Genomic DNA, 288,358 nt, shown 5'->3' on the forward strand with positions numbered 1-288,358 from the left:
CTCTCTGTCTCTTTATCTCCAGGTCCCCTTCTCTCTCCATCCCCAGGGCCCCCTGCGTCTCTCCATCCTCAGGCCCACCTGTGGCTCTCAGCCTTATTCCAACAGCCCCAGTGTGCTCCTCTCAGCCCCAGTGTGCATCTCTAAGCCCCATTTCCCCTGCCCCAGTGTGCGTCTCTCTGCCCCAGTGTGTCTCTAAGCCCCATTTCCTGACCCCAGTGTGCGTCTCTCTTCCCCAGTGTGCATCACTCTGCCCCAGTGTGCATCTCTCAGCCCCATTCTCCCAGCCCCAGTGTGCATCTCTCAGCCCCATTTCCCCTGCCCCAGTGTGCATCTCTCTGCCCCAGTGTGTCTCTAAGCCCCATTCCCCCAGCCCCAGTGTGTCTCTCAGCCCCATTCCCCCAGCCACAGTGTGCATCAGCGTCATTCCCCAGCCCATGTCACCACAGCCCTTTGTTAACTTCAACCCCCCCAGCCCTTTGCAGTCAGCTCCAACCTTCCCCCCCAGCCCCCTGTGCAGTAAGCTCCAATCCCCCCTCAACCCTCAGTCCTGTGCAGTCAGCTCCAATCCCCCCCATCCCTGTGCAGTTAGCTCCAACCTTCCTCCCCAGTCCCCTGTGCAGTCAGCTCAAATCCCCCCCTCAGCACTGTGCACAGCTCCAATCATCCCTACCCCCCCTCAGCACTGTGTGCAGCTCCAATCCCCCCACCCCCCTCAGCACTGTGCACAGCTCCACTCCCCCCACAGCACTGTGCATTGCTCCACTCCCCCTCCCCCCTCAGCACTGTGCATAGCTCCAAACCCCCCTGCCACCCTCAGCACTGTGCACAGCTCCAATCCCCCCTCCCACCCTCAACACTGTGCACAGCTCCAATCCCCCTCCCACCCTCAGCACTGTGCACAGCTCTACCACCAACCACCCCCCTCCCTGCAGTCACTGCCAGCACTTACCTGCTGCTCCTTTGCTTTGCTGCTTGTGGGAAGAGCTGCTGCTGGGCATGCGCAGCAGCTCAACTGGTGGCCATTATTTTTTTTTAAGCAAACTGCGCTAATGGGTGGTCCTGTGCACCCCCGGACCACCCCCCAGTTTTGCCTATGCTGCCTATTAGAGTAGAGCAGAGTCCAGTAACCGGGGGAGACCTCCAGGTGGCGTTATTATTACAGGGCTTCCCCCAGTCTTTTTTGACATTTTATTTCTATTAAATCTCAGGCAGATCGCATTTCCAATTACAATTATGCGAAATGCGATCTGTTTACTAAAAATATGTGATAATTAAGGCTTGGAGAAGAATTTTATGAATTCTACTCCAATTGCCCTTTAGTAAATTTGGGTGAAAATAAAATAATGTGAAAACACCCTTTTTCACTTTATTTTAGTAAAAATAATGTTTATAAACAGAGCCCTTGGGGTAAATTTACTAAGGTTAGAGTTTGTAGAAGTGGAGATGTTGCCCATAGCAACCAATCAGATTCTACTTAACATTTAACTAGCACCTTCCAGAAGATAATAGCTAGAATCTGATTGGTTGGTATGGGCAACATCTCCACTTCTAAAAACTCTCACCTTAGTAAATTTACCCCTTAACATCCACAAATTACACCAGTTTTGTAAGTGATTGATTTAGAGTTATACGCAATGCCAGTGGTTCCCAAACGTTTTTGAGTCACGGCGCCCTAGAGTATCAGGATTGTTTTCACAGCAGCCCTAAGTTTAAGTTTGTTATTGACAAATTCAGACAAAAAATAAGTAAAGTAGTAAAGTGAAGTAAATTTTGCTTACCTGTCATCCTTGGGTTCAGTTATGTGGGGGTGGCGGAAAGGTTTGTGCTTCTGTTTTCACACATATGTACATTACATTGACCATAAATAATTTGATTTGGTGCTGGACCACCATCCCGAGGCACCTCTGCAAGTGTCCCGAGGCACCCCAGGGTGCCATGGCGTACAATTTGTGAACCACTGCGATGTTTTCACAAATGGAACGTTTTGTTTTTTTTCGACACTGCACATGTGCCTGAGTCATGTGAAGGTACATTACCGTAGTCACACACTGCAAGTCTTTAATTGCAGTGTGATTGGCAGGGATGGCAATGTCAGCTAAAAATACAGGCGTGTCTTGACCATTTCGGGGCAGCTGCAGGAGTATTAGCATACAACTCTGAATCAGACCTTCAGTTTGGGAATGGACAAAGTAGTTGGAACCCTGGAAAGTTGAATATTCCCACCCGCACCTACCAGATCTAAAGTTGATAATGAAAATGTATGTTGAAACTGCGTATGACACATCTGTTCATGTACTTGAAGCTACTAAGGGATCTGTTTACGTAGTGGTCATAAGCCTAAACTCTGGCGAAAACTGGAGAAAGGCTTTGTCTTCGCTATCCTACCATTATCAAAAGGTGAACTGTTCACCAGCATCTATGGGAACAACATACTTACCTACCCTCCCGATTTGGTCGGGAGCCTCCCAAAAATCGGGTGCCGCTCCCGGCCTCCTGGGAAGGCAGGCAAGCCTCCTGCAAGCTGCTGACCCCTCCTGTCCCACCCCTGCGATGAGTGAGATCCCGGCAGCGGGGGGGCCTGTGGCGCAATTCTTGCCGAATCGTGTCATTTGAATGATGTGAGCGCGCGGCCACGCCCCCTGCTCCACCCACAGCAGCCGGACACGCCCCCAATTTTGATGATCTGGCTGCTCCCTCTCGGAAGGGGCAGCCAAAATATCGGCATGTCTGGGGGACAGTGAACTAAGGGCCTGATCCAGATTTGGGAATAGCGTAAGAAAGATGCAGTAACTGTACTGTACATCTTGGTAAAACCATGCTGCACTGCAGGTGGGGCAGATGTAAATTGTGCAGAGAGATTTAGATGTGGGAGGGCTGTGTCTTAACTGAAATCTAAATTGCAATATAAAAATCAAGCTGTCCAGCATTTGTGGACTACATAGAAAAGTAGCCAGTATTTACCGCTCATGCAAAAAATATATATTTGCACCCCTTGCATTGCAACATGGTGTGTCTAGCTACAGAGTTACTTGCTTTATCTTACTCTATTCCCAAATCTGATTCAGGCGATGAGTCAATGTATTAAACATTGAAAAGCTTAGTTAAAACAAAACGCCCTCTCACGACATTTTAGCTGTACCTGCCAATGGCGATGCAAGGTAACCATAGTCTTTAGTGGGTCAAATCACTGCCTGAAACAGGGAGAAAATTCTTGCAGTACAGCAAAGTTTCCGGCATATTAGAGGCTATACATCTTGATAAGTATGTAGATACCTAAATATGTGCTCTGTACTATATATAGGAGTGGAATTATGTGGTAATGTATTTTTCTTATTGATTGTTCCCAAAAAATGGGCAAAAGTAATACAATAAGCACAGTGATTGGTTCCATTGGGGCAGCATTTCAACATATAGAGCTGACAACTGTCAATAATTTCCAAGTAAAGATTTGTAATTAGAATAATTGTCTCAGACTTTCAATATTGACATCTGTACAGTACAATTCCTGTTATTTTGCATACTGGATGTCATTTTCACTATCCATTGTTATTCTTTGGGCCCCATTTAATAAAGAATTGTATTACTAGTGGCATTGCAGAGATCCTAACAAATATGCAGTTGGTATTTAATATTACTTACCCCGCCAGCGAGGTTCAGTGATGTTCTTCTCCTCCGCTCTATTGCTGGCAGCCTATCTCTGTGTCACACGCTGTACTGTGTAATACGCATGTGCGACGGTCAGTGTGCGCATGTGCATGACACTTTCCCCGGTGGCTGGAAAGCTTTGCTGAATTCAGAAAGGCTGCTGCCGAGTCCCCATTGCCGGAAATGGGGACCATATCGCTCTCGCCATCTATAGATGGCATAAGCGGTACAGTGATAAACAGCGGTGATCTTAGTTTACCGCTGTTTGTTAAATACTGAAAGGGGGGCATAACCCCGTTAGTGAGTGCTAAAGGGGTTATGTATCATTGTTAATTGGGGCCTTTGGCCGTTAAAACGAATGTTTACTGAACAGGAGCACAATAAATAGAAATAAATGTCAAGTTAAAAAAGCACATAATACTAGGGATTGCAGTCCTCAGATGCCTACCTAGCCTGCCATACGGGAGGTGCTGAGATACAGCAGTTGTTCAACCCCAAAGTGTCCCTGTAAACAATTAAAAAATGTTGGCAAATATGGACGTGCATTGATCAAGAAGTACATTCTAATAAGTGGGCTCTAGTCTACAGTGAACACAGATATTCTGTCACAAGAGAAACAGGCATTTTACTGAACATATTAGTTATTGTTTTAAATCTTGTTCTACATTCCTCCATAGACACAAACAAGAGCAGGTACACAGGATTGATTTGCACCAGGAATCTGTCTATGGGGGTAATTAGTAGTTTTGATAGTGCCCACAGGACACCACAGAATGCCAGAAAACATACGGATTCACTTAAGACTTGATATGCAGTGCAGAATACTGTGGGAGGGTTAAGTTTAAGGTGCGGGTGGGGGGGGGGGGAGGGTTATATTTAGGCACCCCTGGGCAGGACTTAGGGTTAAGCACCACCACTGGAGTTTTAGAGTTAGGTACCGCTAAGGGAGAGTTAGGGTTAGGGGGGGCGAAGAAGGGTAGGGTTAGGGTACCGTACTTACGTGCTCCGTCGGGATTCTCCTCTGTCGGGCTTCTGGCGTCTGCATTTCATCCCGGTGTCTATTAAGCCGCCGGGGTTTCATACCCAACCTGCGTCTAGAATGATTGTCCATCCAGTGCATATCAAGGTGCATGCCTAATCTCTGCTCCCAGGAGACACCTCCGCAGACTAGAAGGGTGTCTAGGTTTCTTTTTAGAGAGATGGAACATTGTGCAAAAGTGTAAACATTACATTAAGTCCAACCTCACCTTTCATGAAATACATGCTTTATTATTCTCTCCCAATAAACTGCTCAGTTTGGGAGAAACCTAGGTGCACCTATGCAAAATGATGCACACAGCTCCAGCAAAGGGGATTTTGCACTGTCTCAGCCATTTTGCTCTTCATAAATGGGCCCAGTGTAGGAACAATTGTGTGTCTAACCAAATACAGTCTTTCATTGTCAGATGTTTTTTTCCACTGTTATTGGAACACAGTGACTGTCAATGTCAAGCACAGTGCTTCTTCTCATGAGATGTACAGTATTTTCAGTTAGTATGAGGGATGAGTCTGGGCTCGAACTGCCAGAGGCGACAGATTTAGAGGAATGAGGGAGGGGCAGCAATGACGCGTGTCAAGAGAGTCAGACTGTACAGGGTGATCCTGCATAGCGCTACCTCGGGGCTCTCCTGAAATCAGGGCTGGATTTGTTTTATGTATTTGCCAAATATATCATGTCAGTAATATTATTCTTCCAATTGGTAAACTTTGTATCTCTACAGTTTTATAAAGAAATGGGGGAACTTATTGTTCATCCAGAAATCAGTACATAAATCCATTTCTCTATAAATGCTGGTTTACTATGTTTCTAATATTCCTAACTTTTTCCTTTTTTTAATTATTTATGAATAGCAACAGTCTTGTACTTCTGCCAAAGGAGGATGTGGAAGGGCTGCAGAATTAATTCATTAAATAATTATGGAGAAGGGTGCAGCACCAGACATCCTTTCTCAGAGCTAGACTGATAGAGGGCAGGACAACTTTTTTTAATTAAACCCAAATATTTTGGTATTGCTTTGGAAGAGTTTGTTTGTGCAAAATTGATTAGTTTAAATTAATATTTCTCTAGGGGTCTGTTTTAATAATCACGGCAGTGCGGTCTGTATTAGTCTTGACGATATTGGATCAGAACCTCTATACACACCCTCCTATACCTTCTAATATCCTGCCTATACCTTCTAATATCCTGCCTATACTTTCTAAGGATGACGCTAATTTGCATACGCAGTCATACAGTAAATAAAGACTTAGACCTGGAATCTGTGGTTCCAAAGCACAAGTATTATTCAAGTAAAAGTACAGTCAGTTACACGCAATTGATCCAGACACAATTTAGGCGCAAAGGAATTATACAGACCCAAGTACAGTATACATACGCAGCGCTTCCGGTACCAGATGTTAGGCATCAGCAAGAAACCCCTCAGTCAGCATTCAGCACGAAGACTAAAGACCCAGTGTTGGAGCACACATATTTATACCCCCCCAGGAATAGGCAAAACAATAGAGACGTTTGTTGCTGATGCTATTGGCTCCCAAGGGGAATCCATATGTTACGGAGCATTTAACAGGCTGGTTCAAATAGACTCACCCAGCCTCTAACAAATGGGGGTCTCTCCCTTCAAGTCTATGCGGTCCATAACTCGGGAATGCATGATGCAATCTCCCCACCGATTACACCGGAATACTGTGGAAAGAGTACGCATCAGTACAAAACCAAACACGGCTTGTTTAGCAGGTATAATACCGTAGTTACCAAATATCTTTATTTCACAGCGTTTATATTAACTGAACAAACTTAAATCTTATACCTTAACGCTAATGGAACCTTGTAAGTGAATATGTAATGTGTGAGAGTACGGGGTTTGATATGAAGACGGTAGTTAACTGGGGACAGATGCATGCGCATTTAGCTACTAAACGGTGTTTTCATTCAGGGTCTTAAGCATAATGTGTGTATGTGAAATGGTGAAAGATGCAATCGCATGATGCTAATAATTGTGCATTCGCTACTGGGCATCATGTTAGCAGCTCAATTGTGCGTAATGTGCGGTGTTTATGCATGAGATTCCATCCATGATGGACTTAACATATATATATATATATATACATATACATACATATACACACACACATATCATTCCTCACTCACAGTTTCAGACTGCAATGCAAATGTGTTACCGCCAGCTGTGAAGCTGGGGCCATTCTGTCTGGGTGTGGGGCTAAAACCTGTTTAGGATTCAGACACATTCAATTGTGTAGATCAATGCCTGGGTTATATTACAATTGCCACAACTATACTTATCTGCATACAGGGATTCCCAATTTGTATGTAAAACACTCACAGTTTCTGGTGCATTGTCTATTCTATTTACTTTTTCTCAAGAGGCTGTTCTTCTAGTTGCCCTTGGTAGATTATCAAAAACATTGCCATCTGTTCTTAGCTCGTGAGTTGTAACTTAAAGTGACGCTGGTCGCAAAATGGCGTCTTGCAGATTCTTGTTTCTAAAATGGAGTCTAGCTGCCATTCGCAAGATGGCGTCGTGCACGCTTCAATTTTAAACTGACCTTGTCTCAGCCAATTATCCAGCTTTGACAGTCTGTATCGCAACAGACTTTTTTATTTTTAACTATCTGGGATACCCGGCATTGCCCGGGTTGAAGAATGGACCTTTAAGTCCATCTGCAGCCTTAATTATTTACATTACAGAGCAATATTGAAGACCAGGGCATATGAAAGTGTGCTTGGAGGAAATTAGTTAACTGTCAGCGCAGGTGCAGTGTGACAGTTGATCCTCCGACTCACTGCTCTTCCACTGGTATATGCCTGTGCCTTCAGATCAGTGCAGTTTTATGCACTGGAAGACATCCTGAGTGAACTTACTTAAACCAAAATTGACCTCCATGGCCCTGACAAACTTCAATCCTGGCCAACAACCTCATCCTTGTAAAACTACACCACCATGTCAAATTTGGTGGAACTAGGTACAAAACTCTGACCGGCTCCCCTTGCACCCAGTCACACACACAAGGTGGGCCGGTCCAGTCAGGGCCACCGAGGGGGGTCCTACTGTTGTGTGAAATAATGCATTATATGGAGCACTACTGTGTGGTATGATGTGTAAGGGTCATTATTGTGTAGTGTAATGGGCATGACTGTGTTACATAATGTATAAGGGGCACTACTACTGCATGTATAAGGGGGGCTCTGTGTGGGGGCAAATGTATGTGTTTTTTTAACTCTTGGGAGAGGGGGGGGGGCCCTTGCAAGATCTTGCTATGTGGCCCACAAAGTTTGAGTTACACCCTTGCATGTAAGGGCTGACTAATATATATATTCACTTTAAAGGGGACTTAAGCTGGCTACACACTGATAGATATATCTGGTGCCCATCGGCCAGTGTGTACCAGTGATATGTCTGTGAACGACGTCGTTCACAGATATATCGCATCGGCTGTGCTGAACAGCCGATAGACAGATATATCCATGAGGCGGCAGCTGTGGGACCCGCTGCTCTCTGGAAGATGATGGTCGTTCAGTGTATATGAACGACCATCATCTACAGATACTGTATATCTGCAGATATATCGCTGCAGTGTGCACCCACCTTAACTCTGGATTTAATATGAATTTGCTTGCTCATAAAGTTTGCTCAGACTATGGTTAAAAGGTTACTTTTGTAGCTTTCACACAGGTTTTTGACAGACTGACAATTTCCAACAGGGCCGGATTAAAGTCTGTGGGGGTCCCTGGGCAACAAACATGTGGGGGCCCCTATCAATAAAAGTTGAAAATTATAATATATATATATATATATATATATATATATAGTGACACAGTTAGGTTAGGGGGTCTCTCTCCTGGGTAGAGGACTCCTTCCTTTCACACACACACAGCAGCAGGGAAGCAGCACACCAGTCTGGATGCAAGTACAAGCTGGTCGGCGCCAGTCTTTATTGTACAATGACAGAAATATAAAGAAAACATAAATGTAAATCCTAGCCCTGTCGGGGCACTAACTTCACAGGTAGTTCCCTCACTACCAGAACCTGGCAGGGCCTAATGCCCTCGCCAGCAACAAAGCACAGCACAGTACTCACAGATAGGTTTTCCAAGTGTCTCTGAGCAAACTCCCTGTCTGCTCTCCCAGGTGAGACAATCAGCCCTCAACACACTAGGCTTATATTGGCCACTCTCAGGTGAAAACCTTAACAAGCCTGTTACCAGGCTAAGAGAACCAAAACCTGGAGTGGCCGTGGGTGGAGCCCTCCCTCTCCTCTCACCCACAACCCCCAGGTCCCAAACCGGCTTTTCAAAAAGCCGAAACTCAAGCCTGCTACACTGCAGACTTTCTCCTGGGGGTTTAAAACACAAAAGACAGGAATCTGGGACAAATGTACCTGCCACAGACCACTTTACCAGTGATCCTATCACATATCCCCCCCCTTTGTTTCGACCTGTGGGGCGGAACAACTGAAGCCCCCAAACAATGAACGCGTGACAACGCGTCAGCATTGGCCAGCTGGCTTCCTGGCCTGTGTTCCACTGAAAATGTAAAAGTTTGTAACGCCAAGAACCATCTTGTAATTCTCGCATTACTGTCCTTATTTTCAGACATCCACTTCAGAGGGGCATGGTCAGTGATCGATTTGAACTTTCTTCCGACCAAGTAGTACCTGAGAGCCTCTAATGCCCACTTTATGGCCATCGCCTCCTTCTCCACTGTGGCATAGTTTCTCTCATGTACATTCAACTTTCTGCTAAGATAGAAAATAGGGTGTTCCTCACCCTCCTTGTTCTGGGACAGGACCGCTCCTATACCTACTTCTGATGCATCGGTTTGTACTATGAATTCCCTTTCAAAATTAGGAGTCATCAGGACTGGTTGGGAACACAACGCTACTTTCAACTCCTGAAAAGCTTTCTCTGCCTCAGGACTCCATTCTACCATGACTTTTTGTTAGCCTTTGGTTAGGTCAGTCAGTGGGACTGCCATGGTGGCAAAGTTGGGTATAAACCTCCTGTAGTACCCCGTAATTCCCAAGAAGGCTCTCAACTGCTTCTTATTCAGAGGCCGTGGCCAGTTTTGTATGGCATCAACTTTATTGAGCTGAGGCTTTATCAGGCCTCTGCCAATGGTGTATCCCAGATATTTTACTTCCTCCATGCCTAGACAACACTTTTTTGGGTTGGCTGTCAAACCTGCCTTATAGATGGAGTCCAAAACTGCTTGTACCCTGGGTAAGTGAGTTTGCCAATCAGGACTATGAACGACCACGTCATCCAGATAAGCAGCCGCATACCGTCTATGGGGCCTTAGAATCCTGTCCATCATTCTTTGGAAGGTAGCAGGTGCCCCATGTAGCCCGAAGGGCAACATTTTGTACTGAAACAAGCCCTCTGGTGCTGAAAAAGCTGTCTTTTGTTTGGCGCTCTCGGTTAACGGTACTTGCCAATACCCTTTGGTTAGGTCAAGAGTGGTTAAATACCTTGCCGTCCCTAGTCTCTCAATCAGTTCATCCACTCTTGGCATCGGGTAGGCATCGAATTTTGAAACACTGTTCAACTTTCGGAAGTCATTGCAGAAACGCACACTCCCGTTGGGCTTTGGAATCAACACAATGGGACTTGACCATTCACTATGTGATTCTTCAATAACCCCTAACTCTAGCATATTTTTAATTTCTTTCGACACCGATTCTCTTTGTGCTTCTGGTAACCTGTAGGGCTTTAGATTTACTTTAACCCCTTGGTCAGTGATGATGTCATGTTTAATGACCGAGGTTTTCCCAGGTATGTCAGAGAACAGCACCCTATTTCTAATCAGAAACTCCTTGACCTCTTGTTGTTGAATTGCCGACAGGGTTTTTGCCACTGTCACTTCGGGAACTAAGGGCCCTGGACTTACTGGAGGGTCTCGGACGGCCGACAGTACCGTTCTATCTTTCCAGGGCTTTAACAGATTTATATGGTATATCTGTTCCGGCTTTCTTTTCCCCGGCTGGTAAACTTTGTAATTGACCTGCCCCACTCTTTCTAAGATTTCAAAGGGCCCTTGCCATTTAGCCAAAAGTTTATTTTCCACAGTGGGAACCAATACTAACACTCTGTCTCCAGGAGCAAAGCTGCGTAACCGAGCATTGCGGTTGTATACTCTCTGCTGTGCCTGTTGAGCCTGTTCCAGGTGCTCTCTCACTATCGGCACTACCGCAGCAATTCTCTCCTGCATTTGAGAAACATACTCAATCACCGTTTTGTAAGGACTAGACTGCCCCTCCCATGTCTCTTTGGCAATGTCTAGTAACCCCCTTGGGTGTCTCCCATACAACAAGTCGAAGGGTGAAAACCCGGTGGAGGACTGGGGAACTTCTCTTATGGCCAACAATAAATACGGCAATAAGTAGCCCCAATCCCTACCATCCTTGTCGACCACTTTCCTAAGCATGTGTTTTAACGTCTTGTTAAACCTCTCGACCAGCCCATCGGTTTGGGGGTGATAAACCGAAGTTCTTAACTGTTCGATTTTGAACAGGCGGCATAACTCTTTCATGACTTTGGACATAAACGGTATGCCCTGGTCAGTTAGTATCTCCTTAGGTATACCCAGCCTGCTAAAGACATGAACTAGCTCTCTGGCAATGGTCTTGGTTGACGTATTGCGCAACGGGATCGCTTCCGGGTACCTGGTAGCTTAATCCAATATGACCAGAATATACTGGTGTCCCCTGGCAGACTTCATTAAGGGTCCAACCAAATCCATCGCTATTCTTTCAAACGGCACCTCTATGATAGGCAATGGAACTAGTGGACCCTTAAAATGTGGCCTGGGAGCATGATACTGACACTCAGGGCAGAATGCGCAAAAGTCAGATACCTCTTTATGAAACCCTCTGCATTATTCGCTCAGTGGTTTTCTCTACCCCTAGATGGCCTGCCGTTATATGACCATGGGCCAGATCCAACACTGTTCTTCTGTAGGCTTTGGGAACTATTAGTTGTTCCACAACATCTTCCCCCTTCTTAGTCACCTGATATAACAAATCCTGCCACATTGCCATGTGGGGATAGGACAAAGGACTATCAGGGTCTACGGGTTTACCATCAACTACTTTTACATTCTCCCTCGCTTTTACCAAGGTCAGGTCATTCAACTGCTCCACGGCAAAGACCTCTCTTCTGACCTCTAAATCAGGCAGACGATCACCTGGCCCAACAACACTTCCCACCTCAATGGGAGGCACATCAGTTGGCGGGCCACCGTCACGTTCCGCATTCTCTAGTTCGCCAACCATAGTAGAAAAAGGGAATAACTCTGACTCAGAAGAAACTCCCTCCTCCACTACATCGACAACCTTCTCAAATGGATCGGGGTTGTTCACCTCTGGAACAAAACGGCTTTCCCACAACTTCCAGAAGTGAGCAAAGTCTCTCCCCAATATTGCATCGTACACCAGACCATGCACCAAACCCACAGAAACTATAGCAGAGCCACATGGTGTCTCGATGTTCACCTCGGCCGTAACATAATATCGAGTATCCCCATGTATGCAGGTCACACCAACAGTTTTCCCTGTATGCCTCAAGGGGTTCACCAGCTCAGCTTTTATAAGTGTCACCAAGCTACCAGAGTCTAACAGTGCCTCTACTCGGTTGCCATCTACAATGAGTACACACATGTGCTTATCAGTCTCAGCCTGCCGGTCAGCCGTACAGGCTATCTGTGCAAAGAAAGACCCCCTGCAGTAGACATGAGCAGTATCACCTTGCATAGGTTCAGTTGTAAGTGCACAATTAGCGGCAATATGGCCGAAGCCACCACATCGGAAACACTGAGTCATATTAATGTCTAGTCGTTTATGGGGCAAGAACCTTCCCAGCCTGGCAGGCCTGTCTCCAGGTTCTACACCCTCAGTCTTAGGTACATTCCACCGCCCAGCACCCTTCTCCCCTGGAACAGTCTTACCAGTGTCTCTGGGAGTTCGCCGGTGCGCCATAGGGGCTCAGTGGGGCATACTCATCAGCTCCTCAGCCGCCACGTACCTCTCCACCAGCTCGACCAACTGGTCCGCGGACTTAGGGTCTGCATGGCTCACCCACTTGCGCAGAGTCACAGGTAATGATCGCAGGTACCGGTCCATCATGACCCTTTCCACGATCTGTGGTCCCGTCAGCGTCTCGGGCTGTAGCCATTTTGAGGACAGATGGACGAGGTCATGCATCTGTCAACGTGGAGGCTTGTCCTTATGGAACTCCCAGCGGTGGACCCGTTGGGCACGAACAAAGGTGGTGACTCCCAAGCGAGTTAGGATCTCCTGTTTTAGTTTTTTATAGTCCTTGGCATCAGCCAGGCATAAGTCGAAATATGCTTTTTGTGGCTCCCCAGACAAAAAAGGTGCCACCAGACTTGCCCACTGCTCCTGGGGCCAACTCTCCCTTTCGGCCGTTCTTTCAAATGCGGCGAGATAGGCCTCCACATCATCGCCCGAAGTCATCTTTTGGAGGAAGTGACTGGCTAGTACGGAGTGAGTGGTGGTGGTGGGAGGACCAGTATTAACATCTCTGGGCCGGGCGACCAGGTGCTGTACCACCTCTCTTATGGCCTGGCTGTTTTCCACTAAGGCCTGGCGGGTTTCCTCGATGGCGACCTGTTGTTGCCTCTGGGCTGTCTCCAAGGCCAACAGTTGCACCCTGGTGGATTCCTGCTGAGCTGCTGTAGCTTCCTGCTGAAGTTTGTTTGTCTCCTGCTGAGCTGCTGTAGCTTGGAGCAAGGCCTTAATAAGTTCCTCCATTTTGTTCTGGGGTGTAGGTTGGAAGCTGAACCTTGCCTCTCTGAGCATTGGCTGACGCCTCCTCTATGGGACTTCAAGGACACAGTGTTATTTCCACACTCACAAATTGGGTGTCTGTCCCTTTAATTTTTAAACGGAAAGTTTTCCTTTCGCTACAACTTCAGTGTGTGTGGTTGCCCGCATTCTCCACCATATTGTGACACAGTTAGGTTAGGGGGTCCCTCTCCTGGGTAGAGGACTCCTTCCTTTTTCACACACACAGCAGCAGGGAAGCAGCACACCAGTCTGGATGCAAGTACAAGCTGGTCGGCGCCAGTCTTTATTGTACAATGACAGAAATATAAAGAAAACATAAATGTAAATCCTAGCCCTGTCGGGGCACTAACTTCACAGGTAGTTCCCTCACTACCAGAACCTGGCAGGGCCTAATGCCCTCGCCAGCAACAAAGCACAGCACAGTACTCACAGATAGGTTTTCCAAGTGTCTCTGAGCAAACTCCCTGTCTGCTCTCCCAGGTGAGACAATCAGCCCTCAACACACTAGGCTTATATTGGCCACTCTCAGGTGGAAACCTTAACAAGCCTGTTACCAGGCTAAGAGAACCAAAACCTGGAGTGGCCGTGGGTGGAGCCCTCCCTCTCCTCTCACCCACAACCCCCAGGTCCCAAACCGGCTTTTCAAAAAGCCGAAACTCAAGCCTGCAACACTGCAGACTTTCTCCTGGGGGTTTAAAACACAAAAGACAGGAATCTGGGACAAATGTACCTGCCACAGACCACTTTACCAGTGATCCTATCACAATATATATAAAACAAGTCCCATTAGGTTGGCACTCCCTTAGATAGTTAGTTAAAAAGACCGTGGTGCTAGCAACTCAAATTCGAATCAACACATATCCACTTGCATATATATATATATATATATATATATATATATATATGAATATAATGCACACACACGCATATATATATATATATAAATTCAGTAAATTCAGTGCGCAAATCAATCAATCAATCAATGCATAAACACATATAATACTGTGAAAAGTTTTTTAGAATCCAATAAATAAATGGATTTTTGGAACAAAGTAAATCTGTGTTACAGACGCCAGATATAGCACAGGCCACAGGTACCACACAGGCCGGCGTCTTCCCCACGTTAAAACCCGGATCCAAGCGGGTATTGGTTTATCTGGAATTGAGAGCAAGAAAGAAGGGGCGCCACATAGTGCATGAAACTGTAAAACAGATTTTATTGCAGACAGCGGACATAAAACTCGTTCAATGAATATGTGTACCACAATCAGCGGTCAGATACCATCGCAAGTCGTCATCTTGACGAAGTCAATGACGAAACGCGTTGGGGCGTGGTTTGGCGTTGCTTTCCATTACTGGTCGAATAGCCGACGGAGTCCCCGGAGACGTTTGGGTGATATTCAGGCTTCTTCATTTTTATTACTTGCGATGGTATCTGACCGCTGATTGTGGTACGCATATTCATTGAACGAGTTTTATGTCCGCTGTCTGCAATAAAATCTGTTTTACAGTTTCATGCACTATGTGGCGCCCCTTCTTTCTTGCTCTCAATTCCAGATATATATATATATATATATATATATATATTAACACACACACATATATATATATATATGTGTATATATATATTTTTTTTTTTAACACACATACTGTGTATACCCAAATACTACCCTCATTCACCAATTACTTCCCTCCTCCAGAACCCAATCACCCTCTTACATTCACAGCTCTCAGATATTCCCCCATACACTACCAACACCCAGACACTCTTCTCATACACTACCATCACCCAGGCACTCCCTCCTATACTACCAGCACCTAGGCACCCCTCCTACACTACCAACACTCAGGCGCCCCCCTCTTACACTACCATCACCCAGGCACCCCCCTCCTACACTACCATCAACCAGGCACCCCTCTACTACACTACCAACACCCAGACACCCCTCTCCTACACTAGAAACACACAGACACCCCCCTACTATACTACCAACACCCAGACACCCCCGTACTACACTACCAACACCCAGACACCCCCCTTCTACACTAAAAACAACCAGACACCCCCCCTACCACACTACCAGCACCCAGACACCCCCCTACTACACTACCAACACCCAGACACCCCCCTTCTACACTGAAAACAAACAGACACCCCCCTACCACACTACCTGCACCCAGACACCCCCCTACTACACTACCAACACCCAGACACCCCCCTTCTACACTGAAAACAAACAGACACCCCCCTACTACACTACCAACACCCAGACACCCCCCTTCTACACTAAAAACAAACAGACACCCCCCTACTACACTACCAGCACCCAGACACCCCCCTTCTACACTAAAAACAAACAGACACCCCCCTACTACACTACCAACACCCAGACACCCCCTCCTACACTAAAAACAAACAGACACCCCCCTACTACACTACCAGCACCCAGACACCCACCTTCTACACTAAAAACAAACAGACACCCCCCTACTACACTACCAGCACCCAGACACCCCCTCCTACACTACCAACACCCAGACACCCCCCTTCTACACTAAAAACAAACAGACACCCCCCTACTACACTACCAGCACCCAGACACCCCCCTTCTATACTAAAAACAAACAGACACCCCCCTACTACACTACCAGCACCCAGACACCCACCTTCTACACTAAAAACAAACAGACACCCCCCTACTACACTACCAGCACCCAGACACCCCCTCCTACACTACCAACACCCAGACACCCCCCTTCTACACTAAAAACAAACAGACACCCCCCTACTACACTACCAGCACCCAGACACCCCCCTTCTATACTAAAAACAAACAGACACCCCCCTACTACACTACCAGCACCCAGACACCCCCTCCTACACTAAAAACACACAGACACCCCCTACTACACTAACAGCACACAGACATCCCTTACTACACTACCAGCACCCAGACACCCCCCTCCTACACTAAAAACACAGACACCCCCTACTACACTAACAGCACACAGACACTCCCTCCTACACTAAAAACACACAGACACCCCCCCTACTACACTAAAAACACACAGACACCCCTCCTACACCAAAAACACACAGGCACCCCCCTACTACACTAAAAACACAGACACCGCCCCCAACTACACTAAAAACACACAGACACCCCTCCTACACTGCCAGCACACAGGCACCCCCCTACCTTCCAGCTGCAGTGTACTGCTTGTGCTCCCTCCATGGTGCTCACTGTGTCCACTGACAGAGCAGAGGAAGCAGATCCCGGGCCCTGGCTGCCTTGTGTGTGGGCGGAGAAGAAAGGACAGGAGCGGAGGAGCCGATAAAGGAGGTAGCCCGGTCAGTTTGAAAAGGGGGCGGAGCCAAATCACGGGAGGGGCAGGGCCTAATTGCGGGCCTCGGCACCATTAAAAGATTTTAAAAAATTGTTTATTATGGGGATGTGGCCAGGGGCAGTGTGTGGGGGCCCCGGGACGACCGCCCCTGTCGCCCTGCCCTTAATCCGACCATGATTTCCACTGGAGCCAGCAGCACACACTGCTGTGTGCTGGGCTGCAGTGGGAGACTGCTCGCTGCTGCTGAGTAGTGTCCTCTTCTTTGCCTGTGGCCACACATCCCATGATTAGTTCACGCCCAAGGTCATCTCTCTACACCCCTGTGTGTGGCCCTGACAAGCTCAAACCTAGGCAAAAACCTAATCCTGGTCAAACTACACTACCATGCCAAATCTGGTGGAGCAAGGTCCAAAACTCTGGCCCTGCATAAAGGACAAACAGACAGACACACTTTCTCACTTATTATGTAGATTAAAGCAATAACCACTACCCCTGAGAATTACATCCCGGCCACATGGGGGGGAATGGAGGGGGGCACATTTTCAAAAGACTACTGAGAATCTGACACTGCGCATGTGCACAGTGCTGGTTGTGGAGCTGGAGGGAGGCTGCGGTAGAGGAATTGTAAGATTCCTCATCCTGCGAGAATGCCTCCATAATCAAAGCTTGTTTATGACATCTGAGTATGGTACATAGGGGTTAGACCATAAAGGACAAATCTGCAAAAAAAAAAAAAATTGCCTCAGAACACCCCAAAAAAGTAGTTTTGTTTTTGGGGTGAAAAAGTAAAAAGTGGGGGGACAAGCATAAAAACTAGCGAAATAGACTTCTTGGGGTGCTGTAAGGAGGGGCCAAGTGATTTTGAGATTGCAGGTGCATGTTTGACAGTGGTTTTTCTATTTTTTTAAATATTTCAATTTGCAGACAAAAAAATATGCTAGCACCCATTTTCAAGTACCCCAAATTTGACTGGACTACTTATTTTAACCAAAAAATGCTGCTTTATGCCATTCTTCACTACTTTCTCAAAGACACTAATAAGAAGCAATTTAAACAACTTAAGTACCCCAAACACTTATATTAGGGCTATTAGTACATATCTACATTGATTCCCTATGTTAGTGCATCTTTTTTTTGCGTACAGACTGATTTCCCCACTTTTGACAGTACTTTCCGCCGTTTCCACGTGGTTTGGAATTGAATAGGTTGAAAAGCGGGGACGTGCCTGATAAGTTTTTGCATCTGAAACTGGCAATGTAGGCGGAAAGTCGGACAGGTGAAACCTTTCCGACTTTTGGCGTCTAATTGAATATGGCCCCTAGTGGTAAAATTGAGGGTTGTGCTTGAGAACCACTGCTCTACACAAACCTTGCATTAGGAAGTACTGTAGGTATAATGTGAACTAGGGCATTCCTACTGGGCATAAAATTAACTATGGACAGCACGTATGGTGTAATGCAGTGGTTCTCAAAATTGGGACCTGATTCAGACCCACTCGCGAGCGGCTGTCCGCTCGCAAGTGGGTCGATGGTCTGCACTGCGCATGCGCGAGACGCGACGAGCGAAGGACTTTCCTTCGCTCGTAGTGTCTGATCAAAGGGGGCGTGCTGTCGATGTTGATGTCAACATCGACAGCACGCCCCCTTTGGTGGGCGTGCCTCCCAGACAGAGGCGTTCCCAAGGGAACGCCTACCGTCAGAAGCCGGCCCCACTGACATCACTAGTGATGTAAGTGAGAGTGATTTTGGCTCTGATGGAGCCAAAATCACTCCTGGCCCTGCGGTTGAAAAACTCATCCGCAGGCTTCTGCTCGCAGTGGTGATGGTCGCGATGGTCAAGACCATCGCGACCATCATCCTGCACGCTCGTATATGCTGTGGGTGGTGACCCACAGCTATACGAGCGTCCAGGAGGACGCTCCATCTTAATGGAGGTGGGCCCTGATTCAGAGCGAGCGCTTAGGACCCCAAACAGTTCCCATTTTCCAGGTCGCCTAGCAGGTGCACAGGTATAGTCATTACTCACTGACACATGTTAAAAAATCCACAGGTGGCGATAATTATAACATTTGTGATTCTGTGAGGGCACCTGGAAAACATTAACTGTTTGGGGTCCTGAGGACCGAGTTTGAGAACCTGTGGTGTAATGGTTAGCATTACTGCCTCACTGCACCAAGGTCTTTGATTCCCACTACGTCCCTAACTTTGTGGGGTTCCTGCCACAATCCCCAAAAATATGGTAGGTTAATTGGCTCCGGACAAACATTAACTCTAGTGTGTATAATTAGCTGATATAATTGGGAGTCCCCTGCTGATGTTTGCATGGAGAGTTTGGCATTTTACCAGAAAGCAAAGGAATTTAAATTGTCACCTTTCTTTCTCCCATTACATTTAAATTCTGAATTTCAAAATGGGGAGGCCTGTGTGCCTGTCTCATCATGGCCTGACAGGGGGATTCCTTATATCCGGGCATTGGTTGACACTGAAAACTGTCCGCCCTATTTAGTGGCGGAGTTAGTGGATACATATGGATTACCTCAATCCCACTCTCTGGTGCTATATCAGACGTAACACAAAGGGCCATATTAAATTTGAAGCGAAAAGTCAGTTGCCGGACTTTTCGCCGTCATTGGAGGTTTCTAGGTTAAAAAACGTATAGCGCTCGTTCCCGCGTATACCCGTATTAATTTCCAAAAAACGGGACCCGGCGAAAACGAAATGAGCAAAAAGTGCTGTCATTTTTGGGTAAATCAGCCTGATACCCTCCAAAAGATGCTCTGACATGGGGGTTCACTATGGGTATCCCCGAATAGCCCTGCTGAAGGTATTTGGGGTCTTTAAATGGTCTCAATAGCTGCTTTTTGAGAAAGTGGTGAAGAACTGTATTTACCAGTTTTTTGGGAAAAATAAGAAGTCCCATCAAATTTGGAGTACATGAAAATGGTTGCAAACATATTTAAGCATCGCTAAAGTCAAGCAAAGCGCAAAAAAATGCACCTTCAGCAAACACCTGCAATCGAAAATACACCTCCCTCATACTTGCAGACAGCCCCAAAGGCTATTTCACTAGTTTTTGAATTTGTAGGCCCACTTTGAAATTTTTCTCCCACATTTTTAAAGTGCTTTTTTGGGGTGTCCTTTGTGTGTTTTTAAGAGTTTTTTGACGCAGTTAGCATCAAGGGGGGTGTACAAAGGGTGCAGAGTGGTTTCCGCACCTCCGCACCCAAAAACCGCAATTCTGCTCTTTTTTCCGCCGGGTAATCATAGGCAAAACTTTTTTGCCTATTACATTGCATTGCGTTTTCGCGCCGACGAAAAGACGCTACTATTGAATATGGGGATAAGTAAGAAATGCGAAAATGACGTCATTGGTGAAAAAGTTTAGCTGAGAACGGCTTTTCGCAGTCTAATTGAATATGGCCCAATGTGAGTTCCATGATACAGACTCTTTCCTCAGAAGATTGGTCCAACTCTTTGGATCTATTATTAACAAGACCTATGGGAGGATGGGGGTGGGGCAATTTCTCTCCATTATAAAATTCTTCAAACTCCCATAGACCATTCTAAAATATCTACAGGGTTCTCTACCTAGTGTACTGTATTTCCCCATATTACCATGAAAAGCCTGTTACGCTCATTCCTGTATTCTCAATCAGTGCTCTCATCCAGTATGTATAGAGAAATGTTCTATAATATTTATCACAATGGGTATCTTCCCCCCCACTGCAGGTTCCTGATGGGTTTGTGCTAAGTTTGGGGCTTCTGATGCAACCTTTATACATTGCATGTGGGATTGCCCCCTTATCCGTTGGTCAATAGATTTTCATCTAGGTATGTAGGTAATTATCTTCCGCTATCGGCGGAGTGAGCAATTTTGGGTATTCTTCCACCACCTGTATTGGGTAGGGGAGATAGTAAAAATGTATTAGTTATATCAGCGGAGACCCGTAAATGTATACTACAGATGTGAACCCATGCAGATCCCCATCTGTTTCTTTATTCTGGGCTAAACTATTTTTTGCTTTCCAAATGGATTGACTAGAGATCACTTTGCATAAGGAGACTAAAGCTGGGCATACACTATACAATTTTCTGTCATATATCTGTCCAATCTGGCTGGTTGGAATGAAAACCTGGTAATGTATGGGAGTGAATGACTGTGGATCATATGGTTTTAAACACTGAAAAAAGGACAAAAAAATTGTTCAACTTGGTTAAATTTGTGTGTTTTAACCAATTGGTCTGAACAACCATTTTTGGCTATTTTCCAGTGTTTGTGAGCAAATGGATGATTGTCATTTGCTCCCATACATTACCAGGTTTTCATTCCAGCCAGCCAGATTGGACAGATATCTGACAGAAAATTGTATAGTGGATGCCCAGCTTAAGGAAAAGTTTAGCCTGTCCAGCTTTGTGCCTCCTTCGCCTGTTTCAGTGGCGAAAACTTTACTAGCGTCTTTGCAAAACAGTATTTTTTGGTGAAAATAAGTAGTCCAGTCAAATTTTCATGTCTCTAAAGTGAACTTTTAAAATCGTGAAAAACCACCCTCACACATGCACCTGCAATCCCAAAAACACATTGCCCCTCCTTACAGCACCCCAAGAACCCTATTTCACTAGTTTTTATAGTTGTCCCCAAACTTTTAAAATTTTCACCCCAAAAATTACATGTCTTTTTTGGGGTGTTCTGAGGTAATTTTTTTTTGTTGATTTGTCCTTTGGGGGACTGTCCCAAGGGTTCTGAGTAATTTCCTTATGTTTGCACCCCAAAATAATGATTTTGCACTTTTTTTCACCTGCTATTCATAGGAGACACTTGTCCGCCTATTACAATGCATTGAGTTTCCGCGTAGGTAAAATTGTCCTGGAATTGAATATGGAGGTACTTTGAAAACAGGCGGTAAGTCCGAATCCACGGAAACTTATCTCCAAACGGCACTTTTTGCCTTTAATTGAATCCGGCCCAGTGACGGCTTAATTTTTTCCGGCTGTGGGAGGGTTTTATAGACTCCATTACGTTGGCCCTAAAACGCCAAATACATTTGTGCTTCCGTAGTACTTCTTGGTATGAAACCAGGATTTTACCGGATGACCTGCCCATTTCATGAGATGTTTCTTTCTGGGTCTCTGCTTTTCTTAGACTGCTTTGGATGTTATGTTCTTTTTTTTTATGGAAATAATTTTGTTACTACATTGTATTATTTATACCCTTAATAGGTTGTTGTTCTATTTGTTATTTATTTTGTTTTATGATATATGATGTTGCTGTGATGAATAAAATAAATTTATTAAAAAAAAACCCTAGTGTGTATGTGCAGGCCCGATACTTTTGTGGTGTATGGCCAAATTGTGGGAGGCATGGCCACACCCCCTAAAAAAGGAGAATTTTTTTTTGGGGGGGGCACTGTGTGCTGAAAGGGAAGGGGGAACAGGGGACCACTGTGAGCCCCTGAGCCAGGGGCAAATCCAGGGGGGACGCGATCAGCGTGATCGCTCCCACGCAGACAGAGGAGACTGCTGCATGTGCTGGGCTGGAAAGACACAGGCTGCTAACAGGTAAAAGGGAGGGAGGTAGGGGGGAAAGTGAACCCGGGCCCCTCCATCAAGTCCAGGTAATTAGTACCGGCTCTCGGCGCCGTGTATGTGTGTGTACATGTGGTAGGGAATAAAGATTGCAAGCTCCACTGGGGCTTATGTGAATGACCAAATATTCTCTGTACAGCTGTGTACGCTATATAAATAACTTAAAAAAATACACAAGGGTACTACTGTGGGCCATTACATTAAATAGGGCACTACTATTGGGTATAACATTAACTGGGGCACTACTATGGGGTATAAGTGAACAACCAATGCAGAGAGAGGTGTCCCTCTAGAAGCATTGGGCACTTAAAGTTCTGGCTACGCCCCTGAATGTTCTCATACAATAATTACAACAAGAGAAGTGATAACAACTATTATTCTGTATATTTAAGGACAACTGCAAAGTATATTTCCTTTGCTGTATACTGTGAAAATCAGTGGCAGAGCCTTGCATAGCTCTTTACTTTCCATGTTTATTTTCTTTTATCTGCCTTAATTAATTTTCCCTTACTGATCCACAATTCATTATTGTATTTTCTAACACCCGGTTCCCTCATCCCCATCTATAAGTCTGTGCACTCTTCTTTTATTCTCACCATTTGCGAGATACGATGATGGGTGAACTGCCCATGTGCAGAACGAGTTCTGCGATCAAGCTCACAGTGCCTGAAATACATGGCCGATTGGGGTGGGGAGGGGGTGGCACAGGCCAGCGCGTTGCCCCCTTTTTTGGAAATGCTGAGGCCAGTCTCTGTGTCTGATTTCCTGACCTGCAGGTAAGACGCCCATTCTGTGTAGCCTTTGGCTTTCTCAGATGGCCTGAAGCTGCTACCATCGTTGCTACCACCGCAGATGCTGTCAGGAGTCGTCTATTTACACCTCAGGATCCAGGAGGTCAGAATCCCGAGAGGGTTAGGATACCGACACTTGCCGGAAAGTACCCTAACCCTACCTCTAAACCTAGTCTCAACCCCCCCTCGCAGCCTCCCCACAGCCTAACCCTAACACTCCCTCTAACCCCAATACTTACCATCGATGCCGGTGGTTGGGATGCTGGTGCCGGGATTCTGACTGGTGTTGGGAATCTGGCACCGGCATCCCAACCACCGGGATCTCAATTACATTCCCTCTTGCAACATTTGAATATTTACACATCTCTGTGTCCAAAGGTCAGTGGTAAGCTGCTGACTAGGGTTAGGAGTTTAACTCCCACCCAGTGCCCTATGTGTGTGGAGTTTGTATGGTCTCCTTGTATTTGCATGGGTTTCCTCAAGGTGCTTCAGTTTCCTTCCACAATTCAAAGGTTGGTAGAGTAATTGACTGCTGACTCAATGTACTCATGTGTCTGTGTGCGCGTTAGGGCAATTAGACTGTAAGATCCAGTAAAGCATAATTGCTTACTCTCCCAAAAGGTGTGTGAGATTTAAGATTTTTCAGGTAGTTGTCTGCACCCCGGAAGAGTGGGTGGATCTCCCGCCTCCTGCCCATTTCCCAGTGAAGTAAGCAGGATGAGATGACACCAGGAATCGTGGGTCTGTATGGAGGGGACAGGGCTAAAATGAGATTTGCGTCATGTTATCCCTGCCCTTCCCCACAGACTCACGATTCACTGCATTTTGTCACGATGAGGATGGGGCCTAATGATTCAAAGAGCCCATGCCCGAAATAGTCAGCTGCATCTCATCTTTGGGCTTCTCCCGAAGAGGAGCAGGGACTAATTTGAATGACAAATATTCTCTGCTATGTAATTGGTGGTGCGATATAACAATGAAGGGCCTGATTTAGTACGGATCGCAATAGCAATTACGCACACAGTCTCACTGCAATGATACGGTAATCCTCTGCAATCGCTATGTCGTCGCTGCACAACATTAGGACACCCACGTTATCTTACACACATCCGCAAGACTGCGACACAATCGGTAACATCGAGTACCATCGCAGTCTCACACACACTTGCACAAGCTCTGACCTTGCTCAGGAATTGTTAACCTCATTGCACGCTGAGTACACAAGCTGCGTATGGCATCGCAGTGGATAATTCATTCACGCCCCTGCAATGGCGTTCAAACGCACTAGCATGCCTGTGTTTCGCGACCATCACCCCAAACGGTACTTCCCATCAATCTCGATCGCAGTGGAGTGTTCGCGTACTGCGATGCATGTGCAGAACGCAATTGGCCGATTGCGTGCATAATCACAGTTGCGATCCTTACTGAATGAGGCCTACAGTTCCTTATTTGAAATAGATTCACATCCTTGGAAATCCAGCGACCACTATAATCAATGGGGTCTATTTAATGAGCTGCAATTTGTCAAAATGTGGCATGATGTAGAACAACATTTCTTTTTAAAGGCAAACATGTTGGGTCTTGCCCTTAAAAAATAAATAAAAGAAACAGAAAAATCCAACACTTTAAAGCCCATTTGTCCATTTTGAATAATCAGAATTAATAAAAATAATTAAATGAATCCTTTGCTTATTTCCAGCATATTGGAAAAACGCATACTTTGTTCATACTTACCTACTTTTATTATGTGCTCTCGGGAGATGCCCGGAGAGCAGACATGTGGCCGCTTCATGGGGCGGGGCCGTATTTCTAAGTCATTAGGTCCCGCCCCTGTCACGACAAACTGCCGCGAATCGTGGGAGCGTGAGGAGGGGCAATTATGCCGTGATTCCCAGCACTTATCTCCTTATCCTGCCCACTCCACTAGGAAGTGGCCGGGATGTGGGAGATCTGGATACTCCTCCGGGGGTGCGGGGGGCTCCCTGAAAATTCGTGAGCCTCCCAACACTTCCGGGAGAGTAGGTAAGTATGTGAATAAAAGAAAAATTTGTCATTGAATTTATGATTCGAGCTATATATCATATAACACACAGTGTATTTTTTTTTATTGCTACAGTTTTTCTTCTTCATGGCAACCCCATAGGAAGGCGTTTGGATAGGATTCTAATTTGTGGATAGAATTATTATTTGATCTACTTCAGATTTCTCAAATCAGACATGGGAATTACTTAACGAATTTGTACAGCTAACAAATGTAAAACTAAAGCTGGCCATGCACCGCGCGACGCAATGGGGGATCTGACATATCGGGCGGTCTCCACACACAGTGCGATCAGTTGGCCGACCGCCAGATATGCCGGCTCCCCCTCACCCATAGCGCTGCATGGGATCGCACATCGCATCCCCTGATCGACCAAACCTGCAGTAAGATCTGGGGGTGCGATATACAACCCCACGTGTGCGCGCTCTGTCCGATATCATGCCCATACACTGTACGAGAGCAGCCAAATCGCACCAATCCGTCGGATCGGCTGCTTTATCGCACCTTTAAGGGTAAGTTTACTAAAGTTCTTGCTTGTTCGAGATTGCAATCTCGGGTGAATTTAGGCATTTTTTTTTTAAACTCGCAAATTTACTAAAGACAAACTCGGGAGAGATTTCTCCATGTACACTGAGAAAATCAGGCGAGAATGCAAACTCGATTGAATACACTATCGACCAAACTCGAAAGTACTTTCAGTGAAAATGATACAACTCAGCAATTTACCAAGAATCGTGATTACAATCACAGGTGTAATTGTAGCAAACTCGGACCTAAATAGAAGTTTCAAATAGACCACCTCCTGAGCTGAGAGTTTGGTAGAAACATACACATAGTGTGATTTCTGTATGTTTCTGCCTCTAAACACTACCTAAAGCAGTGGTTCCCAAACTTTTTTGAATCACAGTGCCCTAGAGTATCAGCATTGTTTTCACGGCACCCCTCAGATTAAGTTAGTTATTGAGCAATTCAGAAAAAAATTAAGTGAAGTAAATTGTGCTTAACGGTAATCCTTATGTTCAGTTATGTAGTAGGTGACAGGTTTGCACTTCTGTTTGGCCAAATATTTACATTACATTGACCATAAATGATTTGGTGCTGGACCAGCAACCTGAGGCACCCCTGCAAGTGTCCTTAGGCACCCCAGGGTGCTACGGCACACAGTTAGGGAACCACTGACCTAAAGGGTACATATATATAATAATAAAAAAAAAAGGACGTAGGGTCCTGGTTCCTAAAAATACGGGGGGAAAAAACGAGTAGGCTTCCCCCTTATTTTAGGAACCAGCACTGGGCTTCTGAGCCTGTCCTGGTTTTAAAAAATAGGATGAAAAAATTGCATAGGGGTCCTCCTATTTTTAAAACCAGCACTGGGCTCAAATCTGTCCAGGGTGTAATGCCACACAGCCAGGGGACCCTTTCACCGGGTCTTCCCAGCCAAAGCATTATCACCCCAAACCAGTCAGCCCAAGCCGGGGATCTCAGGTGAGGTGGGGACCCCCAATAAAGGGGTCCCCCCTCTCCCGAGCACCCCAGACTTGAGCTGAAGCCCGGGGCTCTTCCCCACACCCCTGGAGCTGTGGGTGCAGGGGTAATAGTGGTGAAAATAGAGCAAAACTATTGTTTTTTTATAGTGCAACTACAGGTGCCAGCGTGCCTGCCCTTTGGCACTTGTGGAACTACAAGTGACAGCAGGTGGCCTGCACCCGTACTCCTACTGTACAAAAAAAAAAAATAGTTCAAAATCCACAAGACACATACACCGTAGATTGTAAAATTTGAATACACACCTACCTACCGCACTCACACATACTTACCTGCTGCCAGCTGTTCTGTCCCCTTGTCCATGTAGAATTCCAATGGGTTACCTGTAAAAAAAAGCAAAAAACCTATACTCCCCTACCTCCTGCCGTAAATTCGGTCCTTTTCTTCCTTTTAGCATCCAATGGGTCTTGGCAAAAAAAATAAATAAAAAAGACTGTCTCGTTCCACCACAGACAAGTATAGGTATATGCGTTATCACATATACCCATACTATGCGGAATGACAGAAGACGCTACTTTTCCAAAATTCTCACGGCCCGCCAGCTAATCTGAAGCTGCTCTACATGTAGCGGCCGCTGATTGCCTGTCACTCTACAGCATGTGGGGCACAGCCACGTGGGTCACAGCCTATCAGCGGCCGCTACATGCAGACCGGACTGATTGGCTGGTGGGCCGTGAGAATTTCAGAAGTTCCACAAGTGCCAAACGGCAGGCAAGCTGGCACCTGTAGTTCCACTGTTAGGGGACTATAATTTTTTTTTTTTTTTTTTTTTTTAAATCAACCCTTTTTTCACAGGTAGAACACAAGCAGCTTTCACATATCTCACCTATATATGCAGGCTGCTTGTTCAGGAGAGTTTGGCTGCGGTCAGACACTGCCACCTTGGTTGAGTAATCTCAATCTGATACACCATGGGAAAACATGATCTCAGCTAACCATGCTTCTTAGTAAATTTGAGTGTTTCAGAAGCCTAAAATCACCCAAGTTTCAGCAATGCAAATAGAGTTTCTAAATTCGGCAAATCTTGATCAGACACGATTCTTTGGAAATTTACCCCTAATGGAGCGTACACACAGTCAGATTTGTCAGACTTGTCAGATGAACGATTGAACGATTAAACGATCTGAACGATTTTACCAAAGTTTTGAACGATTTGAACGATTTTTGACTGCATTAAAATGAATGGAATCGTCCAAGTCTGACTGCAAACCCATCAGATGTCAGAAATCGTTATCTGACCATCGGGAACGCGCATCGTTCATCGTCCATCGTTCAGGCATGTCAGATATGAACGATTTTCCTTCAGATATGAACGACTGAACGATTTTTAAATCGTTATCGTTCATATCTGAAGGAAAAATCTGATCGTGTGTATGCACCATTAGAATTTACGATTTAAGGCTCTTGAAAATGGACAGGTAACATCTCCCAATATTTTGAACATATCCCTGACCTTCACAAAGTTATAGTTATGTCAAAGTGTCACAAGATTTGTAGTATTAACAATGCTTTTGTGCCTGGAATATTCCAGCTGATTGCCAATCTGCTATTTTACATTGGTGCACCATTCTCTACAACTGTTCTATATGGATTGATTGGGACAACATCTCTACCTGCTATGCCAAAGGATAGAAAATCTGCACTTACCAAAAGTCTAAAATAAAGGTTGGCTGGCAAGCAAGCAAGACAGAAGCCCCTCATATTATCTGAAGGTATTTGAAAATGGTAATCAGATCTAGTAGACCCCCTGCGGACCAGTAAAATCCTACTGCTTAACCCTATGCCAGCCAGAGGGAGTGAGACAGTGTCCCTGATCATAAGGAGGAAATCAGTGTGGTAGGGACACACCTCTAGAAAATATAATATTTATACGCACTCAGTCAAAAGGCACAAATGTGTGACAATTTTTTAAAAATGACCATTTCTAGAAACCAATGTAATTTGTGTGAGATATGTGGATCAAGTGGGTGATTAAAAAAAAATAATTAAAAAAAAAAAATATATATATATATATATATTACTTGTGTCAATTCAACTATTTGTATAAACCATTTATTATTTCTGATTATTGTGACATATGTTTGATAAAAGTGTGTTGTTCTGGTGTGATTAGAGCAACATTGATCTCTCAGACTATTATGCTACATGTACATTTCTCCATTATCAAACAGCATTCCCTCACAAAAGAGGGATTTAGGGGGAGATTTATCTAAAGAGGCCAAGGGGAGGTGTTACCCATAGCAATCAGATTCTAGCTATCATAATATAGAATGTACTAGATATGCCCTCGTGGATAGCTAGAAGCGGTTTAGTTGCTATGGCAATACCACCATTTTCCCCTTTAGGTATGATATACTTTCTGTCAAAGCTGGATAATTGGCTGAGACAAGATCAGTTTAAAATTGAAGCGTGCGCAACGCCATCTTGCGAATGGCAGCTAGACTCCATTTTAGAGACAAGAATCTGCAAGACGCCATTTTGCGACCAGCGTCACTTTAAGTTACAACTCACGAGCTAAGAACAGTTGGCAATGTTTTTGATAATCTAAATAGAATAGACAATGCACCAGAAACTGTGAGTGTTCTACATACAAATTGGGAATCCCTGTTGGCAATTGTAATATAATCCAGGTATTGATCTACACAATTGGATTTGTCTGAATCCAAACAGGTTTTAGTTTTAGTCTCACAGCTGGAAGTCACATTTGCATTGCAGTCTGAAACTGTGAGTGAGGAATGATGTGTGTGTGTATATATATATATATATATATATATATTATATATATATAAATATGTTAAGTCCATCATAGATGGAACCTCATGCATAAACACCGCACATTACGCACAATTGCGCGGTTAACTAGTCGCATATTAGCGAATGCATAGGACTTTGTATGAAACCGCTGTTTTATTAGCTTTATGCGCACGCATCTGCCCCAAGTTAATTAGCGTCCTTATATCAAACCCTGAATACCCACACATTACATTTTCACACATAAGATTCAATAAGCTTTAAAGTGTATGATTTAAGTTGGTTCAGTTAGTTTAAATGCTGAGAAATGAAGATATTTGATAACTAAGGTATTATACATGCTAAACAAGTCGTGTTTGGTTCTGTACTAATGCGTATTCTTTTTACAGTATTCCGGTGTTATCGGTGGGGAGGTCGCATCATGCAAACTCGAGTTATGGATCGCAGAGACTACAAGCAACAAAATGTATATTTTAGGAACAACTGTTGTAGCATGGGGGCGGGGAGGGGAAAGACCCTCAGCTGTTAGAGGCAGGGAGAGTCTATTTGAACCAGCCTGTTAAATGCACTGTAACATATGCTTCTCCCCTGGGAACCAATGACATCAGCAACAAACTTCTCTATTGTCCGGTCTATTCTGGGGGGGTATAAATGTGTGTGCTCAAATGCTGGGATTTTAGTCTTCTTGCTGAATGCTGATAGACGGAGGTTTTCTTTCTGAATGCCGGGATCTGGTCCAGAGCGCATGCATACTGTACTTGGGGTCTGTATAATTCCTTTGCGCTAAATTGTACACAGATCATAGCGTGTAACTGACTGTACTTTTACTTGAATAATACTTTGTGCTTCAGAGCCACATGTTCTGAGTCTGGAGTCTCTATTTATTGTATGACTGCGTACGCAAATTAGCGTCATCCTTAGAGGTTTATAGGAAGGATTTTAGAAGGTACAGGCAGGGGTATATAGAGGTTCATTTTAATATTAACATTTCCCATTAACCCCCACAGAACGGTGGGTGGAGGCAGGACATTGTGAGAGAGTGGTTTAATAGCAGAGACCAAACACTAAAGTTTTATGAACGATTCCATACTTTTTCATTGAAAATGCTTGGTAATGCAGATAAAATGTAGCATTGTGCTAAACAGGGCACCTTCAGAAAGTGCTTTGCAGTAAACAAAACTTATTGCGAGACCATAAATATGAACTATGAAATGTCAGGCTTGTATTCCCTGCGTTGTGTAGCCATATCATTTTACCAATGTCACATATTATAACTCCCAACTACTGGAATAGGCATAAACTGATCAGGAAGCAATAATGGAATTTACAAAAGACGATGTGGTTTAAATAGAAAATAAGAGCATTTAATAAAGAATTAAAATAAAAAGGTAGAATTTATACATCAGAGAAATACCAGATTATACACACACAACAGTTTTCCAATCAATACATTATTCCTTAGCTAAAGGTAACCAGGTCCTCCGGAGATAAAAAGGCGTGGAATTTATTGTCCTGTTACCATGTACCAAGAAATCACTTCAGTTGCTGTCACAGTGATTCACATCCAGTAAACCTTGCAATGTGCACTATATTATGCACTTGTGAGTCATGAGAGTTTATCAGCAGGGTCCATTCTGTTATGTCTCCCGTCCTATCATTGCTTGGCCTTCTTCACAATGGTGCCCACAGCAGAGATGACAGTCGTTTTTGATCCACTTGCACTAGTTGTTACCGTGACAACAGACGGCAATGTTGCAGTGGTTGTGAGGATGGTTGGCTGGGCAATTGGAATAGCGGAGTCCCACTTGCTCTTTCTTTTTTGTGCATCTGAAGTAAAAATGACATGTCATAAATTACTATAACAGCGAGATTACCAGGGATTATTTGTTAACTAAATCTAGACATACATTGTACAGTTTCATAGCAGATTTCCATCTTTTATTAAACAATGCAAACATCTGTGTGTACATACCTGCAGTGGCTGTAGTCGTTGTGCTTGTTGTCCCAGTTGGTGCACTGGTAGTTGTACCCTTCTTAGTGCCAGTTACAAACTCAATCTGAAAAAGTCACAAAAGAAAAAAAAAATAAAAAAAAATAACCGTATTGGATTTAAAACGCCAAAAATATTATGTTTACTCACTCTTTACAGAAACAAATTAGAATTCTACCCACAACTCCTAGCTGCTGGTTAAATTCCATAGGCTTTGACTGTGGTTATAATTTTGATCTCTCAGCAAACATTGACATTAATTCTTACTCAAATGTATCTTATTCACAAAGCGATGTGAAAAGGACGCACACGCAGGTTCTGCTAATTAAAATGATATGCAGCATGCCTATATTCTGTGTGCCGCGGACTTCAGAATATAGGCATGCATATACACCTGCATAACACTTGGCAAGCAGACACACCCGCAGGCGCACACAGATATAAGCATGAAACATATCATTTTAATCAGCAGAAGCTGCTTGTGCTTCCTCTTCACATTTAAAGGTAATAATTAGCACACCCACAAAAAAAAAAAAAAAAAAAAAAGATTGGCGCTACAGAGTTACACGGCACTCACGTGTCAGGTTTAATGTGACTTGTAGAGCACGGAGGTAAGATGTATGGACACATTTGTACTATGTTACCTACAAGATGCCCCACTAAGCTCACCTTTGTCCGTTCCTTTTTTGCCTTTTCAAGCTTGTCCATTTCAATCTTCTGGGCTTTTGCTACACAGGAAGAAAAGAAAGAGCATAAAATATTACTATTAGACACTTCATCTTAATTAAGATGCAATGTTAGCCCTGGATAACATCTCAGATAATGTATTAAGATAAAAATGTACAGATGTGTCCTTGCTGATCTAGCCTCAATACGACATGCAGCACCATATGCCTGGCGTGAGTGAGCGTCAGGCATCTCCTTTTGCTGAAAATGCATCCTAGGCCATGAGACTTGGACGCACCAGGATTGTACGGATTTATTTGATATGTGACACTTCTATATCTGTGTGCCATTGAGTCTGTAAATGGAACTTGGCGTGGAAGAAAGTTGCAGCCGCTGCATCGTAGCTCTTCGCATGCTGATTGAGAGACTCAGTTGCACACAGATATACAAGTGTCACATATCAAATTACTCAGCAGTGTCTCCTGGTGCGTTCTAGTCACATTGCATTGCTACTTAGATGCATTTTCGGCAAATAAAGAAGCAAAAAGACGCCCGGCGCTAGCAGAGTGTCTCAGGGCCAGACACTTCTTTTACTCGATCCCTCTTGGAAAGAGAACTTTAAATCTAAACAATCCATTATATTTAGAAAAGCAAAAACCCTCAAAAAGTTTTTGGCCCCTAGCATGTGCGTTGAAACCAAAAGAAAATCTACATGGTTGCAGTCTAAACCAGGAGGTAATAACCGCTGCAGCCATGAGATGTTTGACATGCTCTTTTATACAAAATAAAAATACATTTTGTACCTTCACAGTTACTAAGGAGACACATCCCCTAAAAACTTTTGTAAATTGTAGCATTACTTATGTGGTATATGCAGTCTACGCACTACTCCTTTAAAAACAACGCTTTTCAGAACATTGCATAAAAACATAAATCACATTGTTTCTTATCATTAGATAGACATAATGGAGATCCTGCAGGGTTAAAAATATGGGGGATAGAACACATTGCCAATATGTTTAGAGGAGGAAATAGGTTTAGGAGATTGTGTAGAGAGGCACACTGGATTCACATTATGGGTTCCCTAGGAGATTGTGTAGAGAGGCACACTGGATTCACATTATGGGTTCCCTATACCCTGATGGTTTAAATGAAGCAGTGGATTTAGAGTCTCTTTAAATTCCTTCTTAGTATACCCCTATTATTGATCAATAATGTTATTGTACGTATGTGCATTTTTCTATTTATAAATATATTGTTTTATTCTTTTATTGTTTTATTTAGGTCTATTTATTTCTATTGTATATTTATATTTAGTTTACGAGCATGCGAGATCTATATAGGAATCTCAACACAGCAACTTTTTATTAGTATTTTTTTAATTTCTATTTGATTAAAATCTGTATTAAGTCAGACCAAAGAATTCCAAGAAATTGCTGTGTATTTATATTTTATATATCAACTCATTTATTTATTAAGCAATGTTACAAAACAAGAGATATGGTAAGAACTTACCTTTGTTATCTCTGTTTCTACGAAGTCCATAGGGTCCACAGGGTTGACCTTGGGGGTATAGGTTGGGAACCAAATCCGGGCACCACGCAGTTAAAGCTTTTAGCTCCCAGGATGCACTTGGGTCCACTCTCCCTATAACCCCACCCCCAAGCCAGAGGCACCTCAGTTTGTAAGTAGCCAAAGGCGGAGAGGAAAAGAGAGAGAAAACTGGAACACTCAATAACCATACTCACAGAAATGGGAGACGGAAAACCGGTGACCAGCCACACAGCCCATATGAAGCCAGGTGCGTCAGGGCGGGCGCCCTGTGGACCCTATGGACTTCGTAGAAACAGAGATAACAAAGGTAAGTTCTTACCATATCTCTTGTTTTCTACTTCAGGGTCCATAGGGGGTCCACAGGGTTGACCTTGGGGATGTCCCAAAGCAGTTCAACCAAGGGTGGGGACGCTCCTGTGCTGAGAGGAGAATCCGTCGCCAAAAAGGAAGCATCCTGAGAGGCAAATGGGTAGGCCCCTGAAGACATACAAGGCCATCCAGCCAACATCTGGCTATAGGCCGGCCATCCTTTCCTGTTAAAACCAGAAATCTCAGACCACCAATAAGGAGTCCGATTTCCGTAAGGAACCTGAACGGATCACATAAATCCACAGAGGCTGGACCACAGTCAATGAGGCCACACCAGCCGAAAGGACTGGGGACTGAATGGCCGTACCATAAGTTCCAGAATAATATGGAACCTAAAAATCACTAAGAAGAAACACAGAGTGAGAGCAACTCACACCCTGACATGATGCCCTCCAGAAGAGGGAGCCACATGAGAATGCTCCCAATTCAGACACTCACCTGGTTGATATAAACACCCTGAGAGAAAGAGAGAGAGCCAAAGCAATAGACCATGTAATGGCTATCACAACCAGCGGTTCCATGGACTGTCCCCGGAGGGAACGAAGAACCACTACTAACTCCCAAGGAGTCCCTAGGGAGGACAAATGGAGGCATAATCCAGAAAACACTCCAAAGGATGAACTGGAAACCAGAGCGGAGCAATGCCATATCTTAATCATACTGACAGTGTAGAGATCCGCACTGTCAGGAAGGCCAGGCCGAGGGTGCAACCCAAGCCAGCTGGAAGGAATGCCAGAATATCAGGAAATCCTGGACACCGGAGGATTGTATCGACAGGTACAATACCATAAAAATTATGGCTGCCACAGTTTGTAGTAGGTTCCAGCAAAAGCTGATCCATGTGCTCTAATCATTCCAACGATGACAAAGCCAGGAAAGCCGTAAGACCACTGTAGGGACGCAGTCAAAGACAAACGACCCAGGTCCAAGGCAAAACCAAGGACCCTGAGATAACAGGTCCGGGCAGTGAAGCATCAGGAATGGAGAGTCGATGGAGAGACTCCGAAAATCCAAGTACCCCTGATATCTGGGGCAATCAGGAGCCACCAGCAGGAAAGCATCTCCGTCTCGATTGAAACACTTCCCTCGAGGAAGAAGGGAGACCGGAGAACACAGGTACTCAAATTGGAAGGACCACTTCACCGACAAAGATTCACTGAAGGTTGCTTCAGAACCCCCAGAGTTGGACTGTAACACCATAGTGTGATAAAGTAAGAAGGCCAGGAGGGTCACCTCAGGGCCCCCCCCCTGCTCACCAGGAGATGAAACCTCTCTTGGGGAAGAGACTAGTCCCCGGGATGCACGTCGTGACGGCTGAGGACTTGAAATGAACACCGCCTAGATGGTCGGGAGGAGACCCTCGGACTATGTCCGAATGTGTGACATACCTGTCATTGCCACACAACGAACAGTGTTGCTAAAAAGGAAGCCACTGCCCTGACCCTGTTGGACTGAACTTCAGGTTCACCGGGAAACAAGAGTTATGCCAGAGTGAAGGCCCAAGACAGGCTAAAGTTCCAACAAGTTAATTGACAGGGTGGAATCGACAGACGTCCAACTACACTGAAATGGATGCGAACCAGACACTGTCCTTAGCAAAGAATACCCTGGACGAGATGACCATAGCCACACGGAAAGGGACCGACTTGCCTCCGGAGAGAGCACCATCGTTTGAACAGTGATCCGACAGAAAAAACTTGTTCCATCTGGAGATAAGCCAATTATGGAAAGGCCTGGAATGGAACTGAGCCCATTCCACCCTTCCAAAGGCAGACACTGAATAGTGGACCATGCATCCCAGAGTGTAAAGACATATGTCGACTGCGTAGACATCCATGTACTCCCAATGGAAGAGTGGAGATGCCGTCTTACGCCAGAAGAATTCTCAGAGTCTGAGAATCCAGCAAGGCTCCTAGGTGAAGAATACCCAGAGAGGGATGCAGGGAGGAATTTTTCCCCGTTGATTAAACGTCTGCACCCTGAAGAAGCCACGATCATCCTGACCTGGCTGTAAAGTACCCCGGCCATCCTGCTAAGAGCAGGAGGCTGTCCAGGTACAGGAGCATTGGGATATACTGAACAGGAGAACTGTCAGAAAATCCAAAACGCTGGTAAACCCCTGTGGGGCTGAGAACAGTCCCAACAGGCAGAACCTGAAAAATTGTAAGTGCTGTGATACAGCAAACCTCAGTCCATGCTGAGGCAAGGTCTCTGCAAGTACCCGTAGGCACGCGTCCTGTATATCCAGTGATACCATAAAGTCCCCAGGTTCCAAACATAGTATGATGGAGCCTAGGGATTGCCTCCTGAGCCCAGGTAGCTTTAGGAACTGGTTCAGGGAATTGAGACAGAGAATAGGCCAAAGAAGACCATTCAGCCCCCGCACCAGAAAGAAAGCAGAACAACCAGTCCCTCGCTGAGAAAGTGGAGATGGCCTATTGAGCTCCGCTTACCGCAACAACTGTATAGCTTTCTGGATTAGTAAGGCCCTGTTTGGGCCTGAATAAGGGCCTGCGTACCCTCACCTGGAAAGAGGCCGCCTGAGCAAGAGAGGGCGTACCCTCCTACCCACGTAGCCGCGGCAACTTGACACTAGTACCGGGCGAACAGAGAAAATTGCCATCTCACAGTGGTAGGCCTGTCTAGTCAGGCTGAAAATATATCCGTAGGTTCAGAAGCAGGATCGGCTGGCAGTCCAGGCCTCCTCGGTACTGGATATGTCAGCCCTCGTAGAGACCGACAGTCTATGAAGAAACAGACCTTTAGGCTGACCCAGAGGACAAAAAGACTTAACAGACTGAGTCTGAGGCCTTGTAGTGGGTATAGCTGAAGGCGGTAAACTTGTACTGCCAATGTTACTACAATCCTGTCAAGGTCAGGACCAAACAAGATCTACCCTATAGATGGTATCTGCACCTCTGCATTCCCAGAGCGCAGCCATAGGGTATTACGGAGGATACAGTCGCAGCCGGAACTCTGAAAGTTAGAAGACTGGTATCCAATATAGGCATTTCCCCCTATGACAACTGCATATATTACGTGAGCGACCAAATACATTTGAACCCCAGACGTGTTGAAGGGGAAAAAACATTACAAATGCATCAGCTCAGTATGCAATAGTATTAACCAACCATGCTATAACCATGGTAGGGTGGGTAACAAGCCCTGAAAGCGAATATACTGATTTCAGGCAGAGTTACCCCCTACGGATCCGAAGAATCCGACCACGAGGGAATGGGAAACGTCAACGTCTGTAATCAGACGAGTAACACGCCCATCCACCCCAGGAGGGACTCGCGATGACCCTCAGGGAATTTGGGACAGGAGGCCAAACACTGTTGCAATACCTCGTATCTGGCAATAGCCAGAGTCCCGCCATGCGATCCACCCGCTAGTCAGCAACAGGGAACCCTAAGGCACGTAAGACTGAGGGTGTATGATACAGGTGCAGGTCAACATTCACTCTAACCAGAATGGACCTGCTACCAGCCCCAAAGCAGGGATAATAATACCGGAAATAGGCTTCCCCCCGTGTAAGAGGGAAAGAGCCCAAAACAGTATCCAGTTCACGGCAGAGCCAACTGGGAAGTAACCACAGGGCGTCAACCACGCCACTTTGCGTTTCGTAGCAAACGACATCCACCCATGGTGGCTGTAGTAATCCCTGCAAGGTGGAATGACAGACTATGGTGGCACCAGGGGGAATTCACTAGCGGGAGCGGTAGTCTGTGTCACAGGGGAAGAGTGCAAGAAACTGCGCGATACCCTGAGATGAAAAAGGGCAGTATGGTGAAGTAACCCCAAGCGAGGTACCACAATGGGACTCGCCCGGCAATCCATAATTGAGAGGATCCCGAGAAAACAAACCGCCCAAGGGGGTCGTGAAAGGGGCTGGCACCAGATGACGCCACATACAGAACCCTTTGAGTCAAATCCTCCGCACTAACACCTGCAGCACATGGCTTGCAAGATAGTAAAAATGGGTGCAGTATAACGCTCCATCTCCTGGTCAGACATATCTGACCAATCTTGGCGGAAATATCAAGCAGCGCTATACTGATGCCAAAAATTAACTGCAGGGACCCATTTTCAGCGTATGCAACACACAGTTCCATCTAAAATATGGCAACGTGCAGCACGCAACGGTATGTGACAAACCTCACAAATATTAACGAGTATATACATGTGAGGTCTCAGAATCACCCCAAGTACAGCTGTATTAGGGCAGATAAAGAAAAGGGATATATATACACTGACAGGTGAGAGAATAAAGTACAGACAGTCAGCATTAGCATAAGTCACATACAATGCAGATATATACATATATACATAAACATGTCATATAATATACTGCAAATGTCACTGCATTCAACTTACCCAGATTCAGTGTCTGGGAAGGCTACAGCTCTGTGTACACTGACCTAATGGTGAGGTACGCAGGGGGACTGGACCAACTGCCATTTCCAGAGATTTCTGCTGCACCACAAGAAAATGGCCGCAGGAGACCTCGGAAGAAGCGTGGCCCGCGGAGGAAACAGCTCAGCGACGCCAGACTATACATACTGAAAGGCGTGCTGAGCTGAGGGGAGGAGCCGCTGTAGCGCCCAGTCCCTGGTGGTCTAGTGGACACACGGGGTATGGGGTGTGGGGCCCGACGCCACTGCCGGCGCCTCCGGTCTGTCCCCAAAGACCGGAGGCACAGGACTGCATATTAAATGCGCGGATCACCGCAAGCGGTGATCCGCGACCTTACCTGCTCCCCGTGGATCTAGCAGCAGTCCTGGGCGCCCGCAGAGTCCGGCTAGTACAGACTCTGGGGTCCCGCTGAGATCCCCAGATCTGTACTGGCGTCTCAGCGCAGACGGGGTGACGGTGCGACAGCTTGGACGTCCTATGAACAGTCCGACGCTGCCGCTCTAAAAGTCCAAAGTAAAAAATAAAAAACTCTGTTCTTGGAAAAAATATAAAGCTTAGGGGCTGTTAATCAGCTCCCCACTGCACTAAACGGTGACCCGACTCCGGCCGGGCACCAACTTAAACTGAGGTGCCTCTGGCTTGGGGGTGGGGTTATAGGGAGAGTGGACCCAAGTGCATCCTGGGAGCTAAAAGCTTTAACTGCGTGGTGCCCGGATTTGGTTCCCAACCTATACCCCCAAGGTCAACCCTGTGGACCCCCTATGGACCCTGAAGTAGAAAACAAGAGATATGGTAAGAACTTACCTTTGTTATCTCTGTTTCTACGAAGTCCATAGGGTCCACAGGGTTGACCTTGGGGTATAGCTGGATCTGGATCCATGGGCACCACGCAGTTAAAGCTTTGCTGCTCCCAGGATGCACTTGGGTCCGTCCTCCTCTATACCCCGCCCCCGGCCACAGGCACCTCAGTTGGTAAGCAGCTAAGGCCGGAGGAGGAGACTAAACAGAGAGAAGGAAGACTGGAACACACAAGAAACCATACTCACAGAAATGGGAGACGGAAAACCGGTGACCAGCCACACAGCCCATTTGAAGCCAGGTGAGTCAGGGCGGGCGCCCTGTGGACCCTATGGACTTCGTAGAAACAGAGATAACAAAGGTAAGTTCTTACCATATCTCTTGTTTTCTACTTCAGGGTCCATAGGGGGTCCACAGGGTTGACCTTGGGGATGTCCCAAAGCAGTTCAACTAAGGGCGGGGACGCTCCTGTGCTGAAAGGAGTACCCGGCGCCCAAAGGATGCATCCTGAGAGGCGAAGGTGTCAAACGCATAGAACCTCAAAAACGTTTGAATTGAAGACCAAGTGGCCGCCTTACACAGCTGAACAGCGGAGGCGCCACGTCTAGCAGCCCAAGAGGGACCCACAGAACGAGTGGAATCAGCCTTAACAGAGGCTGGCACAGGTAAACCCTCCTGTGCATAAGCCTCACAAATAACGGAACGAAGCCAACGGGCTAACGTTTGCTTGTTGGCAGGCCAACCCCTCTTGTGAAAACCGAAGAGGACAAACAAAGAATCCGACTTCCTAACCGAAGCAGTCCGATCCACATAGATTCTAAGTGCCCGGACTACATCTAAGGAAGCCTCACCAGCTGAAAGATCAGGTGACTGAAAAGCTGGCACAACAAGTTCCTGATTAATGTGGAACTTCGAGACCACTTTGGGCAAAAACTCAGGACGAGTGCGGAGCACCGCTCTGTCCTGATGAAAAATCAGAAAAGGGGGGCGACAGGAAAGTGCCCCCAACTCTGACACCCTCCTGGCAGAAGCAATTGCTAGGAGAAAAACGGTCTTGAACGTCAGCCACTTGAGCTCCACCACCTCAAGAGGCTCAAAAGGATGACCCTGCAAGACCCGTAGCACCACCGCCAAGTCCCAAGGAGCCACAGGAGGCACGAAGGGAGGCTGTATCCTGAGAACACCCTGGAAAAAGGTGTGAACATCCGGTAGTGTAGCAATCCGTCGCTGAAACCACACAGACAAAGCAGACACATGAACCTTCAGAGAGGCCAGGCGTAAGCCGAGGTCCAAACCTGATTGAAGGTACTCCAAGATTCTGGAAACCCGGAACACCTGAGGATCATAGTTTCTGGATTCACACCACTGAAAGTAAGTGCGCCACACCCTGTGGTAAATCCGTGCGGAGGCAGGCTTGCTTGCCCTAAGCATGGTACCAATGACTGAACTGGAGAAACCCCTAGACCTCAAGACGGCTATCTCAAGAGCCACGCTGTCAAAGACAGCCGATCCAGATCCGGGTAAAGGCAGGGCCCTTGAGACAACAGGTCCCGACGCTGAGGAAGAAGGTACGGAGCGTCGATGGAGAGACACCTCAGATCGGAGTACCAAGGACGTCTGGGCCACGCCGGAGCAACCAGCACGAGCGTGCCGCCGTCCTGCTTGAATTTCCGCAGAACCCGAGGAAGTAAGGATATCGGAGGAAACAGATACGCCAGGTGAAACGCCCATTTCACCGACAGCGCGTCTACCAGACTGGCGCCTGCGTCTCCTGTCCTTGACCCGTAAACGGGCAACTTGTGATTGTGACGGGAGGCCATCAAGTCCAGCTCCGGCAGCCCCCACCTGTCCACGAGTAGCTGAAACACCTCTGGGTGAAGCGACCATTCCCCGGGATGCACGTCGTGACGGCTGAGGAAGTCCGCCTCCCAATTGAGGACTCCGGGAATGAAGACTGCCGAGATCGCTGGAATGTGACACTCCGCCCAAGCAAGGATGCGAGACACCTCCGACATTGCTGCCCGACTTCGAGTTCCTCCTTGGTGGTTGATATACGCCACCGTGGTGGCGTTGTCGGACTGCACCTGAACCGCCCGTCCGTAAAGAGCGGGACCGGACGACTGCGGGGCCCGATAAACTGCCCGCAGTTCCAGAATGTTGATGGGAAGAAGAGCTTCTTCCGCAGACCAACGACCCTGAAGTGACAACGAGCCGGTCACTGCCCCCCAACCCCGAAGACTGGCATCCGTCGTGAGCAGGACCCAGTCCGGGATCCAAAAGGGGCGCCCCTCGACCAGATGAGCTGTCTGAAGCCACCAAGCCAAAGACTGCCGAACCTCCGGGGACAACACCAGCAACTGAGAGCGGATCCGGTGAGGTAACCCGTTCCATTCCGATAGAATCAGCCCCTGCAGAGGCCGGGAATGGAACTGGGCAAATTCCACCATGTCGAATGTTGACACCATGGAGCCCAAAACCCTCATAGCCGAATGGACCGACAGGCGGCAACTGCTCAGGCAACTGTGTATCCTCAGCTGCAGGGAGGAGACCTTCTCCGGGGTCAGGAAGATCCTTTGCTGACGAGAATCCAGCAGGGCTCCCAAATGAACCATCCGCTGAGATGGAATCAGGGAGGACTTTTTCCAATTTATCAACCACCCGTGTGCTTGCAGGCAAGCGATCGTCAGGTGGAGATGTTGAAGCAGTACCTCCGGGGAGCTCGCCAGCAACAGGAGGTCGTCCAGATACGGCAGCAGCCGTACATTCTGGTTCCGAAGATGTGCGGCCATGACCGCCATAATCTTCGTGAACACCCTTGGTGCCGTGGAGAGACCAAAGGGTAGCGCCCGGAACTGATAGTGGTGTTGAAGGATAGCGAACCTCAGATACCGCTGGTGTGAAAATGCTATCGGAACATGGAGGTAGGCGTCCTGGATATCCAGGGACACCGTGTAATCCCCCAGTTCCATCGCCAGAATGATGGAACGTAACGTTTCCATCCTGAACTTGGGAACTCTGAGGAATTTGTTCAGAGACTTCAAGTTGAGGATACGGCGATGAGAACCATTGGGTTTCCGCACCAGAAACAGAGAAGAATAGAACCCCGTCCCTCGTAATTGAGGAACGGGAACAATGACCCCTGCTGTCAGCAAGGACTCTATAGCTTCCTGAATCTGTAAAGACTTCGTCGTATCCTGAGAAGGACTCATGCAGAAAAACTGGTGGGGCGGTCTGTGCCGAAAAGACAGGGCGTACCCCTGGGAGACCACTTCTCGAACCCAGGCATCCGTGGTGGTATTGTGCCAGCACTGGGCAAATAGAAGAAGTCGGCCTCCCACTCTGGGGTCCCCCAGAGGGAGGCCCGTCCCATCAGGCAGAAGGTTTATCTTCCTGCTTGGAAGAAGGGCGCCTGGCACTCCAGGGCTGCTTCTTGGGCTTAGAAGCGGCCTTGGTCGTCGACTGCCTCGGGAAGGACTGACCTTTTGCCTTGCCCTGAACCCGAAAGGACCGAAAAGCAGAGCTCCGTACCTTGGTAGGAGCAGAAGCCGAAGGGAGGAAGGCTGATTTAGACTTAGCCAGAGTGTCCACAATTTTGTCCAAGTCTGGACCAAAAAGCAACTCCCCATTAAAAGGTAAGGCCTCCAGTCCCTTTTTAGAGTCAGCGTCAGCTCTCCAAGACCTCAGCCACAAGGATCGACGCGCCGACACAGCTGCAGCCGACACCCGAGAGGTTAGCAGGCTTGCGTCTAACGATGCTTCCCCAATGTAGGAAGCCGCATCCCTCATTTGACCTATCAACGCTCTCTGGATCTCCGGAGCATCTTCCGGAAAGGTATCTTCCAAAGCATTGGCCCAGCTCTCGATGGCCTTAGCTACCCAAGAGATGGCCATGGACGGACGGGCCACCGTCCACGAGAGAGTAGATAGACTTCAAATAAGTCTCCACCTTCCTGTCCGTGGGATCCTTCAGGGAGGAGATCGACGGCAAAGGCAGCGTAGCGCTTTTAATTAAGCGGGTAACGTGGGAATCCACTGCTGGAGGAGTTTCTCACTTCCTGCAATAAGCCTCCGGAAACTGATAGTTCGAAGCCAACCGCTTCTGCGGTTGGAACCTCTTGCTGGGCAACTGCCAGGCCCCTGCCATATGATCCGTCAATTGATCGGACAGGGGAAAAACTGTCGAAGCTACCGTGGCCTTTTTAAAATTTGGGTATTTTGACCTGGGGGCGGGCACATCCTCCTCAATGTGAAGGATGGCCCGCACCGCCCTAACCAATGCCGGCACATTAATGGAAGACTTAGCCTCCATCTCCTGGGCCCCGGCATCCGAGTCAGAGTCTTCATGGATCTCCCCGTCATCCGAAGACACGTCCGTGTCCGTGAACTGAGCTGCCAGTGAAGCCGTAACGGAACGCTTGGACGCCCGTGGGGGCAAATCACTGTGCAACATATGTTGAAAAGCCGATGACGAAGCCGCCAGACTCTGAACAGAGCTGGAGAGGACGTCCACCCAAGGCGGGGGTACTGCCTGAGGATACCCTTAAAAGGTACCATCGACTGCTGCGGCACCGTGGGGGATTGCACGTATACCGGCAAACCCGCATAAGGACCCACAGTCTGAGACCCGGGAGGAGACTGCACCAGAAGAGTCACACCCGGGGAACGGGGCATGGTAGGCTGGGGCAACGCCCTAGAAGGGGCCGCAGTCGGGATCGCAAGTCGGTCCGCGATCGACGCCAGCACTTGCGTAAACATTGCCCACGGAGGATCCTGCGCCACAGACCGTCCTGAGACAAATCTGCCCCGTCAACCCCTGCCGAACAGCGTCGGCAGGAAAACAACACAGGAGCCTCGGAGCGCTCATTCCCCTCATCAGACATGACACAAACTTTTTAGCAAAAAAAGTGTCTCACCGAAACGAGGTAAGGCGTATAACACCCACGCACTCCCAAGTATGCAACCCAAACAGCCCACAATATGGTACTGAGGAGCACACCGCAGTATGTGACGGACCTCACAAATACGTAGATTTATATAAGTGAGGTACACAGAAAGAACACCCCTCCCCCATGCACCTGCGGGCCGTAGGAGAAGGAAAGGGATAGGTAAAAAACTGACAGTAAGTAGAAAATAAGCACAGACAGCAGCACTAGCAAAAAGTCACATACCATGCAGAGAAGTTATACTCACTGCACCTTCCGCTACAATCAACCTCCCAGATTCAGTGTCTGGGAGGGCTATAGCGCTGCGAACACTGTCCTTTGCAGGGGGAGAGGTACGCAGGGGGACTGGTCCACTGGAAGCCTGCCTGGGAGCTCTGCGATGCTGCCTAAGGAAGATGGCCGCCGGAGAGCTCTGAGGAGGAGTGGCCGAGTGAGAACAGCCCAGCGACGCCAGCACACATGAGAGAAGGCGCGCTGGGCTGAGGGGAGGAGCGCTGAAGCAGGGAAGGCTGCCTCCCCTGCTAGTACTAAACCCCCGGGGAAGCCGGTTACCCGCCGGTACTTACACCCCGGGGGCCGCTACTAGCGCTGCCGGTCTGTCCCCAGAGACCGGCGGCATGAAGACTGCATTTTCCCTGCGTGCAGCGCTGACAGTGCTGCACGCGGCTTACCTGGCCCCTTCAGTCCGGCAGCAGTCCTTGGGTGGTCCCGGAGCCACGCTAGTACTGACTCCGGGGTCCGGCTGCGATCCCCGGATCAGTACCGGCGTCGCAGCGCCAGCGGGGCTGTTGGAGCGGCAGCGTAGACGTCCAGATGGACAGTCTGATGCTGCCGCTCTGAAGACAATAAAATAAAAAAATAAAGAGTAAAGCTTAGGGGCTGCTTATGCAGCCCCACTGCGCAGGGTGACCCGACTCCGGCCGGGCACCAACTAAAACTGAGGTGCCTGTGGCCGGGGGCGGGGTATAGAGGAGGACGGACCCAAGTGCATCCTGGGAGCAGCAAAGCTTTAACTGCGTGGTGCCCATGGATCCAGATCCAGCTATACCCCAAGGTCAACCCTGTGGACCCCCTATGGACCCTGAAGTAGAAACAGTAGTTAATATCATATAGTTTAACGTTCTTTTTTTAACAGTTTAAATGAATACAGAGAGGTTTTGATGTTTGAAAATACCTGCACAGAAGACTGACAACTACAGGTGTGTGGAATATGGACCAATTGTGCACCAAACTGGATTGGACAGTCACCTGATAAAAGTAAGACAGTGGGAGACACACTTTATCCTTCTGAGGAAACGTTCACAGAAAGAGAAATGCGTCAAGGACTATTAGGGTGGACACGTATGCATTGCCCTTGCCTGCCCAGTGTGCCAGTGTGAAGACTATTACAGACACCAGCAGAGCACTAATTATTTCTCCTGAACGGCGTTGCCATCACCGCGGGGCTACAAGTGGAGACGTGGTGAGCCATGCTTTCTGCACCTAGCTGCTGGTGAGGTGTCTAACTGGAGGAGTGAACATTGTACGCAGAGACCACCACATAGCTGCTGGTGCAGCGCAAGGTTGGGAGAGTAAAGGAGCGGCCAGGTAAAGGTAATCACATTAACGACACACTTATCAGCTATATCCTACTAAATATTATGATCCTCAGCAAATAGTTTATATTCTACTCCTTTTTACAAAGTCGGCTATTTATCGTATGGACATCTCATTCACGTGGCCACATTAGTATGAACTAGGGCATGAATTATCTACTAACTGTGACCACGCTCTGAAAACCGTATTTAAAGTATAGTTTACATCAAAAGCGAGAAGATAGTGAATTGCAATTACATAAGACTGTTTCCCTTTTTTAGAGTGTGATACAGTGCATGAAACAATTAATGTGCAACATTGTTCTGAATTATTCTGGTTCGCAGACATTTTAAATGAATAGAGGGAATTTGTGTCTTCTTTTACATTGTAATTGATTTAAATTGAATAAACATTTGAAATTGTGAGGTGATCTTATAAGTTGTGCTTGTATATTGGAGTATAGACACTCTATATTTACACTTGTTTCTATATCAATTTTTTAAATTGCATAAAGAGGAATGGTAATCACCCTTGTGAGCAGCCACTTTATTATTCTTTGAATGAGGTGGCGCACTATATAATACTTTCTCCAGGCGCTGAGTGGGGCTGTCTGACGTGACTGGAGCAATGCATACTCCGATGTAAAGTCCTCAGGATGTTGACAATATGTTAATTTATCCTTCCGAATCAAATAGATGACACTTTTGCACTATGACATGATTAAAGGCAGTGTGTGATACATAATGCAGTGTTTAAAATTCAGAAATGAAAAGATGTAGTTTCCTGCATATTCACTAACCACATATAATATTGTACCAATGCATATTAAACTTTCTATTTTTTTTTTAAAGATTCAACTGAGTACCAAATCCTTTTACAGGAGATTAGGGCACACTGTAGCCAAGGCCCAATATGCATAGTAATATTAAGCAGGAAGGCCTAAATGATATGATTTTATTATATGGAAACTCCTGAAAGCAATACACACTGACCAAAACATGCCTCTATTTGTCTTTGTACGCTGCTTTGTCCACAGGAAGAGCTCATTGTACATTTATTAACAGTCATCAACATCATGTATCCGGTTGTGTAGATTGTTCTTGTGCAGTTTGTACAGAAATCCTCCACGGTTTCATCTATACCAGAGTTGTGTTACAGGGAAGACCTAAATATTCTATATTACTACGATTAGTTTATGGAGCCCTGAAACCGTGGGGAGACCAAGTTATGGATTCCATTAGCCAAATCCTAAATCTAGCCAATTACAAAATTACTAATAAACAGAGGATTGAGCCAAACTCCAAACTGAATCCTGAATTTAGTGCTCAATAAATAAAATACCTACCAAGTGCCTCATAGTAAGAATCTTCTGACCACCCATGAGGATCAAACATATCCTGTAACAGAAAACACAGCACTATCAGAGGAAGTGGTGGAGAAAACAATGCAGTTACCTGGCTACTTCTCGTGAATAATGGGCTGCTTTGAACACGGACACCAGGGGAAAAGATGGTATGGCCAATAAGAGTGGTGTTTTTCTAATGGAGTTTATAAAAGGAAAGCAAACATCTGATTATTTGGTATGGACAACAACAGCTTTTTATTTGCACTAGTTTTCATGAATATTCCATCTGTTCACAAGCTGTGAAATTAATACCTAGAATACATATGGCTGATCGGGATAGGCTAAGGCAGGGTTGTAGCCAACCCGGTCCTTGAGAGCTACTAACAGTTCATGTTTTCCAGACAACCTAACTGGTGCACAGGTGTAGTTATTACTACTAACGGTCACATTTTCAAACATGTTGTACATTAATTCCTAACCGACACATTGTACAGATCCACAGGTGGGCTGGAAAACATGAACAGTTGGTAGCTTCCGAGGACAAGGGTTTGCCAACCCTGGGCTAAGGGAACCATGATGTTCTCACTCAGCTACAGGAACACAGAAACGGATCAAGTCCCCATGTTTCATTACATGTGATAAAGCCCTATGCAATGTTCTGCTGGGGAACCTTGGGTACATGCCATTCATGTGGATGTTACTTTGACATGTACCATCTACTTAAACATTGTTGCAGACCAAGTACATCCCTTCATGGCAATGATATCTCTTGATTGCAGTGGCCTTTTTTATGCAAAGACTTAAAAGTCGGTATTCAATTGTTATAGTGTGCCCGATCTCCAGTCTGAAGTAACTGAGATCGCGGGGCGATATTCAACTGATGCAGATTTTCGTGCTGATGGCTCCCACAGCAGTCAGGTTTAGCTGCGTAAAACGGCTAACCCTGACCAAAGTGCTGGGCGAGATTGAGCAAAGTGCAGTTAGTGTGCTCAATAGGTCACTTTTTGTCCATTTAAGTTCGCCCCCCCTGGGGCAGCGAGCTGAAATGGTGCGCCGGCAGCTGATCGCACCCGACAGGAGCAACAATTGAATAGCTCCTGTTGGGCAAGTAGAAGGGCAAAATAATTGAATTCCACCCAAAGGGTCTGATACTATTGTCTTGGTGCCAGAAAACACAAGACACCGTCAGATGTCTTGCAGAGTCTATGCCTTAACTGGTCAGAGATATTTTGGCGCCACGAGAGGGACCTACACAATTTTAGTTTTAATGTTATTGCTGATGTGTGTGTGTGTGTGTGTGTGTGTGTGTGTGTGTGTGTGTATATATATATATGAGTAAATGAGCGTTCATTACAGTAACAAAGAGCCAAATAGTTCTTGCTCACTCACCTTTGGATAATTAGTGCCAAGTTCATCAATGGAACAAAACTGGATGAGTTTTTCATAAATACTGGAGGAGAAAAATAAGTAAAAAAAGGCATATAATACAATCGATACTAAGACCACAACAAACTGCAGAATACAGTAAACATAATGCACATTGCCGCTGTATATATTCTATACCTGGCCAAGGGGAGCCCCACTATGGGATTGATATAAGCCTTACCTAGGGTTCCGGAATTCTTTTTTCTTCTGGATAACATGATTCATGTCTGTCCCTTCTTTCAGCTTTTTCTCATATAGTCTGTGAATCTTCTCCTATGAAGAAATGATCACATATACATAAGTGTATTGCATTACTATGGATGCATACATAGAAGGGCCATTTTTTGACACCTCTTTCATCTTAGAGATCACAATGAAACATCTAACTGTTCAGAGATGCACCTGTGAAAGTTTACTCCACATGGAGGAGACAGTAAGATATGAACCACTGGGGAGAGGTGGGGCTGGGAAGTAATGCACAACACTAAGCCCACAGACTCTCACTGCAATCTTCTATTGCTGACTGAAGGAAGCTTGGCTAAACCCAGTCCTGCCATTGATCATCTCTAAATTGACAAAACAGATCTGTAACTGTGTACCAGGTTTTGTAATGTGAGAGGAGACATCAAAGAGTCACAAAGAATCGCCAACCTAACATTTCTAGCCTCAAAGGCCTGGTATGAGAGATATGTGGGAGACAGAGGTCGCTGCGCAGAAAAACTGTGGCAAAAGGATTCATACATGAGAACTGTATGGCTCAGACTGCCTTTAAGTAAATAATCACATCTTCAGCTATCAATCTTCTTGAGTTGTAGTCAGCCAAGCACAAAATGCTGCAAGTTATATTTGTTATCTAGCCAGAATACATGCCTATAATAGGCTTATTGTAAAATATTTCAGAAAGAAATAGTTTAAATCAATAACATTTTGTTCTTCAATTTTAGCCATAAAGCTAACGAGCATTTCCTAAATATGGTATTAAAGTCTTAGGTTTACTTAAACACTGCATACTCTGCAACTATGCTATATAAGGTGAACAATGGCATGAGATCATTTTATCCTGAAATCAAATATATGGGTCAATTTCCTCTTCTGGGCATGCTCTCAATGGATGGGATGTATTTGTGGGTTATAATAAGGAAACAATATTGTAACGTACAAAGAAGAGAAAGTGGGAATGTGAGGGACACAGATGCCAGACTGTGACATAAGACTAACATGCACAAATATCAATGCCGAATTGCCATAGACATAAATATCACTACTTTATATGTATGCTACATAGGTGCGATGGTTTCAGGGAAGGCAGAATAGACAAATCTGGGAATTGGACATTAGCAGAAGTACTGCTTTGTAGTCTCAAGTGATATAACTGGGGTACAGCACACTAAGAGTATGGATAGAAAGTACACAGTGTAAGTGATTTTGAGGGCATGCTTCAGCATGTACAGCTCTGAGGGGTAAGACAGATGAGCTGCCTCTGTCCTCGGTGGCCTCTCACACCTACATACTGCATTCTTCACAGACATACGTGGCTATTTCTGAGCTCCTCCCTCCCCTGAAATGTGGTATCCACAACACATAGGCTAACGGGAATATTATCACTTTTTAATGCATGAGTGAAGAGCCAAGTCTTCCAGAATCCTTTCTACAGAACTGTTGACAAACTATACTGCGGTTGAGACTGAAGAGATAAGAGCTGTGATCATGTCCTTGAGTTTTACCTGAAGGTGATTAGAACAGCGGCCCGGTGGTTCGGGGGGAATTTTGATATCATCTGGCGACATGTTTCGGACCCTCTCTGAAAAGGATGCTAAACATATAGAAAAATATACATGTAAGGCCGGGGTGAGAGCAATGCGCGATAGTTCTGCAACACAAACAGCAATCAAATATGGTCCGGTTGCAAAAGGGTTAACAGGTGCTGGGGTGATTAACATGACATTTCAGTGCTGCCAAATCACAGGATTAATTCTGCTGTTGTGATGTGGAAGGGAGGAGAGGGGAGGGGGAGGCAGACACACCACTGCTTATTCTTGCAGCCTCTGGCCCCTCTGATGGCTTTTGCACCCTCCACCCCTTTTCCCAATGGATGGGAACAAATCGCCCTCTGTGTGGCCCATAATGCCACAGAAAGTTAGGTATCAGGTGTTCGGTTACCACTGCACAACAAATTCTAGATTGCAGGAAGATGTATTAATGTCTCAAAACATCAAGTTAGGATGAGCCATGACACATTAATATAATTAACCCATTCTCTATCAACATGTCTGCATTTCAAAGCTGTACAGTCCAAACTGCAAGCAGCAAAGGAGGGCTAATTTTGCCAAGTATTACAGTTGATTAGACAGGTTCAGTCAAGAACACCAAGGAGGGGTCCTTTCCCGACTATACACAAAAGAACAGTGTTTGTGTGCGTGATAAGGAGTGGGCATGAAAACATCAGCACTACAGCAGAAAAGTGCTTTGAATTGTTGGGCAATAGAAAAGGGCATAGGGCATGAAGCAGCACTGGCTTGCCTAGAGAAACTGCCAATGACAGGACAAAGGCTCACACTTTTCCTCTAAAAGACAGGCAGTGAGCATCGGACAAACCACAAAAGTGACAGGGCAACTCCAATCTGATCGTCATCAGCAAAACACAGAGGCAACGGCTGCAACATCGTATGTGCAAATATAAGAGCAGGGCACAGGTCATGGACTCTCATTGGCTGACATTTAGCAAAGATTAACAGACATAGAAGCAATTTGTATGAACACATAACCAATTCTGCAATGACTGCTGTAAGTCGTCTAACTATGAATAGGTTTAATCCCACTTACTCCAAAACTGGAGGAATAGCAATGTCTACACATGTCAAACACTCCTCTCCCATGGAAGCACACAGGATGTATTACACTTGTTCCAATGCTCATACACACAGAGTCAGTAAGTGTGCCCTACGGCTTGAAGCTGTAGAGAAGGCTGCAGGGTGTGTCAGTCCCTTTACACACCCTGGTACAGTCATATCCGCAAGGGGAGCCTCGGTGTGCTGCACTTATGCGTCATCCTATGATGGTTCAACCAAGAATGATTGGTCAACACATGGTAATTACCAGATTCCAACACTGGTCTATAAACTTAGCTGAATAAATAAATCTGCAGATGCCATTAATATGTATGTATAGTATTGTCTCTGCTGGAATTAAATGGAATGTCTTGCTGCAGCTGTGACACAGACAATGTGTGACAATGTAAGCAAAATGTAAAATGCACTGCATATTATACAGACAGAGCACGTTTCATCTATAAGAGGGACACTTACCCACCAACTCCTGGGGGTCTTTTTTCTCCAGCTCTGACTGTTCCTGGAAGAGCAAAAAAAAAAAAAAAAGGCTAAATTAATGATGACCTTTGTGGCACATGTAGAGCTAAACTCATTTTGCACCGAAAAAAAGTGTTTCTTGCTCAGCTTAGCATTCAGCTCTGTATGGGTATCATATGCTCACATGTAACAATACCAAAATTTGTACATCATTTTGTCTATATCTAGACAGTGTTATTATTAAAAGCGCACTTATCATATAAAAAACAAATCAATTCAGATGCAAATACAAAATTAAAGTACTAATACCCCCCTCAGACATACCGAGAATCCAGGGAATTTGGCCTGCCTCAGCCAAATTCCTGGGTTGCCGCGTATGTCTGAAAGGTACCTACCCGGGAACACATTCCCAGGTAGCCGACCCTTCAATCGACCAGGGAATTTCCCGGGACATTAACCTGCTTACTTCTGAATGGTGCTACCTGGGAATTTACTATTCCCGGGCTGCACCAAGCAGCTTTTACATTGAGAGTTGGCAGCGGACGCCGGGAACACCCGCCAGCGATGGAGACCGCCACCAGGTCTTTGGCACAGCGGCCGTCCGCACTCCCGCTGGGGGTGGGGTGAGGGCAAATAGGGGGTAAAAAAAAAAATCATAAAAAAAAAAAAAAGACTGGATTGGGATTGGTCGGCTGCCTGCTGCATTTTGATGACCTCCTCAGCGGCAGCCATAGAGGGGATAGGCTAGGAGGGGCAGGCGGCAGAGAAGAGGCAGGTAATCTAAAAAAAACCCTGCTCTTGTCTGAAAGGGGTCTACCTGGGAATTTCCCGGGTAGACGCTGTAGTGTGAAAGGGGGGTCTCGGCCAAATACCCGGGATTTTGCACACGATAAATTCCCGGGTCTGAGCAAGAAATCTCCCGGGTCGTATGTCTGAAAGGGGTATAAGTTAAATGCAAACAACAGCTATCTTCCCCTTTAAAAGATCAAATGAGAACCTGCTCTTGTCCTGTAGACAGATTACAAATATCATTTAAATAATGTGAATAGCAGCAGCAGCTACCTAACTGTGTGTGTGTGTGTGTGTGTAAAATGCACTCAAACATAGATATGCCACAATGCGAGTATTTTGCAAGGGGATACGTTTAACATGCCGACAGCGGGGATACCGGCTGTCACAATGCGGGCATCCCAACACTTATTGGAATATCGGCGCCGGCATCCTGCCCGCCAGAATCCCGCAGGTAAGTAGCGGGAGTGGTGGGAGGGTTAGGCACTAAGGGGGAGGGGGGGGGGGTTGGCGGGGGTTTAGTTCCCTTGAGCTGTCAGGATAATAACCTAATCGGGATCCAGTACCCGACCCCTCTGGAAGCACTGGTGGTCAAAAATAGAGACATAAGGGCAAAAAAAGATGAATGTGAGCACAGGATGAAAGAGCTGAAGAGGAGAAATGGTATTAAGTGTAATAATTAGGTTAGGAGAGCAGAATCAGGATGGCAGAGGCCACAAATTCAGTAATTAGGTGGTAGCGGGTGCCGTGGAAAACTGAGCAAAGAGAAGCATTGCAGAGAAAGGGGACAGACAGGAAACAGCAATCAACATTTAGCATGTATGAGACATTTTAGCAGGTATGGAGAATCCCCAAAGCAGCACATTACCATCATCTTTATTTACAAACTTAGAACATGACCTTTTATTCGCCAACCTAATCAAATGAATGTCACACCTGTACTTTACCATTGAGATGAAAAGTACAGAAAAGTACAGTACCCTGGCAAATGTGGTGAAACAAATAGAAAATAAAAAAGATTAGATGTTTTGGAGACACTTCTTGTTCCTCTTAGGCAGTACTTCTATGACAGGTGAAGTGTATGTTAGTGCAGTCTGAAGACTAAATACCATTTCTACATGATAAGGAAGCACATTACAGCAGATTCAGTGATGGAAGCTTTCCATCCTTAAGGGTACAAAGTGATAACTGAATATAAATACACAATGGCACTGCTGCCTAAACTTATTTTGTACAGATATATTCTTTGCCCTGTTCTACAATAATCAGTGACCTGCGGTGAGGTCAGTGGCTGGGGAGGCACACATGGAGATGGGTTTAAGTGCTGGGAGCCTGTCTCACCCCCTACTCACTGTAACTCTCCCCTCACTACACTAAACTTGTGTTCTTTGATTCTCCTACCTGCATCACTGTGTTTTCTCTTGCTTCTGCTGACCGAGCACTGATCTCTAAACACTGCAGTACACTTCCTGGTCACATGACACATCCAAAGTATCCATCAGTGCTCAATGTATGCCCCCCCATACTCAGAGGCATGCCTCTATTATCTATTTAGGCTCATACACACTTATGATATCGTTCAAATCGTCCAGAGTATATGAACGATGCACGCTCCCGCGGGTCGTTAACAATATCCCCAGTCAACTGTACATGCAGCTCAACCTGGGGATATCGTTAACCATGCCATGCTGCTGGATGCAGCATGACGCCCCCCACCCTTCCTTCGTTGCCGGCATCACCAAGTGTGTTATGCACTTACTGATGCCGGCACACCCGCCGGGCCAGTTGCTGACGATATCGCTCATACAGCATATCGTCCAGTGTGTATGAGCCTTTTCTGTGCAGCTTACTGCCCGTGGAGTGTCCCCCCGCCTACAGCTCTGCAAGCAGTGTCTGACTATACAGAAGCGAGGCTGAGCTGTTGCTGCCTCATCTCTCATCTCCCTGCAGTCTCAGGGAGCTCCACAAAGCTGGTGAGTGTTAATTATAAAAATGATTACAATAAACAAAGATATTTATAAGTTATAAATATCTTCTTTGTATTGTTCTAATAATTTTTATAATCAAATCTCAGGAGTATGGCAGGGGAGGCTCTGCCACCCCTGCCTACACATCCCTGACAATAATTCTCAGATAAATAGAGATTTACAAGGATATGCGAGTAAATCAACTGCTCAGGTTCTGCCATTCTTGTAGTACCCTTCAGAAAAAACATGCATGTATGACTATTTGCATAGGGCTGCAGCACTGTTTTGCAGTTATCTTGTGCACACAAAAAATGGGAGCAACAGAAAAGTATTAGATTCACCTTTCAACAAGATTGCTGCCAATGTTTGATCCACATAATAGCTGTATAGAATCTAAATGAACCAACATGCATTTTCTAGTAAAGGTCTGGCCAACCTGTGGCTGTCCAGCTGTTGTGAAACTACAAGTCCCAGCATACCTTGCCACAGTTTTAGCATTTCCTAAAAGCAAAACTGTGGCAAGGCATGCTGGGACTTGTAGTTCTACAACAGCTGGAAAGCCACAGGTTGGCCAGGCCTGTCCTAGTAGCAGTGTAACTTACTGACACAGGACACAAACCAGTAGAATGCAATCAGATTACAAGTACAGTTGTGATTCCCCAGCTGCAAGCACCAGTAATGTGTGTGTGTGCACTGCTCTGCCAGGTGTCAAACACAACAATTACATAGGTAAGCAAATGTTCACGCTATGCAAATAGAGTCAATATGAATTTATTCAAAAGAGTGAGAAACCGCTTTCCAGGATATGTTACTACGAGAGTCCTAAAGAGGTGGCCATATATGAAAGATCAGTATGAAGATCCTTTTCTCAATGATACATATTCACAGATGTTTTCACCCTTATTACTTTAATGAAATTTTTTTTCTAACTAAGACGTCCTAGACATCACTAACCCGACCCGTAGATATCTACGAAACAATCATCATTTTATAAATATGTACAGGCATATAAATAGCATCTGCCTTCAACACACTCATGCATTTTCTTTTAAATATTCAGATGTGTTCTTAAAACAGAAATGAACTACATTTCCCCTTTACATGAAAACGGTAAGGAACAGCACAATTGTATGTGACTACACCAGAAATGTTCCAACACAAGTGAAGACCTTCTCATACCTTTCATCATTACACCAACACAGGTATAACTCTCCCAGCATTCACAGGAAACTTTACACTATACCTATGTTCCATCCATTTGTGTTTGACATTATTTCTTTGTCTAAAAGAGAAGGCGGCAGCCAGAGTAAGAACTCAAAACGGTTTGACCTATTCCACCCTGGTATTTTTAGATGATTTAAGATGCTACCTATAATTAGAGCAGGTAAAAATAAGAAAACCATCTCTTATAATGCACCCAGTGTTCTAAACAACTCAATCTTCTTCAGCATAGGGTTTATATCCACTACTTTATTGTACGGAGGAGTAAGAAGTTGGGGAGAGGGGGGGGGGGATTGTTAGAAGATGTGAGATTCCTCCCCAGACACTGCGGCTATTCAGGGCACACAATGTGTTTCAGTGTTGCCTGGTAACCTGGATGTAGGGAGGAGGATCATGGTGCTATAGAGTGAACAAGCATGTTCGCATCTCTCCAGAGGAGTGACCCAATTGCCCTCTTCTGTTCTCTGGTATTCCAACGTCATACTCTGCGTTTTGGGGACTCATCTAGTGACACAGTCGTTCCCCCTATTACATGGGTTCTTTGACATTAATAAGAAAATTGCGCCTATACAAAATAACCACAAACACAGTCTGACTTTTCCTTTAAAATATACATTTATCTCTTCCCCGAACCTTTCATTGTTTCAAGCTACATGACCATGTCCGTGAACACGATACCTGTGTGAATATCACTGTTCTTTTATTACAAAAACTGCAGTCAGCTAAAACAAAATGTATATAATTTCTGAGCGATTTAAAAGTTTTTACATGGTGAAATCAAGGAACTAAGACAAATTATTTTCTTTAAATCATTAGCTGCTAGCAATAGGACCATTCTTTATCATAATTATAAACGTAAACACAAGGCATTAAAAGGTTCTCAGTGCAGGGTGACTTAAGCACACGTCTTACATTACTACATTACACAAGGACTAAAAAAACAACCGGTTTTGTGTCTGTCTGTGGTAGAAAAACAACACTGGACAAAAACAAAACATCTATATATTTTACATTTATGGCTGTGAAAGGAGAAAGAACCACTTTCCATTGTAATAGACCAGACAGACAGGACCTGAGCTGTATCCCTGCTATTTGAGCCAAGTGCCTGGGATAGTTCATATTCACACAGTCACTGCCCTTGGGATGGAGTGATCTACAACCTGCAGGCTTCCTGTCTGTATCCGGTCTGTAAGGGCCAGCAGCCAGGAGCATAGGGGCAGGGTCTGGTGGGTACAGGGAGATGACTGAAGCAAAGGTGCACTGTGCCAGAGGAATGGGAGGGACAACAGAGCAAAATAAACTGGGAATGTGAGCAGGAAGGGAATCGGTGGAAGAGCAAGGTACGCTGAGAGGTTAGAAATAACAACTGTAACCCATCCAGGTACTGAACTGGAGTCTGTGTACCAGGGAAACAGCTTACAGTAAAGTATAGGTATAGACAACTAAAGTCAATACCAGTAATGGCCAACAACAGTTCATTGTGGTGTTAAGCAAACAGTATACCAGCGGTAAGCAACCTGTGGCACTCCAGCTGTTCAGGGACTACACATCCCAGCCAAATCCTGCCACAGTTTTAGCATGCTCTAACAACAAAACTGTAACAGGACATCCTGGGAAATGTAGTTCCACTGCAGCTGGAGTGCCATATGGTGTATACCTCTGCATTATACTATGACAAATACCAGGTTGCTTAAAAATAACAAATGAAGTTAAAGTCTCATAAAATGATGCACAGCTGATTACTTGCTGTTTATTCTCAATTCATTGGAAAAGCAATGACAGGGTGGGTCTCCCATATGCAAATATTCTGAAATATGGAATGTTTTTAGCATGACTGAGAAAGTGAAACCTTTGCTTTCTGATGGTTCAATGTACACAAACTTTGTTTAAGGCACAAAATTATTAAAAATAGTAAAAATATAGTATAAAATACCCTTCAGGCTGTGTGTATATGAAACAAAAGAATTTCATGTAGGTACACAAACTTCTATTGATACACAAAATTCTGAAAAATATTGTATAAAATTACCTTCAGGCTGTATGTATAAGGTGTATATAAACCATGCATGCATTCTGTATTTAGCTTTGGGTCCCTTTCCCAAGATATCTCATTTTGGTATGCACATATTCTAAAATACGGAATATTCCGATATTCAAAATACCCCTGGTCCCAAGCATTTTGAACAAGGGAGACTCAACCTGTACCAAAATAATATAACTGATCTATCGAAATGATTGATAGGATTTTCTTTATAGGACCACTAAAATACATTATTATTACCAGTTGTTTATATAGTGCACACATATTCCGCAGCACTTTACAGAGAATACTCTGTCCCTACCCCAGTGGAGCTTACAATCTATATTCCCTACCACATGCTCACAGACAAACACTATGGTAAATTTTGCGGGGAGTCAATTAACCTACCAGTATATTTTTGGAGTGTGGGAGGAAACCGGAGTACCCGGAGGAAACCCACGCAAGCACAAGGAGAATATACAAACTCCACACAGTTATTAGGGCCATAGTGGGAATCGAACCCATGACCTCAGTGCTGTGAGGCAGTAACGCTAACCATTACAGCGCCTGTGCTGCCCATAAATTGATGAATGGTTCCTTACATCCCCAGTAGCTGTCTCCCCACCTCTCCCATAATTATGACAGTTAACTGATGGGAACCAATACAGGATAAAAGCTACATTTCAAGTTAAGTTGTTACAGCATCACACACACTGTTTGAATCCATGCAGTGGAAGACCCTTATGAATATGTGGGAAGGGAGGGGAGGCCTAGGACTGCACACCCCAATTCTAAACATGAGGTGCTACTTGCTGAGACTAGTAGTTCCACACAGAAAAAAAGGCAAATGCAGGTGCACATTAAGAACACTGACAATCAGAACCATTATAATAATGTCTTCAATTTAACATGTAGCACATAACATGCTTAGCAAAAAAATGCAGATACAGCTGGTTTTGCACTTTATAAAAGGATATTCACAGCATTTATATAAAAAATAAATTTAATCAGACTGAGCGTCACACACTGCACTACCACACTAACCTGACCACCCTACTGTAGTGGGGAAAAAGAGCTGGAAGCACATTTCATACATACAAAACACTGATTTGGCAGAAGAACAGGCCTTAAGATATTTACTTGCTATTTAGTAGTAAGTGTCACCATGTCACATGTAAGGGACTAAAAGTCATATGATAAATATGGGTGGTCACAAAGTACTGCATTTAGTACTGCATACTGTACATGCAGAAGGTATTATGCCCAAGGTGATGAAGTTTGATGGAGAACAGAAAGATTGTTAGGACTGGCTTCCTGTTCTCCTCCCTGTTTATATGCAGTGGCCAGGACACGCCTGCATGAGCAATAGCAGGTATTCAGCGCTGCAGGGAAAAGTGGTATGCAGGAGCATGCACACACCTGCCGGGCAACTGTTTGCTGCCAGGTATGGCTCACCAATCCACTCTTTAACTGCCAGCAGTAGGTACAGTAGTACATTTCCATTTGTCCATGGAAAACAAACAATTGCAGTGGATCTCACTAAAGTAGTCTACTCTCAGATTAAATTGGTACTCTCACCTGATATATATATATATATATATATACACACACACACACACACACACACATCTATCTATTTCAGCGGGTAAAATAAGTATTGAACACATCAACATTTTCTCAGTAAATATATATTTAATGGGGCTATTATAATGAAATGTTCACCAAATGTCAGCAACAACCCATACAATCCACACATGCAAAGAAATCAAAACCACTAATTATTGGTCTAATTATTATGGTATATGGTACATTTAGAAGCATATATAATAAATTATTTATTAAGGCGATCCCTTTAAAGATAGCTATCTATTGGCCCGTACACACGGATATCGTGGTCTGATCGTCCTGCATGTTCAATATCGGACATCCAGCAACATGCACCAACCCTCAAAAGACATAACGACCTGCGATCAACGATCCCTATAGTAAACAAACTAACCTGGTCAATATTGACCAGGTTGGCCTGCATGCACTGGCAATGGTCGATATCGATATCGGCCATCCGTGCCCGCGCATCGACCATCGTTTGGTCATTGGAGGGGTTATAAAAAAAAAAAAGGGATGATATAAACGATCAAACGATATCGTTATCATTTATATCATCCTTTTTATTTGATCATGTGTATAAAACAGTTTATGACTGTGTGATAAACAAACATTGGATCAGTCTGTGGGCCTGGAATAGGTTTTTCTATAAGTGCAGGTTCGTGAGTGCCGCATGTTTCTGGATATATTTCTATATGTGCTTATGTTGGAGAGCATTGCGGCAGAATGTGTTAAGTTGGTGAGTATATATCTATCTATACACACACTTGTTTGTGTATTCTCAGATTGATGCAAACTGCCACTTTCCAGCTTCAAAGTCTCTGGTGACATTTGTTTTGAGTGTCCTCCAAGTTTTATAAGCCAAATACTAAACTTTAAGACCATGCATCAAATACCTTTATGTAACAGGTGCTGAGGGAGTGCAGGGTGTGGTGTCTGGGACATTTCATGTGATCAGACCTCTAATCATACCCTGCAGGTTAATGATTCCTAAAGTGAGTAATCTAGTTGCAGAGTATAGAGGAAGGGTTAGGTTCTGTGAAAGGAACACAGCACAGCTGAAAACTTTACAACTAGGTGAGATTTTCCATGCACTTTTACTCAGAGTGCAGGTTGACCAATTATGAAAACAGTGCTTTACACAGCTCATAGCCACTATGTAATACATTAAGCACTAATACAAAAATCTATCCATCATAATTCGTTTTCCTACATACAGATCAAATGGGGCCTATCCAGTACGCGACCTGAAAAATTGGACGTCTAAGGTTCAGTTCTTCAGGTCGCCAGGTGCGGGGCCCGCAGTGAACGGCGTTCACTGAAGGTCATTCAGTGCAGGAGACAGACCTCCATGTCTGCCAACATGTGGAACCTGAGGAGCGTCGTGAGATTGACCAGCATGTTCGGCAGATAGTCGGGGTCGGCAAGACCCAGCGTGCACGTGCATCGCTGGTCCTTGCCGGCTATCCATTACACGACTGTGAACAATGCGACCAAAACCTTCTGGTTTTGGTTGGATTGTTCAAACAGTCGTGTAATCGATAGACCCCTTTAACCAATTCTTGTATGCTAAGAGTACCATAAACATACCATAGTTATATAGAGGGTTTGTTTATACATATATTTGGCATTAAAATCAGATCTACATACACGGTACATTAAAGGGTCTATTGGACCAACAGATGACCAATTTATTTTTATGTTGGTGGGGTAGTGTGTTATTCTCAGTTTCATTAATACCAGGCATTTAAATTAGTAGAACTAGCATTAACTTCACTGGAAATTGCACGAATTTAGGTAAAATATCAATGTAGGTAAAAGAAAAAGGTTTTTCAAGAGTATTTTGGTTTTAATGCAGAAATATTACTGAGATCAAAGGGCGTTTACTGCGTCTGTAAGAAGCTCTGCCCAGTACGACCTCCTGGGAGGAAGAACCCATGGCACCCGCTAGCAACCTCTGCCCGGTTAATTAAAAGGAAATCAAAGTTTTGATAACTCCCTTGGCAGGACAACTTCAAGAGTATCTCGCATATGGGGAGGAATACTTGCAGCCAAGAAAATTAGGAACAATTTCCCCTTCCTGCCGACAAAACGGCTATATGTTCTGTGGAGTTTCTGGAATGGATATTCTCAAACTATCTGTAGTTTGTTAGTTATCCACCGATCTCCAGGGTAATCCTCAACACAGATACTTTGCCTCCATGCCATATGACATGCAATAACTTTAATTTAGGCCCATCCCTCACTCAGCTATTTTGTAGGAAACATTCTAAATGCTGTAAATGACAAACATGGGGCACTTCTACCAGTTACCCCACAACTCCCGACAGCCCAGACCGTTCCTCATGTAATATACTGCAAAGTGAATAACATAAGCTTGATGCGATGTAGTAGAAGGAAGGCGTACTGTAATAAGTGTCACATGGGCATTAACACTTTATTTTAGCATAGAGTCATATGGATGCTAGTCTGACACATTCATGGCTGTGTGTGAATATGAACCAAAGAGCAGGAATGGTGAAGGCTGGGCAAGATTAATCAGCATTTCCTCCAGCAGGTTTCCTATGGTTTCATTCTAAACAAACACCACTGCACAGAAATGATATGGGCAAATGGCCAGGTGATTATATCAAAGAATAGTTCTGTCTCCAATATGAGGTTTATGAACAATAGCAATCTGACATTTTCATATGTAGAAGCCTTGTGAAAGCACACGGCTTTGGTTAAAAACGTACGCTTAATTTTCCCCATCTGTATGTAGATTGCATGTCTGAACTCCATTTTATTCTTAACAGATTTTAGTACTGCTGCATAACATACCTAAAACACATGTAACCCTATTTAATGGAATCATATCACCACTTAGTGGACAAATGTTGAAAGTATATCAAAGAAGAGGATTTGAATGTACAATAGGTGTTTGAACATTAGCATAGTAAACATGAAAAACAATATGGGACAGTAGAATCAACCCATCAACCATTAAAACTAAACACTTTTAATAAACACACCAATAATAGGTTTAAAATCCTTAAGTAAAGGTGGATACACACAGATACAATCATACCTTGAATGAGATTGCTCGTCCAACCGAACTCTCGTTTTGAAGTGTTGATCAGTGCTGATACGCACATACGTACATACGTATACAATCATACTTGCGATCATTCGATCCTTGGCAGCCGAAATATCGAAACAAAACAATTGTACAAACACACGCACACGGTACAGATTCAGTGCAGCAGTCACAGCGCGGGATCTTCCATTTCCATAATGGGCAAAGAACGGGTCATGATTATAACAAGCATCTCGGACTCGCATCGTCATTTGAAGAACAAGTGCTGAGGATTGAATACGTTCGTTCGTTTCATTCCTCATCATGAGTTTGAGCTTGAGAAGGAGACAGGCAAAAGTTTGCATTCTTATTGCTGTAGCGAGAAGGATGCATGCGATCAGGAAGAGAAAGAAGTTGATAGGCCAGGGATTGGCTGGCGAGACGAGACACCTTCTCCCATATGCCTCTGGTTTGAGAAATACGTAACAAAGATCCTGATGATTTCAGGAATTTTTTTGCATATGGACGACCCATCGTTCCAGGAGCTTCTTCATCTAGTGACCCCACTCACAGAGAGGGAGGACACAAACATGAGGAGGCCCATTTCTGCAGAACACAGGCTGATGGCTACACTGCGGTATCTGGCTACGGGGAGGACCCTGGCTGACCTGAGGTACAGCACTGCCATATCGTCTCAGGCCCTTGGTGAGATCATCCCTGACACATGTGATGCAATCATACATGTCCAATGTGATCAATACATGAAGGTAAATACTGGCAAACTCATTATTGGCATTAAAGTGCAAAAATGTAAACAATGCAATAATAAATAACAGATTACAACACAACAATAAATAATTCAATATAAACGGTCCATACAGTGTCTATGTGGACGTGGATGCAGGGGCATATGAGACCCCAGGCCTGGCAAATTGAAGACAGACCTGGGACTCTATTAATATATAATCAACTGCTGCCCCCTCTGTCCCTGGTGATGAGCAATCCACTGTACTACCTAGTAGTTTCATAAAATAGCTAGTCTGATAATTACTGTTTTACCTAAACTAAACTAATAGTATTATAACTGCCCCCAACTAAAAGTTAATATGTAGAGGTACTCGTTTGATGGCAAAAAAAAAAAAAGTCGAGAACTCAGTTTTGCTTAAAACAACCATGTAATATACACTGAAGTGCCAAAGTCATGGGATAGCAGTATGTAAATGTAATGGTTGGTAGCATCACTGTACTGTGACATCTTGGAAATGCCCAGACTTGCATCAGCTGTAACCTGACATCTTGTGAGTCAGTTTGAACACCGGATAGGCTGCTCATGGGAAGGCACATGAATTCAAGTTGTCCAGAATTGGTTTGAGGAGCATTCTGGAGAGCTCTGACAAATGGTGTGGCTACTACGTTCGCCATGAACCTAATTGAGCATTTATGGGACGTGGTGGAGAGGCCCATTTGCACCTACAAGTATCTGGGAGTTGTGGGAAGCTATGCTGACGGCATGGGTCAACTTCTCTCAAAAATTCTACTGTCCACTTGTGGAATCAATGTCACGCCTAGGTGCTGCACTTGCTGGGCTAGAGGGGGTCCTACATGATACTAGGCATCTATCCCATTAATTTTGGCACTTCACTGTATAAGAAGCATTGGGAAATCCTGAAGATGTCTTAGCAGACATCATCCCCAATAAACCCGACATCTCTAAGAAATCAAAGAATTTAAAACATATATTGGCTCTTAACTACCTTAAAAAAAAAAATGAAAAAAAAAAATAAAAAATTAAGGAACAATAGCAATACTATGTCCACTAATTGTGTTGGAACTTTCAAATGTGGACATTGTAATATCTGCAATATGAACAGTCGAATAAGAAGTTATTTTTTAACTTTGGCAACTGTAAACAGTTTAATAAGAAAATGTTTTTCAATTGCAAAACAACTGCTGCTATTTAATTATTAGAATGTGGCTGCAACCTGAATATGTGGGCAAGACTAAATGCCCCATAAAACATTCCAGCTCTGAACATCTAACCTTTAATAGAACATGTCCAGCATGGCCCACAGGAGACGATCTACTAAAGAAACTCACAATGTGAGAAGTTAAAGAACTTAATGGGGGTTATTAAAGACCCACTTTTATAATGAGTTTGCATCCTGGTTGTCTGTACATGCTTACTAAAACTGTATGATCTATAGGATTAGTATTTTTTTTTAAGATAAGTCTTGAATAATATTGCTGCCATGAGTTAACATGCGGTTTTAAGGTCTATAGTTCTATTTACTATTTATCTTTTTACTATTGGAGGGCTAACCAACATACGAATATGTTTTTTTTTAGCTATGTAATATTGCCAAGTATCTAGAGATGATAGCTTTCAATGTTTATATTATAAAGTTTTATTGACATAGCATATAACCAAAAGATGGCTGTTTGCAGTCATACCTACCATTTCTACTACTCACATATAGGGGTCAATCCAATTAGCCGTGAGGGTTGCAAATAGGATGCGAGTTACCGTTGCAACGGCGTTCAAACACCGGCAACAGCACCGCATCTCGCATCCCTCTCTCAGCCCGAAGTTGCAAAAATTTGCTCGCAGTTCCGAGGGAATTCAGGCTGCCACCGGGCTTGCTGTAAAGTGCGGCTAATTGGATTGACCCCATATTGTTTAAACTTTATCAAAAAGATGGTCACTTCCAGTTCAATGCCAGTCTCAGTCCACGTCATTTCCGCAATTTCTACTATATACACAGGTACTGCTGAAACCTTCTAACCAATAAAATAGTTCATGGATACTTTATGTATTCTAACAATGTGGCATTCCCATACGCTCCCAGACGTATGCAAACTCATTATGGAGTTTGCGCATGCGCACTCTATACATTGAATAGTCCAGCATCCATACATGAGAAATGAGATACCTGGAAGTGCCGTACTGCATTAATGTGCTTATTAGGGAGGGTATTATGGACACTATAATGATTTTTTTTTGTTCACTCAGAGAAGTGGATTACATCTATCTGGTGAATATTAAAGAACTCTGGATTCTGGTTTGAAACTCCAGAAAAGGACTTGCCCAAACGAAAAGCACTTTAGTTACACTGTTCGGTACACACAGTGCAATATATAACCTTGGCTTATAAATATCATATGCTCTTTTTTTCACTACCATACATGGACAAATATCTATGTACACCGATTAGCCATAACATTAAATCCACTGACAGATGAAGTGAATAACATTGATAATCTCATTATAATGGCACCTGTCAAGGGGAGGGATATATTAGGCAGCAAGTGAACAGTAAGTTCTTGAAGTTGATGTGTTGGAAGCAGGAAAAATGGGCAACAGTAAAGAGCTGAGCGACTTTGATAAGGGCCAAATTGTGATGGCTAGACGACTGGATGAGAGCATCTCCAAAACAGCAGTTCTTGTGGGGTGTTCCCAATATGCAGTGGTTAGTACCTCCTAAAAGTTATATTGAATCGGCAATAGGGTCATGGGCGCCCAAGGCTCACTGATGCGTGTGAGAAGCAAAGGCTAGCATATCTGGTCCTATACCACAGAATAGCCACTGTAGCACAAATTGCTGAAAGTGTTATTGCAGACTATGATAGATATGTGTCAGAACGCACAGTGCACTGCAGCTTGCTGCATATGGAGCTGCGTAGCCAGGGACTGGTCAGAGTGCCCATGCTGACCCCTGTCCACTGCTGAAAGCATTTACAAAGGGCACATGAGCTTCAGAACTAGACCATAGAGCAATGAAAGACAGTGACCTGGTCTGATGAAGCACATTTTCTGTTACATCATGTAGACGGCCAGGGGCGTGTGCGTCGTTTACCTGGGGAAGAGATGGCACCAGGATGCACTATGGGAAGAAGGCAAGCCGGCAGAGGCAGGTGTTGTTCTGGGCAATATTCTGCTGGTAAAGTTGACTCCTGGCATTCATGTGGATGCTACTTTGGCACCTATTCATTACCGTATGGCCCCCCGATGATAAAGTATTCACCTACTTACTTACTACTCACTTACCACAGCAATTCATTACTGTTGCGGTGCGGGGACAGTTGCTCTGAAAAGCAGCTGTCCCTGCGATTAGTAGCTGCATTACTTACTTGTCCCCACGGCCAGTTCTGCACATGCGTAACCCGAGGACATGCATGCGCAAAGCCGCCGGGGAGTCAGCAAGGAAGTGGCAGAGGGATCCGCTCAGATCCCTCTTCGCATCCCCGATACTCCTTCCCAGAGGAAGAAGAGGGGCTACAAGAACAAGCGCCATCTTTTGGTTTTCGGAGTTTTCTGAATATCAGGTGGTCCAATTCGGACCCCTGATGATGAATGGCCCGATAACCTAAATATTAGATTTGCAGTCTTAAGGCCCCATACATCAGCGATGGATTGCCGCGATGTAGCGATCCTGCAACCTGGAATTGCAGGATTGCTGAAATCCAACATGTTGGATTTCACAGATATGCCGATCACGATCAGAAAATGATCGTGATTGGCAAATCGGTGAAATTTAACATGTGGAATTTCACCGATCCTGCAACGGATCGCGGAACATCGATGGCCGCCATTTCCGATCCCATCGCTACATTGCAAGGATCCGTTGCAGATGTATGGGGGCCTTTAGAGTGCAAGGACTCCTTGCTAATTAAAAACACCCAGGAGTAGGTGGGAGGGGTGCTAATCAGGGTAGAAGTCTCGTCCTTCCAGTGTACATACACAACACAAAATGCATAGGGGAGAGGCTCTATACTGCACACCCTAAGAATGTGAGGTGCTACTTGCTAAGACTTGTAGTGCTGCAAGCAAAAAAAAGGGGAAAAAAAATGAAAGTGCACACTCTAACATTGCTAGCATTGTTAGAGTGTGCACTTGCATTTTTCCCCTTTTTTTGCTTGCAGCACTACAAGTCTCAGCAGGTAGCACCTCAAATTGTACTTAAGGTGTGTAATCTAGGGCCTCTCCCCCAAGTACACTTCTTCATGGCAAAGGTATTCCCTGATGGCAGTGGCCTCTTTCAGGAGGATTAATGTGCCCTGCCACAATGCAAAAAATGTTCAGGAATGGTTTGAGGAACATGACAAAGAGCTCAAGGTGTTGGCCTCCAAATTCCCCAGATCTCAATCCGATCGAGCATCTGTGGGATGTGCTGTAAAACAAAGTCAGAGCCATGGAGGCCCCACCTGGCAAATTACAGGATTTAGAATCTGCTGCTAACGTCTTGGTGCCAGATACCACAGGGCACAAATAGCTTAAAAAAACCCCCAAAAAACAAAACTATAAATGTTTATGAATGTTAGTTCAATAAAAAAACAATTGCCAGAAATTAATGGGGACCTGTGAGGATGTACAAACTTCAAATAGGAGTTAGTCTATTCATATTGAATAAGTTACCAGAACTGATGTGATATATGGGATCCTTCCTGGACGACCATTAGAAGCACAATGAGAAATCTGGATGTGTGTCCTCCTCTTGACTGCAGCCTGTGCAGACCTGCGTGTGGGAGGTGGGCGTCACGATGGAAAACCGGAGAGTCTTTAGTGCAAGGTGCCAATAATAATTACAGATTAGAATCCTGTAAGGAGAAGTCGACCAGGAGTAGGAATCGGCAAGGATCCTGAACCCTTTAGGTGGCAAGTGGTTTTAATGTTAGGTCTGATCGGTATATATATGGATGCCCCTGAGGATGTCTGACTGTGGCCACCTCTTTAAACCAGGACGAAACACGTTTGGTATAAGGCGGCTTTGACTGATTTATTCTGACCCATATACAGATAAGGATACCTTAATATAGAAATTGTAATGCAATTCCTTTTTTTTTTGGTAATTACTTTTACCTAAACAAAATTACACTGTTTTCATGTTTGTATTTTCATGAGCCTTATTAAAGAGGAATTGCTTTTTGGAGGATCTAAGGAGCCATTCTGTGATTTCAAATAAGCTTTATCACTCTTTTATATTGGTACAGGGAAACTATTTGAAGTTCTTGCACTTGGTGATTTTCCTACATTATTGCACTAGGAGGCGCCCTTGTGTTCTTTAAGATTATGGATTTGGTTTGTGGTTCATACAAGATTGGCTGTCATCCTGGAAAAACAAATTTACTTGGCAATCACTTATTGTTATGTTATATTTTATTTTTTTCCGCTTAGAGATTTGATTTTCATTTAGCGACAATTTTTTATTTTATTTAAAAAATATGAGATATGGTAAGAACTTACCCTTGTTATCTCTATTTCTACGAAGTCCATAGGGTTCCACAGGATACCTTGGGGTATAGGTGTGACGTCAGTCGCTGGGCACCATAGAGTTAAGCTTTTCAGCCTCCCAGGATGCACTAGGGTCCCCCTCCTATACCCCGCCCCCGAGCCAAGGCACCTCAGTTAGTTATCAAGCCATAGGCCGGAGGAGGAGAAGGAAGAGAGAGAAAAAAGATCTGGACACATACAAGAATCACATTCTCACCAGAGGGAGACGGAAAACCGGTGACCAGAGCAAAGCCCATCTGCAGCACAGGTGCGACAGGGCGGGAGTCCTGTGGAACCCTATGGACTTCGTAGAAATAGATATAACAAGGGTAAGTTCTTACCATATCTCATATTTTCTACTTCAGGGTCCATAGGGTATCCACAGGATACCTTGGGGATGTCCCAAAGCAGTATCCTTTAAGGGTGGGGACGCTCCTGTGCAGAAAGGAGAATCCGCCGCCCGAAGGAAGCATCCTGAGAGGCGAAGGTGTCAAACCTGTAATACCTCATGAAGGTATGGACAGAGGACCACGTAGCAGCCTTGCAGATCTGAACTGCCGAGGCACCACGTCGAGCTGCCCACGAAGGACCCACAGACCTAGTGGAATGAGCCTTCAGAGAAGGAGGGACCGGTAGGCCTTCATGAAGATGAGCTTCAGAAATAGCCATACGGATCCAGGCTGCCAAAGTTTGCTTTGAAGCAGGCCAACCCTTTTTACGGAAGCCATAGAGGACAAACAAAGCGTCCGACTTCCTAAACGAAGAAGTGCGGTCAACATAAGTCCTTAAGGCCCGCACAACATCCAAAGAGGCCTCACCCACGGAAAGACCCGGTGAGTTAAAGGCCGGAACAACGATTTCCTCGTTAGCATGAAACTGGGAAACAACTTTGGGAAGAAACTCGGGCCGAGTGCGGAGCACTGCCCTGTTCCCATGAAAAACCAAGAAAGGGGGTCTACAAGAAAGAGCCCCTAACTCAGAAACACGTCTGGCCAAGGCAATGGCCAGAAGGAAAACAGTCTTAGCTGTTAGCCATTTAAGATCCACTGAGCCCAGTGGTTCAAACGGCGGTCCTTGGAGAGCCCTCAGGACCACAGCCAAATCCCAAGGCGCCACAGGTGGAACAAAGGGCGGCTGAATGCGGAGAACACCTTGCATAAAGGTGCGCACATCCGGGATTGTAGCAATCCTACGGTGAAACCAGACAGATAGGGCCGAAACCTGTACCTTCAAAGAAGCAAGGCGAAGCCCATGATCTAGTCCCGCTTGCAGGAAGGCGAGAATCTGAGACAGACGAAACTCCCGCGGTGCATAACCTCTCGGTCGACACCACTGGAAGAACGTATGCCACACGCGATGGTATATCCTCGCGGAAGACGGTTTCCGAGCTCGTAACATGGTACGCACCACAGAGCTGGAAAACCCCCGGGACCTCAGCATGGCCGTCTCACCAGCCAAGCCGTCAAAGACAGCCGAGTCAGGTCCGGGTGAAGGCAAGGACCCTGAGACAGAAGGTCCGGTCGTAGCGGCAACCGCAGAGGACTGTCCCCGGACAGACCCTGAAGGTCTGAGAACCAGTGCCGTCTGGGCCACGCGGGAGCTATCAACAGGAGCGTCCCTCCTTCCTGTTTGAATTTCCGGATTACCTGTGGAAGAAGGGAGACCGGAGGGAACAGGTATGCGAACCGGAACGTCCACCGGACGGACAGAGCATCCACTAGAGACGCCCCTTCGTCTCTTGTGCGAGACCCGTACACCGGCAACTTGTTGTTGTGCCGGGACGCCATGAGGTCGATCTCTGGAAGACCCCACCTGTCCACCAGCAGTTGAAAAACGTCCGGGTGCAGGGACCATTCCCCCGGATGAACGTCCTGGCGACTTAGAAAGTCCGCCTCCCAATTTAGCACTCCCGGGATGAAGACCGCTGATATGGCCGGAAGATTGCGCTCCGCCCAAACCAGGATCCGAGAAACCTCTACGAGAGCCGTCCGATTGAGAGTTCCTCCTTGCCTGTTTATGTAGGCTACGGTGGTAGCGTTGTCCGACTGGACCTGCACCGGGTAACCCTGGAGAAACCGATGTGCCTGCTGGAGAGCATTGAAGACCGCACGGAGTTCCAAGATATTTATTGGAAGCTCCGCTTCTGTCGGCGTCCACCTGCCCTAGAACAAGTGTGGACCCGAAACTGCTCCCCAGCCCCGAAGACTGGCGTCGGTTGTCAACAGGACCAAATTTGGAACCCAGAACGGACGTCCCTTGTTGAGGTGGGTCGTCTGTAACCACCAAGCAAGGGACAGGCGAACCTCCGGGGTGATCACAATCGTCTGGGACTTCAGAGACTGAGGCAGCCCGTTCCACTTGGACAGGATCAGGTGCTGCAGTGAAACTGGGCGTATTCCACCATGTCGAACACCGACACCATGGAGCCCAGTAACCTCATCGCCGAGTGTAGGGACACCCGGCGGCTGTGCAGACAACTGCGCACCCTTGACTGTAAAGCAGAGATCTTGTCCTCCGTCACGAAGATCCTTTGCTGTCCCGAGTCCAATAAGGCTCCAAGATGCAGAATCCTCCGAGACGGGATTAGAGTGGACTTCTGCCAGTTGATTAGCCAGCTGTGCCGTTGCAGCAGTGCAATGGTCAGGTCCAAGTGGCGTAACAGGAGCTCTGGAGATCCTGCCACCAATAACAGGTCGTCCAAGTACGGCAACATGCGGACTCCCTGCAGCCGCAGAGAAGCCGCCATGACCGCCATCACCTTGGTGAAAACACGTGGTGCTGTCGCCAGGCCAAAAGGTAACGCCCGAAACTGGAAGTGGTCGCTGCGGATTGCAAACCTGAGGAACTGTTGATGGCGCAAAAGAATAGGGACATGCAGGTAAGCGTCCTATATGTCCAATGACACCATGTAGTCCCCAGGTTCTAGCGCCAGAATGATGGACCGTAGGGTCTCCATCCGAAACTTCGGGACCCGCAAAGACTTGTTGAGTGCTTTGAGGTTGAGAATCGGACGATACGACCCATTGGGTTTCTGTACCAAAAATAGATTTGAATAGAAACCCTGGCATAACTCCAGCCTGGAGCACAGTGTGCAATACCTTCCGCAGCTCCGTAGCCTTGTTCCGGTCTGATGGTAGACCCGTGGTGAAGAATCGAGCCGGGGGTCTGTGCCGGAAGGAGAGGGCGTATCCGTGGGAAACCACCTCCAGAACCCAAGTGTCTGTCGTAGTGGCCGACCAACACTGGGCGAACTGCAGCAGGCGGCCTCCCACCCTGGGATCCCCCAAAGGGAGGCCCGGACCGTCAGGCCGCAGGCTTGTCATCCGACTTGGGGGCCGGACATCTGGTACTCTATGCCTGCTTCCTGGGCTTGGCCGATTTCTTAGGACCAGCCTGTCGAGGAAACGACTGTGGTTTGGGCCTGCCCTGGGCCCTAGATGACCGAAAGGTCCAGAACCAGAAGGAGCAGCGGCCGACGGGAGACAAGCCGATTTGGCTGCCGCCAGCGTGGCCACAATCTTATCCAGATCCGGACCGAAGAGAACTTCTCCGGTAAACGGCAACGCCTCCAGACCCTTTTTGGAATCTGCGTCCGCCTTCCAGGATCACAGCCACAAGGTGCGACGAGCAGCCACCGCTGCTGAAGAAATTCTAGACACCAGAGTACTAATGTCTAGGGCCGCCTCGTTGATATAAGTGGCCGAATCACGGAGATTACCAATCAACTCCGCCTGTTCGGCCGGACAGTCGGAATCAAAAGAAGCCTCTAATGAATCCGCCCAGCGCTCCATCGCTCTGGCAACCCAGCAAATGGCCATAGCCGGTCGTGCTGCCCCCCCGCAAGGGAATAAGCGGACTTCAGGCAGATCTCCACCTTACGGTCCGTAGCATCCTTAAGGGAGGACAGAGATGGCATCGGCAATGTGGCACTACGGACATAGGGTAGGTTTGCTTTGGGTGTATTTTGTATTTGTTTAGTTATTTTTGCGGGTGTGGTCAGTCTTATAGTGGGATATTTTTTATGCACCTCTTATGCTTATTGTTCTCGGTCTCTAGCTCCTACTTCGGGAACACAAATGGCGCCTATGGGTACTCGTATATATGTATATCCTAAATAATATGACTATACCTTATATTTTGCTTTGTTTGTATTTATATGCCACAAAATGTACTTTTCATACTTGCCGCACTTGCTTTTAGTATTATTTTTAATGGGTGTATTTTCAAAGCTTTAAATAAAAAATACTTGATTTCAAAGGAAGAGATGTACAAGAACACGAGGACATGCACGGAAACTGGAGGGAGGTAGGCTCAGAGGAAATTTGAAGAAAAACTACTTCACAGAAAGGGTAGTTGATAAGTGGAATAGCCTCCCATCAGAGGTGGTTGAAGCTAAAGACGGTTGAACAATTTAAATACACTTGGAATAAGCATATGAATATTCTTAATAGAGAAATAAGGCGAAAATAGGGTTGAAGTTGCCAAAAGGATAAATGAAAGGGGGCAGACAAGATGGGTCAAGTGGTTCTTATCTGCCGTCAAATTCTATGTTTCTAACAGGCAATGAATCCTGAGACTGCCTGTTACAGAATGGGGTCCTACAATGCTGTACGTGTCTGATCTGAGGAGCAATGCTGCACAACTAAAAGGTAAGTAAGGGGGGTTGGGGGGGGCATGAGAATGGAGAGACGGATGGGGAAATGGGATGAATATAGCACAATTTTTCTCTTTTTTTTCCCCCCTCTTTCTATTTGAAATACTTATTACATTATTTTGGCCCAACTACTTAAACAGGACTACTCTGTAATTATTTTGGCTTAGGGGTGCCTGAAATAATTATGAAGACCCTAAAGGTGCCTTGAACTGAGTGAGTTTGGGAACCACTGCAGTAATGCATTTGCACAACTCCTATCGACAAGAAAATGTTCTCAAAACTTGATGCTACTAGAAAGATACTCAGAAAATAAACAGAAACGCTGCATCCAGAAAAATGTATATAAAAATAATCTTTAGATCACAGGTTCTCAAACTCGGGACTTAGAACCCCAAACGGTGCATGTTTTCCAGGTCTCCTCACAGGATCACAAATGAAATAATTAGCTTCACCTGTTGATCTTTTAAAAGGTGTCGGTGAGTAATGAGTACACCTACAAGGTGCACCAGGAAAATGTGAACTGTCTGGGGTCCTGAGGACAGAGTTTGAGAACCACTGCAAATCTCTATTAAGACTGTCTGAAGGATACCGGAGACAGTGCATTATGAAAAAAAGCATCCAATTGGGTGGTCGCAGTAATTAGTCTAGTTATGTTGTTTTCCAAAATATATAATTTGGTTTACAATCATTAACGTGAGAAAGAGATGTCCTGTCATTTTCCAGACATGTTTCTGTTGCCATACTGTGTCTAATTGTGCAAATACACCGAAGCATAGCTGATCTGCTGCATTCATACAATGGACCAAACGGATTAAAATAAATAATACCTCTTAAAAGGCAAACTCTGGTAAATTGGACTAAAACACTAAACAGACAAACATGTACAAAACTGCTTGGCAGTCAGTGTCAAAGTAAAATACTGAATCTGAATAGGGTGTATAATAAACTATGCTAGATATAAAAGGTGAAAATATAAAGTAAAAGGAAAACATCAGGCTAAATAATCTTATTCAAAACTATACATATATCCACCATGGTAACCATCAAATGAAAAAACAAAAACATCCAGTAGGTAATAGTCAATTCTTATTACATTTTTAGCATGTAAATACAGATCACACAAGTGACACGGGCACAGAAAGCATCTGCATATTAGGAATAATAAAACAGAAAGCAGAGACTACATTAGATAGACATAGCAAAGACAGGTAGGAGATGCTGTGTATTCCACTACACTGAAGAGGTACACTGTACAGCCAAATGTTGTACATAAGTTTCAGGAGCAGTTTGCTCCTTAGAAAACAAGGAAGGGTGTTAGCAGGACAGAGGACACACAGGAGCCATGCGGTTAAATGTCTCTGCTACCCTCTCCCAAAAATACCTTTGTTTCACCACTCTCCTGATTGTCATTCTCTGAATCTTCCTCTTCCTACAAAAACAAAAATGTACATGGTTTAGGCAATGGGCTGTCTGAGCCAGCATATGAAGCCAGAGATTTGCTGCATCAGAGAGAGGCTGAGGTGACAGCACACTAAACCACAGCCATAGGAGGAAGCGAGATTTATATTTAATGCAGACCGAATTGTAAATAGAGGTACATGAAAAAGGGAAGCCATGCTCAGAGCTCTAAATGTAGGTTCATATAGGTCTACATTAGATTTCAACTATAAAAGCAGCTCAACAGACCATCAATAGGGCCTTTAAAAAGGTATTCAAGGTTGATTCCAGTAATGCTGTACTTTACATTTTTTGTGCTACTTTAAATTTAAAACAGGATTTATGATTCTCCTAAATGAGTCTAAGATTTACAGCAAGTAAGTGAGGAGTATTTGTCTGATCTAATAACATATTGTAATGCACACAACCACAGGCTTGCTTTCTTACTGCACTAGAAGAATGAAGGTGAATCCCCATATGTTATATTTGGAGTATTAGAAAAAAAAAAAGTCATGCCTCTACTTCTAAAGTGGACCTCTGATCATAATCTAAAGATTAGCCAGTAACTAATTTTATAGGAAAAACAAAAACTACACAGGCCCAAATACATGATTTTAGAAGCATCTTCTACAGATGGTGGGAACAATTGTAGATGCATTTCATTAATCAATGCATATTTATCCTAGTTGCCAATTGATATTGTTATTCGTTGGAGAATGTAAGTGGCATCTCTTTGTAGCATTTTTACACTAGCGATGATGATGATGATATTATCTCATGTGTTTTGACTTCTCTCCTTTTCTGCTCTGACAAAACTTCATTGTGTCAGAATTGGGCTGCATAACCACAGCATCAATTGTAGGCTAAAATTGCAGTGTTCAGCAAAGGGATGAATGTAGCAGAGATCCTGGGCTAAATGTAATAGCCTGCGGATTGCGGTATGTACAGAGATTTCGGCGAATTAGCTGCAAGATTGCAAAAAAAAACAAAAACAAAAATAAAAATTTTGCTTTTTCAAAGACAAAACAAAACTGTATATTTACCCCCACATCTAATGGATTGTATTGTTACATATTGGGAAGTCCACACAACACACTCCAAGGGCCAAATGCATTAAGCTTATGATTTTGGGAGAAGGCGAGATTCCAGCGTGAAGGTCTTCAGATCTAAAGCAGCAGTTAGTTTAAATGAAAAAACTAATCTTGTGTTGCCTTTAAACTAAAGGCAATCCTTAAATCGAAAGACTATCTTGTCGTATTCACTCCAGCTCTCGCAAACTGCGGAATATTACATTTGGCCCTAAGGGACTCTTGGTCTGATTCAGTGGTGCATGCTAGCGCATTGCTGAACGCAGATTCCCGACCCATTCTGTGCATGTGCAAAACGGCAGAGTCGCCACCGTTTTGGGGTGGAGGGAGGAAGCCAGGATCTCCGTCAGCTCACAGATTTCCTGGCCTCATCTGCGGTGGCCGGCTTAGCTGGCCGATGTTCCTGCAGATTATCCGATGCTGCGTTGTAGAACGCATCTCGGATAAGTAATGCAAGCAGGAGGCCTCCTGCTGCATTACCATAATTGCAAGGACGGAATTGCAAAGCTGCTTGCGTGCAGCTTTGCAATTCTGTCCTAAGCTGAACCAGGCCCTCTAACTACTAGAAAATGCTTTGAAGACTATTTTATTGGCCAACACCAATTGTGAACTTCCTAATAGCAAACAATTCACAATACGACATCAAGAATTAGCTGTGTTCAGTATGTGGTTTAACAAAAGAACTAGTGCATCAATAACATTATGGGTAGAAAGCCTTAAAACTATTGCTTCTACATAGACAAAGCCGATATCGCAGTATTCAAAATGACTGTTCCTAGACCCCTGCAGCCATCCTGGTAGCACAAAGTAGAAATAACAAGCAGCCAAAATTTCCAGCAAATCAAACAACCTGTCTTATCTCATTTTGGTAAGGCTGGGGTTTAAGGAGCGAAGTCTACTAAATGATCTGTAGACAAAGTGTAAACACACATTTAATAAGCAATAGAGCACAAACCACAACAGCAACAAATTCTTACCATTTAGGGCTGTATTCAATTGCCGACGAAAAGCCGCGATCAGCAGAAAAGTTTCACCGATGACGTCATTTCGTCAGGCGGTAACTTTCGACCCGATTCAATTGCAAAGACTGCGAAAAGTCTGCGCCTTGTAACCAGCGGAAAAAATTCGCCAAAGAAAGCAGGCGAGAAAAAGTGCAGAATTGGGGTTTTGGGGTGCAAAGTTGCGGGAACACCCCTGCAGCCTTGGGACAGTCCACCAAAGGTAAACTGCGTCAAAATGTAAAAAAAAAAAAAAACACTTTAGAACCCCCCAAAAAAGTACTTTCGTTTTTGGGGTGAAAAATACCAAAGTTGGGGGATAAACTTAAAAAGTAGCGAAATAGACTCCAGGGGGTCCCCCACGTATTTTTTTTGATTGCAGGTCATTGCTGAAGGTGCGTTTTTTTTTTTTTTTTTTTAAACCTCACTTTATCGATTTTTTACCCTGCTTTCGCTTCCTTTGCAATTGAATAGGGCAAATAGCGGGGACGCACGCAATACTTTTCCAGAACCCAAACCAGCGATGTAGTCGGAAAGTACACCAGGCGAAAAGTCCGGGACTTTTTGCCGGCAATTGAATACGGCCCTTAGTTGTGATCATGGTCTGTAAGAATGGCTCTTCAACAAACTAATACATTTCTGACTCCCCAATGCTTACATGTACTGATAAGACAGTGTGTGTACATCTCAAATTAAGCCAACTGCTGCCCAAACTCATGACCAGACACAATTACTTACAGAGCGCAGACTAGCATCATCTTCATCCTTGTTGGATCCCTCCTCTTCCATGCGAGACATGTCACCCAGTCCATATGATCTGGATACCAGACCTGCTTTGTCATCTGAATAAGGCAATAACAATTTATTGGACTAAAAGACATAAGTGACCGGCAACCGTTAGCTGAAAATAAGAGGGAACATGTAATTGCAGAACAGTCATCTACAGTGTAAGCACTGCAAAGCTCACAAAGGAGCATGAGCTGCAGATACATCTTTAGACTGTAAACTATTATATAGTATTGCATTGACCACATGACAAGTACACTTTACAATTTTTTTTTATATATTTGCCTCATCATCCCTTTAATTAGGAACACAAATTTTGTGGGTGGCTGACTTGGGTGTGGATTAACAAATACAGTAAAAAGGTCGACGGTGTCTAGATAGACACCAGATGTTAGACAGTCAAAAGGTCGGCTGGGACAAAAGTCAACATGAAAATTGTTGGCACCAAAATGGTTGACACATGATTTTTTTATTTTTTAGCTCTGATCTTCTCAATAACCCTCCCCTTGGTGACTAACCCTAACCGTCGGGGTAGGTGCCTGACCCTCCCTCCTGGTCCTTAACAGTCAGGGTAGGGGCCAAACAAAAAAATCATCATGTGTCGACCATTTTTGTATCGAGCTTTTGACATTGTCGACCTTTAGTGTGTCTAACATCTGGTGTCTATTTACTGTCCATAGTCTATACATCTATAGTCCAGAATCCCGCTGACTTCAAGTCTGCATTTCACCTGGTTTCAATCAGAAACCGAACCTGTGTAATTTAGATGTCCCAAATTAAAAGGATGAGATGGTAAGCTTATATCATACACATGAAATATATATCTATATAGCAAGTACTTTGTTTACCTCATACTAACATTTTAAAGCAGTCCCTGTATCAATACTTTTAGAGTGACACCTCTCCACAGCAGTTAATTGTATGCTCCATAATAGTGCCCAATAGTTCATATTCTGAAAATAGCAGTGCACTAATGTTAGTCCCCATAGTTAGTTAATTGTATGCCCCAAAGTAGTGCCCTAATTTATTTTATGAACCATAGTAGTGCCCTCGTTCACATTAAGCAACATTGTAGGGGTGCCATGTTACATTGATCTCCAATTCAGATTATGCCACATTGCAGTGCCCCCTTATCATTATAACATCTACTACACATACCTCGCATTGAAAATAGAATGCCACCCCATTTAGGCTGGTCAGACCCAATTGCTTAAAAGGCAAATAAATGAAAATGGCATGCAACTATATAACCCGGGCCCAGGGCCCCCTGAGCCTCTGGGCTCCCTGCACCCACTATAACTACGCCATATATATATATATATATATATATACATATATATATATATATATATATATAATATATACATATATATGACGCAGCCACTAATACACCGGTCACACCCCAGGCTACCGCCAGCTTCTCACCATCAGCCTCCACATCACTGTCTGGCTCCGGCTCCGAGTCCCCGGTATAGACTGCCAAAGAGGACAACACATTCTTCTTGTTCGCCGCCATCGTTCTAGTCGCCCCTTTGACGTATTTCCGGTGACCTGAAGGAAGTGAAGCTGTCGCCATAGTAACCGGCCTTGGAACATCATCAATGTGCGGCGAGACCGGCGGAAGTTCGGAGGAAGTTTGCGAGGAGAATCCCACGTCTGTATAGTTTGTGTAATTGAGGGCAGTGTGGGAAGTATGTGCGTAAAGGAGGGAGCCGGCCATTGTAATATAGAACATACTTAAACATAAGTGGAGTCACACATGTAATATACGTTATTAACATGTGGTCAGATCCTGACAGATGACATAGATGCTATGCGTAACATGTATGTTGTCAATTACAGGGAGACTGTGTAACATGTATGTGGTCAGTGCCTGACAACTTACAGAGTGTGTAACATGTATGTGGTCAGTGCCTGGCAGCTTACGTAGAGACTGTGTAATATGTATGTGGTCATTGCCTGACGGCTTACAGAGAGATTGTGTGTAACACGTATTTGTGGCCAGTGCCTGACAGCTTACATAGAGACTGTAACATGTATGTGTCAGGGCCAGACAGCTGAAAGAAACACTTTGTAACTTATGTGGTCAGTACCTTACCCTTAATTTAGAGACCATGTGTAACATGTATGTGGTCAGTGCCTGAGTGCTTACAGAGTGACTGTGTAACATGTATGTGGTCAGTGCCTGACAGCTTACAGAGTGACTGTAACATGTATGTGGTCAGTGTCTGACAGCTTACAGAGAGACGGTGTGTAACATGGTTGTAAGTATACAATAGTCACAGTCTGTTATTTTCCTCTAAAAGAAAACTGAATCTAGATCTATAAGAACATATGGATATGTTTGTGGTAACCATTACATTTACAGATGTAAATTATTCCAATACAGTGGCTTATGTATCAGACTGATGTTTATTACACTCCTTGTCCATGGTGGTGGAATAGTTTAATACACCGAACTCAAGATTATCATAGATATTTTTGTGTGTATAATTATTTTTAAAGCATTAAATTTGAACTTTAGTTGATAGCTGTTACGCAGAATTATATTATCACATTCCTCGTACTGTACACTTTCTGTCATAGTAGTTTGTAATAAGGTAACTTTGTACAAGACCTATTTAAATTTTAAAAATCCACCTTTATTTAAAGGAAAAAGTCTAATACGCGACTTTCTTTAGAAGATTCCTATTTAACAAAAAAAAAAACAACAAACAGGTGATTAGGTCTAATTATTTGTATTCATTCAGGAGTATATGTTGTAATAATGGAAACTTGTGGACATAACAATACATGTATTATAATTTGTAATACAATAAAATATGAGATAATATATGTGGGATTAATTATATATAGATATTACTTGTCTATTTTTTTATTAAGAACATTTAATAGAAATTAGGTTATTATATTTTGTAAAAGCGCGTCCAATAGTTCCAATTCAACAGTCAAGTTTGTGTAACAAAAAATACTGTACGACGTAGAAAATGATGTTTTCTTTTCCATTTTAGTGGCACGTTTGGTTTCACATCCAGGGGTTAATTTGGTAATCGTTATGAAATCCATTGCCTTTGGGATACAATAGCCAATTGGTAATGTTTCATTTTATTCTTACTTCATTATATTTATGTACTCCGCTGCATTTTAAGAAGTGTTGTGGTAGAGTTTTGCTGTGTATATTTTACCTATTTGGGGCAAAATTAATCTCAAAGTTGTCATCAGCCAATTATTTTTCTTATAATGCGGAAACTATAGTTTGTCTAGTTTCTCTGATTATTCCATGTCTGTTACTCCCAGAATACAAAACTAGTGAATATTCACACTTGTCAACTTCTTGTTCCTGATAGTGATGATTTGGAAACACAGTGACAGTTACAAAAATCATTGGGAAAGAAAAACCTGTTTAGAGTCACTTTTTGAATTTTACTAGAAATATGAGAACATATGGTTCCTAATACCTATGGATAATATCACCTCTTCACAAATGCTCTCTATCAATACTTATTCCTACATGACACTGTTATATCTATGATGTATAGAATTTTTATGTGCACTGCCTTGCATAAATTAATACATCACAACATCAATATGTATTGCTATATATATATATATATATATATATATATATATATATGTATATATATATATATATATATATATATATGGTGTCTGAGTATGTAGATATATATATAATTTTTTTTCTTCTTCTCTTCACTCTAGGTGCAGGGTGCTGATTAGTGAGGAGGGCATACTTATATTTTGATAGGCATTTTAGATGTGATGTATTACTACAGCTGTATGTAAACATCATGTATAAAATTTAGACCTTCAGAATTTAAATCTGCCCTCCTCACTGATCAGCACCCTGCACCTAGGGTGAACACTAATATAATTTCAAAAAGTAGGAGGCACTTGGGGGGGCTTATAAGATGAAAAAAATGCGTTCAACGCATAGAAACTGTCCAAATATATATATTTGCAATAGTGCGGCACTCATGGCTTGCAATAATGGTCAGAAATACAAGGTAAATGCAATGTTGCAGTGCCTTTAATGAAGTCCTGTCATCAGGAATACCTCCCTGATGATAGTGCTTCATTAGTGAGTGCTGCACCATTGCAATTGTATTGTTCTTGTCTGTGAGAACACCAGGCTAAGTATTGTTCTTGTCTGTGAGAACACCAGGCTAAGTATTGTTCTTGTCTGTGAGAACACCAGGCTAAATATTGGATTGGAATCTGTGAATGCCAGACACACAGTTGTGATATATAAAAAAAGGAATGTTAGCAGTAGATCTTTGGAGTACGTTTTATGGGGCACATCCACTAGGCGATATTAATGAGCGATTGCACGTTTACGACATCGTAATCGTGCAATTGCTCATTAATCGCGCTCTCCCGCTGGTCGTTTCCGACATCAGTCATGGCCCGAACATGCCGGTCAGTCTGCCGATAACGTCAGATTGGCCATGTTCGGGGATGATGGAGGGTGCCTACACTGAATGACTAATCGTTCAGTGTAGGCACTGCAGGGGATGGGTAACGATGGTATGATTACGATGTCGTAATCGTACTGTCTTTACCTAGTAGGCATATGGACGTGCGCCTTAAAGTGCGTGTCCACTAGACGAGAAAAATAAACGATTGAACGATTACGACATCGTAATCGTTCAATCGCTCTTTAATTGTTCATTAATCGTGCAGTAATTATGCCGGCAACGACCAGGAATGCGCGTTCCCGCTGGTTGTTGTCGGCGTTTGTCATCGCCTGAACGTGAAGGCCAACCTGACGAGATCAGGTTGTGCATGTTCGGGGATGAGGTAGGGTGCCTGCATTGAATTACATATCGTTCAGTGCGGGCACATTATCCCACTGCACAGGATGATGAACGATTACAATGTTGTAATCGTACAGTCGTTCCACTCACGTGCAGTGGATACGCACCTTAAGTCTTGCTTGCTGTGAGGTGTCGCAGTTAGCTTTAAAAATATGATGTTTCTGCAGTATTATCTATAGAGCCTATGGTAGAACAAAAAAAAAGTCTTCATTACTACTGTACAGCACAATTGGATTCTTTCAATTGAAAATTGTTTTGTTATATTCATTAGTCCTCTATATGGACATTATTCTAAAAGTTTTGATAATAGTATGCTTTGTTTGCCACTTTTTATGTAAATAAAAAATTCTACATTGTCCGAAATATGCTTAGCTTTAAAGTTGTCTGTTTATTTTGAGCTAGTGCTTGTATTATTGTTCTTGCTAATGTTTTTAGTGGTCTATAGCTTTGTGCTATAAGACTTACATAATTGCATATAGTGTTCATTCTTGCACACTGCACCTGTCACAACCCGTGCAGTTCCTCTTTCCTGCCTAGGGTGTTGCTCTCTGCTCTGGTGCTTCTAGTACACTCAGCTGATGCAAAAAAACTGCTGAGATACAGACCAGAGTGTGCTAGAAGCACCAGAGCAGAGAGCGACACCCCAGGCAGGAAAGAGGAACTGCACAGGTTGTGACTGGTGCAGGGTGCTAGAATGAACACTATAAATTCATATACTATATAAATGCAGATACACTATAAATGCATGTATGGCACTGCGTACAGTGGCAATGGTGTACGCAGTGTCATACAGGGGGTAAACAAATAAACATCAATACAAAGCAGTAAACCATCACATGAGTACAAAAAAAAAATACAAATGCTGCCATCAAACCATGAAAGGGATAGTCGAATTGTAGGGCAGTTTGCTTCAGCGCAGTGTTTCCTAAAACTGGTCCTCAAAGCTCCCTAACAGTTCTGGTTTTAAGGATAGCCATGCTTGAGCACAGGTGACTAAGTTAGTACCTCAGTCAATTTGATTTACCCATCTAGACTCAAACATTAATATCCTTAAAACCTGGACTGTTATGGTGGAGTTTGGGAAACTCTGCCCTAAAGGGTTGAATGACCAACTGGGTCTACATTGCTTCCTTTTAAATACCTTTTTGTGGATTTGCTGAAGTGGATGAGGAGACAAAAGCCAAGGAGCACTGGTGGTAAGAATAGTGCAAGAGGAAGAACAAGAGGGAAGTGAGACCTTATCCAGAGCAGCCATTGTTAAGAGAAATTATAAATAGTTGTAGGTTGGACTGAGAAGGAGAAAGGTGAGGGGGGAGTTAAGAAGTAGGCTTTACTAAAAAAGGTGTCTTTCAGAGAACTTTTACAGCTAGGTAGGTTGGTGGCAAGATGGTTTTGGCGAAGGAGTTCCAGAGGAGGAGGTCAATGCGGAAGACATTTTTTAGGTTGGCATGTGAAGAAGTGACCAGAGTAGAGTTAAAGGACAGATATGAGGCTGGAGGTGTAGGTGGGGGAGGAGTGACTAAGGGCTTTATATGTGAGTGGTGATTAGTTTGAACTGTATTCTGAGGGAGATAAGGAGCCAGTGAAGGGGGTTTGCAGAGGGGGAGGCAGAGATGCCATATGGCGCAAGAGGACAATGAGACCAGAAGCTTTTAGGATAAATTTAAATGAGGAGGACAACATTGATGGAGGCCAGAAAGGAGAAGATTACAATAACCAAGATGTGAGGTGAATTACAGTGAAGTAAATACTCTCCTTACTTTTTCAAATACAAAGATAAATCCTTTTAAAGGGCTAAGACAGGCACAATATCATCTAAACAATATAGAAATAAAAACCTATTAGGTCCTTTAACCCCCGAGGACAAAAACACAGCCCCCAGCTCAGAGTATACTGGTACCTCAAGACGTTAAACAAGGGATCACATATATTGTCTACAGTGTTACAGACCACAGAAGAAAACATTTAAAGTAGTCAGTGCTATATATATATATATATATATATATATATATATATATATATATCTGCCACTGTGTCCATCTATCAGTTGCACAGTGGAAACTGGAAGGAGGTTCCGCCCCACTCCCCCATAGCACTTACTGACTGCCTGACACCAGGACACAGCCACTCTCTTTATCCAGCACTGTATGTATGTAAGGTCTTTTTCCTCCTGTCAGCGCCAGGAGAGAGAGAGAGAGAGAGAGAGAGAAAGAGGGGAGGGGGACAGAGATGTGAGAGAGACAGACTGATGAGAGGAGAGAAACTGAGGTGACAGATGAAACCGATAAAGGGAGGGATGCAGAGAAGAGAGAGAAACCGATAAAGGGAGGGGGGCAGAGAAGAGAGAGAGAGCGAAACCGATAAAGGGAGGGGGACAGAGAAGAGAGAGAGAAACCGATAAAGGGAGTGGGACAGAGAAGAGAGAGCGAGAGAGAAACCGATAAAGGGAGGGGGGCAGAGAAGAGAGAGAGAAACCGATAAAGGGAGGGGGGCAGAGAAGAGAGCGAGAGAGAGAAACCGATAAAGGGAGGGGGCAGTGAAGAGAGAGAGAAACCGATAAAGGGAGGGGGGCAGAGAAGAGAGAGAGAGAAACCGATAAAGGGAGGGGGCAGAGAAGAGAGAGAGAAACCGATAAAGGGAGGGGGCAGAGGAGAGAGAGAAACCGATAAAGGGAGGGGGCAGAGAAGAGAGAGAGAGAGAGAAACCGATAAAGGGAGGGGACCAGAGAAGAGAGAGAGAGAAACCGATAAAGGGAGGGGGCAGAGAAGAGAGAGAGAGAGAAAGTGATAAAGGGAGGGGGGCAGAGAAGAGAGAGAGAAACCGATAAAGGGAGGGGGGCAGAGAAGAGAGAAAGAGAGTTACAAACAAGGGGAGGAGGACATAGATGCGACATAAAGATGGGGGAGGGGGGCATATATGACGAAAGAGAGAGATGGGGAGGAGACAGATGAGAGAGATAGGGAAGGGGCAGAAGAGAAAGAGATGGAGGAGAGAAGAAAGAGAAAAGGGGTACAGAGATATGAGAGATAAATTGGCAGGATGGAGTTGGGGGACAGATTAGCCAGAGATGGGAGAGTGGGGACAGAGATGGCAAAGTGATAGAGTGGGCATAGATGAAAGAGAGAGATACAGACAGATGGGGACAGATATGAGACAGATAGGGTGAGGGGTGGAAGGAGGGTCATAGATGGGGGGAAAAACTGCAACGCTGAGCACGCTTCCTAGTGACCTGGTGATTGATGGGTCTAAAAGATTGATATATTATATGACTGATTTCTGAAAATATAAAGGAAATGTATTCCGACATTACGTCAAGCAGCAAGGCAACATAACATTCATCTGTACATTGATGCCTTGATGAAAACCTAAAGTCCATTTCTGTCCTCCATCTGCTCCTTATCAAGACTGCCAAACATTTTTAGACGCAGCCGTGTAGTTAAACTCACTGACGTCATGCCTATGATTATGCTTCATTTGCTAAGAAAAAATTATTGCAACCACGTAATTAGAAAGTTCCTGTGTGATGGATCAATGAAGAGGGTGAAAAAATGGCACAACATGGGTTATTAAACAACTGGTACCTAAGCAACAGGAATATATTATGTAGACACTTTTAAGTGCACAAACAATGTGGAAAGAATTAATACCGAAAAGCCCAATACTACATTTACTGTAAGAGCCAAGGGAAAATCATGAATATAAACCTATAATACAGCTGATATATGCAGAATTAATAAAATGCAGTATGTAGGACCTTAATCAGCATTGTACGCTAATGCCGCTGCTGTGAATGTGTACACATATGCTATACAAAAATATGCAAATGTTATAGATGCCTGGTGATGATGTCCTGAGTGAGACTGTGGTCTTGCAAATGGCTGTGGAAATTGAGATGCAGGAGCCATACTCCTTGCGTACAGGATTGCAGTCGCAGGGTGAGACACGCCCCTGAAACTGTTGCGACAAGCCTGCATGACTTTCCGCCATTGCCCATTATCTCCCCCAAACCCTCCTTGACTGTCAATAACACTGTGCATAAATATATGCTGCGAGTGACTACTGTAATGTACCTTGACGGATGAGCAGTACGACTCAGATGCATGCGCAGACGGGCGATAATCGCTCAACTGCAAAATATCAGCATAGCGTACAACTGAATAAGGCCCAAAGCCTATAATAAAGTCAACAATCACTAAAATCTTGTATATAGCAATCACTGAAAGAGGTAAATATAATCAGTATAAATAAATGCATTGAAGCACAACACTATCTAAAATATGTGATGACAGACCACATAAAACTTAAACATGAACAGCAATAGGTTTATCATAGCAAACAAAATTAACCTGGCCTGCATACATACAAAGGATCAATAATAAATTATTCATGAAAATCTCTCCCTTGTCCGCCGCTTGTGTAGAAAGACACCATCGGACTTCTGACATGTCTGCGTTTTAGTCGCCACTTCCCCGTTACCTCCCCCATAAGGTCACTGTCTGTCAATCACTCTGTATCCGAATACACACCATGACTGCTGTCACAAGACCATCGCAGCACATGCGCAGTGCCACTCTTGACACATGCACAGACTGAAAGCATCAGCCGCTTGCAAGTGAAATCGACATGGTGTGCACCTCTGATTCAGGCCCTTAGTCTTCACACCCGCCATTCCTACCACCTTTCCCCAAAGCAATTCCTATATTTTTCCCAGTCTGCCCAAGATGTTACTATGGGCACATGCTTCCTGATTTACAGTATGCATTACATATTCATTACATGGTGGATTTACTTCTACTAGATGTGAAGAACTTTGTTTGAGACAGTGCAGTGCCCAGGATAAGGTGTCTCATCAAAGTCCTCTTGAGCAGATACTTCACTTAACTATTTCAGATAAACCCTGGACCTGGCTTTCAGTGAAGATCCCCTGCAATACTCTATGGCTTCTTTAGTTATCAAAGAGTTCTTCTGGTTACATGAGATGAAGTTATCTCTGATTGAGGAGTCCAGTTTGTAACCAAATTCTAGTAAGCTTTCTGCAAGAGAATGGGTTTTCCTTAGAAACATGGTTCCGGAGGAGAGAGTTTTTTATGCCAGTGAAAGCAGTTATCATCAACTCACATTTGCACCAGCCCTATCCTTGGTGCAAGACATCAGGCTGAAAACTGTTGGATGTCTACCTATGATCACCTCTGAATAGCCCGCAATTCCGTCAACAGGTCCAATAGCCCCATTGCTGTCTAGCAGCAGCCACTCAGTTGCAAGTGGAGAACCATGTGACTCGCCCGTAATTTCTCTAAGTTACGTATGCCGTCCGCTATAAATCGCTACATCCATACGTAGACGGAATTGTGTGCAACTCTGAATCAAGTGGTAATACATTATTTAACGAAAGCTTTCATAGGAGTGCTACACTACCAGCAAAGGCTGCTTTATACTTAGTTAAGGATTCCTCTTTTTATTGACTATCACATAAATGGCCTACGTTAATAAATTGAAAACCCTGTTTTTTAATGCTAACTTCTTAGTGTGCTAAAATATTAATATGCCTTCAGCGGCCCTTGTGACAGGTCCTATGTAACTGATCTAAAGCATGAAGGTAAAATTGTTTTCCAGTTTTAGCTTGACCCTCTAGCAAAAATAAATAATATAAATCATGTTACCTCTTTATTGTTAACCCTTTATTCTGAACAGCTGCTACTGTCATATTTAGAACAATGCTGTATTAGGATCTGACATGTTTCTAAAAGCAATTCAACTATTGTAACATTACTGTTACTGTATAAATCCACCAATATTGCATTCCTATAGAACAAGCCAGCATACCAGGAATTCATTGGCTCCGATCAAGATATATATTTTAAGAATCGCAATGGGATCTAAGAAATGGGGTTGCCAATAGTCTCATTATTTATTCTTTTTCTGTATGTATGGACAACAGTTAGTATCACTTTTCTAGTAATTTTGCACAATTTGGGAATGACATTATGTTCTCAAAAAGAGCCCAGCGTAAAAAGTGTATTTACTCCCCTATGCCGAGGTGTGTGCATTGCAAGATGTGTGCAGGTCAACGCCAGTAGCATATGTAGTGTTCATTCTAGCACCCCGCACCTGTCACAACCCTTGCAGTTCCTTTTTCCTGCCTAGGGTGTCGCTCTCTGGTGCTTCTAGCACACTTAGCTGTTTCAACAAACTGCTGAGATACAGACCAGAGAGTGCTTTCCTTTCATCACAAACACCCCCCCAACAGTTTTTCTGCACGAGTCTTTCTCAGGACAAGATCAAGACCTTGGAGATTCCGGGTGCCATATAATCCTTGCTGAAAGCAGGGGTCATTGCTCCCGTTCCGCTTTCTCAACGCGGGACAGGTTACTACTCTTCTCTGTTTCTGGTTCCGAAACCCAATGGGTTTCATTGGCCTATCCTCAACCTGAAGTTGCTGAACAAGTTACTCAGAGTGCCCAAATTCAGGATGGAAACTTTGTGTTCCATCATTCTGGCTATGGAACCGGGGGATTATATGGTCTCCCTGGACATCCAGGATGCCTACCTCCATGTTCCTATAGCACCTTCACACCAGCGGTATCTGAGGTTTGCTATATGCCAGCTTCCCTTCCAATTTCAGGCTTTTGCCTTTCCACGGCTCCAAGGGTGTTCACCAAAATTATGGCTGTCATGGCTGCCCATCTGCGCAGCCAGGGTATACGGCTTCTGCCGTATGTGGACGACCTCTTATTGCTGGCTGCTCTCCAGAGGTACTTCTACAACATCTGCACCTGACGATCGCTTGTCTGCAAGCGCACAGGTGGCTGATAAACTGGAAGAAGTCCTCCCTGATTCCGTCACAGAGGATGGTTCATTTGGGAGCCCTTCTGGACTCTTGTCAGCAAAGGATCTTTCTGACTCCAGAAAAGATTTCCTCCCTACAACTACGAGTGAACAGTTGTCTGAAGATTTCCCAGGTGTCGGTTCACTCGGCAGGGAGAGTTCTGGGATCCATGGTGTCGACATTCGACATGGTGGAGTATGCCCAGTTTCATTCCAGGCCCCTGTAGGGGCTAATTCTATCCAAATGGAATGGGTTACCACACCGGATCAGGGCTCAGATGCTGGTGTTGTCTCCGGAGGTGCGTCTTTCGTTTGCTTGGTGGCTTCAGACATCACATCTTACCAAGGGTCGCCTCTTTTGGATCCCAGACTGGGTTCTGCTCACGACAGATGCCAGTCTCCTGGGTTGGGGAGCAGTGATGGGTCCACTTTCATTTCAGGCCCCTTGGACGGCGGAAGAAGCGGTTCTTCCCATCAACATTCGGGAACTTCGGGCTGTGTACAGGGCCTTCCAGTTGTCCGGTCACGCTCTTCAAGGAAGGGCTGTGCAAGTTCAGTCTGACAACGCCACCACGGTGGCGTACATCAACCATCAAAGGGGGACTCGCAGTCGAGCAGCAATGTCGGAGGTGTCACGCATCCTATCTTGGGTGGAGTGCCACCTTCCGCTCATCTCGGCAGTCTTCATTCCAGGAGTCCTCAATTGGGAAGCGGACTTACTCAGCTGTCGCGACGTGCATCCCGGGGAATGGTCGCTTCACCCAGAGGTATTTCAACTACTCGTGGACAGGTGGGGACTGCCGGAAGTGGACCTCATGGCCTCTCGTCACAATCACAAGATGCCCGTGTACGGGTCCAGGACAAGAGACGCCGGCGCAAGCCCTGGTCGGCGCGCTGTCAGTGAAATGGACGTTTCAGCTGGCGTATCTATTCCCTCCGATATCACTGCTGCCTTGGGTCCTCCGGAAATTCAAACAGGACGGTGGCATGCTTCTGCTGGTGGCTCCGGCTTGGCCCAGATGTCCTTGGTACTCTGATCTTCGGAGCCTCTCCATCGACGCTCCGTTTCTTCTGCCTCAACATCGGGACCTGTTGTCTCAGGGGCCCTGCCTTTACCCGGATCTGGGTCGTCTGTCTTTGACGGCGTGGCTCTTGAGACATGCGTCTTTAGGTCCCGGGGTTTTCCAGCTCCGTCATCAGCACAATGCTACAGGCACGCGAGCCTGCTTCCGCCAGGATTTACCACAGAGTGTGGCATACTTATTTTCAATAGTGTGTGTCCAGAAACTACGATCCTCAGGCGTTTCGTGTTTACTAGGGTTTTTGGCATTCCTTCAGTCTAGTTTGGACCTAGGCTTACACCTAGCTTCTTTGAAAGTTGATGTGTCTGCACTATCTGTGTGGTTCCAACGTAGGATAGCTACTCTGCCAGATGTCCGCACCTTTTTCCAGGGTGTTCTCAGGATTCAGCCTCCCTTTGTTCCCCCAGTGGCTCCTTGGGATTTGGCGGTGGTGCTTCGGGCCTTACAGGGTCCTCCAGTGAAATGGACGTTTCAGCTGGCGTATCTATTCCCTCCGATATCACTGCTGCCTCGGGTCCTCCGGAAATTCAAACAGGACGGTGGCATGCTTCTGCTGGTGGCTCCGGCTTGGCCCAGATGTCCTTGGTACTCTGATCTTCGGAGCCTCTCCATCGACGCTCCGTTTCTTCTGCCTCAACATCGGGACCTGTTGTCTCAGGGGCCCTGCCTTTACCCGGATCTGGGTCGTCTGTCTTTGACGGCGTGGCTCTTGAGACATGCGTCTTTAGGTCCCGGGGTTTTCCAGCTCCGTCATCAGCACAATGCTACAGGCACGCGAGCCTGCTTCCGCCAGGATTTACCACAGAGTGTGGCATACTTATTTTCAATAGTGTGTGTCCAGAAACTACGATCCTCAGGCGTTTCGTGTTTACTAGGGTTTTTGGCATTCCTTCAGTCTAGTTTGGACCTAGGCTTACACCTAGCTTCTTTGAAAGTTCATGTGTCTGCACTATCTGTGTGGTTCCAACGTAGGATAGCTACTCTGCCAGATGTCCGCACCTTTTTCCAGGGTGTTCTCAGGATTCAGCCTCCCTTTGTTCCCCCAGTGGCTCCTTGGGATTTGGCGGTGGTGCTTCGGGCCTTACAGGGCCCTCCAGTGAAATGGACGTTTCAGCTGGCGTATCTATTCCCTCCGATATCACTGCTGCCTCGGGTCCTCCGGAAATTCAAACAGGACGGTGGCATGCTTCTGCTGGTGGCTCCGGCTTGGCCCAGATGTCCTTGGTACTCTGATCTTCGGAGCCTCTCCATCGACGCTCCGTTTCTTCTGCCTCAACATCGGGACCTGTTGTCTCAGGGGCCCTGCCTTTACCCGGATCTGGGTCGTCTGTCTTTGACGGCGTGGCTCTTGAGACATGCGTCTTTAGGTCCCGGGGTTTTCCAGCTCCGTCATCAGCACAATGCTACAGGCACGCGAGCCTGCTTCCGCCAGGATTTACCACAGAGTGTGGCATACTTATTTTCAATAGTGTGTGTCCAGAAACTACGATCCTCAGGCGTTTCGTGTTTACTAGGGTTTTTGGCATTCCTTCAGTCTAGTTTGGACCTAGGCTTACACCTAGCTTCTTTGAAAGTTGATGTGTCTGCACTATCTGTGTGGTTCCAACGTAGGATAGCTACTCTGCCAGATGTCCGCACCTTTTTCCAGGGTGTTCTCAGGATTCAGCCTCCCTTTGTTCCCCCAGTGGCTCCTTGGGGTTTGGCGGTGGTGCTTCGGGCCTTACAGGGTCCTCCATTTGAACCTCTTCAGTCGGTGGACCTCAAGTGGTTGACGGTTAAGACTATTTGTTTTTCTTCTGGCGATTGCTTCAGCCAGAAGGGTGTCAGAATTGGGGGCGCTTTCCTGTTGTCCTCCTTTTCTGATTTTTCACCAGGACAGACTGGTGCTTCGCACTCGCCCGGGTTTTCTACCTAAAGTGGTTTCTAAGTTCCACATTAATCAGGAAATTGTTGTGGCGGCATTTCAGACACCTGATCTCCCGGCTGGTGAGGCTTCCTTAGATGTGGCCCGTGCTCTCATTGTTTATGTGGACCGGACTAGTTCCATTAGGAAATCGGATTCCTTGTTCGTCCTCTTTGGTTTTCACAAGATGGATTGGCCTGCCGGCAAATAAACTTTGGCCCGTTGGCTTCGTTTGGTTATTTGTGAGGCTTATGCACAGGAGGGGTTACCTGTTCTGGCCTCCGTTAAGGCTCATTCTATTCGGTCTGTGGGTCCCTCGTGGGCTGCTAGTTGTGGCGCCTCGGCTGTTCAGCTGTGTAAGGCGGCCACGTGGTCTTCCATCCAGGCCTTTCTAAGGTTTTATGCCTTTGACACCTTTGCCTCTTAGGATGATTCCTTTGGACTTCATAGAAACAGAGAAAACAAAGGTAAGTTGTTACCATATCTCTTCTTGTTCTGTCCTCTGAAAATACACTATATATCCCATTCTCCAGATGCTCTTATTTTATTTCTGGTGTGCAGATATGTAACAACATCAGATCATATATTGTGCAGATTTTTTCTTGTTTTGTTGTGTTTTTATTAATGTGTAAATTTCTGTATTTTGTGCTAAAATAAGTACTTTTCTCCTTCATCAAGGCTGGGGGACAGTGGACCTTGGGATTGTAGGTTGGGGTTGGAGCTGGCACTTAATAAAACTGTAGCTTTAAATCCTATGCTCCTCCTCCCTGCAATCCCACAATTCCAGTCATCTTTAAGTGCCTGAGGAGTAGGGTTCATTTGGATGGGCTGCCACGCAGCCCTTGTAGGTAGATTTATCTTTACTTTTATTTGTAATACTTTTTTTTACTTTTCAGGTTTTTTTTTCCTCCGGTGATGCCCACTTTGGCCGTACAGTTCTCCTGTCAGGCAGCCTGAGCGTTCCCTCCCCTGGGGACGGCTTTTGAACGTCATATGGTCCAGTGTCCCCCAGCCTTGATGAAGGAGAAAAGGGAATTTTTGGTTGCTTACCGTTGAATCCTTTTCTCTGAATCAGGCTGGGGAACACTCAGTCCCCCAGCCTTGATGAAGGAGAAAAGGGAATTTTTGGTTGCTTACCGTTGAATCCTTTTCTCTGAATCAGGCTGGGGAACACTCAGTCCCCCCTCACGCTCAGTCGTGCAAGGTTTTGGTTCTTGACCGGTCTTTTCCCTACTGGTTGGTTTGGTTGTTCTAAACAGTTTCATGGGGTTCCTGCTACTTCTCTCCGGACTCTTTTAAAGAAGTACTGGAATTGTGGGATTGCAGGGGGGAGGAGCAAATGACTTAAAGCTACAGTTTTATTAAGTTCCAGTCCCAGCCCCAACCTACAATCCCATGTCCAGTGTCCCCCAACCTGATTCAGAGAAAAGGATTCAAGGGTAAGTAACCAAAAATCCGCTTATTTTCATACTGCTTTTTTGATATTAGTTTCTGATGACTTGCTTTTATGTCTGTTACAGGAATAGTAGGTGCCTTCAGCACTACAGAAATATGAGTGCCCAGTCTTCCTCTTCATCAACTGCACGGCCCAAATGCAGAGTATTCTCTGTCCTCAAGAAGGTCTTTGGATTTGACTCTTTCCGATCAGATTTGCAGGAGAATGCAACACGCACTGTAGTTAAAGGTGATATTTACTACTTTCCTTTATAAATCTTCCTATTTATAATAACTACTTTGTCATATTGCACCATTTGCATAGGCTGTATGGTTCATATTTCAAATGTAGGGTTGAAATTGGATCTGCATTAATTTAGCATAAGCTCTTTTTTCCATGATTTATATTCCAGAACATGCAAATGTTTGGAATTTATTGATGGCGGCATTGAACACTGAGATAATCCTGTGCTCTTCTGGGAGATGTTCAAGGGAGGTCACAAATTTGGTCATGTTATAGAGGAAAAGAGAGGCTAAGACCTACTACCAGAGATTGCAATGCTCTAAGGCAGCAGCATTAAGGTCTACATAAACTCCTGGGTGAGGATCAGGCACGATCCTGGAGCGTTTCTCCATAACAAAAGCAAAACAAAATATTGATTTTTCTAAACAGAAATACTATTAATGGGGATATAAACTCAGAAGATTGTTGACTGCTATGTGTAAACCACACATGAAAAAAACCTTTAAAGATTAAAAAAAAAAAAAAAAATTGTCTGCCCCCACAAAATATGTTGCAACGCTTAGAAACAAAAAAGGTACTTTGCTTTCCCTAGCCTTATCTACTATATATATATATATATATATATATATATATATATATAGCCCCAATACCTTTCTTAATAAATGGTCTTACATGGGATCATTTGGGTATAAGTAGAGGCACATAACCTGGTTTCCCCTTATTTCTGCTCTTATTTAAATTCACAATCAACCTACAGTAATTTTCTGTATTCTTCAAAATTGTTTTTATAGGAATAAAAGTGGGTAACAGAGACCTTCCAGAATCATTTGTATGGCTGGTACCCTCACAGTTGTTTGTTGCTCCATATTTGATGTATCTTGAGCAATTAAAAGCTGAATTTGCAGTTCCCACTTTTATAGACCTCTTCTGCTGCGCCACACTCTTGAGGATCAGTTTGATAGTAATCCTGTGTGCCTTACTGACTCTCCTGTAAAGACTGTCATGTGTAAATTGGGCCCCTGTAAAGCAATTTCTGTGCTTTTATGCTATGGTCCAGCTATAGGTTTAGTAGGAGGGTTTAGCCTCTCTCAGAGCAAAATGAGTTTCTGATTTGAGTGTGATCTCTAATAAGGACAAGAGCTCAAAAGAGTGTGAAGAATGGCAGTATATGTGTTAGATACCAGCAAGTCCACTTTTATATATTACACGGAGACTTTACCTCACAAAAATTAGACTAGCTGGAATGGATAGTTGCTGTTTACTTATATGTTACAAATGTCAGCTTGTTGGGTTGACTAGTGGAACATCTGTTCTGGGTAGCAGTATTGTATTCTGTGTGCTCCACCTTGGGTGCTACCTCTCCCTTGTGTTCTAGAATTTGTCTTTTTGGCCCTACCATGAATGAAACAACTGTAAAGATTCATTTTTAACTTCATCTTCTTGGCAAGAGTAGTGATCGCTAGATGTTGGATGCCTCCTGATTCCTGTGTGTTCATAGTTGGATGGGTCTTGTTACTTTTACCATGAAAAAATAATATAGAAAAGTAGAGATGCTAAATATAATTCAATATACCCCTTGTGATCCCATCCAAATATACAGAAATCTCATGTCAATGTAATGACCAGTAACTTGTTCACATGCACTGTCAACTCACTTTACAAGTGGTATGTTATATATGTACAATCATTTTATTAGGTTGAGTAATGATACATAGAGCTTTTATAAAAAATTGTAAATAATAAAAAAAATAAAATAAAAATAAATATATATATAAAAATTCAGCTCCAGAAGACAATATATGTATAACCCTGTGCCACCTCTCTGATTTGTTTTTCCTGCTGTGTAGAATATAATCTTCATACTGATACACATGGAGGGGTTCTGGGTAAAATTTACTACATTGTGAAACTGAGTGGATCTCATCCCTATGTTGATACAACTAAATTTGGTTTAAAGCTTTTGTTATAAACTTGGTTTTGCCTATTTCCATTTATTTTGGTATATGCAGAAATAGTCTATATACGGCCTGATTCATCCTGGAACGCTATTGCGATCTCATCTGCGTAATCGCACGCAGTTCTGCTGCAAAAATATGCTAATGTTTGCAACCGCAAAAGCCAGCATAGAGAAGCCCACTACCGCTTTCTCACAGCCGTAAGACCTCTCAGTCCTGCGTATACATCGGTAACATTGGACCCTCACGCAGAATGCAGCAACTCTAATCTGTCTCAGAAATTGCAACTCTCATCACACGCAGTGAGTACTCAAGCTGTGAATGCTGTCGCAGTGGCTAATTAATGCACGCCCATGCAACGGCGTTCCAATGGATAGGCGTTTCTCCGACCACTCCCTCGTCACCACCCCCAAACGCTGACGCTCCTTCACTCACTCTACAATGGCTTTCTATCTGCGTGCTTGATCGCAATGCTAACCTGCGTACGTGCACTGCGTTGCATTGCGCAGTACGCACCATCAGCCAACCTGCATACGCGGTTGTGATCCACAATGAATCAGGCCCATAGTTCTCACAGTGCTAAATGATTGCAGCCTGAAACATACAGTGACATCAATAATTCACTTCATGGTATATATTCATGAAGCACTCATTACTACGGAATTGATAAGTGGCACCCTCATAATATTGGTTCATCCCACAAAATATATATATAGTAGGTGCTTCTTAAGGAATAACTATAGCTATCAAAATAAACAGACAAAAGAGACACTAACAGCAGAATTCCACCAAAAACTACATTTTCAGTAATGGATGGAAAAATCACTAATGTTATCCCATCCCAAACTTCACTCACTTTACGTTCAGTGTACACTGATTTTTCCCGTATTCTTCCATTTTAATGGGTAGCTGGTAATATTTTTCCTGATTGCAGCTGGTTTTACATGGCAGATCCAGCCACAACAATCAAACAGATTGGACCACCAGTTCTGTCTGTGTGTACTCTGCTTTAATTATGCTTTTGCCAGTTTAATCTATTACTGATCAGCTGTGTTATTTTCTCCCTAGGTGACAGAGATGTGTTTGTGTGCATGCCGACAGGAGCCGGCAAGTCCCTCTGTTATCAGCTGCCAGCTGTACTTGCAGTAGGAATCACCATTGTCATCTCACCATTGATAGCTCTGATTCAGGTAACACATCTATTTCGTGTATGATGAGAAGAACTGACTGAAAGCCCTCCACATCACATAATACTACAAGAACTTTAAGTCAAGACCTGATACTGTATAACACCAACATATCCTCACATAATAGTAGATAAACATTTAACAATCTGCACCTAGGAATTATAGGTAGAGACATTAAAATAGATGTCATTCTGCATACTGACATTCAAAATGTTGACATGCAGGAGATTGTCGGCAGCTGTATGCAGTGTCAGTATATTTACAAAGTTAAAATACAGCTTAAAGCATTATAACGGCTTTGGCAGTATTAAGATGCATACACATGTAACTATTTTGTAACCAACGATTTTCTGTCAGATTTTCTGTCCGATTTTCCCTTGAAAAAGTGAACGATTTTTGAAGTATAAAGAACGATTTTTTACAACGATGAACAAAAAATGTTCCTTCCCTTAATGAAAATCGTTATGTTGGACACTCTGAAATGGACGATGAACGATAACTACAAACGGGAGCATGCTTGAACGATTATCGTTCAACGTTATAACTCAGAAACTGAACGATATTTTGAACAATAACGACGTCGTTAACGACAAATCGTTCAAAAAATCGTTACGTGTGTATGCACCTGAAGTGTTAACATGCTGCTTTACCAGCATGTTGACGGTTGTACGTACTGCTGACACAGTTAAAATGCTTTAAGCTGCATTTTACCTGTATCAGTATACTGGCACTGCTTGTCGACAAAATGAATGTCGAACATGAGAATGTATCCCTTCTATAAACGTGTTGCTAGCAACATTCACAAATACTTTTTATTAAAAAGTTTGTTGAATGTACAAAAACTGAAGATAACTGAGTTTCAGCTGGGATTGGAATTCTGGAGTTTAAACCACTAGAGAGAATCTGTTCATATTTGTGACGATGGCAGAGGACAATGGCTTACATTCAGCTGCATAGCATTTATCATTAGTATCAAATATGGCAAGATATGAAAACTGTAAGTTTGCATGTGTTAAAATCTGGCACAGCCTTATCTCTGGATGACCAGATCTGCATCTAGTTTGGTAACTTTGGTGGCCAAATTGGACAGATCCCAGTCAGACGTATGAGCTTGGATACCTTGTAGCTCCATCAGTGCAGTTAGCTATGACTTTTACAAAGAATGATAGTACTCACCGGATAACTGTATTTCTGCTTGCAATGATTTAAATCCAGACCGATTTCACGCATTCTCAGTCATATTTGGTTGTTGCTTGAAAACCACACATGCAACGGTTTGGCCAACAAAATGATAAAATTGGCGATACAAATGCAGGTGTAAGTGACTAATATGGTGGTCTTCAGCAGAGCGTTATGTAGCCAGCAATAGCACTATTAGAAATATATGAACATATATTATTGTGCAGGTAAGAAACACAAGTTGGTTGATTATTGACCCTGGTGTGAGGCTGCTGACCAACCCTCTTTACTCTGTGATCATATCAATAAATCTGAAACTGGATGTCCTTTAAGTTGCCAACTTATCTGTTCATAAATATTGAACACATTGAATGACCAAATTGCACAGTGTATGCAGCTTATATACAGTCTATCCATGTATACTTATACACTTAACGCCTACGTCATACGCCGTGAGATGCCTTGCGTATCTGAGACGCTCTAAGAGGAGTAGGGTAACATATTTTTCTTGAAATGCTGCGACTTATTCAAAATACAGATGCAGCGAAACACCACTCACATTGTACTAGAGACGCTGGACTGCCACCTCAATCGCACAGGAATTCATTTTAAACACGTACAAAGTCGCAGACGGAACTTGGCATGAGGAAAAGCTACAGCCGCTGCATCAGAGCTTTTCTTACACATATTCAGACTCAGTCGCACACAGATATACACGTCGCACATCAAATTGATCAGTGCATGCAATGTTGTTTTTTCACTCCCACTTGTCTTGGTTATGCGAATAAGAAGCACATTTTGAGCCGAAGCACCAGAGACCTGGCTTGCCGAGAGGGGCTATTTGGCGCGATTGGAGCAACAGTGTAATAGAACACATCTGTAGATAAGATGTTTCTACAGAGAAACTAATTACCGAGCAATGTTTTTAAAACAGACCCTTGGCAACAGCAGGTGGTGATACACATCCAAACCAGTTATGTTTCAGAAACCAAAGAAAAAAATGGGAGCACTAATCAACGGCTGCTTATTTGAAAAATATTTAGAATTTATTGCACATAATCACTTTAAAACGTAGATCAATCAATCAATGATACACAGATGGGTAGTAATTACTATGAATGTTATTGTCATCAAATTGTGAAAGCACAGATCCGGCTCTGTAAAAATAATTAAAAATACTAAATCGTGAAATACTCCTTCCTGGTTATTCTGAGTCAGAGCACATTGGATATCAAATCACCAGTAGTTCAAATGTCAAATTTTATGAAGCACAGTATTAGATGTTTGAAATTTTAGTCACAGTCAGTAAGCAGATGGCGTTAGTAGGCAGTCTCAGCCAGTTAGTGATGGATGGGTTAGTATTTAGTAGACAGTCAGCAAGACTTTAAAATGATTTAATAAACAGTACATTACTTAACCAACGTAATGATTGATATCCAGTGTGGTAAATCTTGTCCTCACCTCTACCCCTGATACATGGGGGGAGGGTATTAGAAGCTGCTGCCGACGTGTATGCAATGTCTCCTGGACACTTGTAACGTGTCTGCTGTGCACACCTAGCGATCCAGGGTGCTGAGGTATCAGGCAGAGGGGCCGCTGGCAGCGCTGTTTGTGATAGGATTCACTGGTACCTCGCACTTCACTACTTCCGGTTTCGGGCTTCCGGTTTTGCGGTCCACCTGCGTTCCAAATTTCATGTGACGCGTTTCTCCGCCCTATGACACGGCGGTTTCAGCAGAAACTCTCAGTCGCTTGCAGTGACTTGTATTTTGTTTTTTGACCAGATACATTTACAGTGTAATTTGTTTCCAATTAATATGTTTGTATTTATATTATGTGTATACTTTGCATGTAGAAGAAGTAATACTTAGCAATTTTTAGGGATGGAGGAATGCACCCCATGAAGTTCCTGTACTTGTCTGTGCTAATAATAATGAAAAACTTAACACTGTAGGCTGACACCTCACTCTGTTTCCACATAAACAGGATCAAGTAGATCACCTTGTAGCTCTGAAGATTAAAGCCAGCTCTCTGAACTCCAAGTTGCCATTAGCCGAACAAAAGAAAATCCGTCAGGACCTGGAGAGCGAGAGCCCTAAGATCAAGCTTCTATACATAACCCCTGAAATGGCTGCTGCCTCATCCTTCCAGCCCATCCTGAATATGCTGCTTTCCCGCGGTCTCCTATCCTACCTCATCATAGATGAAGCCCACTGTGTGTCCGAATGGGGGCATGATTTCCGCCCTGATTACCAGCGTTTGGGCGTGCTCCGGTCCCGCTTGGCACAGACACCGTGTATTGCCCTCACTGCCACTGCCACCAAACAAGTGCAGGATGACATCATAGCTTCATTGAAACTACAGCAGCCTATTGCAATGTTCAAAACGCCCTGTTTCCGCGTTAACCTGTTCTACGACATACAGATAAAAGAGTTACTGCCAGATCCTTATAAGAATCTGAAGGACTTCTGCCTGCAAGCCTTAGGAGAGAAGAAACCCTCCGGGGTAGGTAGACAGGAAGTTACAACTTAACAGTAAAGGGGGATTGACTTGCAGTTTAAAGAATTCTACATTAGGTCTTTGACAAACGTCTCTAATGACAGAATATTTCACATTATGTAAGAAAAGGGGGTATGCTACAGTGCCTGGTTACACAAAGGAACAAGGACACACATAAAACACTGAGGGGTTTATGTATCAAGCAGTGAAAAGCGTGGAGAAGTTGCCCTTAGCAACCAATCAGCTCCTACCTATTATTTTATAGACTCTACTTGATAAATGCTACTTCAAAGTTGATTGGTTGTTGCTGATTGGAAGTTAACCTGTGTTAATTCTCCATAGGGTTTAACTTTACTTTTTTTCGCGACCCCCTGGGCAGGTGGAAAGTTGGGGAAAATCCCTATTTTAAAGTACAAATGTGGGGACTTGGGGGGTCATTCAGACCCGCTCGCGAGCGGCAGTACGTTCGCAAGCGGGTCGATGTTCCCCACTGCGCATGTGCACGACGGAGGGAGCTCCGTCGTGCGCATGCGCGAGCCCCGGGGAGCGACGGGCTTTCCATCGCTCCGGGTCTCGCACCAAAGGGGGCGTGCTGTCGATGTTGATTGACAGCATGCCCCCTTTGGTGGGCATCCCGGGGGCGTGCCTGCCAGACGGAGGTGTTCCCATGGGAACGCCTACCGTCTGAAGCCGGCCCCACTGACATCACTAGTGATGTCAGTGGGAGTGATTTTGGCTCTGATAGAGCCAAAATCACTCCAGGGCTTGTGGCAGGGAGACCCTACCACAGGGTCTCCGTCGCAAGTCCGATGGTCGCGATGGTCAAGACCATCGCGACCATCATCATGGACGCTCACAGCTATACGAGCGTCCAGGAGGCCGCTCCATTTTCATGGAGGAGGGCCCTGATTCAGAGCGAGCTGGGGCAACCTCCCTAATGATTAATTAGGCACTTAGATATTTTTAATTAGCTTAATTTGGCCAAAAATTACATGTCATTTGTTGGGGGGAAATTCTGCAAAGTGCAGAGTAATGGGTTACAATATGTAGGATAGGTTTATGGGGGTGCTGTATGAATGGGACAGGTGTTTTTAAGCTAGCAGGTGGGAGTTACAGGTGTTTCTACTTCAGGGTCCATAGGGGGTCCACAGGGTTGACCTTGGGGTTATAGCTGGAACAGGATCCATGGGCACCACACAGTTAAGCTTTTAGCTCCCAGGATGCACTTGGGTCCTCCTCTATACCCCGCCCCCGAGCCACAGGCACCTCAGTGTAAGCTGGTGCCCGGCCGGAGTCGGTCACCGCGCAGGGGGGCTGCAGGAGCAGCCCCCAGAAGCTTTTTATTTTAAGTTAGATTTTATTTATTTTAATCTTTTTACTACAGACGGCAGCGAAGGGCTGTCTGTACAGACGCCCACGCTGCCGCTCTGATCCCCGACTGGCGCCGCGACGCCAGTACTGATCTGGGGATCGCGGCGGGAGGGCAGAGTCCGTACTAGCCGGACTCTGTCTACCTCCCAGGACTGCTGCCGGAGTCGCCGGGGATTCAGGTAAGCCGCGCGTCGCTGGCTAGCGGCGGCGCGCGGAATGCCTTAAATGCAGTCCTTTAGCCTCCGGTCCTGGGGACAGACCGGAGGCTGCTGGCAGTGGCGGCGGGCCCCCCCCATAACCCGTGGGACCACTAGACCACCAGGGATAAAGGGGCAAGCGGGAAGCCAGCATCCCTGGGGTTATGGCCAGCCAGGGGAGGAAGCCTTCCCTGTCAGCGGCTCCTCCCCTCAGCTCAGCGCGCCTTTCAGCACGCAGTCTGGCGTCGCTGAGCTGCAGTTACACGGCCACTCCTCCTCTGAGGTCTCCAGCGGCCATTTTCCCAGTGGCAGCGCAGATCTCAGGGAGCACGCGGACCGGTCCCCCTGTGTACCTCTCCCCTGATTAAGGACAGCATACACAGCACTATAGCCCTCCCAGACACTGAATCTGGGCAGGTTGATTGTAGTGTAAAGGTGCAGTGAGTATATCTTCCTGCATGGTATGTGACTATTGCTAGTGCTGCCGTCTGTGCTTATTTTCTACTTACTGTCAGCTTATACCTATCCCTTTACTTCTCCTACAAGCCCTACAGGTGTGTGGGGGAGGGGCGTTTCTACTGACCTCACTTATATAGATCACGTATTTGTGAGGTCCGTCACATACAGTTGTGTGCTACTCAGTGCCATATTGTGGGCTGTTGTTCAGCACACCGGTGAGTGCGTTTTACTTCTACCCTGGTGCCAGATATATAATATATTCTGTCATGTCAGACGAGGAGGTTGAGCGCTCAGTGGCTCCGGTGTTGGCCTCCTGCGGACGCTGTTCTGCAGGAGTAGATAGGGAGCATTTGTCACAGGATGGCCTGTGTAGTCGATGCCAGGTGGCTCCTGGCCCATCCAGACCTTCTCTGGCGCAGGAACCACCGTGGGCGATGTTTTCTCAAGCGCTGGTGTCTATTGCGGACCGTCTGTCGGTCCCGACTGCTCTCCCTACTAGGGCGGTGCCCCAGCCGACCATCCCCCATTCCCCGGGTGTCCCGCAGTTATTGCGGAGTCCTCCTGGGTCTCAATCAGTAGGTCCCTATGCGGGATTGCCTATGTATAATACAGGCTTCCCCTGTGCCGCAGCAGCCTGTGGTACCTTTTCAGGCCCCTATGGCGACTCCTCCACCATGGGTGGATGTGCTCTCCAACTCCGTGCAAAATTTGGTGGCCGCTTCCTCGGCTTTTCAGTCAATGTTGCAGACTGACATGCCTTCTAGGATTTCAAAACGCCCACTCATGTCACGGGCTGCTCAGGTATCGGACTCAGAGGGTTCGTCAGATGATGGGGAGGTCCCTGATGACACTGACTCGGACGCCTCGGTCCAGGAAATGGATACCAAGTCGTCCATTAATGTGCGAGCACTAGTTAGGGCGGTGCGAGCTATTCTTCTTATAAAGGATGAGGCACCGGTTCCTAAGTCGAAGTTTCCTAGTTTCAAAAAAACTAAGGTGGCTTCTGCGGTGTTCCCCCTGTCGGATCAGTTGACGGATCATATGGCGGTAGCTTGGCAGGCGCCCAGTAAGAGATTCCTTCCTCAGAAGCGGTTGGCTTCTAATTACCCCTTCCCTGAGGCACATTGTAAAAAATGGGAAACTCCACCGGCGGTGGATTCCCATGTCACCCGTTTAACTTGGGGCGCCACCTTACCATTACCGTCGATATCCTCGCTGAAGGATCCCACGGACAGGAAAGTTGAGACTTGCTTAAAGTCTATTTACTCCCTCTCCGGGCGGTGGCCCGACCGTCCATGGCCATCTCCTGGGTGGCCAAGGCCATTGAGGGGTGGGCCAATGCATTGGAAGATACCTTCCCAGACGACGCTCCGGATGTCCAGCGGGCGGTGTTGGGACAAATGAGGGACGCTGCTTCTTACATTGGTGAAGCTTCTTTAGATGCTAGTCTGCTGACCTCGCGGGTATCGGCTGCAGCGGTGTCTGGCCGCCGATCCTTGTGGTTGCGGTCCTGGAGAGCGAACTCTGATTCAAAGAAGGGTCTGGAGGCCTTACCTTTCAATGGGGAATTACTATTTGGTCCGGACTTGGACAAAATAGTGGACACCCTGGCTAAATCCAAGTCGGCCTTCCTCCCTTCGGCGGCACTGCCGGCTAAGGTTGGGAGTTCGGCTTTTCGTTCCTTTCGGGTTCAGGGTAAGGCGAAAGGTCAGTCCTTCCCGAGACAGTCTGCGAGTAAGACTGCCTCTAAACCCAAGAAGCAAGCCTGGAGTGCTCGGCGCCCTTCTTCCAAGCAGGAAGATAAACCTGCGGCCTGATGGGGGACCTCAGAGTGGGAGGCCGACTTCTTCTATTTGCCCAGTGCTGGCACAATACCACCACGGATGCCTGGGTTCGAGAAGTGGTCTCCCAGGGGTACGCCCTGTCTTTTCGGCACAGACCACCCCACCAGTTTTTCTGCACAAGTCCTTCTCAGGACAAGACCAAGGCGTTACAGGTTCAGGAGGCTATAGAGCCCTTGCTGAAAGCAGGGGTCATTGTTCCCGTTCCTCTATCACAACGAGGGACGGGGTATTATTCGTCTCTGTTTCTGGTGCAGAAACCCAATGGTTCTCATCGCCCTATCCTCAACTTGAAGTCTCTGAACAAATTCCTCAGAGTTCCCAAGTTCAGGATGGAAACGTTACGTTCCATCATTCTGGCGATGGAACCGGGGGATTACATGGTGTCCCTGGACATCCAGGACGCCTACCTCCATGTTCCGATAGCATTTTCACACCAGCGGTATCTGAGGTTCGCTATCCTTCAACACCACTATCAGTTCCGGGCGCTACCCTTTGGTCTCTCCACGGCACCAAGGGTGTTCACGAAGATTATGGCGGTCATGGCCGCACATCTTCGGAACCAGAATGTACGGCTGCTGCCGTATCTGGACGACCTCCTGTTGCTGGCGAGCTCCCCGGAGGTACTGCTTCAACATCTCCACCTGACGATCGCTTGCCTGCAAGCACACGGGTGGTTGATAAATTGGAAAAAGTCCTCCCTGATTCCATCACAGCAGATGGTTCATTTGGGAGCCCTGCTGGATTCGCGTCAGCAAAGGATCTTCCTGACTCCGGAGAAGGTCGCCTCCCTACAGCTGCGGATACACAGTTGCCTGAGCCGTTGCCGTCTGTCGGTCCATTCGGCTATGAGAGTTCTGGGGTCCATGGTGTCGACATTCGACATGGTGGAATTTGCCCAGTTCCATTCCCGGCCCCTGCAGGGGCTGATTCTATCAGAATGGAACGGGTTACCTCACCAGATCCGCTCTCAGGTGCTGGTGTTGTCTCCGGACGTTCGGCAATCTTTGGCTTGGTGGCTTCAGACAGCTCATCTGGTCGAGGGGCGCCCATTTTGGATCCCGGACTGGGTCCTGCTCACGACGGATGCCAGTCTCCGGGGTTGGGGGGCAGTGACCGGCTCTTTGTCGCTTCAGGGTCGTTGGTCAGCGGAAGAAGCACTTCTCCCCATCAACATCCTGGAACTGCGGGCAGTATACAGGGCCCTGCAGTCGTCCGGTCCCGCTCTTCACGGAAGGGCGGTACAGGTGCAGTCCGACAACGCCACCACGGTGGCGTATATCAACCACCAAGGCGGAACTCGCAGTCAGGCAGCGATGTCGGAGGTGTCTCGTATCCTGACTTGGGCGAAGGGTCACATTCCGGCGATCTCGGCGGTCTTCATCCCCGGAGTCCTCAATTGGGAGGCGGACTTCCTCAGCCGTCACGACGTGCATCCCGGGGAATGGTCGCTTCACCCAGAGGTGTTTCAGCTACTCGTGGACAGGTGGGAACTGCCGGAGCTGGACTTGATGGCCTCCCGTCACAATCACAAGTTGCCCGTTTACGGGTCAAGGACAAGAGACGCAGGCGCAAGTCTGGTGGACGCGCTGTCGGTGAAATGGACGTTTCACCTGGCGTATCTGTTTCCTCCGCTATCCCTGCTTCCTCGGGTTCTGCGGAAATTCAAGCAGGACGGCGGGATGCTCGTGCTGGTAGCTCCGGCGTGGCCCAGACGTCCTTGGTACTCCGATCTCAGGAGCCTCTCCATCGACGCTCCGTACCTTCTTCCTCAGCGTCGGGACCTGTTGTCTCAGGGGCCCTGCCTTTACCCGGATCTGGGTCGGCTGTCTTTGACGGCGTGGCTCTTGAGACAGCCGTCTTGAGGTCTCGGGGCTTCTCCAGTTCGGTTATTGGTACCATGCTCAGGGCACGCAAGCCTGCTTCAGCACGGATTTATCACAGAGTGTGGCACACTTACTTTCAGTGGTGTGAGTCCAGACATTATGATCCTCAGGTGTTCAGAGTTTCCAGGATCTTGGAATTTCTTCAGTCAGGATTGGATCTCGGCTTACGCCTTGCATCTCTGAAGGTTCATGTGTCCGCCTTGTCCGTGTGGTTTCAACGGCGGATTGCAATACTACCAGACGTTCACACCTTTTTCCAGGGTGTTCTCAGGATCCAGCCTCCCTTTGTGCCTCCTGTGGCTCCTTGGGACTTGGCGGTGGTGCTACGGGTCCTGCAGGGTCCTCCGTTTGAGCCTCTTGAGGCGGTGGAGCTCAAGTGGCTGACATTTAAGACGGTTTTTCTCCTGGCAATTGCTTCGGCCAGGAGGGTGTCTGAATTGAGGGCGCTTTCCTGTCGCCCTCCTTTCCTGATTTTTCACCAGGACAGAGCGGTGCTCCGCACTCGTCCTGAGTTTTTGCCCAAAGTGGTCTCGAAGTTCCACATTAATCAGGAACTTGTTGTGCCAGCTTTTCAGTCCCCTGATCTTTCAGCTGGTGAGACTTCCTTAGATGTGGTCCGGGCGCTTAGAATTTATGTAGACCGGACGGCTTCGGTTAGGAAGTCTGATTCCTTGTTTATCCTCTTTGGTTTTCACAAGAGGGGTTGGCCTGCCAACAAACAAACGTTAGCCCGTTGGCTTCGTTCCGTTATTTGTGAGGCTTATGCACAAGAGGGTTTACCTGTGCCAGCCTCTGTTAAGGCTCATTCCACTCGTTCTGTGGGTCCCTCTTGGGCTGCTAGAAGTGGCGCTTCTGCTGTTCAGCTGTGTAAGGCGGCCACTTGGTCTTCTATTCAAACGTTTTTGAGGTTCTATGCGTTTGACACCTTCGCCTCTCAGGATGCTTCCTTTGGGCGCCGGGTGCTCCTTTCAGCACAGGAGCGTCCCCGCCCTTAGTTGAACTGCTTTGGGACATCCCCAAGGTCAACCCTGTGGACCCCCTATGGACCCTGAAGTAGAAAACAAGAGATATGGTAAGAACTTATCTTTGTTATCTCTGTTTCTACGAAGTCCATAGGGTCCACAGGGCGCCCGCCCTGACGCACCTGGCTTCAAATGGGCTGTGTGGCTGGTCACCGGTTTTCCGTCTCCTATTGCTGTGAGTATGGTTTCTTGTGTGTTCCAGTCTTCCTTCTCTCTGTTCCATATTCTCCTCCGGCCTAGGCTGCTTACCAACTGAGGTGCCTGTGGCTCGGGGGCGGGGTATAGAGGAGGACCCAAGTGCATCCTGGGAGCTAAAAGCTTAACTGTGTGGTGCCCATGGATCCTGTTCCAGCTATAACCCCAAGGTCAACCCTGTGGACCCTATGGACTTCGTAGAAACAGAGATAACAAAGGTAAGTTCTTACCATATCTCCTGTTTTTTTAAAAACATTTTTGAAAGGAGCATTAAATTACACAAATATCTATTTACAGGCATACTTATGCATCCCATATATATCTAGAGCAATGGTCTCCAACCTGTAGCTCGCGAGCTGTCGGTAGCTCACCTAGCTGCAGTACTGCTGAGTCAACTAGGAGGAAGTGACCTCTGACGTGTGCTCCCCAGTGGCATTGATGCCTTGGGTGCAGCCACAGGGAAGCACGTCAGGTGATTTCCGCAGCCTCTACAGCAATCACCTGACATGCTTCCCCGTGGTTCCACCCACGGTGTCTACACTACGGAGGAGCGAGCGACTCCCACCCAGCCCTGTCGGAAAATCACACAGCAGCCCTGCCTGTATCTTTTGCTCCTCTACTGCACGTACCTCCTTGGAGCCGGCAATTAACAGTGAAATGTACCTGTGCTTAAAGTTTATTTACAAACTACAACAATATCACTGTAATAATTAAATGCATTGTTATTTTCTATGAAACATTTTTTTTTTATTGCTCTTCATTAAATTACATTCAATTGTTTGGTTATTAGCCAGATTTTTTTTTTCTACAATTTTAGTAGCTCTCCAGGAGGTTTCATTTTTCTAAAGTAGCTCACACCCCAATTAAGGTTGGAGCCCACTGATCTAGAGCATTTACTTTGCAGAAAAACACTTGCTTTCTATAATGTTTTCACTGTTTTTGTAAAATGCATATAACAACCATTTGTCATATTTTTAGAACCCCAAATACTTTGCCTTTGGCCACTAACAGACTTCTATAATGTTATCCAATGTTACTTTGCATTTTGTTGGGGTACAGGTTGATTTCCCCATTTTCACCCACACTTAACGTGGGTATTACCGGCAAGAATTACCACGCGAAAGGCGTAATAAGCCTTCCAATTGAGTTGCGCATTAAGTGGGAGCGCACATACATGCTTTAAGTGAAATTACTGGGTGATATGCTCGTTAATTTAACACACCGTAGCCACATTTTTTATCAGGGCTAATTGAAGTCGGCCCTAAGTCCATAATATGACATTTTATAGGAGTACAGATGGCTTACAAGGTTGGTATGTAGTGTTAAATCTGAAATTAATGGGGACTTTTACATATATCATTTTGAGCAAATTGTTGTCTATGTCTATGCCATTGTGAGCACAGTTTACCTGGGTCACTATACTGACATCTTTTACATTGCATTGCCTGGCACTCATGAGTAGAGGGACTAATGTATTTTAAACTTATTTATTCTTTGTAATCTATAGGAATATTTAAAGTAAGTGCATACAGATACCATCTGTTATATAGCCACTTAATATTGTACCAGTCTGTTAATACTTAGTGGAAAATTCTTACGTATGCGATCTGACGTCATTGCGCTTTCCTGTCACGCAGGGTTTCTCAGGCTGTGGCATAGTTTACTGCCGAACCAGGGATGCTTGTGAAGAAGTAGCGATTCAGTTGTCTCAGAGAGGTGTCCCTTCCAAAGCCTATCACGCTGGTGAGTGGCTGTGAGTTACATACTATTCTGTTTAATTGATTAGCGTGCAACACAAAATGTTAAATACATGTTTGTCAATCAGGTTTAAAAGCATCGGACCGAGTGTCCATTCAAAATGATTGGATGGAGGAGTCTGTTCCAGTTATTGTGGCTACCATCAGTTTTGGAATGGGAGTGGATAAAGCCAACGTAAGGTGTGTTACTTGCGCTATATTCTACTTATCTCTTTCTTCTTTTTTATACTTGCTTGTGGAGAGGAGGCATATAGGTAGTATAAAATACTATATACATATGGAAAAAGTTACATAAATATAAACAATTCAATAACAAAATAAAAATAATCTATCAGTAATGTACATTATATTTTATACTATAGTGTTTAATATCTCTATTTACCCTGAAATACAAGACTTCCTCTACATCAATAAACAGTACACAGGGGACATGTATATAGAAATAGCAACAAAAAAATATTGCTAATTTTTCTTAGTGAAGTTGAAGGCTAGGGAAATTACACAAGCAAATGGATCCCATTGTAGTAGCTATTTCATTACATAAAACTTACAGCTATGTTTTATTTGTCTGTTATATAATATGGAGTAACTGATTGTCCATCATTGCTCTGATTGTTATCTCCTGCTTCCATAGAAGCACTCCTATTGGTTGCACTGATTATGAAGGGCCAGTTGTGGAGTGCTTAACACCTTGTTGTCCGGACTGTTTAGATACATCTCTATAAGAGATTATAATTGACATTGCATATAGAATTTAGCAGCACTGCCGAATTGCATCTTCAGGGTTTATTTGCGAAGCATCGGGTTGTAAAACCTGACACTTCTGATCGTGTTTATGCCCCATATTTTAAAGAGCAATACTTTTACTAGCAAGGCATGGCTAGTAAAAACACTGCCCTTTTAAATATCGGGCATGAACACTATCAGAAGTGCCAGTTTTTACAACCCGATGCTTCGCAAATAAACCTCTTCATCGCTTTACTCCCCAAATCTACTTGAAAGAGGAGGATGTTGTTGTCTGGTAAGATACATACCTATGTTATTTCACATGCCATGTTTTCTCTTCCATTCATATGGGACAACGCTCCATATGCTAGGGTATAGAGGCTGCAGTTGGACATTTCAAATTTGGCTTAAAAAATTCATGCTACTCCTCTCCCCCCCCCCCCCCCCCCCCCCTCTATACCCCCAAGGAGGCACCATTGCAGATTGTGACTGGAGTAGCTCCCCTCTCCTTCACCTTTTCAGTGGCAGTCAGCCCCCTGCATATGGGTCAGGTGGGTTTTGGTAAGATATGGCAAATCCAGACTTGGCATGTGGTGGTCGAGGGCCCTGTACTCCAGGACTTTAGGTAATCCTTTGTTGCTGGGACTTGCGGAACGCACCTCTCCCTTGACATCCCTCCCTCACAGGGGCAAACCTGCTAAAAATAGCTGTAGCTCCTTCCATTCTCTCCTCAAACTACTTAGGAGCAGAGTGAGAGAGAGAGTTTGTCCCTCTTCATGGCCTCTGTTTGTCTTTTGCCATCCTCCATCATCTTTCTGTCAGGCCTGGTAAGAGGAGTATGCTCGGAGGGATAGTGGCAACCATTTTAGTCTGCTCCAAATGCCATACCAAATTGCCTTGTGCCGTGTCTGGGGCAGATGCCCTATGCGCAGCATGTGATTGTCCTTGCTTGTTGAGGCTCCCGATACACTTCACAGGGAGCAAAGCAGGAAACCCACTCTTCCACTGCCCCTCTCCATGGGAGCAACACTTCCTTCCCTAAGGTGCATTTCCCTTTGTCTTTGGGTCTTTTATCAGCAACATCCGATTTGCTATCTGTCCAGGGTATGGTTCATCATTTTAGGAAAAGATCATGGAATCAATAATCACTTCTAGATGGCGGAAGTGTCAGATTATGGCAGCTGTTTAGTCCTGGGAGGGATCAGACTGAATTTTCTTTCCAGATGGAAGTTGAAGTAGCTAGAACTCTGTCTCCAAGGTTTCCTCGTGCCCTGCAAGAGTTCCAACATGCAGCAGGGATTAGAGGATTTCATGCTAACCGACTAGCAGGAGCTAAATTTTTTCTGGGGTTCCCAACAGTTTGGTTTCTCTTTCATCCTATCTGAGGTGAAAACACTAAAGAGGGGAGGCTGAGGAGAAGATACTAAATAGTTAAAACTATTGCTGCTGACCCCCCCCCTCTAAACCCTCATACCTGCTATAGCAACTTAGTTTTTATTTATAGAAGACATTGATTGTTTCCTCCTGCTCTGTTGGAAGACCTTGTATGAAGCATGGTCTAAACCTGACCGTAGGTTTGAGGTCTCACCTTGGTTGCAGTCCCTTTATCCTACCTTTATCTGTCTAAGATAGATGCTCCCATAGCATTCCTGTCTAAGACCATCACCATTTTTTAATTTATAGCTTAGATAGGAAGATTCCGGAAACACTTAAGTACATTTACTTAACGGCAGGGGTTTCCCTTAGAACCATCTTGACATCAGCTTGTGTGACTTGAGTTGGTTAGGCCGAGATCAGATTTGCTGGTGTAGCATATCTGTGTTACGTCTGCATACTTGGGAGATGGGGCTATTGATGATTTGTTTATTGGGACTAGAATTAAGACCTGGAAGTTGGATGTAGAGTCCAAAATTATTAAGATTTTATTGTTGCTGCCTTGCCCAAAGAGAGTTGTTTTCAACATGTTAATGTCCTCAGAGAAAACAGTCTCTTTCTCTTTCATCCACTAGGGGACACTGGAGGTGCTTACGCTGGGGTACAGAGGCGTGGATAACTGGAGCCTGCACTTTAAATAATTTAGAAATGTAAAGCTCCTCCCCCTCTATGCCCCATCAGCCCTCAGTTTAGAAAATGTGCCTCTAGGAGCTGGTCACATTATGCTGTGCTCCAGCAAATACATTTATTTAATTTAATTTTATTTAATTTTATACATCTTTTACACTCCTATAGGTACCCTTCGCCACCTATCTAAAAGGTGGGGTCTGGGTACCTGACGCCCTGGTGTTTTAGCAAACACCAGGAAGGAGTGCACAGGGCTCATTACAAGAGCTCCTGACAGCTCCTTATCGCCACAGCAGGTCTCCACACAAGAAGCTGCTGCCCTGCCGAGAGAGAGAGACTACAGGGGACACGCAGTGAGTAACAAGCTGCGCATCCCCCGGCTCCTGCCCCCGTTGCCCGGCGCTGACACAGCATACTGCGCTGTGTTACTGTGTGAATAGCGCTGTTAGACAGCGCTGCAGGGTCCCGCTGTCAGCGCTGCCCTGTGCTGTGTTAGAGAATACACAGCGCTACACGCGGCTCCCTGCTTCTTCCTTCTTCCCGTTGAACACGCGGGTAGCGCGGAGGGGAGGGGGGGAGATGATCATAGCAGCCATATTGGAGCCCTTAGGGCATGAAGAAGGGGGCGGAGCCTAATCAGCGCGGGCTCTCTCTATATGCAGCAAGCGGCTGTAGTAACAGCGTGGCTGCCGTTTATTAACTCTTAAATGCCTGCATCTGTCCCTTATACAGGAAGAGTGCAGCAGATCTGAAGGCTGGATTCTTTGGCTCCCCATTCCTGGCTACAGCAGCTACAAGTTAAGCAGAGGCTGTGCATAATACACTGAGGCTGCAGGGAATCTGATCTGTGGGAAGGGAGTGGGGTGTGCTCCTCCTCTGTGTCCCAAGCCAGCCTTCTGTTCTTTTTTCTTTACTTCTGTATATACTCTGTCCCTCTGTGTGTGGTGACTGTGTGTATCCATGTCAAACAGAACAAAAGCGTCTCAAAAGATGTTTGTTTGTTCTAGGTGTAACAACAAACTATCCAAGCCGCATGCTGCTGGGTCCACGTTATGTGATGCTTGTATAGCAATTGATCCACCTGTGGCTAATACTGCCTCACCTGCGCCTGCATGGGCCGCTGACATGGTAGGAGTAATGACGGATTTAATGTCTGAGTTAGCTGAGGCACGTAAGTCTCAGCCTCCCTGGGTTGCTGGGCTAACCAAGTCTCTAGACACCTTGGTACAGGTAATGGGTACGGCTGTGTCCGCACCCTCCACTTCCTTACAGGGACCGACACAAAAGCGTCCTTTATCGACTATTCTCCAGTCAGAAGAGTCTGACGAGGAATTCCTCGCTACTGAGGAAGGGGAATTGGAGAAAGCATTACAGGACGATACCCCTCTAGAGTTAGAGTCCACCTCTCCTGGGGTGGAATCTTTCATTTTGGCGGTCAGAAAAATCCTTAACTTACCTGAGGATATTATTCCTGCATCCCAGGAGTGTGAATTATTTCATGAACAACCAAAGAGTTTGGCGGTTTTTCCGTTCTCACTGCATCTTCAACAGCAGCTCTCAGTGGCCTGGAAGCAACTGGATAAACGGTTCCAAATTCCGCGCCGGTTTCCTTCTAGCTACCCTTTTCCATCATCCATGATGGAGAAGTGGGAAACACCCCCTCCAGTAGATGCGTCCGTCTCCCGTCTTTCTAAAAAAACAGCACTCCCAGTACCGGGAGCTACAGTAGTAAAAGATCCTTCGGATCGTAAATTGGAGACAACGCTAAGATCTATTTATACCGCAGCGGGTGCTCAACTTAGGCCCACCCTTGTTACTGCTTGGGTTAACAAAGCGGTGGTTTGCTGGGCTGACCAGTTGATTACAGGTTTGGACTCTGGTACTTCTAGAGCAGAGTTACGCTTACTAGCTGAACACATCCGCGAGTCTGCAGTTTTCCTGGGAGAAGCGTCAAAAGATATCAGTCAGATTAGTGCTCGCATATCTGCTTCTGCTATTTCGGGACGCAGAGCCCTCTGGTTGCGCGCCTGGCATGCGGACGCAGAATCCAAGCGTGCGGTGGAGGGTTTACCATTCAATGGCGACATGCTGTTTGGCCCGAAATTAGACAAATGGATATCCCAGGCCACGGGGGGTAAGTCTTCCTTCCTCTCGTCAACTGCACCGGCTCCCAGACGATCTTACACTGGACCTTCCTTTCATTCCTTTCGTGCGCCTCATTCCTTTCGTGGTAGAGCCAGAGGTGCTCCCTCCCAAGCAAGAGGCGGCAGAGGTAGAGGTTGCCCACACTCGGTTGCACGTAGACAGGAGCCTAAGCCAGCTGAAAAACAGGTGGCATGACGGTCTTCCGTCCCACCTGGGACCACCTACAGTGGGAGGCCGCCTGCAAAGATTTCAACAAGTTTGGAACCAGACATCTCCAGAGCCGTGGATCCGCAGACTAATTTCCCTGGGGTACCGAATAGATTTCGAGGTCCCCCCTCCACCTCGGTTCTTCACTACAAGTCTGCCAATACCTGCAGACAAGGCCAGGGTTCTACAGGAGGCTATGCAGTCTCTTGTAGTATCTGTGCTAGTCCCAGTTCCAGAACTTCAACGAGGTATGGGGTTTTACTCAAACCTGTTTGTAGTACCCAAACCGGATGGATCGGTCAGGCCCATCTTGAACCTCAAGTCATTGAACCTGTATCTGAAGATGTATCGGTTCAGAATGGAGTCTCTGCAGTCCGTTATTGCGAGCTTGGAACCAGGAGAGTTCCTATTATCCATGGATATCAAGGATGCTTATCTCCACGTTCCCATTTGGGAACCACACCAAGCCTTTCTGCGTTTCGCCATATTGAAGGATCATTATCAGTTTCGGGCATTGCCGTTCGGGTTATCCTCGGCTCCCCGCATCTTCACCAAACTCATGTCAGTTATGATTGCTCTCCTTCGGTCATCGGGAGTGAACATAGGGCCTGATTCAGAGCCGCTCGTAAGCGGCCGCTCGTTCGCTCCGAGCGATGTTCGCACAACTGCACATGCATATGGGTTGTAATATGCATGCGCGAACCAGTCATTGCGGTCGGAAATTGTGTGCTCGCAAAATAGCGAATGCCTGCTAATTTGAGTGACAGAATGAGGCGTTTGTGGGTGGTAACAGGGGAAGGTGCTTGAAAACGGGGAGTGGAGATCCGAACGCAGGCGTGCCAAACTGTCAAAACTGGCGTTTTAAGGGTGTGCATAATTAACAAAGCAGCATCATCGACCACGTCACTTGGTTGTTTCTTAGCCTGAACTGTTCGCATGATTGCGGTAGGAAAATCCTACCACAAGCACTGCGAGCAGTTCAGATGCCTATCGATGTACTCGATTAATCTAATAAATAGCGGAGATGACGTATGATGCGAGCGGCCAGGGGGCGTCTTTACAAAATAGCGAGCGCATGTTTCGTTCGCTCGCTCAGACATAGAGGCGTCAACAGACCGCAAAGAGCGAGCGCTCAATTTAAATAGCCGGCCCCTTTTTTTTCTAAACGAGCGAGCGCAAATAGCGTCTGGCTCTGAATCAGGCCCATAATCCCTTATTTGGACGACCTGTTACTCAAGGCGCAGTCGGTATCTCTTCTTACAAGTCATGCCTTACTGACATATCAGACTCTAATCCAACACGGTTGGATAATAAACTTCAAGAAATCAAATCTCAATCTGTCCCAGAAGCTCCTGTTTCTGGGCATGATCTTAGATACGGCATCACAGAGGATCTTCCTTCCAGTAGACAAGGCCCAGGATATGCGGTTGTTAGTTCAGCTGGTCCTCAGACCAAAGAGGGTGTCCCTCCTTCTTTGTCTATGTCTCCTGGGGAAGATGGTAGCGGCCTTCGAGGCAATACAGTTCGGGCGGTTCCACTCCAGGGTGTTTCAGCTGGACCTACTAACACAGGGGTTAGGGTCTCATCTGCTTCTACATCGCCAGATCCGTCTGAGCCCAGCTACCAGAGTGGCCCTTCTCTGGTGGACACAATCCAACAATCTTCTTGCGGGCCGGAGATTCGGAGTGTGGGACTGGATCATCGTAACAACGGATGCCAGCCTTCGAGGATGGGGAGCTGTAGTCCTCGATTATCATTTGCAGGGTCGATGGTCCCCTCTAGAACAAAAGTGGCCCATAAATGTGTTGGAACTCAGAGCGATCTACAATGCTCTTATAGAAGCAACAGAGTTTCTAAGAACTCGTCCGGTAAGAGTTCAGTCCGACAACGCGACGGCCGTCGCGTACATCAACCGCCAAGGAGGGACTCGGAGTCGCATGGCCATGCGAGAAGTAACTCAGATTCTCAGGTGGGCCGAGAGCCAGTCAGTAATCCTGTTGGCGGTATTCATCCCGGGTGTGGACAACTGGGAAGCAGATTACCTAAGCCGACAGGATATCCACCCCGGGGAATGGAAGCTTCATCCAGATGTGTTCAACGTGCTGATACGTCGATGGGAATGTCCTCAGGTGGACCTCATGGCGTCACGATTGAATCGTCAGCTCCCGGTATACGTGTCAAGAACTCGAGATCCGCAGGCAGTGGCAGTAGACGCTCTGACAGGTCCATGGAACTACGACTTGGTTTACATCTTTCCTCCGATTCCAATTCTTCCTCGACTGCTAAAAAGGATAAAACACGAGTCAGCCTCTGTCATTCTCGTGGCTCCGAACTGGCCTCGGAGGAGTTGGTTCGCGGACCTTCGGTCCCTATTGTCAGACGAGCCATGGCCCCTTCCTGCGCCCGGATCTGCTACAGCAAGGTCCTTTAGTACACCCCAACCTAGCGCAACTGCGTTTAGCGGGGTGGCTCTTGAAACCGATATCCTAAGACGCAGAGGAATCCCAGACTCTGTCATTCTCACCATGCTACGCGCCAGGAAACCAGTTTCTGCTGCGCATTATCACCGCATCTGGCGTTCTTATATCTCGTGGTGTTCCAGTCGGGATCTTCCATCTAGGACTTTTCGGTTGTCCCGGTTTCTGCTTTTTCTTCAGACGGGTCTGGATTCTGGCCTTCGTCTTGGAACTTTAAAGGTGTAGGTTTCTGCCCTTTCCATTTTCTTTGGCCCTCATTCCTGAGGTGCAGATGTTTCTTCAGGGGGTCTTGCGGGTGCAGCCTCCTTTTGTACCTCCGATTGCTCCCTGGGACTTGAACTTAGTGCTGTTGATTCTTCAGTCGTCCAGGTTTGAACCTTTGGAAGAGGTTCATATTAAGTACTTGTCTTGGAAGACGGTCCTTCTCTTGGCTCTAGCTTCGGCTCGTAGAGTTTCGGAATTGGGTGCTCTGTCCAATAAGCCACCTTACCTTGTGTTTCATGCTGATAGGGCGGAACTCCGGACGGTAGCCGCCTTCCTTCCCAAGGTAGTGTCGGCTTTTCATATTAATCAGCCTATTGTGGTACCGTCTTTGGTGGAGGACTCTGGTAGTTCTTCTACCTTGGATGTGGTTAGAGCTCTCCGCATCTATGTTGACAGGACTGCTTCCCTCCGTAAGTCTGAGTCACTTTTTGTCCTCTATGATGCGGTTCGGAGGGGTTGACCAGCGTCTAAGCAGACTTTGGCACGTTGGATCCGACTGACTATTCATCAGGCTTATGTTGGTGCCGAACGCCGGCCTCCTTCGTCCATTTCGGCTCATTCCACACGTTCTGTGGGTGCGTCCTGGGCGGCCGGTAGGGGAGCCTCCACGTCACAGTTGTGCTGTGCGGCCACTTGGTCTTCTGTGCACACGTTTGTCAAGTTTTACAAATTTGATACGTTCGCGGTTTCGGCATCCCGTTTTGGCCGTCTTGTTCTGCAGGCCCCGCAGAGCGCTCCCGCCCGTGGGGAAAACTTTCGGACGTCCCCAGTGTAAGCACCTCCAGTATCCCCTAGTGGATGAAAGAGAAAATGGGATTTTGGTACCTACCGGTAAATCCTTTTCTCTGATTCCACAGGGGACACTGGACGCCCCCTCTGCGCTCTTAGCCTGCCTGTTTGGTTTGTTCCATATGTTGTATGTTTTGATTATTGTGTGTTCTCTCCCTTTTTACTCCGCTTGTTCTCCACCTCCTCTCGATCTTCATTTTCTAAACTGAGGGCTGATGGGGCATAGAGGGGGAGGAGCTTCACACTTCTAAATTATTTAAAGTGCCGGCTCCAGTTATCCACGCCTCTATACCCCAGCGTAAGCACCTCCAGTGTCCCCTGTGGAATCAGAGAAAAGGATTTACCGGTACGTACCAAAATCCCATTTTTACCAAGTGCAGACGTTCTTATAGGGAGTGAAGCAACCATACATCCTCCCCAATTGCTCCTTGGGATCTGAACCTGATACTGACAGTCTTACAGCAAGAAATCTTCAGGCAGATGGCCTGTTTCTAAAAAGTAACAGCACATTCTACTAGATCGTCTGGTGCTTTTTACCTTGGCTGAGCAACTGTGTCGGGAGGCCATCTACAATTTGGTGAACACAGTCACCGTTTTATAGATACATTTTTGTGTTCAAAGATGCCAGTTTTGGATTGAAAGTGCTACACACTTTCTGAGGATTCCCACTTGTATGGTTATGTTTGGCAATGTTTTGGTGTTGTTGTCCCCCAGGGATGAAAGAGAAAATTAGGGTTTTAAACTAGTGGTAAATCCTTTAGGAGTCCATTGGGAGATATTGGATGTCCATCAGGTTGATGTTCACTGTTGTTGTTCGAGAACATTTATCTATATTCTGTCTGTAGTTAACCTACCTATTGAAGCAGCCTACTAAATCAGGGTCCAAAATGTGTCACCCAACATAAATAATAACAATAAGCCTATGAATATGGTTCCATATATTCGGGCGTTCCAATCACATTCAACAATATATAAATACACAACATTAGTTAGAAATGCTCCATGAAGATCTAGACGTATTGAAAATAAAAAAATAAAAAATGGTAAGTACACAATAAAAATGTCTATATTATGTCTCCCTGTGCATACACTGTAAAAAAAACACATGCAGATAACGCATAGTGATGAAAGGAACATAGAGGCAAAACTACTTACACTTTCATAACTTTCATTATTAGACTTGCACTCTTACTTTTTCCTTTCTCCCTGGTGTGTCCTTGGGGCTTTAAAAAGAGAAAAAAAAAGTCACTGAAGGTCTCGGCATGCTATGGCGTATAGTGGGGGAGGAACTTTGAACCCTTGTAACCAAATTTAAACTGCCCAAGCTCCAATGCAGCCTCTATTTCTCACTGTTCTACAGTGCCCTAATGAACTCAAGTAAAAATATTTAACATATAGGGGGAGATTCAATTAGCCGCGATAAATTATTAGGGCGTAAAAAAAGGGAGGTAGCCTTGGGATTTTATCACCCGAGGCTATTCAATTAGGCTCTCTTTTTCCCCTCGATACCTTTGTTAACGCATGTGAAATGAACAAGTTAATGAGCATTAACACTGCTTATAGGGCGTTAACACACTTCGTGCTTTAACTGGCGGTTATCACCTGATAACAACACAGATATCGGGGATTTTTGACCCCTTGTAGCCCATTAGAAAACAACCATTATGTTCATTCAGACAGACCGCTAAGGGTGAAAGGGCATGGGTGTCGGAGCTACTTCTGGTAGTGCCAAAATAGTTTAAATCCAACAGAGCATTAATGTTGTTGATTTAATTAATCAGTTTTGATTGTAATCTGCTACTTACTTCTCTTAAACTGTCATGTTTTTTATTTTGTGTGACTTACAGCGATTTGACAGCCTTCACATTTAATTCTCACAGCTGTCTCTTTATGTGTATTATTTATTGCATTCTGCCTTTTGTGTTTGTCAGACTTCCCATTCGTTATTTGTTATTATATGTATTTATATTTTGCGCACAAATTGCAGCATTGTCTCATGTAAAATTTTTATTCCTGGCAGGTTTGTAGCTCACTGGAACATCGCCAAGTCAATGGCTGGGTATTACCAGGAGTCAGGGAGAGCTGGCCGCGATGGCAAGCAGTCCTTTTGTCGCTTATACTATTCTAGGACTGATGTGGGCCAAGTCAGCTTTCTAATAAAGAAAGACATCACAAAAGCACAGGTGAGTTTTCAGAGCAGAACTTGCTGTCATATGCTTGTGTAGTTATGACTGCTGCAACAGATCCCAATGGGTGAGGTGAAAGGTTTGTTATAGTTGTTGTTAATACTTTAGGTCATTTTATAATTGTAAAGTGCAATTGAATATGCTGTTACTATATAAAGCAGGATTTTGTTACCGTTAAATCCATTTCTCCGATTCCACAGTGGACACTGGAGCTTCTGACAGTGGGGTATAGACGGCGGGTTGAGTAGAGCCTGGCACTTTAAAAATCAGGTGACTTAATTAGTACCTTGGTTACTTTGATTTACCCATCTGTGCTCATGCATGGGTATCTCTAAAACCAGGACTGTTACTGTGCCTTGAGGACCGAGGTTGGGAATCGCTGGTCTACATACACGCTCATGATCGCTGATTTTTTTAATCATTCAAGGAAAATGATATAGATAAAATTAAATATTTGCACCTGCAGATTATAGCATGGAGGATATTGCTTTTTTGTCTATGGGCTCTTTATTATGACATTTTGGAAAAACTGAAAGGCTAGTTTTTGTAAATGCCAATTAGTGACTGTATTGTGTTACCTGGTGAGACATAACTTAGCACAGTATCTATGTTCCTCTAGCCATCCTCATTACATCCAGTGCAATGCGCTGCGCTTATTGTTACCTATGCAGCATGAATATTACCTGTGGTAATCCCTCATTCTGTGTACCCTGTTTCAGGCAAAGAGAGGAGACACCAAAGCATCAGACAGAGCTGCTATGGCTGGATTTGAGGCAATGGTGAACTTTTGTGAAGAGATGGGGTAAGTGCTTTTTTTATCGACAGTTTTTTTGCACACTTTTACCAACACTTTTACCAACACTTTTGCTGATTTTGAAATACTTGCAAGTGGATCAGCAGAATACAATGTTTATAATGCCCTTAGATAGTTGGAAAAGGAAAATATGTATCTAAAAAGTGTTGGAATTTAACGGATTTGTTGCTGTAAACAAAATAGCTAAAACATTCACAAATATATATTCAACAATCTATAAGGACTTCAGATGTAGCACTTTGCATATACATTATCTAAACAGCAGAGTAAATGCTTGTGTACCCTGCTATCTGCTATTACTGCAAAGGGTGGCTATTTGAGGTGCTAGCTTCTGTGCCTGTCAGTTATTGCTGGCAAGAACTCTACTATCTGTAGGAAAATATCTGCCCACGATCACAAACCTATTGCAAATGTTTTGGCTTCCTAGAAGCCCCTGACTTTTACATGCTATATAGATTTGCTCATGTTATTAGCAGCTCGCTTATATAAAACCGCCTGTATATTCTGTTTAGTGGTCCTTTTACAATGCAGATAACAGGTGCAAGTACATTATTCATTGTTTAGGAACAGCTAGTGATATAGGTGGCAGCATCTCAGTGTGTAGTTGATATATGAGTGCTTTTGGATGTAGGAACCAGTGAGACAGAACAGCTTAAGATGTAGGAGTGGATGCTCAGTAAGGTCAGGAAAAGGATGTGTCATTTGGAGGGATGCAGACTGTGTTGAATGGTGGTACAGCCGCATGCAGTGCTTTAATTGCATACAGTGGAGGTTGCCATTGTGTGGGCTGAAGCATTATCTGAGCATCCAGTGAGACACCAGTGACTCTTGGATTGTAGGAGATTTGGGCATGCAATTCATAAGAGGATGAGGACATGTATGAGATTTTAGTGTTGTGTTGACTTAAAAGGAAATTCATCATGGAATACTGCCTGAAGAAGAGAAAATTGTGCCCAATAAATGATTGTTGTTGTTTATCAGGAATTGATATATAATGCCGGCTGTCTGGATGCCTCCTATGAAATTTCCGACATCGGCATCCCGATGGTTGGTATCCCGACAGGGGTTGGGTAAGTATACTTATCCTCCCCCATTCTGCCTCTAACCCTCCCTTCCTGTAGCCTAACCCTCCCTGTTAGTGCCTAAACCTAACCCTCCCCCCATCGTGCCTAAACCTAACCCTCCCCCTTAGCGCCTAACTCTAAGCCCCCCAGTGGTGCCTAACCCTAATGCCCCCCCTCACCCTAGAGGAGCATAACCCTAACCTCCCCTCCCCCCAAAACCGAACGCAAACCCCGCTATGCTACCTAAACCTAACCCCTCCCCTTCCTTTCCACGGCTAACAGCTAAGACGCCCTGGACTTACCTGGTTCGGACTGGCATCTGACTGTGTTCTGGCATTGGGATTAAAATAACCGTCTGTATTTCGACGCCTATCTTAAGTCCCGTGTCGGACTTCTAGCGTCAGGATTCAGTCCGGCGGCATCCCGTTCGCCGGTCTGCTAACTACATCCCATTTATCGTACAGTCTGCATTGGAATAAACACTTTAGATAAGGTAACACTAAATAAAGTTTAAAGTGCAAGGGGACAGGCCAGACGTTTCCAAGAATATATTATAGTGCCTGCTAATCAGAGCAACCAATTTATTTAATAGTCCGCAGACACTAGAAGTTATATTGGAAAACATATATGGTTGTGCCTGATAGATAGTGTAAATCACTTACTTCAAATGGGACATGGCCTTTAAATATTCTGGTGAAGGAGACATTATGCAGTTTGTTACAGTGCAGATGGAAGTGAAATGCAAAAGTCAAAGGCAGATTCCTAGCAATGTACTGTCCATTCAAGACATTTTTGTCCTGACAATAAAGTTTTGGACCAGATTTAGGTGAAATAAAATATCAGACTTCGAGATAGTGAAGGACCATCCATGATGGGATTTTCCGCAAGACAGAGACGTCTGACTGATCTTTTGCAGTAATATTTGTAATTAAAAGAGAATGTTACAGTGTCAATAATCTCACACTATAGTGTCATTTTACATAGTTGAAATATTTGTATGTTTGGTATAAAGTGTGACCTCATAAGCTATAACCTATTCTACACTGCAAAAAATGTTAAGAACAAATTAAATATTTTCTGCAACTGACTATATTTGCATTTAATTGTTATTTGCAGTCCATTGGGAGGAGGTGAAACATTTTTGATAAATTCACAAGACAAACAGCGCCGGGATTTGTCTGTGCTGTATAAACTTTGTCTGGTGTTGTGCAGATAGATTTGCTCAAATGGGGCATTTGTAAGAGGCTGTGATCAATGGCGTTGCTTCAATTCATCAATAAAACTAAGAGATGGGAGAATATGCTTTGTAGAAACATGACTCTGTGTGCGGTAAACCAGAGCTGATTGCATATAATTTCTGTCATTATCTGCCCAGCACTGCTGAGGAAAGAACTACAACCTTCCTACATAGTTATGTGCTATCCACTCATGGCAAAATAGAGAATAAAACCAGACTTCTAGGTGGTTACTCCCACAAGTGCACCACTGCTTGTTGGTAGGATACAAAGTTGGATACATTATAAAGTTTTCTGATTGTGGCTACATTTTTGGTACCTTATATTATTGTAGACCTCACAAAATCAATAAAATAAGTCCTAGTCCATGTCTAACTAAGGTTCTTTACGTGGTCCGGGTTCTGGAGTTTCCAATGGAGGTACAAGATAGGTGTATAATGTCCATAGAGCTGATGTTGGCAGAGCTGATGTTGGCAATCACAGAATCACCAGTGAAATAATTAGCTCCATCTGTGGATCTTTTCAAATGTGTGAAGGCCCCCATACATGAGAGGGCGGAATTCAATTGATTACGCGGTCCGGATCTCCCGTCTAAAGTGACGGGAGATCGCGGGCCGCTATTCAATTGATGCAGTTTTTCGCGCTGATCGCGCCCATAGAGGTCAGGTTTAGCCGCGTAAAGCAGCTACACCCGACCAAAGTGCTGGGCGCGACCGCGAAAAGTGCTGTATGGGCGCCCAAACAGGTCACTTTTCGCACATTTCAGCTCTCATCCCCCTGGGGCTGTGAGCTGAAATGTAGCGCTAGCAGCTGATCATGCCCGACAGGAGCAAGAATTGAATAGCTCCGTCGGGCGCGATAGGGGCTGGAATCAGAGATTGAATGCAGCAATCGTGCAATTTGCAATAAATTGTGTATAAAAATCTTTCCCTTTTTCAATCGATTGCAGAATTGCCACAATCGATTGAAAAAGGGAAAGATTTTATACACAATCGATTGCAAATTGCACGATTGCTGCAATCAATCTCTGATGTATGGGGGCCTTTAGTGAGTAATGAATACACCTGTGCACCAGCTAGGTGGTCTGGAAAACGTGACCTGTTATAGCTTTCGAGGACTGAGGTTGGCTACCCCTGGTATAGACTATCTATCTGCATTTAACCCCACTGATGGTGCTTCTACTTGTACCCAAAGATTTCTGTCTGGTTCCTTTGTAGTTTGTATAGTAACTGTACCTATAGTAACGTAAGCCTTGTCACAGCTCATGTGTGAGAAATATGTGTTACTGATTGCACAATTATTAGTGGACATTTTTAACAGATAACAAAGAGAAAAAGACAAAGGGCCTGATTCAGAGCCGGACGCAAGTGGCTGCTCGTTCACTCCGAGCGATGTTTGCCCAACTGCGCATGCGTACGGATCGTAATACGCATGCGCGAACCACTCAGTGCGGCCGAAAATCGTGTGCTCGCAAAATAGCGAATGCCTGCTATTTTGAGTGACAGAATGAGGCGTATGTGGGTGGTAACAGGGGAAGGTGTTTGAAAACGGGGAGTGGAGATCCGAACGCAGGCGTGCTTAAAGGTCAAAACGGGCGTTTTATGGGTGTGCATAATTAATACAGCAGCGTCATTGACAACGTCACGGGGTTTTTTTTAGCCAGAACTGCTCGCAAAATTGTGGTAGCAAAAAGCAACCACAGGAATAGCGAGCAACTCATACCCTGTTCGATGTACTCGATTAATCTAATAAATAGTGGACATGACGTAGGATGCGAGCGGCCAGGGGGCGTAGTTTCCCAAAAAACTACCGCAAGTTTTGTACGCTTGTTCAGACCTAGAGGCGTGAACAGACCGCAAACAGCGAACGGTTCATTTGAATAGCCACCCCTATTTTCTTGACGAGCGAGCGCAAATAGCGTCCGGCTCTGAATCAGGCCCAAAGTAATATGACTTCCGGGATGGATGATTCACTCCATTTAGCTTGGCATTTTGTCAGTTGTTAAATCAAGTAAAAGAAGTGCTGTGGGAACTAACAATACATATGTAATACGGTGGAATACTATACCAGCTGAGGTGAGACAAACAAACAACACTCAACATACAATGTCACAATAGATGTATATAGCGCTTTCTGTGAAGAGTTAATAGTCCTGGACCTGGCTAACCCCGCACGGAGGAGCATAGGGAAAGGTAGGGTCAGCACTTACACCCTTACCATACCGCCGCACAGTCACGGGTACAACTGATATCCAGGACTATTAACTCTTCACAGAAAGCGCTATATACATCTATTGTGACATTGTATGTTGAGTGTTGTTTGTTTGTCTCACCTCAGCTGGTATAGTATTCCACCGTATTACATATGTATTGTTAGTTCCCACAGCGCTTCTTTTACTTGATTTATTGCTAATTGGCCAGGTGTCTGACCATTTATAAGAAAGCTGCTATTTAACCACAACATATCCAGGAGCGCATGATCATCTTTTTTACTTTTATTTTGTCAGTTGTATTGTCTCTCAATGTTTTAATATATGATACAGCCCAGCACATATAGCAATTCCTGTAGATACAATTACTCAATTGTTATTGCACAGGGAAAACCTTTAACAAGTACAAACCTGCCTGACAAAAGCATCTGTTGTCTGTTTCTGTTCAGCTTTAATGTCCCTTTCACTATTTATACCCACAAAGAGATCATACGCAATGAAATGAGAGAGGAGACTCCCTTTTAGCCCTCATGCAAAGCAGAGCAGCTGGTTTGGTTGCATTATATGTCAAGTTTATTGACACTATGGAAACTATCTCTATGAAGGTTTTGACCTATTTTGTAAACTACACCCATGACTATCTGTTTCATATCTTACAAAAAAGAGGGTATACTGTCAGCCACCGGGCACTTTGATATAACATTAATCTGCTAATACCAGTGCATATACTGCATGCCAGCATGCTTAATTGGAAGTTCTTTTTAGTTATAACGTAACATTTCATCACTAAATAGATATAATTTGTTTACCTTATTTTGCCGAATATGGGAAAAAATTATTAATGTATTTTTTTTATTTGTAGTACACCTTGATTTTATTATGTAAATGCTTTGCTTTATTTAGGAACTGACTTTTCTAGTGTATAGTGCCATTGAACAGGTATTGATATGTATGCTACTGTGCTGATTCTGTTACATAGCGTCTGGCCTGTGCCCAAGTACTGTAGGGGCATTGTGTCACTATGGCAGCCACAATTTCCTGAATGTGTACACAATGGGGAGTCTTCCTGTGTAAGGCTAGGCCAGAAAATGACGTTTTTCCTCATAGGGGTATATTTACTAAAGTGAGAGTTTTTAGAATTGGAGTTGTTGCCCATAGCAACTAATCAGATTCTAGCTATTTTCTACTTCAGGGTCCATAGGGTATCCACAGGATACCTTGGGGTATAGGTGTGACGTCAGTCGCAGGGCACCAAAGAGTTAAGCTTTCAGCCTCCCAGGATGCACTAGGTCCCCCTCCTATACCCCGCCCCCGAGCCAAGGCATCTCAGTTTAGTTTGGTGCGCGGCCGGAGTCGGGGGCACCTGTTGGAGTGGGGGCTAGAAGAGCCCCTGAAGCTTTTTCTTCATGCAGCTGTGGCTGCACATCTGGATGAACAGCATGGACAGTCAGCCCTGACGTCCATGCTGTCTTCCCTACACCCCGCCGGTACCAGAACGCCGGTACTGATCCGGGGATGCTGGTGGGCATCTGGGGTCACAGCTAGCGGTGACCCCAGATGTTCCGGACCATGGCCGGATTCAAGGGGGACAGAGGTAAGCAGCGGGGTCCCGCGGTGGGTCCCCGCTGATCACATGGTCCTAAGTCCCCAGGCAGGGGGCTCCCTGGGGACTGGCTGCAGCGTGGAGCCAGGCGACCAACCTGCGCTTCCACTACTCCCTGGGACAGCGGACCGCAGCAGAGCGGTAGCGCTGCGGCGTCCCTGGGGTTAAATGCATGCCAGGGGAGCGCACCTTCTCTGTCTCACAGCCGGCGCCTCCCTCGCTGCACACAGCCCTCTCTGCACTGTGCTGACTGGCCCTGTGTCAGCGCTCCTCCCCCAGGCCAGCCTTCTCTCTGCTCCTCGGCGGCCATCTTTTCAGAAGCATGGTGAACGCTGCTGGAAGCCTGCATTGGAAGCATCGTGGTCTGGGTCCCCCCGCATACCTCTCCTCCGCTGTGGTCAGGTCTGTGTATGCAGCGCTGTGTCCTACCAGGCCCTGTGTCTGTGTAGTTGAGTGATCAGCGCTGTTAGTGCAGGAATTGATTTTCTTTGCATTGTATGTGACTGTGCTAGCGCTGCTGCCTGTAACTTTTCTTCTCAAGACTGTCAGCTTTATTACTGTCCCTGTTCTTTCTGCTAAGCACTTGCGGTGCGGTGCTGCAGGGTGGTCTCTCGCCTATTTAATATATAATTGGTGAGAGGGGTCACATACGTGGTGCCATCATGTCTGAAAGTGATTTTCCCCTCCGGCTACAGTGTACCACGTGTAAAGTACCGTTAGCGGAGGGGGAGGGTAGCGCGGAGGGCCTTTGCCGGCAGTGTTTGTCCATGGCGTGGCCTCTTACGGTTACAGCACCGGTACAGGAGCCGCCCTGGGCTTGTTTCGCTCAGGCGCTAACAGCTTTAGTGGGCCAGTTAGCTCCGCAGCCCGCATTTACTCCGATGGGTTTGTCCCAGCAGTCTGTGGTGTCGTCACCCATGCAGGGTTTCCCACGACAATTGGTGGTACCCCACAGTCTCCCTATTTCCCCGCTCCCGGTTTCTCAGGAGCCAGCGTGGGTTAACTCCCTGATGAGTTCTGTACAGCACTTGTCGGATGTGTTGCAAGGGGAATCTGTGATGCGGCCTCATAAACGGCCGGTGGCGTCTCTGTCTGCTCCTTATGAGGATGACGAAGGGACGTCTGATGATGGGGAGATTCTGGATCCTTGCGATCAGGAACCTCTCCATACTAAGGACGCTGATGCTAAGTCCAAAGTATATATTCCTGGACTTATTCGGGCGGTCCGCACAGCCTTGGTGATTGAGGACGAAGTTCCCCCAGCGGCTAAGTCTAAGTATGCCTTTTTCAAAGACGTGAAGGGCGATGCCACAGTCTTTCCTCTTTCGGGTCAGTTGGTGGACCATTTAGAGGAGGCGTGGAAACAGCCTGGCAAAAGATACCAGCCGCAGAGACGCCTGGTGGTGGCTTATCCGTTCGCGGATAATTATTTTGCTAAGTGGGAATCCCCTCCACAGGTGGATTCTCACGTGACCCGTCTTGTCCATAGTGCCACATTGCCGATGCCATCTCTGTCCTCCCTTAAGGATGCTACGGACCGCAAGGTGGAAATCTGCCTGAAGTCCGCTTATTCCCTTGCGGGGGGGGCAGCACGGCCGGCTATGGCCATTTGCTGGGTTGCCAGAGCGATGGAGCGCTGGGCGGATTCATTAGAGGCTTCTTTTGATTCCGACTGTCCGGCCGAACAGGCGGAGTTGATTGGCAATCTCCGTGATTCGGCCACCTACATCAACGAGGCGGCTCTAGACATTAGTACTCTGGTGTCTAGAATTTCTTCAGCAGCGGTAGCTGCTCGTCGCACCTTGTGGCTGCGATCCTGGAAGGCGGACGCAGATTCCAAGAAGGGTCTGGAAGCGTTGCCGTTTACCGGAGAAGTTCTCTTCGGTCCGGATCTGGATAAGATTGTGGCCACGCTGTCGGCAGCCAAATCGGCTTGTCTCCCGTCGGCTGCTGCTCCTTTTGGTTCTGGACCATCGTCCTTTCGGTCATCTAGGGCCCAGGGCAGGCCCAAACCACAGTCGTTTCCTCGTCAGGCTGGCCCTAGGAAATCGGTCAAGCCCCGGAAGCAGGCATGGAGTACCAGACGTCCGGCCCCCAAGCCAGATGACAAGCCTGCGGCCTGACGGTCCGGGCCTCCCTTTGGGGGATCCCAGGGTGGGAGGCCGCCTGCTGCAGTTCGCCCAGTGTTGGTCGGTCACTACGACAGACACTTGGGTTCTGGAGGTGGTCTCCCACGGGTATGCCCTCTCCTTCCGGCACAGACCCCCGGCTCGATTCTTCACCACGGGTCTACCATCAGACCGGAACAAGGCTACGGAGCTGCGGAAGGTATTGCACACTATGCTCCAGGCTGGAGTTATAGTGCCTGTTCCATTCTCCCAGAGGGGCCAGGGTTTCTATTCAAATCTTTTTTTTTGGTACAGAAACCCAATGGGTCGTATCGTCCGATTCTCAACCTCAAAGCACTCAACAAGTCTTTGCGGGTACCGAAGTTTCGGATGGGGACCCTACGGTCCATCATTCTGGCGCTGGAACCTGGGGACTACATGGTGTCATTGGACATACAGGACGCTTACCTGCATGCTTCCTTCGGGCGGCGGATTCTCCTTTCTGCACAGGAGCGTCCCCACCCTTAAAGGATACTGCTTTGGGACATCCCCAAGGTATCCTGTGGATACCCTATGGACCCTGAAGTAGAAAATATGAGATATGGTAAGAACTTACCCTTGTTATCTCTATTTCTACGAAGTCCATAGGGTTCCACAGGACTCCCGCCCTGTCGCACCTGTGCTGCAGATGGGCTTTGCTCTGGTCACCGGTTTTCCGTCTCCCTCTGGTGAGAATGTGATTCTTGTATGTGTCCAGATCTTTGTTCTCTCTCTTCCTTCTCCTCCTCCGGCCTATGGCTTGGTAACTAACTGAGATGCCTTGGCTCGGGGGCGGGGTATAGGAGGGGGACCTAGTGCATCCTGGGAGGCTGAAAGCTTACCTCTTTGGTGCCCTGCGACTGACGTCACACCTATACCCCAAGGTATCCTGTGGAACCCTATGGACTTCGTAGAAATAGAGATAACAAGGGTAAGTTCTTACCATATCTCATATTATCTTCTAGAAGGTGCTAGTTAAATGTTAAATAGAATCTGGTTGCTATGGGCAACATCTCCACTTCTAAAAACTCCCAAATATACCCCTTAGTGTTCATTCTAGCACCCTACACCTGTCACAACCCTCACAGTTCCTCTTTCCTGCCTGGGGTGTCGCTCTCTGCTCTGGTGCTTCTAGCATACTCAACTGATGCAACAAACTGCTCAGATACAGACCAGAGTGTGCTAAAAGTTCCAGAGCAGAGCGCGGCACCCCAGGCAGCAATGGGTCTGCGTAGTCACTGCGATCGCAGTCCCGATCACAATGGCTGGTTCGTGCACGCACACTGCGATGCATACACATGCTCAGAACGCAACAATCGGCCGATTGCATGCGTAATCGCAGTTGCGATTGGTAGTGAATCAGGCCCATTGTTCCTTCTGCCCAGAGCTACACCCTGATGCCAGCCATTAGTATGTTTTGATAGCATTCATGTTTGGGAGAGGAGATATCTGTCCTCTTGACTAACCAGTGTCCATTTTTAGTGTAGGCTCCCCGTCTCCCAGGTTGTCCGCCTTACTGACATCAATATCTTGGTTCAGTATTTCCAGTGCATATTTAAATTTAAAAAAACAATTGACTCTGCGCTTATTTGCTCTATAGTTAGTATGAAATGGCAGAATAAAATCAGTCAGAACTCGATCTTATATGTAAAGATTTCACACATTTAATTGCAATTAGTAATGAACATTTTCATCCAGATAAATTTCGAAATAAAAATATCGACATCTTTCTTTCTGCTGTGCGGGTAGCAACAGATTGTCCACAGGACGTCTGCGCTCCCGCTCCTTCACCCTCTGGGCACCGCAACGCCAGCTGCGGCTGAGGATTTCGGCCAGCATCTCGGGGACCTTGCTAGCCGGCTCCGCGGACGGACCCAAACTGCATCCCGGACACAAGGCAAGGGGACAGGTAAGGTGGGTCAGCGCGAGCGGTGACCCGCGGATTTGCATTGAATTAACCCTGCCGATTTGCATTCTTACCTCTGGTCTCGGGTCAGACCGGAGGTGCTGAGACTGGACACAGGCTTTATCCACTGTGATCCACTAGACCACCAGAGTACATATGGGGCGGGAATCCAGCATCCCGGTGGTTAATAATTAGCATGGGGAGGTCAGCTTTCTCCATTAAAGTGGCCCCCCAGCTCAGGACACCATTCCTCTGAGGTCTCGCTTCCCTGAGCTGCTCTCCTAATCCGACCACACCCCCTCAGAGGTCTCCAGTGGCTATGTTCTCTGGCTCAGCCACAGCTCTCTCAGGGAAACACTGGGTCCGGTCCCCCTACATACCTCATCCTGGAGTCAGGTTATGTAGCACTATAACTGATGTTGAGTGTCTGACCACAGAATCTGTGTAGTTGATTGTAGTGCCATTCTGCAGTTCTATTGTATTTCTGCATTGTATGTGACTTATGCTAGCGCTGCCTGTCTGTATATTTCTCTATACTGTCAGCATATATCTTTCCCTTTTTTTTCCCCCTTACTTTGCCCTAACATACAGTTGTGTTTTCCTGTGCCTCACATCTCTTGTATTTGTGTGGGTTGTCACATACAGTTGGTTACTACACTGCGCCATATTTGTGCTGTGTGCTCCTGCAGCTTGTCCAAGCATAAGACAGGATCAGTATATTGTATTCCTACTTGTATTCTACATACCTAGTGGTTGCATTATACCCAGTGCCATATTGTGTGCTGTACTACTCTGCAGCTATGTGTAGCAAGGGCAAGAGTAGCAAGCAAACATCTGCACCCATACTACTATCATGCAAATTATGTGCTGCAGGCTTAAGTGAGGAGGATTTGATACAAGATGGGTTATGTGCTAAGTGTTATACCCCACCAGGCCCATCAAATGCCCCAGCTCCTGCACAAGAGCCCCCCTGGGCTTCCTTTTCTCAGGTGCTGGCTACTATTGCGGACCGCCTAGCGGTCCCGGCTGTAATCCCCCTATGGGGTTGCCACAACAGGTTCAGAGTATACAGGTACCTCCTGTTCCCCCTCCATGAGTAGATGTATTTTACAGCCTTTCAAACTATGTTGCAAGGTGAGAAGCCCCTACCTAGTAAATGCATCCTGTGTTATCCTCACAGCCCAGGCAGCTCTCAGTTCTGAGGTGTCGTCTGAGCAGGCTGAAGATGCTGCTTTGGTGCGAGCTGGTAGATCCATCTTACTAATAGAAGACGACGAACCAGCCCCTAAATCAAATCACCCACTGCTTAAATGACAGAAAGTGGCTTCAGCAGAATTACCTCTATCTGATTAACTAGCTGAACACGTAGCAGCCTGGCAGATGCCTGGTAAGAGGTTTCAGCCCCAAAAACATCTGACTTCCTGTTGTTCATTTCCTGCGGCTAATTGTTCAAAATGGGAGACTCCCCCTGTGGTATATTCCCATGTTACGTGATTAATTAAGAGCACTACATTGCCTATCCCTACAATATCCTCTCTGAAGGACCCTACGGATAGAAAGGTTGAATCTTGCCTTAAATCTATGTACTCTCTTTCATGGGCTGTTGCTAGTCCGACCATGGCTATTGCATGGGTGGCTAAAGCAATAGAGCTGGGCTGATGCACTTGAAGACTCTTTTCCCTCAGACACATCTAGGGATCAGATGTCTTTCATAGCTCACATATGAGATGCAGCTTCCTATATTGGCGAAGCGACATTGGATTCCAGTCTCCTAACTTCTAGAGTCTCAGCCATGGCGGTGTCTGTGCCGTACCCTGTGACTATGTTCATGGAAGGCCAATGCGAATTCTAAGAAGGGCTTAGAAGTATTGCCCTACAACGGGGAAATCTTGTTTGGCACAGACAAGATTGTAACCACATTGGTGGCATCAAAAACTGCATTTCTGCCTTCAGCGTCTCCAACTACAAAGCTGCGGTCTACATCTTTTAGGTCCTTTAGTCCTCAAGGAAAGTCTTTCCTAGGCAGTCGGCTTCCACTAGGGACGCCAAGCCCAGGACCAAGCAGGCCTGAACCACCAGACGCCCTGCTTCAAAATCCAAGGACAAGCCCTCAGCCTGACAAGACGGGCCTCTCCCTGGGGGACCTCAGAGTAGGAGGCTGACTTCTTCAGTTTGCCAAGTGCTGGTGTCAAACCACCACGGATGCTTGGGTAAGAGAAGTGGTCTCTCACGGGTACACCCTCTCAAGACGGCCACCTCACCAATACAGGCCCTCTTTCAGACCCAAACAAGGCCCTGCAAATCCAGAAAGCCATACAGTCCTTGCTGCAAGCAGGGGTAAATGTGCCAGTCTTGCTATCTCAGCGAGGGACCTGTTATTATTCTACTCTCTTTCTGGTTCAGAAGCCGAATGGGTCTAATCGACCTATCCTCAACCTCAAATCCCTGAACAAATTCCTCAGGGTACCCAGGTTCAGGATGGAAACCCTACGCTCTATCATCCTAGCAATGGAGCCTGGGGACTTTATGGTATCTCTGGATATTCAGGACGCTTACCTACATGTACCTATAGCGCCCTCTCAGCGATATCTCCGGTTTGCTATACTACAGCAACACTTTCAATGTCTGGCTCTGTCCTTTGGACTATCCACAGCTCCACGGGTATTTACCAAAATGATGGCTATCATGGCGGTTCACCTGCATTGTCAGGGTGTCCGACTGCTACCATATCTGGTTGACCTGCTCTTAGCAGGTTCCCCAGACGTGCTTCAACACCATCTGCAGCTAACCATCGCTTTCCTTCAAAAGCACGGATGGTTAATCAACTGGAAAAAGTCCTCCCTGAATCCCTCACAAAGAATGGTTCATCTGGGAGCCCTGCCAGATTCTCAGGATCAGAAAATACTTTTGGCATCAGACAAGATCTCCACACTTCAAATACGAGTTCGCAGATTCCTCCACAGTCGCCGAGTGTCACTCCACTCAGCAATGCACGTTCTGGTATCCATGGTATCCACCTTCGATATGGTGGAGTATGCTCAGTTCCACTACAGGCCTTGCAAAGGCTAATCCTCTCCAGGTGGAACTGGTTGCCCCATCGGATCAGGATTCCAGAGGTTTGTCTGTTCCTATCTTGGTGGCTAAAGACATCTCATCTAACCAAGGGTCGCCCCTTTTGTGTCCCGGACTGGGTACTCCTAACAACAGATGCCAGTCTCCGGGGCGCAGTGACCGGTCAACACTCCTTTCAGGGCTGTTGGACATCGGTTGAATTAACCCTGCCGATCAACATATTGGAACTTTGAGCTGTCTACAGGGCCCTCATACTGGCCCAGGACAAACTTCAAAGAAAATCTGTACAGGTACTGTCCGACAATGCCACAACAGTGGCTTACATCAACCATCAAGGAGGCAATCAAAGTAGTGCAGCTATGACAGTGGTGTCACGAATCCTGACATGGGACGAGGGTCACCTCCCGGCCATCTCTGCGGTGTTCATTCCGGGAGTTCTCAATTGGGAAGTAGACTTTCTCAGCTGTCACGACGTGCATACCGGGGATTGGCTCTTCACCCGAGGATTTCAACTCCTAGTGAACAGATGGGGCCTACCAGAGGTGGACCTCATGGCCTCCCGACACAATCACAAACTGCTGGTGTACGGGTCCAGAACAAGGGATGCCGAGGCAACCTTCGTAGACGCATTGTCAGTGAAGTGGACCTTCCAGTTTGCATACCTATTTCCTCCAGTCTCCCTTCTTCCTCGAGTTCTTTGGAAGTTCAATCAAGACAGAGGCACTGTCCTGCTGGTGGCTCCAGCTTGGCCCAGACGTCATTGGTACTCAGATCTTCAGAGTCTCTCCATCGACACTCCTTTCCTGATTCCTCAACGTCCAGATCTGTTGTCCAAGGGTCCTTGCCTTTATGTGGACCTGGGTCATCTGTCTTTGACGGCGTGGCTCTTGAGACATCCCTCCTGGGGTCCAAAGGATTCTCTAGCTCTGCTGTCCAGACTATGCTCGGAGAGCTTAAGCCAGCCGCCTCTGCTTGGATCTACTACAGAGTGTGGCATACATACTGTATTTCCAATGGTGGCTTACCAGAAGCTACGACCCACAAGAGTTTAGGATTTCCAGAGTCCTGGCCTTCCTTCAAGCTGGATTGGACCTTGGACTCCACCTTGCCTCGCTGAAAGTGCATGTCTCTGCTCTATCCATTTAATTCCAGCGTAGACTTGCTCCTCTACCGGATGTCCACACCTTCTTCCAGGGTGTCCTCCGTATACAACCTCCCTTTGTCCCTCCAGTGGTTCCATGGGATTTGTCAGTAGTTCTCCGTGCCCTGCAGGGTCCTCCGTTTGAACCCCTGGAATCTGTGGAACTCAAGTGGTCAGCAAAGACTCTTTTTCTTCTGACTATGGCTTTCGCCAGAAGGGTGTCAGATTTAGGGGCGCTTTCCTGTCGCTCCCCATTTCTGATATTCCAGTAGGACAGGGCTGTGCTTCGGACTCGCCCTGGTTTCTTTCCAAAAGTTGTTACTTGTTTCCACATTATTGAGGAAATTGTAGCCCCGGCCTTCAATCACCAGACCTATCGGCAGGTGAGACCTTCTTGGATGTGGTCAGTGTCCTCAGGATCTAAATGGACCGTACCAGTTCTCTTCGGAAATCAGACTCCTTATTTGTGCTCTTTGGATTTCACAAGAAGGGATGGCCAGCCAACAAACAGACACTGGCTAGATGGCTATGCATGACTATCTCACAGCCTTACACGCAGGCAGGCCTTCCTGTACCGGCTACTGTTACTGATCATTCTACTTGCTCTGTGGGTCCCTTGTGGGCAGCTCGTCATGGCGCCTTGGCTGAACAGCTTTGTAAGGCGTTCACGTGGTCCTCTGTCCATACCTTTCTGAGATTCTATGCCTTCAATACATTTGCCTCTCAGGATGCTTCATTTGGACACCGGATTCTCCTCTCAGCGTAGGAACGTCCCCACCCATGAATAACTGCTTTGGGACAACCCCAAGGTCTCACTGTGGAGCCCTATGGATCCTGAAGAAGAAAATGAGAGTTATGGTAAAACTTACATTTGTCAACTCTTTCTTCGAAGTCCATAGTGTCCACAGGGCACCTGCCTTCACATGGGCTATGTTTTCGGTCACCGGTTTCCAGTCTCCTTCTCCGTGAGAGTGTGATTCTTTTGTGTACCAGTCTGCCTTCTCTCTTCTCCTCCTCCGGCCTTTGACTTGTCAGGAACTGAGGTGCCCCAGGCTCGGGGGGGGGGGGGGTTTAGGGGGATGGACCGATGCATCCTGGGAGCTGAACGCTTTAACTGCGTGGTGCCCGGTCCTCAACCACCACCTACACCCTAAGGTCTCCCTGTAGACCCTATGGACTTTGAAGAAAGAGAGTTAACAGAGGTAAGTTTTACCATAACTCTCATTATGTCCTGCCAGCCTTTTATATAAGAATTGCTGATTAACAAATAAAAGTCACCGGTTATATTGAATATCAGGAATATATTTATATTATTAATGGAAATCAATCCAAGTTGTTATCCAGTGCAGGTGAACAGAGTCCCTCTCTCGAGGTGGATTATGCCGCAGCTCAGCTCTAGGCTGTCATGCATAATCGCTGCACTTTTATCAAATCATTATATAAAGTCCCTCTCCTGAGGAAAATTAGCACAGCTCCACTCAAGAGTGCCTTATGATACCGCTGTACTTCCTACCTGAATCTGCAGTATGCAGCCGGTTTCCAGCAGTCACCAGGGGTACATAAAAAACAGCTTACACATAGACCCTCTCCCGAAGTGAGGTATCACTGAACAGCTCAGGGCTGACTTCCGTAGCTGTCACACTTCCCTCCTAGGTATGGAGTGTGTAGCAGACTTCTCTTGTCAGCGGGAATGTATGTGTAGCGGCATGCAGGGGACCCTAAATTAATTCTTAAGCCTAACTTTGGTTTGCTCGGGTCCCTGGGTTCCTACCCCCACATGCTCCCCCCCCCCCCCCACATACACACTCCTACATATATGATGACCTCTTATTGCTTGTAGGCATGCCACCACTATATTTATTAAGCCTCTAAATATTTTTCAAATATTCTTGTGTTTTTACTATATTTTATAGTTTCAGCTGTATTTTCTCCTTCTGCATATTTAAGACAGTGGACTGGAGTCACTAAATCCAATGTGACATCACCAGTTATAGCATTGTGTACCGATTGACTAATCCAAGCCTTACATCACAGAGCAATACAGAATATGACAGTGATTTCAGTGTGAAAGGTTTATTTGGTTCGATAACTGACACTTATTAACCATAACTGACATTGTAGCTTGCAGCCGTGACTAGTTTTCTCTACCTACTTGTCCTCAAATTACCTCTGCTCCTATAGATTGTGCTTTCACTGGCTGCATTCAGTTGTTCACTTTTATTTGTTTTCATTTCTAAACCAACAATTTGGGCAAAATGTAAATGGGTCCGAGTTTTGAAAATGTTCGAGTATATAGCTATGCTTGTACTTTTTTAGAACTCTCCCTATGTAATAGGGTGGGAGAACATGCAAACTCGCATGTTTCTCACATCCCCACAGCTCGCAATGGCAAATACACGCATCTAGATGCTTTGCCATTGTGAGGATACAACTCGGGCAATGTGATAGAGTGCAAGTTTACCTAGCACACTATTACTGTCTGAAAAAAAAAAAAAACAGACCTGCTTTAGGGTAGCGAGTCTAGCCTGAGCAGGTCCGAGTTACACAGAAACATGCACAGATCCGTGAGATCTATGCATGCTTCTGTGTGTAAGAAGATAGTAAACTGTAAAAAAAAATTACGTGCACCCCCCTCCTCCCCTTCCACAAGCATAACCAGCCCCGGGCTCTGTTGAGCCTGTCTTAAGATACAGGGGATAAATTCTTAGGATTCCCCTGTATCTTAAGAACCAGCACCATGCTCTGTTGAGCCAGTCCTGGTTGGGAAGGAATATATGGGGGGAAAATTACGTAGGTGTCCCCCATATTTTCATCAACCAGCCAGTCCTGGTTGTGGAAATACGGGGGACAAAATGAGTAGGGGTCCCCCATATTCTCCGCAACCAACACCCCGTACTCTTTCTAGTGGGGGTGTAATGCCACAGCCAGGGTACCCCGGCCAAAGCATTGACACCTGACCGCTAGTCAGCCCAGGCCGGGGATCTCTGGAGAGGTGGTGACTCCCCCAATAAAGAGGTTCCTCTTCTCCAGGGCACCCCAGACCTGGGCTGATAGCCCAGGGCTATCCCCGGCACCCCTGGGCGTTGGGTGCCGGGTTCATTGTGTAAAAAAAAATAGATGAATAATATTGTCTTTTACTGGAGAAGTCCCAGCAAGCCTCTCCCGCATGCTAGTACTTGCAGAACCACAAGTTCCAGCATGCGGGGCATTAATGGCCCGCTGGTACCTCTAATTTACCTGCAAAAGAAATATTAAAATAACCATAAGACATACACCGTGACAGTACAATGTTATTAAAACATACATGCACACTCACATTCCCACATACTCCCCTATAATCCCTGTAGCCATTCATGTCCGCTGTATAACTCAGACCTTTTAATGCTAGTCGCATTAAAAGGTCCCAGTTTGCATGAAACTCACCCAGACTCGCATAATGTAATTGCCTCGAGCTCACAAGTTCGCAGGCTATTACATTAGGCGTGTTGTGGGACAATCTCGGACCTTTAAATGTGCAAGAAGGTCCAAGTTTGTCTCACACAACAAACTTGGACCCTTGGACTTGGAATTAAAGGGACATGCACACGGGGGATGTAGTCCTCATCCTGCCGTGCGGAATGTCGACGGTCTAAATACCGGCGCGGAAATCCCGACCGTCGGCATCCGAAGGTAAGTATGAGGGTGTTAGGGGTAGGTTAGAATTAGGCATCGGGGAGGTGGTGTCAGGTTTAGGGGGAGGTGAGGTTTAGGCACAGAGGGGGGGGTGAGGTTAGGGGTTATGGTTAGGCAACGGTGAGGGAGGGTTAGGGTAGGATTTAGGGTAAGGGTTAGTAGGTAATCACTCACCATGCGTTCCTATGGGTCTCGGGATTCTGGATGTCGGGATGCCGCTGTCAGTAATCTGACCAACGGCATACCGACAGCTGGGATTTCATACCCGACCTGCACACATGGACACATATACACCAATTTTCTTCTCACACTGACTGCTTTGCCTATTGGTACTATTGTGGCAAACAAAAACCTTTATTGGATCGCTAATCGTAATCAAGCTACTTCTTTCTTTTACATGATTATTTTATCAGTGTAATCACACTCAGGGCCTGATTCAGCAAGGAACGCAGTTGCTAATACGCACGCAATTGGCCGATTGTTGCGTACTGAGAGTGCATTGCGATCACAATGGGTTGGCATACCTTCGCTGTGAGACTGCGTGCGTAATCGCTATTGTATTTGCATTTGCGTTCCTTGCTGAATCAGGCCCTCTATACACCGTCAATGAAAAGATTGAAACGACTGGCATGGTTGCATGAGATGCTATAGGGGGTCTGCTCACTGGGTGGAGGTAAACACTCCCTAGACATGGTTACAGTGTAGATACGCAGTCGCACACAGAATACAGGCATGCTGCATATTATTTTAATCAGCAGAAGCTGCTTGTGCGACCTGTTCACATCACTTTGAGAATAAGATGCATTTGAAAGTAAAAAGTTGTACGAAAAGACGCTACAGCATGGCACGACTAGAAGGGCTGTTTAACGCGCAAAGAAGTATGTGGACACATCTGTAATTTCTACATTTTCCTGACATGTTATGTGTACTTTTTCTCTCCCCACCAGTAAGGCAGCAACTGTTTTTTTCTTCCTCCCCACTCAGGACTTGTGCACCTGTGTTTCGTGTCTTAGTATATGCGTATATGCATATTTCGGGTTTCTGTTTGTTCCTGTCTGAATTAGGGCCCTGTGGACTTGCATATGGTTGGCACTTCAGTGTTGCTGTGTGAAAAGATCAGATGCAGTGGTTGTAAATAAAGCTAATCACTTTTTTGAGGAGTGGGCGCTTCTCCAATCAGCATTCAGCTTTCACTTACAGCCACTGCGTCTAATCTCCCCAGCTACGGATACACACGAGCAGCACTTAAAGTAAGCGACAGTGGTCCCAGCTGCATGTGAGCTCTGAGACCTTATTACAGTATATGCAACAAATAGAGGGTCCAATATATGTAACCAAAGTACTTTTTGAGGAAAGGGTGGGGAATTAAAGGTATATTTTAAGGAGTAAACTTAAAGTGCATCTATCAGATCTGTTTATTTGCACAAGCACATAGACAACAATGCCTGCATGTGTGTTTCTTCATCATAAGTGTCCTTCTCTTCCATTATGCATGAAAAAAATATAATTTTTCACATGGAGAAGATCATAGCTCATGTTCTCAGCACCTCTTCTCTTGTTTCTCAGTTCTTCATCACTGTTCTTATTTTTATGTCTTTGCATAGTACTTGGTATTTCCTTTTTCATCTTGGGCACTTTTGTACGCTTACACAGCATTCTTCATTTCCCGCCCTCCATTTCCATGTTTCTCTCTCTGTTGTTCTCTACATAACCATTTTGTGATGATGTAAAAGGTGAAATCCTGGAGACTGGAAACCTGCCTGTCTTAACTTACCGATAAGCTGATTTGTGTTTCTGACAGGAACAGCAGCTGAACACAAAGGCAAATAAAAGCAAAGTCAGGAACAGCAAACAAAATGATCCGATCACCACGAGACCTCCCAAAGCCCAGTCATCCCCCAGTATTCTGTTTTTTATGTTTTCTAGAATGGGAGATGCTGGATCTAATATCTGGGTTGTGTCCTGTCCCATCCTGTAAAGAGAAATAAAATGGATGTTGATGGAGGGAAGCAGTTTTGTGGTCAACACTGTGAGATATATTTCTGAAAAATTGGTACTCAGGAGCCTGACCTTCTCAGTACAGACATGCTATTGGCACATTACTGCCCATCACTTGAATAATCATCAGTATTGTTGCTTATATAATAGACGTCTTTCAGAAACCGTTTGTTTGGTTTCCAGACCATTTTAGAGTGGACCTTTAAAATCTGTATTGATTTTGCACATTTATTTTGGTTTCATTTGATTGGAATAGACTGTATGGATTGGAGTTAAGGGGCTTATCCATTAGGCGACCTGAAAAACTGAATGACTAGCGTTCAGTCCTTCAGGTTGCCGGGTGCGGTGCCCACACTGAACGGCGTTTACTGAACGTCATTCAGTGCAGGAGCCCGACTTCCTATCTGCGAACATGTGGAACCTGACGATCGTCGTCACGTTGACCAGCATAGCATGTTCCACAGATAGTCCGCAAGGACCCAGCGTGCATGCGCGTCGCTGGTCCTTGTCGGCTATCCATTGGACGACTTTCTAAACAATCATTCAAAAGTCATCTAATGGATAGGCCCCTTTAGACATGAAGGGCTGACGTTCGTGACTAAGGACTGTTTTTGAGAGGTTTAGTCTAAAACCATCTTACTGCTCTATACTCTTCTATCCCCCTCAGGGTATTGGTGTACTACATGTGCCTGTGGCTACAGCGAGTATAATGTGGAATTTAGGTAAACATACTTTTATAATTTTTTCTCAATAACCTCGCAAAATTCGTCCACATTGTCCAGTGTGTACGTACTATTGATTCACTATCCCGTACATTGTTTATCGCATTTTCAGATCTGCCTGCACTGTCTGAAGATATCGTATGCGGTGCAGTGCATATTAATGAAGGACAGAACAACATATTGTTAACGTCGTTCATTAAATCTTCTAGTGTATACCTGCAATCTTGCATGGTCCGGGGCGAAGGTAAATCGCCCCGACCATCGGCAAGATTAGCCGGTTGTCTAGTGTGTACCCAGCTTTAGTTGTTCGCAAATTTCACAAAACTAAGCAAACATAATATTATAGTATGATGCTAACTTGCTTTATTATATATATATATATTTATTCTATTTATTCCAGAATTGCTTTAAATGCTCCTAACTCACAGTAATTTGGTGTGTGAATCTGTGTGTTTTAATTACCACTGGAAAGCATTGATGATGTAATTATATTATTTAAATATTTTAACAAAGATTTATTTCAGCAATTATTTATTTGATGTTTTCAAGGCAACAGTATACATATATTTAGGTCTATGTTATATATCTTTCAAGCAGAGAAATAACGGTTTGTCTAAATGTTGCATTAGAATAGCTGTAGATTAGAGCAACGGTTTACAATGTGTCTGCACAATGAGACAATTTAGCATACAATAATGTATTACCTTGTTTCCAGGCCAAGTGCAGAGCTTGCTAGTAATGGGGTTTCCTTTCTCTTCCGCCGTGCATGTAATGTGCCCTTTACGGCATTGCTTTTTCTCTGCTGGAGAGGTTCCTCCTCCTCCCCTGCCTCCACCAGCCCCTGTTAATGTTTTACTGCTGTGTCAGTGTTAAATAGTCTTTGGATAAAACTGCATAATTGACCTGTTTATCTGCATGCATTGTCCAATAGTGCTTAAATATAAAATCAGCCTCCTTCCTTCCCATGGGTTTATTGGATGATAGCTTATAACATGTAGTTCATATTCATATGCATCCTGTAAGGTGCTTTTACTGCTTGATATATCACAGGACATCAGTATTAGGGAAGGATGTAAAGACACTCTAGACATTTAGAAGTTCTATTTTTCTTCAAACTATTATGTTTTTGTGTTTACAATAAATTTTTCTTTTGTGATTTTCTTTTATTTCAATATTTTTCTTTTCTAAATTTGTATTTGGGTCAAAATGGGTTACAGGGAATCGGAATGTAATGCCGGCTGTGGGGATTGCTCCTGTCAAAATACCGACAGCGGCATCCCAATGGTTGGTAACCCTGCTATGCTGCCTAAGCATAAAACTCCCCCCCCCCCCCCCCCCCCTCCCCATTGCAGTTAACAGCTAAGGGTGCCTCGGACTACCTCGTTCAGGCTGGTGTCCTGCTGGATTCCGGGGTTGGGATTAAGATAGGCATCTGTATCGGCGCCTATATTAAGTCTAAAGGACTTTGAGCGACGGGATAACTACATCCTGCGTAATAGCCGGCACCAGTGTACGCAGATGCTTAAAAGACCACTAAAGGTCAGGTTTTATGGAGTGTTCTCCATGAGGGGACCTGATTCACTTTAATTCAGATCAGCCCTACATGTAATAATGACTCAATTATATGGTAATATATATTATGATGATGTGGAACATCTGCCACTGGGTCTGTAGATAATAATAATACTTGGTAAGTGGAGTATTTAGTAGCAGCAAAGGGCAGTACCTGTTTAAAGGTTTCTCAGTCAATACAGCTGGTCCAAACACCCACTAGACACTGCTTAAAATTAATTGAAATGTAATAATCAAAATGCAAAAAAAGTACACAGCATAAACAAGATGCATAAAACTGACGTAATGGAGATTTAGAGCTCTAAAATCCACTGACAAAGTGAAGTTTGTTGCCCTATGTGGAGTGAAAACTGACTGAGCACCTCAGCTCTAAATTACCAATATGGATATGGAGGGCTGCTTTTGACGGAACATCAACAAGCTGCAAAATGTATTTGAGAACCGCAGAATTCAAGTGAGTGGTCAGTTGCATTTACTGGCTCCCTAAACTAGGATCTACACTTTTCCCCACACCAAACCAAGCTATGCTACTTCTGATAGAGTGGAACATTTCTACATAATTTGATAGGCAAAGCAACTTTCCAAGATAAGTGTATGATGTTGGCATGTCAAGGAATTGTAGACACAACGGTTGAGCGTACGCAGAGATGGGTTGTATGTCTTGCACCAAGTGGCTGGCTGGTACATTTCAGTACTGATAGTGATAACCGACACTTAAACAGTCGGATGCAGAGCGCTGGTGCAACTTTGAATGCAAGCAAACATCCGCATGTATTTCGGAGCACGCGATGCAGCTGCATTAACTGACTTGTGCACAAGTCTGAATCGGGCCCTTACAGTCTAAGGGCCTGATTCAGACCTGGTCACAAGGCTGCGTTCGCACGCAGCTGTCCGCATCCACAGTATGCAAATCCTGCGATCGCTAGCAAGACATTAGAACTCCCACTATGTTTTGCCGTGAGATCACGGTATATAATTAGAAGCCCATCAGACTGACACAAGACACCCACTTTCCCTTAGTAACATACGTTATCTCCAGGAAGTGTATGAAACAATCGGTAACATCGGCTGACGTCGGACCCATACGCAGCACTTGTGGTTGACCATATCCTACCGCAAGCACTGCGAGTGCTGCTGTGTGTAATTCAGACATGTGACGTGTATGCTGCTGATGCGTCTAAATTATGCACAGCCCCTGAAAAGGCGTTTAGACACACAGACACGCCTGCGTTTACACCACCACACCCCCGTTACCATCGACCACCCCGTCACCGCCCACAAACAGCACGTGCTGTCACTCATGCTTGCGGAGTGTCTGTGTACAGGGTGCGAACGCTTCCCGATCGCATGGACTAGTTTGCGCACGTTCACTGCGTCTTGTTCGCATGCGCAGATTGCAAACATCGGCATACTGCGTGCGAACACAGCCTTGTGACCGGGTTTGAATCAGGCCCTAAATTCCAAGAGTATGCACCCTCATATAATGAGTTGAATGCACTCTATGAGCAGAAGGAGAAGATGCTGTGCAAAACAAAACGGGCACTCCGAGACCTCTTTTTGTTAGGAATCATTTTTTAAGCTAAAGTCCTCCAATGTTTCATGACGTAATGACATGGCATTACTTTTATTGAACACCCCACAAGTGTGTTGGGGTAGCTATTCAATGTTGTAAGGTTAGTTGTTAACTGAGAAAATAGCCCAGGGGATCAATATCTCAGTCTAATAGTTACAGGGTAAATTGTTTACTTTAGTATTCATATAAGACAGGTGGAATATATTTTATGAGGACAGTCTTTACTCCGGTAGCTATGTATAAGTAAAGGCTCACAGTCAAGCTTTGGATATTTTAACTTCTCACCCAAATCCACTAATGGACAGATCTCTTGTCACAAGACTGGTGATCCTATCTGCCTCCTGCCTCAGAAATAACTTGGGTAAAATTGCTTTAGTCACAAAGCATATTTCATGTATAGATCAGCCCAGCAATGCATTTCCCACAAGAAAGCTCACTAAGGAACTCCTATCACGTAGAGAACAATTAAGTGCTCTCATTATGAATCATATAGAGCAGTGGTTCTCAAACTCGGTCCTCAGGACCCCACACAGTTCACTTTGTGCAGGTCACCCAGCAGGAGCACATGTGTATTCATTACTCACTGACACATTTTAAAAGATCTACAGGTGCAGCTAATTATTTCACTAGTAATTATGTGAGGAGACCTGCAAAACATGCACTGTTTGGGGTCCTGAGGACCGAGTTTGAGAACCTGTGATATAGAGTGAATCACTCTAAACATGAAACATAGATGCTGCTTCACAGGGAATAGATAGAAATCTGTTTTCTCAACTTAAACCCCATGTTCATGTTTTGTACAAATCCTAAATTGGCCAGCAACCTAGTCCTAAAAGATTGTAGCTATCTCTGTGGAGTATTATGCTAATGGACTGTTTATCACCAACAAACAACCGTAGATACTACAAAGGCCTGAACCTTAATAAAACTACCAAAAGTACCTTCTCTGCTGACAGAACCTATCACTACTCCCTGAATTTTGGTTGTAATAATCCCTGCATTGCTTATGCCCTTACATCGAGTTCTCAATGTGCAAGTTTATCACTTACCAATATTAATAGTTATTATATATGTTATATGGCTTTTATTTTGGTCTATGTAACAGGAATATAGTATATCAAGTACACTTATATAATATCTGTACCCCTCCACCCTTCCTCTACTTTATTTGCTTTAACCTATCCCTAAAGGTTAATAAAACTGATTAAAAAAAGAGAAGTATGTGTTGGAGAATAATATTTTAAAGCAATCTATATTATCCTGCAGAAATAGAGGCATTTATTTTTTTTACAACATATGTGCTTGCATGGATAGACCGTGAATGATACTAGATATGAAGTATATATTATATATATATATATATATATATATATATATATATATATATAAAACGTACATCAAGGTATGCAGCATAAGTTTGATTTTTATATTGGATCCATAGCATTCAGTTTGGTAATCATTGTCTTTTCCCCAAGTATCATAAAGTTTTAAAATGAATATGGTTCATGTAAATATAGCATCTTTGGTGACAGTATGTGAGTTTTGTTGTCTGTCAGTCTGTCTGTCTCCTTCCATAAAGGGATACAGTCTTGTCCTTTCATATCTTTAGGTGCAATCCGTTACAGTCTGCTTTTTCGTGTCAGTCTCATTTTTTTGCCCTCCTGGTAAATTGCCTCAAATGGAAAAGGTACACAGACATGGACTGTTTGTTCACTGTTATAACCCAGTTTTGGGCTGCACCCTGGTGACACGATGCTTGGCGCAGCAGCAGAAAGAACATCCCAGGATTGCCATTAGCAGCACCACGGCTGGAGGAGAAGAGAGAAACATCATACGTTCATAACGTTGAATCGAAATCATGAAAATCACAGAAGACAACAATATTAGCATACTCAAATCATGTCTCTACTCACCAATAAAGACGACAACGATGGTAAATGAAATAATCTCCAAAGTGTCCGCCTGCGGTAATTGCTGTAATTTCACCAGGAGTTTTTGTCCCATGTTCTGCATCTCGGCTTTCACATCCTGGGAGGACATTGTGGCACACTGGACTAACTGCAGTATCTGCTTGAAGTAAAGACATGAAACAAGGGTCACTAGGAATTTATATTTATTTACGGTTTAAAACAACAATAGAAAATAAATGCTAAACCAGCCGGATTTTGCCTTTTATATCTATTGCTGTTTTAAAATCGGAGACCCCAATGATCGACGGCTTTGACAACCTGCTCCCTTGTAGATGTAGCCCTAAGACTTTTTCTTACAAATAACCAGTAATATTGGATTGCATGAGAAATAATTGCTTTTCTATGCCAAGTGTATTATTTATTTTTTTATTATTAACATTTACTTTGATAGCTCCAGTGTGTATATATATATATATATCCTGAGCAGGATCAAAATTATTATCTTACAATGCCTGGAGGTGCTAAGATCATAGAGACTCTCAGTTCTTACTGCAGCTAAATCCCCTGCTACCAAATATTAAATTAACGGGGCAAATATCTGAACAATCCCAATGTTGTCAGGGCAGCTGTGCTACCTCCTCCTCTGACACTGACACAGTCAGGGATTCCCGTTCTTCCTCTGTAAGGGGTAAGGGAACCTGCCATCCCCAAAGCCAAGTTATCCCAGATAAAAGGGTCTTTGTAATAATCTAAAGAAAAGTTTGCTATATCTAAGGTGCTGTGTAGAGGGCACAGGGAGGAAGCAATCTTTATATTAGAGGAGCCACTCTGACTTCCTACCACATTGGCTAAGAGTTTGCCAGCCTTAGTGCCCCATCAAAAGTATCAATGTTTGTGATAATCTAAATTGAATTGGGCACGTTCCGTACACAGAGTCGTTTTCTATTATCTTTTTTTACACAATACAGTGTTGTACTTGTATTCATCAGAGGTAAGAAATCCATACTATACCCATTTTCATTCCATAATGTTAGAGGATAAAATGTGAGACGTTTCCAAAGGGGGTGCATCTTTTTTTTTTTTTAACGCAGTATATTTTTATTAGTTTATGAACAGACAGATTCAGCAATACATTAAAACTGATGTATAACAGAAATGCAGAGTAGGTAACCACGAAAACGCATTCAGTATTAAATTCTGAAATCAAAACCACATTGCTTTAACACAGAAAACAGGGCAGGGCGCAGGACAGAAAGGAAGAATTTAAGGGAAGAACCCTCACCTACAGTTCCCTAACTATCAAGTAACCAAGTAAAATTGTCAGAATCCTGTATTGCATGGAAACGAGGATTGCGGGCTGCCGCAATAGTACCCAAGACTCCAGGCCTACTGTAACGCCTCTTTGAAGTTTCTCTGGAGAGAGTGTGCGCCGGGGCCAAGGGAGCCAGACACATTTCCTCTAAGGGGGTCAAGCATCTACCATAGGCCTGATGTATACCCTTTCTCTGAAGGAAGTGTTTAAGTTACAAGTATCGGGCAAAGACTATTTGATCTGGAGGTCATCAAAAGAAGAGGGGTGCATCATTTTTATCTTTACCATAAATAAAAGTATTTCTGTTTGTAGAGAGCATTTTCATTTAGAATATAAAAATATTAATTTGCAATTTTAAGTATATTTATGTGAACCAGCTCATATTATAACTTTGAGTTGTATGACAGCTTCCCTGAGTTGGTGTTTGTAGGTGTGTAGAGATAATTATATAGAATTGTAGAAAAAGGGTGTAGAAGGCTATACTGCCATGTGTCATCTCCTGTTGTCTTTAATATTCTCACTGACTACATAGTGTACAAGTAATATGAGTCCTAACTCAGCGCTGGCATACAGATGTGGAAAAACAGTTAGAAAGTAAGGCATTCATAAGGTATATTATTATTGCTAACTTTACCAAAATGAAACTTGACGTGACTGTGGAATTACACCGAGCAATAATACAACAACTAGTTAGAACAAAGGGCGAGGGTAGGGTAACTTACTGTTTCTAGATTGTCTAACGGAAGTGATTTACCGGGGAGGGGAAGGCAGATCAGCACTCGATGAGTATTGTACATCAACTCCCTAGAATATCTATTGAATTTTCATTTATATCAAGTCCCTTTTGGCTGTTTTTGAAAATCTAATGGTGGATTAGATACTTCTTATCTGTTCTGCTGGCCATACACCTTGAGTTCAAACTCACCATCAGACAGTCAGACCAATTATCTGACATTACCACACACACTCAGATAATTGGTTAGCCGGCTGATGGTGAGCATATCCACTGTCAGATCCTCACAGCAATTGTCACATCTTTCGGACATTCTGAAAGATTTCTCATGTTGAACAGAGTGATAATTGCTACTTGGTTGCGGCTATACACTGCAATTATCGTCCCGATCAGTTGGCTCATCGGACAGATAATGGCGCAGTGTATGGGAGCCTTAACCAAATAAATCTTTTCTTGCATCCAGTATGTTGTCTGCTTTTTCTTGAATCTCTAAAACCTGTCACTGATCAGTGATGACCTAACAGTCTCTATGACACTTAATTTTATAGTCTTCAATCCCTTTGTCCCCATTCACAGCAGCAGTGGTGGGTAAGAGGAGAGACACCTCCCTCCCCCTATCATGAAAATCATCTGCCCTCTTTAGGACTCTACATAGTGATCCTGATGTGATAGTGATTGTGTAAGAAATCCGTCCATGTTTAAATGTTGATGTTATCTCACCAACTTGACTGACCATCAATAGGTTAATGTTTCATTTTGCAAGACGCATAGATATTGTGTGACCCTTGTGTAGCATCAGAGACCTCTACCAATGACGTGTTTGTCGAAACGGGATGCACTCAGGAAGCCGAAGGTTGAAATGCCGACCGCCGGCTTCCCAATTGTCAAATCCCGGCAGGGTACTAATGACAGGCGTCGAAATCCCGACACCTGTCATTAGACCTACGCCGGGAGCCCGACGCCCGGCATTCCGAATGAAGGTAGGCCGGGTGCGGATAGCCATGGGGTGGGAGGGTTAGGTTTCAGGGCTCCCGTGTGGACTTAGGGTTAGGCACCCCCCCTCTCCGGGAGGGTTAGGGTTAGGCTAGGGAAAGGGGGGGTTAGGCACCCCCCCGGGAGACTTAGGTTTATGCCGCGGGGACGGGGGGTGTTAGGTTTAGGCACTTAAGGGGGGGGTTAGTATTACTTACCCAAATTCGCTGTCGGGATCTTAACCCCTGCCGGGCTTCCAGCGTCGGTATTTGAACCGCCGGCCATACAGCTGGTAGTGATACATACTGATTTTGTGGAGACGTAGTGAAAATGAGCATTATTTATAAACATGCTTTTTGTGTAAACATAGCTAAAACCGTTTCCTTCATATTAACCACCAGTTGCACTGATTCCTGATCCCAGAGTATCTCTATATTGATTCATCCAGAAGTCATTTTGTGTGACTTGTGGTCCCGGAGTCTTGTGTTTATCTGCTCTTAAAAGCAGCATCTTACTTATGGGGTGTTGGGTTTGGGTTACCGTCACTCAGAATCCTGACTAGGTGAGAATGCAGACACCTGGAGGTAAGTATCCTAATCCAACCCCTAAACCTAACCCCCCCCCTCCCGCAGCCTAGACCTAACCCTCCCCCTAGTGTCTAACCTTAAACCTATCTCTTCCTCTAACCCTAGTACTTACCTCCAGGATGTAGGTGCTGGGATTCTGACTGGTGTGGAATGGTAGGAATTCTCCTTAACTAATTACTTTTATTGTTTTATTTATTAACATTTACTTATAAAGCTCCAGCATATTCTATTGTGCTTTATAATTGGGATCAAAATAGTAATAAAACAAGAAAACAATACTGGGTAATAACAGTCAGAGGGGTAAAATGTAAGAAATCCACTAATTTATGAAACCGAAGTTTCTCAGGTCAGGATTTTAAGATGTGTGTGTGTGTATATATATATATATATATATATATATATATATATATATATAATATTGTGTTCAGATTAGGCTTTGATTGGATATACAACATGACTAGTTTTAAACGAATCAATATTTTAAGGTCACAGGCTAATTTTAAAATAGATTCTCCCCCGACATCCCAAAAAAACATAACATTTTAGAATTGTGCATAACAAATGTCAAGTTGTGATCTCCATGGGATCTTACATTTTTAGAATTGTTAATTTATAGATACAGATGTGTCCTCTTACAACTAGTCTCAATACGCCACGCAGTAAACTTGCCTGGCGTGAGTGAGCCGCCAGGTCCTGTGCTACTCTGCTAGCACAGGGCATCTTTTTGCCAAACGTGTCTTTAAGTGGCAAGGCGAGGACGCACTAGCAGACTGTGCTGATTAATGTGATATGCGACACTGGTATATCTGTGTGCATCGGAGTCTGTATATGAAGCATAACGGGACTTGGAGTGAAAAAACCTGTGGCTGCTGCATCATAGCACTTTGTATACAGATTCAGAGACTTCATCACACACAGATATACAAGTGTTGAATATATGAAATGAATCAGCACAGACTGCCGGTGTACCCTAGTCACATTGAGACTTTGATGCATTTTCGGCAGAAAAGATGTCTGGAGCTAGCAGAGTCTCATGGGAACTGGCACGCCGAGAGGGGCTTTCTAGCGCAACTGCAGCAAAGATATGCAAGGACAGCTCTTTATGTGAACATTTCTGATTTTACACTATAATAATAATAATAATAATAATAATAATAATAATAATAATAAATATGGAGCTTGTCACTTTCTTAATCTTGGCATTGTTTTTTTTTTTATTGGTTTCATTAACTGTTATACCTTGGAGACAGCAACATTTAATGGTGCAAATTATTATAAGCTGCAAATGTTTTTCTCTGAAATTGGAAAACATAAAAACCTAATTATTATTGGTGTAATATTAGAAATCATCAGAGTGGATTGTTTTAGCAAATGTAAAAAGCAGGAAGATCCAGGGCTCTGGTGTTAGTAGGACTTGCTTTGCGTGCACTGACAAGCCAGTGATTTCCATAACAACCTATCAGATTCTAGCTATCTTTTATTTAGTATAGCAGCGGTTCCCAAACTTTCTTGAATCACGGTGCCCTAGAATATGAGAATTATTTCCGCAGGCACTCCTAGGCCAGAAGTTTCTAATATGAAGAAATTATTAACTCAAGTAAACTGTTTGCCTGTAATCCTCTGGTTTAGGTAAGTGGTGGTGGACAGGGTTTCACTTCTGTTTATTTATTCACATATTTTATGATTGGCGACCACCACCGCTAGTTTTTGCTATCAAATTGACCATAAATTGATTGGGTTCTAGACCTGCAACCCATATCTTCCCTGCAAGTGCCCTGCGGCGCCCAGTTTGGGAACCACTGTAGTATACTATAGTCTTGTAACAGAAAGTATATTTTAGACACTAATGTTGCACTCTTCTCCCTCTGTACAGGTGAACTTATTCCATGCAGTACAAGGCAGTTACTGCAAAGTTACTACAGTAGAATGTACAAGCTATACAATGTTATATATTATATTTCTGTGCAGGCTTAGGGCCCACACCATGTTACACATATTCCATGCCATTAGACCATGGCCTAAAACATACCACCCAACCATCTCTGTTTTGGCAGACAGTCAGGATTTGATGGGCCTTTACTGCTGTCCTTTGGTTGGCATGGACGTCTTGGCTTACAGGAAGTTGTGAGGCATGTCCGCTGTGATCTTATTCTGCAAGCAGTGGAGGCATGTGCCTTTGGTGTATGCGGCAAGTTGAGGGTCTTTTAGGAGGAGGGGAGAGACTGTTGGTTGCCTAGCACTATAACAGTGATAAGAATGGGGGTGTGGCAATGCCCTTTTGTCTCAATTAAAAGGTTTATCTGAACAAATCATACTTTGTTTGGTAACATATTGAGATAGGTGTGTGTTTATTACATATAACTCTGATCACTCCCAGACAGGCTGAACACTCCTTCCCTCGCTCTTCTCAGTAATGTTTCTATGCGTGCGTGGTCAGAAAAAAACTATCACTACACTGTAAACTCTGCAGGGGCAGCATTTTATCAAATGCAGAAACCGTTGTCAAACTGATCCGAAATATCTTATTTTATCGCAGAGATAGGAGATGATATTTAACAAGGCAAAATGCAATTAATGGCAAATGCTATTTCATCTTACAGGTTTTTGTTTTCTATTCCAACCACAGTTCATTATAGTTGATTAGTGTTGTACAAATTGTCACATACTTATACAGTATGTGAGCTGGAGGAATTTCTTTCCTGCTCAGGAGGAGTCACACTAGCCAGGCAGAACGCAGCATGTAGCTAATTCCACTACAACTGCTGTCCTCCTGTCTATTCAGCTGTGATTGGAGAACATCTCACCACTTATACTGTATGAACAACAAGCATGCTGGATTCAGCCATTTAACAAAATTGTATCTTAGCTAGTCTGTGCACAAGCATGATAAACGGAATGCAGTCAGGATGCCGACGGTCGAAATGCGACCGCCGTCATCCCGACTGTTTAATCCCGGCAGGGGTCTAATGACGGGCGTCGAAATCCCGGTGGTCATTCATGCCGATCCCTGATAAACAGGTAACATGCTTTAGTGTGAGCAATCTGTAGAAACACTGAATGCCAAAAAACTGTTTTGTGTTTTCCAGTTATTCTGGTCTCAGTGGGGGGGTTACTGCTAAACTGTTAAATATAAAACAACAATGAATCCAAGCTCTGTCTCTATATGCTGTACATTGTCTCATTATAATAGAAGGCATTTATGCCGTTTGCTTCAGTTGTCAGGCGCTATGATGGCAACATTCTGTAACTATGGCTTGTGATGTTACCAGCATGCTATGAAGTAAGAAGACCTTTTTTTTGTCTTTATGAGTTACATGCTATGCATGTTTAATAGCTTGAAGCTTTAGTAAATTTACCCCTTAGAGTGAAATAAAATAAAGTGAGAGTTTTTAGAAGAGAGTTTTAAATGTGATGTTGCCCATAGCAACCAATCAGATTCTACTTAACATTTAACTAGCACCTTCCAGAAGATAATAACTAGAATGTGATTGGTTGCTATGGGCAACATCACTTTTAAAACTCTCTTCTAAAAACTCTCACTTTAGTAAATTTACCCCTAAATGTCCAGCATGTTTTCTGCATAACTAAAATTGTTAATATGTCTTGGAGCTTCTATAGTGCTCATTCTACATCTACAGAGGTAAAATGAAATGAAATCAGTGAAACTCAATAGAAAAGTGCCACTGTGACCAAATTAACATGACAGTATCTGGTGAGGCGGTCATGCTATCATAATATCCGGCGAGATGACCAAAGTATCTTGATAATAATTGGAGGTTTGCATGGTCTGTATAAGTTGTACTTCTTAAGCAAACTTACTCCTCCATAAAAGTCATTATTGTTTTATTTTTTTTCTAATTTGAAGATTTGTTCAGTGTAACGTGTAGAAGAAAGTGCTAATCCGAATAACAAGTTAATTTGAACAATAAAATGTAATATAGCAATCTGTGTAGGTATATGATGGTAAGTACTGGCTATACATTCAGTGCTACACCCTATCTTGCTATAGGAAAGTTACACGGCAGGGTTATGAATTTTGTTTGTGTGTATATATATATATATATATATAGAGAGAGAGAGAGATTGAGAGAGAGAGAGATTGAGAGAGAGAGAGATTGAGAGAGAGAGATTTTCCAAAGGTCCGGCACTCTCATAGAAATGCATATCTGGTCTGGTGCCTCGACAAAAACTCCATGTATAGTTCTCCATAGGTACGGCACTCGGATACAATCAGATGCAAGGCAGATATCATATACTATCTATCGACAGCTACAGCTGTCTTTGTTAAAAAACGGGGATAAGTTTTCACCTGTAATACATGGCGAAAAAAAGTGCAGATTTGGGGTTTAGGGGTGCAGGCTTAAACAGAATAGCCTGCATTCCTGGGAGTGTCCCCTAAAAGTAATCTGTGTAAAAAAAACAAAATCCTTAGGACACCCCTAAAAATTGACTTTCATTTTGGGGGCAAAAAAAAAAATATTGGGGAACAAAATTTTAAACTAGCTAAATTGATTCAGGGGGGGTTCCCAAGTATGCGGCAGGTGTTTCTAGAATGCGGGTGGTAGCGGCAATTGCATTTTTGAAGAATTTAAAAAAAATATTTTAGGGACTTAAAAATATGCTTGCACCCATTTTCATGTACCCCAAATTTGATACTCATAGGTATTTAAAAAAAATAAAAAAATAAATGCTATTCTTCACCCCTTCTTCACAGGCGCATTTATACACCTGCCGCGGCTATTTAAAAACCCGACTTACCTTCCGCAGGCCAAAATGGGGGTACCCATAGTGATCCACCATCTTAGGGAGGTGCCAAGATGATTTTCCGAAAATTGACAGGACTTTTCCAAGACTTACCTTTCCGTGGGGGCCCATTTTCGCCGTATCCAAATTGAATACGGGGATAAGCGGGTACGCGCCCAATACTTTATCCCAGGAAAAACCTCTGATGATGGCGAAAAGTCCGACCTCGGACTTTTTGACTCAAATTGAATATGGGCCTAAATTCCTAAAAACACAAGCGCACATTAGACAGCAGCCCTGTCCCTAGCAATGTGAGACAGCAATGCTAGCCTCTGTACCACCATGTTGCAATATATCTTTTCTGAGCAGCCAGTTAGTGTAATGGTTAGCGTCAGTGCCTATGTTCTAAACTATGCCCCATTGCTTTCAGCACTTTTAATGTTCCCTATTTCTATTTATTATAGCTTTATTTTCTGTATTTTTCTGAGACCTTGCAAAACGTCAGTATATTACTGTTCTTTCGATACATTCTCCCCCACTACTCAGGTATGTCTTGGTTTTTTGATGACTCCCCTTCCGTTTTCTTTCCCATCACTCCTTTCTCTCTCTCCACCTTTTCTGCAGCCTCTCTCTCTGTGCTTGTTCTCTCCCTCCCTCTCCTTCCCTCGCTCACTGTACAGTAGTTAGATGCTACAATGTCTCACAGGCAGGGCAGGGAACATGCAACTCCCAAGCTTTTATATTAAGGAAAAAATAATCCTAAACCATCAGATATCTTAAGTCACTTGTGGATGGCATAATTTACTTATGGGAATACATTTCACACTACATAGATTGATATTGTCTGTGGACTCGCATAGGTTGCAGAATGTAACAATCATTAACAAGTCAGTTAAGTCAGTACTGGTTAGCGATGAATAGCAGCACTTTTCCTGACACCTGTTGTTGCTTAATGACCCTCTGCAGAGCTCTAGTGAAAAAACAGTTGGACTACAGCTGTTCTCTGCAAAACCCTGCATTGGGCTGCCAGTGATCTATGGCGTTATTCAGAGATTGGCACAATTCCGATATTATTGCAGTTGGCCAATGTTTTGTCTACTGCGCAAGTGTCTGAGTCGCACTGTGCTTGTGCCGTGATGGTCTTACGACGGCGGTTGTAGTGCGCATGAAGACGCAGAGTGATTGACAGACGGTGGCCTTTTGTGGGCGATAGCGAGGTTGAGGGGGTGGCTATAAAAACACAGGTGTGTAGCGACCATTTCGGGGGCGTGTTGCAAGCATCAACTACATATAGAGAAAGAAATATACATTGTGCATGCTACAGATTAATCCAAAATTGTCTGTAATTAATCCATGTCTGATAGAGACTATATGTCTGATAAGACAGCCTGCTCTTCTGGTGTAAGACATGAGTTATGTAGGTAACACACAAACTCATCAGGAAACTGTATACCAACTATATACCCAGCTAGCTCTTTTACCAACTGCTTACTTAGCCAGCGCTTATACCAACGGTATACCCAGCCAGCTCTTATACCAACGGTATACCCATTCAGTTCTTCTATCAACTGTATACCCAGCCAGATCCTATGCCACGTATATACCCAGACAGCACTTATACCATCTGTATATCCAGCCAGCCCTTATACATGTAGTGCACCCAACTTCACACACATCATTGTTCAGTTTTGTAAGTTTAGAGATTTCCCTTTTCTGTATCAGTGGAACTTTGCATAAACACATCATTACATGGAAACATAGGGGTATATTTACTGAAGTGTGGGTTTGTAGAAGTGGAGATGTTGCCCTTAGCAACCAATCAGATTTCACTTAACATTTATATAGGACCTTATAGAAGATAATAGCTAGAATCTGATGTTGCTATGGGCAACATCTCCACTTTTAAAAACCTATACTCTAGTAAATATACCCCATAGAATTTGATGACAGATAAGAACCACTTGGCCCATCTAGTCTGCCCTTTTATTAACCTTTTGGTAACCTCAACCCTATTTTATCCTTAGTTCTTTGTAAGGATAAGTTCTCATGTTTAAATTCCTCCACTGTCTTAGCCTCTGTCTACCACCTCTGATGGGAGGCTATTCCACTTATCCACTACCCTTTCCATGAAGTAATTTTTCCTCAATTCCCTGTCATCCTACCTCCCTCCAGTTTCATTGCATGTCCTCGTTTTGTTGAATGTTTCCCTCCTATACCCTATGTTGAACCCTTGATATATTTCAATGTTTCTATCATATCCCCTCTTTCCTTTCTCTGTTCCAAACTACATTAGACATGACATGCAGAAAATGAGATGCCAAATATCTGTGTTTGCCTAGGTTCCTGCAGTGTTATATACAGGTCACAACAGTAATGGTTTGGAAGTCCTATATTTATTTATTTTTATATAGCGCAGCATATTCCGTTGCGCTTTACAATTGAAAACAACATTAATAGAACAAAACTGGGTAGTAACAGACATAAAGGTAATATATAAATTGTTTAAAATGCTGACGATTGCATGTGACATGCTGCAAAGTATCACCTAATGAAACCAGTGTATGTGTGTCAGTGAGTAATAGCTGGGTGTAAGGATGACCTAGTAAGACTTACCACTGCACTGCTGTGTCCTCTCTCACCCCATGCAGCCCAGGTCTGATGGTGCTCTCTGACAGCTGCCTCTGCCCTTAGCACTGCCTTGCTCTCTGTGTTGCCCTGGAGAAGGGAGGTTTAAATTACAGTCCATGTGAAAAGGCAGGAAAGGAGGTTTGTCCCAGGGTGTGTATATACAAGAAAGGGAGGTAGAGAAAAAAACAGCTGGGGTTGGCTTGGGGGATTTAATCACTATGTCACATTTCATGATTTCAATCTAAGTGACTTCACATGCTACATTCCAGAACTTGGTTACTAAAACTCCTCAATGGTTATTGAACCATGTCCTACAAGTGTCATTTAACCACTTAATTTAGAGAGTGTTGGTGAATAGACTCCAGAAGTGATTTAACTGCCTGTATGGATATAGTCATTCAGCATGTGATGCCCTGAACACAACAGAGGTGACAGTAACAAGCTGTGCTTGAGGTTTATATCTCATACGTTACGCACTAAGTAGGCAGACTGGGTGGGACAAGCTTTTCCTTTATCTGAGCTCACACTGTATATCTAATGGAACAGATAGGCACATGCCCTTTAGCTCTGTATGTGCAGCAGGTTGATATTGTGGCTATGCCCATGCTTGCAGTTAGAGGACAGAAGCTTTTTGTCTGGGAGATGACCACTGTCTCTGAAAGGCGCTTTTCTTCAGTCTGCAAGCTGACTCCTTTCAGTTCAGGCAGTGAAAGAAATCTTTGTGGTGTTGTAGATGGCAGCCCCTTCCTAAGGGCTGGCTGGGCGTCATCTACCACTTTAATGGAAAGTGTACCCTATCTTCTCCAAAACATTGGCAATCTTTGTATCTAGCACATAAGGCTAATAGAGGCTAGGTGCTAGTGGTTTAGAGTTATTTGCAGCAAAGCTGATAGATACACACTTCAAGAATAAATGTGTTGTATATAAGGTACTCACTAGAGAGTTGTTTGCTATGCCAATATTTGTGCAATTTAGTGATTATAGGTAAACTATGCATGTGCCTCAGTCGCACTGAGTACGCGTCAAGGTACATTACCGTAGTTGCTTGCAGCGACTATTTACTCACAGTGTGATTGACAGACAGGGAGCGTTTTGGGGGAGGTAATGGGGAGTGGCGACCAAGAGGTGTCACGACTGTTTCGGGGGCCTGTCGCAGTATGCGTCTGTGATCCCGTATGCAGTAAACATGGCTCCAGCGTCTCAGTACCTGCGACCATTCGGCGCGACCATAGGGTTACTCAGGAGACAGATTATCAAAGGATCTGCGACCGATGCCGTGTCTTTGCACACAGATGCTTGGATTTGTAAAGTCGTGGGTGGGAGTCGCGATACATTCCTCGGCGTCTGCGACATTTGCATACTTTTGCACAGTAGCTGCGTTCACATTCGCAGCTGTGGTGGCGGCATTAGCGTACAACTCAGAATCAGGCCCTATGTAATGTAATCACCAGCTGCTGCCTGATGTCTGGTTCACTACTAACATTATAAACTTCTCCAGCGTTACTTCAGATTCCTGCTGTTTGGTGACTTTGGCTATTGCAGTGTTGTCAGGACCCTAATCCAGCATTGTATATCCTAGATACCGGTTGTGTTTACAGGTCATTTGTTTTGGTTATATTCTAGCAGTGCAGTCTAATGTTTCCTGATAGGAATACCACATAATACATAGCACCATTACTATTTGTGAGAAAGTGTGCTCCCACGTTACACCATCCTCTTTATAACCACCCATCACTTACCACATATATATTCTCTGCACAAAATGCATTATGATTTATGAATTACTTTGTCACTTTCTTTATAATTTCATCCTTACCATAACGCAGCTTTGTCCATTGTCTAGGCTGGCATTATAGAGACAGAGCATTGCACTAACAGGTACTGTAGAAGTTGTCTGTCTGTAATTATGATTAACATTTGTATTATTTAATAAAAAGCCAATATGCCACAGGGCTTGATTCTCTTGTATTTCATGTTATTGAACAGATCAGTCATTTTCCATATATTTTAGGTATAGTGTAGTGTTTTTTTCTTTTTGTGTGGGGTGAGGGTGTTCTCTTAGGGTTGTATCAAGTTATTGGAGTGTCATCTGGTTGTTAATTCTCAGTCATTGATTAGCTATGATTTAGTAGTGTAAAAACAAAACAGCTAATTAGGCCACGTTAACATAAAAAAAAAACTTTGTTGGGGGAGGGGGGGTCATTAGAGAATGATGGTTAATTATTTGTATGTTAAGTAGTTCTTACCACTGGAACTCCACCACTGACTAGGGGAAACTCCCCCAAGTGCACTGAGAGGTTCATCACCTCCCCCATGCCTGCTAAGCAGCAGCGCTAGGAAAAAGCACAAGATGGCGGCTGTACTTTCCACCCCAGCAATGCGCTGTGCGTTCCCCTCTGGTGCATCCTCCAACCTCCTGGCTTTTATGAAGACGTGGTGCGGGCAATTAACGATACCGCGGCCCCTTTGATGCAGAAGCAGGCTGATACCTTGAGGAAGGCCCTCCAGGGGGCTAACTGCAATATAGTGCAGTTTATTGAGCGGGTTCACACTAATGAGATGAAGCTGGAAGAGACTTTTCAGCCTGTATTTATGTTGAAACAACAATATAATGAGTTCCATAAGCGACATCTGCATGTGTTAAATAAACTGAAACAATCTCTGCATTGTGAGACTCCCTGAATTCATTTAGAGTGAAGCCCTGATGCGCTTTCTCACTTCCTCTCTTCTGGATTAGCTGGATGCCCATTCTTCCTGCAATGATAACATAATCCTGACGCCCGGCCTAGAGTGACCATTTTCTGCTGTCTCAGTTTTCTCCAACAGTAGGTGCTGTGGCAGGCTTCCAGGAGGCATTGCTCTGTTACTTGGGAAGACCATAAACTGATCATTTTTCAGCACTATTCGCAGAAGTGACCCGTTCCCGTAAAGCTTTTACCCCTATTTGTGCAGGATTAGTCAAGAAGGGTTGTCAATTTGCTCTTATGTTCCCAGGTCATCTACGTCTGTTTACAGAGGACTGCTTTCTGGACTTTTCCCCCTCCAGATGATGCTCCTACATACTTCTGTGAAAAAGCTGCCTCCTGAGCTGAAGTTTCTCCTTCCCCTTCTTCTTGGCTGACTGATGATATGTAGTCGGTCGGTCCTGTTACCCATTCTGCGAACATTGCTCAATTTGTTACCATTTGGTGATGCTGTATTGCCTACTGTTTCACTTTCTTCAACTGTTCTTTATCTACCTTTTACGCTTTAATATTTGAACATTTCTCAAAATTTTTGGCGCTTTCTGTGGTGGTTCTAGATCTGATGCCCTTTTACTAGTCATTTCACTTTGTCTTGTTTGGTTGTTTTGATGACTATACTTTTTTATGCCTTCTGTAAAATGTCTATTGCTGCTGTGGTCCAATTGGGGCTTTATCTCTGACTCTTCTTGTATATTTTTGTTGTGTTACTAGGAAGTCCTTGTTTTGAGGCCTGATTGGCTTTTAGATGTTCCACCCCCTGCTTTCGCATTGTGTAATTCCTTTTTTTAAGTTTCCTTTCTATGATTCATTTACTTTTGTCACCTTTTGTTTTTCTCCTGTTTTTCTTATTGAAGTGGATAGTGTTTTCTTTATGCTCATACATTTGCTGGGATGGGGTGGATTGCTGTTCCTCTCCCTCACAGGGTGGCTTCTCAATGTCTCTCTGCCACCTTCAGTCCTGCTATATGTGATAACTGTTTTGTTGTTTACACTGCTCTTGTTTGATATGTCTGTGAACGACGTCATTCACAGACATATTGCGTTGACTGCGCTGCCCAGCCGATGCCCAATATATCTGCAGATATATTGGGTCATTGTGCTGTGTGTACGGGCGGTGCTGTACAACCAATGTGATAAGTCTGTGAACCATCTCGTTCACAGACATATCAGGCATACACACCTGACATCTGCTACAGGCTTACATACATGCCATCTGCTACAGTTGTGCAGTATTATAGAAGATATATATATATATATATATATATATAAAATATATATTTTTTTTTACAAAGTTTACCTACAATGCCTCCAAAACAATTCTACAATTGATCAGGTTAAATAGGTTGGTTACTATATAACCAAACAATACTGACAATGTATAGCACAAGGGGTATGATCACTCATATAAGCAGTTGTAAAATATATCCTTATCTTTGTTATTTTCTGACATCACTGGTGGAAGTTAACAATGTATCTCATTATGGGGGCTATTTTAGGACATCCTGCATTTATGAGTGAGAAAGTTAGTATAATTCACATTACTCATACACTGTAAGTGAACAATATTTCAGGCTTCTCTGCTCCATTTCCCCTCTCCTCCATCACTTATTCTGCAGCTAGACATTACATATTTTGCATCATGCTCTTTATCATTTTGCTTCACACATGGTTCAAGCTGACACATTTTATTTCTCTTTTCTAAAAAAGAAAAAAAATCATAATTTATAGAAAAACAAAAAAGTTAAACATACTTTAATACAAACTGAAATACATGTTTTATTTCCTTCATAAAACTGCTGCTCATATTAGAAGAAATAATGCACTACTCATTGCAAGATCTAAGGATAATATAATAGGGTCACCGTGTCATATCTCCCAACTGTCCCAGTTTAATGGGGACAGACCCAATTCTGAATAATGGTCTATGCAGCAACTCAGGGCTATTTTTATAGGAGAGAAAGGAGTAAGTGGGGCTCCAGTGCTTTAGTAGCAAAAGGAAGCCCCTGTGGGCATATCCAGGGCCCCTTTATAAAAATGTCCTGATGTTCTTAAGTACTGATGCTGGGAGGTATACCTTGGATACCTGTGACCTTCGTTAAAGCATATTATTACAGAACTCCCGGATGACTTGAAGCATGCTTATTCCCTAGTTATTGAGATCCTGTCTACCTTTATCCTTGGAAAGAATATGGGAAAAATAACACTATAAAAAGAAGAAGAAAAGTGACGACAAACAACAGAATCCCAGTAGTAAGGTCATTCAGTCTAGCTAAGGTTATCCAAGATACTTATATTCGTTTTATTGTTTTTATTTACGCCACCAAAACTACACATTTAGGGGCATATATATCAAAGCTTGATGTGAGATAAAATTGTGAAATATATATCACCAACCAATCAGCTCCAAACTATCATTTCTTAAACACAGCCTGCAAAATGTAAGTTAGAAGCTGATTGGTAATAAAACTGTATTTAGCATGAACGTGTTACTTACACCCACCAGGTCCTTTATGAATGTCCCACGCTGCATTCCTTTTTCCTAGTACCACTTGGCCTGTTTCATTAAAGCAAATTAAAAGTTAATTGGCAAGGTATATCTAGGGCCACTCATTTTCCGTGAAACAAACAGACTGATAAGAGGAGAGAGGGGTTCGGTGTTGGAATGTTACAACCTACAGAGATCCCAGTGGTGCCGTACGAATGGAGCATCCACAGTAAGTACAATATTTTGTGGGGGGTTTTCGGAATAATTAATTTAACTGATTTTTGGGAGTTTTGAGTGGAAAAGTATATTATCCTTGAGAGATACCATAAATTGCCCAAAGGAGCTGTTTAATATATTGCAACTTCTTGTGTAAATGATTTAAAGTAACAAAGTTTGTACACAGTCAGACTGGCCCACATGAGTACAGGGGAAATCCCTGGTGGGTCCCACTGCCTGAGGGCCCACTCCCTCCTGTAGGGATCAGGCTCCAAACTGTGCACTCAAATTATATATTTTTTACTTTATTAGAGAATCAGTTATCTGCTGGAGGCCGACCACAGATGAATATGGGTTCTTGGTTCGCTTCTATATATCAAGATTCTTTCTCCTACCAATCAAAGGGCTTGATTCAATCCAATGCGAATTGAATGAGCTCCCGGAGATATTCAAATCTGCGTTCTGTTAGGTCGGGGAATGCCCGTTCTTCCGCCCCTTGCGCCTTAACCAGGGTATTTAGTCGATGCTGTTTCCGCCGCGCTAATGGCAGAAAACAGCATCGCGCCTGTACTTTTGTCGGATTTCTGCTTGCATACCAGGAGGGATGCGAGAAGAAATCCTTAGTCGGGCTTAGCAGCACGCTGAATTGAACAGCTCCGGGAGCTCATTCCCTGTGCTATTCAATTCGCATTGAATTGAATCAAGCCCAAAGTGGGCGATCATGACATAACCCTTTCCCCTCCTCTTATTGGCGGTAGGCTTTAGCATAATTAACACAGTTCCTGTCTGTGATTGGAATAGTATTATGGCTCTGCATTCATTCACCTAAATTTAAGATATTCTAGTGGTAAGAGCTTAGATTTATTTTTTACAATGGCTTGTGTTTCACCTTTACTAGACCTAATGCAGTTCTCATTGATTTTAAGACACTGGCTGTCAGTACCAGGGTCCCCTATCACAGTAACATTCATTTGGTATATATATAGACTGGATCACCATCATGTGCTCAATTATTATTATTATTTTTTACATTATACTGCATTCCCAGGACTATGGTGTATTCACTACGATATTTTGCTTTTATATCAGCATTTACATGGCGGGATTGAGGCTTGCGGGGTCCCCAGGGCAACTAAGTTGCGGGGGTTCCCTCCAATAAAACTGACACCACACAGTGCCCACCCCTGGTTGTATGCTCCACAGTGCCTCCCTCCCTAATATGCCCCATAGGGCCTCCGTTTGCTAAACTGCAATACCACAACCACCCCACCCTGCATACTCCATTCCCTTGGCATGTCAGGCTCCACTTGAAACCTTCCAGCTCTTCTGTGTTCTGCATGCACAGTGCATACAGTGCAGAGTGGCTCCCTAGTGAGTCCCCTGATCAGCATCACTAATGTGATGTGTCACATTACACTGATGAGGGGACTCTGGAGCCGCTCGGTGCTGTATGCACTCACTGTGCATGCAGAACACGGAGCCATGGCAACCCTCGGCTATTACAGGATCGGACCGACCCTGTCTGGGGGCCCCTTTGTTTGTGGAGGCCCAGGGTGACCGCTCCTGAGTATTTACTATAATGGTTACTAATGGTTATCCGTCTGGTGGCTAGCCACACCCCTTTAAGCATGGCCACCTTCCACAGTATTCCCCTGGTGCCGATGCCCCAGTCTGACACTATTTGTAGGGTTTTATATAATAATTATGAGGACTCCGACTGCCTCACTGTGAGCCATTGCAAGGATAGGCAACATTTTTTTTCTTTGGTTGCCAGACATTCAAAATGATAAGCCAAAAAAGAGTTCCAAGACCATTACAACATATACCAACCTTTTCAAAAGTGCTAAGTGGGAACAAAAAAATGTTAGTGGCTTCCCTGACCTGTACTGTTATTTGACTGTTAACAAAGCGGACTATGGCAGTTCTCACTTATCAGACACACAGGTTTCATTGGGTATGCAGTCCATGCTTATAATTTTGGTTTGGAGAAGGTATAGCCGGGGTCGTAACTAGGTTTGCGTGAGCAGTGCTGCCTCCCAAGGTGCAAGGCTGAAGGGTTGGCACCATCCTGTGACACCTGTATCAATGCCATATGAAACTTTGCATTTGTATGGCAGGCTGCCTAGAACGGCGGCTTGCACATCTGCTGGAGAGCCGCCCTGTGTGTCCTCTGATTGTCACGATCTCAGCTTCTTGGTCTCAGCGGTGGTCCGGCCCCCTAATGAAGTCATGATGTCACAGGTGGGGCTGACACGAAGCGTATTATCGCCCTGCTTCGGTTCTGGGTATAGTGTGCCAAAAAGGTATTCTCTGTGTGGGAAGGTGGTGTAAGAGGAGTGGAGGAGCCCCAGTAGTGCCAGTCAAATCAGTTTATTACCCATTTAGCAACATGTTCAAATTGGCATAGCTACTGTACATTGTATGCATTCTGTAAAAATCAACCAATTGTAAAAGTTTTGTACAATAGCTCCAGTGATTAAACATGTAATGCATTCAAAGAGGCAGGGATACATACAGTATATAATAACATAAAATAGTTTAATTAAAATAACTCCACAGATTCTGAATCGGATTAAGGTCTAAGCTTCTACTTGGAATGCCAGGACATGGTCTTAGTATTTTTTTATTGTAATTAAGCCACTCCATGCTACATATATTTCTGTATGCTTCACTGTCACTGTCCTGATGGAATATAAATATAAATCTAGGCCACTGGCAAGATTTCTCTGTATCTCATGCTCTCTTTTGACATGTTTTACAGTTCCTAAAGCAGAGCAGTATCTCTATAGGATAATGCTTTCATCTCCATGCTATACTGTAGGATCATGGCCTCATTTAGACTTCTGAGCAAAGTAAACAAAAAAAAAATACAAATCGTCTATTGGACAAACCATGTGGCAACGCAATGAGTGCATGTGAATTTTTATTTTGTTTTAGTTGTGGGAAAATACTGCATGTAGCTCCAAAATACAAGGTCGCTCAGATTTTACACTGCAATCAAGATTTGATCTAGGGCACAGTCCAACTGCAACATGGTTTTCACAAATCTGGGGGTTTTTTTTGCCTCTAAATCAGGCCAGTAATTTTCTTGGGTAGAGTAAGACATGTCCCAAACCTTGAATGGTGCTTTTCAAAAAAACTTTTCTCAAATTCCCTCTGAATGTTCTTTGATCTTTATGATAGAACTGGGAAATGCACTGGAACATTTGCTAGAGAGGTGTACAGTGCATCTGGAAGGTATTCACAACGTTTCTCTTTTTCCACATTTTGTTATGTTACAGCCTTATTGCAAAATGGAATAAATTCATTTTTGTCCTCAAAATTCGACACACAATACCCCATTAATGACAGCGTGTAAAAAATGTTTTGCAAATTTAGGAAAAAAAAAAAAAAAAAAGAAATTACACGTACATAAGTATTCACCACCTTTGCTCAATACTATGTTGATGCACCTTTGGCAGCAATTACAGCCTCAAGTATTTTTGAATATGATGCCACAAGCTTGGCACACCTATCTTTGGGCAGTTTCGTCCATTATTCTTTGCAGCACCTCTCAAGCTCCATCAGGTAGGATGGGAAGCTTCGGTGCACAGGCATTTTCAGATCTCTCCAGAGATGTTCAATTGGATTCAAGTCTGGGCTCTGGCTGGGCCACTCAAGGACATTCACAAAGTTGTCCTGAAGCCACTCCTTTGATATCTTGTGTGCTTAGGGTCGTTGTCCTGCTGAAAGATGAACCGTCGACCCAGTCTGAGGTCAAGAGCGCTCTGGAGCAGGTTTTCATCCAGGATGTCTCTGTACATTGCTGCATTCATCTTTCCCACTATCCTGACTAGTCTCCCAGTTCCTGCCACTGAAAAACATCCCCACAACATGGTGCTGCCACCACCATGCTTCATTGTAGGGAAGGCATTGGCCTGGTGATGAGCGGTGCCTGGTTTGCTCCAAACATAACTCCTGGCATTCACGCCAAAGAGTTCAATCTTTGTCTCATCAGACCAGAGAGTCTGCCATGTGCTTTTTACTAAGGAGTGGCTTCCGTCTGGCCACTCTAATATACAGGCCTGATTGGTGGATTGCTGCAGAGATGGTTGTCCTTCTGGAAGGTTCTCCTCTCACCACAGAGGACTGCTGTATCTCTGACAGAGTGACCATCGGGTTCTTGGTCACGTCCCTGACTAGGGCCCTTCTCCTACGATCGCTCAGTTTAGACGGCTGGCCAACTCTAGGAAGAGTCCTGGTGGTACTGAACTTTTTCCATTTACGATAATGGAGGCTACTATGCTCATTGGGACCTTCAAAGCAGCAGAGTTTTTACTGTACCCTTCCCCAGATTTGTGCCTCGAGACAATCCTGTCTCGGAGGTCTACAGACAATTCCTTGGACTTCATGCTTGGTTTGTGCTCTGACATGCACTGTCAAGTGTGGGACCTTATATAGACAGGTGTATGCCTTCCAAAATCTTGTCCAATTAACTGAATTTACCACAGGTGGACTCCAATTTAGCTGTAGGAACATCTCAACGATGATCAGTGGAAACAGGATGCACCTGAGCTAAATTTTGAGCTTCATGGCAAAGACTGTGAATACTTATGTACATGTGATTTCTTAGTGTTTTTTTTTTTGTTTTTTTTTTTAATTAAAGTTGCAAAAATCTAAAAAAAAAAAAAATTTTACACATTGTCATTATGGGCTATTGTGTGTAGGATTTTGAGGACAAAAATTAATTTATTCCATTTTGGAATAAGGCTGTAACATAACAAAATGTGGATAAAGTGAAGCGTTGTGAATACTTTCCGGATGCACTGTATGGGGTATATTCAATTGGGCGTGAGGTTTAGTGAGGCTAAAACCTTGCGCCCCTCACGCCCAATATCGGAATCCCGCGGGTATGCGAGCTCCCGATACCCACGGGATTCAATTAAAAAAACAGTGGACTCGGGGTTTTCATCACTGAAAACCATGTGCCGGGTAAATTGAATAAAAAAAAAAAACACTTACCTGTCCGGGTTTCCATGTCTCCCGGTGGCTTCCCCTCTCTCTTCTTACTGGAGAGGGTGCTGCTGGGAGTCCCGGGGGCTCCTGGGAGACTCCAGGGGCTGGTGAGTGGGGCAAGGGCTGCTGGGAGATGTAGCTCTCCCAGCGCCCATTACGGGGGGCCACAGTGACAACGGGGGGTTGGGGGGGGGCGCACACTGACACCGGGACACACACACACACTCATACACACTTACAAACACCACACGCACTCACATACTCACCCCTGCTGCAGAAGAGCCGGCTCCCGACGCAGGATGAAGAAGACAGCGCTGTCGAAGGTAAGTAATTAAGGACTAATTAAGCTAATTGGATACTTCCAATTGCTTAATTAGTCCTCAGGGGCTGCCACGGGGGTGTCAGAGCAAGTTCCGGTGATTTTACCTAAAATCATCAATTTTAGGAAAAAACACACTTGCTCAGGAGGTGCGAGAATAAAAACCTCCTGGCGCATGTTTTAAAAAAATCACGCACCTAATAGAATAGCAAAAAACCCGACACCTGCAGGAAAAACCTCGCAGGTGCGGGTTTTTTGCTATTCTCGCAGCCTATTGAATATGCCCCTATGTATTTTGAATCAGACATGTGCATCTGTTGTAAAAATAGACAGCTGTATTTCTTTTTAATTCAGTTGAAACACTTTAATTGTATACAGGAGAGCTCCAAATAATTTAAGTATGTGACTTCTGTTTTTAATTATTATCTGACATTACATTTTTAGCATTTTGTGTTGATCCCCCAGAATAAATCACTTTGACTCCATAATGTAAGAAAATTAATTGTGAACAATGTCATAGAGGGTGCATAATTTCAGTACTTGAATGCTGGCTACTGATGGTGCCTGTAAAATTAGCATGTACAGAGATGTCCTCATACACCTAGCCTCAGTATGCCATGCGACACAAGACGCGTGGTGCGAGTGAGCTGCCAGGGTGCCGACCTTCTTTTTCGCCTAAAAGTGCGTCTTAATCACAATTGAATGCATCAAACTCCTTCAAGAGATTGCACCGATCGGGATGCCGTCTGCCGGGATCCCGGCAACGGCATCACCAGTCATCACAAATAGAGATTATAGCGCTCTAGATCTTGAGACTAGAATCTCTCCAGCTGCTATCACTTCAAAGAGATACCCCAATCTCCTAAAGAACATAAATCACATATAAGATCGTGATACGCTCAGAGATCTTCCTAATAACTTATATGCGTATTAGTATTATAGTTATAAATTTGTATGTATAAGTCCAGAAAATCAATCTGTAGGTAGGGTGTTCTTAATAAGGAATAACTGCACAGTCCAAGATAATCCTATCCCTGACCGGGAGTGATCCACTGCTTATGTCCCAAAGTCCAAATACTCATAAGAGGAAAAACAAATACAGTTTTGTATACAGTCCCAAAATTAGTAACTAATGATGTCTGTAGGAAGGGTGTTCTGATAACAGTGCTATGCCTCTTCTTCCTCCTCTCCACCTCAAATATAATACATATGCACGGTATCAGGAACTTGGGAACACAATAATGCAGTATAGGTAAGCAAAGTATGTACTCACCAAATCCGTGATTAATTCCTGCTGGTTCCCATGGTTCCAATGCTGGCAAGGACAATGATGAACAAAGGTGCAGAGGTGATAATATGGAGGTAATGGTATATGGCTGTGCACTATACAAGACTCAGTACCTTGGTCTCATGCAACACTATTTATTGGTAGTTACAGATGCTTTGACTCATTAGAGCCTCACACAACCAGCTACAAATTGCTGGTAATAAAAAAGAGTGTCCACAAATGTTTACCACAAATGTACTCTTACATGGGTTCTGTATATTAAAAAAGGGGGGGTGGCATCACCAGTCACGTCGGGATTCCGTCGCCGGTGTTCTCTCGGCGATCGCGATTCCAGTGCCGGGGTTCCGACAGACAGCATTCCAGTTGTCTGGATCTTAACCGTATCCTGTTTGTAATATAACACATTATGCTGCTGGAAGTAGCCATTAGAAGATGGAAAGACTGTGGCTATAAAGTAGAAAATACAATCCCAGGATCCCGGACATTTTTGAGTACCAAAAATACCCGGGATTATAATTAAATAGCGAGTATTATGGGGTTTATAACACACTTTGGATTAGTGTTGCTGATAAACTGGGAACGCACTGCGTGATGACATCATGACTTCTACTGGTTCATACTAATGGAGCAGCTTCCCCATGGCAGTATGGATCCCAGAATGGGATGGGATGCGATTGGGGTGGGAGCAGAGGAGCAGCAGCACTGGAGGATGAGAAGCCTACATACGTGGCTCTGATGGTTATTGAGTAGAGCTGAGCAGCAACTACAAGGCCATAGCCCAACGCTTCCCGTACTACCGGCTGCAGGGAAAAGGCTGGTAGAACAGCATCTGCCATAACCTCAGCCAAAACCAGTGCTTCATCCGCCTGCCTGGACACAAGGGCAGCCTCTGGGTGCTGGACCCCTGCTTCCACAACATGCCCGAGTGTGGCAACTTCCAGAGGAGGTGGCAGCAGAGATGGCTGCATCGTCCGCCCAGCGCTGAGCTCAGCATCCTGTTGCCTACCTTCCGCTACCAGGACTCGCCTGCATACTGCTACTCAGTGGGCCCAGGACCCCTCCCCTCAAACTCTTTGGCCCCCCACCCTATCTCTGCAAACGCCACCCCGGGCAGAATCCACAGTGACATGTCTGCATCACTCTACAGGGAGCAGACGCAGCTGAGCCTGATAGACTAAGTAAGTTTGACTAAGTAAAAGGGAAGGCTCGAGAGGGTTGGCAGGAGGGGGGGGGTAGTAAGGATATCAGATGGCACACAGTACAATTCAATCCTGGGATTGAGATTTTCTCAATCCTGAATACTGGGATAGCAAAAATGGGACAGGATTTGGCTTCCTTACAAATGGATGCACATGATCAGCAACAATTCTTAGGTAGACTGTGGCATTTAAACAGTGCTCAGTTGGTAATAAGAGGCCTAATGCGTGCCAAGAATACATTACTTACACCATTCCCCGGATCAGGTACTGGTGATCACTAACCTGATGAGGCATTTGCCTCTGCTGGGATCTTCCATCTGCATTCTACCCAGTCCAGAGGCATGGTGCAAGCCTCCTAGTGCCTGAGAGCCGATACGCCCAATGGCGATTGTGTTGGTAGCCACGTCTGGGCCTTACAATTACTCCTGAGGCTTTGAGTCTTCTCTACTAACAGCAGGTGCCGTGGACTGCCACACTTTACCCTGCAGCCAGTCAGGGCAGCCACCTAACCCAAAAGCTATGTCATCCTTTATGGTTTAAGCTTACACTTGTACAACACTACCTTTGTTACCCCTGCCACATCTGAACTTCTTGTTAGTGATCCTGCATGTGCAGGGGCTCCTGTACTTAGTTACCTAGGAAGACTGGGATTTTATGTTTGGGCGGTCACTAAGGACTGCATTCAAAGTTGACAGCATTGCCTCTATTGATTTGCTTTTGGAAATAACAGTCCTCATTAGCAGCGCGCATTTCTACCATATACCTGGTACAACAAATCTGGTTCTCTGTACGCTTAACTCTGTATAGCCCGCAACTCCGTCTACATGCCTATGACTTGTCTTCAGACACTTAGGGGTATATTTACTAAAGAGAGAGTTTTTAGAAGTGGAGATGTTGCCCATAGCAACCAATCAGATTTGAGCTATTATCTTATAGAAGATGCTAGTTAAATGTTAAGTAGAATCTGATTGGTTGCTATTGGCAACATCTCCACTTCTAAACACTCTCACTTTAGTAATTTTACCACCCAGCCTATGTGCAAAGATCCAGGTTCCTCCCAGTTACACCCATTCAGCTGCAAATGGAGATGAGTCTGAGATACGAATTGGCCGTAGTTGCTCAAAGTTGCGTATGCTCAGATGCATGCCCAGTGTGAAGAAAGACACAAGATCCATCTACAAAATGGGCCTGTGTCCAATTATGACTCGTAATAGTATCATTTTATACCAAAATATAACTGGTTACATGTGAGCTGCTGAACATTGTATTTTGTGCAACAAATGAAAAATGTTTGGTGCTACTATGGCACACAGTCTACTTGGAATTTTTAAGATTGCATATTAATTACATATGGTAAATGGATATACTGTATCTGTATTTCTTATGTATTGTCCATTTTATTTTTATTGAAGCATTATCATTATACAAAGTACAATAAAGTATATAGACAGAATAGTACATTATGAGATACACTGCATAGGGCCTGATTCAGCAAGGAACACAGTTGCTAATACGCACACAATCGGCCAATTGTTGCGTACTGCGTATGTATTGCTGTGCGCGAAATAGCTATTGCAATCGGGACTGCTATCGCAGAGGCTAAGTAGACCCCTCACAGATTGCTTGACAGGAAGCACTGTTTATGGTTGGTGATGGGGTGGTGGTCGGGGAAACGCAGGCGTGCCAGTGCGTTAGCATGCCGTTGCAGGGGCATGCATAAATTATCCACTGCGATGCCATAAGCAGTCTGAGGTCTCATAGCGTGTGTGGTTGTTAGCAATTTCTGAGTAAGGTCAGAGCTTCTGCAAATGTGCGTGAGGCCGCGATGGTACTCAATTGTACCGATGGTTTCACTATTCTGCTAAGTATTACGGATGTGTGCAATGTAATGTGGGCGTCTTTATGTATTGCGGAGTTTGCATTGCGATTGCAATGGGTTAGCATACTATCGCAGTTGAACCACGTGTGTACGCAATATTGCATACCGTAGTGAATCAGGCCCATATTTAGCTGTGGTGCCAATGAGCAGAACTGCAGTGAAAACTGGGAACTACAATGTACATGAAATAAAACTCCTGACTCTCATCCTAAATCGCTTATCATAGGACATACTTATCCCCTATTGTTTATTTAAAGAAAAACTTTTATTGAAATAAATTTATACTGTGTCATGTATGGAGTCTATTACAGAATTTTATACAGTGTGAGTGATTAAATCACTTGTGATGGAACCTTGTCTATATGATATTCTGTTACAATGAAAGTTCTTCCACAGGGAACTTATTGCCTAATTTTATAGGATACCCTTTTTAAAGACCTGACTTGATGAAACCGTTTCTTGATCCGTATGATAATTCTTTCAATACGAGCATTTCTTTACATCTAACAGTGGGCCTGATTCAGCACTGCTGGACGCAGATTCCCGATTATTGGGAATCTGCGCGTGTGCAGGACCCATTATGCGAGTGTGCAGAATGGGTCCTGCTAAGATGCACGCAAGCTTTTGAATGCTTCTGCCTGATTGACATGCAGAGGCATTTAAGGGGCGGTGCGGGGGCGAAGTCGGCCGGCATTCCCGGAAACGGGACGTGTCTGCCCCATTTTCCGGGAGTAGCCAGCCCAGGGACTGCGTGGGCGTTCGCAGTCTGCTGGGCTCGCAAACCAGCCAGCCTGGGAAAGCTGAGGTTTACTCAGCTGGCCATCCATCCACCATCGACCACCGATGCAGTGCTTGGATCGCAAATGCAGCAGGGGGTGTCATAAACCTCCTGCTGTATTCGCATTATTGCAAGGATTGCAATTGTAAAGCTGCATTCGTGCAGTATTGCAATTGCGATCCTTGCTGAATCAGGCCCAGTGTTCCTATAAGCTCTTGGCTACGATCTCCGTCTTTGTAGAATAATCTGTAAAATCACTAAAGGGGGGTAATTAAATTCAACTGGATGGTCGCAATGTTCCCTTCTGAAACAGCACATCGCATTTAATTGAAGTCCCCCTAAGTGCAGTATTTTCAGGTAGACGTAACTTAAAGAATGGTATGTACCTGTACTTTACACCAGCCATCTTACTTGTTTACATAGAATGATGTGTTGCTTGCCAAAGTAGTCATTGCTTTGTTATTGATGTGTTTAGTCTGGGTGCTTTCAAGTGGTTAGGGAACTAATAATCTATGTCTGTATGGGAAACGCCATACTTTAGCTCTGTTTGACACCACAATTCTGGAAAGCACGTAAAGCAAACACAATAATTAGGACATAGAGAGTTATTATTCTGATCACATGTCATCCAGACCTCACCCTAATAGTTGTCCTTCTTGCAGCTATCTTCATACTCTAACAATACCATCAGAGACCACTCTATATAGCAAGCTGCCAAAGGTAGTACAGGTACTGTTGACTGCACCATATACTTTAACTTTGAATACACATCTCACCTTTGAAAGGAAAGGCTTACAAAGTTATGCTAACTTCTTATTATTATTTCATGTGTGAACTGGAAGGTTTTGCCACAACAATAACAGAATGGGCCACATTTAAAGTGGATTCTTTTTAAAGTTGCGCTTCTTCTCCTTCCTGTCGTTTAAATAAAACATTTAATATGAGAATGGACTAAACCCGAGCAAAATGTATTTTAATTATATCATCATTATCTCTGTGTTATAAATCTGTCTATTGTGCTTGTTGTATCTTTGATACCAGTAATGTGCGTTCATTCCTTCCTCAGGTGCCGACACGCTGCTATTGCATCATATTTTGGTGACGAGAAGCCGCTGTGTAATATGTGCTGTGACTGCTGTAAGAATCCGCGGGCAGTGAAGCAACAGATTGAACACTTGCAGGGTTTGCTTTTGAACGGAAGAAGCAGGACCTGCATCCAGCAGCCCGGGGCTCCATCTGGACCATTTGGATATGAGCCGGATCTTTATGAAGGGGGAAAAAAAGGGTACGGCTTCGCCAGGTAAGTGATCTGTCCAACTGTGTAATACTTGATCGATGGGTGGATGTTGCAGACTTGTATAAAGGTATTTTGCATCTGTTTTGGACATGTATACTTTTGTTGTTATTCTTTTCTGCCTGCATTTTATTTCTAGATATGATAGTGATTCTGATGGAGAACGGGAGGACTCATCCGACAATCGTACACGACAGTGGAACAGCTTCTATCAGAAGCAGATGAATATGAGGAAGGTAAGAGTGGAACCTGGTGATTTCTCTAGCCAGGTGGACAAGCACAGTCATCTAATCTCCTCTTCCTTTGTGTCTTTACTTGTTTCAGAGCAAAGATCTCCAAGAATTTGTTCCTCCAAGTACGTGAAGGCATTTCAAATAATTCTCTCAGTAAACTTTTATCCTATGCAACATTCTGTTATCAAAGTCTCCCTTTGCTGAATTGTGCTTCAGGAATGTATATACTAGGCTTCCATAATATGATCTGTCATCCTCGATAATATCACACACGTCCCTAGCCATTAGGATGTATCTCACCACAGTCGTATTGATGACCGGCTCTGGTAAGAGATGGCAAATGATTGAGCAGAATGGCAGGATTTCTAGCACCATCATAGAAACATGGAAAGCGTTCTATATTCGGAATGCTTTCTGTCCTGCTGGGACTTCAAAGAGACTGTTACCAACTATTCATAACAGCTCCATTATATTTATGCTGCACTCCCACATTTGTTTACACGCTGGTGATCACCAGGGTTACCCTGCAGTAGAGGGAGGGTTAACTGGGACCAAAAAAAACACAGGATAACTATCAGAGTAATTAAGTTAACTTGGCTCCATTCTAACTAGAAATTGGAAAAGTTACAAAAATAAAAAACACAGTGAAATGTAATCTGTGTTTTTTTATCTTTTTTAGATTTGTGCTCTTTTGATGTATCTTCCATACATTTAATATATGCACTAACAATTTGGTAACATTATTGTGATCCATCATTTTGTATCTTTGCAATAATAGGTGAGGACTGTCCACTTAAAGATGGAGCTAATGACAAAATCTCCAAACTCACTGTCAAGGTAAGAGCCGAAAAACAGAGACCAATTATACAACAATATTGTGTTACATGTCACCATATTGTTGACTCCACCATTAATGGCCCTACACTTTTCTGGGAAGGCAGACACCATGGTGGTAGAGAGCTGGGCCGGGCCGGGGTACTTACGAGGTATGTGGCCTAATGTAAGGAGGTGTGGCCACGCCCCCTCAAAAAAAAAAAATATATATATATATATTTTTTAAAATTATTATTTGCTGCAGCCAACTGCATAAACATCTGCATTGTGTCCAACCCTGAATCAGGCCCCTCATGTAATATGTGGGATTTGTGGACTACATTCAGGTGCTATTGTAGTCATTGGTGAAACATAGTGTAAAGTGTGGCCTTTACTGGTTCATGTTAATGCTCTACTGTTGCCAGTAGTGGTTACAGTATATGTAATGTTTGGGGATTAGTATAATTAGTATAGAAAGTTGGGAATATAGTAGGGTGCACAACTTGTGTAAATGTATCACTGTAGACATGTGCTGGGGTGTCAGTGTATATAGTTGTTCACAACTATGCATTATGTGGAGTAGAACGGTATGTGTTGGGATGTTAGTGTATATTATGTGGAGTAGAACTGTATGTGTTGGGATGTTAGTGTATATTGTGTGGAGTATAACGGTATGTGTTGGGATGTTAGTGTATATTGTGTGGAGTAGAACGGTATGTGTTGGGATGTTAGTGTATATTGTGTGCAGTATAACGGTATGTGTTGGGATGTTAGTGTATATTGTGTGGAGTATAACGGTATGTGTTGGGATGTTAGTGTATATTGTGTGGAGTAGAACTGTATGTGTTGGGATGTTAGTGTATATTGTGTGGAGTAGAACGGTATGTGTTGGGATGTTAGTGTATATTGTGTGGAGTAGAACGGTATGTGTTGGGATGTTAGTGTATATTGCGTGGAGTGTAACGGTATGTGTTGGGATGTTAGTGTATATTGTGTGGAGTATAACGGTATGTGTTGGGTTGTTAGTGTATATTGTGTGGAGTATAACGGTATGTGTTGGGATGTTAGTGTATATTGTGTGGAGTATAACGGTATGTGTTGGGATGTTAGTGTATATTGTGTGCAGTATAACGTTATGTGTTGGGATGTTAGTGTATATTGTGTGGAGTATAGCGGTATGTGTTGGGATGTTAGTGTATATTGTGTGGAGTATAACGGTATGTGTTGGGATGTTAGCGTATATTGTGTGGAGTATAACGGTATGTGTTGGGATGTTAGCGTATATTGTGTGGAGTATAACGGTATGTGTTGGGATGTTAGTGTATATTGTGTGGAGTGTAACGGTATGTGTAGGGTTGTTAGTGTATATTGTGTGGAGTATAACGGTATGTGTTGGGATGTTAGTGTATATTGTGTGGAGTATAACGGTATGTGTTGGGATGTTAGTGTATATTGTGTGCAGTATAACGTTATGTGTTGGGATGTTAGTGTATATTGTGTGGAGTATAGCGGTATGTGTTGGGATGTTAGTGTATATTGTGTGGAGTATAACGGTATGTGTTGGGATGTTAGCGTATATTGTGTGGAGTATAACGGTATGTGTTGGGATGTTAGCGTATATTGTGTGGAGTATAACGGTATGTGTTGGGATGTTAGCGTATATTGTGTGGAGTAGAACGGTATGTGTTGGGATGTTAGTGTATATTGTGTGGAGTAGAACGGTATGTGTTGGGATGTTAGTGTATATTGTGTGGAGTAGAACGGTATGTGTTGGGATGTTAGTGTATATTGTGTGGAGTAGAACGGTATGTGTTGGGATGTTAGTGTATATTGTGTGGAGTAGAACGGTATGTGTTGGGATGTTAGTGTATATTGTGTGGAGTAGAACGATATGTGTTGGGATGTTAGTGTATATTGTGTGGAGTAGAACGGTATGTGTTGGGATGTTAGCGTATATTGTGTGGAGTAGAACGGTATGTGTTGGGATGTTAGTGTATATTGTGTGGAGTAGAACGGTATGTGTTGGGATGTTAGCGTATATTGTGTGGAGTATAACGGTATGTGTTGGGATGTTAGTGTATATTGTGTGGAGTAGAACGGTATGTGTTGGGATGTTAGTGTAGAGTGAGTACGCTGTGTAAGTTATGGGTGTACAATATGTATGTTCATTACAGTAGAGAGAAAATAGTATATTGTGATGTTTTGGGTATAGTGATTATATGCTGTTGAGAATGAATTATTTCTCATAATTTGTGGCACGTGTCCAGGTGTTAGAAGGATTTTTGTATAACATTCAGTAAAGTTCAATTAATAAACTTAATTGCCTCCAGTAATTTGTCATAGTTAGTGGTGGATTATAGTAGGGATTGTTTAGGCAGTAATCTGAGGCACAGTTAACAACATCTTCCATATTAACCATATAAACCATAGGACATGGAAAATAGATTTTTTATATGCTCTGGGTTAGGAACCATATGTATATTTCAACAGACTTGGGAATACTTTTGCTGTTCATTCCAAAATACATGCGATTATGAGGTTTTGTGTATAATAATACACTTAAGTTTAGGTCTTGCTTCTTGATCTAATAGAAATAGACATGGAAAATAGTGTGTCATGGTGGCCAGTTGCTTAAGAACTGTCCACAGATGTTGAATCCAATGTTTGTTATATTGGCTATAAAAGTGGCGTGGGAGTACTAAATGAATACACTTTAGTCGGTCAGGTGTGTGTGGGACACTGTACACTGCCTATATTATAGAGAGAGAGTAGACAAAAATTCCCTATTGTGACATTCCTTTAAGTTGTCACAAATTCAGTCTGTCTGGGACAGAGATACGGGCTTTTGTGTAAAATATATGAGACCGTATCCTGAGGAAGTGGTAATGGTAAAACCAAGAAACACCTTGATAATAGTGTTCATGACAATATATGTTTTATAAAAAATATTTCATTTTGGTGATACAAAGCTCCTGCTACATTTAAATGATCTACAAGGGCTTTTTAGACACCTCTATACACATTTCCTGCTAAGATGTTTGTACCATTGTATGTATTCAGCTGTAACTCAGACATAAGTCATGTAATTACCATCACTGAAAGGGTAGGCACAATTATTGATTCAATGCTGTATTCTGCCAGATTTTGGACTAAAGCCCGGGTACACACTGAGTGATGTGTACCGGTACGATATGTACCGACAGGAGAACATATCGTACCTTCGGGTACACATTAGAACGGGGTAATTAATGACCTCCTGTTCCGTCCTTCATTACCTGCAACGGGGCTGCATGCGATATCGTCCGGTTAGACGTTCAGCATGGCCGACTGGACTATACCGTATGCGGCCGTGGGGGCACGCATATTAGCCATACACACTGAGCTACGCGACCGATATGTCATTCTGATTCGGCCGGAAACGACATATCGTGCCGACAGTGTCTCACTGTATACCCAGCTTAAGTGCTGCCTGATGTGTGTATAAACTGACTTTTCCTTACCACATCTTCGACCACCAGTGTTAACATACACTACAACATTGCCAAGTTTCTCATAGAAAGTTGTCCCTATAGACAGCCATGGAATGTGTGACAGATCCTTAAATCTTGTCAACTGTAGAAAGAGTTGAATGTTCCCACCCAATTCTCCTTTTGTTACCTCCAGCTGTAACACAATTACAGGCATTATGGGCGCATGTATTAAGTGTACAGCCACCTTTATACAGCTTTTCTGGCAATGTCCCAAACTTGAGGGTACTGTGAGCAAATTGCTAAAGATCTTTAATAACTTCCTGTATGAGACAAGTATTAGTGTGACAACCCTCACAGTATGAGGTCTTGTTTATGTACTAAGGAGCAATAGCTGAGAGGATGCAGGGGAGGAGGGTTTACATTTGTGAGCATACGGTATGGGTGACAAATGGATATAACTCAAATTTATGTTTGTGTATATTAAATGCTAATATCTGTGTATCTTTGTAATGCTTGCACACATGACACAGGGAACAGATAGATATTTACAGGTCTGTCTTTTAGTTTTAATGCTATAACAGGCTCCATAATAGCAAATGGCTATGGAAGAGTCCTCAGTCATGGGGTGCATTACATGTTGCTCTTATTTTACTGTTAAGTAGATAGCCCCAATGGATAATTCATCTTATAGCGGAAACAGTCTGCAATATCGGATGTAAAAAAAAAAATATTCCAAAAGGTAACTTACCTGGCATTCCATGTTATCCAGTACGCCCCCTCTGGCAGGATGCTGCTAGTGTTTAGCAAGTTGCCTGAATGAAGAAAGGGCCGATTAGCAGGAGCAAAGGGAACGTGGCAGATATTGAGGAACTCTTCTCAGTTTTCAGTGGAATTCTCTTTTAAAACTTTCTTTTATTTTTGTTTGACTTTTATTTTTGTTTTGTTTTGGTGTTACACTGAAACTGTAATAAATTTTTGGTTCAGGTGTCAGCGGGGTTGAATTGGGGAGTATAAACTTTTGGGAGTATATACTACTTCTAATTCACCATCCCCATTAAGCTTTGATTTTTGCCGCTTCTTTCAGTTGTGCTGCTCACAATATTAATATACTATATTGAGCTTCTCTTAGTACTAGGTGTTAACTCTTTAGGTGTGACGTCACTAGAAGTTTCCTTGCTTAATAGAGCAGAATAAATTATCACACCCCTGAAATGGATCTAACTGTTGTGGTTACTTGTAGATGTAGTTTGCAATGGATCTATTAGTAATTAAAATAGGGGATACTTATTGGAATCACTGCTAGGAAAAACTTTGAAACATTTATATTTTTTTGTGATGTTTTGTATTATGTTACCCAAAGAAAGCCCTATGGGAACTGCAAAAAAAAAGGGGAATATAAGAAAATGATAGCCAGCAAAACTGACAATGAAAACCCATGACAATTGGACTGGTCCTAGTGGTGTGACCAACTCTGGCGTTAAAAGGGGTTTTCATTTTCTATTAAAAACTAACTATTTTTTTTTAATACAATTTTACACTCAGAAATTGTAGTGTGTGAGGTCTAACTAATTTAACTCCACTTCCGGCCCACTCGACAACTGCAAAATGGTAACTGAACAGTGTGTCCAATAACCACAATGTAATTTCGATTAGATATTTATTTTCATTTACTAAGCTGTATCATATATTTCTAGTAACTAAGCAGTGCTCAGTGTAACGGTTACTAGACTGATAACCCCTGTGCTTATAGGCTCGGGAGCACTGCCTGAAGATGCTGGTGGAAGCGCTCAGTAAAAATGTACAGGGGACCGATATACTGTACAGGTAAGAAGATGTTTTTTAGTTCTTCATGGACGTGTGCATGTCTGTGTGTGCGCGATTCATGCATGGGTAGCTATTTCCTCTGACAATTCTTAAGCAGGACCACAATGTATTCCTATATGCAATGTGTCCATAAGACTCTCGCAGTATATTCCTCCTCATAACCATGTCTGTGTTCAACTCCGTCCTTCAGGACTGATGTTGCTTCATCTGCTGTGGACTTGGAATATGAGGTTTTCCGCAGCAGCAAGGTGTCAAATCTCTACAAAGCAGGAGTGCTGAAAAAGGTAAGGCCTGAAAAAGTAGATGGTCAAGTTGACAGGGGAGACTTTGATCTTCACATAGACAGAACACGGTGTACGAAGAAAGAAAAAATAGTAACAAATTCTACAACTTTTGATGAGGTGTTAGTACTGAAAGGGAAGTATTTAATTGGTTGTGAAGCAGGGAAGATGGCAAATGATTGGATACCTGGTGCCGTTTACAACTACTCCTTTAATGTTCCCTCTGGTATTGAACTTTACCTCTTTTTCATATTTCACATGTTTGATGTTAAAATCCACATTCAACACAAGGGGAATATACAACTTTTCTTTTAAAAAAATGTTTTCACACAGTACATAAATACGATTTATACAGGTCAATCCAGTTAGGTGCTAGTTGCTGTTTTCTTTTCAAATTCGCCCAATCGAATTCATTTTGCAGTCCAATTAGCAACTCGCACTGAACCAGTGAATTCACATTTTTCCATTCGAGAGATGGAAAGGAAAATCTTTATTTTAAGGTTAAAATGTCGGTACCTTGGGCTGAACCCCTTGGACGCCCCCCCCCCCCCCTACTGACTAATTAGGCAAATGGGAGTTTCCAATTAGCTTAATTAGTCCAATAATTACTTGGCATTATTTGGGGTGAAACAAATGGCATCAATTTACCCCTAAATAAGGCACTCCAAATGTAATTACAGTATTTTTTGATTGAAAAAGAATTTTTTTTTAATCATTTTTTTTATACAATTTTTCAAAGTACCCCAAAATCTCCTTTTTTCCTACTTTTTTTTTTTTGCATTTTTCGTTTAAATTAATGTGAGATTAAATGAAAAAGTTAGCTTTTTATCATTTTTTTGCATATTTTTTTTAAATAAAACACAAATCAGACGTTTTACACCATTTAAAAACCTTCAGTACTTTCCTAATGCCCACAAATAGCCTTCTATACGGTCCTGTTAATGAACTTATCAATTTTGGGGGGTTGAGTACCTCGAATAGGCATTTTTCATTGGATTGGAGAATTCTCGGGAGCGCGCATTCATGCGAGGTCTACGAGTTTTATGAAACAAACTCGCTACTCGCAATTCGCACCTAATTGGATTGACCTCATAGTTTTTGGGTTTTTTAAATTTCTCGTGCTATCATTTAAATGTGTCTATAACAACACATATTTGCACTTTGTTTTAAAATTTGGTAATTAGCGAATATCAGATTCCCTACTTTAGGACCCTATGGAAGTGAAATAGTAAAAAGCAGGAGGCTTTGTGCAAGTTATTGACGACCGCAGTGTCTAAAAATATTTTGACCTTATAGTGGACTGACAGTAGCACATACCCTGTATCTTTATTGACAATTACAGTGTGCTGCATAGTGGATAAATTCCACACCTACCTTTCCCTCCAGGTGGCTGAGATCAATAAGGCGTCAAAGGATGGTGAGCTTTATGCTGTGCTTGGAACATCTGACTGTTCACAGAAGACGGAGACAAAAGTGGACACAAATGAAGATGGATTTATTCCAGCTTCTCGGATGAATACGGTTTGTAAGAGTATATGGAGTTGAAAATGGTTACTCTGACACACTACTGATGGGCATCACTGTTTTTGAAATTATAAATAAATAAATGTGATTGATCTTAAGGTGGCATAACCTAAACATTTAGTGCTTCATTTAGCAATGAAACTTTAAGGGGCAAATTCAGTTAGCCGCTGTCATTTACCACAGACTAATTAACGCAGAGGTGCTATTTAATTACAGCCGAAGGCATCCTGCAGGCTGCAGTTAACAAGGATTCTTTTTAGCAGGAGCTGGCTCATAAAGAAATATGCGTTAATTAGCCTGTTTACGGGTGCAGCGACTGTGTTAACCCTCAGGCCTGAGAACTTATCACTGATTCTATGGTTAACACAGTAATTTATTGGGCGAGAAAAAGGGTCTCTAATTGAATAGCCCCGGGGCGTTAAAGCCAGAGGCTACCACCCTTTTTCACCGGCGGTAAATTACCACTGTTAATTGAATTCCCCCCTAAATGTGAAGGGCCCAACAGCAGAACCTTTGCCAAAGTGACAGTCTAGCTGGATTTTTGCCTAGTTCTATATGAGGCCCTTAGTTCATTACTGGTCCTTATAACTAACCTGTGCACTCATAGTCTGCTCAGGTGCACCGTCTAGCTGGATATACACCTAGTTCTAAATAAGGCACTTAGGGCCTAATTCAGCAGTGCAGGACGTGTCTGCGAGCCCGCACGTAAACTGGCAGCAGACTGTCAGTGATTGACAGTCTGCTGCCGTTTGGGGGCGGCGATGGCCTCCGTTTCCTGAAACGGAGGTATGTCGCTGCCATTGTAGGGGAGTGAAAAGGCCTGGATCTCCTTCGACTGACGGAGATTTCCTGGCCTCTTCGGCTGGCTGCGTGACCCAATGGGTCGGATACGTAATGCAGCAGGGGGCGTGATGCCTCCTGCTGCATTACCATATCAGCACAGACGGAATAGCTAAAATGCTTGCGAGCAGCTTAGCTATTCCATCTGAAGCTGAATCAGGCCCTTAGTTCATTACTGGTCCTTATAACTAACCTGTGCACTCATAATCTGCTCATATTGTACTAGTGCCTTCATGACAACAGTGTTTCTTATTTTCCATTCAGTTTAAAGGTAAGAGAGTGGGGGCACCATCTCTCTTTCAATCTGCATCAAATTTGCTGCAATCCCTTTCATTGGAAACTGGACCACCACAGACTGAGCCAGAATCTATGCAGCAGCTTGAGCCTGGCAGTGCCAGTCCTCTTCCTAAGAACACTGAAAGCCCCAGCAAAAAAGAAAACAGCCCAAACAAAAAGCCCCGGCCTAGCAAGAAGCAGCAAGAGCTGGCCTACACTGCAGCTAAAGACTCTCAAGACATTTCCAAGTTTTTCTTATCAGAGGGTAAATCCAAGTCCTTATCTACTGTCCCTTGTATGGGAAAGAGTGCCAGTCCTACTGTTTATGATAGCCCTTCCATCAGTAATACCTCTCAAAACCAAGATGCCTTCAGTTTAGACCTCTTTAATGGGCATGAGGGTAATATTGGGGAACCTGTTGGAAGCGTGTCAGGTCCAAGCAAATCAGATAGCCTGGTTATCCAGCCATTAGAAAAAAACAATCTCTCATGGAACAATTTACCTGAACCGTCATTGGACTCAAATAACCTCACTGGCAATCTATGTGTAAACACTTTAAAGGCTACACATGTCCAAGATGTGCAGCTATCAGAAACAAGTGTTAGAGATACCCTAAATATAAAACCATTACAAAACCAGGAGCTGTCTAATAAGTCCTTCTGTCTGGAAACTTCACAGAAGACTCAAGAAGTGAACTCAGATACAGACCAAAAGCACAGTAGGTAAGCCTGTTTAGTTGTTTTACTCTTGGATATGTTAAATGATACATTTAAAAAAAAATGTAAAAAAATAATTATGCTTGCTACATAGCTCCAGCCTGTCAAGATCTCCCGAGCCCAAGAGAAAGGCATCAGATGAGGAGGTCAGTTGTCTGAGATGTTTTTCTGGGGTACATCACTTATCCATTATCTGTTAATGACACCTTTTCTGGGTTTAACATGGTTGTGAAAACTAAGGTTAACACCAAATTGTTTGGCCAGGAAATTGGGGAACCGTCTACAAAAAGGATTAGGAGAGAAGAAAAATCATCCTCCATCTTATATCACCATGAGAAAGGCAGCAGCCATGGAAAAAAGAAAGTGACCTTTGACCCAAACCTCAGCCAAGAAGACAAGGAAGGAACAGCTAAAATTTTGCAGCCTCCTCCTGGGAATAAAGTGCTAAACCTGAAACAGACAGCTGACATAGTGGTGAAGTACTTGACCCCTTTCTTCCGTGAAGGAAAGTTTGCATCCAAGGTAAGTATGGCATTTCTGTCTTTCTACATGTATTTTTACTGACGGTCAGAGCCTTATTCCATCCGAAACTGAAATTCAGATCTGTGTGAAATTCTGTAAGTTAAACGTTGATGCTAAATATTGTGTCCCTACATGTATGTTTTTGTTTAAGAACATGTAATTGACTCAGCTGAACTTAAAGTACATTTCCAAAGTTCCAAATTGGTGTATATTAGCACAATAAATCAGTGCATAGGTCATAACGTAAGCAGAGAACATTCTATGACAGTGGGGTATACTGCCAGGCACTCAAAATATGCTCATGGGTAGTATACATGTGTGTGAGCCCATTCATGAAACAGGACAAGGTACATTTTACCATTTCCAGAGTATACTTCCAGTCAGAACCCTCCTGTTGGGCCTGATGACACCTCCAAACGTGTTGTGCTGCCAGTGTGCAATCGACAACTTGATGTTGTGTTAGGTCATAGGTCAGTAGTGTCTTTGTAAACACTGATAAAATAATTGAGTCTGGATCGGAAATTCCTCATCTAGCTTTTGCAAATTAATCCTAGCTTTTGCAAATGAATCCTTCACATCCTCAGATACTGGTACGCCCCAGATTCATGCATCAGGTATAGAAGTTAACGTGGGAAGTTTGCATTTGCCTCAGAGGTGAAAGTAAACTCTATTTTATCACCATTAGCAAAGTCTTAACCATCTCTCAGCCTTGCATTGATGGATTATACTGTTACTGTTGAAAGGACAATCTGTAGTCTCTTTAAACAACTCATATCCCTTTTTGTGAAAATAAGTAGTCTTGTCAAATTTGGGGTACTTGAAAATGGGTACTAGCATATTTTCATGTCTCTAAAGTGAAGTTTTAGAAAAAGTGAAACTTCTCCGTCATACAAGCATCTGCACTCTCAAAAACACTTGGCCCCTTCTTGGAGCACCCCCAGAACCTTATTTCGCTAGTTTTAGAAGTTGTCCCCCGATATTTTTCATTTTCGCCCCAAATTTCTAAGGCGTTTTTTGGAGTGTTCCTGGTATTTTTTTTTTTCCTTTTTTGGGAATTGTCCTTTTGGGGGGTGTACCAAGGGTTCTGAGTGGTTTCCCAACATCTGCACCCCAAAATATAGATTTTGCACTTTTTTTCACCTGCTATTCTGTGGAGAAAAAGTATCGCCTATTTCAGAGCATCGACTTTTCACATAGGCAAAAACGGACTGGAATTGAATACGGAGGGAAAAAAACAGGCAAAATTTTTGCAAAAAAACACGCAAAAACGGCTTTTTGCTCCAAATTGAATACGACCCGAAGTAAGAAATGTATGAATCACACAATTGGGATCTTCGTCAGCCCTTTTATTTTTTTTACTTGTGGCATTGTTGCTGTAGTTGGTTGAATACGTTTGTAGATTTGTGTTAGGTAATTTTTGTTGTAAAAGTGAGGAAATGAAATCCTCATCAATTCTCAAAATTATTATATTCCCAATTTGACTTCATCCTTATTTGTCAACCAGGATTCCAAAGCATAAAAGCTAATACACTAGGTTATTTCTTGAATCTATTAGACCAAGAGCATTTGAACCATTGCATACTATACATAAGTGGTCCTCAACCCTCAAGTTTGCCCGCAGGTCATGTTTTGAAGGTTTCTGTCTGTGGAAGCAGGTGGGATAATTATTGACCCAGCAAAATGATTAAAGACATCCACAAAACATGACCTGTTGGTGGCACTTGAGGACAGACTGGAGTTGAGAACAATTGCTGTAGATACTGGTTTTATTATTCTTGCCATATGGTCCACACCTATAGAATTCCTCCTAGGAGTACATTTATAAGTAACTATATACACCCCAAAGTCTTTCCTGGGACCATTTTTCCAAGGACATTCCATTTTATTTCTCTTAAGACAAAACCATCTGAAGCCACTTTCTCTGGACTTTCATCTCCGCTCAGTCAGAGTGCTGGGTTCATTTGCTCCACTGGGCGTTTCTCCCTGTTTCCACTACCTATCCTAATTTTCCACTTCGTGTTATTATGTTATGCAGTTCCTGCTGTTACTATTTCTACTATCCAAGATGCCAGGGAGCAAACTCATAATTTACTGCAAAACACTTTTTCCCATACGAGAGACACTGATAGACAATGTCATTCTGAATTTCTTTTTTTGGGGGTAGGATTTGTTTTTGCCTCAATAAAAAACAGCAGCCTCAAAGTAATCATTCTCCAATTATTACAGATGTGTCGTCCTACACATAGCCTCAATACGCCATGCGGCATGAGACGACTGGCACAAGTGAGATGCCAGGAACATATTTTGCGTTTTTTTTAAACTGAAAATTGCAAACGAATGCGACAAACAGCGTCACATGACTGCACTGATTAATTAGATATGCAACACTTGTGTGAGGCTAAATCTGTACACGAATCACACTGGAACTTGGCAATCTGCTTCCTACCATATGAGCACCAAATGCTATCCCTGCTGTTTTGTTTCTTAAACCATTACTGACCAGTAAGCTAGGCTTTATTCTGGTGGTCACAGTGCACTGGGAGTCTTAACGTTAGATGGCAAATGATGGAGAGCTGTGGCCTTAGTAGTTACTGATGTGGGTGATGGATGAGGTGAATGTATGGATTGAATAAGGAAAATGAGCTTGAAGAGGACACATGTTGGAGAACAACGGTTGTGTATTGGATGGATGGGTGAGGGAGGTATGCTGTGCTGGAGGAGTTGGTTAGACAGGTTAGAGTTGTCTTAACTGGTGTGAGCTTCAAAAAAAGGAGTGACATTGTAGAGACGTTTTTCACTTCCTTACACTGCTCTGCTATTGCAGGACCCTCACCATCTTGTCAGCTACGCGGTGGTTGCAAAATGGCTAGTTTAAAAAAGAAAAACAAAGTAGCTTCTAGGACAAGTGATTGTAATTATTGATGCAGTGATATTTTCAGTCTTTCGCAAGTCATTGTTAGCTGAGAGATACATTTTCATGTAATTGTTCTGGAGGGTATTTTAGAACTGCTGAAGCGATAGCTCATATTGCGCTGTTTACAATGCTTACATTCAGAGGGAAAAACAACTAGCTTTTGGTATGTAGTCATGATATCTATAATAATATAATAAGAACCTTGTGTCTGATTTTCATGAAAAATGCACCATTTTGTAGTGGAAACTCATAGAAATAACCTGCACTTTGTTTCATCTTGATCTGTCAATAACAAAAATGCAAGCGATAGGTGTGGCACCATGCACGTGGCCCGGTAAAGGGTGGGAGGGAGGGGCTTTGGGCCCGCAATCACTTGAATAGGATCGGCTACATGCAGTCTGTGCACAGGGCACTCCGTGACTTTGGCGTGAGTGATGGGTGAAGGCACTGCTGCCATCTGTCTGTATAGCGCTACTGGTCAGATGGGCCACTCCCCTGACAGGGCCCCTATGCAAAGCAATACAACTAGAACACCTCAAATAAAAAAATGATGTTAGATGCGATTTCATTGTGGGCACCAGCTAATTGCAAATATAATTTGTCAGTTTTGAATATTGTTGGGAATATATAAAACTTATGGATGAGTATGTTCAGTCATACTGAGTGCATATTTCATCTTTTCACAGGATCTCTTTAAAGGGTTTGCACGACACCTGTCTCACCACCTTGCGGGGGATAACAAAGCACCAATGCGTAAACACGGTAAACCTATCATGTGTCTTGACAGAGCTACGCGTGCCCCAAAGCCACCTGACTTCCATTGTTCTTTTCTAGTACATATCACATACTCATATTAACATGATATTGTCCTTCCTTTCCTCAGTAAAAGAAGAAGCCCAGAAACTGATCAAGACATTTTTTAAGAACCGCACATGTTGTGACAGTGAAAAAGACTGGCAGGAGATGCTACATACTGCCAACTAATGCCATATAGATGGCAGCAAAGACCCCGTCTGACATGGGACATTTACTATGCACTAGAGCTCAGAGACGCACGTGGCTACCTCACACCAGTGTGCTGGGCTGGCTGTCACCATGTGGGTGCACCTTCTAAACATTGAAATGTTTTCCTATCATTAGTTTTTATCAAGTCTACTGAGCTTACTGTAAACATGTTGTCAGTATACAGCACTACTATATGATTATGGACAGACCTCCAATAAAATAACTCCTTCAGTGCTACATAAACCGGAAAGGGAGCACAACATTTCTGTTTAGTGTCTCTCTCATATAAACCATACAATAATTTAAATGAGTAATGATGTATATTGTATCATGTTTAGTTCTAGAATCTATCCTGAAATCTCTGCAACATTTCCCCAGCTAAGGGGATTTAATTAGAGGGGAACCCAAGTTACAAGCATGTACATGCTGATTGGACTCCCCTTGACCTGCTGCTAGTTGTGATTGGGCAAATATCTCTGATACTGCTACAATTGTGCCACCTAGTGGATGGTGATGGTATAGTGTTAATGTCAATCTCACCTCTGTGTCTTGGCTACTGCAATTTTCTCTTGCTTACTGGATTAACAATAGTATGTTAACCTGCTTAAATCCAGGTCCCTTTATCCCAATTCTGTCCTTCTCCCTACTACTAACAAAGGAAAAGTTATGGAGTTATCTAATTTCTTCAGGTATTGTATACATATTGTTTCGGACTGGAAAAATATTACGTTCAAAGGGATACAAATATATAGTTTATAATTTAATATTAAAGCAAAACTTATTTGTGAATTATTGCTTGACTTAACTGGTGGTGTTACAGTGTCCAAAGATAGTTTTGAACATTTATACAATTCCTAGGTATCTTGCCCACCTGTATTTTCTGACTTTTGAGGGAATGATTGTTGCACTGATAGAAAGCATTAAATACAACGCATCAACAGCTGTCCTGCTCAGAAACATGGTGGAAGCTGCCAGGGATAGAACACCATATTAAGTGCTCCTCCTCCTGGTAAATGGGTACATTCGTTTTGCTATGGTTAATTACATAGTGCATAAGTTACTATGTAATAAAGCAATAAACAGACCTGTTGACAGGTTCTCTTTAAAATGTTTAATATGTGGCTAACAATGAAAAAGCGCAAAATACAGTCATTTAATTTGAAAGGTAGCTGACTCCCAATGTGAGCGTATACACCCTGAACAGGTCAGAGCGAGGCTTCTACCTCCTGTCCCATCACTTGTTCATTTTCAAAGCAATGGAGTGCTATGATGTTACCTGCATTTTCCATGTATGTTTCTCTACCATTCTGATTCAGCTGTTCCACATGGAAAATAAATGAGAGGGTATTACGTAGGTGTCATGGTGGTTTTAGGAGTGTGATATTTGTAAATAACGAAACCTGACCAGGGTCATTAATAAATAGAGCCATAATGTGGAAGTAGTAAAACATGGGTGATCCTACAGTATGCCCAATAATTGCTTTGTTTAACTGTAATGGTTGATATTGCAGGGTGAGCACCTCACTGTTTAGCATAAGAATTGGACTACTGAGAGAAATTTATTACTGGAGTCCATGAACAATTTATCGATTTACCACATGATTAGAAATAATAACCATACAGAGGCAGACTAATAAGGTTATGTGTGCTTAATTAAAAAAAATAAAAAATGTAAATCCAAATTTTTTGACACACGTTTAGCAAAAATACATTTCATACAGCCATCTCTTATTTTTACGTGACTATTGGTAGCAATCTGTGCGCTCACAGTGCAGGCGGAATTACTCTAGGAGCTTCCTGTTCTTCTGATCTGTTGAAGATGTCCAAAAGGTAAGTTACAGTGCAATAAGGGTCAAGGAGGGTGAGGGGAGATCCCTATTTGTTACACAGGGAGGCATGTGAAAGGACAGAGGTTATTTAAATATGTTCCGTATCTAGATTTTTTCCTAATCGGTTTGTCCTTAAAACCAAGCAGGTAATGAAAATATGAGATTATTATATTATTTCTTTAACAGCATTTGCTCCCTCACATGCTGCAATTTTCTGTTCTGACAGTGTCACACTAAATAGTACATAGGTGCCCTGTTTGGCTGCTCCCATACTGTTCCCTGGATCACTTCTTTAGTAATCTGTCAGAGACCTTTGAGAGAAATTTTTTTTTTTTCAAAAATACTTGATAAAAATAATCATATGGGAGGCAGCACATGCCTCTATCTGTCATGTTAATGCATCATAGTGTCTCAGTATTCTAGACAAGGAGGCAGCACATGCCTCAGTCCACCAGACAAATGCTCCATGCTTAGTCCAAGTACACCCTATGACTCCATTAATCCCATCTAACTGAAATAATTGCAATGGAAAATCTACTGCTCCACCTAAAACTTTCGAGGAACCAGTGTCTTAGTGAAAATGACAGGTTTCATCACAGCTCCCACTCATATTAGAGGAATTATGGACTGGGTATACCTAGCCAATATTAGTCTGTAATATTCTTATTCTAAATAAGGAGAAATGAATATAAAATGAACAAGAGATTATAGTTCAGTTTTCCTAGAAAGTAGCAATAGTTTAGAAGCTGGGACCCATTTTACCATATTTATCATTATTAATATTTGAACTTTAGATGTAAGTAATGAATAATGCTATTCTGCAGTGGTATTCTGAGGTGTAGGTTTAAAAAAGGAACTTAAACTAGGGGCTGAATTCAATTAGCTGCGAAAAGTGAATTGAATTTGCCTGTTTTTCCGCAATGTTTTCTCCATGTGCGCTTTTCACCCTACTCAATTGTAAATCGCGTGAAAACACAAATAGGCGAATGTTCTCCAAAACGAAAAGGGACTTTTTTGGGGGGAATTTAGTTTGTACCCCATAAACAGCTTCAGTGACCCTGGGAATCGATATAGAATAGTAGTAGTAGCCCTAATGAAGGTATTTAGTGAACCTATTTTGTTGTAAAGGGCTGTTATATGCATATTTGTGGAAAAATTATAGAAAACAACGTTTTTTGCGGAAAAATAAGTACCGAGGTTAAATTTGGGGTACATGAAATTGGGTACTAGTATATTTTGATGTCTCTAAAATGAAGATTTAAAAAATCTCAAAAATACACCTGCAGCCTCCAGCAATCCCAAAATCACCTGTCCCAACCATATAGCCCCCAAAGTACCAGGCCCCCCACTTTTTTTTTCCATTTTCCAACACTTGTCATTCTTGGGGCGAAAATGAAATGTATTTTTTGGGATGAATCGTTTAATTTATTTAATTTTCTTTCCTTATTAGTCATTAGCGGGGTGTCCAAAGGGTTCTGAACAAAGTCCCCACATTTGTACCTCAAAATATGGATTTTGCACTTCTTTTCTCCTGCCTTTTGCTGGAGAAACTTTTTCGCCTGTTTTTGCCTTTGGAGTTTTCGCCTAGGTGAAAACTCTGGGGAATTGAATATGGAGATACTGTACTTTGAAAACAGGCGAAAAGTGCAAATCGGAAAAAACTTTTCTCCAAACGGCACTTTTCACGGCTAATTGAACACGACCCTAGGAGGTAAATGTATGGTGAAGGGAATTTAATATTAAAGGGCTTTAAATATTGACCTATACATTGATTAGAATGCTCTGGAGTGGATAGCAGATACTTAATGAATATGAAGAGGGGAGATGGAATCACAAACTCCTTTTATCCAATGCAAATTTCCTAAACTTACTTAGTGGTGGCACACTGATGTATTATCTCCCCCCGGGTGCTGAAAACGATTGCAAAAGTCTTGCATGACAAGGAAGCTATACAGAGGGGTGGGATGGGATTTGCACCTCTTCGGGAGGTGCAAATTCCCCTCAAAGGAGTTTGTAGATGCCTGATCTGATCTGCAGTGAAAATAAGTGAGCACTGTCTATCTGACCTGTGAGTCTGTCTCCTAGAATTGTCACTCAGTCCCGTTTGTGTCTCTGTCCTGTCATCATGTCTGTCTGAACTGTAAGCCTGTCTGCTAGAACTATCATCGCAAATACGGGTCGGACCCGGGTTTTGAACCCGGGTCAGGGCCTTTCACATCGCCTTAATAACCCGGGTTATTGCAGATTTGGTGCCTTTTAACTTAACCCGAGTTGCCTATGTTAAAACAGTGTGATGTAATTTTTAAAGGATTTTATTGGCTCACAATTATGATGACATTTTCAGTAAAGAAAAGGAGAGGCTGGGGAATGCTTGCAGTGCAGCAACCATGGCCGACAGAGCACATATCACAGATGCAGCCCACATTTTGCTGATGTTGCGATATGTTATCGCATCCTTGACGGTGCCAGTTATCTGTTTACATATTTCTTCCTCACCCCTGATCCGCAGCAACTCCATTACTTCTTCATCACTCCAGTTTGCCATGATTCCTCCAGTGAAAGTAAAGTACAGTATAGTACATTGTGCTGTCTGTATGTAGCTTATTATTAACTGCCTTTTCCCCAAAGTGTGCAGGACAGTAATGTAAATACAGAGACATGTGCTCTGTGTGCAGGCTGGTCAGCTGACTGGAAAAAGCCTGTACCATTTAAGAGCCAAATAACCTGGGTCCGACCCGTGTTTAACCCTCCTTTTAACCCGGGTTGAAATACTGGGTCGGTCGACCCGGGTTATTCATTTTGGTGCATTTAAAAATCACCCGGGTTATTTTGGTGATGTGAAACGGGTATCATCAGTATGTTTGATTCTCAGTCATGCTTGTGTTTCTGTCTGTCCTGTATGTGCCCTCAGTTCTGTCAGTAGCTCTTGCATAAACTTGGTTTGCTTTTATAATGCAGAAGGGTAATCCACCACCAAGCATGTGTAATATGATGATCATATATTTGTAAGTTTGCTGCATTTTGTTCTAAAGATTGAAGCACAGGCAACCTGACTACAACTAAGATGCTATTGTTTTATGTTGTCTTGGCCAGCGCTTCTCAAACGTTGTGTTGTACTACCTTATTATGCATGACACACCAGGGACCAACTCATGACACACTGACAATGGGCTGAGAAAAATAAAAAAGACCTGATTCCGCAGGATGCACTCTGGCGAATCAGCCAGGCAAGCAGAGGAGTGTGCGCTTTCCCACTCCCCCCCTATGCTCCACTGGATAATGTGTGGGCTTGTCAAAGCAAAGTCCCATCCACCCTCTGGAGCATCAGAGAGGAGCCGGAAGCAGGCAGGTAGCCGCAGCAGTGTCTCAGCACCATGACGTCTGCAATGGAAAGGAGCCGGTAGCAGTCAGCTGCAGACTCAGTAGGATGGGAGACTGAGAGGAAAGAAGTCCTAAGGTAAATAAACTACAATAGTTAATGAGAACACGGGGGAAAGGGGTATTTGGTAAGTAAAGAATCGCTGGGAGTGTGTATGTTGGGTACAATAAGGTTCATTTAGATCTTAAAAAATTCTTGTCACGTATATGTGGATGTCACTCTTCAGTGTGTCGCGGCAGAAAAGAAGTTTGAGAACCACTGGTCTAGACTAGTGTTTCCCAACCTCGGTCCTCAAGGCACACCAACAGTCCAGGTTTTAGTGATATCCGTGCTTGAGCACAAATGGTTAAATCCAAATAACTAAGGTACCAATTAAGACACCTGTGCTCAAGTATGGCTATCCTTAAAACCTGGACTGTTAGTGTGCCTTGAGGACTGGTTGGGGATCCCTGGTCTATCCAGCGTCATCGACCATATGGTGAATGCAGCAAGAACTGGCACCTCTATGGTAAATGAATTGTGCTGCATACTTACTGTAGTCTTGAACGTACCTGAAACATATATTGTCTGGTGGATTCAGCCACTTTCACTGCAGGTAAAATGTTGTTTTGTAGCGTATTATACTATTAATCTCACTAGATAAGACTGAATAAGCAATAGTTTTGGCCTCAATCATATGTATGTGAAATAATTTAGTTGCAAAAAAAAAAGTATCTATTTTAGAGTTATTATGGTAGGTTTTTTTTTTTTTACTTTGTTCCTAAATTAAGCTTTTGGAAACCCCTGTGTTTGCCACTGTTATCAGACACAAGAACATGGTGTTTTTCTTCATCTCCTGATTATGGGCCGTATTCAATTAGAAGCGAAAAAGCATCGCCAATCGGGGCTTTTCGCGTGGTCGGAACTTATCTCCAAATTAAATTCCAGACGCTTTTCGCCTACGCGGAAAGTCAATGCAATGTAATAGGCGAAAAAGATTCGCCTAAGAATAGCAGGAGAAAAGAAGTGCAAAATCTTTATTTTGGGGTGTAAATGTGGAGAACCTCTCAGAACCCTTGAAACAGTGACCTAAAGGACAACGGTGTAAAAAAATTCCTGGAAAAAACAAGACCCCAAAAAAAGTACTTTCTTCAGGTTCCATAGGGTCCACAGGAATTACCTTGGGATATATAGTTGGATAGCATCCAATGCACCAAACAGCAAAGCTTTGGAGATCCCGGCATGCACTTGTCCTCCTCCCGATATACCCCGACCCCAGCCACAGACATTCAGTTGTTTCGTTTGGTGTGCGGCAAGTCCATCTGTTTTTACAGTGGGACTGCTCAGGCAGTCTCAAGCTTTTTATTTTTCAGAGTTTAGCGGTGCTAGGCACCGTAAAGGATGCCAGCACTGCGACTCCTACTACCTACGCTGACAACACCAGCATCCACCTTGTGCCACTGGGTTTACGGCTGGCCTCATCGGGGCTGGGGAGTGGCTTGCTGCTGAGGCCTGGGACTGCGGTCGGGGAAACAGAGATGCAGGTAAGTGCGCTAAGCAGTCCCTTACCTCTGGTGTTGAGACACAGAGGGCGGCTGCGTGTGCAGGACGACTCAGTAGGCGACGGGATGTATTGTCTGTTGCCAGGGACGGGTGGTAAGACGCACTAGCACACGTCTTGCCACCTTGTAGTGCAGTGCACCCGGCCGTCAAAAATCACAGCCTAGGGGAGAAACTTCCGCTTTTGGAAAGCCGGCATCTGGTATAAAGGACCTCCTCGTGGTTGAGACGCGCAGTTGAGCGTTCTGGCAGCGCTGCGGCAGTGTTCTCAGAGGCTGGTCTGTCTCCCTATATCCCTCTCCCTCAGGTTTGGCATATAGTGTGCCCTATATCCTACCATTACCCTGTGGGGGCTGGCTAGTTGATCAGAGCTCAGCTTGCTGTTGTATTCATGCATTGAATGTGACTATGCTAGTTGCTGCTGCTTGTACACTGCCTATCGTTTTCAAGCTATCACTGTGTCTCCTCATCCATCTGACAGTGTGTGGGGGGGGGATGTCATTGATATAAAGCCATGCATTGATATAATATCATGTCTGAAGTTAATGAGCAGGGTGTGAGCTTACTAGTTGGTTTGTCTTGTAAATTCTGTTCTACAAACCTGTCTAATCAGGATGTTGATGGAAAATGTAGCAGATTATTATAGCATATATCTAATGCATCTGTACCAACAATGGAGTCACAAATGGTGGCTATCATCCCTCAGGTTTTGTCCTATTTGATAGGCAAAGCTACTGAGGTGCTGGCTCCGGCTGTGGTACCACAGGCAGTACCTCAGGCTGTGGGGTACCCACAGCCTATGCTTCATCCTGTATATATGCCTCCTATAAATCCCTGTTGGGGATTATCCTGCGGCTCACTCTTCTCCGCAGGTGGAGAAGCCAGTGGGGATAAAGAAGCAGGGGCATAAGAGAAGGTCTTGTCAGGTGTCACATATTGACTCAACTATGTTGTCAGACTCTGAGACTCAGAGCATTGAATCAGTCTATGAAATAGAGGATTATCAAGTTGTGGATGTTCCCTCTCTGGTTAGAACGTGTCTCAACATAAAAGAGGTAGAGGAAATTACTCTGACAGATGATGAGCCAGTGTTTAGGCACCAGTCGGTGTCTAAAGATTATTTTCCTCGGTCTGGACAACTGACGAATCTTATGGCTGAAGCTTGGGAGACTCCTAATAAGCATTTTCAGCCCACTAAGAATTTGACCTCTCGATATCCATTTGCTCCAGGAGCCTGTAACAAATGTGACTAGGCTGGTCAAAAGAACTACGTTGCCCATCCCAGCAGCATCCTCATTAACAGAGGTTACCGATAGAAAGATTGATAATCATTTAAAATCAATGTTTTCATTGTCGGGAGCTGTTACTGGGTCCTCTATGGCTATAGCCTGGGTAGCTAAAGTTATGGTGGAATGGAGTAAGGCACCAGAGGCGTCTATGATTAACCCGTCTAGAGAGCAGCGGGCTCTTCTTGGCCAATTGCAAGAAGCAGCTATGTATATGGTGGAGGCGAGGATCGACGCAGGTGTCCTAGCGTCTAGGATCTCAGCCAACTCGGTGGCAGCCCGCAGGTCCCTCTGGCTTAAGACATGGAAAGCTGATGCAGGGTCCAAGAAGGCTCTGGAATCATTGCTATTCTCAGGGAAGGCACTATTTGGTCCAGGTCTGGAAGGTATAATGACTTCACCGAGGTCAGAGGAATTACCTTCCACGTCTACCTCTAAGAGGCAGCCATATCGGTCCTTTCGTCCACAAAGGAGGACAAGGAGGTAGTCCTCAGCCAACAAATTGGCAAGAGGGCACAGCCCAAAGGGTCTTGGTCAGGCAACAACCCTGCTTCCATACCAGACAGAAAGCCTACTGTCTGATGGGGTGGCCCTCCCCCTGGAGGATGTCAGGGTTGGAGGCTGACTTGCAGTTTACTCAGTCCTGGCATCAGACCACTACAGATGCCTGGGTACGAGAGCTAGTCTGTCAGGGTTATGCCATCACGTTCCTCAGGCATCCCCCTCAAAGTTTAAAGGTTTGTGGGCACAACCCTTCCTACAGACCCGGTCAGGGCCGCGGCCTACCGGCAGTCTATTGGGGCCCTCCTGGAATCAGGTGTTATAGTCCCTGTCCTTGTGATGCAACAGGGAAGGGTTTACAATTCAATTGTGTATTTTAATTTAAAATCCCAATGGGTCACACCACCCTATATTGAATCTGAAATCCTTCAACGGATTTATCAAAGTGCCCAAATTCCGTATGGAAACCCTACGATCAATTGTGTTGGTGATGGAGCCTGGGGACTTTATGGTCTCCCTGGACATACAAGATGCATATGCTGATTACAAAATCTCACCAAGCCTTTCTCAGGTTGGCAGTAGATCAACAACACTATCAGTTTCAGTCTCTACCCTTCGGGCTGGCCACAGCCCCTTGGGTATTCACCAAGATAATGGCGGTCATGACGGCTCATCTTAGACGACAAGGAGTCAGGATACTGCCATAACTAGACGACCTCCTGATATTGGCACAATTTCAGGAGATGTTACAATGTAATCTATGGATGACCATTGTCTGCTTACAAGAGCACGACTAGGTAATCAATTGGAAGAACTCATCACTTTCTCCAACTCAGCAGATGGTACACTTGGGGGCATGGCTGGACTCTCTGGGACAGAGGATTCTTATTCCAGAGGACAAGATTGTAACACTACAGACTCGTGTGCACAAACTGCTTTGCAAGCAAACAGTGTCAGTTCACTTGGCAATGCAGGTGCTGGGCTCCTTGGTAGCAACATTCAAATGGTGGCTTATGCACAGTTCCACTCCAGGTCCCTACAGTTGTGGATCCTGGCCCAGTGGGATGGTCAGTATCATCGGATAAAAACCCAGATGGTACACATCTCGCCGGAGGTCCGCCTCTCCCTAGTCTGGTGTCTGGAGATGACTTAAACAAGGGTCGTCCGTTATGGATCACGGAATGGGTACTTCTCACCACGGACGCAAGTCTGCGAGGATGGGGAGCAGTGACGGGTCGTTACACTTTTCAAGGAAAGTGGACAGACCAAGAAGTCATCTACCAATAAACATATTGGAGCTTCGGGCAGTGCACAAAGCACATGTTGGCCCAGGACCTTCCACAAGGCAGGCCTGACCAAGTTTAGTCCGACAATGCGACACAGTGGCCTACATAAACCATCAAGGAGGCACTCGAAGTCCAGTGGCCATGGAAGAAGTGGCAAGGCTTCTGCTATGGGCAGAATGCCATTTTCCTGCAATATCGGCAATATTTATCCCAGGTGTTCTCAACTCTGAAGCGGACTTCCTAAGTCGCCAGGACTTACACGCCAGAGAATGGACCCTTCATCCGGAGGTATTTCAAGTCCTGGTGGACAGGTGGGGGATACCAGACATAGGGGTCTGTTTACTAAGCAGTGTTAGGTGAAGTGAAACGTGATAAGGTACCAGCCAATCAGCTCCCAACTGTCATTTTTCAAACACAGCCTGTGAGATGGCAGTTAGGAGCTGATTGGCTGGCACCTTATCACTTTTCACTTCTCCTAACACTGCTTAGTAAATAGACCCCATAAGATCTTTATAGCATCACGTCACAACCACAAGGGACCCCTCAGCAGCCTTCATGGACACTCTGTCAGTTAGATGGAAGTTTCAGGTTGGCATACCTGTTTCCTCCATTCTTCCAAGGGTCATCAGAAAATTCAAACAGGAAGGCGGCAGGATGATACTAATAGCTCCTGCCTGGCCCAGGAGGCATTGGTTTGCGGATCCGATACGTCTATCAATAGACAGTCCGTTTCCACTACCTCTGCGGCACCTGTTTATGCAGGGTCTCTGCCTATACCAGGATTTACCTCGGCTGGCATTGACGGCTTGGCTCTTGAGTCTTCCGTCTTAAAAGCCAAGGGGTTTTCTTCTTCAGTGATAAAGACTATGCTTAGAGCAAGGAAGCCTGCTTCTGCTCACATCTATCGCATGATTTGGAGGTAATTTTTTCTGTGGTGTTCCAACAAGGGATATGGCCCTAAGATATTCAAGGTATCCATGGTTTTCTCCAGGCTGGATTAGACTTTGACTCACAAGGTAGCCAAGTGAAGACCTAAGTTTCGGCTTTGACTGTTTGGTTCGAGTGCAAGATTGCTCCTCTGCCGGATGTTAGAATGTTCATGCAGGGGGTACTGCGGCTGCAACCTCTTTTTCTCCCAGGTTGGTTCTCAGGGCACTGCAGACACATCCCTTTGAACCCTTGTTTAAGGCTGACTTGATATGGCTGACCACGAAGATGCTTTTTCTCCTGGCTATCTCTTCAGCTCGCAGAGTGTCTGACTTGGCATCTTTGTCATGATGCTCTCCATATTTGGTGTTCCATCAAAATAGAGCGGACCTCCGTACCAAGGTGGGCTACCTTCGAAAGGTAGTTTCCTGTTTCACATTAATGAGGAAATTGTAGTCCCGGCCTTTAAATCCTTAGACTTGTCTACAGGTGAGGCTTCCCTTGATGTGGTTCGAGCCCTCCGGATCTACGTGGATCGGACCGAGTCCATCAGAAACAGCTGAACAGCTCTGCAAGGCAGCCACCTGGTCATCCGTGAGTACGTTTATAAAGTTCTATGCTTTTGATACATATGCCTCCCAGGATGCTTCCTTTGGGTGGTGAATGCTCCTATCTGCTCAGGAGTGTCCCCACCCTTAAGGGAACTTCTTTAGGCCGTCCCAAGGTATTCCTGTGGACCCTATGGAACCCGAAGAGGAAATATAGAATTATGGTATAACATAACTTTTGATAATTCTTTTTCTTTGAGGTCTATAGGGTCCACAGGTCACCCACCCTGACACACCTGGCCTCAGATGGACTTTATATCACAGATTCCCTCTTCGCTTGTTGAGTGTTTTCTTGTGAAATGTTTCTTCCTTCTCCACTCTCCGTCTCTTGCCGCGAGGCTTGTTCACGAACTGAATGGCTGGGGGCGGGGTATATAGGGGGGAGGACCAGGGCATGCTGGGAGCTCCAAAGCTTTGGTGCATTGGATGCTATCCAACTATATATCCCAAGGTAATTCCTGTGGACCTCTAAGAAAAAGAATTATGGTATAACATACCTTCTGATATTTCATTTTGGGGGCAAAAAAGTACAAAGTGGGGGGGGACAAGCATAAAAACTAGCGAAATTGACTTCTTGGGGTGCTGTAAGTAATGTATGAAGGCGGTTTTTCATGTTTTTTTAAAAGTTCACTTTAGAGACATAAAATATGCTAGCACACATGTTCAAGTACCCCAAATTTGACTGGACTACTTATTTTCACCCACAAATACTGCTTAATGCCATTCTTCACCACTTGTGCAAAGACGCTAATAAGAAGCTATTGAAACAACTTAAGTACCCCAAACAGTTTTATGAGGGCTATTCGGACACATCTACATTGATCCCCAATGTTAGTGCATCTTTTTGGGGGTTTCAGGCTGATTTCCCCAATTCTAACAGCACTTTCTGCCTGTTCTGAATTCGCCGCTTGCAGTTTTTGTGTAGTTTGTAATTGAATAGCGGGGATGCGCATGATAAGTTTCCGAATCCAAAACGAGTGATGTAGGCAAAAAGTCAGGCAGGCGAAACTTTTCCGCGGATGCGAAACTAATTGAATACGGCCGTATGTATTTGTTCTCTATGTGTGTGTCCAAGGGGTATATTTACTAAAGTGCGGGTTTATAGAAATGGAGATGTTGCCCATGGCAACCACTCAGATTTTACTTCTCATTTATCTAGCACCTTTTAGAAGATAATTGCTAGCATCTGATTGGTTGCTATGGGCAACATATCCATTTCTATAAACCTGCACTTTAGTAAGTATATCCCCATGTCTATGCTGCGTATCCACTATGCGATGTTACTGAGCGATTGCACAATTATGACATCGTAATCGTGCAATCGCTCAGTAATTGTGCACAAATCTGACACTATTATGTTGGAAACGACCAGCGATGCGTGCTCCCGCTGGTCATTTCCGATATCAATTATCTGCCGAACATGCTGATCAATCTGCCGATAACGACAGATAGACCATGTTCGGGGACGATTGATGTGCCTACACTGAATGATCAATCGTTCAGCATAGGCACTGCAGGGGGAATGGTAACGATGTTGTAATCGTACTGTCATGCTGGTATCTGCTAGTGGATACACGGCTTAAGTTAACTGGGCTGCCTTGCTTTCTATTTTACAAACAACATGGATGCACTATATGTTTGTGGAAGTAGCTGCCATGTCAGTGCAAAGCTTCCAATAAGTGTCCACGTTTTAAGTGTTATCCCTTTCCATCATTTTGAATAGTGGTAGTTTTCCAATTGTTATGTTTATTGTTGTCTGATACAATTTTATTTTTTATTGTTCGTTGTTTGGCTTTTATGTTAAACTATGATTGCTGTGGTGGTGATATTCAGTAGACAGTGTTTTTCTCCCCTTTATTATTGGTTTACATCATATCTGTATTATACTTCTGAAACTTGCTTTTATTAAATTATTTCCAAAACATTGTCATCAGCATTTGTCATTGTAAGAAACCGTGCATATGACGAAAATCACGACACTATTATAATCACAGGCTCATGCTTGTGAAGGACAAAGGGAACAGTCTATCCTATTTGGGAATAGCACTGTACCCTCGTATGGTCTTAAGGTGCCCACACACTGTCAGATATTTTGCACAATTTGCCGATTTTGATGTATCAGAGCGACAAATCATGCAAAATATGTGCAAATAGTGAGTGTCCACCGACAATAACTATGCCTATGAGCGTACCCGTGGGTCTTCCATCGTATCTTCAGATCTTACTTACTGCAGTCAAGATCTGTCAGTCTTGTACATCACCCACTGGAAATCGTGAAGAACACATGAAGGATCGTTTGTCAAAATGAACACTTTATGCATGATATCGTTTATCCAGGACTGCTAGGGAGCATCGTTTGCGAGTCGTTCAGTGTGTGGGCACCTTTAGAGTGAGAGTAGGATTATAACCACAACTGATACTAGTCCAGTGACCCACATTGAACACTTTCAGGACACCAAGGACATTGCCAGTTGTATGGTAAATTTTGTACACATATTTATATAAGAATGAGCGTAGGCTTTTACTTTAGATCATAAAAACTTTTACAATGTAAATAAAGTGTTTATACATTAGATCAGGAGGTCTCATGCTCTATGCAGCTGTTGACTCTTGGTATTCCATGATTAAGGCTAGTATGTGGTACAGCTCTTTAGCCTGCAAGAAAGTAAAAAAGCATATTATTTATATGGCTGAAAAAAAGAAGAATCATTGGGTTTAGTTTGTAGAGTTTACTGCTTATACATTTTCAGCATTGATATTCTAAACTTCGATTTCTGAGCTCCCTATAGTCAAGAGATTCTATGATTAGTGCTCAATTTCTTTTTCATGGAGATAATGTTGTATTCAGCCATTGCTTTAATAAATATGTATTGACAGTGCACACTGATAATCTCTATATAAAGTATAATTTTAAAAAGTGACGCAATACCCTGGCCCAGCCAAACTCCACCCATGTCCATAAAGACATGCCCACATTCCACCACGACAATACTACACACTAAGGCATGCCCCTTTCTTTTGGAGTCCAATTATTGGAATAGTTCCATTTAAATCCAGACTATATTTGCATTCTATATTTGCATTCTGAAACGTAGTACCTTAGCCACAATGGTAAAAGAGGAAAATAAAAAAAAAAAACATTTTCAGTCCACGTCCCAGTGTGCAAAATATTTCCCCTACATTACAAAGAGCTTTGTGCAGTGCCTGTTTTATCCTGTACCGGGCTGTAAAGATGTATTTGACACACATTGCCTGCACAGATGGACTCCTTTCATCAAAAATGTCATTATATGAAGGACACAGGCACAAAGATGGGAGGAACCTGGCACTTTCAACTTTTAAATGTTTTGAGAAAAGGTTTCTCTCCCTGTATACCCCAGCTGCCTCTTATCTTCAGTTTTTAATAGGTGCACAACAGAGCCAGGAGCTGTTTTGTTAGACTGCAATCCAGTCTGATGGAAACAATATCAAAAGAAGAAAAACATTCCTTTACTAGCACTAGAGGGGAGTGACTGTGATAATAGAGCAGACCCTCCAACGTGACTTTTTCCATCACGTACAAAATGCTCTGCTCATGGAGATTTCTTCTTAATTGATGAGAAAGGTGTTCAACTCAGGTGGCTGCAATCCTAAATTAACTAGTTCAACACAGGTGACGGCAATCATAAATTAACTAGTTCAACTCAGGTGGCTGCAATCATAAATTAATTAGTTCAACACAGGTGACGGCAATCATAAATTAGGTGGGAAGTACAGGAGCAGAGTATTTTGTACCTAATGGAAGGGGTCATATTGGAGGGTCTGTTATACCCCTTTCACACTGAAAATTAAATTACAGCGGTATCAGATAGAAAATGGCAAAAAACCTGGCATGCAAATGCCAGGTAAAAGCCGTGTTTTTTGCCATTTTCTGTCTGAAAGTGGTATAAGAGAAGTTTTAAGCTGGGTACACACTGCACATATATATCTGCAGGTGATGGTTGTTCATACACACTGTTCAACCATCATCTGTGTTCAGGGGGACGGGTCCCGCTGGCCAGGGGTGTGTCGCGCTCCCTCTCCGCGGCTGCAAGTGTACGGGTGGTCGGCTGATATATTGGGCATCGGCTGTGCAGTGCAGCCAACGTGATATGTCTGTGAACGACGTTGTTCACAGACATATAGCTGGTACACACTGACCGATGGGCACCCGATATATTGGCCGATCAACCCTCCTTTTGCAGAATCGTTTTAGTTCAGGTAAATTGAAGAGTGAGCCAAAATTCCTCCACAGCGATGTGAATGATTGATCTCCAGTTATTGGAAGCATTTTGTTGCAGTTGTTGCTGTTACAGGTGGCACAAACAATTATTAACTTTAGGGGAGGCAATTGATTTTTCACATGGGTCATATAGGTGTTGAATAACTTTTCCTTGATCTGAAACCGTTCAGCCCATTAAGTTTGCATGGGTGAAAAAGGGAGGTAACGTCTATTTCACCTCCAGGCGCCTGGTTTGATCTTACACCATTGGGAAGGGGGCAAAATCTTTCATGCCGCTGTACCTGTTAATTTTTTTTTTAGGGACAGTTTAATTTAGTAATGTGCTGTCTGTGTCAGTTACATTTTCATTCCTGTACTGGAACATGCTTGTTCTTTATCCTATTCTTCCTCCCTACATTCTCTAATGGCTGGGAAGGGAAATTTGGCCAGTGGCCTCCTGGGTATGGGCAGTGCAGTGGCAAAAATTTGCCTTCTTAGAATGTCAGGCAAAACATCTGTACAACTGTGAATCAGCAGGCCAACATCTGCATTGACCTGTAGTTGGCCCTATGGCCGAGATATGCCTTGCTTGAGCTAGCATCGTAGCTGAGTCTATGGTGGAGCTCTCTAGGCAACTAGTTGTGAACAGAGGGCATAGTAGTGACCTAACCTGTCCTGTTGCAAGGCAACCATCTGAACGGGGGGGCAGGATTCTGGTCACTTGTCAGTCCACGTTCTAGGGTCAATGGACTCAGGAGAAAGCTGCTTTGCCTATAAATATCCTGGTGCTCAGGACAGTGTTCAACGCCCTTGCTGGATTTCAGTCTCTTCTACAGGGTGGACTGGTGAAGTTACATATCCACTAACTTAAGGTATGTGAAGTTTTTATTGCATCTTGGTTAAAAGGTTTTAATGTGATTTTTATTTTCATGTAAACACCAATACTGAGTCATAATACTCATAGTGAAACATCTTTGAAAATGCCCCAGAAATACATTATACTTTTACCTCTGATGACATGAATTAGCTATTTCTTATATTAGCCATGTTGACAGCCACTTACCTCCTTGAGGTCCATCCACAGAGTGCGAGGATTGCTTGCTGTGCCATAATGTACCTCCACTCCCGGCAATGTGTTGCTATCCAGAGGGCGCATTGTACGCATACCCTGGACTTCTTGTAGGTTAATTGTCATGCGTGGTTGCTGTACACAAAAGATCAAGTTAAACTGAAATATACATTCCTAAATCTATTTAATAACATTACACACATTCACTTGTGTATCTTGCTGCAAATGTAATTATATAGTTCAAAGTATTTCCCATCCTCAACAATTTCAGTGTATAACAGAGAAGTCAGGGAATAAGCAGCTGCCCTGACACAGCTTCTGAAGTACTATTAAAATTCAGAATATGTACCGAATATAGTATTATATAGAAATGCCACATAGCCATCACCTTGACATTAAGGGGGATGCAGTTGTGATGTGCGGCCGTGCAGACCACTGCTAATTAAGATAACCCAACATCTCAGATTTTCCTGCGGTGCAAAGCAAATTCCCCAATGTCGTTGGTCACAAGGTGCTGGAGAAACAGTTGCCAGCGCAGGATAGCTATCCCCACTAACTGAATACCCCCGAAGAGTTTTCCTTCCATTTTAATGAAGGTTTCTAATCTTACAGACAGAGTGTGGCATAAGAAATATATAACCTTTTCTGCTACCATTACTTTTCGTGTGTATATCTATATAAGCCCAAACAAAGTAGGCATTACTTTTTTTTTTTTATAAAACTAGTTTTAGCAGGTAAGCCTAGCTATCATTCTTCAGTGATGTCACTGGTTACTAGTGATTTGATAGACTGAATTTTCATACATATAATGTCTAATCTGCAGTATGGCTACCTCCACTGCATGTAGGTGACAGGTCGACTTTTACTGTAATGTGTCCAAGCAAGAAAATAGATGAAAGTTTACTTTAATCTGTTTAATTTTGTAGTACTGTGCTTGAAAACAAGAGATATGGTAAGAACTTACCTTTGTTATCGCTGTTTCTACGAAGTCCATAGGGTCCACAGGGTGACCTTGGGGTATAGCTGGATCCTCGGGCACCACGGAGTTAAAGCTTTTAGCTTCTCCCAGGATGCACTTGGGTCCATCCTCCTCTATACCCCGCCCCCGAGCCACAGGCACCTCTGTTGGTAAGCAGCCAAGGCCTGGAGCAAGAGACGATGCAGAGAGAAGGAAGACTGGAACACACAAGAACCATACTCACAGAAATGGGAGACGGAAAACCGGTGACCAGTCACAGAGCCCCTATGAAGCCAGGTGCGTCAGGGTGGATGCCCTGTGGACCCTATGGACTTCGTAGAAACAGAGATAACAGGTAAGTTCTTACCATATCTCTTGTTTTCTACTTCAGGGTCCATAGGGGGTCCACAGGGTGACCTTGGGGATGTCCCAAAGCAGTCCAACTAAGGGCGGGGACGCTCCTGTGCTGATAGGAGAACCCGGCGCCCAAAGGATGCATCCTGAGAGGCAAAGGTGTCAAACGCATAGAACCTCAAAAAGGTCTTAATGGAAGACCAGGTTACACAGCTGAACAGCAGAGGCGCCACGGCTAGCAGCCCAAGAAGGGCCCACAGACCGAGTGGAATGAGCCTTAACAGAGGCTGGAACAGGTAAACCCTCCTGCATATAACCCTCAATAACAACCGAACGAAGCCAACGGGCTAGTCTTTGTTGGTAGGCCAACCCCTCTTGTGAAAACCAAAGAGGATAAACAAAGAATCCGACTTCCTCACAGAACTAGTCCGGTCCACATAAACCTGGAGTGCACGGACGTCTAAGGAAGCCTCCCCAGCCGAAAGATCAGGCGACTGAAAGGCTGGTACAACAATTTCCTGATTAATGTGGAACCTGGAAACCACCTTAGGCAGAATCAGGACGAGTGCGAAGCACCGCTCTGTCCTGAAGAAAAACCAGAAAAGGGGGACGACAGGAAAGCGCCCCCAAATCTGAAACCCTCCTGGCAGAAGCAATTGCCAAGAGGAAAACCATCTTAAAAGTTAGCCACTTGAGCTCCACTGATTCCAAGGGCTCAAAAGGAGGACCCTGTAAGGCCCGAAGAACCACCGCCAAATCCCACGGGGCCACAGGTGGCACAAAGGGAGGCTGGATTCTTAAAACACCCGGGAAAAAGGTGTGTACGTCCGGCATAGCAGCAATTCTGCGCTGGAACCACACCGACAGAGCAGACACGTGCACCTTCAGTGAGGAAAGACGTAATCCTAAATCCAAACCCGACTGAAGGAAAGCCAGAATACGCGAAACCCGGAACACCTGGGGATCATATTTTCTGGCCTCGCACCACTGAAAGTAAGTGTGCCACACTCTGTGGTAGATCCTCGCGGAAGCAGGCTTGCGCGCCCTCAGCATGGTGGTAATAACGGAGCTAGAAAAGCCCCGAGACCTCAGGACGGCTGTCTCAAGAGCCACTCCATCAAAGATAGTCGACCCAGATCCGGGTGAAGACAGGGCCCCTGAGACAACAGGTCCCGCCGTTGAGGTAGGAGGTACGGAGCGTCGATGGACAGGCTCCGCAGATCGGAGTACCACGGCCTTCTGGGCCACGCTGGGGCCACCAGGATCAGTGTGCCTCCGTCCTGCTTGAACTTGCGCAGGACCCGAGGCAGCAGAGATATGGGAGGGAACAAGTAAGCCAGGTGAAACAGCCATTTCACCGACAGCGCGTCTAGCAGACTTGCGCCTGCGTCCCTTGTCCTTGACCTGTACACGGGCAGCTTGTGATTGTGACGGGACGCCATCAGGTCCAGCTCTGGCAGCCCCCACTTGTCCACGAGTAGTTGGAATACCTCTGGATGAAGCGACCATTCCCCGGGATGCACGTCGTAACGGCTGAGGAAGTCTGCCTCCCAATTGAGGACTCCCGGGATGAAGACTGCCGAGAGAGCTGGAAGATAGTGCTCCGCCCAAGCCAGGACACAGGACACCTCCGACATCGCAGCTCGACTGCGAGTCCCTCCCTGGTGATTGATGTACGCCACCGTGGTGGCATTGTCCGACTGCACCTGAACGGCCCTTCCGTGAAGAGCAGTGCCGGACGACTGCAGGGCTCTGTACACTGCCTGCAGTTCCAGGATGTTGATGGGAAGAATCGCTTCCTCCGCCGACCAACGACCCTGAAGTGACAAGGAGCCTGTCACCGCCCCCCAACCCCGGAGACTGGCATCTGTCGTGAGCAGAACCCATTCCGGGATCCAAAAGGGGCGCCCCTCGAGGAGATGAGCCGTCTGTAGCCACCAGGCCAGGCACAGACGCACCTCCGAGGACGACACCAGCATCTGAGAGCGGATCCTGTGTGGCAATCCGTTCCATTCCATTCTCTGCAGGGGCCTGGAATGGAACCGGGCAAACTCCACCATGTCGAATGCCGACACCATGGACCCCAAAACTCTCATCGCTGAGTGCACCGACACTCTGCCCCTGCTCAGATAACTGTGAATCCGCAGCTGTAAGGAGGAGACCTTCTCTGGAGTCAGAAAAATCAGTTGCTGACGAGAGTCCAGCAGGGTCCCCAAATGAACCATCCGCTGTGATGGGATGAGGAAGGACTTCTTCCAGTTGATCAACCACCCGTGCGCCTGTAGACAAGCGACCGTCAGGTGGAGATGCTGGATCAGTACCTCCGGGGAGCTTGCCAGCAAGAGGAGGTCGTCTAGATACGGTAGCAACGGTATCCCCTGGCTCCGAAGGTGAGCCGCCATGACCGCCATCACCTTGGTAAATACCCTTGCTGCCGGGGAGAGACCAAAGGGTAGAGCCCTGAATTGGTAGTGGTTGTGGAGAATAGCAAACCGCAGAAACCGTTGGTGCGATGTTGCTATAGGCACATGGAGGTAGGCGTCCTGGATATCCAGGGAGACCATAGAATCTCCCGGTTCCATCGCCAGAATGATGGAACGCAAAGTTTCCATCCTGAATTTGGGAATCCTGAGAAACCTGTTCAGGGATTTCAAATTGAGGATGGGGCGATGAGAGCCATTGGGTTTCTGCACCAGAAACAGTGTAGAGTAATACCCCATCCCACGTTGAGATTGTGGTATGGGTATAATGACCCCCGCCGTCAGCAAGGCCTCTATGGCCTCCTGAACCTGCAAGGCCTTGGTTTTGTCCTGAGAAGGACTCGTGCAAAAAAACTGGCGAGGGGGCCCGTGCCGAAAAGACAGGGCGTACCCCTGGGAGACCACTTCTCGCACCCAGGCATCAGTGGTGGTATTGTGCCAGCACTGGGCCAATTGAAGAAGTCGGCCTCCCGTTCTGGTGTCCCCCAGAGGGAGGCCCGTCCCATCATGCAGAAGGCTTATCTTCTTGCTTGGAAGAAGGACGCCTAGCACCCCAGGCTTGCTTCTTTGGCTTTGAGGCGGTCTTGGTTGCGGACTGCCTCGGGAAGGACTGACCCTTTGCCTTGCCCTGAACCCGAAAGGAGCGAAAGGCAGAGCTCTGGACCTTAGCAGGTGTCGTAGCTGAAGGGAGGAAGGCTGACTTGGATTTTGCCAGGGTATCTACTATTTTGTCCAGGTCCGGACCAAATAGTAACTCTCCATTAAAAGGTAAGGCCTCCAAGCCTTTCTTAGAATCAGCGTCTGCTCTGCAAGACCTCAACCACAAGGATCTGCGAACAGACACTGCTGCTGCCGAAACCCTAGAGGTCAGCAGGCTAGCATCCAAAGATGCTTCTCCAATGTAGGAAGCGGCATCTCTCATCTGTCCTAACAACGCCCTCTGGACATCCGGAGCTTCATCCGTAAACGTATCCTCCAAGGCGTTGGCCCAACCCTCAATGGCCTTGGCCACCCAGGAGATGGCCATGGACGGCCAGGCTACAGCCCCTGAGAGAGAGTAAATAGACTTTAGACAAGTCTCCACCTTCCTGTCCGTAGGATCCTTCAGCGAGGATATAGACGGCAATGGCAAAGTAGCACTCCTGATGAGGCGTGTTACATGGGAATCGACCGCAGGCGGAGTTTCCCATTTCTTACAATGCGCCTCCGGAAATGGATAATTGGATGCCAACCGCTTCTGTGGCAGGAATCGCTTACTGGGCGTCTGCCAGGCCACCGCCATGTGATCCGTCAACTGATCAGACAAGGGGAACGCTGCAGAAGTAACCTTAGCTTTTTTAAAACTAGGATACCTCGACTTGGGAGCGGGTGCCTCATCCTCAATCAGAAGAATGGCCCGCACCGCCCTAACCAGAGCCCGCACATTGATGGAAAACTTAGTGTCTACCTCCTGGACTGAGGCATCTGAGGCTGAGTCATCCTGCACCTCACCATCATCCGAGGACCCCTCAGAGTCCGAAAAATGCGCAGTCTGCACCATAACTGTGCGTTTAGACGCCCTGGAGGGCACGTCACTGCGCAACATCGACTGAAAAGCCGAAGATGCTGCCGCCAAATCTTGGACAGTGTGGGAAAGCGCATCCACCCAGGGTGGAGGAGCTGCCACAGGAGCCTGAAACGGCACCACAGCCTGCTGCGCCACAGGGGTGGACTGTATATACATTGGCAACCCCGCATAGGGACCAACAGGCTGAGACCCCAGGGGAGTCTGCAATAATTGTGGGACACCCGGGGAATGGGGGATGGTAGGCTGGGGCAACGCCCTAGTAGGGACGGCAGTCGGGACCGACAGACGGTCCGCAATGGACACCAGCACCTGGGAAAACATCCCCCCTGGTGGCTCCTGCGACATAGGAGGTTTAGACGTACCAGGGACCGCCTGGCACCGTCTGCACAGGCTGTCCTGTGACAAATCCTCCCTATCCACTCCTGCAGAACAGAGCCTGCAGGAGAACAATACCGGAGCCACGGAGTGCTCAATCTCCTCCTCAGACATGACAAACTATATAGTTAAATATACAGTTATGACACAGGAAGAAAACGTGCGCACTCACCAGTGTACTGGACAACAGCCCACAATATGGCCCTGTGTAGCACACAACTGTATGTGATGGACCTCACAAATACGTGATCTATATAAGTGAGGTCAGTAGAAACACCCTTCCCCCGCACACCTGTAGGGCTTGTAGGAGAAGGAAAGGGATAGGTATAGGCTGATTGTAAGTAGAAATTAGCACAGACAGGCAGCACTAGCAAAAGTATATCTTCCTACCATGCAGGAAGATATACTCACTGCACCTTTCCACTACAATCAACCTGCCCAGATTCAGTGTCTGGGAGGGCTATAGTGCTGTGTACACTGTCCTTTTGCAGGGGAGAGGTACACAGGGGGACCGGTCCGCGTGCTCCCTGAGAGCATCTGCGCTGCCACTGGAGAAAATGGCTGCTGGAGACCTCAGAGGAGGAGTGGCCGAGTATCTGAAGCTCAGCGACGCCAGACTACTAGCTGAAAGGCGCGCTGAGCTGAGGGGAGGAGCCGCTAGACAGGGAAGGCTTCCTCCCCTGGCTAGCCATTAACCCCCGGGTTGCCGGCATCCCGCTTGCCGCATTATTTACCCTGGTGGTCTAGTGGCCTGGCGGGGTTTGCCTCCAATGGAGGGGGAGCCCGCCGCCACCGCTAGCGCTCCCGGTCTGTCCCCTAGACCGGGGGCATGGGTCTGCATTTAAAAGGAACCCGCGCACCACCGCTAATCAGCGGTGGGCGGCTTACCTTGATCTCCCCGGCGTCTCCGGCAGCAGTCCCGGGGGAAACCAGAGACTGGCTAGTACAGACTCTGGCTTCCCCCGCCGCAATCCCCAGTTCAGTGCTGGTGTCGCGGCGCCAGCAGGGAGAAGGAGCGGCAGCATGGGTGGCTACCGCTCTGGAGAAAAAAACTGTAGAATAAATAAAAAATAAATTTGACTAAGTTAAAAAATAAAAAGCTTTAGGGGGCTGCTCCCCCCCCCGCAGGGTGACCCGACTCCGGCCAGGCACCATCTTAAACTGAGGTGCCTGTGGCTCGGGGGCGAGGTATAGAGGAGGATGGACCCAAGTGCTTCCTGGGAGCAGCTAAATGCTTTAACTCCGTGGTGCCCGAGGATCCAGGATCCAGCTATACCCCAAGGTCACCCTGTGGACCCCTATGGACCCTGAAGTAGAAATGTAATTAACTATAACTACAGTATACGTTGTGGTTATTAGATGCTTTCATACCATTTTAGGGAAGACAATTTGTTTTATCTATAGGTACACACAATAAAGCAATTGGCATACCTGGCTGTTGTTTTCTAGTATTAGAAGATGTTGTTGGTTGACCGCCACAAAGCAAGGGGTGATAACTCCAGGCTCACTGATCCTTTTTACGGTGAATATGTTGTATGCAAACAGAGGTAGTTCAGATACAGTTTCTAAAAAAGACAAGAGGAGATCAGCTGTGCACCTGTAACCCAATTTAGACACATGTTGCTATATTGGCTGCTAGTTGTATCATTTCCCACTGATAAAATTGTACTTATTTTGTTTTGTATTATATTTTTATGTTACTATGTTTTTCTAATATATTCTGTTTCTGGACAAGCAAAGTCAGGTATTTTTGGTTACCTTCAAAGAAATGTTTACGTTAATCATTGTATGGCACAGGATGTGTCCAGTATGATAATAGGACTTGGTAAACTGCATTTTGGCTGTTTTAAAGCGCGGCAATGTGTGTTCCTGTAGACCATTTCGGCCCTTTAGTGTCAGATGAGAGGTTGTTTGGCTGACAGGAAGGGGTCAGATATTGGTGTTGGAGGTGCTTTAATACTGGTAGATGATTCAGCAACTAACATGACATTATATTATATATATTCTATATAAAATAACTTTTTTTTACAAAATGTATTAGTAGGTAAATGGGAAATGATCCTGGCCAGGATGAACTAAAGGAAAAATTTATGTTTTCATATGTACTAAGCCCCGGCTGTCGATGCGGAGGGCAACGCCAGGTATTTCTGGCGTTACTCTATAGAAGTTTATGGGTTTCTTACCGCATCCCGCTCCCCGCCACCTCGCAGTTGCCCAGCACCTCTCCCTGCTGGCCCCTCCTTACCTCAGCATCCTGCGGGCTCCTCCTGGGTCCCCCGCCTCCTTTTCCTAATCTTCCGGGTGCAGGGAGGAGGAGGAGGAGCCCAGGACTTCCTGCAGAGGTCACCAGCAGGAAGCTCCTGGGTCTAGGAGGGGGAGGAGACCCACAGAGACCCCCTCACCCGGCGGCGGCAGCAGCTTTTCAAAGGGCAGCTCGTATCGCAAGAGCTGTCCTTTACAATACTAATCGCATATGTTAGTACATATGCAATTAGTATTTTTGCAGTGACTGGGCGGGATGTACACCACATGGTTAGTACATCCCGGCCCCTGTCTAAATAAAATAGAGGATCTATAAATGTTTATTCTGTGATTTATTGTTTGACATTTTGTTAAGTACTAAAATAAATCCAAAGTACTTTTTATTTATTTATATATTATCATTACTACATTTTATTTATAGGGTGCCGTACAGAGAGTAAAACAATAAGACAATACAGGGTAAAACAGTACAGTACAACTAGCACTACAAATCTCGACACAGCCACTGATGCAGTGTGTGTAATAAAAAAAATACAGCATCAGCTGAAACCTGTAGCTGTCAGCATTGGTGCAAATGACAGGTCTAGTTTGCCTGAAAAAAACAAAAACATATTTTTGGGATCCATGGGCAGAGAGCTCAAAGAGGAGGTGTAGCAGGTGTGCAAGAGCAGTAGGTGATGAGAACAGGAGGAAGGAAGGCACTGCTCATGGAGCTTACAGGCTAAAGGGAAGGGGGAAGATAAACAGAAGACATAAGGAGTGAGCCAGTGTAAGGGGAGTTAAGAGGTAAACTGTGGTGACATGGTTAAGTGGAGGATGGATATGCTTTTATTAACAGGTGGGTTTTCAGCGCCCGCTTGAAACAATGCAGGCTGGGGGACAGTCTGATGGAACAAGGGAGATCATTCCAATGGTGGGGGGCAGCTTGGGAGAAATCTTGAATTCTGAAGTGAGATGTGGTAACCAGAAAGGAGGAAAGGCAGCAGTCATTGGTCAACCGGAGAGGGTGGGAGGGAGTGTGTAAGGAGATGAGGATGGAGATGTAGGGAGCTGTGGAGTTGGAGGGAACCTTGTACGTAGTAGTTAGGAGTTTGAAAAGGATTCTGAAGGGGAGCCAATGAAAGGCTTTGCAGAGAGGGGAGGCAGATGTGGAGCGGCGGGAGAGGAAGTTAAGTCTAACTGCAGCGTTATGTACAGATTGGAGAGGAGCAATGGAGCAGGGGAGTCCAGTGAAGAGAAGGTTGCAGTAGTCAAGGAGAGAGATGACCAGTGAGTGGACAATGGTTTTGGTGCATTCTGAGAGAGGAAGGGTCTGAGTCGAGCGGTGTTGCAGAGCTGGATAAGGCAAGAGATTGAATGTGGGAGGTGAATGAGAGGGAAGAGTCAAAAATGACTCCCAGGCAGAGGTGTTAGGGAACAGAGGAGATAGTGGTGTCGCTGACAATGATAGAGATGTTGGGAGGGGAGGAGACTCTAGATGCAGGAAAGACAATGAGTTCAGATTTGGCCATGTTGAGTTTGAGAAAGCTCTCTGACATCCAGGAGTAGATTGCCGAAAGACACGTAGACACCCAAGATAGAAGGGAAGGGGAGAGATCAGGAGAGGAGATGTACAGTTGAGTGTCATCAGCATAAAGGCGATACTGGAGGCCAAATGAACTGATGAGTTCACCCAGCGAGGAGGTATACAGAGAAAATAGTAGAGGTGCAAGGACAGAACCCTGGGGGATGCCCACGGGAAAGATGAATGGAGGGGGGGAGGTGGAACCAGAGGTAGAGACAGAGGAGCAGTTGGCGAGGTAGTAGTTGAACCAAGAAAGGACTGTGTCAGAAAGACCAATGTGTCTCAAGGGTGTGCAATAGGAGAGGGTGATTCATATCATGGTGTCAAAGGCTGCAGAGAGGTCCACTATAATATATATATATATATATATATATATATATATATATATATATATATATATATACATACACACACCCACTATCTCTATGTGTCTATCAACTCTATCTATGTTTCCTGAACAAACTTGTTTGGATATATTAAAAAATTAAGTAATGTCTATTTAATTATAAATGGTTAAAGATAATTTTCATTAGCCTGAAACTCTTTAAGTGCTGGTGTTCAGCGGTCTATTCTGAAATGGGGATGGAAACTAGCAGTTTTATTAAACATGACAGTTGCTGGAAAACACCAATGCTTATTGAAGTGGGTTTTAGTTTATGAAGACATGACCCTAAACAACCCTCCACTGGTGTGCCATTGTAGCATCAAAACAGATTACTTTCTTCAAATTGACCCTAATGCCCCCAACTTGTCACCTAAAATTAACGCTAATCTTTCTAAGGTCCATAATCCACCATTAAAACTGATTTACAGGTGCCATCCTGCAGTCCCAAAGTGTGTGTCTGCACAAATCCTGTGATTATTTGGCATTGTCAGTGAAACATTTGTTGACACATACTGTAATTATGGTTTGCTCTGGCATGACCACGTCATAATCAGGTACACTCACAGCATGGTGAAAAAATAATAATATTGGCAAAATCTCCGCTCTAACTACAGTGTAATCAAACAGTGGTCCATTAGGCCATATGCTATGTATCCATAGCTCAGATTCATCATTGCTTCCTTAGGGCTTGTTAGACCTACCATTACTGCTTAATTAATTAGGGAATTGTGTACATTCTCCATAAAAAGCTAAAATAATGTGACACAAGGATTGTGTAGCACTGAATTATACGTGAATATTGGAGAGCCTCAGATTTATTACAGAAGAAATATAGGTCTCCTATAATGCACTCACCCAAAAAGCGGATCTTTGCCTGCGAAACATTCAGATTTTCCAAAGCCTTTAGCTCCGGTATGACATGCTGCTGTACAACCTGTAGATTGAGACGATTCTGCACAGAGGTAGGAATGTATCCTAATAGTTCTTGTCTATAGAAGTGGAAATATGTAACAGGATTAAGGCTTACAAGTAAATGGTTCTGTTAAAAAATGAAACAAAGCATCTCTATTATACATTTTTGTTCCCAATGCAATCATGTACCGGTTCCTAAAAATGACTCATTATTATTGGTATCAGCAATATCCGAATATATGATCGTGCTAAAGATAAACTGCAAGCCCTATACACATTACTACCATAATTATAGCAGGCACTACACTAACATATAATACTGTAGTCTGCACTCCAGACTATCACTGCCATACCTACACCTGAATATGGGATGTGGTTAATATACAGACGGAGGGGATTCCGGTGGTCTAGCTCCTACCACTTGCTAGCTAGGTAACTCTTCACCTCTAGTGATCCTAGAACCCACCACTTTCTATCCAGACCACCTAGCACTTACCTCAAGTGAGCCTAGGACCGTTCCTTGGGACACCCCTAGTGACCCTATCTCCCACTACTTGCTAGCCTGCCTCTTGCACGCATCACTTGAAACCCAGAACACACCCTTGCCACTCTAGCTCACACTCCTCCCATTTTATTTATTAATCCATAAGATGTTAGCTGCAATTATACAAACATAAAATTCAACTGGCGACATTTTGTAACAAGTCAAAATGTTGTACCTGTGGACATGTTTGTTGGCATTTCATACCAGACCCTCTCCAGTCTCCCACTTCATAAGCATCAGCATAGCATTAAACATTAGTATATGCTGGAGGCTGCAGTATAATGTTATAAAGACTAAATGTAAATATGAATCCAATCTTAGGCTCTAGGGCGTAGAAAAATAAAGCATATCACTGCCATACTTAGATTTGATCTTCAGCTTAGCAGCGTGCTTTGAGTTCATACGGCAGCATCCAGCATATCAATTGCAGACTCACAAAAAAGTTCAGTTTTACTCACTTGTTCGGGGGAGTGTTCATTCCTTTTATCCGATGCTGAATAGCAGCCGCTATTCCTGTTAACCTCTCCAACTTTTCCCGTGGACTCAATAGCAGAGATTTTCCCTGCATGTAATCATGACGGGCCTAGATGATGACAAGTGTCCATTATTGCAGATTATAGATTTTATACTTAATGGAACAATGTTCATTTGGAGTTGTGTTGTCAGGGTAACCTGTGTAATGTTGTATGTTCTGAATTAACGGGCTGCTTATACTAACCTGGTTGTAATGCACTTGAACATACACTTCACAGCGTCCTCTGAAGGTAGCTTTCCATGTAATTCTTTTGAACTCAAAGCCCACAGAATTGTCCTGGAGCAGGAAGTCATGGATATATTCCCCAGGACGCAGGGGCCGCACCACCTCACCTTTAAGAAGCAAATTTATCACTAAATGATGTATTTGTGTGTGTATTATATATATATATATATATATATATATATAATACAAATCTGATCCTTCCAGCTACTACACCCCTTTATCGCCACAATGTAAGAGAACCTAGCAATTACCTTTGCTCTTGTTTGCAAATATAGCAAATTCTTCCATCTCACTAGGTTCAGAGACCAGCAGCTCTTCACAGATCTGTGGGATCAAATCGGCTGCCACCTGGTGGAAGGAGAGGGATATTTTTACAGCCATGCCTGTGTTTAGTAGTAGGAATGGTCTTCTTTCATTACCACCACTAATCAAGTTCTCAGTATTTAATATTTTCCTGCATGCACAGAAAAATTTATTTTTATAGAGCGGAATTATATTATTATAATGTCCGGTGATTAGGCTCAATGCCCCCATTCTTTTCTTCAAACCCAACTATCCCCAGTGCACCAGCAACCCCCCTAACATCATTCACATTCCTCCATCCTGTAAGTGCCCCCCTGAAAGCCAGGTCAGTCTTTAATAAACTGATCCCCACCCACAACATCTACATCGTAAAATCTTTACCCCCTTTACATAACTGGAACTTGGGCTTTCCTCAATGACACCTTCTTCCCTAACCTTAGATCAGGCAGACATCAATGTGACAGAGTCAGAATCCTTCTATATTCCCACTTCCTGGTGAATCCTCCCGAGCCCTCTCTCTCCTCCTATGAGGTCCACTCCACCCGTCTCTTCCATCCTGTGTATATTAGTGTTGCCACCATCCACTGTCTCCAAATTACTTGATCACTTCTTCACCTGGCTCCTTAACTTTCTCTCTCCTCAGACCATACCATTCAGCATCCTGGGAGACTAATATCCCATCTAATAGTCCCACCAACTCTGTTGCCTCCAAACTTCTCTCAGTCTCTTCCTTGATTAGCCTTTCTCAATAGTCCCTTTCCCCCCTCTCTCAACAGTGGCTACTCCTCCCTCCAGTTGCTGTTCTTTCACCCTCTGTGCTGTCTTTGACTTTACCAACCCGCCACCTTACCTCTTTTCAACCACCATTCCCTCACCTTCAACATCTCCCATCACTTTGCATCCCCCATTCTCCTATGGTAACTCTCACTAACCTAAATCTTGATGCCCTTGACTATCTTCTCAGTTGCAATTTTGGTCTGGAATCAAGTGTTGTTTGAGTTTGGAAGAATACATGTAATTTTTGTTTGAACTATGAGAGGGGCAGTAATTGGAGTAAGTAGCTTAGGGAGTTTATATGAGTTGTTTGGGAAATTGCTAAGCTTGCCTGATGAGATGAGTCTTCAGGAAATGTTTGAAGGATTGGAGGCTAGAGGAAAGTCTTGCTGTGCAAGGAAGGGCATTCCACAGAGTGGAAAAAATCCTGTAGCTGGTAATGGGAGCAAATAATGAATGTAGATGATAGACCAGGTGTGGGCAATAAGCGTCCTCCAGCTGTTGTTGAACTACAAATCCCAGCATGCATTGTAACAACTTTAGCATGGCTAAATAGCAAAACTGTGGCAGGGCATGTTGGGATGTGTAGTTCTACAACAGCTGGGGGGGGGGAGACCTCACCTGACACCTTCACCAAAGACCCCCACCTCCCCCCACAGCCGGACCTCAGTACCTCACAGCTAATCGTTCTATCTGCATATAAAAATAACAAATACAAATATCACACAATAAGTGGTAGTAGTGTAGAGGGGAGATTGGAGTAAAAACATGCCAAGTTAATTAGGTAAAATTCTTGCAATTTTTTTTGGTAGTACTTAAATGGAAAAAATATTGTTTTCTGTTACTGTGTCACTTTTAGGAAACTACTGTACATTCTGGTGCTGGGTTATTAGGGAACCAATGCTATTGTCTTTTTTTAAAAAAAACAAAGGTATGATTTGGGTGGGTACTGCACTGCAAAAAAAGGAGACATGTCTTACCTGTTAAGTCTTTTTCTTTGACTCCATAGGGGTCACAGGGACAACGCTGGGTATATCTTGGAGGGGAGAGTCTGTGCACCAAACGGTTAAATACAAATACCCACAAAGCCCAGGCTCTTCTCCTCTATACCCCGCCCCCAGGCAGAGGCCGTTCAGTTTTCAGTTAGCAAGCCCAAGGCAGGAGTGAGGCGGAAGAGAAGGAAGGCCAGCATACATACAGAACCATCTATACCATGGCCAGTACAGCCGGACCGGTCACCAAGGAAACACCCCCAGCAGACAGGTGCGTCAGGGTGGGTGCCCCGTGCCCCCTATGGAGTCAAAGAAAAAGACTTAACAGGTAAGACATAAGTCTCCTTTTCTTCTTCTTCCACTAGGGATCACAGGGACATCCCAAAGCAGTCCCCTAGGGGCGGGAACATTCCTGAGCTGCAGTGAGCACAGAACACCCGAAGGCGGTGTCCGAGGGCACAAAAGTGTCATGCATAAAACCTGATGAAGGTATGAGCAGACAACCATGTGGCAGCCCTACAGAGCTGTTCAGCAGAAGCCCCACAATGTGCTTCCCAAGAAGACCCAACTGACCACGTGGAGCCGTCACCACGGCAGGGGCAGGATGGTTTGCCAGGGAGTAAGCATGGCGAATGGAGAGGCAGAGCCACCTGGCCAAGGTTTGCTTAGCAGCCACCCAGCCCCACTTAAAAACATCATACAGAACAAAGAGTCTGACTTACGTATCTCCTTGGTCCGTCTGACATAAATCCGGAAAGCCCTTACCACATCCAGCAAAGCTTCCGGTGGAGAAGAATCCATAGGTTGGAATGCCAGAATAACAATCTCCTGATTAATGTGGAAATGGGATAACATTTTAGAAAGGTAGCCCAGGCGCGTTCTTAGCACAGCCCTGGCAGGATGGTAAACCAAAAATGGGGAGCGTCAAGAAAGCGCTCAAATCAGACACCCGCCAGGCAGATGCGATGGCCAGCAGAAAAACAGTCTTCCACGTGAACCAGCGCAAATCCACCTACTGTAATGGCTCAAAGGGAGCCACCTGCAAGGCTCAGAGAACCAAAGAAAGGTCCCAAGGAGCCACAGGAGACACGAATGGTGGCTGAAAGTGGAGAACTCCCTGAAAAAAAGTGCACACTTCCGGCAGCAGAACAATCTGCCTTTGGAAGAAGACCAACAAGGTCGTAACCTGGTCCTTCAAGGACAAGAGTCGTAGGCCCAAGTCCAGACCCGTCTGTAGAAAAGAAAGGATCCGGGAAAGACTAAAAGACCTGGGATTAAGAACCCTGGTCAAACACCAGGCAAAGTAGGTACGCCAATTTCTGTGATAAACGCGCCGAAGAAGGCTTTCTAGCCTGTAGCATGGTCCTAAGCACTCTTCTAGAGAATCCCTTTGCTCTTAGGATGGATGTCTCAAGAGCCACCCCATCAAAGCGAGTCTGGCCAGGTCCGGATGGAAACATGGACCCTGAGACAGCAGATCCGGTCATAGCAGAAGCCGTAGAGGGGCGTCTACAGAGAGGCCCAGGAGATCTGTGTACCACACGAGTCAAGGCCAATCCAGTGCTATGAGGATCAGAGTGCCTCCTTCCCACTTGAATTTACGGAGGACCAGAGAAATCATTGATATCAGGGGAAAGACATAAATCAGGGGGGAAGGTCCAAGGAACCATTAGCGCATCCACAAGGAGAGCATTCGGATCCCTGGTGTGGGAGCAATGCGAGCAAGATGATGGTTGTAGCGAGATGCCATCATGTCGATGTCCAATAGACTCCTGTGACGGACCAATAGCTGGAAGACATCTGGATGCAGCGCCACTCACCTGCATGGACATCCTGCCGACTTAGGAAGTCTGCTTCCCAATTTTGGACACCCGTGATGAATATAGCGAACAGTGCTGGAAGATGATGTTCTGCGCAATTAAGAATTTGTCCAACTTCCTGCATGGCTCCCAGACTTTGAGTGCTGCCCTAGTGGTTTATGTAGGCCACTGCCATGGCATTGTCCAACTGAACCTTCACCAGACGTACCGGAAGGAGGTGTTGTGCCTGACACAGGGCTCTGTACACAGCACGCAGTTTCAGAATGTTGATACAGTCAACTCTCTTGACACGTCCAACATCCTTGTAATGTTAGGTGACATGTGACCGCACCCCACCCTCAAGGACTGGCATTAGTGGTGAGAAGGACCTAGTCCTGGTTCCAAAATGGGCATCCCCTGTCCAGATGTAAGCTCTGGAGCCACCACAGCAGGGAGACGTACCTCCTGAGGACGAAGTAGAGGTCTGAGCCTTGAGGTTCGGGCGAGACTTGATCCATTGTTTTAGAATAAGGCCCTGGAGAGGCCGGGAGTGGTACTGACCGTACTCCACCATATCGAAAGTTGAGACCAACGACCCTAGAACCTACATGCACGAGTATATGAACACTCAACGCTGACTGAGAAAATTCCGTAATTTGGTCTCTAAGGCCGAAATATTTTCCAGAAGAAGGACTACTCGCTGAGCTCTGGAATTCAACAGTGCTCCTAGATGGAGCATCTCTTGGGATGGTGCTAGTGTGGACTTCTTCCAATTGATTATCCAACAGTGAAGCTGTAGGAGCTATACTGTCAGATGAATGCATTCTTTGAGAATTGTCAGAGATTGCGCCAGTAGCAGCAAGTATGGTAAATTTCTGATGCCCCGTCTGTGCAGGTGTGCAGCCATGACCATGACACCCGAGGGACTGTGGACAGACCAAAGGGCAAAGTTTGAAACTGGTAGTGACTGGTTTGGATAGTAAACCTGAGAAATTGGTGGTAATTGGCTCATATAGGAATATTCAAATATGCATCATGCATGCCATAAAGTCCCCCGGTTCCACTGCTAGAATGATGGACTGAAGGGACTCCATGCAGAATCTGGGAACCCGAAGAAACTTGTTCAGATGTTTCAAGTTGAAGATGGGTTGAAAGGAGTCATCCAGCTTCTGAACCAGAAATAGATTGGCGTAAAAACCTACCCCTCTCTGGGATGGGGTAACTGGAATGATGACCCCTGAGAGAGAGCAAACAGACGCCTCGAGAGCTTATGCTTTTTCTGGCTGTAGGCAGGCCGGTGGAAAAGAACCAGGAAGGTGGACGTTGACGAAAGGTGAGAGCGTAGCCTTGAGAGACGACTCCTCTGACCCAAGCATCTGTTGTGTTCTGCATCTACACAGATGAAAAATGAAGAAGCCGGCCTCCCACTCTGAGGTCCCCTGGAAGGAGGCCTGTCCCATCATGTGGCAGGCTTGTCTGCTGGCTTGGCAGCTGGTCGTCTAGTGGACCATGGTTGCTTACCTCTGTGCTTAGAGCTTTTAGAAGCGGAAACCTGGTTCCTGGGAAAGGGCTGACCTCTGACCTTCCTTGAGGACCAAAGGAACGAGATGCAGAAGTTCTGGATCTCGGGTTGGTAACCGATGGCAAGAAAGCAGAGGCGCTTTTTTTCTCCATGATGAGTATACACTCTCTTTGATTGTCAGTTATGTGCCTTATTCATGTACCTCATACATGTGCCTGATTTTTTGCAAAATGCCTTCCTGTACTGCTTATTGATGCAGTTGAACATGATGACATACTTATGATGTACCTTTTGCAAGTTATGGACATGATTCAAATATAATAAATTTTTCTACTTTTTCTATTTATGGAGGTGCTGGCTCTTTTGTTTCATTATATTATAATATATATACATACATACATACACACATAGGCTGTACTCACCTCTGCAAGTGATGCTCCCCCAGTGACCAGTAACAGCAGCACAGGCACACAGTAAAGGGTGCACTTACTTACATGCACGCAGACCTCTTAATGCAGAATAGTGGGCTAAATAGCTCAGCAATCCAGCTAAAGAGCAGGAAGGAGCAGAATAAAGCACAGCTGCAGGGAGCAGGCTATAAAGGAGACCGGAACCCAAACTTCTCACACTAGCGCTGAGGCAGGCATGCAGTAAAATGGCCGCCCAGCGTCTAGGAGGGGGAGGAGAGTAGTGAGGAGGCATCTGGAACTTACTGGCCGCAAGGGAGAAGTACGCCTCAGGAGTGGGGGAGGGGCGAACAAGGAAGCACCCGCCTCCCCCTTCTGGCACAATCCACCGGGAATATGGTCGCCGCTGCTTGTATTAAGCAACCCCTGTACCATAAATATATATCCCTGGTGGTCCAGTGGAAAGCACAGTGACCCAGGTGCTCCTACCTGCCAGCCAATGTCTACCTTGTCCCCAGTGTGTGCCGGCGCTGGGGTTGTGAAGTAGCAGTGGGGGCGTCCTATAGGATGCCTTCCACTGCACACTCAAATAATTAATTAAAAGAAATACATTCTTAGGAGACCACCTAAAGTAGCCCCTTCAAAACCACCAAACTTAAAACTGTAGGGCCTCTGCCTGGGTGTGGGGTATAGAGGAGAGGAACATGGGCTTTGTGGGTATTTGTATTTAACCGTTTGGTTAGATACCCATCTCCAGGCTATAGCCAGCATTGTCCCTGTGCCACCTAGTGGAGGAAGAAGAAATTATGATATTGAATTCAGAATGTGATCAGCTCAAAAGTGCCAGAATAGCTGAAATGGATTACAAAAAAAAATGTCTTAGCATTGAAGGATTAACATACCTCATTTCTCCTCTTTAAGAATGTATGATCTTATGAATTGGTTTCATATTACTTAATGCAGTTATCTATATCTTTAACCACAATTTTAAATGTAACCTTCGGGATCCATCAGTACTACTAACCAAACTTCTAAATGCAAAACTGAACCTCTGATTTTGTTCATGACTTATGCAAAGCGCCTTGAGTCCTGAAGAATAGCACTATATAAATAGTATAAAGCATGTGACAAGAGTCACTTTAAATGAGTGATATCCACATTTTATTTAAACTCATAAGGGTGTCTGAGCCCTGCACAGGTTTACATGGCTAATATACTTGCTATTGCAATCCAATATTAATTGGCATGTAGGCCTTCTAATACTCACAGTAAAAGTGTTAATTTTGGTTGTAAATTCAGCTCCCCCTGCTAACATTATCAAAAGACGTCGAGATACTCTTCCACTCTGTTGAGAGAATAATATACTGTAGCACATGCTCTACTTGTTATAAACACAATTTGCTCTACTAGCCCAATATGCTGCATCACCCCAGCACCTTCCCATAAATGGTAATTACCATCAGCGCCTCCAGCTCTTTGCGTGGTGGGAGGTGCCTGCGTCCATGATACAACACAGTATGACGAAGGTGTTCCTGACAGCTCCGAGAGGTCTCTGGATATAGAAGCAAAAGTTATGAGTATTATACAGATCAATCACTATAACTATATACTCCAGAATACGAAGGGGCGCTGTCATTTTTATGACTGTATAAGTGTAATAGTTCACATTCACCAACAAGATGCCTTGTAGTAGTGTACCCTTTTTATTGTAAATTAGGCTGTAACACATAATTTTATGTGAGGTACACATGGTGTCACAGAGAAAAGTAGTAAGTCTTTTCTTGGGTCAATCCATCGATTTTCATAAACTGCATACTATACTATTCTTGCAGTATATATAATATCTACCTAAAACAATTTATATATGTGTGTGCAAAGTAAAAATCTGCACAAAAGACATACAGTAAAGTGTATAGCTGATATATACTATCATACTAGCATAAAATAGAGTATATTATCCATTGTAGAGAAAGCTAGTCTTGCATAAACAAGGTTCTGGGTGTATACAACATTCTTGTATATAAAATGATTTGGTCTGTTTGTTTGTCTGTCTGGTCATACATTCGGACACCCCTGCACCGATTGGGATGAAAGCAACAAAAGGTGGTCCAGTTGGATCCTGGCCAGGTTTTAGAGGGGTTAGGGTCCTGGTCGGACCTCCCGATGGTGTACGCTGGGGAGAACTTTGACCTGGGGAGTCATTTCTGGTCCTTATTTGGATGAAAACTTCACAGAAGGGTCTAGGATGTCTTATGGAGTTGTTGGGGTCCTGGTCAGACCTCATGGCGGAGTGTGCTGGGCAGAACTTTGACCCAGTGAGAAATGACATCCCTCCCCAGGGTGACACCCGGTGTGGGTGAACCCGCTGCAAAAGGGGGCTTGACCTTTCAGACAGGGTGTGTGGCCCCAGGTCCCAAACCCCCATTTTAGTCACTCTGAGGGTCCCAGAGATATGGACTGCTCTCGGAGACCAGTCTGTGTGCAGTGCCGAGTCTCAGGATGCTTTACTGTTGGTATGACACAGGATGAAGACTTTTGGAGGATGGCCTGGTGTCAAGAAGGGCAGCAAAGAAGCCACTTCTCTCCAGGAAAAACATCAGGGACAGACTGATTTTCTTCAAAAGGTACAGGGATTGGACTGCTGAGGACTGGGGTAAAGTTATTTTCTCTGATGAATCCCCTTTCAGATTGTTTGGGGCATCTGGAAAACGCTTGTCCGGAGACGAAAAGGTGAGCGCTACCATCAGTCCTGTGTCATGCCAACCATAAAGCATCCAGAGTCCATTCATGTGTGGGGTTGCTTCTCAGCCAAGAGAGTTGACTCACTCACAATTTTGCCTAAGAACACAGCCATGAATAAATAATGGTACCAAAATATCCTCCAAGAGCAACTTCTCCCAACCATCCAAGAACAGTTTGGTGACTAACAATGCCTTTTCCAGCATGATAGTTATCCGTTTTGTCTTATGGCAAGGTGCTCCAAGTGGCTCGGGGAACAAAACATTGACATTTTGGGTCCATGGCCAGGAAACTTGCCAAACCATAATCCCATTGAAAACTTGTGGTCAATCCTTAAGAGGCGGGTGAACAAACAAAAACCCACAAATTCTGACAAACTACAAGCATTGATTAGGCAAGAATGGGCGGCCATCAGCCAGCATGTGGCCCAGAAGTTGATTGACAGCATGCCAGGGCGAATTGCAGAGGTCTTGAAAAAGAAGGGTCAACACTGCAAATATTGACTCTTTGCATAAACTTAATGTAATTGTCAATAAAAGCCTTTGACACTTATGAAATGCTTGTAATTTTACTTCAGTATACCATAGTAACATCTGACAAAAAGGTCTAAAAACACTGAAGCAGCAAACTTTGTGAAAAACAATATTTGTGTCATTCTCAAAACTTTTGGCCATGGCTGTACTATATATTACATTGTGACGTAAAGCCTGAAAATCCTTATGTAGCTCCTGTTTAAAAGCCGGTGTTCTGCCTTGAATGTTGAATCCTAGATACATGTACTGAAGAGAAAGTGTTATTAAGTTATAAGATTTGCACAGGTTATTGCAGACTTCTTATTGCAAACTCTTAAGATAAAGGTTATTTAGCATATGTGAGGGAAAGTTAAGGTCAAACATTATTCAACCAAAATAGATGAAACTAGCTATACTCTGTTAAGACCCCCATACATCAGCGAAGCATTGGGCCAATTCACCAATCCCCAGATGCTGGGGCATCAGTGAAATCCAACAATGTTATATTTTGGTCGTGATTGGCAAATCGGTGAAATCCGATTTTGATCAGCAAATTTGGGATTTTTAACATGTAGAATTTCACTGATGCCCCAACAGATTGGCAACCTTCGAGGGCGGTTCCGGTCCGATCAGGGAATCGACCAGCAGATGTATGGGGCCCTTTAGACAGTGGGGGGAAGCAGTATTTGCCCTTGAACAGTTGATCCAGAAGTACATACATAGCCAAAGGTGTACACTGTGAGTAATTGACAACCATGAGTGCGGATTCAATCTCCCTGTTGACATAGAAAGCAATTTTGTCTAAATTGTAACATCCTATTAGATTAAAAACTGTGATCCTGCAATTATTATATCCTGATCAAATGGGTTCAATGCCTAGCAAGTCAATTGCTACTAATGCTAGGCATTTGTTATCCCAAATTCACAGACCTAGCTCTGCTGGGGAGGAGGCAGTGGTGGTATTTGTCTGAGATGCTTCAGAGATTTGGGTTGGGTCCTAGTTTTATAAGTAGGCTTCAGCTCCTGTATTCCACCCTGGTGGCTAGGATATGTATTATAGGGTTTATCTCCACTTACTTCTCTCATGGTAGGGGTACAAGACAGGGTTGCCCATTGTCACCCACTCTGTTCGTACTTGCTATAGAACCCCTAGCCTGCCTTTTTAGCTCATAATCCAAGATCCAATGCCTTTCCATTGGTGGGATAAAGCAAAAACAAGCCCTTTTGCTAGCAAACCTACTGTGAGGTCCAGCGAAAAGACATTTAGCTGTTCAACAAATCAGCCCATGTTCTACACAGAAAATCACTTTTTAAGGCTGGGCCTCTGCTCTGTACCTGTCATGAGGCTAAAATTCCTCAGCCAGCCTGAGTGACGAAATCAACTACAAACAAGTGAAAGTGGCTTGGACAGCTTTCTAATGGGAAAGAAGGTGGGGTCTCTTAGCAATGCATTTCTCACTTGTAAAACATTTTCTGTAGCGTCCACATCCCAGACATAAAAGTGGAGACTTTGGTTGCACATTGTATATAATATTTGTTTCACAAAGAAAATAAATGGGCAAAGGACACACGTCAGCCCCCCCTAGGAAACTCCACCACAGTGAGCCAGTTGCATTTCGTGACTGCACTGGCTACACTGTGACTGGCAGTGGCTTCCCATTAGAAGCACTACCTGCCAGTCACACACAGGAAAGGCAGCCCCAGGGGCATGTGTATTCTCCCCTGGGACTGCCAGTCTGGGCTGCTCTGCCTTTCGGGCAGCCCTACGTGGCTTCTAGGGGCTGCAGCAGATGCAGTTCCTAGAAACCAGTGTTATGCGCATGTGTGGCACCACCTCCGCTTGTGAGCACTGGTGCCTGGACCCGGCCAACTGGAACAACAGCAGCCCCCCTCATACAAGAGGATAGGCATGGCCGTTGGTGGGATGTCGATGGCACAAAAATAATCTATGGTGAACCATCAATGGTTTGCACCCCTTGATCGCCATCACTGCTGTGGCACATCGGGTTGCAGGCTAATCAGAGATAGGGGTGGGGCTTAGTCACCATTGGGGGCGAGGCTAAGCTCTGTCCCGTCAAAAAAAAAAAAAAAAAGTCGACTCACATTCATCCATCGATGGTGGAGATCCATTGGCTCTATGCCGTCGATGGCAAAACCATCGGCCATCGATGTTTAACCATCAATGATTGCTAACTACAAGAGGGTAGTAGTCGCTGCTGTACACAACCGCCTTTGCTTGCTTACGTTGTTGTACAGTATGAGATGCAAATAAGCAGCGATATTACAGTAACTAGGGTAAACTGCTGAAATGCGGGTGGATCATAGGAACACAGACACTGGTTGGATTTGGAGAAGGTCCAACAGGCAGGGAGATGGGACACCTGATTGCTCAGTATTCACATTTTATATTTTTTTATTTTACATATTAAAAATTATTTCCAAACATTTAACTTCAATCTCATTAAATAAGGGTAGTATTTTCAGGATTATTATGATTGTTTATATGGCACCACAAGTGTTCCGTAGCGCCTTACAAAGTACATAAACAAATAAGTGACCAGTGACTTACAGTACAGTACAATACAATGCAGGACAAGGACATGGATAATATACATTGCTATATTAGCAATCATAACACCCAAATAGCAACAGCATAAGCAACCAAGAGTTAGGTACCCTAGTGGGGAGTAAGGAGTAGATGAAAGTAAAGAGAAGCAAAAGAGGGTAGAGGGCCCTGCTAGTAAGAGCTTACATTTGATTGTGGAGGGGCACACAAACAGGCGTGACACAGATGGGGTAGACAGGGAGGAAGGAGCATGTAGCAGCAAGTTAGAATGAGCGCTGGAAGGATTTGATTAAGTAGTAGGTCTTGAGAGTACATTTGAAGAATTGTATGGAGGTGGAACTGATGGGGAGAGGAAGAGAGTTCCAAAGGTGGGGAGCATCAATGGCAAAATCTTGGAGGGGTGAGCGGGAGGAAGTAATCAGTTGTCAGGAGAGGCAACGTGCATTTGTTAAATGAAGAGGGCAGACTAGAGAGTAAAGGGAGATCAGGTCAGAGATATAAATGGGAGAGGAATGGGTGAGGGCTTTGTAAGTGAGTGTAAGAACCTTGAATTGGGTTCTGAAGGGGAAGGGAAGCCAGTGGATGGCTTGTAGGAGAGGGGAGGTGGATGTAGAACGCTTGGAGAGGAAGATGAGCCGAGCAGCAGCATTGAGGACAGACTAGAGAGGAGAGAGATGGGAGTTGGGGAGGCCAGATAGGAGCAGGTTACAGTAGTCCAATCTGGAGATGACTAGTAAGTGTATGAGGGTTTTAGTAGCATCCTGTGTAAGAAAGGGTCTGATCTTGGAAATATGTTTGAGATGGAAATGACAGGACTGCTAGAGATGCTGGATATGTGGTTTGAAGGAGAGGGAGAAGTCCAGGATAGCTCCAAGACAGCACACTTTGGGGCTAGAGGAGATAGTTATGCCATCAATTGATAAAGAAATAGTGGGAAGTGAGGTTATGTGGGAGGGTGGGAAGATGATCAGCTCAGTCTTAGACATATTAAGTTTAAGAAATTGCTGGGACATCCAGGAAGATATAGCAGAGAGACAGTTGGATATATGAGTGAGGAGAGGAGGAGAGATCAGGGTAGGAAAGGTTGATCTGAGTATCATTAGCATAGAGATGATATTGGAGGTCAAAAGAGCTGATGAGTTCACCTAGAGAGGACGTATAGAGGGAGAATAGGAGAGGTCCATGAATAGAACCTTGGGGAACACCTACTGTAAGAGGATGTGGTAGGGGAGAGGAATCATGAGAGGAGACAGAGGCCCTGATTCAGAGCCACACGCTCTGACAGAGCGCTCGCTCTGAATCAGGGCCGTCCCTCCTACGTTTTAGAGCAGCCTCCTGGCCGCTCGCATAACTGTGGGTGACTACCTACAGCTATAGCGAGCAGCCAAAATGATGTTCGCGATGGTCAAGACCATCGCGACATCGGGCTTGCGACGAGAGCCTGCGGTAGGGTCTCGCTGTGCAAGCCCTGGAGTGCTTTTGGCTCTATCAGAGCCAAAAGCACTCCCACTGACATCACTAGTGATGTCAGTGGGGCCGGCCCCAGACGGTAGGCGTTCCCATGGGAACACCTCCATCTGGGCAGCCACGCCCCCGGCACGCCCACCAAAGGGGGCGTGCTGTCAATCCACATCGACAGCACGCCCCCTTTGGTGCGAGACCCATAACGACGGCTTGGCCGTTGTTATTCGGGTCTCGCGCATGCGCACGACGGAGCCACTTCCGTCGTGCGCATTTGGGCAACATCGACCCGCTTGCGAGCGCTCAACGCTCGTGAGCGGGTCTGAATCAGGCCCAGAGAAGGATCAGTCAGAGAGGTAGGAGGACAGCCAGGAGCGGGCAGTGTCAGGTAGATCAAGGGAGTAAAGGATTTGCAGCAGGAGTAGGTGGTCCACAGTGTCAAAATCAGCAGAGAGGTCGAGGAGAATGAGCAAAGAGTGTTGGCCCTTGGATTTGGCAGCAAAGAGGTCATTACTGACTTTCGTGATTGCAATTGCAGTGGAGTGGAGAAAATGGAAGCCAGACTGAAAAGGGTTAAGGAGGGAGTGGGAGGAAAGAAAGATGGTAAGGCGGTTGTAAACTATACGCTCAAGGAGTTTGGAGGCAAAAGGGAGGCGAGAGATGGGTCGGTAGTTGAAGAGAGTGCTAGGATCAAGGGTATGCGCTCGCAAGTGGGTCGATGGTGGCACAGTGCGCATGCGCACGACGGAGCAGGCTCTGTCGTGCGCATGCGCGAGACCCGGATAGCGACGGGCAAACCGTAGCTCCGGGTCTCGTACCAAAGGGGCGTGCTGTCGATGTTGAGTGACAGCACGTCCCCTTTGGTGGGCGGGCCAGGGGCGTGGCTGCACAGACGGAGGCATTCCCATGGGAACGCCTACCATCTGGGGCCGGCCCCACTGACATCACAAGTGATGTCAGTGGGAGTGCTTTCAGCTCTGTTAGAGCCGAAAGCACTCTTGGGCTTGTGGCAACGAGACCCTACCACAAGGGTCTCGTCGCAAGCCCGATGGTCGCGATGGTGAAGACCATCTTCTGGCCGCTCACTGTGGGTGGTCACCCACAGCTATGCAAGCGGCCAGGAGGCCGCTCTAAAAAATCTGAAGGCCGGCCCTGATTCAGAGTGAGCTCTGTCAGTGCGTCTCTGAATCAGGCCAAGTGCCAGATGAGAGGGAGAGATTGAGGAGGTGGGCAAGATGGGAACAGGCACAAGTAGGGAGGTAGCAGTGCATACTGAAAGGCATAGGGTGGAGGGGGGTGGGACCTGATGAGGGTCATGACTTCCTCTCCAGATACAGGGGAGATGGATGTCAGAATTGGTAAAATGGATGGGTAGGGGTGATCCGGGAAAGGAGGGGATGGAGTGCTGGGTAGTAGGTAGCAAAGTCAAGGGCAGAAAGCGAGGAGGGGAGGCAAGGAGGGGGTGAGCATAGAATGGAATTAAAGGTGGCAAAGATATGCTGGGGGTTTGAGGACTGGGAGGAGATGAGGTTCTTGAAATATGACTGTTTAGAGAGAGAAAGGGCAGCACTGTAGGATGAGAGCATACATTTGAATTGGAGAAAGTCTACCTTACTTATGGTGCATACACACGGTCAAACAGGTTGTCAGATTTGTACGATAATGATCCTTTAGTTATTGTTTAAATCTGACAGCTTCTGGCCCCCGCAAACGACCAACGATGGTGGCCACGTATGGTTGTTACCGACCATCGTCGGTAGTCCGTGCAAGCAGGCATACCTGGTCGATATCGACCAGGTTAGCCTTTTTACTATAGGGACCTGCAGCATGTTTTGGACGTTCGATAACGTTCATCCAACACATGCAGGACGATCAGATAACTATCTGATTGTCCCCCCATCGTACCGTATGTACGCACCATTAGAGTGTGATCTTCTCCACTGTCGCTCGGCGGTTCGTCAACACATTTGCAGGTATCTTGTGCATTTGGAATGCCAAGGTTGTGGTATGGATTTGCGTGGGTGAGAAGTGATTGCCGGAGCAACAGAGTCAAGAACAGAAGTAAGGGAGGCATTGTACAGGGAAGTGGCTTGTTCAGGGCAGGAGAGAGAGAGAATAGGGGAGAGAAGGGAGTCAAGCAGGGAGGAAAAAAAATGGTGTCGATAGCCTCAATGTTACGCTTAGTGATGGTGGCCTTAGGAGGTAGAGGAGTTGAAGGAGAGAGGCAGGGCCGGCTTTAGGGGTGTTTGACCAGTACTGTCCCGCTGTTCCACACGTGGGCCGAAGTGGCCCGCGGGTGATCAATTCGGGAGGTTGGGGACCCCCACCACTGCAGCTGTGCATCGGTGCTGGAGTCTGAATGGATGCTGAGCGCGGCATCCATTTAGTGACAGAAAAGAGGTGGGGAAAGCCCAGCTAGTGAGGCTCCCCTCAGCCTGATATTATCTGGAGGCGTGCCATGCGGGCACGCCGCCAAATAACGTCATGTAGGGGGCGTGGCTTATGGTAATCAGGACACGCCCCCATTATCAACTGGAATATTGACGTCACCTAGGATAATGAAGGGAAGGTCTGAGGAGAGAAAGTGAGGGATCCAGGAAGCAAAGTTGTCAAGGAATTTGGAGGGAGGGCCAGGGGGATGGTAAGTTACAGCTACAGGTGTACTGGGTGCAGCATGGCTCATATAATTTCCCAATTGGAATCCCAAGACAAAGTTGGCATTGCACTTGATACACCCACACCAGGCCCTAATCAGCCTGCACATCTGCTACACTGTCCTCATACAATGTTGCTCAAGTCACAAATAGCCCCTCTTGGCATGCCAGGTCCTGGCCTGTATGCCATATAGATGCTAGGTATATGAGGACACATATGTAGGTCATGTCTTTTCTGAAATACCATACCTTTGTCCTCTAAATATTGGGACTATCTTGCACAAACATGACTATTTAGCTTTTTGGATGCCATCAGGACTGAAACCATGGAGAGACAGAACAGTGGGGAACAGGATATTAAACGTCACATAAAAAGTACCATAGGAGAGTGAAACGTAAATCCAGGACAGGGGAAACAGTAATTAGACCTGACTTGACTAGAGCATATGGATAATAGTCAAATAGTACTTGCAAAGGCTTTACAATTTCATCCCATGTTCAGCTTTCATAAATACATAAATAAGATCACTGCATTTACACCAACCAAGCCATAGTACAGCAAACGGAGCATCTACTCAACAAAACTCTAAATAGGCAATTTTTTTCTTGTATTTGTATAATCCATCATTTTTAGTTACACACCTTGGAAAGTATCAGAAGCATCCTGAAGGTACTTTGTAACACATGGCAATAATGTGGGGGAAGGAAGGAAGTATCCTGTCAGCAGGCTCAGGAGCATCCAGCCTCGGTTACAACTCTCCCTATAAGGGTAGAGACCTGTCTTAGAGGGCAGCAGTATAACATGTCACTGTGGAGTAAATCATGTTTTGTGATAAACCACTTTTGTGCTGGAGATTAATACAATAGCCTAATTCTATAATATATCAGTTAATGGTTTACATAGTAAAAAATGTTCTAGAGAACAAACTATTCACTGTCCTAGAGCTGGGATTTCGCAGATCTGGGGGTCAAAGGCAAATACTGTCTATGTCCTACTGTAAGGGATCTATTCACTAAGCCTTGGAGAGAGATAAAATAGAGAAAAGATAAATCCCAGCCAATCAGCTCCTAACTGTCAGTTTACAGGCTGTGTTTGAAAAATGTGTTAGAAGCTGATTGGCTAGGACGTCTTTCTCCACAGCTTAGTGAATAGACCCCTTAAGCTTACTAGAATTATATAAAAACAAAGTGCAAGTAAATGACTACTGTATGCAAAGTGTTTCCAAATACTATATTCATACTGTATATACAGTAATATCTGTACTTATTAGGAGAGAAGACTATGAAAATGGTGATAACATTGAGTACATAATGGCCTGATTCTGATTCAGAATGCGTCTTTTGCCAGTTGCACGCCTGTGTCTTTATGCAAATGCCGCTACAAGCCCTTCCCCTGGTGTAAAGCCGTACGTATGAATGTGCAAGTACTGAGATGCCCACTGTCAGCACCCTATGGCAGGTGCAGTTTCTCCGACTATGGCAACAAAGCTCACAACATTCCCATAGCAGTACCCTAAGATGGAGCATCTCTGTGCGTCTGCCCAGCCATCACCTTTCACCGTCCAGGAACGCCCAATACAATTTCAAGAACACGCTTCTCCCGTGAGCCTCAAATCACAACTCCCACTCTGCGTACGGAATATGGCCACATGAGCAGTGCGACTTGGAAACATGGGCAGAAGAAACATTTTGCTTGACTGCGTCCAACATTAATGCTGCTTCCAACTAAGATCAGACCAATGTTATTTATGTAAGAACTCGGCTCAAGTGATATTCTTGCTGAGGACTTACAGACAAGCATGGCTATTACATCTGTGACCATATAGATAATCACAGAATGAGCGTTAGGGGTACTCACTGTTTGGGGTTCTCAGTAATCTGTTTCAGCACTTGACAGTAAACCTCATCCCTCAGAATTGTTTTTTCTCTGCAGAGCTGTAGGGTGAAATATACATTTAATATTTGTTTTAACTCTTTCTCTCTCCCACATGATCTATTTGATCAAAATCTCACCAGAAGAATCTCATAGATACATTTCACATCATCCTGCTCTCTATACTGCTGGTCTCCCATGAATCTCATCAGAGCTGGGGGGTAAAACACAAAACATTACATGCAAGTATGCATGAGACCATGAACTATACTCCGAACGGGCATTAAAGTGGGCTGATGTACAGTTATATTTTGGTAAAAATATCACAATTTAATACCAGATTACAAATGTGAGTTTCAGTGATGAGCTATGTTTATTTCTTCCACATGCCCACAATTTCTAACTAAAACAGTGATCAAAACACACTTGACAGTGCAGTGAGGTTACATACTCATGAAGTTTTGAGTTGATAGGTCATTCATCTCTTTATCGGTGTAATAAATCAAAGACTCTGCAATTGGAATCTAGAACAAATGAAAGTTACGTGAGCAACATTACGAGGAATGTGTGAGCTAGCGGTGTGTGCACAGAGGTAGGTCTCTAAAAGATGGTGTAGTGTGCATGATAAGCAAGATGGTGATAGTGTGTAGGGAGGAAAGGTGGGGAGGATGTTGGTAGTGGCTATAGAAATGTTTGGTGGCGAGGATGGTGGGCAGACAGGCAGAGTGTGGAGGATAGATAATATATGGTGCAGAGACACAGTTGGGGAAGGTAGCATGTAATGAGATTGTGTGGGTAGGATGACTTACGTGTATCGGAGGGTGAGAAGCATGGTACAGGGTTCAAAGAACAAGGGTGGGGAGAATAATATTGTGTGTGTAAGGAGACAGGATTGGAATAATAATGGTGTGTGTAAGGAGATAGGGCAGGGAGGATGTTGTAGGGTGCAGGAGGATTGAATGAAGAGGATGATGTAATGTGAAGGGAACAGGATGGTAATGGTTAGGGTGGTGATGTGTGTGTAGACAGACTGGGCAGGAGGAATGATTGTGTGTCATGAGGCTTGGTGGGAGAGGATGGTGGTCGATGCAGACAGAATGGGAGGATATTGTACATAGGGAGACAGAGGAGGTAAGGCTTGTATTGTGTAATGTATGTAGGGAGCTAAGAACATGGAGATTGGAGGTGTGTAGTACGGATGATGGTGTATGCAGATTCTGTCTTCTCACCTCCCAGCCCATCACTTCTACCCAGTTCACCCTCGAACTGTTCTACCTTCCTCTTAGTATGTAAGCTCTCAAGGGCAGGGCCCTTCTTTCTCATGTTCCTCTTAGCACTATCCTTGCATTCAGAATCTCCTTTCAGTGACTCTGTCTCTGTGTGTTTGTTTCTTTGATGGGTACAGGTATATTGTTTGCTGATCTGACCTTCCAATGACTCATTTCCAGTTGCCTGTCAAGATATTGCGAGTCCCCGACCGTCATTCTCTAGTGCACGTCCTACCTATAGTAGTTTGTAACTTTTACTGATCTGTACTGTCCATCTATATGTCACTGTACTTTTACTGTACCATTGGTCTGTCACATTTTACTGTTACTGTGTATATACCCTGTACGGCTCTGTGTAAACTTTTTGGCATGAATAAAAGATAATAATACAGTATATGGGATGGGAGGGTAGAGATGATGATAGTGGGTGTAGCGAAACAAGTAAAAGCTATTCGACATTTGTACAGGCAACTACTGTGGGTAGGTTATTTGTGTTCATGGAACAATAGTTTGGAAAGGATGGTGGTGGGTGTTAGAGATGGAAGTTAAGGAGGAGAGTTTTATTTGTGATGGCTGTGTGAAGAGGATAATAATATGTATTATTCCCCTTTCAGACAGACATCAAAGCGTGAATTTCCCAGATCTCAGTCCCCAACCCTGGTACATAGCAGGGTCGTGGACCGGGGCACTTCGACCTGGGTCAGCCACTTTCACACATAGGACCTCATTCAGACCCGCTCGCATGCATGTTGATGGTTGTGCATTGCGCATGTGCAAGCCCCGTAGCGAGTGAGAAATTCACTCGCTACAAACGGGGCGGCTGTCGATGTTGATCGACAGCTCACCCCATTTTGTAGGTGAAGTGGGGGTGGCTGGACAAACGGAGGCTTTCCTGAAGGAACGCCTGCTATTTGTGGGAAGCCCTACTGACATCACCAGTGATGTCAGTAGTGAACTTCTGGCTCTATTAGAGCCGGAAACTCACTGGGGCTTGCGGCAGATGAGACCTTACCACAAGGGTCTCATTGCAAGCCCAATGGTCGCGATGATCGCGACCATCACCTGGCCACTCGCAAAAGCTGTGGGTGGTCACCCACAGCTTAGCGAGCGGCCAGGTGGCCATCTTAAAAAAAAGAAAAGCGGCCGCCCTCATTCAGAGCGAGCACTCGCTTTTTGCGAGTGGCTCTGAATGAGGTCCATAGTCAGGACCTGGGTCGGTGCATGTGTGAAAGGGGTATTAGAGATGAGGAGGGTAGTGTTGTGTGTGAATAGCTGTTCATGAAAGGTGGTGTCGTATGTTAGAGGTGGTTGTCTTTGAAGACAACATTGTGCTTTAGAAGATCATTATAGAGAAGGGGATAGTATGTGTGGGAGTTGGTGTTGCAGTTCGCATTGTAGAGAGGATGGTGATGCAAGCTGCAGATGGCTTGATAGGGAAGGGAGTGTATATTGGTGGTGGCACTCTGAGGAGGATAGTGTTTTGGAAGTGGTATTGTGTGGAGAGTGGTGGTTGGTGTAAAATAACCGTATATAAAAGAAGGATAGGTGTTGGAGCTGGAGGGAGCATTCTGGGAAATAGATGTTTTTAAAGTGGTATTGTAATGGTATTTTTAGTGATTAAAAGTTGTTTATATAGCAAATACATATTACGCAGTGCCCTACAGAGAACATTTAATCATTCTCCCTGAAAACAAACACACACACACACACGTCAATTTCGTCCAAAGGCTCAAAGAGTGCAGATTGAAGAAAAGTAAGTACAAGATTGAGGTCCCAAGGAGAGGTAGGGGGAACAAAGGGGTGCTGAACTCGCAGCACTCCTTGAAAAAAGGTCTGAACCTCAGGAAGCAGTGCCAAACGACGCTAAAAGAACACTGACAAGGCAGACACCTGCACCTTAAGAGAACCCAACCGAAGTCCTGCATCGAAGCCTCTTTGAAGAAAAAGAAGAAGACGAGGTAAGTGGAAGAAAGAAGTGGATGAACCACGCAGCACACACCAGGACACATAGGATCTCCAATTCTATGGTAATGTGCCGAGGTGAAGCCCGAGCCCGAAGCATGGTAGGAATAACCTTCCTCGGGATACCCCAACTCCTTAAAATGGTGGTTTCAACAGCCTCGCCATCAAACGAAGACTACTTAGGTCGGGGTATACAAAGGGTCCTTGTTGCAGAAGATCTGACCAAAGTGGAAGAGACCAAGGTTCATCCACCAGGAGGGATAGAAGAGCCGCGTACCATGCTTGACGGGGCCAATCCGGTGCCACCAGGATGACTGTTACTGTTTATGCACTTGAGCACCCGTGGAATCAGAGGAAATGGAGGAAATAGATACACCAGATTGTATGGCCAGGGAAGAAACAGAGGATCAACTCTTACCGCCCTGGGATCCCTCGTCCTGGAGCAATACAGAGGTAGTAGTTGGTTATTGTTCCTGGAGGCCATGAGATCTATCTGTGGAATGCCCCACCGGAACGGGATGACGGGAGCCTGGCATCCTTTGGCACAACCTCCTCTGGAAGGCGAGGAAGCTCCCCTTGGTCTCCCTTGGAATTGTCACCGAAGAAGGCAAAAAAGTGCTTTCCCCGCCAATGGCTAAGGAAATCCATTTGTCCAGCTCGGGTCCGAACAAGATGTCACCCGTATATGGGAGTCCTTCCCCACCACCTGCTTGGATTCTGCATCTGCCTGCCAGGAATGTAACCACAGGGCTCGACGAGCGGCAACAGTTGAGGCCAACATCCTGGAGCCTACCTGGCCAATGTCACGGGAAGCTTCTCCCAAGTATACTGCAGATTCCTGTATGTGTTCCGCAAGGTTGATGAGTTCCAACCTGGAAGTATTGGATTTTATGGCCCAATTCAGACACGCCCGTTAGATGCGTTGGCATGCGATCGCGGTGTAACTTTCCCTTCATAACACACGTCATCTCCAGGAAGTGTATTTAACAATCGGTAACATCGAGTACCATCGAACGCATACACAGCAGTTGTGGCTGACCATACCCTACCGCAAGCACTGTGAGTGCTTCAGTGTGTACTGTAATTCAGCCATGTGAAGTGTATTATGATGCTGCGTCTTAATTATGCACGCCTCTGAAACAGCGTTAAGATGCACAGACATAACTGCGTTCACACGACCACACCCCCGTTTCCCTCGACCAACCCCTGTTACCACCCACAAACGGCTCGTCCTGTCACTCATTCTTGCGAGGCATCTATGTACAAGGGGCAATCACTTCACAATTGCACAGACTGGTTCGTGCATGAGCACTGCAACTTATATGCATGCGTAGATTGCAAACATTGGCTCTATACGACCGAAAGCATCTAGGGAGCAGGTCTGAATCAGGCCCTCAGTCCCTTTGCTAGTTGCTCGCCCCCCTTTTCTACTGCCTTGTTGACCCAAGAGCCTTAAAAGGCCGGTCTAAGAAGGGCACCAGCGGCGACATAAATTAACTTGCGAGTGATCTCCATCTTGCGCTCAGACCCCTCTTTCAAGGTCTAACTCTGGCGTTAAGTCCGCCATAATCCCAGTGAAAGACCACATCCAGGGTGGTGGAGTATTCACACCCTGTGGGGGAATAGAGGGCTCTGCATCACATTCCTCACAAAGGGTAGAGGCCTCAGAGTGGGCATGAGGAAACTTTTTCTTGCACCTAGTGCAAGCAAAAAAATTTTGTGAAGTTTTTTCAGCTGCCATCATACACACAGCTAACACACGCACATGCACACGCAGCAGCCAACTGCCTGACACAGATAGACAGCGACATGACAGTTAGGGGAGACAGCACATAGAAGGAGAAAAGACAGCCAAGCTCCCACCTTACGGAAACTGAAGACCCTAGATTTAGTCTGGCTCCCCAGCAACCGCGGCTCTAACCAGCAGAATCTGCAGCCGCAGCGTTAAGTGTGTCTGGTATCAGAAAATGGCGCCTGAGTGCTGAGCTCGTCAAGAGAGAGAGGAGGAGTAGGGATGGGCATCTTAAGCCCACCATTAAATGATGGCAGTGCTTCCACCATTGAATCTTTCGATGCGATGGTAAATAACCATCACATCAAAAGAATTCGATGGTATAAACTATTTATATGAATAGTCAAGAGACGGGATTAGGGGCGGGGTTCCGATATATTTCTCTCACTATATTCACATAAACAGCCAGTCATTAGCCTGAAATGTAACCATTTTATCAGAGAGATTCAATGTCACTCAGGGAAAGGTCAGTCTGATCAGCACTGCACAGACTATGATGATATGTTGGCCTGGGTGCTGTGCTAATGCTAATTCAGTTTTTAGTTCAACAGGGTGTTGTAACTCACAACTGTCTGTGGCTAATCGTATTGTGTACTTATTATTATTGCATACCTTCTGAGCTGGTATAAATTAACTGATGTCACTTTATCCTACTCCTCCTGAGCTCTGTGTGTGACTGCTGTTGCACAGGGCCAGGGCTGCACACTGATTGGCTCTCTGAGACAGTAAGAGCCAATCAGAGCTAGCAGAGAGGGGAGAAAGGGAGGGACTGAGGGTCACGTCTGAGGCAGTGAGTAACAGCCTACAACAATCCCAGTAGCATGAACCATGGAGATTTTCACAGGCAGACACACAGCAGCCAGGGGAGGCATAGCTTTTAGAATTTAAAGAAAAGAAGTCACCATTGGAACACCATCAAATGCTTACCATTCGACGGCAGTAGACATCGGAATGCTGCCATCAAATGGTAAAAACACTAACATCGAAAGAAAAACATTGATTTTTGCCAAACATCGACCATCGATGCCCATCCCTAAGGAGGAGGTAAGTAGAAGGGCGGCACTGGAGTGTCTCTGACCCGCAGAGCGCTCCGATACAAGCCGCCAATCAATTGCTCCACCCCCCCTCCCCGACGCTGGAATCTGGAGTCTGCACCGGCAGATACTCATGAAACAAAACTCCCCGCCTATTACTGGTCCGGCAGAAGGGGAGAGAAGTTCTTTGTGACAGCCGCGGCTGTACCGCGCTGTCCTCCATGGTCGCCCTCTCTCCTTCACAACAAGTGGAGGAGGAGTTGCTGCCTAGCAGTGTCAGCCGCGTAGTGCTGCACTGAGCCCAGACTTAACACAGCTCATGCTAATCAGGAGCGGTGTGTATACTTACACCTGCTTTGGCCGGGGTGTTGGCCTTGGGGACTGTGAGGACCTGGGCACTAGCAATCTCTGCGTAGTGGCGGCCTCACTGAGACAGTGGTCTCAATTGTGGTTCCCTAGACAGGGCACTGGACACTGGCAGCAGTAGCCATGGCAGTGCCCCCTGGCGGCTCCCACATAGCAGGCAGGCTGCCACAGTCCACAGCCTGCCTGTCCTCATAAAAAGGTGGTTAAAATAAATGAATAAGAAAGTAAATTCTAATAGGCAGGAGACAGCCCCACAATGCTCTGTGCTCACTTGGGCACATTTTAAAAACTGGGGTGATGGGGCATAGAGGGGAAGGAGCCAGTCACATCTTTAGAAATTCTTCAAGTGCCAGGCCCTACTCGACCCATGTCTATACCCCAGTGTCGTAGCTCCAGTGTCCCCTAGTGGATGAAGGAGAATTAGTGTGTATTGGCATTGTGAGGTAAGTGGTGGTATGTGTTGGAGGTGGCATTGTGACGAGGGTGGTGGCATGTATTGGAAGTGGCATTGTGAGGTGAGTAGTTGCGGCGTATGTTGGAGGTGGTAATGTGCGGAGGGTGGTGGCATAAATTTGAGATGGCATTGTAATGTGAGTGTTGGTGTGTATAGGAGGTAATACTGTGCGGAGTAGGGTGGCGTTTGCTGGAGGTGGTATTATAAAAGGTGGCATTATGGTGTTGATGGTGGCATTTGAAAGGCTGTTGCCTTTGGGGATGCATTGGCATGTGTGTAGGGAATAGGGAGTTTTGGGAGGACCATGGTATCTGCTGGAGATGGTAGTATAGAGAGTAAATAATACCATAACAGTAAAAGTCTTTTGTAGTCTATAGCTTACCTTTGTGTGTTGCACCAACTCAGCTGGTTTCTTTCCTTCAGCAGCCATTCCCTTCCAGCCAAGCCTGCCGAGTAAACAGTTTGGTTGAATGGATTAGTACTTTATGTTAGGATTTTCAGCACCACACACACACACAGACATACATATATATATATATATATATATATATATATATATATATTAGTACCAGTCAAAAGTTTGAACACACCTTCACATTCAATCATTTTTGTTTATTTAAATTATATTTAACATAGTAGATTAATACTGAAGACATCATAACTATGAAAGAACGCATATGGAATTATGTTGTAAACAAAAAAAGTGTTAAACAAATCAAAATATGTTTTATATTTTAGATTCCTCAAAGTAGCCCCCTTTTGCTTGGATGACAGCTCTGCACACTCTTGGCATTCTCTCATTCAGCTTCATGAGGTAGTCTCCTGGAATGGTTTTGAATTAACAAGTGTGCCTTGTCAAGAGTCAATCTGTGGAATGACATGCCTTCTTAATGTGTTTGAGACCATCAGTTGTGTTGTGCCGAGGTAGGGTTAGTACACAGTGGACACCACTATTTGACTACTGTTGTAATCCATATTATGGCACTAACCACTCAACTCAGTAAAGAGAAACGACAGTCCATCATTACTTTAAGACATGAAGGTCAGTCGATACGGAAAATTTCAAGAACTTTGAATGTATCCTCAAGTGAAGTTGCAAAAACCATCAAACGCTATGATGAAACTGGCTCTCATGAGGACCGACTCCCAGGAAAGGAAGACCAAGAGTTACCACTGCTGCAGAGGATAAGTTCATTAGAGTTACCAACCTCAGAAACCGCTACTTAACAGCACCTCCGATCAGAGACCACATAAAGTCTTCACAGAGTTCAAGTAGCAGACAAGTCTCAACATCAACTGTTCAGAGGAGACTGCGTGAATCAGGTTTTCATGGTCATATTGCTGCAAAGAAGCCACTACTGAGGATGAACAAGAAAAAGAGGAGAGTTGTTTGGGCCAAGAAACACAAGGAATGGACATTAGACCAGTGGAAATATGTACTTTGGTCTGATGAGTCCAAATTTGAGATTTTTGGTTCCAACCCGCCGTGTCTTTGTGAGATGCGGATGATTTCTGCATGTGTGGTTCCCACTGTGAAGAATGGAGGAGGTGTGATGGTGTGGGGGTGCTTTGCTGGTGACACTGTTGGTGATTTATTCAAAATTCAAGGCACACTTAACCAGCATGGCTACAACAGCATTCTGCAGCATGCCATGCCATCCCATCTGGTTTGCACTTACTGGGACCATCATTTGTTTTTCAACAAGACAATGACCCCAAACACACCTCCAGGCTATGTAAGGGCTACTTGACCAAGAAGGAAAATGATGGAGTGCTGCGTCAGATGACCTGGCCACAATCACCCGACCTACACCCAATTGAGCTGTTTTGGGATAAGTTGGACTGCAGAGTGAAGGAAAAGCAGTCAACAAGTGGGAACTCCTTCAAGACTGTTGGAAAACCATTCCAGGAGACTACCTCATGAAGCTGATTGAGAGAATGCCTAGAGTGTGCAAAGCTGTCATCCAAGCAAAAGGAGGCTACTTTGAGGAATCTAAAATATAAAACATATTTTGATTTGTTTAACACTTTTTTGTTTACAACATAATTCCATATGTGTTCTTTCATAGTTTTGATGTCTTCAGTATTAAGAGAAGGTGTGTATATATAATAGTGGTTTATTACACTGTATACATCATTGATATAATAAAGCTAATCTTGATTTCAAGTTTCTATCTGGAAAATAGATTCTACATAACTGCACATTTTAGTGTGTTGCACTGTTTATAGTTTTGTCTAAGGGGTTACATACTACTTTTTTGTTATTTTACCAGAAGACATCATAAAATTTAACAACAATAATTTGCAAATAATCATGTTATCTATAGAGGATATGATTTAGAAAATCTTGTGGTTCCATATTAAACTGCCTTTACCATTTGAAGGTCTCAATATATACAGTTAACTCACATTGCTTGTGCTTCCCGAAAATACTTCAGAGCAAACTCAATCATGGTGTAATGTGCTCCATCGCTGGGCTGGAGTGAAGGACTGGCTGTAGGGGTGATCTCATCACTCAACTGACCACTCTGTTTGAAAGATTAGGCATAATATTAGTGGCCCAGTCAGAAGTAATGAGAGTGGAGATGAACAGAGAGAATAAGCCATATAAAAAGTTGTATTTTAGCACAATAGAGTTTTCAATTCAGTTACTGTATGGTCCAGCTTAACATTAGTTTGCAGTGCACTCACCTCCTTACTAGTGGTCCTGGGTAGTCCTCTTGGCCTACTCTTACTTTCCCATTTGTCTCTCTTCTCACCTATGCTGTAATATTCTGGAGCTGCAGCTTGTTGCACAAACCGGGAAGGGAAAATACCAGAGCGCCCCCCAATAGAACCAAATTGCCAACCTGCAGGATATAAATTTGACAAATTATTAGAATATGCAGCAGACATTTTAAGATTGTCAGGTCAGTGTAGTCCTTACTACTGTTTAACTTACACCTACTGTAAGGTACCATGTGTATGTAGGTTTTTTATTTATGTATTGTTTTTCTGTAAGAGTCTGTAGGTGTTCTCTTGTGCTTCTGAAGACATACATCCAAATAATGTATACATAAAATCAATTTGAACATCGTGAAAATAGCACTTTTATTAAACTGAACAGTTTAATCTATTGCCTCCTCCAGTTATTTAGATATTTTTCTGTACGACTGGACTACTAGCATAGAAAATACAAAATTAAGCCACACAAGTAATGTACAGAAAATAATAAACAAATAAATAAATATGCTTGAGGGCAATTTAATAGTTCTGCACTACAGACTTTGACTAATTATTAGGGACCTCCAGTAAGCAGAGATGCCGTAAAGTGGCCTGGAGGCTTAGCCATATTTTTGCAAATATATGCAACTGAGATCTCTTAATTATCTACCACCATGAAGTTTTCCAAATCTTATTGCTGATTTCATTCTGAGTGCTGGTGGAACACTTTTTACTGTTTCTTGTATAGAATAACCCCTCCCTTACATGCACCTGAGTGATATTACTGAAGTCATTGAGCAGCTAGCAACATGTATTGCAATTTAATAGTATGATAAAAATAGGTTTGGATGATTGGCGCTACTATCCTTATGTGGTCTTATAAATTAACCGAAAGAAGGTGCAGCTTGGAATAATCGGAACTTTCAAAAGAGATCCGGATAAAGATAGTTTTTTGTATAGAAGTATTCCAGCACTCCCAAGGATCAGTGTTATTTCTTGGAAAAAAAAGAGAATGGAAAAAAATATAGTGTAAATCTGTGACAAAAACCAAAAAAGAAAGTATATAGACATATACTCACGCTGCTATTGGTGCCTTCTTCACATTTTTTACAATATGGTTTGGCACTATTTATGGTTATTTTATCATTTATAATTATATTATATTTAATATTTTTATTGATTTTCTTTTTTTGTATGGCCATATATGAAATTATTTTAATGGAAGTTAAATAAAATTATTTTTAAGAGATATATATTTTTTCATTACCGATGGACATCGGGATTTACAATGAATGTCTAAGGTGCTTATGCAATTGGAATAAGGTGAGCAGGATATTATTTACTATTATTCTGACTTAATGACAACCAATTTGCACTATGGAGGCATGTTTTATTTTCTTCACATACTGACTACTGTCAGGATTTGAGACCTATCTAAATCGATTCATCGTTGCTATTGCAACCACCGTAGGACCATGGTGTTGATTTGTGTCCATTGTACTGATCTCACCTATAAAGGGTGAGTATATGTCTATATACTTTCTTTTTTGTTTTTTATCACAGATTTACACTATTATTTTTTTCCATTCTCTTTTTTCCCCCAAAATAACACTGATCCTTGGAGCGCCGGAATACTTCTACACAAAAAACCCAATTTAATAGTATGGCTACATGTACAATGATACCGAGTTGAAAGAGACATTAAAAATATGAGACTGAGTCAAATAAAGAATATCACTAAAAAAGAACAGGAAGCAATTAAATCCTTGAAAAACAATAACCAGACAATATTTAAGCCAGCTGACAAAGGGGGGGGGGGGGGGGGCAGTGGTAGTCATGAACCAGGAAGGCTACAGTAAAGAGGTAAACCAACAATTGGATGATGAAAATACTTCTAAAAAACTCAGGGATGATTCCACCTTGAGTGTTGTGAAAAGTTTAGAAGAACTAGCAAAAAGAGTACTTGAAAAAGGTGCCATTACACAGTCTGAAAAATACTTTATAATTATTACAACATCAATGGTACCAACAATGTATGTCCAACCAAAAATTCATAAGAATGCAATAAACCCCCCGGGAAGGCCCATTGTCTCTGGCTCTAACAGTATAACCTCTAATTTATCTGCGATGGTGGATTAATATCTCTAACTATTAGTGATTAAAAATGATTCCTACTTAAAAGATACATCTGACACTATAAGGAAATTAAGAAACCTTGAATGGAAAGAGACCTATGTTTTAGCAAGTACTGATGTCAGTAGTCTCTACACGATCATACACTGGAATAAAGGTCAACAAGCAATTTAATTATTTTTAGATAAGAGTGATTATTCTAGAGAATTCCAAGATTTTATCACTGAATCTATTGCCTTTATTTTAAAAAAACAATTATTTTTATTTTAACGGTTCATTTTATCTTCAGATTTTAGGAACTGCTATGGGCACCAGGTTTGCCCCCAGTTATGCCAATTTGTTTATGGCATATTGGGAACGTTTACATATAGACCCTTTAAAGAAGGAGGGGGCAAACCTGGTGTGTTGGTTCCATTTTAGTAATGATATTTTTTGTGTGTGGAATGGAGATTTTAGAACAGTTTTGTCAGAATTTGAATGAAAATGAGTTTAATAACTATTTTAACTTTTAACATAAGTTTAACTAACCTTACCTTTTTAGATCTTAATATTTATATCAAAGAAGGCAAAATCTGTACAAAAACTTTTAAGAAAGAGACTGATTCAAATTTCTATATCGATTTCACCAGTGAACACCACAGAAGGTGGTCAGATAATATCCCCATGGGACTATTTAAATGCATAAAGAGAAACTGTACAGAGGTGGAAGTACTTGAAGAAGAAAGGATAGAAACAGGAAAAAGGTTTAGAGAGAAAGGTTATCCATTAGAAATAATAGATAAAGCTAAAGAAAAAGTAGTAAATATAGAAAGAGATGTATTAATAAAGGAAAAGGTTAAAAATAATGAGACCTGAGATATGAGTGGGCTTTCTTTAGTCAGTATGGATCACATTACAAACAATAGGAAAAAAGTATTAAAAAAACCTGGAGAACACTCCAGGAGGGTCCAATACTAAAACACCTACCACCAAAACCTACCTTTATTTATAGGAAGCCTCAATCCTTAAAAGAAAAACTGGTAAAAAGCTCCTTGATGGAAATTAAACCAACAAGTGAAAGAAATAAGAGCTTTCATAGGTGCAGCTCATGTTTAATGTACCGCAGTACCAGTTATGAGGAAAATCCCATAATGATTATTTATTTCACAGCAAATGACATTAAATATGACAAACCGTTTTATCATGTGCCATTCTAGGAATATAATATGTATGCTCAAGTGCACATGCGGACTAATGTTTGTGGGCAAAACCACTAGGAATTTAAAAATCCGAACATATATACAATATCCATAAAAGCCTTTTAGAGGACATCCCTTATCGGAAAACTTTAAGACTGTTCATAATAAATATGAACTCCATCTTAAATTGTTTATGGGGATAGAACAGATAAAGGAGAACTGGCGGGCCAAAGATTTAGATAAAAGACTAGCGAAGAAAGAGATGCAATGGATATATAAATTAGATACATTGGTCCCTAAAGGTTTAAACTCAGATTTTGAGTTACAATGGTTCTTAGATTAATTTATATTCTGGCTTTTATTTTGCATTTTGTTCTGATTTTATATAATAACTTATTCTTATCTATTTCCCCTTTTTTTATTTTATTTTATATTCAATGAGATATATTCTGACAATATGATGTAACCCTATTTGCCCCTACTAGGGATGGAAAAAGTGGGAATACTAAGTACCACTATAGTTTATGGTGGAGGCATTTTGGAGTTACCGCTTGAAAAAGAAAGAAAACAAATATCATGGTTTTACACCTTTATGCCGATAAGAGTTTGTTTTGATCCCTATATGGCTGGAATGCAAACAAGTTTGGGGTGGAATGCAAGTACAGTGCATCTGAAAAGTATAATAGGCGACTGGAAGATGTCATCGCCACTCGCCAATATTGTAGTGCATCCGGAAAGTATTCACAATGCTTCACTTTTTCCATATTTTGTTATGTTACAGCCTTATTCCAAAATTGAATAAATTCATTTTTGTCCTCAAAATTCTACACACAATACCCCATAATAACAACGTGTAAAAAGTTTTTTGAGATTTTTGCAAATTTAATGAAAAAAAACCCCTAAGAAATCACATGTACATAAGTATTCAAAACCTTTGCTCAATACTTTGTTGATGCACCTCTGGCAGCAATTTCAGCCTCAAGTCTATTTGAATATGATGCCTTGGCCATGATTATGCTAAAAACTTCTATTTATTACAAAATTTTATTACAAAATGTATTTATATATATAATTAGTAATTGGAGTTGTGCATCTGTGATTTGTTTTTTTGTGTCTGCATTAACAGTCTCAACAGGTAACACCTCCCACTATATATATTCAGCGTGTTCAGTCTAGGATCCCCTTTCCCATATATTCTATTTAGTGTGCTTCTTTGCACACCTGAAGGCACGAGACACCTTCAGCCTGGACTAGCACCCCACCCCTATTGGTTTAGAGCATGGAGTCTGGCATTGTAAATGCACACTTGTATTAGGCACTGTAGTGCAGCTTTGGGTTGACTTTTGGGGCATGTGTCCCCTGGATTGCTTTGGTTGGTCTGCTTCAGGGCATCACATTATAACACATTTCCCATTTTTGCAATTTTAACACTTTTACTGTTTGTTTATTATATATGTAATTTCACCTTTCTACTCTATACATGCTGCTCTTAACTATCTTACTTTTCACTTCACATTTCTTATCAGAGCGATGCCCTGGGGAGGCTCGGCCGAGCTGGTTTGTGGGTCCTGCGCCCTGGATTTGAACCCCTGTATGTTAGGGACCTACCCTACAGAGGTTATCTGGATATGGTGGGTAGGCCCATAACCTTTGGCCATGATTATGCTAAAAACCTCTATTTATTGCAAATTTCATTGCAAAATGTATGTATATATATATATATATATATATATATATATATATATAATTAGTAATTGAAGTTGTGCATCTGGGATTTTTTTTTTGTGTCTGAATATGATGCCACAAGCTTGGCACACCTATCTTTGGGCAGTTTCACCCATTCCTCTTTGCAGCACCTCTCAAGCTCCATCAGGTTGGATGGGAAGCGTCGGTGCACAGCCATTTTCAGATCTCTCCAGAGATGTTCAATTGGATTCAAGTCTGGGCTCTGGCTAGGCCATTCAAGGACATTCACAGAGTTGTCCTGAAGCCACTCCTTTGATATCTTGGCTGTGTGCTTAGGATCGTTGTCCTGCTGAAAGATGAACCGTCGACCCAGTCTGAGGTCAAGAGTGCTCTGGAGCAGGTTTTCATCCAGGATGTCTCTGTACATTGCTGCATTCATCTTTCCCACTATCCTGACTAGTCTCCAAGTTCCTGCCACTGAAAAACATCCCCACAGCATGATGCTGCCACCACCATGCTTCACTGTAGGGATGGTATTGACCTGGTGATGAGCGGTGCCTGGTTTCCTCCAAACATAACGCCAGGCATTGACACCAAAGAGTTCAATCTTTGTCTCATCAGACCAGAGAATTTTGTTTCTCATGGTCTGAGTCCTTCAGGTGCATTTTGGCAAACTCCAGGTGGGCTGCCATGTGCTTTTTACTAAGAAGTGGCTTCCGTATTGCCACTCTACCATATAGGCCTGATTGGTGGATTGCTGCAGAGATGGTTGTCCTTCTGGAAGGTTCTCCTCTCTCTACAGAGGAATGCTGTAGCCCTGATAGAGTGACCATTGGGTTCTTGGTCACCTCCCTGACTAGAGCCCTTCTCCCCAGATCGCTCAGTTTAGATGGCTGGACAACTCTAGGAAGAGTCCTGGTGGTTCCGAACTTCTTCCATGTACGGATGATGGAGGCCACTGTGCTCATTGGGACCTTCAAAGCAGCAGATATTTTTCTGTACCCTTCCCCAGATTTGTGCCTCGAGACAATCCTGTCTCGGAGGTCTACAGACAATTCCTTGGACTTCATGCTTGGTTTGTGCTCTGACATGCACTGTCAAGTGTGGGACCTTATATAGACAGGTGTATGCCTTTCAAAATCATGTCCAATCAACTGAATTTACCACAGGTGGACTCCAATTAAGCTGTAGGAACATCTCAAGGATGATCAGTGAAAACAGGATGGACTGAAGCTGAATTTTGAGCTTCATGGCTAAGGGCATGAATACTTATGTACATGTGATTACTTAGTGTTTTTTTTTATTATTTTGCAAAAATCTCAAAAAAACTTTTTACACGTTGTCATTATGGGGTATTGTGTGTAGAATTTTGAGGACAAAAAATAATTTATTCCATTTTGGAATAAGGCTGTAACATAACAAAATATGGAAAAAGTGAAACATTGTGAATACTTTCCGGATGCACTGTATATGCCACTTAAGAAATGCACTACAATATTGGCGAGTGGCGATGACATCTTCCAGTCGCCTATTCCCGATGCGGGGACATAAGGATGATGACATCCATTATTCGGATATGTGGTGTGATTTCTGGATTGATGCCTGTGAGTGCATCGCCCACAAATAGCGACAACATCTTCGAGGTGGTCGTGGGAACATAAAGATGACTCCTTCCAGTTTTCAGTAGTCCGGAGTGGTACGCATATTGACGTCACTTCCGGGCCGACGCGCAAACCACGGGAAGTCTTACAGGAAATGAGGGACTCTAGTTTCCGGTTTATTCGCTTAAATAGCTGCAGTATTTACAGCATGGTATTCTGCACTTAAAAGATGCTTGGAGGCATCCAAAACGCATTGAGTTATTACCATGTTGCTTTGAATGGACCCCTTTGTTGGACTTCATCTCAGATGTTTAAAGGCAATGCTTGGTGCTGTGTAGTTTAAACTGCCTACCTTTCTGAGGACATTCTCTTGAGTGTTTACTCACACCACCAGCCTAAAAGGGTATGAGACCAGGGGCAATTATGTTTACAGTTGATGTTTGCACATTTGTTCTGCACTATATTGGCACTTTGTAATGTTGTAATGTTTACATTGCATTTGCACATATGTATATTTGTGGTGAACTATTGATGTTCAAGGAAATTGCTTTTTAATGTGTGTCTATCTTTGTCAAAATAAATTTTACCTTTAATTGAAACACACTTTGACTCCAAGCGCTCCCCTCAGAAAGATGCATGGTATAATTATATGGGTCTCATATAATAATCACTCTTCAAATACCTTACTTTTCTACATGTACAAGAAATAACACTGGCTAATATCCTTGAAATTGTTACATAACTAATTTCCCTCAATTACTAATTTCTGTGTCAAAGTGTAATTGGAAATGTACCACTGTTATGAAATTAAGGTGCTGGTGTATCTTAGCGATGTCACTAGTTCCTAGTGAATGGATAAGTTGTGTTTACATTTATATTAATTCAGTACCCATAGTACCTCCACTGTGTTCAAGCATCACATGCTGCATATAAAGCCATTAACTGTTGTAATGTTATGTCCATCACACAAATACAGCCATGCCATCTGTGTTGCTCCTGTAAGTACCTGGCTCTAGTCCTTCCATTGGTAGCACTTTGATGATGTCACCCTTTTTGAAGTTAAGAAGACTCTTGTCATCAGTTATATGGCTACGGAGTGCGACCACATGATTTGAATCCTAAGAGAACAAAACGAGATTAACACATGAGCTCTGGGAGACTGAATTCCAACCTCAGGAGACCATCATTGTCCTCTTTCTCACCTTGATCAGTTCCTGAAGGAAGATTTCCACCAAAGACTTGAGTGCCTTAGCTTTGCTAGAGTGCAACAGGAGATCCTCATTGCGAAGAAGAAAGCGCAGGGTGCTGGAACCAGACATTTCAATGGAGAGAATATCTGCAAAACTGCAGGATAAAAAGGATGTAGATAATTATATCAATACACCGATTATTAGATATTTGTCTCCCTATTACTCCCCAATTTCTTCACCTCACCTGTAACTGCAAAGAGTCTTTAAATGATTCTGCTGGATTCCTGTTGTGGTCACTTCCTTCAGAAGTCTAAAACCTCGGTGAGAAACTCCCAGGAGCAGCTGTTCTACATCTTCATCCAGCTGCATATAACAGTGATATTATTATTACAGGCAGTGACACAGACATCCCATCATCATCCATAAAGGTAATCATAACAAATGCATAAAGAGAGCATCATATGACCTAAGCACAGGTGCCCATTTCATAGCCAGAGCAAAGTATGAATAAGGCTATATTTACCATATAAGCAAATTAGACATATCCAGGGTAGCACTGTTCACGGGGTCATAGAATTGGTTTATGCTAGTTCTTTTAAAGCTTTTTCCTTTAATTTTTTGTTACTTTACCAACCCACTATTTTGTCAACAAAATAATGGATAGTAGAAGCCAATCATGTTGGTATTTACACATAACATGTACGGCAGCATGAACTCTATATACATCCCTGAGCATGACAAAGGTACAAAAATATGTAGAGAAGCCTAAAGCAGAACAAAAAAAACCAACGACACCAAAAATCACAGGAGACACAAAGAAGTCACCATAGGAATGCAAATGAAAAGCAACACACTACAACAGTGCCACGGGAATCACACTGTGATCTTTAGTGCTGAATTTATTTTTACTCACAGTTACAGGGAAGAGGCGAGAAAAGTAATTGTCCCAGTTATCCCGGGCAGCCATGACAATACGTTTCTTGATGGAATCCTCTAGGATGGAGCTGGCATCACTCCCTACTTGAAAGTCATCTGATAAAGAAATGTATTACTGTATACACTGTATTTGTTAAGTGCTTCATTAATATGCTATATATAGAGTCAGCTGAATCAGTCTCAATGCTACCCACAATATTTCCTTGTGTCACAGACCACCCAAATCACATGATAACCTGTGCATGGTCCTCATACTTACTTAAGAAATCTTTCATCTTCCTCCTTTCCTCCCGTGTCAGTTTCAAACTAGTCTCTGAGAATGTGTCCCGAATTATCTGGGATAACCACAGACAGAAAAATGCACAACATTCAAAGTATCCACAACATTGCCAGGTGCACAATTATTAATTTCCCCAAACCACAGTCTCAATAATGTGCATATATGTACATATATCTGCAACTAGGTTACTTTAGCTTGTAGTTATAAGTTAGCACTAGTGGGCCATGAGTTATAAAAGTAGGATGTTTGTTTAATGTCTAATAGTGGAGAAGTGAACAAATGTAGAAGTTGCCCACACCAACCTAACAGCATCCACCTATGAATTTATAGAATGTACTTGATAAATAATAACTAGAAGCTGATTTGTTATTTTGGGCAACTTCTACACTCTTTAGAAGGTTTAATACATTCCCCCTAAGTTTGAGAGTGTGATGGCGATCTTTCGTATTGCCAGGGCGGCACTTTTATATTTTGGAGCACTTCGAAAGTTTCCTGTATTTTGTAACTTTGTAATCACTGTCCCCTACAATCTCCTCTGTTGACCAGAGGGCAACTATAACGTGAGAGCATCTGTCCGACGTATGAAGCTTTGCTGAAATTAGATCATGCAACTGTATAAACATTCTAAGCACACTCAAAATATATACACTGTAATAACAAGGATTTGGAATGGAAACATCAGTCAGACTGCAATTTCATGAAGATGTTATGGTGGCACTTTAGAGAGCTGTGCATACACAAATGATTTCACATATCAATAACCTGATGCTGCGGTGTAAAAAATAATAAAACCCCTCAAATATTATGTCAGGCTGACAGTATTTTCTACCACCATCAACAAGGAGTGAATGAAATGATGTGCTTGGACAATAAATATTCAGGATCCTTTAAGAACAATTTCAGACCTTGGTAACACCAGAATATAAGACTTTGCATTGATGTTTGCATTTATTGTCCACAATAGATAGCTTGTTTATGAATTACATGTGCATTATTATCTGTGTGTGTGTGTTGCGGTGGAATGGGAACATGCATATATCAAGTATAACACATTTCATGTCTGTCCCTATCCTTCACCTGTTCACACAAAAGGTTCAGGTAATATGGGTGGGTAAATTTCTCTTTCGGATAGAAGATCTACAACAAAAGAAAAAAATTACATAAAGGAAATTGCTATATATCTATATAGGTATCATATCCACTGTAATTGTTATGCTGTTATTACAGACAAGCTAGAGAGGGTTGTCTATTGCAACTCCCCACATTCCTCTTCTCCCTCTCCCCTATTGAACCTTTCCATTTTGGTTTCTCCTCCACTCCATAGAAACTGCACTCACCAACGTCACCAATGACCTTCTCACTGCCAAAACCAATGCCTACTACTTCTCACCCGCTTTGAGAAGTATGATCATAAATTTGACACTTAAATTGCCTGCTTCTCCTTCAAACCCTCCATTCCATTGGTCTTCGTGAGTTGTAGTTTCACATTCACCTCTTAAAACACTAACCTCTTCCTCTACATGAACAGGGTCCTCAGACCTCCTTTGGAAAATGAATTGGTCCCTTCGGTCTCCAATACCACATTAAGCTTATGACACTCATATATAACTTTCCTCCCTCCATTCTCTCTTGTGTCTCTTCCTGCCTCTCCTCCATTTATCCCAGATGCCCCAAAGCTTTTGGAAATTAAACAGGACCAAAATTTCATTAATTGTTTTGCCCCCTTCCAGAGTTCCTCTCTTTTTCTTTGATAACATGCACCTACTTGCTGTTCTTGAAGTGCGCTGGTCATCCTTGGCTCCTCCTCCTCATCTACCCCTTGCATTCAAAATATATCCATCTCCACAACATCTCTAGAATAGGCCCTCTCTCACCCATGATACCACCAAGGCTCTCATCCATGCACTCATCATCTCCCACATCAACTACTGTAAACTCCTCCTCTTTGGACACCCCTGAACTTGCCTTTCCCTCTTCAATCCACCTTGAATGCTGCAGCTTGTATCTTTGGGTTTGATTCCTGATCTGGACGCAATTTAATTTGCGATTTTACTTGCTTCACAATTGTGAATATATGCTAATGACTCTAAAGTTTACCCGAGCATAGGGATGCCCACTGCTGCCTTCTCATATCCATCCAACATCGGAATCATCTACACAGATCAGGCACCCATCACCCTTCTAAGTAAGTATGACCTGTCTCAAACGAGCACCTCTCCTGACATGCATAGGGCTCTCCAGCTGCAAGCAAGATTGCAGTGGCTAATATATGCAGTGTGCACGCCCACAAAACAGTGTTTAATGGACCCGGCGCGTGTTTCTGTAGCCACCCCGTTACCTCCCCCGAAATCACAATTCAATTGCTGTGCATACCTAATGGCGGACAATCGCTCAATCTGTGTAAAACATTGACTTTGCGTCTGTATTGTTACCAGGCCCTTTATACTTTCACTGGCTCATCTCCTTCATAATCCAGTTCAAGCCCCTCACCAAATATAAAGCCCTTATATATGCCCCAGTTTTCCTGCATCTCCAACTTCGTTTCTGTCCACATCTTGTAATCTCTAACTTGGTTACCTACTCTCATACCTGCGTCGAAGGTTTCTCCAGCTCCAACTCCCAAGTTAGACTATCTACCAGTCTCAGCAGTTTATTAACGTCTACTAACCCTTCTCCAAAATTTCCACTTTCGCTTACTCCCTTGTCTACAGTTCACCTTCCAAATGTTCACCACTCCCCTTAGTATGTAAGCTCTCATGGGCAAGGCTTTCTTTCCTCTTGTTGTCCACTTAGCAGTATCAGTGGTGCAAGTAGACAATTTATTTTATAGGTATTCAATAAAAAAATGGGCGTGGCCACACAAGGGTGTGTCACGCAGACATGCCCCCATCTTGGCACTCTGGTGTCATGCAGCCAGGGTAGGGAGCAAGAGCATCAGCATCATACTCCTGGCAGCCCTGGCTGCAGCCAGACAAAAATAGCACTGCCGAGCACTGTGATTTGCTGGGCAGTGTGCAGCTAATGGCAGTGCCGCATCGGTAAGGTCGTCGGGTGGTATGACGCACCAGCTGCTAATTTCTTAATGGCGCACCTTACTTTCACTACTGAGCACTATCCATAGCAATTGTGCTCCTTGAATTTGTCACCAAGTCCTGCTCATCATCTCTAATACTGTATGCTCACCCTTACGTTGGATATAGGTTAATTGAGTGCTGATCAGTCCTTCCCTTACCTGCAACTCACTGCCACTTGCCCTACGATCTACAGCAAGTTGTCCTACCCTCACACTGTGTCCTTGTCCTACCTAGCCTGTTTTTATGCTGAGTGTTGTTCCTAGATATATCACTATAAATCGTACTGTACTTTCTTCTTTCAGAAGACAATGATTTAGTCATTAGAATAGTTACTTAAGTTACCTCTTTCCGCACATAAAGTCTCCAGCTGACATCACTGTACGAGAAGAAGACACTAGCCGTATGCTTGCTGAGGGAAGACCTTGTATTATGGTCACCTTCGAGAGATCGCCCTTAAAGCAAGACACAGCAATTTGGTTGTGAAAACAGAAATTAAAAATGGAAATTTGGATGATAATAAAAGAGAAAGATTACACTTTGTAGACTATAACAGCAAGGTGCACATGCAAGAATTAATGTACAGAAGTACTACTTTCCATGTTCACCTGGACCCTTGTAATCCTGTGATGTTGGGGCAAGTGGTCCTGACTGAAATAACCCTAAAAGTGGCTTCTGCTTTTCTCGAATGGAATTTTTCTTCTCATTTGCAGGAGGAAGCGGAGGTGGTGGCGGCTTTGGAGGGCCCTTGGAATAAAAGAAGATTTTATGGTTGCATCAAATTTTTTCTGATTCTATCTATACCTTGTTCAAAACCCCAATATGATATTAAGTTTATAGAAGTCAAACAAAGCCACATGCTCAGTGCATTGTTTCCTACCGAAGATGGAGGGGGCACAGCATTTTGAAGTCTCTCTAGTGCTTCTTCTTTGGGGTCTTTTTTCTTTACGAAGGTCTGCACTGTTCTCCTGCAGGAGGAAGGGTTTAATCACTGATAATATAGTGCCAGGACTCTGGCGAACAAAATGTTTTTCATCTGAATGGCTGCTCTATAGATCTACTTTCTCGTTATTCACTATTATTTTCTCAAATTTCCCTAACAATTGATCTATCTCAGTCATCAGCCACTGGATCACGGTTATTGACAGAAGATTCTGCATTCTATTTCTTATTATCTCTTCATTCATTGTTCATTTGTAGTCTGTATATTACTATGTGCTTGCTCCGTCTCATAAGAACATATGCGTAAATTTGTGTCCATCTGTCCTCTGTCCACCTCTCATCCATAATATTGCACCCCAAATTAGCTTTTACTTTGTTTATCATCTCTGATACCCATCTCTCTTGAGCTCCTCTAAGATATCTCACCTGACTGGTTCAAATGGCATGGGCGCTTCCTGAGGACGGGTTTGATACATCTTGATTATTTCTTTTATTTGTCGACTAGGTTCTGGTCTAGGGGCTGCTTTAACCGGACCACCTTTCTTTAGCTCTCTCTCTGGAGGCTCTAGGTCCAAGGGAGGAGGAAGAGGCGGCACAAATTGTGGGGCCTTTGGAGATGATATTGCTGTAAATATGAAGCATTCAATCATGTGATTATTTGTCACTGCTATGAAAAAACATTGTACCTATTGATCACAGTGGTCTATTATAGTAAAATGATGGAAAGTTAGTGTTAGATCGAACAATCTAGCATACTGTATTTGGTAGAGGTTGCTTGGCTACAAATATTTGTAGATGCCAGTCTTATTTGGCATTATTAGTGCATTATTTTATTAGAGAGGACTGGAGACATCACCTGGCTGGGGCTGGGGCTCTGGGTCAGGAGGTTCTGGAGACTCTTCGTCACTGTCATCCTCCGACACTGCTGAAGGAGTTGGAAGTAGGATTTTAGAAGGAGGCTTCAGTGATTGTATTTGAATCTCTTTACTTTCTATGAAATGCAAAAACAAAAATGGTTAGTTCTTATCTAAATCTCTGTTCATAAATCCATTTCTTATAATCTGTGATCCATGACTAACCCATCCGCTGGAAGAATTGTTTCTTCTGAAGGAATGTTTTTTTCTGATAAGAATATTCAGTCTCTTCATCCCAATACACCTAGAAAGTAAATCCTAAAGTAACGGTATGCCATTTCTTTGCAATTTTTAAATTATACCTCTAAATGATACATTTATAAACATCACTTTATGTAAATGACTTGTCACAAAATGCTTCTGTTTGTGGTGCACTACCAAAAGGACAATTTGATATGTATCGCTCTATCCAGAACTGGAGGGCTGTAGAGGTCTCATCTGCTACAAGCATGTACTTGCCAAGTCTTTGTTACTGCAATGGATAATATGGAACCACATCTGTGCAGTCTGCACCCACCTACAGTAGCTGGTTGATCACTCTGTTGGAACATGGTGCTTTCTGCCACATATCATCCTGTGCTTGATAGAGCAGAGTTTGATAAATCTTTCCTAGTATTTTGAAATTGAGGCAGTGTCTTAATGTAGATTGGGATAAAATGGCAGATTAATGTGAATTTTATTTTTCTTTTTTGTTCATTTATTAGTCAGCTATAGATGAGACAAAGTATTTTTCCACACATATTACCTCTGGTGCTCTTTGTAGCATCTGTGGCTCTGGCACTGGATCTTTAGCTGGCGGCGCAGGGGCTGGAGGCAGAGCAGGGGCTGGAAGGGGAGCAGGGGCTGCGGTTGATGAAGGAGCTTGAGGTGGGGCAGGAGGTGGAGCAGGTGCGGAAGGTGGAGCAGGAGCTGGTTTAGGTGCTGGGGTAGGAGCAGAGGTTGGTTTAGTTGCAGGCTTAGGTAAAGTTGCAGGAGCACGAGGTGGTTGCTGCTGCTGAGACAGCATTGAGGCCTGAAGTGTCATCTGTTGGGCCTATAAAAAGCATGATATAGAAGCTCATAACCAGCAACACAGAAAAACTGTACACAATACTGAAAACGTACAGAGATCAAGATTATTATGTCAGAAATAGATGACTGTTTTTCTTGTACTCTGATCTCTCTCATCACATTATTGTACACAAAGACCAAACAAAGCACTGGGATAAGTGCACATACCAAAAGCAGGGCCTGTTGCTGAATAAACGCTTGTTGCTGTGCTGCTAATTGTGCAGGGTCCATCGCAGGCACTACTGGCTGGGCCATGGGCATCATTTGCGGCATCATTTGTGGCATCATTCCCTGGGGCATCATTCCTTAAATAAAAGTAATCATTAATGGCATTGCTGTCACAATTCTGAATGAGTATTAGTTTAAAAATTAATATTTCACATAGAAAAGCAGACTGTATTTCTCCTTAAATATATCCTTAATGTCACTTACACTTGCGTTATGCCTTACAGGGATAGTGGACTAACAGGCCACTAACAATTACAAAGGGAAAAAGGAAAACATGATGAAACCTGTGCAATTACCTCTGGGTAATTAATATTTAGTATTTACACAGCATTGTAATGAATTGATACAGTCAAATATATTTATATTATTGTTAGTTTCAGTGCTCTGTTCTTGTTTAATTTCTGCAAGTTAAGAAAGTGTGTATACAGTAGTTGTCTTTATATACATATATTTGTAACTAACACCAGGGAGGGCACTGTTACTGCAAATCCCTCTTTAAGCGTGTTACATGTTTGGTGCCCTGAATCAGGGTGCAGTCAGGATACCGGCACTAAAAGCCCGACATGGGGCTAAAGATAGGCTTCGAAATCCCGACATCTATCATTAGCCCCACTACGAAATACTGACACCCAGCATACCGAATGAAGGTAAGCTGAGTGTTTTAGGTTCTAGCAGAGGGGGGAGGGGTTAGCTTTAGGAACCCCCGTGGGGACTTAGGGTTAGGCTAGGGGAAGGGGGGGTTAGGGTTAGGCACCCCCTTAGGGTTAGTCACTAAGGGAGGAGGTTAGGGTTAGGTATCACTAAGGGAGGATTGGGCGGGGGGGGAGGGTTACTTACCACCCCCCGTCGGGATTTTGAACCGTGGGTTTTCCACTGTTGGTTCAGCCCCGGCATTACATACCGATTCCCCTTGAATCAGTGGAGACTCGTCATGATTTAATATTATTCTTTTATTAATGCTATACAAAAGCAGCAGTGTCATAGCCCAGTGAATCAAAAGGTAATTATTATATGCATCAAATATAGTAGCCAACAATGTACATGATTATTACTCATTTCTATACAAACTAGTCAAATAGTGAAATTCTTGGATAAATAGCAATATTTCTATAATAGTAAAATGTACCTAGTTTTCAGGTACATCCCACATTTCTATTAAGATATATAAGATTTTCAAAAACAATTTCCCTAATTTTGTAATCAGAAATTCAGTATATGTACATATGGTTATGTTTTGTGGTCATGTCATGTTGGAGGGGTGGTGCTAAGCGCTGATGCCGACATATTGGGCAGTCGGGCACCGTGTAATGTGTAGTGGCCGCCCAAGGGGAGGCCGTCCATCACAGCACTGGGTACACACATTGTTAAGTGTGCACCCAGCTTTAGGCTTACATGCTACATGCCTGTCTGGAGATTGCAGTCATCCTAGGGACTTCAGCAAACAACAGACAAATTATAATGTAGCATTATTTTTCATCAAACAGTCGTTTCAGTTTGTAAATACAAGCCCTGGCTGTATATGTTATATACAGGGCAGTTTCTAGGGTTTGAGGCTCCCAGTGCGAGCAGTCAAAATGCGCCCCCCCCCCCCTCGAAGCAGTAATATTGTGGAGTGTGCGTGGCCTCATCGTGAGGGGGTGTGGTATCACAGTAAGGGAGTGTGATCTCGAAAGACCACAGAATGACAGCCACTGTGACTACTAAGCCCAGGGGTGGCAAACCTGTCAGAGGTAAAGCTAAATAAAAGTCAGACAGTATGTGCGCGCCACAGGCGCGCGCTCAAAAAATGGGGTGGGGCCTAGCTGTCACAAGCCCACGCCGAATTTCTGTGTGCATGCCTTTGGTGTGACATTTGCAGAAGTATGACCTTGCATCACACTCGTTTTTAGTGCGTTGGGAGCGAATCCAGCACATTGAAAATACAAGCCAGATCCACATATAATACACTGCAACAAACCACTTCCACATAATATATTGGAAAAGCCAGAAGCACATAAACTACGTTTTAAAACCACATCCACCTCAAATACATTAAATCCAGAACCACATACAACACATTGAAAAAACAAGATTCACATAATACACACTTCATACCAGCCCCCTCCCTTGCCATTCCATCCCGACAGGTCTTAGGCTTCCCCCCCACTGGCTCTCAGGCAAAAGTGCCCATTATGCAGTGCCCCCTGTAGTTGTCCCCATATGCAGTGTCCCCTGTATTTATGCCCCTTATGCAGTGCCCACAGTGGTAGTGCAACTTATGCAGAGCCCACAGTAGTGGTGCCCTTTATGCAGTGCACCCAGTAGTAGTGCCCCCAGGAGTGGTGCCCCCTGTAGTCATGCCCCCAACAGTAATGCCCCCAATAGTAATGGTCCCTGCTGTAGTGCTACAGTAGTAGTGTCCCCAGTTGTATTGCCCGAAATATTAATGCCCCCTGTATTTGTGCCCCCAATAGTAATGCTCCCTTTGTAGTAGTGCCCAAAGTAGTAAAGCCCCAAGTAGTAGTGCCCCCAGTAGTAGTGCCCCTGGGCCCTGAGTAATGCCCCCAGTAGTGGCACCTCCTAAGCAATGCCCCCAGTAGAAGTGCCCCCCGAGTAATGTCCCCAGTAGTAGTGCCCTGGTGCCCCCAGTAGTGGTGTCTCCCCTAGCAGAAGTGCCCCCAGAGTATTGTCCAGGCTGCCTGCACATTAAAAAAAGCACTAATACTTACCTTCAGCCCCGCTCCGGCGTCCGCTCCGCTCGGCTGCTCCTTTGCACTATGGGAAAGACGTCATGACGTCCTCCCATAGTGCACACTGGGGGAGCCGGGAGCCGGAAGCCAGAGGCTCCGTCTCTCCGGCTGCTCTGCTCTGCCGGGCGCCCGCTGGTAACTGAATCTCAGCGGGCGCCCGGCAGTTAACAGACTGTTTCTGCTGGGTGGGGCGCCCCGTGCAATTGCACGGGTTGCCTGCCCCTAGAAACGGCCCTGGTTATATACCATGCCTTCTGTACATTAAACTAAACGTAAATTAAATCAGTCATGTCTAATTAAAAAGGAATACCAGAGCTTTAGTCTTACCTGGCATGGAAGGCATCATTTGCATGTTTCCCATGGCAGGCATCATTCCATTCATCACTGGCATAGAGTAGGAGGGCATTGAACCAATTCCAGTATAACCTAAAAGCAAGTGCATCTGTACTCAAAATATAAGCAAACTTTAGAATTACTTTTATACAGTATGTTATAAAACAATGTAAAAGGTAAATTTTCCACCTGGAATCCTTACACTATTCAGTGCCCTACACCATAGCTTTAGTTACAGACTGCACTTTTAGGTACTTTAGTACATACTAAATACAGTACTAGCTTCCATCTCATTGTCACTGAAACTAGCCAATCAGCAGGAAGATTTTTCATTGTAACATATTGCACTGCAATATTTATGCTGAGAGGCTCCCTGTGAGTAAGATTGGTTACTGTAACTATTCTTTACTTAGGCACACTTAGGCCTCCGAATACTTGTATAATGGGGCACATCCACTAGGTGACTAGTGAAGGACTGAACGATAATGATATCGTTATCGGTCAGTCGTTCATTAAACTGTGCAGTGCCCACACTGAACGATATGTCGTTCAGTGTACAGCCATGACCAAAAGTTTTGAGAATGACACAAGTATTGGTTTTCACAAAGTCTGCTGCTTCAGTTTTTATGATGGCAATTTGCATATACTCCAGAATGTCATGAAGAGTGATCAGATGAGTTGCAAAGTCCCTCTTTGCCATGACAATGAACTTAGGGCCTGATTCAGAGCCGCTCGTAAGCGGCCGCTCGTTCGCTCCGAGCGATGTTCGCACAACTGCGCATGCATATGGGTTACTTGTAATACGCATGCGCAAACCAGTCATTGCGGTCGGAATTTGTGTGCTCGCAAAATAGCAAATGCCTGCTAATTTGAGTGACAGGATGAGGCGTTTGTGGGTGGCAACAGGGGAAGGTGCTTGAAAATGGGGAGTGGAGATCCGAACGCAGGTGTGCCAAACGGTCAAAACGGGCGTTTTAAGGGTGTGCATAATTAACAAAGCAGCGTCATCGGCCACGTCACTTGGTTGTCTTTTAGCCTGAACTGTTCGCATGATTGCGGTAGGATAAACCTACCACAAGCACTGCGAGCAGTTCAGATGCCTTTCGATGTACTCGATTAATCAAATAAATAGCGGAGATGACGTAGGATGCGAGCGGCCAGGGGGCGTTTTTTACAAAATAGTGAGCACATGTTTCGTTCGCTCGTTCAGACATAGAGGTGTCAACAGACCGCAAAGAGCGAGTTCTCTATTTAAATATCCGGACCCTTTTTCTGAACGAGTGAGCGCAAATAGCGTCTGGCTCTGAATCAGGCCCTTAATCCCAAAAATATTTCCACTGCATTTCAGCCATGCCACAAAAGGACCAGCTGACATCATGTCAGTGATTCTCTTGTTAACACAGGTGAGAGTGTTGATGAGGACAAGGCTGGAGATCACTCTGTCATGCTGATTGAGTTAGAACAACAGACTGGAAGCTTTAAAAGGAGGGCGGAGCTAGAAATTATTGTTCTTCCTCTGTTAACCATGGTTACCTGCAAGGAAACAAGTGCAGGCATCATTGCTTTACACAAAAAGGGCTTCACAAAATATTGCTGCTAGTAAGATTGCACCTAAATAAACCATTTATCAGATCATCAAGAACTTCACGGAGAGAGGTCTAATAGTTGTGAAGAAGGCACAACTGGCGGCTGCGTGTTTGTAAACTGTGTAGGGCAGACTGCTCTCACTGCGGTCTGCCCTACACTTGTGGGGCCGAGGGACTTGGCCACCCCTTGGCTACTGGTGGCACTGCCGGGTGGCGCCCCCCCTTTGGTCAGCGCCCCTGGCAAGTGCCATCCTGGCCAATGGGTAGATACGCCCCTGTCTTCCAGATGCGACTTGCGGTACCCGGCAGGCAGCGACTGTGATTACCGGGAGCGCACGCCGGGGACTCGGGTGGTAGCACTCCTTTCCCATCCACATTAATAGCCCGGCTTTCCGGTGGCGCCGCAAACAGTCCAGGCATCCCCCACCAGGCTGTATATCTGCCCCAGGCTCCGGCCTGTTCACGCCCGGCATAGGCGGTTGGCCCCACCCACCAGGCTGCAGCGGCCATTTTAAGCACTAAACAGTTTCTCAGTAGTAGGCTGGTTTCACATGCTGCCCAATCACCTTGCCCCCTCTGCTTTAGGAGTAGCAGAAACAGAAGGGGCCGATTCCCCCGTATTGTTCAGCCCCAGGGGCTCTAAGCAGGATTTTTCCCTTGCGGGTTCTGGCCCATCCAGGGCCCCCTGTATCCCCCTGGTTGTGCGATGCCTAGCCCTCCCTTCACCTATGGGTGCTTATTTTTCCCCCGTACCCCCAGTTGGTACAGGGTTGGATGTGTGCACACAGCTGCTGCAAAGTGCCCCCCCTTTAATGCATGCCAGCTGTCCCCATTATTTTCATGGCACTGCGCAGCATCAGGCTCTCCCTCTTTCCATTGCTCCCTCTTACAGACCTGCCTCCCCATTTTTCCAGCAGGCGTCAATATGTTTTTGCGGCATGTTACTTAGATACTAAGCCAGGGGAGTACATGAATGTGTTGAAATATATGCAATTAGTTCATGGCATGTATATCTCGGCAACAGGGAATACGTGGTGTCAATATGATGAAACTTTTAGGAATAAGCAGGAGGGTCAGGCAATATTTCAATTTGGCTTCAAGGATGTTGAACACTGGCTAGAGGTCAACCAGCAAATCAAAGTGCCCATAGACCCCGGTACGGTCAGGAAACAGCCCTTTCCGGCACGCCACGCCCTAGTTGGGACCAGCCGCGGAAAGCGCTACGCGTTCAACAGCGCCCAATGCAACAATGGATCGGGTTGTAGATACAGGGACATCTGCATGCTGTGTGATAGCGGGCACCCGGCCAAAGACTGCAGCCGAATCGGGGGGAACACCTCAGTGACCAGCGAAGAGGTGTTAAGTAAGGCGGCATCGCCCATTAATTTATTTGAGTGGTTAGACCACTATCCACTCAAGGAAAAAGCAGCATTCTTACTGGAAGGTTATAGAGATGGTTTTCGTTTACCGTAAACTCGTAATATTTGCATTGTGTTTTTCACCGTACTAGGAATACCAGTTACTCACGATAAAATGGAGGGGGCGTCTGCGCGATTGTCCTATCTAGTGATAGAGATAGATACTATACTGGGTCTTTGCCTCTTACTATTGGAAAAGGTTCAGAGGTTAGTAGAGTTGTTGGAATTCTTTGTTTGATCAAAAAAGATTTAGCTTAAGCAATTTCTGTGACTTTGAATTTTGCTTGTAGAGTGATACCTACAGGCAGGATTTTTGGGCTGAGATTTGAACGCGCCACAGCAGGGGTTAAAAAATCTCACCACCTTATCCGCATATCACAAGACTTGTGGGAGGATCTGCACGTATGGCTGATGTTCTTAACAGAGTTTAACGGAGTTCGAATATGGCTGCCAGCACCGGTGGACAATTATGAATTTCAGTTATTTACGGACACGTCCAGTTCCTTAGGTTTCGGAGCATTCTTGGAGGGTGAGTGGTACGCGGAGGCTTGGCCTGACTCCTGGAGGCGGCAATGTGTAACTGCGAGCATGCTGCTTTTAGAGCGCTTTCCAATTGTGGTCGCAGTCGAACTGTGGGCTACCAAACTTAGTAATAGGAGGATCGTGTTTTGGTGACAACTTGGGAGTAGTGTACGCCATCAATAATCAAAGGGCTGAATCCTCTCTGGCCTTGAGGTTATTGAGGCATTTACCCCTTTTGTGTTTATGCAACAATATAGAATTCCGGGCTCATCACGTGCCAGGTGTGGAAAATGAGATTGCTGATGCCTTGTCTCGTTTTCAATGGAAAAAATTTCAGATGCTGCCTCCTTTTACTAATGTGCATAGCTTATCTTGTCCTGTACATGTCTGGCAGATCGTCGCGCCGTCATTGAAGGACTTGCATTGATGTCATTGGCCCCAAGTACGCTGAGGACTTATTCGGCGGCTTGTAATGACTGGTAGGCTTCCTAGCTTCCATGAGAGAGGGAGGTAAGTCGATTCATGATTGCTTGTTAGATTTGTTTAGAATTGGAACGAACTGGGTCGTTCCAGAGCAACAATGTTGGCAGCTTTGTCCGGCATTTCTTATTTTTCAAGGTTGCATGGCATGATAGACCCAACCAAATCATTTTTGTTAACAAAATCAATGAGGGGTTGGGGAAAGAGCACATAGTTTAAAGGGATTCATGTAGGCCTATTGATCCAACGCTATTGCGGGAGCTGATAGCGCTGTATCGGGGGTCGCGGTGGGTGATTATGAAGCAGCGCTTTTTAGTTTAGCGTTCTCATTAGCTTATTTCGGGGCATTTCAGGTTGGCAAATTGGTGTCTATTAATAAGAGTTCGACAACGTCAGGATTGCTGTTCAGTAATGTACAGTAGCGGTTAAAACGGACCTGATATTGTGCCACATACAAAAATCAAAAACCGATCAACTGGCTAGGGGGCGATGTTTCTCTATCCCGGCGCACGCGGACCCTGTCATCAATCCAGTGGTTTTGGCAGAGTATTTTAATAAAATATGGCCCCCAGGTGACGCACAATGGCTTGTCCACGCTGAACAGACAGCGGTATCCAAGTTTCAGTTTACAAGGATGTTTCAAAACTGTTTGATTGCCTTAGACTTGCCTTTAGATCAGTTTGGAACCCACTCTTTTAGGATTGGGACAGCAACTTGACAAGCAGCTGCAGGCACTTCCATTTACACTTTAAAACAGTTAGGTCAATGGAAATCATCAGCTTGCAGGACTTATTTGTGGTGGGATAAGATACATAGGCCCTGATTCAGAGCCGGACGCTCTGACCAGAGCGCTCGCTCTGAATCAGGGCCCACCTCCATTAATATGGAGCGTCCTCCTGGATGCTCGTATAGCTGTGGGTCACCACCCACAGCATATACGAGCGTGCAAAATGATGGTCGCGATGGTCTTGACCATCGCGACCATCGGAACTGCGAGTAAAAGCCTGCGGTTGGGTTTTTCAACCGCAAGGCCAGGAGTGATTTTGGCTTTATCAGAGCCAAAATCACTCCCACTGACATCACTAGTGATGTCAGTGGGGCCGGCTTCAGACGGTAGGCGTTTCCTTGGGAACGCCTCCGTCTGGCAGGCACGCCCACCAAAGGGGGCGTGCTGTCAGTCACCATCGACAGCACGCCCTCTTTGATGAGACACTCCAAGCGAAGGAAAGTCCTTCGCTCGTCGGGTCTCCCGCATGCGCACGACGGAGCTCCCTCTGTCGTGCGCATGCGCAGTGGGGACCATCGACCCACTTGCGAGCGTACAGCCGCTCGCGGGTGGGTCTGAATGACCCCCTTAGCTAGCAGCGCTCCTTGCGAGTTTGTTGGGAAACCCAGTGGCCTTATGCCTATTGCCGCTTTGGAGTTTGAAGGGCTTTTCAGTTTTGCCCTCAAAGAGGTTTTATGTTTTTCACCTTCATCTGGGTCACCCAACTATTGTTTCCCTTCCCATGTCTAGGCTGTTCAAAAATGTTTACCAATTATGACATGATTAACCTATTTGCAGGTATTGCTGGGAAAGCTAACTGTCGGGTGTGGTTCGTGGGACATTCATACATCTACTGGGCTAGCAAGCATCCTTTAGCATTTCAGGCAACTCAAATGTTCGGTAGTAGCAGGATATGGTGGTTTTGGTTTAGGGGTATACATTGGTTCGGCCTTTTAGATGCTTTATGGGCTGCAGAAGCATGGTTTGAGGCCCCTGACTGGTTAGTTATACATTTAGGGAGCAACGAACCTGGGCACTTGCAAAGGCATTGAACTTATACATGCCATTAGATGGGAATGGAAAACAATCGCTGATAAATAGCCAGTTGTGGGGCTGGTATGGTCAGAAATAGTGCCAAGGTGGTTTTGGAGAGGCTCACAAGGGGGTGCAGCTTTAGATCAGGTACGTAGGAAGGTCAATGCTGCTATTTTCCAGGCACGTCACCAACATGGGAGGGCGAGTATAAGAAATCCTCGACTGTGGTACAAGGAGGAAAGTTTTTATAGGCCTTTGTGGTTTTCTTTGAAGTGTAAGGTTTTTAGATGGGTGGCGGGTTCGGTTCTTTGAGACTGGCTTTTGCGGGAAGCAGTGCTCCTAGGCGTCCTATTATTGGTGCAAAAGTGCCAGAGTGGCATTTTCTTTTTGATAGCGGCAAGTTGGTCATCTCCTTAGGGGAGGACCCAGCCTTCATCTTAGGGAAGGGTCAAGGCTGTGCCAATTAAGGGAGAATGGTACTGCCTCAGGCCAGTTTGCGTTGGGCAGGGATCCTCCCTCTTTATTTAGTCAAATACAATTGTTGGGCTGTGGCCTCGGAGCACTGCTTTCTTACACCATCTTTCAATTCCAATTCCAATCTGATAAATAAATTCTGTCTGTGTCTTCTTTAATTCCACATAAGTCTCCAACTGGTTAGTTCTAGATAGTTGTTAAGTTACATAGCAAAATGCAAGATTGAAAGTAACAATGGGTGACTTAAGGCCTCCGAATGCTTGTATAAGTTTGAGGAAAGATAAGCACCCTTTTTGCAAAGGATTTTTGCTAGTATTTTTCTTTAGGGGGTTAAAGGAGAGAGAGGGTTTAGCTGGGAAGTTTTCAATCAAAAATGATAGCCTATGGCAGTTGGTAAGGCCTCTACTAGTCCCTTAAATAGCTACGTTTGAGGAGCCATCTTCCTATTTCCAGTTTTCAGCCACCCACCCGAATTATATGGTTTGTATGCGTTTTTTTGGTTTGTTGGACTGTGCAATTTTCATGTTTTCCTTCCAACAGGTAGAGGTGCAGCCTGGTGGGAAGCAGTGCTCCTAGGCGGCCTATTATTGGTGCAAGAGTGCCTGGGTGGCATTTTCCTTTTGATAGCGGCAAGTTGGTCTTCTCCATAGGGGAGGACCCGGCCTTCATTTTAGGGAGGGGTCAAGGCTGTGCCAATTAAGGGAGAATGATACTGCCTCAGGCCAGTTTGCGTTGGGCGGGGATCCGCCCTCTTTATTTAGTCAAATACAATTGTTGGGCTGTAGCCTCGGAGCACTGCTTTCTTACTGCCACCATCTTTCAATTCCAATTCCAATCTGATAAATAAATTCTGGCTGTGCCCTCTTTAATTCCATAAAAGTCTATGACTGGTTATTTCTAGTTAGTTGTTAAGTTACATACCAAAATGCAAGGTTAAAACAATGGGTGACTTATCAGCTTTTCATTGTTTTTCTTTTTATAAATAATTCTGTTTTGTGTGTTTGTTTAAATAAAGACCACACCAAAAACAAATAATTGTTTCCCAAACTATCCCCTAAATTGACATGCATAGAATATCCATCATCTGTTCTAAGTAACAATATATAATTTTAAAATAATTTATATTGTTTTTCATGTCTTAAAACAGATATAGTTATTTTATCCCAGGATACAGAAGCAGGTCAAGTTGATCCTGTTCTAAAAATCATGTAATGAATTATGCTTTATTATCAGCCCATAACAGGGGTGTTGTAGTTTCCTTATTGCAGTGTGTAATTTATATTACATGTAATTTACCAAAGGTCCTCTTATGTAACTAGTGAGTAGAGGATGTTACATAGCAACCAATGGGAAACATCTCCATTCTAAAAACTCTCACTTTAGTAAATATACCCCCATGAGTTTGGAGTCGGGTCAGTGGTTGTTAGCAAAGTGGTTTTATAAAGAGACATCTGACCTGAGCCCACCAGGCCATTAAAAACTTGGGGGTCTATTTATTAAGCTGTGTTAGAAGATAAAATGAACGGTGATAAGGTACCAGCCAATCAGCTCCTAACTGCCATGTCACAGGCTGTTTGAAAAATGGGAGTTAGGAGCTGTTTGGCTGGTACCTTATCACCATTCACATTATCTTCTAACACAGATTAGTAAATAGACCCCTTGGTCTTTATGCGAATGATAGAGCTCTGACCTACCTGTATGAATACAGTTACAGTAAGGAATTCCCTGGTCAAGTAATTGTCATGCTATTTGGCAAGTACTGTAATTGTGAGATTTTGTCACAGGAAAATAACCTACTTGCAACTGCAATTTAATGCAATTATATAACATCCAGATCATAATTCAGAAATTTGTATAATCTTACAGCAATCTGATGAAGGTAAACATTGATGTGAATTCCTGCTTAGGGCCACATTCACCCGCGATAGAGTTTTGCATGCCGGACTTTTCGCCTACATCGTGTATTTTAGCCACGGAAACTTATCGTGCGCGCCCCCACTATTCGCCCTTTCTATTCCAAATGACGGAAAAACGGCGACACACGAAGTCAGAACAAGCGGAAAGTGCTGTCAGAATCGGGGAAATGAGCCTGTAGCCGCCAAAAAGATGCAGAAACATTGGGGATCAATGTAGTAGTGCCCGATTTCCCCTAATAAAACTGTTTGGGGAACTTAAGTTGGTACAATTGCCTCTAATTAGCATCTTTGTACAAGTGGTGAAGAATGGCATAAAGCAGTATTTTTTGGAGAAAATAAGTAGTCCCGCAAATTTGGGGTACCTGAAAATGGGTGCTAGCATAGTTTAATGTCTTTAAAGTGAAGTTTTAATGAAATTCCTCCCTCACAAAAGCACCTGCAATCCCCAAAACACTTGACCCCTTCTTAGAGCACCCCCAGGACCTTATTTCGCTAGTTTGCGAACTTGTCCCCCCACTTTGTGCTTTTTCGCTGCCAAATTCAAAGTACTTTTTTGGGGTGCTCTTAAGTTTTTTTTAAGGAATTTTTTGACGCAGTTGTCCATTGGGGGGCTGTCCCAAGGGTTCTGAGTGGTTTCCCCACCTTTGCACCCCAAAACAAAAAGTTTGCACTATTTTCAAAGGCGAATCTTTTTTGCATATTACATCGAATTGACTTTCCGCAAAGGAGAAAAGCGGATGGAATTGAATACGGAGATAAGTTTCCGACAGGTGAAAAGTCGCAATCGGCTATACTTTTTGAGGATCTTGGCTTTTTGTTTCTAATTGAATATGGGCCTTAATCTCTCACCTGGGGAGGGAAATGTATTCTGCCGTGTGGGTCCAATGCCACCACCACCTTTCATGCGCTGGTTGAGGTTTTCAGACCTCTCTAAATCCTGCATGGAGCAGACAAGTGATGAGAAGATAGATGTGCCAAGTGTGAGAAAGAGAATTGTTCAGGATGGAGATAAAAATGTATAGGAAATATAACTGAACGATGATTTACTCACTGAAGACAACACTGGTTGGAAGAGTTGATCCAAATGGTTTCTTGCTCTTTGGGGACCACCACCCACTGCAAACATAGTGGTTGTTTGTGTTTTAATGATATTCAAGTGACAGTAATTAAGATTAACATTAAAAATGGCAAAAATACACCATTACATACCAACTGCAAACATTTTCACATTACCTCTGTTATAGGGAAAGGAGTACATTTCATCTTGGTCCTGTGTTTCATGTGGCAGAGGAGGCGCCTGCATGGGTGGGGCCGGTGGGATTGGAATATTTGTTCTGTAACCAGAATAATTTAGGATTGAATCCAACAAAAATTGAATGCATTGTAAAAACAGAACCATAAACACAATTCTGAATGGATGTCACCAAATATCTTTAAACTCATCCAAACCTCCAGCATGCCCAGACATCATATGGAACTATACAAATACACCTAAACATATTATCACTCTCACTTTTTGTACATGTGTCTTTCAATGGGATCAGCGCACATATCACTTTTGTTCTTCAAAACAAGGAACACAGTATATATCAAACAAAGATAGTATATTAACATTTTTTTTTTACTCAAATTAGTCCAGTAGATGGGGACTGTGCTGAATATATTACTCGTGTATCAATATTTATTTTCTGGTTGCGTTGTTATTTATTAACTTTCCCATGTGAAGCTGTGCACCAGTATACATATTTGCTGACTTTGGGATGGATGCAGAGTTGCATGCATCTCGGCCGTAATGACATTCGCACTGAGTGAATGGAACTAAATTTGAATATTTGCCCTCATGCAGAATTGTATGCATCTAAGTGACTGCTCTGCTCCTTTTTATATGCTTGGTTAAGTAGGCATCAGCATTATCAGTGCACATTTGACAGCCTTCGTGTGGACACACCTTTATCAACCTATTAGGGCCTTTCAGCCACAAGTCGACTTTGAATCTTCCATATATGTGAAAGCTTGTGTCCGGAGCATGCGCAGTGCTAAAAGTCGCAAGATTGTCTACAAAATAGTATTACCTGAAAATCTACTTCAGCCATCTTTGTGGGACTCCACTCCAAGAGATCTTTAAGGGGAAGGTCCCAGGGGCAACTAGGACTAGGGACCGTGGTGCCATGAATCGTGTCACCAAGGCCCTGCCCAGTTTGCTACAGAAGAGGACGGGGCGTAGGAGTGTTGTCTAGACTCCAGGAATCCAGGGGGATCCTGACATTTCAGAAGAGTAGGTAAGTATGGCAATACAGTATGTAGCCCAGTGTGATGCTTGGTAGATAACAAGGAAAATATGACAAATCTAGTCACATCATACCTCAAAAATTATTAATGAGTGAGAACGCAAAAACTGGTCCATATCTACTTACTTCCTGCTGCATTTAAACAAAAAAGTTGCAGGATAGGAAGTTGGAATACAGCCTAGATTTTAAAGTGCTTCACTCAAAATCAAACCTGGCCATCTCCACTTCTCTAACTCTAATAGGAAAGATGGGGACACAAAGCTTTAGAAAAACTTACTACTATTTGTGTTACAATATCAGGTCTAAACTGCAGATAAACACAAACAATTAGTGATAGATAACATTTAAAGAAATTATTGGAAGTAGAGAAAATTTCCATGAACATCTAGCTAGCAGGGACCAGACCCCAAAATCCAGCAGCTGTGGAAAAATTGACAACACAGGGTTTAATACACTATGTAGCCAAAAGTGATTGGATACCCCCGTGCAAGTGAACTGCATACCATTGCACATGAGTTCCAAATGGCCACTAATACTTCATCAAGAACACTTCGTAGGGAGGCCAATGCACTTGCAGTTCTACAGAAACAACAAATGTTTTTATCAGGATGACAATACCACCTGTCATGTTTACAGAGCGACCCTGGACTGGTATACAGAAAATTCTGTAAACCAGGTGGACTGGCCAGCCCATAGTCCAGATCATAATCCCATTGAGAACCTCTGGGATGAATTGGAGCAACGGGTGCGTTCTAGGCCAACTTGACCTTCTTCAGTGTCACAGTTGGTCACTGTACTTTAGATGGAATGGGAAAACATACCGCCTGCTGTTATCCAGGAACTTGTGGATAGTTTGCCAAAAAGGGTATCTATAGGTCCACCACGTGCAGTGATTACTACAAAGTACTGATGTCAATAAATTCTCGTAGATCTATTTGCTGTCACTTTTGTCTATATAGTGTATAAACATTTCCATGTTTAAATAGCTATAATGGTAAAGCTAGTACAGTAACTCGCCTTCCCCCACCCCCACGGTAAATGAGGTTCATGAGGTAAATGAAGCAGAAGAGTCGATGGATTGGCTGGGTCAGCCTAGTAATAAGTATAATAATTAGTATGTGTGAGTTGTGTCACTTGATGGTAAATTAGCAGATGTGGTCGAGCCTTGCCTGTTTTTCACCACGTGTCCTATGTGACTAACTTACCCAACAGGAAGAAAGAGATTGTCTAAATTTTTTAAAAAGGTTGAGTCCTCTCAGTTATACTGTAATTTAATATGCAAGAAAAACACTGCAAACTACATGTATTGCCATACAAAGAGGAAATGGAATCATATGGTCTACCAATGGGATCAATGGTTAGCATTGCAGCCTTACTGCACTGTGGCATGATTTTCATTCCAACCAGGGCACCATCTGTGTGCATTTTTTTTTATGTTCTCCTTATGTTCACGTGGACGCAGCTAATTATTAAGACCTCATCCTTCTATTGATCATTATTAAAGCCCTGCAAACTTGTCATCACAAATCAATATTCATTTTCATCATCCAATCTTAAGCGTTGAATCATTATCATTGAGAATCATAATCATCCTCTATAGTTACTGCTTTGATCACTAAACTATAATGTACCCTATATTTATTTTTCTTTTACTACTACATCAAACAGATAAATTCCTAAATAAAAATATATTTCTGTAGTTCACAGCTCCCTCTGTAAAAATTCCTCACCTTTCAAAAGGAGGAGGAACAGGTGGAGGCGCAGGTGGGAATGATGAGAGATCCGGAGGTAGTCCAGGTGCAGGGAAAGAGGGAAGACCAGAAGGGAGCTGTGGTGCAAAGTCAAGAGGAGGCTGTGGAATCCCTCCGTTATCTCCAAAGGGAAAATCGGAAGATTCAAAACTATCAGTAGGAGCTCCGTCTTCCACCACGGCAATCACATCCATCAAGAAATCGTCTCCTGAAAGGTCATACCACTGATCGCTATCCAGAATGGAGATAGTCCAACCACGGGTGCTATCACCAACACCTCTTTATTTAGAAATTTTTTAAACATAGAAAAATACAAAACACAAAAAATTGCAATGAGTAAGCTCAGAAACTGGACAATCATCACAAGATTTCAATGATCAATATAATTATCAATAAGTCTGGATGTTTCTGTGTGAGTTGAAGCCCAAATAAATTTCAGAAGACATACAGTAACATTGACATTCTTTAGTTTTCTAAAATGATCTATTACATGTAAACGTGCCCACAACCACACGTGCTGTAATTTGTAAAGCATATGCTCACTTGGACTGCAGTAACCAGCCTGGCAATTGTTCTGCTGTTGTCCAGGAATCTACTTCTGCTGTGTATTTCTCCTCTGTGGTGGAAAATAGAGAAAGAAAAGTAAACCATTTGCTGCATCATAGATAACGACACTTGACAGCAGGGCCGTAGCTAGGGTAGTGCAGCCGGTGCCATTGCACAGGGCACCACAGGTCAGGGGACGCTGTTTGGGCCTGTCAAATTTCTGTTTATTATCATTCTTGCACAGGGCACCAAAAAAAAAAGCTTGAAAAAGTCCCGAGATCGGGATGAAATGCGTCGCTGTTCCCAATTGCTTTGCCTGGATATTGGTTCCGTTACCATCAGCCACCTCCGCTATTACTGTGCACCTGCTGCTCCCATCCACTTGTGTGTGGTGAATTATCTGTAAGACGTGGCCGCGCCTTCCACACCGTGGACATTCACCCCCAGTGTTCTTTCAGACATTCTATCCACGGACGGCTCTCTCACACACCAGTGAGTACTAGAGCCGGTAACCGGATTCCACATGCCAGCCTTGCTATGATATGCTGGGGACACCTATTGCCTTACTCCGGCTAGAGATCAAGATAGCAGCAACAGACGGGGCGCTCCGCTGTCAGTTAGCACAGCGGCTTTCACTACTGACTGAGCCCGGCACATTATTACCTTGTAGCTGATACGGACATACGGATACTAATTACCAATACAGGTATTATTATGGATACAATTTTTTCAACTATTGCATTCAAGTACATATGAAATACAGAGTGCTGACTTTTATTTGCTACCACTGCTATTTTTCTAAATCAACCTAGATCCAAGATTTGGGATATACACTTGTTATATTATTGTCAGTGAAGACTATCAAATTGGGACCTACTAACCATGTGATGTCCCTCTTTTCCTGACATCATTCCAACTGTTATTTCTCATTTATCCACCATTGTCTAATATTTTTATTTCCATCTGCATAATATTTTTGTGATTTATGTGTTTTATGTTATACATGTGCATATTTTATACATCATTCTATTATTATATATTTGGTACAATTGTATATTAGGTTTTTGTTTTCATCTGTGGTTTTTTGTGGGGTTGCAATTTGCCCCTTTTTTTATTTACCGCTGCATATACATCAGTAACTATGTTTTTCAAGCGCTTGGGTATATTTTCTACAGGGCACCAAAAAGTCTAGTTACTGCTCTGCTTAACATTAGCACAAAACAAACTAATGAAAATGTTAAAGTTACTTTAAATTTAAAATGCTTTTTTATGAAACTTGATGTGTGACTTGCACTTGCGGCAGTTCCATGACTGGTCTACCCTTGAAGCTTGGACTCCTACCCCATATCTAAAATGTTATAGTACTGTTACACCTCAACATGTATGTATGGAAATAAACTTTGAATGTTAAATACTTATCCATCTCTATTAACCTGATAATTGTACATTACTCAACACTTGAAAAGCACAAGTCATTACACAGCCATGCATCCTCCAAAATGAGGGCATGGTTACATTACAGGTGTGTTCTTGTCATAGTGAGTGTGATCAGCCCCAACCTTCTTCCCCTCTCCTACAAACAGCCACTGCATCCGCTACGGAGTTATACAGCAGAATTGTGGGGACAAGTGTGCGGACTTTGTGATTCAGGACCGTCACACACAAATTAAATATATGTTGCATAATCTGGATAAGCAGTGGCATATTTAAAAATGGAACCAGGGTATATCTCCAATTAAGACACTATGTTAACTCTCTTAAGGCTAGTGATCCTCGCTGGACTCCAACTAAGTTTGAAGTTTTATGTATGGCAGTAGATCCACCAAGACACCTTATTTCTTCCTTATATCGAATGTGTCTTGAGTACTCTAACCCATCTTTACCTTCTTATGTCTCTGCTTGGCATAGTGAACTAGGAAGGGAACTAACTGAGGATCAGTGGTCACAAATATTTGATTTTACTTTTGCTAGTTCCTCTTCACTCCAAGTTCTAGAAACCCAATATAAGATTTTGGGTAGATGGTATAGGTGCCCTGTTCACATTCATCGGATGTTTCCAAATTTATCTGATTTATGCTGGCGTTGTCAACAGGCTGTGGGCACCCCTTTCCATATTTGGTGGCAATGCCCAGTGTTAGCTGACTTCTGGAGGAAGGTTCGACACTTATCGGAATTGATCACTGGTCTTTCTTTATCTGATAAACCTGAATTTTGGTTGCTAAATTTGTCTGACCTTCCATTATCTATATATAAAAAATCCATGTTGCGTCATCTGATGAATGCTGCGAGGGCTACTGTACCATGTTATTGGAGGTCTTCGACTTGTCCTCCCATATCTCGATGGTTCCAAAGAATAGACCAGTATATGTATATGGAAGACCTCTCATTATCTAAATCAGCTCCCCTGGGATTTGCGGACACTTGGCATTGCTGGCTGAGTTTTAAAGAGACTACTGAGTACAAAATAAATACTTAAATGCCTCTTAGGATATAGCGACATCCTCTTTTAATGTTCCCCATTCTTTTGCTATCTTTATATAATATTTTCTTTCTTAATTTTTAGGTATTTTATTTTCTTAGTTATTTTGATTTCTAATATTATATTTACTTTTATTTTATTTTACTTAGTAATATCTGAAAGCACGTACAAAACCATGCGATCTGAGACTTACTCTTTCTTGTTCTTTCATTTCATGCCTCATGATTATATTTGTCCATTGAATTCATATTGTTATTTGAATTTATTTGATGTTTCTGTAGGCCGTTGCGGCCATATCTGTACCGTGCTGTTTTCGTTGGCAATAAAAACAGATTACATAAAAATGGAACTAGCTGCAAAATATTATTAGTTATACTTTCTATTACTCACATTATTCAGCCCTTCAATATATCATGTTGTATGCTAGTGATTTTAAGACCTTGTCAACTACTGTGAATGTACAGATGTGCAGTTATTGTGTGGAAGATTAGGGCAGGCCAGAGAAGGAAGGGAAGCACTTTTGATCTACGGCACAATTTATTTTTGATGAGTCCCAGACAATGGGCCAGCTTTATGGAAGCAGAGGAATACTCTAAAGTGGTGCATTTGCTTTGCTAAATGTTGTAGCTCATCTCCAGGCCTGGGTCGCCTGGATGATCTGGCCCCGGGGGGAGGGGAGAGAGAGAGAAAAAAAACACAATTAGAGGTATATTCGCAATGACATCTTATCCCTATGTCTTCCTCCTATTCCAGCTATTCTGTCCTCCACCTCCCCTCCTTTCTCTACCTTCTTGCCCATTTTGTCTTCATTTTCCACCAAGACTGGGGGGTATATTTACTAAAGTGTGGCTCTATAGAAGTGGAGATGTTGGCCATGGTAACCAATCAGATTCTAACATTTATCTAGCACCTTCCAGAAGATAATAGGTAGAAACTGATTGGTTGCTATTGGCAAAATCTCCACTTCTAAAAACCTGCACTTTAGTAAATATACCCCTAAAAGTGCATGTGCAAGAGAGAAAGTGTACGAGAGAGATGCAAAGACATCAGGAGGAGTGAGAAACACAACAGTAACAAACAGATATGAGACAGAAACCGAATTCCAAAAAAAGCGGAGGCAGAGACCAGTTTGAAACTGAGCTCAGAGATCCCACAAAAGCAACAATGCTTTGAATTTTTCGCAAATTATTGGCATTCAACAATTTGCAAACACACAGAGCGAGCTAAATCTTACTAACGTAATATAATCAGCATGCGTGGAAAAGAGATCACTTGAACATTTTTGGGAGATCATAATTTTCAAACTTGGGTGATCATTTTATGAAACATCTTTTCAATACAATTAATGTGAACACCCCATGTAATGAGAACTGTAAGATCTTATCTAAAATGATTTGCGAGAAACTTGCTGCATGTGTGCTCATGTTAAATGAATAGCTTTTCACGTTTCCTTTAAATCGTTGCTGAAGACTGTATATGGCCAGACATCACAGCTAGGCATGCATTTAAATGTAATATATATAATAAGTTTATTATATATGTGTTGTTTGAGATTGGATCACATCATACGGTAACTGCAGCTGGCCCTCACAATCCCAGAGTGAGCAGTCTCTTTGTCTATATCCATTGGACATTTAAATTTGCCCACCCAGTTGTGATGACAGTGTAACAAGTCGGTCGCCAGTACACATTGCCAGATCCACACAATATATTGCATCTGCCGCGCTGCATGGCCGACAAGATATGTTTGTGAACGGCGTCATTCACAGACATATCGTCTGTACATCAGAGCTGACACATTTAACGATATATCATTTGTGGGCTGTGCAAAAGACATATTGCACAGTACCCAGCATTACTCTCTGAACAACATTGTTTGCTGGTGGTATCCATAAAGCTCCTTAGTCTACGTGCAAACGAAAGATACGGCACAACACTATGGTGCCAATTTAGGAAAGAGCAAAAAGCGACATTGCCTATGACAACTGCAATAAGGATTTTAATCAATTCATTGTCTTGTCATGGGGAAACCTATTAGCAAACATCTGTTTAACAAGCATATTGTTCTCTAGATGGCAATAGCAGAAGCAGATCATTGAACAAATCCTATATTCTTTGAATAAAGCATTTTTTTAGTGTTTAAAGATTTAGAATTTTTAATTTAGATTTTTTCTCCATCTAATTTCTAACTTTGTTTTTTTTAAGCTGATTTTTTTTTTTTTCAATTAGTGAAACTGAAAGCCCAAATCTAGGCTTTCATTTCCACTGTACAAGCAAGCATGTCAACTCAAGCATTTCATATCCCGAGATTTTCCTGCTGAAGTGGAAGTTAACCCTTACCAGTGTGGTGACAATAGAGAGATTTATCAATAAAGTATGCAGCATTAATGAAATCATCCTTATCACCATTTTTATGAATAGACCACTATGATTTGTTACAACTAACAGGCTAATAAAAATAGTTTTGATAGAATATGAAAAATCATCTGATGTGTATTTAATGAAGGCAGGGATAGATGGTGCATGCACAGGAGAAAGCAAGGGCACTAGGCACAGTGCCTCATGCAGCAGGTACATCAGGAAGATGCTATAAGTACTTTCACTGACCCATCTCATATCCAGGAAGTGCACTTCATTCAGCATTCTGTCTCATTACCTAAATACATATTTGTATTTTGTGTGATAAAAACATCCATTTGATGTGCATTATTCCATAGCATTGATAACCATTTTGTCACACAAGTCATACCTCCTCAGCTAATTCATGATCCCAAGTTATGTTCCCATACCACTTAATGTAAGATTTATGTGCCTCAATTAAATTACACTTAAATTCACTATTTCACTGCCTGAAGAAGCAGCAGACTGGTGCAGTGAAACACGGAGCAGATTTTAGTGATAAATCACTACTATGACACCGAGGCGCTATATTCCAAATCATACAATGAGAAACACCTGCTGCAAATTAATTGAGTCCTGCTAAGACTCTGCAAACACAAAATAGCACAAAATAATTCTCAACACTCTGAGAAAGTCTCTGAATCCAAGGACATGAAACACGTTGACGTCATCTATGCAGACCACAGCTCTCACCAGCTCACGTCATCATAGGATCACAGCAAGCACAGCTGTTACAGGTCCTCTCACCCCCCCATACTTGAGGCAGCTCCCTGTGTGGAGGTCTTCTGCCTACAGCTATTCCTGGCCGTCACATAGACGCTGCAGCCCCAACCTAAGAAGTGTTGTATACATCTCCACCCTGCATGACGGCGCGTTAGTCGCCCTTCAGCGATGCAGGTATCGCATATTTGATTGACACTAATTATAAATAAACTGTTGCTTCAGCTTTTACCCTATGATTGGACATTCCTGTTTCATATAGCTCACTTTGTGTGAGTAATGCTGGGTTAAAACTTGGCTGGTCGTGCGCCCATTTGGATTAGAGATGTGCGCTGACCCCCGTGTTTTGGTTTTGGATCTAGATCTGCCCTGGTTTTTTTTCTGGATTGGTTTTGCCAAAACCTCACCTCTGGGTTATGTTTTTCGGTTTTGGTTTTGGATCTGGATTTTCTCTTAAGAAAAAATATAAAAACAGCTAAAAGCACATAAAATGGCCCTTTTTTTTTGTTCCTACTATTATTATTAACCTCAATAACACTAATTTCCACTAGTTTAGAGTCAATTTTGACCACCACACAGCTCACAATATTGATGTTTTTCATCTAGTTAAGGGCAAAAAGGTTGCATTCAGCTAGCTGGCTCAAAACTGAGTGATAAATAGAGTTGAGGACTGTGCAAAGAGGATGGTTGGGGTACCCCTTGAGCATTGAAGAATTGATAGTTGATAATTGATACAATCACTGGCTGAATTAAGAATTGATAGTTGGCGCAGCCACTGGCTGAAGTAAGAATAGTTGATACTTGATAATTGGTACAGCCACTGGCTGAAGAATTGATAGTTGATAATTGGTGCAGCCACTGGCTGAAGTAAGAAGAGTTGATATTGATAAATTGGTGCAGCCCATGGCTGAAGAATTGATAATTGGTGCAGCCCCTGGCTGAAGAATTGATAATTGGTGCAGCCCCAGGCTGAAGAATTGATAGTTGATGGTTAATTGTTGAAGCAGCCTCCGGACTGAGTAGTAGTGGAATACAGAGCTATGATTAGGAAGGAATCAGTCCTGCAACAGCCTTGAGGCCTGGAACTCTTGGCAAGATTACAGTCTTGAGGGAGGATGAGGAGTCACGACAGGTGGCCTTTGGGCCGTGAAGCAGGATGCAGCCTTTGGGCCGTGTAGCAGCCTTAAGGGCTTATAACCCTTGGCTGAATGTCACCGTTGTGCGACTTGTGCCGTCGGGTTGACACAACAAGCAGCAGTTGGTTAAAAATTATCTTTAAAAAATATGAAAGGGGCATGCAGGAGATGCTGTCTGTGGCCATTACAATTTCTGGACATTCATAAACCATAACATTAAAAATGTCAGACAGCAATGCCTTAACCAGCACATAATGAAAAGGAAAAAAGTTGCAAGTTGGAAATGTCCTTGGGCCCTCCAACCCACCCTTATGTTGTATATATGAAACAGGACAGTCACAGTTTAAAAAACCAATCACTTCAGCTGAAATGATTGGTTTGTTTGGACCCCCCACAAAACAAGCTGCCAATGCGCAGTGGACATTGGTGGCAATGATCCCATACACAAACTGGCTTTACAATACATTAGATTCGATGTCGTCGTCATCATCATCCCCATCAGTGTGTGCATCCTCCTCTTCTTCACACAATATGAATTTGTCCCCGTTGGAATCCACCATTACAGACGTTTCTGTATTTTTTGGACTTAATTGCTGGTAAAGGTCTTCCTCGTGGAATTTTTAATTCATTTTGATGAACATCATGTTTTACACATTTTGGGGAAGTAACCTCCTACGATGATCACTGACAAGGTTCCCGGCTGAGCTGAAAACTCTTTCAGAGTACACACTGGAGGGTGGGCAACTTAAGTACAGCAAAGCCAGGTTGTGTAAGGGACTCCAAATTGCCTCTTTTTCCTGCCAGTAGTGAAAGGGACAGAGTGACATGCCTATTTGGATGCTATCCCTAAAATAGTCATCCAACATTCTCTGAATGGTGACCGTATCAGACAAAGTCACGGTAGACATGTCACTCATTGTAGGAAGTTCTTTCAGACCCAACCAGATGACATTAGATTTTGCTGACTGATCTGCATCACCACCAGCAGTGGGTCTCTTAGGAAAATATAGTTTTTTCCTGGCAGCTGTAGAAACTGAAGGAGATGCTGCTGCGTCACATTCTGCTTGAGCTGACAATTTTTTCACCACCAGCTCTTTGGATCTTTTCAGATTTATGTCCGTCGGAAAGAAAGACACAAGGTATGACTTAAACCTAGGATCAAGTATGGTCGCCAAAATATAGTGATCTGATTTCAAGTGATTGACGACCCTTGGATTCTGTCAAAGCGAATGAAGTCCGACATACTTAGCGGAATCACTCCATTTCAGTTCCTCCTTCAGTTTCTCCAGCTGCTTTTGCAAAAGTCTAATTAGGGGAATGACCTGACTGAAGCTGGCAGTGTCTAAACTAACTTCACGTGTGGCAAGTTCAAAGGGTTTGAGAACCTTGCACAACACGGAAATTATTCTCCACTGCGCTTGACTAAGGTGCATTCCCACTTCTTTCCCCATGTCATAGGCCATAGTGTAGCCTTGGATGGCCTTTTTCTGCTCCTCCATCTGCTGAATTATATAGAGGGTAGAATTCAACCTAGTTACTACCTCTTGCTTCAGCTGATGGCAGGGCAAATTCAACAGTTCTTGCTGGTGCTGCAATCTTCGACATGCAGTTGCTGAATGTCGAAAATGTCCAGAATCTTTCAGGCCACCAAGAGAATCTCCTGCATGCCCCTGTCATTTTTAAAAAAAAATTGCACTACCAAATTCATTGTGTGAGCAAAAAGCTGGTATGTGTTCAAATTCGCCCACATGTAATGCTCGCACAATGTTGCAGGCATTGTCAGAAATCACAAATCCCGAGGAGAGTCCAAGTGTGGTAAGCCATTTTGTAATGATTTCCCTGAGTTTCTCTAAGACGTTCTCAGCGGTATGCCTCTTAGTGAAACCGGTGATACACAGAGTAGCCTGCCTCTGAATGAGCTGGCATTTGTTAGCTGCTGCTGCTGTTTGCACTGTTGGAGACAATACACCTACCCAGTGGGCTGTCACAACCATGTAATCTTTAGTTTGCCCTGTCCACATATCTGTGGTTAAGTGGACAGTGGCACAACGGCATTTCGGAGGACATTAATAAGGTTTTTTTTAATGTCCTTGTACAGATTGGGAATTGCTATTCTAGAGAAATGGAGTCTAGAAGGGACATGGTAGCGGGGACACACGACCTCCATTAACTGTGTAAAACCCACTGCATTAATGGTGAATACTGGACGCACATCTAATACCAGCATAGTTGTTATGGTTTCAGTATCCGCTGTGCAACTGGGTGTTTGCGGTTATACTTTTTCGCCAAATCAAAGGATTGTATGACAGTCAATTGTTTGGTTTATAGAATCCAAAAACCGCGAGAATCAGACAGCGGGATGATGACGTTTTGCCTCGTTTTCAGATCCGAGTCAGGTGGGAAAACCTGTCGACTCGGATCTGACTGAAATCCCCTAAGTTCGGGTGGGTTTGGCTCTCAGGGAACTGAACCCGCTCATCTCTAATATGGATAGCTATACACACTTACAAATCGATTGCTTGACACAGTATGTCTGTACAGACATCACAACTGGGCGGGTATTTAAATCTGCCTGCCCAGTTGTGATGTCAGTGTCGGCGGTTTCTGCGGTTGGAGAGTAGCCCGTGTACTCAGGCAGGTGTACCGATTTAACTGCAAGATATATCAGTTTCGGCTCTGCTACAGGGCCGACCTGATATGTCTGTGAGCAACGTCGTTCACAGACATATCATTTGTACACACGGGCAGTGGCACTTAGCGATTTGCCGTTCGTCAGCTGTACGAATGACATATTGCATAGTGTGTACCCAGCTTGTGGTATTTGTCCTATTGAGTTTCATAGTGTCACAGACACCGCTCTCATAGATCACTCACATTCATGGGAACCTGGGAATTACAGTGTCATAGACACTATCTCTAGGGTATTTTTTAAATACATTTTAGAAGCATCCCTATCAGCGTCGGAGAGTACTTTTCCTTTTACAGGCTACCCCCAGGTTCCAGTTGGGAGAACAATTCTCTTTAGGCCACAAATTCGAATACACCTTTGTCATACTACCAAACCCATTTCTAATTGTCTAATTAATTAAATACACATTAGATTAATTTTCTCATTCCCTGAAATAGTACATCATTACAGTTCGACAACAGGCACAGCCCAGAGTATCACATGCAAGCCGCACACATCAGAGGGGAGATTAAGGTAAGACAAACAGGAGAAGGAGAAGGAACAGACAGACACTCAGACATTTAGATTTTGTGTGTGCAGTAAAATGACATGTAAAGGTTTACATTTTAAAATTCAGTTTTAAAATGATGAATTTGTGATTAAAGTAAAATATAAAATATTTGTAGACAAGCTACAACTAATTAATGCAGTGAAACAAATAAGGTATACAAAAGCTAGTAACCCTATGCACAAGTGGAAAGGGTTATTAGGAAAAGTGAGGCTAGTAGAGGAAAATGTTGTAAGTAGTGTATATGCAAAGAGAATATTTAATGCAAGGGACATCCAGATGGAACTGATAGAAGGATCCTAATGAGTAGCAATGAGCAGCTGGTACACGATGTGACCAGGGTGTATGTAGGGGAACTTCCCACCTTACCATTGTAGGTAAAGAAATCCATCACCATCGTCCCTCTTCTCTCATTGGCTGTCCACTCGAGCAGAGTCAGGGCATGTGAGCGGAATTCATCAAAATTGTTTTGCTTGGCTCGAAGCATCTTGCTTTGGCATATAGCCTTGTATCCTTCAGAGGCTTGATCTGAGACATATCTGAACAAGAATGAGATAAAGAGGTACCTTACAAAATAGATCTAGGTAAAATTACTGACTATTAATAAATGTAATTACTTACTTGAGCAGAGGCATCTCTAAAGTAAGTGAGGGGATGAGGCAGCTGAGTAGGGCTGAAAGGAGTAGCCATGCCCGATGGTTTTGCTCCTCATTGTTGTTCTGCACGGTCAGACTTGCCGCTTGACACAGGACCTCATCTCTAAGTGATGGCTGGCGCAAGCAGCGTTCCACAATGTAATTACCAATAATCCTCTGCTGCCAGGGGGGCATTGTTGTGTTCCCCACAAATCGCAAAGCCTAGGTTGAGTACAGGAGAGTCTCAGTGGCTAGTACTGTTTAACCAATGTGATGTGACACAAAGCATAGTAGTTAATTTTTTCTCTCTCACCAGTTTGTACAGTTGCAGTGCAACTCCATGATCGTTCTGAGATACCCGAGTTAGTGGATCATGTAGGGGCTGTCCCAAAGGTGGCAGAACAGCATTCTGGGAGACCACAAAAATTGAAGACATGGAGCTTTAAGAATGATTACTGTACTGGAAATAGAGATTTCTGTATACAGTATGTGAATACTTCAACATGGTCAACCTATCGTATATGCTAGACAATAGTTACTATGTAGCTATAGGCAAATAACTGTTTGATGACATGAATATGCAAATTATACATTAGACATGATTGATGAAGAAAAGGGACACAAAAGGCACATACCTTAAAATACGAACGAATGAAGATGGAGAATGGATAGTTGTTTATGTCAGGAGCAAGAGACAACATGCACTGAGCCTTTACTTGTGGTGGGGGCACCTCTGTGATATGCGTACCTGCAGCATGAGTCCTTGCTATAAGGTAAGAGCATATAGAAATGTATTACTATTTACAATTCCTGATCTATACAAAGAACCACTAACACAAAGATTGTGAAATATACTATTACTGTACAATTTTTTTTATCAGTAAAACTTCAGTTTAATCTC

The 288,358-nt window shown here is 44.3% G+C and overlaps 4 protein-coding genes across 8 annotated transcripts in view; 1 reads left to right on the top strand and 3 right to left on the bottom strand.

Moving 5' to 3' along the window:
* Positions 1 to 30,903: 30,903 nt before the first annotated feature.
* Positions 30,904 to 79,467, bottom strand: SAP30BP (SAP30 binding protein). Of its 2 annotated transcripts, XM_088482552.1 has the most exons (11): positions 79,264 to 79,465; positions 77,791 to 77,894; positions 74,911 to 74,958; positions 51,951 to 51,993; positions 50,370 to 50,458; positions 48,827 to 48,918; positions 48,610 to 48,670; positions 47,221 to 47,272; positions 32,224 to 32,282; positions 31,537 to 31,621; positions 30,904 to 31,391 (listed from the first exon to the last, which is right to left on the bottom strand). In XM_088482552.1, exons 1-11 carry the CDS (start codon positions 79,412 to 79,414, stop codon positions 31,219 to 31,221), a joined length of 957 nt encoding a protein of 318 aa, XP_088338678.1. In that variant the 5' UTR covers positions 79,415 to 79,465; the 3' UTR covers positions 30,904 to 31,218. The 2 variants fall into 2 exon arrangements, with proteins under 2 accessions (XP_088338678.1, XP_088338679.1); XM_088482553.1 differs by lacking the exon at positions 74,911 to 74,958 and having other exon boundaries at positions 79,264 to 79,467.
* Positions 79,407 to 191,267, top strand: RECQL5 (RecQ like helicase 5). Of its 3 annotated transcripts, none has more exons than XM_088482549.1 (21): positions 79,407 to 79,492; positions 80,850 to 80,930; positions 94,004 to 94,167; positions 97,185 to 97,306; positions 100,469 to 100,987; positions 109,590 to 109,695; positions 109,778 to 109,889; positions 120,399 to 120,561; positions 121,284 to 121,366; positions 175,147 to 175,380; positions 175,514 to 175,610; positions 175,699 to 175,729; positions 176,386 to 176,444; positions 181,641 to 181,714; positions 181,905 to 181,998; positions 183,382 to 183,516; positions 184,624 to 185,357; positions 185,446 to 185,497; positions 185,616 to 185,873; positions 189,474 to 189,549; positions 189,671 to 191,267. In XM_088482549.1, exons 3-21 carry the CDS (start codon positions 94,035 to 94,037, stop codon positions 189,769 to 189,771), a joined length of 3,183 nt encoding a protein of 1,060 aa, XP_088338675.1. In that variant the 5' UTR covers positions 79,407 to 79,492; positions 80,850 to 80,930; positions 94,004 to 94,034; the 3' UTR covers positions 189,772 to 191,267. The 3 variants fall into 3 exon arrangements, with proteins under 3 accessions (XP_088338675.1, XP_088338677.1, XP_088338676.1); XM_088482550.1 differs by having other exon boundaries at positions 79,438 to 79,662; XM_088482551.1 differs by lacking the exons at positions 175,147 to 175,380; positions 175,514 to 175,610; positions 175,699 to 175,729; ... (7 more) ...; positions 189,474 to 189,549; positions 189,671 to 191,267 and having other exon boundaries at positions 121,284 to 121,370.
* SMIM5 (small integral membrane protein 5) lies at positions 146,560 to 158,326 on the bottom strand. 2 transcript variants are annotated; one of them, XM_088482687.1, is made up of 3 exons: positions 158,163 to 158,326; positions 147,206 to 147,362; positions 146,560 to 147,100 (listed from the first exon to the last, which is right to left on the bottom strand). In XM_088482687.1, exons 2-3 carry the CDS (start codon positions 147,330 to 147,332, stop codon positions 147,009 to 147,011), a joined length of 219 nt encoding a protein of 72 aa, XP_088338813.1. In that variant the 5' UTR covers positions 147,333 to 147,362; positions 158,163 to 158,326; the 3' UTR covers positions 146,560 to 147,008. The 2 variants fall into 2 exon arrangements, with proteins under 2 accessions (XP_088338813.1, XP_088338812.1); XM_088482686.1 differs by having other exon boundaries at positions 147,206 to 147,359; positions 158,163 to 158,325.
* Positions 191,268 to 202,935: 11,668 nt separating the features above from the next.
* The window catches only part of MYO15B (myosin XVB), a 96,300-nt gene continuing 10,877 nt past the window's right edge, over positions 202,936 to 288,358 (bottom strand). Inside the window, exons 5-44 of the mRNA XM_088482689.1 lie at positions 288,093 to 288,223; positions 287,771 to 287,866; positions 287,444 to 287,679; positions 287,192 to 287,361; positions 276,849 to 276,921; positions 276,285 to 276,584; positions 273,500 to 273,600; positions 273,318 to 273,382; positions 273,116 to 273,203; positions 264,064 to 264,162; positions 260,948 to 261,084; positions 260,475 to 260,762; positions 259,895 to 259,973; positions 259,672 to 259,806; positions 259,242 to 259,440; positions 258,754 to 258,841; positions 258,482 to 258,620; positions 258,219 to 258,328; positions 255,880 to 255,939; positions 254,782 to 254,857; positions 254,500 to 254,618; positions 253,831 to 253,949; positions 253,599 to 253,740; positions 253,403 to 253,514; positions 245,787 to 245,944; positions 245,505 to 245,623; positions 243,478 to 243,541; positions 236,671 to 236,743; positions 236,360 to 236,433; positions 236,205 to 236,281; positions 234,989 to 235,107; positions 225,872 to 225,966; positions 225,682 to 225,759; positions 218,869 to 218,965; positions 218,576 to 218,724; positions 218,316 to 218,440; positions 217,257 to 217,390; positions 213,622 to 213,755; positions 206,451 to 206,591; positions 202,936 to 203,802 (exon numbers count right to left, since the gene is read on the bottom strand). Coding sequence (XP_088338815.1) covers positions 203,740 to 203,802; positions 206,451 to 206,591; positions 213,622 to 213,755; positions 217,257 to 217,390; positions 218,316 to 218,440; positions 218,576 to 218,724; positions 218,869 to 218,965; positions 225,682 to 225,759; positions 225,872 to 225,966; positions 234,989 to 235,107; positions 236,205 to 236,281; positions 236,360 to 236,433; positions 236,671 to 236,743; positions 243,478 to 243,541; positions 245,505 to 245,623; positions 245,787 to 245,944; positions 253,403 to 253,514; positions 253,599 to 253,740; positions 253,831 to 253,949; positions 254,500 to 254,618; positions 254,782 to 254,857; positions 255,880 to 255,939; positions 258,219 to 258,328; positions 258,482 to 258,620; positions 258,754 to 258,841; positions 259,242 to 259,440; positions 259,672 to 259,806; positions 259,895 to 259,973; positions 260,475 to 260,762; positions 260,948 to 261,084; positions 264,064 to 264,162; positions 273,116 to 273,203; positions 273,318 to 273,382; positions 273,500 to 273,600; positions 276,285 to 276,584; positions 276,849 to 276,921; positions 287,192 to 287,361; positions 287,444 to 287,679; positions 287,771 to 287,866; positions 288,093 to 288,223 — 4,862 coding nt within the window. The 3' untranslated portion in view covers positions 202,936 to 203,739. The remainder of the gene's footprint in view (positions 203,803 to 206,450; positions 206,592 to 213,621; positions 213,756 to 217,256; positions 217,391 to 218,315; positions 218,441 to 218,575; positions 218,725 to 218,868; positions 218,966 to 225,681; positions 225,760 to 225,871; positions 225,967 to 234,988; positions 235,108 to 236,204; positions 236,282 to 236,359; positions 236,434 to 236,670; positions 236,744 to 243,477; positions 243,542 to 245,504; positions 245,624 to 245,786; positions 245,945 to 253,402; positions 253,515 to 253,598; positions 253,741 to 253,830; positions 253,950 to 254,499; positions 254,619 to 254,781; positions 254,858 to 255,879; positions 255,940 to 258,218; positions 258,329 to 258,481; positions 258,621 to 258,753; positions 258,842 to 259,241; positions 259,441 to 259,671; positions 259,807 to 259,894; positions 259,974 to 260,474; positions 260,763 to 260,947; positions 261,085 to 264,063; positions 264,163 to 273,115; positions 273,204 to 273,317; positions 273,383 to 273,499; positions 273,601 to 276,284; positions 276,585 to 276,848; positions 276,922 to 287,191; positions 287,362 to 287,443; positions 287,680 to 287,770; positions 287,867 to 288,092; positions 288,224 to 288,358) is intronic.

The sequence above is a fragment of the Taudactylus pleione genome, unplaced genomic scaffold (genome assembly GCF_031769625.1).
Source record: "Taudactylus pleione unplaced genomic scaffold, aTauple2 ptg000290l, whole genome shotgun sequence".
Taxonomy (NCBI): domain Eukaryota; kingdom Metazoa; phylum Chordata; class Amphibia; order Anura; family Myobatrachidae; genus Taudactylus; species Taudactylus pleione.

Coding starts and splice junctions, on each gene's coding strand:
- SAP30BP (XM_088482552.1), bottom strand. CDS start 79,414: ATGGCGACAGCTTCACTTCCTTCAGGTCACCGGAAATACGTCAAAGGG. Junction 74,959..77,790: donor ATGATGCTAGTCTGCGCTCT/GTAAGTAATTGT, acceptor TTGTTTTTGTAG/GAAGAGGAAGATTCAGAGAA. Junction 47,273..48,609: donor TTGGCACTAATTATCCAAAG/GTGAGTGAGCAA, acceptor TTTCTGTTACAG/GATATGTTTGATCCTCATGG.
- RECQL5 (XM_088482549.1), top strand. CDS start 94,035: ATGAGTGCCCAGTCTTCCTCTTCATCAACTGCACGGCCCAAATGCAGA. Junction 109,890..120,398: donor GTGGATAAAGCCAACGTAAG/GTGTGTTACTTG, acceptor TATTCCTGGCAG/GTTTGTAGCTCACTGGAACA. Junction 181,999..183,381: donor AAGCAGGAGTGCTGAAAAAG/GTAAGGCCTGAA, acceptor CTTTCCCTCCAG/GTGGCTGAGATCAATAAGGC.
- SMIM5 (XM_088482687.1), bottom strand. CDS start 147,332: ATGTCCTCCCAGGATGTGAAAGCCGAGATGCAGAACATGGGACAAAAA. Junction 147,101..147,205: donor CATCGTTGTCGTCTTTATTG/GTGAGTAGAGAC, acceptor CTTCTCCTCCAG/CCGTGGTGCTGCTAATGGCA.